Source organism: Lissotriton vulgaris, chromosome 5 (assembly GCF_964263255.1).
Source record: "Lissotriton vulgaris chromosome 5, aLisVul1.2, whole genome shotgun sequence".
NCBI classification, from domain to species: Eukaryota; Metazoa; Chordata; class Amphibia; order Caudata; family Salamandridae; genus Lissotriton; species Lissotriton vulgaris.
This window is the reverse complement of record NC_141693.1, coordinates 520629249-520917606: the sequence shown is the minus strand read 5'-3', so window position 1 is coordinate 520917606 and position 288358 is coordinate 520629249. Positions and strand designations below refer to the sequence as shown.

The window sequence follows — 288358 nt, the reverse complement described above, 5'->3', positions numbered from 1 at the left end:
ATGGGAACAGGGCAGACCAAACTACCAAGCCAATTCTTATACTGGGAAGGAAACAAGCTACCGGGGACCGGTTTCTGGCATTTCAGCCGTCTTCGGCCCGGCTTGCTTGAATCCTGATGGTGCAATGAGCTAGGGACTCACATCTGAGTATACCCTTCCACGCTTATGGTGGACCAAAATGATTCAGAAAAGGGGGTGGTGATGAACAGAGTGTCTGAATTAAGCAGACCACTCTTACCCAGTCCAAAGATCAGGGTTTGATCCATCACCGTTTTTCAGCTCACTGCACCATCCCAGCTCAGAACTTGGCTATATGCAAATTAGTCTGACCCTGGCCCAGTGCATCATGGGAACAGGGCAGACCAAACTACCAAGCCAATTCTTATACTGGGAAGGAAACAAGCTACCGGGTACCGGTTTCTGGCATTTCAGCCGTCTTCGGCCCGGCTTGCTTGAATCCTGATGGTGCAATGAGCTAGGGACTCACATCTGAGTATACCCTTCCACGCTTATGGTGGACCAAAATGATTCAGAAAAGGGGGTGGTGATGAACAGAGTGTCTGAATTAAGCAGATCACTCTTACCCAGTCCAAAGATCAGGGCTTGATCCATCACCACTTTTTCAGCTCACTGCACCATCCCAGCTCAGAACTTGGCTATATGCAAATTAGTCTGACCCTGGCCCAGTGCATCATGGGAACAGGGCAGACCAAACTACCAAGCCAATTCTTATACTGGGAAGGAAACAAGCTACCAGGGACCGGTTTCTGGCATTTCAGCCGTCTTCGGCCCGGCTTGCTTGAATCCTGATGGTGCAATGAGCTAGGGACTCACATCTGAGTATACCCTTCCACGCTTATGGTGGACCAAAATGATTCAGAAAAGGGGGTGGTGATGAACAGAGTGTCTGAATTAAGCAGACCACTCTTACCCAGTCCAAAGATCAGGGCTTGATCCATCACCGCTTTTTCAGCTCACTGCACCATCCGAGCTCAGAACTTGGCTATATGCAAATTAGTCTGACCCTGGCCCAGTGCATCATGGGAACAGGGCAGACCAAACTACCAAGCCAATTCTTATACTGGGAAGGAAACAAGCTACCGGGGACCGGTTTCTGGCATTTCAGCCGTTTTCGGCCCGGCTTGCTTGAATCCTGATGGTGCAATGAGCTAGGGACTCACATCTGAGTATACCCTTCCACGCTTATGGTGGACCAAAATGATTCAGAAAAGGGGGTGGTGATGAACAGAGTGTCTGAATTAAGCAGACCACTCTTACCCAGTCCAAAGATCAGGGCTTGATCCATCACCGTTTTTCAGCTCACTGTACCATCCCAGCTCAGAAGTTGGCTATATGCAAATTAGTCTGACCCTGGCCCAGTGCATCATGGGAACAGGGCAGACCAAACTACCAAGCCAATTCTTATACTGGGAAGGAAACAAGCTACCGGGGACCGGTTTCTGGCATTTCAGCCGTCTTCGGCCCGGCTTGCTTGAATCCTGATGGTGCAATGAGCTAGGGACTTGCGTATGCTTTTCCATTTATTCATGCAGGCTTAGGCAGGCCTATGGATATAACCGTGGCCTGCTTGTTTCGTTTCCCCATGTCCATGTACCATTTCCCTGAAGTCACGTGAGTTAGCTCTAGGTACGAAACCATGTTGCCAGTCTTAGCTTCCTTCTCTGATCTTTAGTGTGTAGCTCAGGGAAACCCAAGGTCACACCTGCCTCTCTCGTGGGATGCGTGCATTCTAGCAGAGCCCGTTCTTGTACTCCCCGGGCTCTAGATAGACAAGAAGGCACCTCATTGACCTTCCCCCGGAATAGCTTCGGCCTAGCTACTAGCAATCAATTGTGCCTTATATGGGTCTTCCTGCTGGCTCACTGACAACTTGTATTTTTCCTTGTAGGGTGTCAACTAGAATGTGTGAAATGTATATATGCTTTGTATCTGTTGTATGAAGTTAGTCTCTGCGCACCTCTGAGGTCGTGTAGACTGAGGCTCCCCTGACAGGGTTTGCATTTGATTGAATAAAAGATTCGAATCGCTCCATTGCCGACTGCCTTATTCCTCAATTATAATATGTATGGGCTATTGGTAAGTATAGCCAGGCTTGTGAAATTTCAATTCCTTCAATAGAAAGTATGATAAGTGCTGCAGGAAGAAAAATTAGGGCACAATTTGAGTGACTTTTCAAATCCTCTTCCATTTCATTAAAACAAATTCTGACATGCAGACTGAAACATGCCCTTTCAATACCAGCAGCAGACTTCCCTGGTGAGCAGTAGCTTTACTACAGTGATCTAATGAGCAACTAGAGTGCTAACATTCAGAATTTATGGCAAATGTGTGACACATCTGAATGTCTTCTTGATGAGACCAAAGTAAAACACTGAAAGTATTTCCTACTGAGGAGACTGTAGTCAATGAGGAAATTAGGAAACTTAATAACAAATGAATCTCCCAAGATGGCCGCCAGAGACAAAAGAGCCCAAATGTAGCACAAATATCACCCAGATGTAGCCCAAGTATAGCTCAATGACAGAATGTCCCAGAGTGTTCTAAAGAAAAACTAAAGCGCTAACAGTCTTACTTATGACAAAAGTATGGAACACCTGAAGCGATGTTGATTGGAATAAAGTGATAACACTTAAAACATTTACTTTGCAAAGGAACAAAATGAGGGGCTTCATTTTGCCATAGAAATTATGATTAGTGCTGCAGAAAGAAATATTAGGGCACATTTTGACTTCTCAAATCCTCTTCTATTTCATTAAAAAAAACTTCTAACATGCACACTGAAACATGCACTTTGAATACCAGCAGCAGACTTCCCTGATGAGCAGTAGCTTTACTACAGTGATCTAATGAGCAACTAGAGTGCTAACATTCAGAATTTATGGCAAATGTGTGACACATCTGAATGCCCTCTTGATGGAACCAAAGTAAACAAGCGTTGAAAATGCAATAGGTCTCGCCCTTGCTTAAGTTAAAGCAATTCTTTTTGTAATTAGGTGGCTTTTTAGCTTTTCTTTTATTAGTGTCTTACAAATTTTTCCTGTACATAACATGCATATGTATGCATATATGTATAAGTATATGTATGCATGCATTTATATTTGTATTTATATAGATATGCAGATTATATATATGTTTATATATGTATATGTATATATATATTCACTGAAAAAAACATAGGTTATAGACCATATATAGTTAGGAATTAGCATTTACAAAACCTTATTTTACTCACACAAAACCATTGAAATTCGCATAAATAGTTAGTTGCACTAACTATATATCGCGCACCCGCAATCCACTGCTGATCATGTCATATATTACATCATTCATGACATGGTCAGTGACATCACTGATGACATCACTGATGACATCTCAAATGACATCACTGATGACATCACTGATGACATCACTGATGACATCTCAAATGACATCATTGATGACATTTATTTTATTTATTTTATTTATAATTACATTTATTAAGCGCGCAGCTACCCGAAGGTTTCCCGGCGCTAGGGCAAACTAAACGATGAGAGGGAGGAGCATCAGATCATAATGTTAGTTGTTGAAGAGCCAAGTTTTTATTCCCTTACGGAATTTCAGAAAGCACAATTCCGTGCGCAGAGGTTGAGGAAGGGAATTCCATAAGGATGGAGCCAGCAGGGAAAACGAACGTCCTCCCATCTTGGCTCTGTTGGTGCGCGGAATCTTAAATTTATTCTGCGTCGAGGACCTGAGTGTACGGGGGGGAATATATTGCTGCACCAGAGCAGAGAGATAGCGAGGGGCTCTACCAGTCATAATTTTGTGCATGTAGCAGAGTGCTTTAAAGTTGACTCTGCTTTCAATCCGCAACCAGTGCAGATTCCGCATATGGTGAGCGACCGAGGATCTGGCAGGAAGGTGACAGATCAGGCGGACAGCCATATTCTGTACCACCTGGTACTTCTTAATTACCTCTTTAGCGGCACCTAGGAGCAGGATGTTTCCATAGTCCAGGCGTGAGATGACAAGAGCCTGGACTACAGTCCTCAAGGTGTCCGCAGGCAGCATCCAGGTGATCTTTCTCAGCCACCTGATGATGGTGGTACAGGTGGCTGAGACTTTCACAGCATGTTGTTTGAAAGTAAGTTGGTTGTCGAAGATCACACCAAGATTGCGGGCAGACACAGATGGAATGGGTAGAGGACCCATCTCCGGAGGCCAATGGTGTGGGCCCCAGAGAGAGGTGTCTGGGCCAAACAGGAGAAGCTCTGTTTTGTCCCCGTTTAATTTCAGTTTGTGCTTCAGCATCCAGTCCGAGATATGTTTCAGCCCAACTTGGAGAGAGGAAGATGGGAGGTCTTTATTGGTGGAAAGAGAGTAGATGACTTGGGTGTCATCGGCATAGGAATAAATTGTGAGGCCAGCCTGTTCCGCCAGGAAAGCAAGAGGCCTCACATACAGGTTAAAGAAAAGGGGACTAAGGATAGACCCCTGGGGGACACCGTGAGAGGAAGGGAGAGTAGATGAAACAGATGTGGAAGAAAAGACTTGAAACGTGCGATCAGAAAGAAAATTAGCGATCCAGGCCAGAGCGGTACCGCCGACACCGAGTGCCTCCAGGGTGGACAATAAGATGGAATGGGAGACGGTGTCAAAAGCGGCACTCAAGTCAAGCAGAATGAGTGCCACCGTCTCACCATTATCCACTTGGCGTCTGATGGTTTCTGACACGCCAAGGAGAGTTGTTTCCGTGGAGAAGCCAGCCCTGAACCCGGATTGAGAACCATGAAGAAAATTGGTGGATTCAACAAAGGAATTAAGCAAAGAATTAACATGTTTCTCCAGAATCTTGGAAAAGCAAGAGAGCAAAGAAATAGGGCGGAAATTGGAAGGATTATTGGGGTCTGCGTTGGCCTTTTTTAATAATGGTACTACCATTGCGTGCTTCCATTCATTCGGGACAATCGCTTCTGTTAGGGAAGCGTTCAGGACATCCAGAATAATGTGGAGTAGGGCTGGGTCAAGAGAGCTCAGCACTTGAGGGGGTAGAGGATCAAGGGGGGAGCCAGATTTAATGTCCTGGAGATACTTTTTTAGAAGCTCGGGAGAGATAGGGTCCCAAGCGTGAAGTGGAGTGGTGGTGAGCAAAGAGCAGGGAGTAGCAACCGGGGGGGAGTTGCACAGATTTTGAACAGCGTGAGTTGAGGTGGCTGAAGTAGAATTAAAAATGGCATAGATTTTGTCAATTTTTTCAAGAAAAAAATTGGCTAGAGCGTTGCACTGAGCCGTGTCTAGGCAGGGATCCTTAGGGGCAGAGGAAGCGCCTGAGAGCTCCTTGACTATTTTAAAGAGGGCCTTGGGTCTATTTTGAGCTGTAAGTATGGTACTGTTGGCAAAATTAGCTCTAGCGGTGTCACATGCCGCATGGTAGGTTTTAAGAGCGGACCTATATTTTGCTTTATGCTCAGGGTTGTAGTTTGAACGCCAAATCCGTTCCAATTTTTTGCAGTTGGATTTTTCGAGGCGAAGGGAGTCGTTAAACCAGGGTGCCGGGGGGTGATGAACTTGATATTTGTTTTTTTGGGTAGGGAGGCAGGAGTCCAAAGCAGTAGTTAACCATAATTTTACAGCAGGTAGCTCTTTGATAGTCATGTTGGAGACCGAAGGTTTGGAATTGGCAAGGAGAGAATTTAGTTTAATTAGATCTAGACGTTTCCAGTTCCTGCTAGCTTTGTGAGGAGGATCTGGTCTGAGGGAAACAGCTTCACACGTTTTAATCGAAAAATTAACAATAAAATGATCTGACCAAAGAACAGGGGTAGAGGATTGATAAGAAATGCAAGTCAAGTTGGAGATGATGGGATCAAGAAGATTACCGGCCTTATGAGTAGGGTCGGAGTTAAGAAGATGTAGGTCTAAGGCTTCAAGATCCTGTAGAAGGCGTTTAGCAATTGCACAAGAGGCAGAGTTAAAATGGATATTTAAATCCCCAACAATAGTGAAGTTGGTAGATTGTGCTAAGAAAGGGGCGATGAGTTCAGGAAATGAGGCAGCCCAGCAACTAGCTGAGCCTGGCGGGCGGTAAATCAGGGTACCGGTAAGGGTAAACTGAGGAGAGAGAGATAATTTAAACAATCCTGCTTCACAATTTGGAAAGTCTAGGTCTTCCCATTTACAAGAGAATTTTCTCTTGAAAATGATAGCAATTCCCCCGCCGTCTTTAAGTGCTCGATTGCGTCCCACATAGGTGTAATCGTTGGGAAGAGCCATGGCGATGTCGGGGCCGGAGCTATCATTTAGCCAAGTTTCGGTAACAAACATGGCAGCAGGATTAGCTGTCTCCAATAGGTCGAAAATATCTCTCTTATGTTTTGAGAGCGACCGACAGTTGATGCTAATGAAGCTCAAAACGGGAACGGAATTGTATAAGGTGGGAGGTAGGGTGCGCATAGGGGGGGGGGAGATTCCAGAACGTGGATGACAAACTGTCTGTACATGAATCGAAGGAGTCTAAAGCAAGGGAGCAATAGGAGCAGGATATAGGAGCATTTTGACAGTTCAGAGCGGTATGCGAAGGGCATAATGGTCCCCGCAACTGTAATAAGGCGGAACGTGAGTAGGTGGTAAGGATATGTGTAGAGGGGCTGGGCCCTGGGCCCGTGCTGGCGCGGACGGGCGCAGACGGGCAGGACTTTGGCACGACTTCGGCGCGAAGTCGGCGCTCCCGCTGCGCTCGTCCGCTGCGCTTCCGCCATTGTGTCATTAAGTACACAAGGAGAGAAATCCACTAGACCGCTCACCTGCCAATTGGCCAGCAGGGCGGAAGTGGGGATGCAGGGCGGAAGTGAGTGTGCGCTCGTGTGGCCACCGCCGCTGCAAACGGCACAAGCCGTGGCGGATCGGTGCCAGGAGCCGGGAACAGGGTAGTACAGGTAAATAGATGCAGGTATTTAGTCAGAGGATGTTGCGCCAAGGGAGGCGGTCAATTACATACGTTGCGCCGAGAGCGGCGATCAAGATACAGCACTGATGACATCTCAAATGACATCACTGATGACATCACTGATGACATCATTCATGTGATAATACGATGAACCTCTTCAGACTCTAATATAACCTTAGATACACTCAGTGTAAACAGACTGTCACTCATTCATGGAGTTACTCACACACCTAGTCAGTCATGCAAAGAATCAATCAGACCTCCATTTCCTCAACTATACAGTTATACACACCTTACTTATTCAAACATATACTAACACATATTTACTCTCTTATACAATCCCTGATACAAGTTCACAATGATCCATACAGCCACTCACACATTCACTGGCTCTTATGCACAGTTATTTATATATGTCAACTCTCACATGTACTGTGTTTTACATATGTACTTACTTTGACATGTAGCACTGAGATATCCATTCACTCACCAATACACTCATGCACACAGTCAACCGCCCATACAGCTGTTTCCACATGCACTTTTGAACCCATACATCTAGTGAATCAACTGCTCACACATCTATGCACGAGTCATACACCTCCCAGCCACCCACACACACACTCAGTCTCCCATACAAATACTTGGGCAACCAATCAATATCCCAAACATTTACTCATATAGCTACTGATCAACACATGCAGCAGTTTACAGAACAACAGACATAATGATGCACAAATTAAGACAGTTTAGTCACTAACCCATGCACTCAGTGAGACACATTTAATCACTCACTCATACAGTCAGTCATGCACCTACTAAATCCTTCATCCAGACACTTATACATCCACTCATTCTTCAATATGTAAGACATATTTTAACTTTACAGAAACATACAGTCACTGGATGTTGTCATCAGTGATGTCATCAGTGATGTCATTTGAGATGTCATCAGTGATGTCATCAGTGATGTCACTGACCATGTCATGAATGATGTAATATGTGACATGATCAGCAGTGGATTGCGGGGGCGGGATATATAGTTAGTGAAACTAACTATATATGCGAATTTCAATGGTTTTGTGTGAGTAAAATAAGGTTTTGTAAATGCTAATTCCTAACTATATATGGTCTATAACCTATGGTTTTTTCAGTGAATTTTCAAGGTTTTGTAAATGCTAATTCCTAACTATATATGGTCTATAACCTATGGTTTTTTCAGTGAATATCAATGGTTTTTTAATAGCAAATATCAAAAGGTGTAAAATGTATTCTTCTTTTAAAGGAAAAATATATTTTATGTGTATTTAATATATTTTTTTTATGTATATAAATTTTTTGAGGGAACAAATTTATCAACTATCATGCTGAAGAAGAGTGCGGGGAAAAAAAAACAAAGAGGAGGACTAAGAGGAAAGAACAATCAGTTCAAAAATACAATTGCTTTAAAGCATGAAGTGCTTTTCCACACATTTACATTTAAATAACTCATATTGGAACATACAAAATATCTACAGAGGAGACGGTGTACATTGAATTTTTGACTCTTCATTGGTACCTACATGTTGGTACTTACATCACCCACACAACACAACAGCTCTATTCAGAGCTACCCTACCTCAAAGCACTCTAAAATATTATTTTACTATTTCCCTTGGTTTTCCCCTTGTTACGCTTTCTGGAACGCTACCTGGTGCGCGGACCGGGTGCTAACCGTGCGAAAATTTGAAAAAAAAGGTTCTTTTTTTTTTTACATATATGGGCCTCCTCAGCCACCCTCAGAAAACCTAGGGGGTCAGGATATGTCTCCCGTGCCCCCTTATACCCATTCCCAACATTGTTTATCCTCCATCTTGTGACTAAATTCGTCCGAAACACAAGATGGCGGACTCCCGTTACGCTACCGGTGAAATTTTCCCAAGTTTCATAGAAATCCATTCAGCCGTTCGAGCTAAAAGTGATTCTAACCGCCCTATGGAAAACTCAATGTTAAAAACACGTTTTGGGACCCCCCTTTTTTCTCGGCCCCCGCTTGACGAAACCCCCCAAACTTTCAGGGGACGCTCAGAAACAAAATGTGCCATTTTCCTGAAAATTTCAGCCAATTCCGTCCATCAACGCCAAAGTTATTCAACATAGAATTTTCAGAAATCCCTATTCAAAAAAATCCTAACTATATATACCTACTGGTGACCGCCAGTAGGTAATATATATATATATATATATATACCATTTCTATGGCAAAATGAAACCCCTCATTTTGTTCCTTTGCAAATTAAATGTTTTAAGTGTTAACACTTTATTCCAATCAAGATGACTTCAGGTGTGCCATACTTTTGTCAGAAGTAAGACTGTTAGCGCTCTAGTTGTTCTTTAGAACACTCTGGGACATTCTGTCACTGGGCTATAGTTGGGCTACATCTGGCTGATATTTGGGCTACATTTGTTTTTTTTGTCTCTGGTGGCCATCTTTGGGCTACATTGGGCTACATTGGGCTACATTGGGCTACATTTGGGCTCTAACATATAAATAGCCCAATGTAGCCCAATATATATTTTTCAAAGTTAATTTTCGTAAAAACCACTGGAGCATATATCTTGAGACATAGCAAAGGCACATCGGGCTACCAGTCCCTACAATTTTGCCAAGTTTTGTGGAAATCCATTCAGCCGTTTGAGCTAAAAGTGAGTCATACCGCCCTATGGAAAACTCAATGTTAAAAACACGTTTTGGGACCCCCTTTTTTCTCGGCCCCCGCTTGACGAAACCCCCCCAAACTTTCAGGGGACGCTCAGAAACAAAATGTGCCATTTTCCTGAAAATTTCAGCCAATTCCGTTCATCAACGCCAAAGTTATTCAACATAGAATTTTCAGAAATCCCTATTCAAAAAAATCCTAACTATATATACCTACTGGCGACCGCCAGTAGGTAATATATATATATATATATATATATATATATATATATATATATATATATATATATATTCCAGCAAAAGTTTTTAGCGCTAAGCTGCGTTGGCCACTTGCAGCGGCGGGCTCTGGGCGGGATCGCCAGTCCCTAAATACTCAACCAATTCGTTCACAATCCACAAGAACGACGTCCAGGCCACAAGTAGTATTCAATCTGGATTTATTTTCACAGCCCTACTCGACGCGTTTCGGGAATTCCCGAAACGCGTCGAGTAGGGCTGTGAAAATAAATCCAGATTGAATACTACTTGTGGCCTGGACGTCGTTCTTGTGGATTGTGAACGAATTGGTTGAATATATATATATATATATATACACATACATAGATATAAATGCATATATATGTGCATATGTTTGTGTGTACAGAGAGGTAGGGAGGCTAGAGGTGTAGCGGTAGTGGTGTAGAAGTAGAGAGGTAGAGGTAGAGAGGTAGTAGTAGAGAGAGACGTAGAGAGAGGTAGAGAGTAGAAGGTGAGTATTAGAGTAGAGAGTGAGTAGTAGAGAGTAGTAGGGAGAATAGCAGAGAGTGAGTAGTAGAGAGTGGTAGAGTGAGCAGTAAAGAGTGAGTAGTAGAGAGTAGTAGAGAGTGAGTAGTAGAGAGTGAGTAGTAGAGTGAGTAGTAGAGAGTGAGTAGTAGAGAGAAGTAGAGAGAGAGTAATAGAGTGAGTAGTGAGTAGTAGAGAGTGAGTAGTAGAGAGAGAGTAGTAGAGAGTGAGTAGTAGAGAGTAGTAGAGAGTAAGTAGTGGAGAGTAGTAGAGAGTGAGTAGTAGAGAGAGTAGTAGAGTAGTAGAGAGTGAGTAGTAGAGAGTGAGTAGTAGAGAGTGAGTTGTAGAGAGTAGTAGAGAGTGAGTAGTAGAGTGAGTAGAGAGTGAGTAGTAATGTGAGTGGTAGAGAGTAGTAGAGAGCCAGTAGTAGAGAGTGAGTAGTGGAGAGTGAGTAGTAGAGAGTAGTAGAGAGTGAGTAGTAGAGAGCCAGTAGTAGAGAGTTAGTAGAGAGAAGTAGAGAGCGAGTAGTAGAGAGTGAGTAGTAGAGAGTGAGTAGTAGGGAGTAGTAGAGAGTGAGTAGTAGAGAGAGAATAGTAGAGAGTAGTAGAGAGTGAGTAGTAGAGAGCGAATGGTAGAGAGTAGTAGAGAGTAGTAGAGTGAGTAGTAGAGAGTAGTAGAGAGTGATTAGTAGAATAGTAGAAAGAGTAGTATAGTAGTAGAGAGTGAGTAGTAGCGAGTGAGTAATAGAGACAGTAGTAGAAAGTTATGTTATGTTATGTTGGTAGGAGCTCGTAAAGTGCACGGTCATCAAAGGTTTCATGGCGCTAATCATATGAATGTTAATGCGGGGAGCCAGGTTAGCAGGATTGCCGGAAGAGCCATGTTTTCAAGGCCCTTCTAAAGCCCAATAGGTTGTCACAGTTCCTGGTTGAGAGTGGAAGTGAGTTCCAAAGCCTAGGTGCCAGGTAGGAGAACCTGCGTCCACCCTGCCTTTTCAGTTTGATGGTGGGAGCAGTGAGGAGATGAAGGTGGGCTGATCGAAAGTTGCGCCTAGGGACATGCTTGGTAATCAGGTTATTAAGAAATGTAGGGCTATTACATTGCAACGCTTTAAAGAGTATGCAGCCTGTCTTAAAGGCAGCGCGTTGCGCCATGGGCAACCAATGAAGTTTTGATATCAGGGGCCTGCTGTCAAACAGGTGAGCAAATTTCCTAATTTTACGCAACTGGAAAAGACTGGTGGAGACCACAGCTCCCACTTGTCCTTTAAATGAGAGATCGGAGTCTATAGTCACCCCAAGACTTTTCACTGATAGAGAGGGGTGTTATATTATGGGTGTGGGTTCTTTAAGTGGTGTTCTATACTTCATTCTAGTGTTGCTATGATTCTTGCCTTGTTTGTATTCTAATGTAGTCAGTTGCTCTAGGACTGCAGTACAGATACCAGTGTATTCTCTGTGCTTATAATAAACTATCTTATTACCTTTTACTGGTGAATTTGAATCCATTGAACTTCAACAAATGGCGACGATGTGCTAACCATTGGAAAAGAGCACAGAGGGGAAAGAAAAGAAAACCCTCATTGGTAAAACTATTTTGATGTAAGAATCGACTTAACATCAAGAAACAAATGATTCAAGAATCAACTTGATTTCAGAGAAGAAGCACCTAACAATTCATTCGATGGCAAAGAAAGGAATTTGTAAGATATATAAACTCGACATCTGCTGACGATCAAATTTGATGTAAGACCGTTTACTCTAACATCTGCCGAAGATCAAATTTGAAGTAAGACTGTTTATCTTGTGACTAGTGTGGTTTTGTCAAGTGTTGATCTACCGATTTACATCATGAACGGATGCTTTATAAAAATGTTACTGAAATGATGGGAGACATACGGAATGATTAGTCCAGAAAAGACTGTTGTGGGCTGCAATCAAGTGTAATACTCCTTATATGAATTTCAGTTAGAATCCATGCCATTGTGGAAACGATACAGTATTGTTAGACTTTCAATTGGAATTAGTATGTTATGCAGATATAACCGATATTTACGAGTGTCGGTATCTTCTAAAAAAATAATTACACTAATACTGTGGAAAATATTGGTGTTTGTGATATATTCGGATGTGACAATATATACAAAAGCGGTGATATCGATGTGTTACTGAAAGGAATCAGATTTAATACTGGTATTGATTGGAAGTTCTTTCAACGACAAGTTTCTTGTGTTTAAAAAATGCTACTCACCAAAATTCGTTTTATGTGACATGATTCCTGGAACTCTAAGCACCCGCATCGCATCGTACTACTTTCGAACGTGACTGACGCATAAAGGAACTGGTCAGATCCTGTGCGCCTACGTGATCTACGCACTGAGGAACTGACGTAAAGAACGTGCCAGCCATTTTGGATGCATCATTTTTGTTGCATGTTACCATGACAACAGTAGGTTAGCAATGCGACAAACTCACGTTTGGACCCTTCGTCGGGAAAACAAAATCGGCAGCGGAACGGCACATCAATTAAAATTGATAGCAGAACGACACATCAATTAGAGCAACGAAGATCAACTAGAATCGAAGAAAAAAAAGGGAGAATATTTTTTTTTTAAAAGCGGCAGATAAATTCATGTACTTGGCTAATTAGTTTATTGTTTAACCATCTATAATCTTTCAGGGATTATTATAAAATTAATTTCTTTAAAAAAAATGATCTCTTTCATTTTCAGCAAAGTTATTTTATAACTAACCATTTCACTTTTCAGGTTTACTAATTTTGAACAAAAGTGTAATATATCTGTTTAATTTTGGTCATGGAAAGAACCATTATCATTACTCCACCTTTATTTTTACAAAAACCTGGCGATCCACCCGTTGAATGGGACGAATGGATTGAGATTTTTGAAAATTATATAAAAGCATTAGATGGTAAAGAGTATTCAGCTTCAATGAAAAAAGCATTACCGCTGAGCACACTGGGAAAGGAAGGCCAGCACGCTTTTAAATTCTTACCTGCAGGTGTTGATGAGGAAGGAAGGGCAATTTCTAACGTATATTTAGAGGCTAAGGCTAGATTAAAGAAGCAATATGCAAAGGAAGTGAATATAGTTATGTGCAGACACAAATTTTATACGCAACCTCAAAAACACGATGAAACTATAGATCAATTTGTTACACGTTTGCGTGAACTATCTCTTAATTTTCAGTTTGGAGCAATGAGAGAGGGAATGATTAGGGATCAGTTCATTGTACAGTGCTGCAACAAGAAGATGCAGGAACGATTATGGGCTGCAAAAAATCCAACTTTATCTAATGCGATTGAGATCGCAGAAGTAGTATAACACTCTGAGAAGTGTATGAAGGAGATGGAAAAGAAGGAAAGTACTGCTGCTGTAACATGTGTCAATCAGGTTGATGTTGCTGCAGTAAGTTCAAACAAGAATTCGGAAATTTTTGCAAAGAAAGGTTTTCCTGTGAGGAAGGGTGGTACTAATGTAACCGATGGTAGTAAAACATTAGTGAGGATGTGTACTAGATGTGGTTGTACATACCACTCTTCTGATTATAAGAAATGTTATGCCATTGATAAGGAATGTAAGAAGTGTGGCCGCAAGGGCCATTTTTATAAGATGTGCGCAGTGCGTATCATCAGATCAAATTACATCAGGATTCCAAACCATTAACGGCATTCATCACAACAGAAGGTATATTTCAATTCACCAGAATGCTGTTTGGTTTGGCATCCGCTGCAGGGGTTTTTCAAAGGATGATGGGGTCTGTATTGAAAGATACGGAAAATGCAGTATACTTCCAGGATGATTTATTACTGTTTGGTGACACAAAAGAACACCATGATTTGGTGTTAAAAGATGTATTGAGCAAATTGGATAATGCTGGTTTAACTCTCAAGAAGGAAAAATGCAAGTTTGCTGTTGAAGAGGTAGAGTATTTGGGTTATACGTTGTCTGTGGAGGGTATTAAACCTAAACTTGACCTTCTTTTTTTTTATATTTTTTTTATTGAAAAAGAAAAACAAAGCAAGGCATCAACAAAATACAAAAGTGCATAGACTGTACGAGGTCAGTGCGACTTCAGTTGATATTACAATAAACAACGCATTGATGGGGGAAGGGGGAGGAGAAGAGGGTGCAGCAGTAACATGAGAGCAATCAAGAACAATAAGGGGTCAGGGGGAAAGCGGGACATCAAGGACTGCAGTCGCTGGTGGTACACATATGTCCCCTCTATGGCTTGGTTGAAAAATACAATGGTGTCTTAAAGCTCAAAATGGCCAAAATGTGTGCAGACACAAGATTGAAATGGCCCGATGCCCTTCCATTAGCTTTACTGTCTCTTAGAACGACTCCTCACTCTAGAACCGGTCTGTTCCCATTTGAGGTAATATTTGCCCGTCCCGCCAATGTGTGGGGAGTCCCCAGGCCCAGATCTTTTAGGGATATTGATTATCCTTTGATGAGAGATTACCTTTATGCTTTGACTAAAGATCTGCGTTCTATTCATCAACAGGTATCGGACACACTGCAGCCACTACTGGAGGGTCCTGGACATCGTTTGGAGCCTGGCCAGTGGATACTGGTGAAGAATTACCAGCGGACGTCGAGTTTGGAGCCTAGGTGGTCCGAGCCCTACCAAATCCTTTTGGCCACCAGGACGGGGGTGAAGGTGCATGGCCGAAAGCACTGGATTCATGCAAGCCACGTGAAGCGCCCACCGTTGCCCCTGCCTTTTGATCGGCAGAGCTTGGAAGGAGTGCCGAGTCAGGAAGGAGAGTGGATTAAACGTTTTGTGCCCTTTTCGGATGCTCAAGAAAGAGAGCCGTCAAGCGAAGTGTTGCCTGAAGGGGAAGGTGTGGCAGTTCAGTCAGAAGCCACCACAGGTCCCGAGGTGCCGCAAGGGGTGACCGAGTCTGTTACCCATGATACCAAATTGTTTTCTGACCAGGAGCAACCTGGCCGTTGTCGATACGATCTGGGGCCCCGAAAACTGCGCGGTGCCCCACTCTCTGATGGAAGAAAATAGACCAAGACTTTGTGTTGAAACACCTTGAGTAGAGTGGTTGGAGTACTGAGCGAGACACTGGACTGAACTAGCAGAGAGCTTGGAACATTGTGTAAAATAGGCTCTGTTCAGAAAGAAAGACTGAGTTAAGGGCTGCGATCGTACTTCTAAGATCTGAAATTTTTCTTTTCTTGGGAAACGGTAAGGGTCTGCCTGTGAGGCTCTGAAAAACGTACACAGGGAGAAGATCCCTTGGTGGGAAGAAGAAACCCTCTGGTGGTGTGCGTGCTTTGTGGATAGAGAATTTAGTTTTTGGACTTATAGCAAGGGACCGAGATAGATTTGGACTTTTAGCGAGTATGTTTCCCTTTGATCGATTTGTGATGGAAGATGAACGACCACTTGCCCCTCGACATCTTATTCATGATATGCAATTGTTTTACGGATGGCCCACTAGAGTGAAGGTGGCATTCATTGCTTGTATTGTTATAATTACTATAATAAGGATGTGTGTGTTTGTATACTTGGAATTTCAACATCCAGTGCAGAAATTTTTGAAAACTACTCCTGCTCCAGAGGAACATCTCTTTTATTCTTTGCCCCCACATAAAGCTAGACATAGGGAGACTTATTCAAAGAATGTTTTCATAGAAATGTTGCATCAAACCAACAGCACCACGAAAAAACGAACTGTTGGGTTTGTGATTTGTTACCGTCAGTCATGCACCAACATGAGTTATTCATCTCCCTTCCTTTGTCTTATTTAGCTAGCGGTGAAGCATGGTGGCAACTGTTATCCTTAATGTATTCACACTATGTTGAAAATCCCAAAATATATTCCGAGAAGGACTATGAAGCTATTTTGAAGTATATAGAGCGACACCAAGGATTTGCTGCTGAAGGGGATGGAGGTCAAGGTTCCTTAGATCCAAACGCATGTATGAATGTATATACCGATAATGTTAATGATACCTGGTTGCAAGATGAAATGCAGGATTTTGAATTTTTCAATTCTACTTTGTATTTCCAGCATTTTCAGGAACGAAATGTTACAAATGACAAAGCATTGCCGATCCCCATAATTAATGCCACCTCCTTGTTCTGTATTAGGGGGCGAGGCCATGTTAAGGTAGGGAGTAGTACCTGTAATTATACCTATACGTTGCAGACCGATAGTACTCGCCCGATGATCACACTCCCTAATGTATATTTCGTATGTGGGGAAAATGCCCACACCTGGCTCCCTCGAGGGTGGGCCGGGCGATGCTATCTGTCCTTTCTCTACCCTCCTGTGTATATTGCCCCTTCTGATTATCACAGGACCCATCGGTTGGTGAAAAGAGAGGTAGAATCTAATCGAACTATTAGAAGCTATGATACTTATAGTACGGATCAGACCGATACTTTGCTGCAGCAGTTTGAAGACATTTCAAAGGGTCTGGTTCCATTTTGGGGTCCGATTTTTAATAGTCGGAACATAAGACGCCTGTCTAGAATAGTGGAAAATGTGGTTCAAACCACGACCGAAATTTTGACCAACATTACTGTTGAACTTCAGGCTACAAGGCTCGTTTCTCTTCAAAATCGAATGGTTTTAGACGTCATCCTGGCAGATAGGGGTGGAGCCTGCCGCGTGATTGGCAGCTCTTGTCGCGTATTTATTCCTGATTCGGCCCCTACCATGCACCTTGCAATTAAGAAATTACATCGATTAGCCAGCGAACTCCATGAAGAGAACGGTACCTGGTCTTTTAGTGGATGGTTTTGGGGCCTCCTTGCAACCTGGGGTTGGAAACTATTCATGATTTTAGCAGGAGCCTTTGGGATTCTTTTTACCTGTTGCATATGTCTTCAATGAGGCCCAGCGTGCTGCACTTTTTGTGCCACCAAAATTAACTCCGTCCTAAGCAATTCCCGACAGGAAAGGATAGAGAAGCAAATGGTTCAGAAGGAGGTGTCAGACCTCATGCAAATCGATGAGGGATTGTTTGTAGAATAGAACAGTTATATTGGCCATAGTAGGCCAAAAGGGCCGTCTGTTGGGCTATAAAATTATATATCCATGATTGGCCCACTATGTATCATATAACTATGCATACATATGAATAACCTTATACTATTATATAGATATGCGTATGCTTTTCCATTTATTCATGCAGGCTTAGGCAGGCCTATGGATATAACCGTGGCCTGCTTGTTTCGTTTCCCCATGTCCATGTACCATTTCCCTGAAGTCACGTGAGTTAGCTCTAGGTACGAAACCATGTTGCCAGTCTTAGCTTCCTTCTCTGATCTTTAGTGTGTAGCTCAGGGAAACCCAAGGTCACACCTGCCTCTCTCGTGGGATGCGTGCATTCTAGCAGAGCCCGTTCTTGTACTCCCCGGGCTCTAGATAGACAAGAAGGCACCTCATTGACCTTCCCCCGGAATAGCTTCGGCCTAGCTACTAGCAATCAATTGTGCCTTATATGGGTCTTCCTGCTGGCTCACTGACAACTTGTGTTTTTCCTTGTAGGGTGTCAACTAGAATGTGTGAAATGTATATATGCTTTGTATCTCTTGTATGAAGTTAGTCTCTGCGCACCTCTGAGGTCGTGTAGACTGAGGCTCCCCTGACAGGGTTTGTATTTGATTGAATAAACGATTCGACTCGCTCCATTGCCGACTGCCTTATTCCTCAATTATATTATATATGGGCTATTGGTAAGTATAGCCAGGCTTGTGAAATATCAATTCCTTCAATAGAAAGTATGATAAGTGCTGCAGGAAGAAAAATTAGGGCACAATTTGAGTGACTTTTCAAATCCTCTTCCATTTCATTAAAACAAATTCTGACATGCAGACTGAAACATGCCCTTTCAATACCAGCAGCAGACTTCCCTGGTGAGCAGTAGCTTTACTACAGTGATCTAATGAGCAACTAGAGTGCTAACATTCGGAATTTATGGCAAATGTGTGACACATCTGAATGTCTTCTTGATGAGACCAAAGTAAAACACTGAAAGTATTTCCTAGTGAGGAGACTGTAGTCAATGAGGAAATTAGGAAACTTCATAACAAATGAATCTCCCAAGATGGCCGCCAGAGACACAAGAGCCCAAATGTATCACAAATATCACCCAGATGTAGCCCAAGTATAGCTCAATGACAGAATGTCCCAGAGTGTTCTAAAGAAAAACTAAAGCGCTAACAGTCTTACTTATGACAAAAGTATGGAACACCTGAAGCTATGTTGATTGGAATAAAGTGGTAACACTTAAAACATTTACTTTGCAAAGGAACAAAATGAGGGGCTTCATTTTGCCATAGAAATTATGATTAGTGCTGCAGAAAGAAATATTAGGGCACATTTTGACTTCTCAAATCCTCTTCTATTTCATTAAAAAAACTTCTAACATGCACACTGAAACATGCACTTTGAATACCAGCAGCAGACTTCCCTGATGAGCAGTAGCTTTACTACAGTGATCTAATGAGCAACTAGAGTGCTAACATTCAGAATTTATGGCAAATGTGTGACACATCTGAATGCCCTCTTGATGGAACCAAAGTAAACAAGCGTTGAAAATGCAATAGGTCTCGCCCTTGCTTAAGTTAAAGCAATTATTTTTGTAATTAGGTGGCTTTTTAGCTTTTCTTTTATTAGTGTCTTACACATTTTTCCTGTACATAACATGCATATGTATGCATATATGTATAAGTATATGTATGCATGCATTTATATTTGTATTTATATAGATATACAGATTATATATATGTTTATATATGTATATGTATATGTATATTCACTGAAAAAAACATAGGTTATAGACCATATATAGTTAGGAATTAGCATTTACAAAACCATGAAAATTTACTGAAAAAACCATAGGTTATAGACCATATATAGTTAGGAATTAGCATTTACAAAACCTTATTTTACTCACACAAAACCATTGAAATTCGCATAAATAGTTATTTGCACTAACTATATATCGCGCACCCGCAATCCACTGCTGATCATGTCACATATTACATCATTCATGATATGGTCAGTGACATCACTGATGACATCACTGATGACATCTCAAATGACATCACTGATGACATCACTGATGACATCTCAAATGACATCATTGATGACATCACTGATGACATCTCAAATGACATCACTGATGACATCACTGATGACATCTCATTTGACATTACTGATCACATCACTGATGACATCATTCATGTGATAATACGATGAACCTCTTCAGACTCTAATATAACCTTAGATACACTCAGTGTAAACAGACACTCACAGACTGTCACTCATCCATGGAGTTACTCACACACCTAGTCAGTCATGCAAAGAATCAATCACACCTCCATTTCCTCAACTATACAGTTATACACACCTTACTTATTCAAACATATACTAACACATATTTACTCTCTTATACAATCCCTGATACAAGTTCACAATGATCCATACAGCCACTCACACATTCACTGGCTCTTATGCACAGTTATTTATATATGTCAACTCTCACATGTACTGTGTTTTACATATGTACTTACTTTGACATGTAGCACTGAGATATCCATTCACTCACCAATACACTCATGCACACAGTCAACCGCCCATACAGCTGTTTCCACATGCACTTTTGAACCCATACATCTAGTGAATCAACTGCTCACACATCTATGCACAGAGTCATACACCTCCCAGCCACCCACACACACACTCAGTCTCCCATACAAATACTTGGGCAACCAATCAATAACCCATATAGTTACTCATATAGCTACTGATCAACACATGCAGCAGTTTACAGAACAACAGACATAATGATGCACAAATTAAGACAGTTTAGTCACTAACTCATGCACTCAGTGAGACACATTTAATCACTCACTCATACAGTCAGTCATGCACCTACTAAATCCTTCATCCAGACACTTATACATCCACTCATTCTTCAATATGTAAGACATATTTTAACTTTACAGAAACATACAGTCACTGGATGTTGTCATCAGTGATGTCATTTGAGATGTCATCAGTGATGTCATCAGTGATGTCACTGACCATGTCATGAATGATGTAATATGTGACATGATCAGCAGTGGATTGCGGGTGCGGGATATATAGTTAGTGAAACTAACTATATATGCGAATTTCAATGGTTTTGTGTGAGTAAAATAAGGTTTTGTAAATGCTAATTCCTAACTATATGTGGTCTATAACCTATGGTTTTTTCAGTGAATTTTCAAGGTTTTGTAAATGCTAATTCCTAACTATATATGGTATATAACCTATAGTTTTTTCAGTGAATTTCAATGGTTTTTTAATAGCAAATATCAAAAGCTGTAAAATGTATTCTTCTTTTAAAGGAAAAATATATTTTATATGTATTTAATATATTTTTTTATGTATATACATTTTTTAAGGGAACAAATTTATCAACTATCATGCTGAAGAAGAGTGCGGGGAAAAAAAAACAAAGAGGAGGACTAAGAGGAAAGAACAATCAGTTCAAAAATACAATTGCTTTAAAGCATGAAGTGCTTTTCCACACATTTACATTTAAATAACTCATATTAGAACATACAAAATATCTACAGAGGAGACGGTGTACATTGAATTTTAGATTCTTCATTGGTACCTACATGTTGGTACTTACATCACCCACACAACACAACAGCTCTATTCAGAGCTACCCTACCTCAAAGCACTCTAAAATATTATTTTACTATTTCCCTTGGTTTTCCCCTTGTTACGCTTTCCGGAACGCTACCTGGTGCGCGGACCGGGTGCTAACCGTGCGAAAATTTGAAAAAAATAGGTTATTTTTTTTTTACATATATGGGCCTCCTCAGCCACCCTCAGAAAACCTAGGGGGTCAGGATATGTCTCCCGTGCCCCCTTATACCCATTCCCAACATTGTTTATCCTCCATCTTGTGACTGAATTCGTCCGAAACACAAGATGACGGACTCCTGTTACGCTACCGGTGAGCTACCCGGTTCGCTTACTTGCGACCGCCAGTAGGTAATATATATATATATATATATATATATATATATATATATATATATATATACACACATACATAGATATAAATGCATATATATGTGCATATGTTTGTGTGTACAGAGAGGTAGGGAGGCTAGAGGTGTAGCGGTAGTGGTGTAGAAGTAGAGAGGTAGAGGTAGAGAGGTAGTAGTAGAGAGAGAGGTAGAGAGAGGTAGAGAGTAGAAGGTGAGTATTAGAGTAGAGAGTGAGTAGTTGAGAGTAGTAGGGAGAATAGCAGAGAGTGAGTAGTGGAGAGTAGTAGAGTGAGCAGTAGAGAGTGAGTAGTAGAGAGTAGTAGAGAGTGAGTAGTAGAGAGTGAGTAGTAGAGTGAGTAGTAGAGTGAGTAGTAGAGAGTGAGTAGTAGAGAGTAGTAGAGAGAGAGTAATAGAGTGAGTAGTGAGTAGTAGAGAGTGAGTAGTAGAGAGAGAGTAGTAGAGAGTGAGTAGAAGAGAGTAGTAGAAAGTAAGTAGTGGAGAGTAGTAGAGAGTGAGTAGTAGAGAGTGAGTAGTAGAGAGAGTAGTAGAGTAGTAGAGAGTGAGTAGTAGAGAGTGAGTTGTAGAGAGTAGTAGAGAGTGAGTAGTAGAGTGAGTAGAGAGTGAGTAGTAATGTGAGTGGTAGAGAGTAGTAGAGAGCCAGTAGTAGAGAGTGAGTAGTGGAGAGTGAGTAGTAGAGAGTAGTAGAGAGCAAGTAGTAGAGAGCCAGTAGTAGAGAGTTAGTAGAGAGTAGTAGAGAGCGAGTAGTAGAGAGTGAGTAGTAGAGAGTGAGTAGTAGGGAGTAGTAGAGAGCGAGTAGTAGAGAGAGAGTAGTAGAGAGTAGCAGAGAGCGAATGGTAGAGAGTAGTAGAGTGAGTAGTAGAGAGTATTAGAGAGTGATTAGTAGAATAGTAGAGAGTAGTATAGTAGTAGAGAGTGAGTAGTAGCGAGTGAGTAGTAGAGACAGTAGTAGAAAGTTATGTTACGTTATGTTGGTAGGAGCTTGTAAAGTGCACGGTCACCAAAGGTTTCATGGCGCTAATCATATGAATGTTAATGCGGGGAGCCAGGTTAGCAGGATTGCCAGAAGAGCCATGTTTTCAAGGCCCGTCTAAAGCCCAATAGGTTGTCACAGTTCCTGGTTGAGAGTGGAAGTGAGTTCCAAAGCCTAGGTGCCAGGTAGGAGAACCTGCGTCCACCCTGCCTTTTCAGTTTGATGGTGGGAGCAGTGAGGAGATGAAGGTGGGCTGATCGAAGGTTGCGCCTAGGGACATGCTTGGTAATCAGGTTATTAAGAAATGTAGGGCTATTACATTGCAACGCTTTAAAGAGTATGCAGCCTGTCTTAAAGGCAGCGCGTTGCGCCATGGGCAACCAATGAAGTTTTGATATCAGGGGCCTGCTGTCAAACAGGTGAGCAAATTTCCTAATTTTACGCAACTGGAAAAGACTGGTGGAGACCACATCTCCCACGTGTCCTTCAAATGAGAGATCGGAGTCTATAGTCACCCCAAGACTTTTCACTGATAGAAAGGGGTGTTATATTATGGGTGTGGGTTCTTTAAGTGGTGTTCTTTACTTCATTCTAGTGTTGCTATGATTCTTGCCTTGTTTGTATTCTAATGTAGTCAGTTGCTCTAGGACTGCAGTACAGATACCAGTGTATTCTCTGTGCTTACAATAAACTATCTTATTACCTTTTACTGGTGAATTTGAATCCATTGAACTTCAACAAATGGCGACGATGTGCCAACCATTGGAAAAGAGCACAGAGGGGAAAGAAAAGAAAACCCTCATTGGTAAAACTATTTTGATGTAAGAATCGACTTAACATAAAGAAACAAATGATTGAAGAATCAACTTGATTCCAGAGAAGAAGCACCTAACAATTCATTCGATGGCAAAGAAAGGAATTTGTAAGATATATAAACTCGACATCTGCTGACGATCAAATTTGATGTAAGACCGTTTACTCTAACATCTGCCGAAGATCAAATTTGAAGTAAGACTGTTTATCTTGTGACTAGTGTGGTTTTGTCAAGTGTTGGTCTACCGATTTACATCATGAACGGATGCTTTATAAAAATGTTACTGAAATGATGGGAGACATACGGAATGATTAGTCCAGAAAAGACTGTTGTGGGCTGCAATCAAGTGTAATACTCCTTATATGAATTTCAGTTAGAATCCATGCCATTGTGTAAACAATACAGTATTGTTAGACTTTCAATTGGAATTAGTATGTTATGCAGATATAACCGATATTTATGAGTGTCGGTATCTTCTAAAAAAATAATTACACTAATACTGTGGAAAATATTGGTGTTTGTGATATATTCGGATGTGACAATATATACAAAAGCGGTGATATCGATGTGTTACTGAAAGGAATAAGATTTAATACTGTTATTGATTGGAAGTTCTTTCAACGACAAGTTTCTTGTGTTTAAAAAATGCTACTCACCAAAATTCGTTTTATGTGACGTGATTCCTGGAACTCTAAGCACATGCATCGCATCGTACTACTTTCGAACGTGACCGACGCATAAAGGAACTGGTCAGATCCTGTGCGCCTACGTGATCTACGCACTGAGGAACTGACGTAAAGAACGTGCCAGCCATTTTGGATGCATCATTTTTGTTGCATGTTACCATGACAACAGTAGGTTAGCAATGCGACAAACTCACGTTTGGACCCTTCGTCTGGAAAACAAAATCGGCAGCGGAACGGCACATCAATTAAAATTGATAGCAGAACGACACATCAATTAGAGCAACGAAGATCAACAAGAATCGAAGAAAAAAAAGGGAGAATATTTTTTTTTAAAAGCGGCAGATAAATTCATGTACTTGGCTAATTAGTTTATTGTTTAACCATCTATAATCTTTCAGGGATTATTATAAAATTAACCTCTTTAAAAAAATGTTCTCTTTCATTTTCAGCAAAGTTATTTTATAACTAACCATTTCACTTTTCAGGTTCACTAATTTTGTACAAAAGTGTTATATATCTGTTTAATTTTGGTCATGGAAAGAACCATTATCATTACTCCACCTTTATTTTTACAAAAACCTGGCGATCCACCCATTGAATGGGACGAATGGATTGAGATTTTTGAAAATTATATAGAAGCATTAGATGGTAAAGCGTATTCAGCTTCAATGAAAAAAGCATTACTGCTGAGCACACTGGGAAAGGAAGGCCAGCACGCTTTTAAATTCTTACCTGCAGGTGTTGATGAGGAAGGAAGGGCAATTTCTAACGTATATTTAGAGGCTAAGGCTAGATTAATGAAGCAATATGCAAAGGAAGTGAATATAGTTATGTGCAGACACAAATTTTATACGCAACCTCAAAAACACGATGAAACTATAGATCAATTTGTTACACGTTTGCGTGAACTATCTCTTAATTGTCAGTTTGGAGCAATGAGAGAGGGAATGATTAGGGATCAGTTCATTGTACAGTGCTGCAACAAGAAGATGCAGGAACGATTATGGGATGCGAAAAATCCAACTTTAGCTAATGCTATTGAGATCGCAGAAGTAGTATAACACTCTGAGAAGTGTATGAAGGAGATGGAAAAGAAGGAAAGTACTGCTACTGTAACATGTGTCAATCAGGATGATGTTGCTGCAGTAAGTTCAAACAAGAATTCGGAAATTTTTGCAAAGAAAGGTTTTCCTGTGAGAAAGGGTGGTACTAATGTAACCGATGGTAGTAAAACATTAGTGAGGATGTGTGCTAGATGTGGTTGTACATACCACTCTTCTGATCATAAGAAATGTTATGCCATTGATAAGGAATGTAAGAAGTGTGGCCGCAAGGGCCATTTTTATAAGATGTGCGCAGTGCGTATCATCAGATCAAATTACATCAGGATTCCAAACCATTAACGGCATTCATCACAACAGAAGGTATATTTCAATTCACCAGAATGCTGTTTGGTTTGGCATCCGCTGCTGGGGTTTTTCAAAGGATGATGGGGTCTGTATTGAAAGACACGGAAAATGCAGTATACTTCCAGGATGATTTATTACTGTTTGGTGACACAAAAGAACACCATGATTTGGTGTTAAAAGATGTATTGAGCAAATTGGATAATGCTGGTTTAACTCTCAAGAAGGAAAAATGCAAGTTTGCTGTTGAAGAGGTAGAGTATTTGGGTTATACGTTGTCTGTGGAGGGTATTAAACCTAAACTTGACCTTCTTTTTTTTTTTATATTTCTTTTTATTGAAAAAGAAAAACAAAGCAAGGCATCAACAAAATACAAAAGTGCTAAGACTGTACGAGGTCAGTGCGACTTTCAGTTGATATTACAATAAACAACGCATTGATGGGGGAAGGGGGAGGAGAAGAGGGTGCAGCAGTAACATGAGAGCAATCAAGAACAATAAGGGGTCAGGGGGAAAGCGGGACATCAAGGACTGCAGTCGCTGGTGGTACACATATGTCCCCTCTATATCGATTTCAGGGACCCCAAACCTTATGCCATTTTCGGGGGCGACCCCGAGCCAAATATACGTTTTTTCCCTGAACATGCACCAATCCATGTTTTCCATCCACAACTCAAGAATAGGAGGCCTCTGGAACTCACACAACTGTGCAATATTCCGTTTGGCAATCATGGCCACTAGAGTCACCCACTGGGTCTGTGCCACATTATGACCTGTAGGCTCCCAAACATTCAACAGGCAGCGCTTGGCCTCTGGCAAGAGAGCCACACCTGTAACCTCCTGCATTACCTTGCGTACCCTACTTCAATAGTCAGTGACTTCCCGACACTCCCAGATGATGTGGAGGAACGTCCCCAGCTGTCCACAACCCCGTTGACACAGACCCTCCTCGGAAAAACCAATCCTTACCAGATGGGGACCCGTGACATAGACCCTATGCAATATCTTGAGCTGAACTAATCTGAGTCGTGGTGAGGAGATCGCCGATTGCCAGTCTTCATCATCAAGCTCAAGGCCGTCACGGGTCCACTGATCTCGTAATTGCGACAGAAGGTCTGCCCTGTGGTTAATCAGTTTTTTATACACCAGGGAGATGGTACTATCTGGCATATGGCCATCCAACACATGGTCCTCCAACGGGGTAGATTCCGGTATTTCCTCCCCTTCCGGGAAGACTGACATAAGTGCATGACGGACCTGAGCTTAACGGAAGTACTCCGTCCCTCCCAGTTCAAACTCAGTCTGCTAGGCCGCAAACTATTTCACTTGTCCCTTAACCCAGAGGTCTCCCACCTTGGAGATGCCAATGAGATCCCACTTGTCGAACCCCTTAGTGTGCCACAATTTACCAAACCTATCAGAGCCGAAAAGCGGGGTCGCCAAGGTCAAACGATCCTTCCACCCTAACGAACTAGTAGCATCTTGCCAGATCCGTACGCCGTTCTCGTCGGCCCCGTCAGAGTCTTTACGACAGATTTAGAATATAACGCTCTGCAATAATTGCCGCCGGGGAGTAGCCACCTATCCATGGCAAAACCAGGATTTAATTCAGGGCCATACATACCGTGGTTGATGGCACCTAACTGCGACGCCCAATAATATCTTTTAATGTCGGGGAGAGCAATGCCCCCATCATACCACGGGAGCGTTAACTTGGCAAGCGCAATACGAGGTCTGCCATCCCACAACAATTTCCTTTGCAGACCCTCAACTACACGAAAGTAACTAGCTGGAACAATATCAAGTGTGTTCTGAAGGGCATATAGAAAACGAGGGAGAGATATCATCTTGAAAAGAGCCGCTCGCCCGAGCAGTGACAGCGGGAGCTTCCGCCAGCCCGCAACATCTTGCTTCAACCGACTCAAAGGAGGGAGAAGGTTCTTTTCATATCAAACCACGGGGTCCATCGAAACATAGATCCTGAGATATTTGAACCCCTCTTGCACTATCTCGATGGGGCAGTTACGCGGTAGGATCGGAGCATCACCACAAAGAACATAAAGATAAGATTTTGCCTAGTTGATAACCAAGCCAGAGTTTCTACCGAAGGAAGCCAAAACATCACATAGTACTGTCAAATATTTCCTGGGATAAGTCAAGTAAAGCAAGATGTCGTCCGCATATAATGAGATGCGATCTTCGAACTGCGGAGACCAATGAATACCCCTCATTAAGGTCTCCCAACGGATCCAAGCTGCGAGAGGCTCTAGGGCCAATGCGAACAAAAGAGGAGACAGCGGGCAACCCTGGCGAGTACCCCGCCTGAGACAAAATGGCGCCAAGACGCGTTCATTAACCACTATCTGGGCGAGAGGGTCCGCATAGAGAGCACCCAGCTAATGAAATCCAACCCGAAGCCAAATTTAGCCAACACCGCCCACAAATACGGCCATTCCACTGTATCGAATGCCATAGTGGCATCTAACGACGCCAAAATGGCCGGCTCACGCAGCATCGCGGCCCTCGCGAGAGCCCCCTGCAGACGCCTAAGGTTCAACGACGTATTCCTGTGCGGGATAAAACCAGACTGATCCGGATGGACCAGCTCACTAATGACCTTGATCAGTCTATTAGCCAGCAGCTTGGCCAGAATTTTAGGTTCGGCATTTAACAGTGAAATCGGTCTATACGAAGCACACGTATTCCTCTGTTTCCCTTCCTTATGTATTACCACTATCGATGCCAACCGCTGATATGGGGGAGGAGACCACGATCTCGGGACTCCAGGAACATGTTTCTTAAATACGGAGCAATCTTGTCCGGACGAAGCTTGTAAAGCTCAATCGGGAGACCGTTGGGACCCATCGCTTTACCAGAGTGTACGGAACGCATAGCTAACGCTACCTCATCCGCAGTGATTTTACAGTCCAGGAGGTCTCAGTCCGCCTCAGAAAGGCTCGGGAGTGCAATATCTCGCAACAGCAAGCAAGAGTCCTCCTCCGGCCTATCCGACACGGAAGAGTACACAGTGGGAAAATGATCAGCGAAACATGCAACTATCCCTTGCGGGTCAGGGATCAGAACCCCACTCTCCATTTCGATTTCAGGCACCAGACGACTAACTCTATCTTTCCTATCCAACCATGCAATTAATTTGCCTGCCTTGTCCCCAAAATCATAGAGACGCCCCTGCTGTTCCCGACTAAGGGCCTTCGCACCATCCGTTACCAACGTTCTATATTCCAGCTGTTTCAATTGCAGGATATGCAGTCTAGAGCGGGTCACCTCTTGTTCTAGTTCTAGTTCCAGTTCCAAATCAGCTATCTCCGTCTCTACCCTTACCACATCCTCCTCCTTCTGCTTCTTAACTCCAGTAATTAACGAGAGAGCTTGACCCCTAAGGACAGTCTTGAAAGCCTCCCACAGCGATATCGAGGAAGAAACCGAACCCTCATTCTCCCGGAAATAATGATCCAAAGCCTTTACAAGCTCACTGCGAGTCTTAGGATTTCGAAGATACCAAGGGTTAATAGGGGCTATCCTTCCCCCGGAGACGGCGCCAATTCAAACCGAAGCCACAGCGGGGAGTGATCAGAGATACCCCGAGCCATATGCCTGACCTCCGCAACATAGGACGCTTGTGCAGCCGGCACCAAAACATAATCAATTCTGGAGAGACTACCATGGGTGCCCGAATGAAACGTACACTGCCGCAGAGTAGAGTGAGTTATAAAAACAAGGCTAACCCATATAAGTCACTGGGACCTGGGTGAATGAACCATATAGACAGAGTGGTCCCGGACAGGGAAAGGGAGGAAATTGAAGGAATTAGTGACACATTCATACATACATATATAAAGTCAAGGAATGATGTACACAGTCTTTATTCACAATGTACTGAGGACCATGATCAATGGCTATGCATTTAAATACATTTAATGAGAATTACTTATAAGTACATGCCCAAAGAACAAGAAGGAGGGGGGGGAAGGGGGAGCAAGGAAAAATAGGTCAAACTATCAAGTGATCTTCTAATCTTCAATTAGAGAAAGGGAAAAAGCAATTTATACACTTTTTTATATAGTTCCCAGAGTATCTCCACAAGGCTGAATGCTCTCTCTTGGTATGGCCCTGACATAGGCTATCACTTGGCTGATCTGTCCATTAGACTCTTACCTTATTGAGGCCCACATTGCTTTTTGGCCACTACCCCCAGTCTCTCTGTTATGTGAGTTTCTCCTTCAAATTAGATTAGTCAATCTTAGATATATTCACTACGTCGAGTGATCTCTGATGAGACCTCCTTGTTTCTTGACTAAAAGATTTCTTTTCCTTACCCTTAAGAGGATTGCCCTTTCCTTCGACTCCCCCCTTGTCCTGAAGAAGACCCTCCTAGCAAGGTGTAATTCCCCTGCACTTCATTTTTGGGTCGAAACGTAGACTACCTCTTCACCCCACTAGTCTCCACCGCTAGCATGATGTTTACAGCTGTTCTAGGAGCATGGTGTTTTTAAAGTCTACTTACTTGATTCATACCACATTTGTGACCCTGGGACCAGGAGATCACTCTATCACTGTTGGAAACTATATAACAAAGTGTATAAATTGCCTTTTCCCCTTTCTCTAATTGAAGATTAGAAGATCGCTTGTGTAGTTTGACCTATTTTTCCTTGCTCCCCCTCCCCCCCCCCCCTTCTTGTTCTTTGGGCATGTACTTATAATTAATTCTCATTAAATGTATTTAAATGCATAGACATTGATCATGGTCCTCAGTACATTGTGAATAAAAACTGTGTACATCATTCCTTGACTTTATGTATGTATGTATGAATGTGTCACTAATTCCTTCAATTTCCTCCCTTTCCCTGTCCAGGACCACTCTGTCTATATCGCTGAGTAGAGTGAAGCAGTCTCCAGCAGTCCACCAGGCCTATTGTGTCAATGAAGTCAGGCAGCCAGCCATGAACCCCCCCCCCGAGATCCCTAGGTGGATGTCTATCCAGCATGCCGGAAACCATCGCATTAAAATCACCACCTCGAATCAAAAATCCCCCAGGGCGATCGAGTAGAACCCATCCCAGGTCAGCGAAGGTTGTAGACTGCAGGCCAGGAGGAACATAAATAGACACCAGGGAAAGCGTGCGGCCCTCCCACCGTCCCGACACAGCCACATAGCGCACCCTTTCATCAAGGACCGTAGAGTCCACCTCAAGCGGGAGAGAGTTCTTAATAAGGATTCCAACCCCCCGGGACCCGGAAGAGAACCCAGCATGTGCCACAAGACGATATCCCTTCCTGTTCATGGCATGACATGTATTTCCTACCAAGTGGGTCTCCTGAAGTAGAACAACATCAGGGGAATGTCGTTTTAAAAGTTGCAATACCACCCCGCGTTTAATCTTGTCCCCCAACCCGTTAACATTCCAGCTCATCAACCTCAACCCCCTACCCCATCATAAAAGAGAAAGAAGACCCAACCCCCGTCTGAGTCCAGCACGTCAATGAAAATGTCTTGCAATATAGCGCCTTGCGAAAACAGTAACCTGAAGACCAACATCCCCCGTCCCCCCAAAGAACCCGTTGCAATACCCCCCATCCTGCACCCCTGCTTACTGCTTACGACTATAGAGCCACCCCAACTCGCAGTGTGCCTGTCACCCCCACATCTAAACTAAGCTACAAGAAGTAAAGCTGAGGAGGAGAGAGACCCTCCAATAGCCTCGCAACCCTTCATTCCATCTGCAATTAACCGTACATCAAAACTCGAACCACCACATTAGTAAACCCCCTAGTGTCCCCAGAAAACAGACAGTTGGTGCTCATTCCTGCTCCATAGTTCCTCCCTCCGCTCCGTCCGATTGTCTCTCTGGTTCTTATTGGGCCGGCAGAGTGTCCAACCAGTCGGCCACCACCTCAGGCTCATCAAAGAAGTGGACCCGTTGGTCATACTCGATCCTCAACTTGGCCGGGAAAAGCATGGCGTATTTGAGACCCATATCAGGAAGTCTCCTTTTCACCCCCAGAAAACTTAGCCTCTGTTTTTGGACCGTCTGTGTGAAATCCGGGTAGAAACTGATTGATGAGTTCTTGAATTTCAAGGGCCCACCCGCTCGAGAGGCCTGGAGGATAGCGTCCCTATCCCGAAAGTTGAATATCCGCACTATCATAGGGCTCGGTGGGGCTCCCACTTTCGGTCTGCCGCCTGGGACCCTGTGCGCTCGCTCCACAGTAAAGAACTTGCTCAGTCCCTTGGGCGCTAGCTTGTTGACGATAAGGTCCTCAACAAAGAGGTCAGCCGCTTGATCTTCCGCCTTTTACGGAACTCCAATTATACGGACATTATTCCGCCGGGTCCTCCCTTCAAAATCCTCCAGGCGACGGACAACAATGTCATTCGAGGCCTTCAGGTTACGGACCTCGGTCTGCAGGTCGAAGACGTCATCCGTTAAACTCGATGTCTTTATATCCAATGATTTGACCTTTTCATTAGTTTTTGTAAGGTCCGTGCGAATCCAATTCACATCGATTGCCACTGTATCCAATTTATGGGCAAGGGTCTCCATTTGCTTCCCAAGGGAAGACCTGATACCATCGATGGCGGCCATCACGTCCTGTAAAGTTGGTTCAGTTACCGGAGCCAATGAGTCCTTCGCCTCCTCCAGTGACCTACCCGGTCCACTGGGCGACCCCTTAACCTGGGCATATCGGTCCATGACATTGATTTGAGTATATCCACCCCGTCTGGTGGTTTTCGACTTCTGCTTGTCCCCCTCCGGTTTGCTCGGCATTTCAAGAAAATCCCCAGTTGCTGTCCAAATCAAGAGCGGGGGGAAAACAAGTGTCCAGTCCAGCAAGCAGTAGACAAGACCTAACTGATAGGGAAGTCGACCAATGTGACTTATCCACTCAGAGTTCATAAAGCGAAAGTACAAAATGGCCCCCAGGCAAAGAACGGGAATTAGCCAAAAAAGACGGCTCACACTCTAGGCCAAAGTCCGACACCTCATGTGATGTTCAGTACGGTCAAGTACCAACAGGGGTATGAGCTTTCGCTTCAATGAAACGTCCCCAGCCCGGGATCCGAACCAAGTGCCAAAAACGAAAGTGAAAGTGAAGCCGGACCGGCCGCCTCCGCGATCTTAGGCCGATGTTGTTCAATTACACCCCGGACACCATGCCAACCCACGCGCTGGGCATCCAAGAGACGAAGGCCGCAAACTTTCCAGCACCACAACTCCGGCCTCCGGGGTCCGATCGGGATACAAATTTCAGCTTTCACTTCTCCCGTGGTTTATCTGCACGAAGATGTCGACAGCAAACAGGATAAATGACAGGATATATTCGGGAGTTTATGAGGGTCTCGGGAGCCCTGTGCTCATGCGGCCATCTTGGTTGCGCGCAAAGCTTCTCCCCAACGTGACCTTCTTAAAGCCATAAAAGAAGCTCCAGCACCTGTAGATAAGGACCAACTCAGGTCATTCTTAGGCCTTATAGAATATTATTCAAAATTTGTATACAACTTTGCGGAGAAGACTGAAAAAATGTAAATGCTTCTCAGAAAAGTGTGTAAGTTTTTGTGGAATAAAGAGCAACAAAATGAGTTTGTAAACATACAAAAAGAAATGTGTGCAGCTAAAATTCTAACCCCATTTGATACTAAATTGAAATCAATTCTGACAGTAGATGCTAGTGCTGTGGGTGTAGGAGCTGTTTTGGCTCAAGTACATCAATCTGGAGTCACAACTACAGCGTTTGCTTCAAGGACACTTACAACCTCAGAGAGAAATTACTCGGTGATAGAGAGAGAAGCTCTTGCTGCGGCATGGGGTGCTGAATACTTTAGGATGTATCTGTGGGGTTTTCAATTCACATTACAAACTGATCATAAACCCCTTGTTAAGATTCTAGCAAGCAAGCAAAGCAAGCAAATGATCAGCTAGATTGAGTAGGTTGGCTGCCCATTTACAGGAGTATTTATACAAAGTAGAATACATCGCAGGATGGAGAAATAGTATTGCAGATGGATTGTCAAGGCTACCATTACCATGGGATGTTGTAGATAAGTTAGGTGTTGAATCTTATCAGTGTGAGGGTACTGTGGCTACATTAGATGACATTGATGAAATATGTTCTGGAGCTATTGATGAGAATAGATGGACAGAGTGCATGGTTAAAGATACAGTGATGCAGGCTGTCAAAGATTTAATTGCTAAATGTAGTAGGAGAGAGCACTGTTCACATTGCTGTAAGACCTTTCAGAAAAGTCTTGGATGAGTTATCCATTTATGATGAGGAAGGAGTTATTATCATGAAAGAGGACAAATGTATTCCTCCACAAGATTTAAGATTTGTGTTATTCAAATTAGCTCATAAAGGACACATGGGACAAACGTTAACTAAAAAATGATTGAGAGAACACTTTTGGTGGCCTACCATGGATCAACAGGTGTCGGATTGGGTGGAAAGATGTGTGGAATGTAAGGAAAGTGAAAAAAGATTGAAGGTTAGTAATCAATTGGAGTTAGGAAAGATTGAGGATCCAGGTATGCCTTGGCATACTGTGTGTTTGGATTTTATAGGTCCATTTTCGTATCTAAATGTGGACATGAGATTTGATGTAGTCATGGTTGATGTTACGTCTAAATGGCTAATTGTGAAGTTTGTGAAGGAAATTACAACGAGGAGTACCATTGAAATCTTGTCTGGAATATTTGGAGAAGAGGGGTATCCAGTCAAACTTATCACAGATAATAGAACTCAGTTAATCTCAACTGAAATGACTATTTATTTAAAGTTTTGTGGGATTGTACATGGTCGTACATCACTGTACAACCCACAGGGAAATGGTATTGTGGAAAGGGCGAATCGCATGGTGAAAGGTGTTATCCAAATGGCCATTGTGAATAAATGTAATGTTAGATCTATGGTGAATGATCGAGTGTGGGCTTATCGCACAACAGTGAATAATGTATCTGGAAAGGTTCCATTTACTGTTATGAGGGGACGTCCAGCTAGTACCAAATTAATTCCAGCTTGGATGAAGGAGTGTATTGGTTTAGCAAATTTAAAACATGATGCTATGGAAAAGAATATTGGTTTCCTGAGTTCGTCAGACATTAAAATCAATGACCTTGTTAAAGTCAAATCTGGACGTATTTCTGGAAGTATTACCAAATTTCGGGGTCCATACAAGGTTAAAAGTGTACATCCTACACATGTTACATTATATAATGGAGAAAATTGGACTTTAACCCCTTCGACGCTCATGACGAGCTCAGCTCGTTGAAGTAACGCCTGTCGTACTCTCATGACGAGCTGAGCTCGTCATGTAACGCAGGTTTTTTAAAAACTCAGCGCGCAGCGGGAAAACGACCCGCGCGCATGAGGTTAAGGAGGGTTCAGGGTTGCTGTTTACAAAAAAGGGAATGGTACTGGAGGAAATTATGTAAGTGATGGAAAAGTTAATTGTAACTTCAATCCTTATTTGCTATTAGATGATGAAGATATTTGTGGATCTTTATCTACCATGACGGGATTGCAAAATAACAGCTTGAATAATAACACTACTAATAATGATGTACCTGAGGTTGGAAATGGGGATATGATGGGTTCTACCATCATTAGACCTTTATCTTCTAGATCTAGATATCGACCTAGGTACCTTCAGGATTATGAGTGTGGTGATAGACAATAAATGAACATTATTGTGTATTTTTTTTTTATTTCTGCAATTATTTCATTGGTGTTTATTTTATGTTTCAGTTTTGTTTACCTTTGTGTTACATGCTGTTTGTTAAGAAATGGTAAGGGAAGAAGACATGTTATATTCTGGGTGTGGGCTCTTTAAGTGGTGTTCTGTACTTCATTCTAGTGTTTGCTATGATTCTTGCCTTGTTTGTATTCTAATGTAGTCAGTTGCTCTAGGACGGCAGTACAGATACCAGTGTATTCTCTGTGCTTATAATAAACTATCTTATTACCTTTTACTGGTAAATTTGGATCCATTGAACGTCAACAAGGGGGTAGGGGGTGGGCCTAATTTGCATGGCCAGAATTAAGATCCCCAGCAAGTAGAGCTCTTCCCAGGCAACACCAGTTCAGTCTTGCCTGGGTTGAGTTTCAGTTGATTAAGATCCATCCAACGCTGAATGTGAAGCATCGTGGATTGAAATTCAGTGACGGCATTGCGGGAATCCAGAGAAAAAACTAGCTGGAGGTCGTCAGCGTAATTAAAAACAGTTATTCTCCTGGCTTTGAGTGAGTGAATCAGAGGCCTAATGTAGAGATTGAACAACAGTGGGGAAAGGGACGAACCCTGTGGGACCCCACAGGAAGCGTACAGATTAGGGGCAGTGTAAACCCCAAGGCGAACTGCTTGGGTTCTGCCCGTGAGAAAGTACTTATTTCCACTTAAGGGCAGAGCCCCGAATACCTGCTTGTTCGACGCGGTACAACAACCCGGCTTGATTAAGCTCAAGATAATCTGATTTTTCAATGAAGTTGGAAAGGCACCTAGTGTAGTAGAGTGAGTAGTAGAGAGTAGTAGAGTGAGTAGTAGAGAGAGTAGTAGAGAGTAATATAGAAGTTGAGAGTGAGTAGTAGAGAGTGAGTAGTAGAGAGTAGTTGAGAGCGAGTAGTAGAGAGTGAGTAGTGGAGAGTGAGTAGTAGAGAGTAGTAGAGAGTGAGTAGCAGAGAGTGAGTAGTAGAGAGTGAATAGTAGAGAGTGAGTAGCAGAGAGAGAGTTGTCAAGAGTGAGTAGTTGAGAGTAGTACAGTGAGTAGTAGAGAAAGAATAGTAGAGAGAGAGTAGTAACGGGCAGTAGTGAGTGAGTAGAAGAGTAGTAGAGAGTGAGTGGTAGAGAGATAGTAGGAGAGAGTAGTAGTGGAGAGTAAGTAGTAGAGAGTAGTAAAGTAGAGAGTGAGCAGTAGAGAGTGGGTAGTAGAGTAGTAGAGAGTGAGTAGTAGAGAGTAGTAGAGAGTGAGTAGTAGAGAGTGAGTAGTAGAGAGAGTAGTAGAGAGTGAGTAGTAGAGTAGTAGAGACTTGTCAGTCACTGTCAGTCAGTTTCAGTCAGTGTCAGTCAGTCAGTGCCAGTAAGTCAGTGTCAGTCAGTATCAGTCAATCAGTGTCAGTCAGTGTCAGTCAATCAGTGTCAGTCAGTGTCAGTCAGTCAGTATAAGTCAATCAGTGTCAGTCAGTCAGTGTCAATCAATCAGTGCCAGTCAGTCAGTGTCAGGCAATCAGTGTCAGTCAGTGTAAGTCAGTCAGTGTCAGTCATTCAGTGGCAGTCAGTGTCAATCAGTCAGTGTCAGTCAGTCAGTGTCAGTCAGTCAGTGTCAGCTAGAGCAGTTCTGCTGACCTGGTTCTCTGGCTCTAAAGTAGCTCTCTGACCTGGTTCTCTGGCTCTAAAACAGCTCTGCTGACCTGGTTCGCAACCTCTAAAGGCGCTCTGCTGACCTGGTTTCTCTGGCTCTACAGAAGGTCTGCTGACCAGGTTCTATGGCTCTAGAGCAGCTCTGTTGCCCTTGTTCTTAGGCTATGGAGCAGTTCTGCTGATCTGGATCTCTGGTTCTAAAGCAGCTCTGCTGACCCGGTTCTATGGCTCTAACGCAGTTCTGCTGACATGGTTTTCTGGCTCTAGAGCAGCTCTGCTGACCTGGTTCTCTCCCTCTAGAGACGCTCTGCTGAAATGGTTCTCTCCCTCTAAAGCAGCTCTACTGACCTGGTTTTTCAGGCTCTACAGCAGCTCTGGTGACCTGGTTCTCTGGATCTAGAGATGCTCTGCTGACCTGGGGCCTTATTTATGAAGGGCTAGCGCCGCCGGTGCGTCACTTTTAACATGGGAAAAAGTGACGCACCGGTGGCGCAAGGCCTTCATAAATAAGGCCCCTGGTTCTCTGGCTCTAGAGCAGCTCTGCTGACCTGGTTCTCTGGTTCTAAAGCAGCTCTGCTGACCCAGTTTTATGGCTCTAAATCAGTTCTGCTGACATGGTTCTCTGGCTCTAGAGCAGCTCTGCTGACCTGGTTCTCTCCCTCTAGAGCAGCTCTGCTGACCTGGTTCTCTCTCTCTAAAGCAGCTCTACTGACCTGGTTTCTCTGGCTCTACAGCAGCTCTGCTGACCTGGTTCTCTGTCTCTAGAGCAGGTCTGCTGACCTGGTTCTTAGGCTCTAGAGCAGCTCTGCTGACCTGTATCTCTAGCTCTAAAGCAGCTCTGCTGAACTGGTTCTATGGTTCTAAAGCAGCTCTGCTGATCTGGTTCTCTGGCTCTAGAGCAGTTCTGCTGACCTGGTTCTCTGACTCTGAAGCATCTCTGCTGAACTGGTTCTCTCCCTCTAAATCAGCTCTGCTGATTTGGTTCTCCTCCTCTAGATCAGCTCTGCTGACCTGGTTCTATGGTTCTAAAGCAGCTCTACTGACCTGGTTCTCCGGCTCTAGAGTAGCTCTGCTGAGCTGGTTCTCTGGCTCTACAAAAGCTCTGCTGAGCTGGTTCTCTGGTTCTAAAGCAGCTCTGCTGACCTGGTTTCTCTGGCTCTAGAGCAGCTCTGCTGACCTGGTTCTCTGGCTCTAAAGGTGCTCTGCTGACCTGGATCTCTCACACTAAAACAGCTCTGATGACCTGGTTCTCTGCCTCTAGAGCAGCTCTACTGACCTGGTTTTTCAGGCTCTACAGCAGCTCTGGTGACCTGGTTCTCTGGATCTAGAGATGCTCTGCTGACCTGGTTCTCTGGCTCTAGAGCAGCTCTGCTGACCTGGTTCCTGTCTCTACAATGGCTCGGCTGACCTAGTTCTCTGGCTCTAAAGCAGCTCTGCTGACCTGGTTTCTCTGGCTTTACAGTAGCTCTGCTGACCTGGTTCTATGGCTCTAAAGCAGCTCTGCTGACCTGGTTTTCTGGCACTACAGCAGCTCTGCTGACCTGGGTCTCTCGGTCTTCAACAGCTCTGCTGAGCTGGTTCTCTGGCTCTAAAGCAGCTCTGCTGACCTGTTCTATGGCTCTAAAGCAGCTCTGTCCACTCCTACAATTATCCTGACAGAAGCATGTCCTTACCTAATCACTTTGCTGAAATGTAAGTGCTTATAAACATATCCTGCTGTCAACTACTAGCACTCTAGGAACCAAGTCACTGTCTATGCACTTGCAAAATGACTCAGGCATTGAGACAAGCAGTGGCAAAGTCAAATGTGCACAATATATGCGGTCCCTTAACCCCTTGCAGACTACTGAGTCAGTCCTGCAAAAGTCCAGGTAATAGTCATGCTTGTCTGGAATCACACTGTGAGTCTGTGTCCACTCCTACAATCATCCTGACAGAAGTATGTCCTTATCTAATCCCTCTGCTGAAACATAAGTCCTTATAAACTTATCCTGCTGTCAATTACTAGCACTCTAGGAACCTATTCACTGTCTATGCAGTTGCAGAATGACTAAGGCATTGAGACAAGCAGTGGTACAGTCAAATGTACACAATGTATGCGGTCCCTTAACCACTTGCAGACTACTGAGTCAGTCCTGCAAAAGTACAGGCAATAGTCATGCTTGTCTGGAATCATACTGTGAGTCTGTGTGCACTCCTAAAATCATCCTGACAGAAACATGTCCTTACCTAATCACTCTGCTGAAACATAAGTCCTTATAACCTTATCATGCTGTGAACTACTAGCTCTCTAGGAACCCAGTCACTCTCTATGCACTTGCAGAATGACTCGGGCATTGAGACAAGCAGTTGTACAGTGAACTGTGCGCAATGTATGTGGTCCCTTAACCCCTTGCAGACTACTGAGTCAATCCTGCAAATGTCCAGGTAATAGTCATGCTTGTCTGGAATCACATTGTGAGTCTGTGTCCACTCCTAAAATCATCCTGACAGAAGCATGTCCTTATCTAATCTCTCTGCCTGCTGAAACATAAGTGCTTCTAAACTTATCTTGCTGTCAACTACTAGCACTCTAGGAACATAGCCAATGTCTATGCACTTGCAGAATGACTCAGGCATTGAGACAAGCAGTGGTACAGTCATATGTGCACAATATATGTGGCCCCTTAACCCCTTGCAGGCTACTGAGTCAGTCCTGCAAAAATTCAGGTAATAGTCATGCTTGTCTGGAATCACACTGTGAGTCTGTGTTCTCTCCTACAATCGTTCCGACAGAAGCATGTCCTTATCTAATCACTTTGCTGAAACATAAGTGCTTATTAACTTATCCTGCTGTCAGCTACTAGCACTCTTGGAACCCAATCACTGTCTATGCACTTGCAGAATGACTCAGGCATTGAGACAATACCTAAGCACTTATAAATTAACTGAGCACTCTGTTTGCAGCACTGTCATCATTCTAGTTACTAGTGATGTTCTTATAGAATGACCTAGGCACCAACACAAGTACACATACAATATTCTCTGCACAATCTAAGCAGATACATACTATTGGTACACTCTACTAAATACTGAAGTAGTACTAATGCAGCCTAGGATACCCCCTGTCAGTCTCATGCAGTTCGTCAATCAGCCACCCAGCACTATGTTCTTATTGTATCACTCTGCCAATACCTAAGCACTTATGGGGCAGATTTACAAGTCCCCTGTGCCACCAGTACGTCACTTTTTGTAACGTAGTGATGGCGCTGGGGATTCCTCCATATTTACAAGTAGAGGGAAAGCCAACCTGCGTGGCTTTTCCCCTCCTTGAAAATACGACCCATTCAAACGCAGCACTTTGCGTTGAAGGGGCGTTCCATGGGTGTTGCTGTGTCTGTTTCCACACAACACCCTTGGAATAACACATCTCAAGACTTACGAGAAAGTGTAAATCTGTAGATACGTGTGAATGGTGTGCCACCCTAGAGGTGGGATAGCGAGGCACAACAGGGAGAAATGTTTTTATTTCTCCTCGTTTTTTTCCTCTTTCAATGCATGCTGTATTCCACAGCACACATTGAAGGAGGAAAATGCCTTTAGTGATTGTATTTGTGCAGGAAGTAGTCCCTTCCTGCAGAAAAACAATCTCCCCACGACACAGATATCCTTGCACCATGGTGCAAGGGTGCCTGCATCACTGCATGGTAGCAGTTTGTGTGCTAGTGCAGAGGGAGAACAGAATTGCAATATATTCATGTAAATATGTCACATCCCTGTGCTTCAGAAGTGCCGCAGCGCAGTGCAGCTAAAGGGCTTGCAGTGTCACGCTGCAGCACTTTCTCATAGATCTGCCCCTATAAATTCACCATACAGCAATAATGCATTCTTTCAGTCAATCATGCTCTACACATACATTCAACCAAACTTTCAGACATTACCATGCAATTATAGTTATTTTTTTAAACCAGATAAGGTAGTTCTGAACTTTTTTTTTCCTTCTGTTTTTTGTTTTCAATTTCTTTGTAGTTTTTTACCAATTTTGTACTATTTATGGTGTTCAAAAAAGGAACTAAGAAAACATTTAGCTTTTCAAATTCAACATCATTCCAAAAACAATTTTTAAAAAATGTGCATTTGTGGTTCCATTGAGCTGCACAAATAGCGTCCACTGACTGTTCACCATAACAGATGATGGTTTTGCACTTAGTGCAGTGCTGCTGCAGAAAAGCAAATTCTGGGTGAATGTCTACTGGTGGTGCTGAAGTGGAATCTCCGGAGGTGCTAGCAGTGCCTGGTGGTGGATTTTTTGCTGCACGCCTCATTTCTTCTCGTGCCAGATTCCTTGGGTGAATAGTCGGCCGATGTTTTTACATACTCGCTGTTCCACAGGAGTATTTCTTGTCACTGAATTGGAAAATAGGCTTAGCACTGGGCAGGAGTGCTACTCGTATATATGTGTTACAACTATATCATAGGTATATGTACAAAAACTATACTACTCACACAAAATATGCAAAAATATATATTTTTTTATTATTTATTTTACTATTTCTCTCATTTGGTTTTTGGTTATTATCAAAAAGTCTAAGTTGAAATATCATACAAATAAACAACAATAAAATCACAATGGAAAAATTTGGGGAAAAATGTCATTAATATATGTGTTTTTCTAATGAGGTATGACCGCACAAAGACAATCCAAACAAAAGAGTAATTATTGACAAGAACAATAATATGTTGGTAAGTCCTGGAGTTTAACAAATGGAGCTGAATGTTAATATCCACTAATATATGGGAGACACTGGTTGAAAAACACGATTGTCACCAACGCGTTTCGGTGTTTATTCTTCCTCAGGGTGAGTCTACCAGTGGCATACGATATTTAGAAGAAAAAAATTGTATTGGATACGTCAGTAGTCTATTAAAATATTCAACTGCGGAATGATCATCTGTAAAAAAGCTGTCAGGCATCTAAGTATTTTATGGACTGGAGTTGGCGCAAACGAATCTTCTTGATAATGGTATCATTTTCTATATTTTCTCTTATGTCCAACTCCAAGGTATAATATATGGTTTATCATCCAATACTAGAAATGTAGAATAGCGTTGTCACTTCTAATAAAGAAAACCTTCAAGCTTGAAAGAAAGAGGAATCCCTCCTATCTGTATCGTTAATTACGCTGACTGATGATTAGCGTACCATCTTCATCAAATGCCTGTGGGTAGGGTGCATTAAAAATATGGCTAATATTCAAAGTTCCGGCAGGATAAAGCCGAATCTCGAGAAAGGAGAAGGCTGCCCCTATCCCACGGCAACGTTAGGATGGCGTCCTCTTTCTTGTCACTGCCTCGCAACATGACCCTGTCACACAGCAAGCATGTGACTTTTCTTGAGTTTACCTTTTTTCTCCTGCAGGAAAGTTGAAAAATTTCCATACCACTGATTCAGGCCTCTGAATTGGGTGGATCTCCCTCCAAGATATCTTCAGCTGAAAAATGGGGAGGAGCTTGCGAGCCAGATGCCATTTCTCCAATGCAATTTTTTAAACACACCAAAAAAAATCCAAAACCAGCTCTGGAAGAAGAAGAGATGTCTCTCATCAACTGCTCCAAACAGAATAATTAAAATGGGTGGGGTCTTTCAATAGTTACAGTGGGAAATGTTATGAACCAATCAATTGTTTTTTTTAGGTCACATGGGATCTGCGCACCGTGCGCTCACGAAGCGCGCACCCGATGCGGCTACACGAAAATATATTTAAAAATAATATGTTTATTACAAGTAGAAATATAATATTTTTATGAATACCTTTGATAATCTTTTGCCCTAATATGTACATTAAAGACACGTACATATCATTTTAGAACATAAAAAAATTCACGGTAGTCGCGCACCCAGCATGCCCCAGCATGTATATGGAGCGCAACTCCCCCAAAAAAATTGCATTTTTTTAAAAAGATGATTATATAAATATATTAAAATTCAAAAAAACAAAAGAAATAAAAATATTTCAGTTTTAAATTTATTTTGTTTTTGCAATTTTCAGAAAAAATATATAATGTTGTTTAATATTTAAAATATTAATGAACAGTTAAAAAACTGTAAATATTCAGTACAAAAAAATAGGTATAACTACTTTTGCACTTAAAAATTAGCATTTCAAAAACCTGTGAAATTTACTGAAAAAACCATAGGTTTCAGAGACATTATAGTTAGAAATTAGCATTTTAAAAACCTTTTAAAAATCACTGAAAGAAACCATACGTTTCAGGGACGTTATAGTTAGGAATTAGCATTTAAAAACCTTTGAAATTCACTGAAAAAACCATAGGTTTCATGAGTGTTATAGTTAGCTAGACATTTCACTCATACAAAACCATAGAAATTCCTCCATTATAGTTAGTTGTGCTAACGATAACTCGTGCGCCCACAAAGCACTGCTGATGATGTCACATATTACATCATTCATGACATGGTCAGTGACATCACTGATGACATCACTGATGACATCTCAAATGGCATCACTGATGACATCATCCATGTGACAATCTGATACACCTCATCACACACTAGTATAACCAATGATCGCTCACTGTAAAATACAGAGTACCATATTTGAAAGCATTGACACACACATACCAGTTACTACATACGCACTCACTGATTCCTAAGTCTACACACACAACTGTCCATTCACCCACAGAATCACTTATACATGCAGTCACTGATCAATGGTAACACTATCAAATGTACTCATACACCTATATAGACATTGACACATCAGCAGTCATCCTAGTCGGTTATGCAGTGATGCTACTCACTTATGAAAAGAATAAATCACACATTTACTCACCTACACAGTTATACACACAACACCTGATTTATACATACACATAGTAAATCATAGTTACTATGTTAAAAAATCACCATGACAATTATACACTCATTCATACAGTTACTCTCATAATCACTCACTCTTATGTATACATATTTATATACACCAACTCTCATAAGCAATGCCTTTTATTTTTCTACTTTATTGGAGATGTACCACTGACACATATATTAACTTATCAACACACAAATAAACACACTCAGACACCCAAACAACTGTTTCCATAAACACTCCTAAACCCATATGCCTAGACAATCAACCACTCACTTATCTATGCATAGAGTTACAACTCCCCCACCCAACCACAGATACACTCAGTCTCCCTTACAAATACTCAGCCAACTAATCAGTAACTAATATAGACACTCGTGTAGTTAGTGACCAATTGATGCAGCAGGTTATACAACAACAGAGACAGTGATACACACATTCACCTAGTTTGGTTACTAACCCATATATTTAGTGGGACACATTTAATTGCTCGCCTAAATAAACAGTCAGACAGCTATTAAATCGTCCATTCAGACAGTTATATAGCCACCCAATTTCAATACAGAATGCTATATATATATATATATATGATTTATGTATTTTTACAATTAATTTCAATGCAATGTGTGGTTTCCCGTAATATGCATTATATTTATCCATGCTATGTAATCATCATTTCTTGTGAGTTTGATCATGTTTGTAAATAGTGTTTACCCAAACTCTGCAAATGCTAATATAGCCGATCATTGTTTACTGTTTAATGCCAGTGGAAGTGCCTGATGTCAATATGGCGTCTTGGCGAGACAATTCCCGTGAGATCTGGTGAGGCGATATGTTTATATTTTGCAGCGTTATGGCGGCCGCCTGTAACTGACGAAGGCGTACCGCCAAAACGCGTCTGAACCTGAGTATCTGTGTGCAATAAATCCGTCTTGGATTTGACCCCCGCGAGTGCAGTTTTCTTTGTTCGTGTGTAAATATATATATATATATATATATATATATATATATACACCAACCTCCGTTCTCCTATCGCAATCGCCTTTGCTCTCGATCGCGCTGGAAACAGACACGGACCAAACGTGAGATGCTGGTTTTCAAAGTTTATTCAGCTGTCGCCATAACGTTTCGGCACAAAGCCTTGATCACATGACAGCGTAACCACATTTTCAAAGCGTTTTTAAAGTGCACAGTGCTATTTCGTGATTGGTTCATTTAAAGTTGCCACTATTTGGCATTGACATAGTAGGCAGACTATACATTTGGAAAGTTCGATATTCACATCTATTCACAACAAACAATATGCGCAACATTTATAATTCTTGCACATTGTTTAATTACACGTTGCTGATCCTTTTAAAATATCGGGATAAATCCCTAAATGTAAACATGAAATACTGGTTTAAATCCCTGAATGTAAACATTGAAGCATGTGCAAAGTTGTCGGCAATAGTATATGAGTTGTGAATACATCCTATTTAGTACTACTTCATCTCCTACTGATTATACACCAACCCGTGTAAAGTGCTCCTGTGTGAAATAAAAATTAAATTTGTAAATACTTTTCAAGGGCTAAGTTATTTTCACATAACTACTTTAAATTATTTCTTGTTTTGTATTTTCTTAGCTGTACTCAGGTTCTAAAAATTCTCCCTTGATTTGACATTATTTATCTATACCAATTTTGCCACAGCTTATCTTCTCGCTATGAATTTCGTGCACATAGATATATATCTCTCCCTTTCTCTCTCATTTTCCTCAGGTTATCAAACAACATGATTACTGCACACATGAAATATCCAAACTACATATAATACACTTACATCTGTGATCTAATTTGTACCCCCAACGAGTAGGCCATTTCTATCAGACTAACTTGCTTCATCATAATTCATTGTATATACAGTGTTGTACAAAAAAATAATATATATCAAAATATATATATATACATATGTGTATAAAAAACTCCTTAAAATTACATATAAGACCATTTTCTCCTCCCATTTCATATATATACACCCTATTTACACAGTTTTTTTCTTCTGTCCACTATTTTCAATTAGAAATAGCATTTACTCCATTCCTAACTCGTTGGTTTTATTTGTGTAAACATGTGTACAAATCTTCAGTCACATTGAGCCCTATGGGCTGTTTGCTATTGAATTTCAGTATGTAGTTGGTCTCCATTTTGCGCAGTTTATTTTCCCTATTGCCTCCCCTCCTACTAGCAGTAACAGCATCTACCACATAGTATTTTAGCTCTTTGTTGTTACTTTGGTGGTGTGTTTTAAAATGTCGCGCCACGGGGTAGGTGTTGTCCTGTGTGGTTATGGCCCTTAAATGTTGCAAGATCCTTCTGTGCACGGGGAGCTTTGTGCTCCCCACATATTGCAATTTGCAAGGGCACTCTAGGACGTAAACGGCGTAATCCGTTTTGCATGTTAAGACCTTAGTGATGCGATGTTCTTGTTCACTAAATCCGTCCCTGTACATTTTCTTATTGACAGCATGAACACAGGCCTTGCAGGTCTTACACTTGAAGAAGCCATAGTTATTTTGGTACCATGAGCTGCTGTCAAGAATTTCTGGACAAGTAACAACCACTCTGTCCCTCATGTTGGGTGCTTTGCTGAAGGTTAGGGACGCTTTCTTAGGGAGACTCTGACCTATTATAGGATCACTACTGACTATTGGCCAGTTTTTGTTTATTATTTTGCGTACTTCCTGGTGCTGGTTACAGTAACCCATTATTATTCGGAAAGGTTACGCTTGTTTGGTGCATGTGGTGTGTATATTGGGTCGAGTATCTGATGCCTCAGCCGAGACCTCTTTGATACCCAATAACTCCATACGGTCCTTGACCATGGATTTTTGGATCGCTTGTTTGATGGTCCCTTCACTATACCCTCGTTCCAGAAATCGCTGAGTGCAGGCATCCTTAGCTTTCTTTAGTTCATCTGGTTCACTACATAACCTGCGGATTCTTAGCATCTCACCATACGGAATACTCCGTATCAGGTGGGCTGGGTGAGTGCTGCTGGCATGTAGGATTGTGTTTCCTGCAGTTGTTTTGCGAAATAATCTGCTCGATAACTTATTCTCTTGGGTATATATTTCTATATCCAAAAAGGGGACATTTGTCTGGCTCATTGTAAATGTGAACCTGATGTTTAGATTGTTCAAGTTCAGGTTTTCAATGAATTTTTCCGCCTCCCCTTGTGTCCCTCTCCACACCACAAACAAATCGTCAATAAAACGATACCATGCTACAACATTTTCTGTCATTTCTCTCTCAAAGTTGGCCCTGAGGACCAGTTCCTCCCAAGCCCCCATGTATAAACATGCTACGCTTGGTGAAAAACTGGCCCCCATCGCCACTCCCTGACGTTGACGATATATCAAATTGTTAAATATGAAAACATTGTGTTCCAAACAATAAGTTAACATTGTTATCAACATTTCAGTGTGTTCCTTAAATTCATCAGATCTCCTGGATAAATAGTATTTTACCGCATTTATACAGTCCAAGTGTATTATACTTGTATATAAGGCACTTACATCTAGTGCTAACAACCAATCTCCCGGTTGCCAGTCAATGAGTATCTGTGTGCAATAAATCCGTCTTGGATTTGACCCCCGCGAGTGCAGTTTTCTTCTTTGTTCGTGTGTAAATATATATATATATATATATTCCATATATAGTTATAAGCGCTAACTATATATCGCGCACCCGCAATCCACTGCTGATGATGTCACATATTACATCATTCATGACATGGTTAGTGACATCACTGATGACATCACTGATGACATCTCAAATGACATCACTGATGACATCACTGATGACAACATCCAGTGACTGTATGTTTCTGTAAAGTTAAAATATCTCTTACATATTGAAGAATGAGTGGATATATAAGTGTCTGGATGAAGGATTTAGTAGGTGCATGACTGACTGTATGAGTGAGTGATTAAATGTGTCTCACTGAGTGCATGGGTTAGTGACTAAACTGTCTTAATTTGTGCATCATTATGTCTGTTGTTCTGTAAACTGTTGCATGTGTTGATAAGTAGCTATATGAGTAACTATATGGGTTATTGATTGGTTGCCCAAGTATTTGTATGGGATACTGAGTGTGTGTGTGGGTGGCTGGGAGGTGTGTGACTCTGTGCATAGATGTGTGAGCAGTTGATTCACTAGATGTATGGTTTCAAAAGTGCATGTGGAAACAGCTGTATGGGCGGTTGACTGTGTGCATGAGTGTATTGGTGAGTGAATGGATATCTCAGTGCTACATGTCAAAGTAAGTACATATGTAAAACACAGTACATGTGAGAGTTGACATATATAAATAACTGTGCATAAGAGCCAGTGAATGTGTGAGTGGCTGTATGGATCATTGTGAACTTGTATCAGGGATTGTATAATAGAGTAAATATGTGTTAGTATATGTTTGAATAAGTAAAGTTTGTATAACTGTATAGTTGAGGAAATGGAGGTGTGATTGATTCTTTGCATGACTGACTAGGTGTGTGAGTAACTCCATGGATGAGTGACAGTCTGTGAGTGTCTGTTTACACTGATTGTATCTAAGGTTATATTAGAGTCTGAAGAGGTTCATCGTATTATCACATGAATGATATCATCAGTGATGTTATCAGTCATGTCAAATGAGATGTTTTCAGTGATGTCATCAGTGATGTCATTTGAGATGCCATCAGTGATGTCATCAGTGATGTCACTAACCATGTCATGAATGATGTAATATGTGACATCATCAGCAGTGGATTGCGGGTGCGCGATATATAGTTAGCGCTTATAACTATATATGGAATTTCAATGGTTTTATGCGAGTAAAATAAGGTTTTGTAAATGCAAATCCCTAACTATATATGGCCTAAAACCAATGGTTTTTTCATTGAATTTTCAAGGTTTTGTAAATGCAAATTCCTAACTATATATCCACTATAACCTATGGTTTTTTCTGTGAATTTCATTGGTTTTTTAATAGCAAATATGAAAAGCTTTAAAATGTCAAGTACGTGATAGATAAAAACATTTTCGTATTTATGCACGCTGATGTGCTTTGAACGCTGCACCCCCCCCCCTCCCCTCTTTTGTCTTAGTAGTACTCTCTCTTTGCAGATACTGAAGGGTAGTTAACGCAGGCCTTTACCCCCGTTGTAATCCGTCGTGCCTGCTTGTCTCTCCATTTGATTGATTGTTGTCCAAGCATTTACTGTTTTAGAATTGGTTCTCTTTGGATCATTCTCTATTTACAAAAAAGCACAAAGTCGCAATACTCTGTTTAGTCTTTGCAGATAGTGAAAAATCGTGTAAAAAAATAAAAGTAATCGAGCAAAATCAGTAGGCCACTAATTGGATCTCTTTTTGACCTCGCTAAAATAGAAATATTAGGAACAACCCTTCATGAGAAATACGAAAATAGTGAGATGAACTGAGCTCCACACCATGAGGGCTGCAAGACAGCTCGGCTCCATCACCCATCCCGCACAAAATAACGACAAACCCTATGCAAATATTAAAAATATAGACAACACACCAGCAAAGAAACAGGGTAAAACATTTTATTAAAAAACTATTTACATAACGTTGGTTTATAAGATGATGTCAGTAGTGGACCGATGTGTGAATAGGTCGAAAGCAGCACAAGGCTCCAAGATCCGGATGGCAACCTCCTGGATGTTGGGTGCCATAGTTCAGAGTTCTGAGTTTGAGCCTTTTTCAATGCCTGTGCTTTGTTGAATCAAAATGGCGGCTTGACACAAAGCTGACTCAAGCGTTGCTACTGATGCTATGCAGACCAAAACTGGTTTTCAGTTTGTACATTTTTCTAGATTTTTCAATCCAAGTTTGGTTGACTTTGTAGAACGATGGCTTCAAATTTTCAACATACGGTGTGGTGGCGCTGACTGGGAGGGGGCGCTTCGCTCCTGCCCCCTCCCCAAGTAAGATTTTCATACGTGAAAGTACGTTAATGGTTTTGGTCCCTGAGTTGCTTCGATGTCACTGCCATTCTCAAATGGCATAAGTTCTGGATGTTGGGTGCCATAGTTAAGAGTTCTGAGCAGTGCTTGTAACACTGTCTGAAGCTTATTTCCACCTACTGCAGCTTCACTATTCTCAAAGTAAGTGAGTGTCGTTTGTGGACCTGACTGCATTAGAAAACAATGTGATATGTTACCTTCCTAAACAGCTTGACGGAGGCCCCTTAGGGGCGGTGTGATGGCCATGGACTCGGAGAAGACGCTTGGCTCCGACACCCTCCCCAAGTCTTATAGCACTGGTGTAGCCTGAGATCGCCCCCGACATAGGCGGCCGGCTCCCGGGGTCCGGCAGAACTTTTTGCCTTTTGATGACTCTTCAATTCTGAACCTTGTCCCACAATCCGTTTGACCTGAAGACACGCTGTAGTGGGGCGCCCCTTTACCGTTTCAGTTGCCATTCCGCCCGCTTTTGCTACACTGTGCCTCTTCCGCCATTCAGCTGTTTACCGCCCGCTCTTGCGACTACAGCGTCTCGCTCATCATGTAGTTGAGTTGCTCCCGCTCTTGCGGTGCAGCGATAGGCGGCTGCCACAGGACTCTCAAAATGGCGGCCGGCTCTTCGGTTTTGGGCCTGGTCCACTAAAATGGCCCTGGGACACCTTTGAACTCGGACGCTTCCCTGATAGGGCTTGGGTCCCATTCTCGAAAAGCGTCCCCTCAGCCGTGAAGATTCTACAAAAGTCTTGGGGGCCTCCGACTCCCGCAGGCTTCTGGTGGGGAGCGGCTGCCATGATTGCTCGTGGAATGGCCACGACGGAGCTACGAGATGGTAGTGGTCTCATGCTGACGCCAGCTTTAGTCTGAAACATCCAGAAACACTGTAGACTACCAATTCGATCAGTTCCGGTAGCGCCCCAACATGACCCGGAAGAGAAGAACTTGCCCTCCCCTCTTTGACTGATGGTTCTTGTTGCCTGTCCCCTCTGTTGTCATTTAACAGAACTTTTTGGACTGCTGAAAGGGGTTGTGTTCCGAACGCTGGTTGGTGGAGACATTTTGACTATATTCTTGACCTACGTTGTCGCGTAATGCGTTATATGACACGCCGCGTTAGCGCACCCGGAAGTGATCCGAGGCGCGGCGCGCAGCGCGTAACGTAAGCATAACAGGTCATGTGACTTGTTAATAAAACTTTTCATTGGTTCATTTTACTTTTGTTAATTTAATGATGAAAAGCTTGATCATATGACCTAAAAATTACGCTTTTTATTGTTTTCGAACAATATTTTTTTTCAAACATATGTTATAATATTCCAGGCTAATGTACTTTCCCGGAAAATTTACAACTGTCTTGCAAGTAAAATATATTTCTTTTTCGAGAAAAAGGGCGTTTCTTCCTTCCATGACGGAGCCGTTGAGTAAAAGAGATTCGGCCTGCTGTCTTAGTCGCCGATACGCCTGATTATCAGATTCTTATCGATCACTTTATGTTGCAGACATGAAAAACACAACTGCCCTTGACCATTTATCTTTACTGCGTTCCTACATATTATACCTTTTATCCGTCATGTAATTGGACTGCTTTATTTCACTTGCCTTTTACTGATTCGAAAACAGTGACTAAAAGTAAAAACTTTACCAATGTAAATACTACTACCGTGTTTTGTTTTAAAAACCTTTATTGTGAAAATGTCAGTATACAAATACGGGCCTATAACCACGTGGGCCGGCCACGGAGCAAACTGAAATCGTATATGATGAGGAGACATTTACACTGTAGAAGAACGTAACGAGCGGGCCATTAGGTTGCAAGAACAAAGGTGTCTAACAGTTGCGGAATCGGTGGACGTACATTTTGTAATTAAAATACGACAGGGCCACTTACAATAACATTTTCTAGATATACATTTGCGGGCAAGGAGTTACGAGTCCCATTTATACCGGCGCCATTTTGGGCGAGGCCGGGCAGGTCCAAGATATAGTCAAAATGTCTCCACCAACCATCGGCCAGACCAGAACCCCTTTCGGCCCTTTATGCTACAGGATGGTGTCTTCCATTCAGAAAATATTGTTGGCAGCATTTTGAAAGGAAACAGAAACAGCCGTTCTCCTAGTGAGTTTCACATTGTTACATTTAGGAAGAATGTTCAAGAGTAGTATGTGGAAAATCTGAAGCCATTTTTCTACAAACTCTCAATCAGACTTGGATGGAAAAAAAAAACATGAAGAATGTACAAACTGAAAACCAATTTTTGTCTGTATAGCATCAACAGTAACGCTTGAGTCAGCTTTGTGTCAAGCCGCCATTTTCATTCAATCAATAGCGTCCCCCTACACACATTCAGGGACCTGGTCGTGTCTTCAGATGAAACGGATTGTAGGAAAAGAAGCAGAAAGGAAAAGGAAAAAAGTTCCGCCGGACCTCGGGAGCCGGCCGCCTATGTCATGTGCGACCTTTGGCCACACCAGGGCAATAGTGAAGCTGCAGCAGGTGCAAATAAGCTTCAGACAGTCTTACAAGCACTGCTCAGAACTCTCAACTGAGGCACTCAACATCCAGGACTTGCCATTCGGATCTTGGCGCCTTGTGCTGGTTCCGACCTATTCACACATCGGTCCACTACTGACATCACCTCATAAGCCAACGGGGCACCCTACACTGACTTTCGGCGCAGCATTGTAGGATGGCCACACCAGTGCGGCAACTTGCTGGACACGACCTCGGTGCCATCCGGATCTCGGCGCGTTCGAGTCACTGTACCGCAAGAGTGACCGGAACTCAGCTGAACACGCCGTCTTTCGGCGCAGCATTGTAGGATGGCCACACCAGTGCAGCAATTTGCTGGACACCACCTTGGGCAATAGTGAAGCTGCAAAAGGTGCAAATAAGCTTCAGACAGTCTTCAACTTACTCTGATTCTTATAATAAACTTCAGATAGTCTTACAAGCACTGCTCAGAACTCTCAACTATGGCACTCAACATCCAGAACTTGCCATTCGGATCTTGGCGCCTTGTGCTGGTTCCAACCTATTCACACATCGGTCCACTACTGACATCACCTCATAAGCCAACGGGGCACCCCACGCCGACTTTCGGCGCAGCATTGTAGGATGGCCACACCAGTGCGGCAACTTGCTGGACACAACATCGGGGCCATCCAGATCTCGGCGCGTTCGACTCACTGTACCGCAAGAGTGACCGCAACTCAGCTGGACACGCCATCTTTCGGCGCAGCATTGTAGGATGGCCACACCAGTGCGGCAATTTGCTGGACACCACCTCGGTGCCATCCGGATCTCGGCGCGTTCGAGTCACTGTACCGCAACAGTGACCGCAACTCAGCTGGACACGCCGTCTTTCGGCGCAGCATTGTAGGATGGCCACACCAGTGCGGCAATTTGCTGGACACCACCTCGGTGCCATCCGGATCTCGGCGCGTTCGAGTCACTGTACCGCAACAGTGACCGCAACTCAGCTGGACACGCCGTCTTTCGGCGCAGCATTGTAGGATGGCCACACCAGTGCGGCAATTTGCTGGACACCACCTCGGTGCCATCCGGATCTCGGCGCGTTGTGCTGCCTTCGGCCTATTCGCACATCGGTCCGCTACTGACGCCGCCTCACGTGCCAACGGATTTTCTACGCTTTTTGTAGCCCTATGCCGCATAACAGGTCATGTGACTTGTTTATAAAACTTTTCATTGGTTCATTTTACTTTTGGTTTCCTAAAGATGGAAGTCTTGGTCATATGACCTAAAAATAACACTTTTCATTGGTTTAGAACATTTTTTTTTCCCAAAGGATGAAAGCCCCACCTTGTTTCTGGATCATTCAGACTGAAGCTGGCGTCAGCATAAGAGCACCACCATCTCGTGGCTCCGTCGTGGTCATTCCGCGAGCAATCATGGCAGCCGCTCCCCACCGGAAGCCTGCGGGAGTCGGGGGCCCCCAAGACTGTTGTAGAATCTTCACGGCTGAGGGGACGCTTTTCGAGAATGGAGCCCAAGCCCTAACAGGCAAGCGTCCGAGTTCCAAGGTGTCCCAGGGCCATTTCAGTGGACCAGGCCCAAAACCGAGGAGCCGTCCGCCATTTTAAGAGCCATGTGGCAGCCGCCTATCGCTGCACTGCAAGAGTGGGAGCAACTCAACAACATGGTGAGTGAGACGCTGTAGCCGCAAGAGCGGGCGCAACTCAGCTAGATGGCCGCCACCTGGGGAGGCCCGTTCACGCCGCCTCCCCCACGCAACCCCCCCCCCCCGGGCCGCCGCACGCCAATTTTCGGAGCAGCATTGTAGGATACCAAAACCAGTGCGGCAGTTTACTGGACATCACCTGGGTGCCTGTCGTACATGTTGTGTCAGCCATGGGACACTGGACACAGTCCCATCAACATCTCAACGCGTTCTGCTGCCTTGGGACTATTCGCACAACAGACCGCTACTGACGAGGCCTCCCCCCGCACCACCCGGGACGCCCCACGCTGTTTTTCCGTGCTGCATTGTAGGATCCCAAAACCAGTGCGGCACCCAGGCGACATCACCTGGGTGCCGTCCAGAACTCTGCACGTTGTGCTGCCTTGGGACTATTCGCACAAAAGACAGCTTCTAACCATTGTTGATTTTTGAGTTGAAAAATGTTTAAATGTTTTTAGTTTTTGTTCCGTTCATTATAGTTAAAAGTTAATAAAGTTTTATAATCTTACTTTGTTGGAGTGTTATCTATTTTTTTTAAAACGGGTGAATAGGGCCTTGAATCGGGTTATTGTCATGTGTGGGCTTTGGAAGTGTGCTGCTGCAGGATCGGACATTTCAAACTCAAAGGCACGTTCTTTTTCTTACCTTTCCGAAGCATGGAGCGCAATAGCAGGCAGAGAAAGGGTGATGCACGTGTTGAACACTACCTGACCTGGCAAGTTGCTGGCAGTGCCCCCCCGCCCGCTCCTGAAAGAGGGCACACACACACCGCCGCCCCGAGTACTTCACAAATCTTTAAAAGACCATGCGCTTGTTCATGAGGCTTAAATGGTTTATCACCTCTTCTAGAACCCCTGCATCGACCCTCTGACGTTTCCTGGAAAAATTACCATGTAACACAATACCAAGCCCTGTCAGCTGAAACCCCCAAGGAATCGTGGGGCATATTATCAAGGGGGTTTATCTCCGCTTTTTTGGCTTTAAAAGCCATGAAAGCGGAGATAAAATTATCTCCCTATTACCAAGCTGTCGCTAACACCAGTTAGTGACAGCTAAAAGGAGATAGCGACCATCTTGGGCCCCGCTTTGCATGTCAGTGATACTTATCACTAATGACATGCAAAGTGGCGTGCCAAGATGTTAGCGACTGGAAACAGTCCCTAACATCGCTATCTCCTATTACCAACTTTTGGAGATATTCGCGCTAAGCGCGAATATCTCCAAAATCTAACACCTGCCCTGAGCAGTTCTTAGCCATGTTATCCAATGGGAGGTGGATAACATGGCTAAGAGCATTTGCTCGATAATACATGAATATCGCTGACTTTTCTGCGATAATAGCAAGGTTTATCTGCGATAAAAATCGCCGATGTGCGGCGATAATTTTTGTCTCTAAACAAGTTAGAGACAAAAATTATCGCTAGTTGTTCGTAATATGCCCCCGGGTTTTTGCTTGCAGAAATCGGGAGGCGGGAGACTAGCACTGAAATCAGTAGTCACACGCCTGAATCGAGAGGGTTGGCATGTCTGAATTCTCTACAGCTGGGGCCATAAACTACATCCGCAGGGGTAGGTGATAGCCTGGGACCAGCCTGGCATCTAAAATGGCTGCCGTGCACGACAAAATTGTGGCATTGGAAAAAAGGCAAGATGGCGCAGCCGCTGGAAGAGATGTATCAACATATATCAGCCTCCTCAGCCACCCTCAGGAAACATAGGGGATTAGGATACGTCTCCCGCACCCCCTTATACCTAGTAATTTAATTAACGAAGCACAAAATGGCGAATTCCCGTTTCGCTACCAGTTTGCGGCCCGTGAAGCGCTTCTACCGTGAAAAATCATTTTTTTTTTTATTTTCCCCACGGGACCCTTTAATAACCCCAACAACATTCCTAGGGGGTCAAGAGGGTGATACCTTGCCCCCTTTCATTAAATTCCCCCTTCGTTTTTCACCTCTTCTTCTCTCTCGATCCTACCGAGAGACAAGATGGCGGCCGCTCCGGACTGTCACGCAGCAAAAAAAAAAAAAGCTCACGCACAGCCGCTGGAAGAGATGTATCAACATATATCAGCCTCCTCAGCCACCCTCAGGAAACATAGGGGATTAGGATACGTCTCCCGCACCCCCTTATACCTAGTAATTAATTAACGAAGCAGAAAATGGCGAATTCCCGTTTCGCTACCAGTTTGCGGCCCAGTTCGCGGCCCGTGAAGCGCTTCTACCGTGAAAAATCATTTTTTTTTTCTTTTCCCCACGGGACCCTTTAATAACCCCAACAACATTCCTAGGGGGTCAAGAGGGGGATACCTTGCCCCCTTTCATTAAATTCCCCCTTCGTTTTTCACCTCTTCTTCTCTCTCGATCCTACCGAGAGACAAGATGGCGGCCGCTCCGGACTGTTTAGAATGTTGACAGACACCGGAGAGCCAATCAGCTTTCTGCGCGCAAAGTTCCGAAACGCGAAAAGTAAGCGGACCGGATCGCTGCCCGGAGCGCTGTTACAGATATATATCTTGATTTAAACGTTAATTTCTCAAAATCCACTGAAGCACATATATTGAGACCTAGCAAAGGCACATCGGGCTAACAGTCCCTACAATTTTGCCAAGTTTCGTGCAAATCCATTCAGCCGTTCGAGCTAAAAGTGAGTCCAACCGCCCTATGGAAAAATGAATGGGAAAAACGCGTTTTGGGACCCCCCTTTTTTCTCGGCCCCCCCTTGATGAAACCCCACCTATTTTCAGGGGCTGCTCAGAAACAAAATGTGCCATTTTCCTGAAAATTTCAGCCGATTCCGTCCACAAACGCCAAAGTTATTAGACATAGAATTTTCAGAAATGCCATAGGGAATTAATCCTAACTATATATACCTACTGGCGAACGCCAGTAGGTAATATATATATATATATATATATATATATATATATATATATATATATATATATATATATATATATATACATATTTATAAAAAATAGATATTTAAATTTCAAACAAAACCACATTCACTGGATGATGTCATCAGTGTTGTCATTTGAGATGTCATCAGTGATGTCACTGACCATGTTATGAATGATGTAATATGTGACATCATCAGCAGTGCATTGCGGGCGCGCAAGTTATAGTTAGCACATCTAACTGTAACGGAGGAATTTCTATGGTTTTTTACGAGTGAAATGTCCAGCTAACTATAACTATAACTATAACTATATATATATATATGACACACTACCTAATGGCTGAATAAAAGAATTCTGAGAAAAAGCTGGTCCTTGCCTCGAGTCTCTTTGTAAGGAGCGCTGGTGCGAGGTATCTGCAGATATATATATATATATATATATATATATATATATATATATATATATATATATATATAAATATATATATATATTTATATATATATATATATATATTACTTACTGGCGACAGCCAGTAGGTATATATAGTTAGGATCTAGCTACCATAGGAAATCTGCAACATTCTATTGGAAATAACTTTGGCGCCGGTTGAGGAATTTGCGTGTAATTTCCCAAATTTTAGGCCAGCTCCGCTCCGCTTCTTCCCTGGAAGTTTCGGGGGGATTCGTCATGCGGGGGCCGAGAAAAAAGGGGGGTCCCAAAACGTGTTTTCCCCGTGTTAATTTCCATAGGACGAATAGACAAGGCTACAGCCCGAACCGCTGAATGGAATTACACCAAACTTTGCAAAATTGTAGGGACTGGTACACAGAAGTGCCTTTTCTATATTTGGTGAAAATTGCTCCAGTGGTTTTTATGAAAATTAACTTCAAAAACACATATATATCTGGGCGGAGCCTAACCACACATCTCATCGTGAGATCTGATTGGCTATCAGCACTTCATCCAAAAAGTGTTGGCAGCCATCTTGGGACCAATATACATGATAGCACCTCATTAAAAAGCATTGTAGTTAATAGTTACATTATAAATCATTTGTTGATGGTACCATACTCATTTTAGGAATTGTGGTGTGTTCTAAGGTGATTTTACCATGTGAAAAAGCCTTCTGCTGGGATATCATGAATCATGTTTGAAAGAAAACTATTATCTCATGCTTTTCCCACAGTGGTTTGGAAGGAGATCTATAAGCTAAACTGAAAGCATATTTTCTGTAAATTCACATTATCTTTCTCATTCATGTGAGAATGAAGTCTGACATTCTCTGTAAAACATATACATACAACAAGGACAGAGACTGTCAGTTGATTCCTTTGTGTTCTACTGCAGCCTCCTAGAGTGTTCTAAAGAACAACTAGAGCGCTAACAGTCCTACTTATTACAAAGGTATGGCACACCTGAAGCCATCTTGATTGGAATAAAGTGGTAACTCTTAAAACATTTAATTTAAAAAGGAACAAAAAGAGGGGGTATATTTTGCCATAGAAAGTATGATTAGTGCTGCAGAAAAAAAAATGTTGGCACATTTTGAGTGACTTCTCAAATCCTCTTCTATTTCATTAAAACATTCTGACATGCAGTCTCCCAAGATGGCCACCAGAGACAAAAGAGCCTAAATATAGCCCAAATATCACCCAGATGTAGCCCAAGTATAGCCCAATGACAGAATGTCCCAGAGTGTTCTAAAGAACAAACAGTCTTACTACTCTTGTAAAGAGATCTTTAGAGTAGTAAAGGATTTCACCTCTCCCCCTGGTGTACCCCTAGGCATACCCACTCTGAGCCTTGGGTCACCGAGCTGGCCAATTGTTTCACCAATACAATTCAGGCCATTCAGGCCTCTTTTGCGACAGCTAATGCTCCCATAATTCATGAAGCCCATTGGTTTCCCTCTCCTTTTATTCAGATGAGCCCCACTATTTGGGACTTCCCGCCTCTTACTTCTCTAGCCTCTCTGGACTTGCTGATGAAATTAAAATCAGGTTCCCCTTTAGATCCCTGCCCTGCAAAATTTATAGCACAAGTGGCTCACGTGCTTAATCCCTTAATCAATCCTGTGCTTAATCTCTCCTTGAGCACAGGAGTGGTCCCTTTGCAGTGGAATCAAGCCCTGATTTTGCCTCTTTTAAAGAAACCTAATCTTGATCCCAAAGCCCACGCCAATTACAGGCCCATTTCCCTCCTGCTGGCCTTAGCAAAAGGGGTCGAAAAGCACGTCCATCATACTCTTGCTAACTTTCTGGAGTCTCATAACATCTTACATGTGTCGCAATCAGGGTTTCGATCCAACGTGAGTACCGAGACAGCACTGCTTGAAGTCACTGAGGCCATAAGGGAAACTTTGGATGCTGGGGGAAAAGCCATGTTGGTGATTCTCGATCTTTCGGCGGCCTTCTACACCCTCCCCCATGACCGTCTCCTCTCTAGACTCTGGGAGATCGGTCTTAGGGGGTCGGTGTTAAACTGGTTTAAATCTTTCCTTGCCAATCGCCAACAAACGGTCTGGGCTCCCCCTTTCTCTGCCAGGATGCCGCCATTGGAGGTGAGAGTGCCCCAGGGCTCTATATTGAGCACCTCTCTTTTTAACATCTACATGTCCCCTCTGGCGGATCTGGCGGAGGCCTATGGAGCTCAGATCGTACGTACGCTGATGACACCCAACTTCTTTTCACGTGCGACAAGGGCTCCGACTTTGATGGTGAGAGCATCAGGGATTGCCTTGGGGCCGTTTTTAGCTGGTTTCAGTGGAACGGCCTCAAGTGCAATTCCGATAAGTCGGAAGTACTTTTTTTTGGCTGCCCCTCAGATCCCAGGTGGAAGGCCTGGTGGCCTGCTGCTATGTTTCCCCCTGCTAGCGACTCTGCGGTCGCTAAAAATCTCGGGATACAAATAGATCATGGTCTCACGCTCAAACCCCAGGTATCAGCGCTGGAGGGCAAATGTTTTGCCATCCTCAAGATGATTCGGAAATTTCTGCCCCTACTGTCATTTGACCATCAAAGAGTCACGGTACAAGCACTGATTGGCTCCCGCCTAGATTATGCTAATGTGCTGTACCTGGGTCTCCCTGAAATTCTCCTCTCCCGTCTGCAAGTTGTCCAAAACTCAGCAGCACGTGCAATTTTTGGTCTCACTAGGAGGACCAGAGCCAGTGCTCTTCTTACTACTCTACACTGGCTCCCGATTAAAAAGCGGATTGTTTTCAAAACACTAACGATGGCCTTTAAGGCATTACACGGCCTTGGTGCCATGTACCTCCAGAAATGGGTAAAGTTCTATCTGCCTTCCAGATCACTTAGATCTGCCACCTTAGCCTTGGCCGTGGTTCCTGCTACGCAGCGAGCGAGGTGCGGTGGACGCTCGTTCAAGCTCCTCGCACCTCAGCTCTGGAACGCCCTTCCTCTGTCCCTGAGAACCACCTGCAATCTGCTTACTTTTAGGAAGAATCTCAAAACCCTGCTTTTCACTCAGTAAAGTACTTACGCTCTCCCGCCCTTCTGTACAGTGCAGGATCTTAAGCGCCGGGACACTCCTCGGAGTAGCTGAGCGCTATAGAAATCCCCCATATAACATAACATAACATATATAACATAACTTATGACAAAAGTATGGCACACCAGAAGCCATCTTGATTGGAATGAAGTGGTAAGTCTGAAAACATTTAATTTAAAAAGGAACAAAATGAGGGGGTTCATTTTGCCATAGAAAGTATGATTAGTGCTTCAGAAAGAAAAATGAGGGCACATTTTGAGTGACTTCTCAAATCCTCTTCTATTTCATTAAAAAAATTCTGACATGCAGTCTCCCAAGATGGCCACCAGAGACAAAAGAGCCCAAATGTAACCCAAATATCACCCAGATGTAGCCCAAGTATAGCCCAATGACAGAATGTCCCAGAGTGTTCTAAAGAACAACTAGAGCGCTAACAGTCTTACTTATGACAAAAGTATGGCACACCAGAAGCCATCTTGATTGGAATGAAGTGGTAAGTCTGAAAACATTTAATTTAAAAAGGAACAAAATGAGGGGGTTCATTTTGTCATAGAAAGTATGATTAGTGGTGCAGAAAGAAAAATGAGGGCACATTTTGAGTGACTTCTCAAATCCTCTTCTTTTTCATTAAAAATTCTGACATGCAGTCTCCCAAGATGGCTACCAGAGACAAAAGAGCCCAAATGTAGCCCAAATATCACCCAGATGTAGCCCAAGTATAGCCCAATGACAGAATGTCCCAGAGTGTTCTAAAGAACAACTAGAGCGCTAACAGTCCTACTTATTACAAAGGTATGGCACACCTGAAGCCATCTTGATTGGAATAAAGTGGTAACTCTTAAAACATTTAATTTAAAAAGGAACAAATTGAGGGGGTATATTTTCCCATAGAAAGTATGATTAGTGCTGCAGAAAGAAAAATTAGGGCACATTTTGAGTGACTTCTCAAATCCTCTTCTATTTCATTAAAAAATTCTGACATGCAGTCTCCCAAGATGGCTACCAGAGACAAAAGAGCCCAAATGTAGCCCAAATATCACCCAGATGTAGCCCAAGTATAGCCCAATGACAGAATGTCCCAGAGTGTTCTAAAGAACAACTAGAGCGCTAACAGTCTTACTTATGACAAAAGTATGGCACACCAGAAGCCATCTTGATTGGAATGGAGTGGTAAGTCTGAAAACATTTAATTTAAAAAGGAACAAAATGAGGGGGCTCATTTTGCCATAGAAAGTATGATTAGTGCTTCAGAAAGAAAAATTAGGGCACATTTTGAGTGACTTCTCAAATCCTCTTCTATTTCATTAAAAAAATTCTGACATGCAGACTGAAACATGCACTTTGAACACCGGCAGCAGACTTCCCTGGTGAGCAGTAGCTTTACTACAGTGATCTAATGAGCAACTAGAGTGCTAACATTCTGAATTGATGGCAAATGTGTGACACATCTGAATGCCTTCTTGATGGAACCAAAGTAAACAAGCATTGAAAATGCAATAGATCTCGCCCTCGTTTAAGTTAAAGCCATTCTGTTTATAATGAGGTGGCTTTTTAGCTTTGCTTTTATTAGTGTTTTTAAAACTTTCATGTAAATAACATGCATATGTATGCATATATGTATATGTATGCATGCATTTATATTGGTATTTATATAGATATGCAGATTATATATGTTTATATATGTATGTATATATATATATACACATACATATATATAAATGCATATGCATATATATGCATATATATATATGTGTATATGTGTGCGTGTAGAGAGAGGTAGAGAGGTAGAGGTGTAGAGGTAGAGAGGTAGAGACTAGTAGAGAGAGAAGTAGAGAGAGGTAGAGAGGTAGAGAGTAGAGAGTGAGTAATAGAGAGTAGAGAGTGAGTAGTAGAGAGCAGTAGGGAGAGTAGCAGAGAGTGTGTAGTAGAGAGTAGTAGAGTGAATAGTAGAGTGAGTAGTAGAGAGTAGTAGAGAGTGAGTAGTAGAGAGTAGTAGAGAGTAAGTAGTAGAGTGAGTAGTAGAGAGCAGTAGAGAGTGAGTAGTAGAGAGTAGTAAAGAGTGAGTAGTAGAGAGTAGTAGAGAGTGAGTAGTAGAGAGTAGTAGAGAGTGAGTAGCAGAGAGAGAGAATATTAGAGAGTAGTAGAGAGTGAGTAGTAGAGTGAGTAGTAGAGAGTAGTAGAGAGAGAGTAGTAGAGAGTGAGTAGTAGAGAGTGAGTAGTAGAGTGAGTAGTAGAGAGTGAGTAGTAGAGAGTAGTAGAGAGAGAGAGTAGTAGAGAGTGAGTAGTAGAGAGTGAGTAGTAAAGAGTGGTTAGTAGAGAGATAGTAGTAGAGAGTGAGTAGTAGAGATGAGTAGTAGAGAGTAGTAGATAGTGAGTAGTAGGGAGTGAGTAGTAGAGAGAGTAGTCGAGAGTAGTAGAGTAGTAGAGAATGAGTAGTAGAGAGTGAGTATTAGAGAGTAGTGGAGTAGTAGAGAGTAAGTAGTAGAGAGTAGTGGAGAATATTCCAGAGTTTGGCACAGCACCACTTGCACAATAAGTCCAATCAAATCATATCACTTAGAGTCCTTATTGAAGCGCTGAATCTTGGTGTATATTCAAATGCTTTTATTTTCCTTAAGTTTATGTACCACAGCCAGCCGACGCGTTTCGTTCTGTACAACAGAACTTCTTCAGGGCGTTCTTATTTCCTTCAAGTTATGTCGGTATCCTGTTGTCATATAACTAGATATTTCTTCCAAATGTTAGACGAGACGTAAGTACATTCTTATTCAAAGTGACTAGGTATCAATTTTACCCACACTATTCGGGCGGACTTGAGTAATTTATAGCATCCTCAAAGTCAGTCTTTCAAAAATTCCAAAGTATAGGACATGATAATCCAAATCCAAATGTTTCTCAAGAAAAGTCATTTTCAATCGTTCGGAATATCGGCATTTGGGCAGATATGACCCAGGGACCCCCAGTATGCAAGGGGAATTAGTCTCCCCTCTGCAAACGCGCCAGTGGCCTGAGTTGCAGAGAGGTATAAAAAGGGGCATAGCCTCATTACACCTCTGTGCAATGCAGCCCCCTGGCGCATACTGGAGGTTCCAGGTGGGCTAGTTGGCCCCCAGGGACCCCCAGTATGTAGGGGGAATTAGTTCCCCCTCTTCAAACATGCACGGGGGCTGCGTTGCAGAGAGGTGTAAAAAAGGGTGTGGCCTCATTACACCTCTCTGCAATGCAGCCCCCTGGCGCATACTGGAGGCTCCTGGTGGGCTAGTTGGCCCCCAGGGACCCCCAGTATGCAAGGGGTATTAGTTCCCCCTCTGCAAACGCACCAGGGGGCTGCGTTGCAGAGAGGTGTAACAAGGGGCATAGCCTCATTACACCTCTGCAATGCAGCCCCCTGGCGCAAACTGGAGGTTCCAGGTGGGCTAGTTGGCCCCCAAGGGCCCCCAGTATGCAAGGGGAATTAGTTCCCCCTCTTCAAACATGCACGGGGGCTGCGTTGCAGAGAGGTGTAAAAAGGGGCGTGGCTTCATTACACCTCTCTGCAATGCAGTCCCCTGGCGCATACTGGAGATTCCTGGTGGGCTTTCAGGTCTTATATAGTTAGGAATTAGCATTAAAAAACACTTTGAAATTCACTGAAAAAAACATAGGTTTCAGGCCTTATATAGTTAGGAATTAGCATTTATAAACCTTGCAAATTCACTGAAAAAAACTAGCATTTATAAACCTTGCAAATTCACTGAAAAAAACATAGGTTTCAGGCCTTATATAGTTAGGAATTAGCATTTAAAAAACCTTTGAAATTCAATGAAAAAACCATAGGTTTCAGGCTCTATATAGTTAGGAATTAGCATTTAGAAAACCTTTAAAATTCACTCAAAAAACTATAAGTTTTAGGGGTGTTATAGTTAGCTGGACATTTCACTCATACAAAACCATTCAAATTGCTCCTATATAGTTAGTTGTACTAACTATATTTCGCGCACCCGCAATCCACTGCTGATGATGTCACATATTACATCATTCATGACATGGTCAGTGACATCACTGATGACATCTCAAATGACATCACTGATGACATCACTGATGACATCATCCACGTGACAATCACATACACCTTTTCATACACTAGTAAAATGTTTCATCACTCTTTGTAAAATACAGAGTATCATATTTGAATCCATTGTTACAGCAATACAAGTATCTAAAAACCCAGTCAGTGATTCATAGATGTATACATACATCTAATCACTTACCTGTATATTCACTCATACATGCTGTCAATGAACAATAGAACACTATCAAAAATACTTGTACACCTTAATCGACATTACACACCAGCACACATCCTATTCACATATGAAGTCATCCTACTCACTTATGCAAACAATGGATCATACTTACATATTTACTCAGCTACACACTTATAAAAACACAACTTCATCTATTCATTTAGATAGTAAGTCATACTTAGTGAATTATAAAATCATTATTACAAGTATAAAGTTATCCATACAGTCACTCACACAATCATTGAGTCTTATGTATACTTATTTATATACAACAACTGACACATACACTGCCTTTTTATTTTTCTAGTTTGTCGGACATGTACCATTGAGAAATATATTTGCTCATCACCACACCCATAAAGATATTCACTCACCCAAACAACTCTTAGAACATAATTCAAAAAGACCAAGGCAGCAGACCAGGTCAAGCACTCCAGATCCTATAGTTCTGAATTTAGGGTGGTGCAAACTACTTCCTACACCTGCTACCAATAGGTGTATGAATCAGAGAGATGAAAACATAAAATGGAAGGTGCACACAATTAAAGTCAAAAAAGGCAGTAAAGTATTAAATATCTTCTTCTTTATTTAGTAGTATTCAGTAGTATTCATTGGACATAGGCACAGCCAACGCGTTTCGTTCCATTTGCCTTAAGGAACTTCGTCAGGGCAAAAAGAGTATAGTTCAGTGCTGTCAACAAAGTTGGACAAAGATGTGAGGATCAAAGGATTGGCTACCAATAGTGGGTCAAAGTCGTATGACCTGTAGAGACGGTGTCCTCACTAAGTGAGATAGGTCCAGTTGGAATCCTAAGGTAGACTCCCAAGTTCGCCAAGGCTGACCGGTATTGAGTGTAGGATCAGATGATGAGTACAGTTGAATTATAGCTCGACGGGAGGTCTATTGGTGTCCCGGGACACCACGAGAAAGCGGATTGCGGAAGACAAGCACCCTAATACAGGTGCTCGGTGGTTAATGCCACGAACACCGCACTACTCTTCAGATTGGCTGCGGTATCGCCTTTATATTCGGCCTTCCCCGGGATACTGAGTCAAGAGGAATATAGTAATATTCCCCACGGGAACCAATAGACCTCCCATCGAGCTATAATTCAACTGTACTCATCATCTGATCCTACACTCAATACCGGTCAGCCTTGGCGAACTTGGGAGTCTACCTTGGGATTCCAACTGGACCTATCTCACTTAGTGAGGACACCGTCTCTACAGGTCATACGACTTTGACCCACTATTGGTAGCCAATCCTTTGATCCTCACATCTTTGTCCAACTTTGTTGACAGCACTGAACTATACTCTTTTTGCCCTGACGAAGTTCCTTAAGGCAAATGGAACGAAACGCGTTGGCTGTGCCTATGTCCAATGAATACTACTAAATAAAGAAGAAGATATTTAATACTTTACTGCCTTTTTTGACTTTAATTGTGTGCACCTTCCATTTTATGTTTTCAACTCTTAGAACATGTAGTTTTAACTTCATATATCTAGTGAATCAACTATTCACACATCTTTGGGCAGTCACACACCCCTCACCGAACCACACACACATTCACTCTCCCCTACAAATACTCAGTTAACTAATCAATAACTAATATAGACTTTCACATAGCTAGTAACCAACTAGAGAACCAGTTTACACAACAACTGACAAAGTGATACAGATATTCAAACAGTGTAGTCACTATCCACTATATTTAGTGAGACACTATAAATTGGTCAAGTAAACAGTCAATTACACTGCTACTAAATCCTCCATCCAAATATTTATTTTTATATATCCACTCATTCTTCAATGCAAATTGCTATATATATATAATGCATATTTAAATAACGAAGCAAATCACATTCACTGGATAATGTCATCAGTGATGTCATCAGTGATGTCACTGACCATGTCATGAATGATGTAATATGTGACATCATCAGCAGTGGATTGCGGGTGCGCGAAATATAGTTAGTATAACTAACTATATAGGAGCAATTTCAATGGTTTTGTATGAGTGAAATGTGCAGCTAACTATAACACCCCTAAAACTTATAGTTTTTTGAGTGAATTTTAAAGGTTTTTTAATTGCTAATTCCTAACTATATAGGGCCTGAGACCTATGGTTTCTTCAGTGAATATATGTATATATATATATATATATATATATATATATATATATATATATATATATATATATATATATATATATATATATATATATATACAACAATGATCCCGGTAAGGTGTAGAGCCTGTATAAGGTGTAGAGGCTGTTGCGGGCGGTCCTGTATATCATTCATTCCTCCTCCGTTTATGGCAGAATTACTCGGACACTCCTGTATGCTAAATAAAGTTTTAATGGCTCAAATGACGCGGTTCAGCGTTTGCCTTGATCGCGCTCATAGAAGGCATTTCGAATTAGGACTCATATACACAGTGCTTTGAAAAATAAACATAGAAAGTGGACTAAACCCCAACAGTGCTATTTACAATATTCACAATTGAGGCAGACATTTTAACGAGATAAACATTGCACACAATATACCCAAAGCCTGTGCAGAATCAAATAATAATATTCACATTCATTTTGCAAGCATCTGATAAATATATTTGACAATATTTACAAATTCTTCGATCTCAGTAAAGGGGCAATGTATAATTACAACCATAATCACGGAAAGACAGTGCATCCTCGTGCCTACTTAATAGCATTCTTGCATTGATCTCTCAATGGAGGGTCAGTGCTCTAGCCTGCAGGGGAGAATCCTGCATAAATACCGCTTGGCACGGCGTCGCTGCGAGCAGAGGGGGTCGGTAGCAGCTTCCTCCCGCGCTCGTTTTCGTGGCTAAGGTGATTCATTTAGCTGCTCTGGAATTTGGGCTGCATTTTAATCTCAGTGTGAATGCTTCTTTTAACTGTGTTTTAACTGTGTTGGGGGACATTTTAATCTTTGTCTGGGCTACTGATAACATTCTCGCGCTTCTCAGCGTCAAGTCCTACCTGGAAGGTGCTTGCCTGCTCTCGGTGACCTGGTCTACCCGCCCGGTCCGACGCGTTAGTTAGTACCGTTGCACGGAGGGCGTGGTAGACAGATTCAGGCACTTCCGGCTTGGAGGGTCAACACTCTAGCCTGCAGGGGAGAATCCTGCATAAATTCCACATGCCCCAGCGACCGCGCAGCGGATGCGCGCAGCGTGCACGCCGGTGGCGCGCCGAAGGCAAGCCCGTCCGCGCCCGTCCGCCACCGGGGCCCATGGCCAGAACCCCTGGAGGAGCTCGGGCAGGTGCGGGATATACTCGGCAAGAGCTGATTAATTTACGCACAGGAATTGGGTTAGATTGTTGCCACAGTCTGGATCCCACGAGAGGAGATCTCATTAAAGAGTGCAGACACTGTGGCTATTCACTCAGCCAGGCTGCCTGCTCAGGTGGAAGGACCAGGGAGCTCAGTTGCACCCTGCTCAACTGCAGGTCACTGAAGAAGCACTCCCCGGACTTACGCGACCTACTATGGGACAGTAAATTAGATCTACTCTTCCTAACAGAAACGTAGTTAGATGGCGAGTCGGATCCTGAAGTGTTGGATGCCCTTCCCCAGGGATATGAGTTATGCAGACAGGATAGACCAAGCGGAAGTGGGGGAGGGATTGCAGTGATACACAGGGGCCACGTCAAATGTAGCATGGAGCCTGCAAGTATATTGAACAGCGAGACAGGTGCTTTCTCGATAACAGTTCCCAATAATGACACTATTAAAGGATTTCTGGTGTACAGACCCCCGGGAGGCAGTAGCCAATTCTCTGGCAGTCTGATACAGAATTTAGTGTCTCCAGCCCTGCACTACGACAAACTCCTATTGTTGGGTGATTTTAACTTGCATTTTGATGATGTGGCTAATATGGCGGCCCGAGAGGTTCGCCAAGATCTGCTTACTATACAACTGGTGTTACAGTCAGCGTCACCTACCCACCGGCTAGGTCACTTGCTGGACCCAATATTCTTCAATTGGGAAAACATTGTGATCGATCCTCCGCTCCCGATGGTGTGGACGGACCACTCCTTGGTGCCTTTCCGCATTAAGTACATGATGGACAGTAAGATTGGGAAAGGAAGGGACACCATTAAGAGACAGCGGAAATGGGCTAAGTTTTCCCCTGAAAATTTCGGTACTGGTCTGGTTCAGGGGGGTCCACCGGAAGGACTGGACGCTTCGATTGATGGGGCATGCGATGCCCTGGACCATCGCATTCAGTTGGCCCTAGACATTTCGGCCCCCTGGGCCAGCACTTGTCCTGTGTGGCGTACTAAATCCGCAGCCTGGTTCAATGCGGAATTGAAAGAAGCTAGGACAGCCTGCAAGCGCATGGAAAGATCCTGGAGGAAAGGTTATCTGCCGGACACTGAAAGGGCTTATAAAATAAGCCTTAAGGGATATCGTGCTTTAATAAGGAAAACTCGTTCGGCCTATTTTACTGCGCGAATTGATAAAGCGGAGTGCTCGGCTAAGGAACTCTTTGTGGTGTATAAAGAGGTATCCTCACTGGCCTCAGTTGGAGATCAGGTGGTTTCCTCTGTGCAATCCTGCAACCAGATAGCGGAATATTTCTACAAGAAAGTGCAGGACATTTATTCCACTTTTCCTAGAGAAGCCAGGGCCGGGTCCAGTGGTGAATGGCGGCGGGAGGAGGGAATTTTGGAAAAGGATGGCCTAAGGGCCTTTCTGGTTCCAGAGGAGGAGTTGTTAATTAAGGTAGCCAAGGGTGTGAAAACGGGTTCTCCTAGAGATCCAGCTCCCGCTAAAATCCTGAGAGGGAACATTGAAATGATAGTACCTTATGTTAAGCACCTACTGACTTTATCTTTCGAGTCCGTCATGGTGCCAATAACCTGGAACCAAGCAGTGGTGCTTCCTCTCAAGAAAAAGCCGCAGATTAGTATAACACAACTGAACAATCTGCGACCCATTTCTCTCCTCCCCTATTTTTCCAAAATAGCTGAGAAACTGGTTAATCTACAGCTCTCGGCATACATTGAGGCACACGGGCTACTACATCCCTCCCAGGCGGGTTTCCGTACTTACCACTCTACTGAATCTGCCCTTCTCTTCTCGACAGAGGCTATACGGAAGCATGTAGATGAGGGTCAGACAGCGGCACTGATTCTTCTCGATCTTAGTGCCGCATTCGACACTGTGGCACATCACACCTTGCTGCAGTGTCTGAGGAGGAGTGGAGTGACTGGGAAGGCATGGACTTGGTTGGAATCTTTCCTTCATGACCGTACCTTCTATGTTGAGCAGGGCTCTCATCGGTCAGAGGTTTTTGACCTTAAGCAGAGAGTTCCCCAGGGTTCTAGCCTCAGCCCCACCTTGTTCAATCTTTATGTGGCGCCAGCAGCCTTAATAACTGAACAGTATGGGGTGGAGGTAGTAACGTATGCCGATGATACTCAGCTGGTTGTGGCTCTGACACAGCCAGCTGAGCACGCAGCCAGCAGATTTGCATCTTGCCTTCAGGATCTGGCAGGTTGGATGGCCAACAACGGTCTCAGACTGAATGGGGACAAAACTGAGGTGTTAATTGTTGGTAAGTCCCCGTCAGTTTGGACCTCGGCGTGGTGGCCTCACACGTTGGGCCCCCTACCTATTCCTAAGGATAAGGTTAAGAACCTCGGCCCATGGATTGATTCTAATATCTCCTTTGACTATCACACCCAGCGTGTTGCTGGGATGGGTTTTGGTATTCTTCGCTGCCTGAGGAAGACACTTGATTTGCTCCCCATGTCAGCTAGGAGGGCCCTGGTCCATGCCCTGGTTACTTCCAGGCTGGACTATGGGAATGTCCTCTACCTGGGAGCAAACACTAGGTGTCTCCAGAGACTGCAGCATATCCAGAATGCTGCTGCGCATCTGGTGCTGCGGTTGCCTAGGAAAGCTTCCTCTAAAGGGGCCTTGGAGGCACTACATTGGCTCCCCATTAAGGAACGTATTCAGTTTAAAGCTCTCTGTGTTAGCCATAGGATCGTTCAGGGGAAGGGCCCTGGCTTTCTGTGCAACCTGCTTACACCGTATACTCCCACTCTGCTTCTGCGGTCTCAGGGTGCGGGCCTGATGCATGTCCCCAGGTTTAGCAGGGCTAGAATGGGGGGAAGATCCTTCCGCTCCCTGGCTGCCCGTAGATGGAACACTCTTCCAGTCAGACTCCGTACGGAGACCTCAGAGAGGGTGTTCCGGAGGGAACTTAAAACTTTTCTGTTCCCAAAGTGTTAAATGCTGCCAGTCTAGGGCTACTGTTTGAATGATGCTTAGACCATGTATAGCGCGGGGACACGCTGTCAAGTGTAACCAGGCGCTTTATAAGCTCAGTATTATTATTATTAATATAACAATAAACAATTTGTTCAATCCTGCCCCAGTGGGCATATGTTTATGCAATGGAGACACAACAGACGTTCATTGCCCCAATCTGTGCCTTTTTCGGGAATACGATCTTTACAATCCACCCCCAGTGGGCATATATTCCCTACTTTTGAGAATCTGGTAGTGTGCTTCATTTGTATTTAATTAGCGGCCAAGTTGAAGAAAAAAATGACAACACCTACAAAAGAAAATGTAAAACATGCCATTTTAAAATCCAATTTAAAAGGAATGAAAACATCATTTACAGTTCCAACATAAATTCCTGAAATACAATTAATCATACAGATGAATGGCCAACTCTTCACTTGAATTCAAACCATTAGGTACTAAAGGTTTAAAAATCAATAATGTATTTTGATTCAAGTTTGCACAGGGAAAGTTCTCGATTACCACCCCTCACATTGTTTACTACTGCATCAATTACAACCATTTTTAAAAGCCTCTCATCTTTAAAATGGTGGTCAAAGAAATGTTGAGCTACCGGATATTGCTTATTATTGTGCCGTATAGCACGGACATGTTCCAGCACTCGTTTCTCAGCATGCTGTATTGTGCTTCCCATGTACACCTTCCTGCATGGGCATATCAATGCATAAACACAATATGTGGTGTTGCATGCGTATGACTTTTTGATCACATATTTTCTGTTTGAATTCGGAAACGAAAGTTCCATGCAGTCATCACTGTTACTGCACACCTTACAGTTCCTACAACACCTGAAACCTGGGCGACCACCAATGTCTGTCTTGGGCACACTAGGGATTAAATTGCAACTCAACTCACCCCTTAGGGCACAGTTCTTTCTAAAAGTGATCTGAGGACTATTTTTCAGGTTTTTCTTCAAATTATCGTCTGTCATTAGAACATGCCAATGTTTGCTGAATATCCTACGTACATCATGAGCCTGTCCTGAAAATGTTGTAATAAATCTTACAGTTTTGGAATCACCCTGGCATGGTGGTGGATGTAACAACTCATTCCTAGTAACCTTATCTTCTCTGTTGCTATCTTCTGTTTTCGTTTTCTGATTGTATCCTCGCTCTTTGAACAGTTTGCACATGGCTTCCTTTTCCACTAGATAGGTAGCCTCAGTGCTACAATTGCGTTTGGCGCGCAATAATTCCCCATAGGGGATGCTATAAATGAGATTGCGGGGATGGGAACTGGTGGCATTTAATAAACTGCTACCTGCTGTACTTTTATGGAACAGTTTTGTTTGCAATGAGTGCCCCTTTATCTTTCCCTGTACGTCCAAAAATTCAATGAAGGTTTTGCTGATATATTCAGTGAAGACTAAATTACAAGAATTAACATTAAGTGCCTAGCAGACTCTAGATCTCCATATCAAATGAAAAAAATATCGGCAATAAAGCGCAGCCACAGGATAACACTGCTCTCGAATTCTTCTAGCTGTGAGGCCACCTGCTCCTCCCACCAGCCCATGAATAAATTCACATCGCTGGGGATGAAGCAGGTGCCCATATCTGTGCCCTGTGACTGCCTGTAAATGATATCATCAAAAATAAAAAATTTGTTAGATAAACAAAATTCAATCATTTCAATGATCATTTCAGAATGAAAAAACAGGGAAATTAACCATGTTTTCGGGAAAGGTCTGATAGCCTGTACTCCCAATTGATGTACAATACTTGTGTAAACACTACTCACATCTAGAGTAACCAAGGTATAGTTGTCCTCCCATTAAATACCATCAATGATAGTCAGGAAAAGAGTGGTATCCCTCAAATAGGCATGTAGACTGACAACAAAGGGCCTGAGATAATGATCAATAAATCTCGAGGTGTTCTCCAACAATGACCCTATTGAAGAGATGATGGGTCTCCCTGGAGGATTTAATTGATCTTTATTCAATTTAGGCAATACATAGAGTACAGGAATACTAGGATGGGAACAACGCAGGTAATTATACTCTTCCCACTCTATTAACCCTCTTTCTCTCCATTCTACCAGCATCTCTCCATACTTCTTGTTAGATTTACATATTTCTGTTTTATTAAACATACAATAACAATCCACATCTGCCAATTGCCTCAGCCCTTCCGCTAAGTAGTTCCCCTTATCCAGGACAACGACGTTTCCGCCCTTGTCCGATTGGCGGATTACAATGGATTTGTAAGATTTTAAATTCTCTAACGCCTGTATTTGGTCAAAATTGAATTTTTTCTTATGTGTGGGTATTTTCCTATATCTGATCTTTTTTAAATCTCCCAGAACTCCTTTTTCGAATACCACAATGGCATCGCACTGAATATGGGGCAGAAATACTGAATTTTGGTTTAAAATGGCTGCCAGGATTAATATCCAATTCCACTTCCAGATTCTGCAAATTCAAAATAGCATCCTCACTACACATAGCAACATTATCTAAAGCAGACACAGTGTGCATAATTTCAATGTCATCAATATTTAAGTTGCTCAGATGAACCGCTCCAACCAGCACTTTTGGTGTACCACATTGTGTGTTAAACCACTTTTTCAATTTCAACTTTCTCAAAAAGTAAAACAGGTCAGTTCTATTCTGCGCAAATTTCAAATTATTTGAAGGACAAAATGACAAACCTAGTGAAAGGAGCTCCATTTCTTCCACCGAAAGGGCTCGTTGGGACAAATTACCACAGTCATGGTTTTATTTTCCTGCCCCTTGTCTCCATTCGCACAGGCATTGCTTCTCTGCTTCTTGCTCCTTTCTTTGGCTTGATTGTTCCTCTTGTTTTTCCTCTGTTGCTGCGACCTTTGCCTCTCTGGGCAGTTTGTTCCTGATAAAATTCTGTCCTTCCTTTGTTCCTTCGTACATCATCTGATACTGCTGTAAAAAATGACTGCTTTTCTTCTGCTGAACTTGGCTACTAGCTTGATTTAGTGCTGTAACTAATGTATCTGATAAACTTCCATCAGAGATGTCACGTTCATTAATTTCTCTCATTGTGATATCGTTGTTGTTGTTACATCACTTCCTTCTTTATTTTCAAACATGTAGTCGTACTTTTTATGGAAGGTTAAGGTGTGGACAGCTTGATAATCTTTGAGGTCCCTGAGGAATTTACATTGCTTGTTAGCTGTTATCTCCTCTTCCAATTTAGCTATTCGAATCAATAGATTTTTCATGTATTCATCTAGTGCGTCAGTTGTCACCAATTTGCTGAATTCCACAAGCACTGCCTCAATTTCTGCCAATAATTTACTTCTAAATTAGTGAAAGTGACATCTCTGATGGAAGTATCACTGATTTAGAAGCCAGTAGCCATGTTCAGCAGAAGAAAAGCAGTAATTTTTAACAGCAGTTTCAGACGATGAACAATTACTGTGGTTCTGGGTATAAATATGCTTCCTAAAAGTCATCCATGACTTGGGGTTGGTACGCCCAATTGGGCGCGATGTGATCTCCTTTTAATTCTATTATTTGCATATTCTTGCTGATGCTGACTAGATATTTATGGCATTAGGAGACATTGTACATATAATTTTTTTCATGGAAATTTTATTCATGGTGATTCATGAGCACTGTTTGAACTACCACCCAGAACGCACAATCAATGATGGACATTCGATGAGTTGTCGTCCTGCAGGATAAATTATTGCTATATTTTGTGTTATTCAACACTCAATGTATTCTAATGTGGAATTGTACTGTGACAAGATGGCTGCCCTGTTTTTATCGAACTTTGTATATGGGAAACAACCGTTACAACGCAACTATTACAACGGACTACTTTTACAATGCAACCACTACAACGCAGGATCCTTTACAACGAATGCCTTTACAACGCATGACATTACATCGCAGATGCTATTACAACACATGCCATTACAACGTAAGTATAGGTAAGTTTATCTTTTTTTAAATATATATATATTTTTTAAATTATTTATTTAATTTAATAAATATTAAAAATAAATTAAATACATTAATTTAAGTAATTTAAAAAAGTAAGTATGAGTATAGGAGTATATGATTTTGGGTTCTGAGGTATATGTTTTGGGGTGTTTGGGTATTTTAAGGGTTCAGATATAGTTTTGGGTTATGGGGTACAGGGGTATGTTTAGGGTTTAGGGATAGGTATGGGTTTTGGGGTACAGGGGTATTTTTAGGGTTCAGGGCTAGGTTTGGGTTTTGGGGTACAGGGGTATTTTTAGGGTTCAGGGCTAGGTGTGGGTTTTGGGGTACAGGGGTATTTTTAGGGTTCAGGGCTAAGGTTGGGTTTTGGGGTACAGGGGTATTTTTAGGGTTCATGGCTAGGTTTGGGTTTTTGGGTACAGGGGTATTTTTAGGGATCAGGGCTAGGTTTGGGTTATGGGGTACAGGGGTATTTTTAGGGTTCAGGGCTAGGTTTGGGTTATGGGGTACAGGGGTATTTTTAGGGTTCAGGGCTAGGTTTGGGTTATGGGGTATAGGGGTATTTTTAGGGTTCAGGGCTAGGTTTGGGTTATGGGGTACAGGGGTATTTTTAGGGTTCAGGGCTAGGTTTGGGTTATGGGGTACAGGGTATTTTTAGGGTTTAGGGCTAGGTTTGGGTTATGGGGTACAGGGGTATTTTTAGGGTTCAGAGGTAGGTTTGGGTTTTATATTTATATATATTTACAAATACATTTAAAAAAATTAATTTAATAAATAAAATTAATTAAATATGTATTAATTACATTTAAAAAAAAATAATATACTTACCTATACTTACGTTGTAATTGCATGCATTGTAATAAATAGCATCTGCGATGTAATGTCATGCGTTGTAAAGGCATTCGTTGTAAAGGATCCTGCGTTGTAAAAAATGCGTTGTAATGGAATGCGTTGTAGTAGTATGCGTTGTAACGTCATACATCCTTGTATATACTTGCTTTTGACCACTAGTCCTCTTTCTATGTTGTATAGCACTGTTATAATGGCGGATACAATATTGACTTGCTTTAAGCATGATCAAGGCGAAAGCTGAAACGCGTTGTGTGTGCAGTTCGCGCTATATAAAACTCTTTTTTTTTAAAAAAAATATATATATATTTTTTCAGCAACTTCCCAAAGTGTCCGAGTTTTCTCCTGTGATTACTGAGAATCTTTTCTACATGTGCGAGGTTGCCGGCAACCTTTGTTCGGACCGCCCTGATTGACAGACTCTTATCCTTACCGGGATCTGTTCTGTAGATAGATAGATATATGTGTGTGTGTGTGTGTAGATTTTGGTTTGCAGATCACGCTTGCAATTATTTGGTGTAAATCAGTTCAGTAGTAATTTTAGTAGAGAGATTTAAGGGAAGACAAATAAAGATATCTGGGTGGAGCCTAGGCACAGATCTCATGGTGACATCTGATCAGTGGCGGTGCGTCCATTAGGGGCGTTGGGGCGTTGCCCCACTAGCCAGGACGACCGTCACTGTCTGTCACGCATTGGCATTCAATTAAATACAATTCAATTATGAGCGCTGTCACCAGTTCAGACTGTGTAGCATGAGTCACAGAATCATGACTCATCGGACTGCAGCTGACCTCATCATCGCGGAAGGGTGGGGGCGGGCCTGTGGCAGTGTCAGTGCGTGATGACAGGCAGCGTGGCTGCGTGCGTGTGCAGCTGAGCAGAAGGATGGTAGCCAGGGCAGCAGCAGAGTGCGCATTTTGGACTAGTCTTTTTTACGACTTGCCCACGCATGCGCACACACGCTGCAGTACCTTTCCTTCTCCTCCCCCTCTAGCAGTCAGATAGGCAGGGACCCGGCTCCCCCGGGTCTCATTATGGGCAGTATTGGCCCTGCTCGTACCCAATCCTGGTGCAGTGGCACTGTTAATGCTGCGCCAGGATTGGTTACCACGCACACAGTTGGCCATTCTGCCTTAACTGCGTCAACCTCTCTCTTCCGTCCATCCCCCCCTCCCCTCTTCGGCACACAACAGTGTGGAGGGAGAAGAGAGCTGCTGACCTCGTGGCCCGCCTGCGGCCTGATCCTCTCGGAGACTGATTGACGAGGTCCGAGGCAAACGGTGCCTTATCTCATTTCTTGCAACAGAGGCCTGGCCCGGCCTGGCAAACACATGGAACCAGCTGTGGGCAAGCTTCCGGTGTTGGCGTGCGTGTCCTTTAAACAAAGGTTTACAAGTCGACTTTCCTGAACTTGGTTTGCCAAGAGTTAACAAACAGTCAGGTAAGAAATTATCATATTTTGGCATTTGCTGTCAGCCGTATGCACAAATGGTTGGAAGCAATGTTAACTGTAGTGACATGTTGTATAGATTTTGGAACTACGGTATATATTTATTGAACTAAAAGTGAGCCCTAGAAATAGAGCCAGTTGAAACCCGAAGGCTGCGTGTTACAATGTAGCAGAGAAAAGCATTTGCCTTGAAAATGTGCATTGGACGTGATGTGCCTTTTATTATTTATGTGTTGTGCTCATTTTACATAACGATAAGCCAGCTTCGGGATTGGGCCTCCAAAGGGCACAATGTTGCCCCCAAAGTACGAAAGAGAAACACATGGTGCTGTGGGCAAGCCTTTTGTGCAAAAATGCATAAATAGAATTTTTGGGGGCTGGACAGATTTAAGAAATTTGAATTCTCTTGGCCTCCAATTCTAAAACTCCGACTTAAGCAATCAAAATGCACTGCCTCCATTGTGTAGCTTCGTTGCTTAGGCTTGGGGAAATGAGACAGTTCAGTTTAGAATAACGGGTATTGCAGGGCAGAATGGATTTTTAAGTGCAGTCTGTTAGGGCACACCCGGTGCAGAACTTTACGTGTACACCTTGGCACAAATGGGCACAAAAATGCCCGGTGCAAACAACATTTTCGTCAGTGCCTGACAATATTTGACTCTGCAACTTGTGTGTGCGTGTGCGCTTGAAGAACCATGATGAAGTTGACGCAAACCTTAATGTAAGTGCAGAGATACTACAGTTAATGCCACTACATTGTTCCTGCTACAACTGCATCTTTCTGTGTCCCTGCTTATCTCCGTTTCACGTGTGCAATAAACAGTGTGCTCGCTTCCAATATTACAAAGGACTGTGGCCCTAGTCTCCCTTACCAATATAGAGACAATGCTAGTTGTGATTTTCGTGTGGCAAGTCAGTTTTTTAGCAATTATTGTCCCGCATCTTGTTTCAGTTCATACTGAGTTTCTCAATCTGGGCTTACGCTGCACAGCGCCGCTTTGCTGCAATGCACTCAGGATTTCACTGGCTTTGGCTGCTGCAGGGGAAAGTTGTATAACTGGGTGAACATCAGGATACAGTGCTTGTGAATGAAATGTTATATGTCTGGAACACTGTTTGCATCATTTCATTACCTATAGTATGGGGCAATATTGTATAGCATGTGTTACATATCACTCCAGCAGCAGTGAATTGTGAAGTACATTACTATCTGACATTATTAAAAAAGTACTACCAACTTTAAAGAAACTTAGGAGAATAGTCTTGTACAGCCCCAAAGTTACTGAACAATCCTCAATTCACATTCAGTAGGATGGGGAAAACCTCTGTGCTAGCAAGGGATAATAGTTTGTTGCTATGCCAGCAAGTGTATTTCTTGGTATTGTAACTCTTGTATAGTGCCTTCTTTTATCACTTACAAGGCTCCAAAGGGCTTTTCATTTTAAGGAAAGAGGCTACTCTCTTTGATTTGTATGGTTTGCCAAGTTTGGATTTATTGTGTGGTTAATGGAAATAATTTGGGCATCATGTGTGAGCTTCAGAGGTGCCCTTCAAACAATTGTGGCAAACTTGTGGCCATGCTTAAACATGCACTAAAGGTGAGATTTGTGATTTATGCTTACATTTACTTGGGCATTTACCATCTTCTAGTAAGAGGTTTCACAATAGTTACGCTGCTGAGCTAGAGAGCAACTTATGTGGGAATAGTTTATCTGTCATAGGCAATGTTCAGAGGGGTGAGAAACATGTATTGGGGACTTAAGGCTATGTCTAAGCTAACAGTGATAATGTACGTGTAAATGTGTTCTTTTATTTTTGCACAATGCCGTATCAAAAACACCAGTGCTCGGAGCTTGAGGAGATCTGCACTTCAGGGAGCACAGTACCAAATAGTAGAGAGGCAGGGACTTTTGAAATGGGTGTCCGCAGAGCCTTTCGCCCCACCACTTTCCAAGTTCACCAGCCGCCACTGCATCTGATTGGTTGTCAGCACTTCAACCAGAAAGTGCTGGCAGCCACTTTGGGACCAATATACATGAAAGCACACCATTAAAGTGCATTGTAGTGAATGGCAGGTTTTGAAGGTCTCAAAAAGGAGAAATCATTTGTTGATGGTACCATACTAATTTTAGGAAATATGGTGTGTTCTAAGGTGATTTTACCCTGCGAAAAAGCCTTCTTCTGAGATTTAATCAATCAAGTTTGAGAGAAAACAGCTTTCTCATGATTTTTCCATTTAAGGTATAGAGTGTGCTCCTGAAGCTAAAATGAGCCAATATTTTCTGCAATCTCACACTATGTTTCTCAGCCATATGAGAATGAAGTCTGACATTTTCAGTAAAACATGTACTTCAACAGGAGCAGCCTGTCAGTTGATTCCTGTGTGTTCTACTGCAACTTCCCAGAGCGTTCTAAAGAACAACTACAGCACTAACAGTCTTACTTATGACAAAAGTAAGGCACAACTGAAGCCATTTTGATAGAATCAAACTGGTAAAACTTAAAACATTTAATTTTGAAAGGAACAAAATGAGGAGTTTCGTTTGCCATAGAAATTATGGTTAGTGCCGTAGAAAGAAAAATTAGGGCACGTTTTCAGTGAGTTCTCAAATATCTTTCTCTTCTATTTCATTAAAACATTCTGACATGTAGACTGAAACATGCACTTTCAACAACAGCAGCAGACTGCCAGTTAACTCCCTGGTTATTTTCAGTTTACCTCAGTGTTATGAAGAGCAACTAGAGTGCTAACATTCTGAATTTATGCCATAAGTGTGGCACATCTGACCACCATCTTGATGGAATCAAAGTAGAAAACTGAAAGCATTTTCTACTGAGGATACTGCAGTAAATAAGGAGATTCTGGAGCTTCATAACAAATAAGTCTGCCAAGATCGTCACCAGAGAGAAAAGAGCCCAAATGTAGCACAAATATCACCCAAAATATATCCCAATGTCAGAAGTGTGCAAAACACTTAATTGTTTTTTTTTGCAGTCTTATATAGCACAGACTTGACCCTAATGTATTGGAGTGCTTTACATGAGCATCAGTTACATTACACAGGACACATTCCTTTTGGGCTTTAGGCATAGGGAGATTAAGTGATTTGCCCGAGATCACAGGATGTCGAGTTGACGCTGAAACTTGAACCTGGTGCCCCAGTTGCAAAGTCTGCAGCTTGGACAGTAATTCGCATTCTCTCAGTGATCAACTGGATAAAAAAACATCAAGATAGGAAATAATTTAAAAGTGCATTGTCGCTATTTGAGAACTCAGAAAATGTGTCCTCATTTTAGTTTCTAAGAACACTATCCATAATTTCAATGGGAATGAGATCCTCTAATTATTATAATTTCTAAAGGAAATGCTTTAGGTATTACAGTTTTGATTACATCAAGATGATGGCATGCGTGCCACACTTTTGAAATAAATATAGAATGTTAGCAATCTAGTTGCTCATTAGAATACTGAAGGGAGGCAGATGCCAATTGCATGGAATCGGATAATTGAGGTCAGGGAGAAGGGTGCAGAGGCAACGAGTTGACCACGTGACAGTTGATAGATGAGAAGATGAAATAGAGGCCATTAAAGCAGAGAAAGAGGGGAGACTTAGTGCGTGCTGATACGGCCATTTTTAACTTTGCTTCACCATTAGGTAAAAGACAGATTGCCGCACTCCTACAATTCTATCAGGCTAAATGTGTCAAAAAAGCTTCCTATAGTAGCAAAATATGGGGTTATGTTGCCTGGCATGAGTTACAAGAGGCAAAGAATACTTTTTTTAAATGCCTTTTAAGTGTGGCTAAGGGAACATCTAATACGGTGGCCCATGATGAAATGGGGGTGCTCTACCTTTTCCGATCTGTTGGCTCTTCGTCCTATAACTTTATGGTTGAAGACTTGTTTGCACGAAGGTCTGTCTTTAAGTAAGCAGATTTTGAAGGAGTGCATCGCCCTTGACCATGCTTACCACATCTCGTGGCTCACTCATATAAAGAGAGGTTTTGAAAGACTGGGGAGAGACGACTTATTTAGTAACCCAGACACAGTGACTAAGAAAGACCTGGGATGGGTGCGGGAGACTTTTTACAAACAAAGGATACTAGATAGGGAAGAGTGCAAACGTAGGAAACCTAGTGTCCGTAAATTCTTTATACCGAAAACCGGACAATAAATCGAGTTATATCTTTTAGGGTCTCTCAGTACCCATGAGTGTTTTTTATTGTCCAGGTTCCGCTTTGATCTATTCCATCTCTTGTTGGCACAGCCACGTGGGTGCAGTAGAGGTCAGATTTTAGAGTCCTGTGACTGCGACGGTAAGTCTCCACAGGACATGCTTCACTTTTGAATTTTTGATAAGTATTATGTGACTCCCCGGAAAACTTTTGTCATCCCTATTTTAAAAAGACTGGAGTTTAGGCGGGTGGGACCAGCTTTTATTTACTTACAATTGTTGTCTGGAGAAACTCCCTTTTTTGGTCTTAATTTTTTTTAATGAGCTGTGAGGCCCAGAGCCTGTTGTGATTAACTGAAGGTGGCTCTCCGATAATAATATAGTGTCTGACTAGGCATATTGGCTACACATGAGTCGCTCGCCTTCACGCTCAGACTGTCCCCGGGCCAGGCTCTGAAGGGGTTGCTGGTTTACAGACCACCAGGCCCTGTGGGTTCCTTCCTGGAAGATCTGCAGACAGCTGTCTCAGAGTTGGTGCTGACCACTCAGCATTGTGTTTTGGCCGGTGATTTCAACTTCCACCTCGACGCGGCGGACGACCCGGACGCGGCCAAATTGCTGGATATTACATCTCCGCTGGGTCTTATACCGTTCGTGTCAGGGCCAACACATGAGAAGGGCCATACCCTGGATCAGGTGTTTTCGTCTGTCCCGATTACGGAGGTTGATACTCTGCCGGTGCTCTGGACCGATCACAGGTTGATCAGATTTTCGGTGCTGGAGAGCGCGCGGCTGGACAACAGCGCCTCTACCTTGTCTAGACCGGCCTCAAGAGTGTTGCACAGAGTGACACCTGACATGCTCGAGCAGGCGCTTCTGTATCACCCATGCCATCTCTCCGGTGATTTGGAAAGCGACACCGAGACTCTGCAGCTATGGCTCACTGACAGGCTGGACGATCTTGCCCCTAAGGCAGCCCCCCGGTCCACGGCGGCACGGCAATCTGCACCGTGGTTTACGGAGGCGCTTCGTGTGGCTCGCAGCCAATGTAAGGTGGCCGAGAGGGCCTGGCGCCTTCTGTATGATGGGGAGGCTAAACTCGCCTATAGGGCGGCGGTGAAGGCCTACCATCGGGACATTCTGGGAGCTAAGAGGGAATATCTGGCTAGGAGGATCGAGGCATCTGCCAACTCCTGCAAGGAGATCTTCACCATTGTGAAGGAGTTTACAACCCCTAGCTCCCATTCGCCCCCATTAGTTTCTTCGGATGCATGGGCATGTGATCTTGCCAGGTTCTTTACCAATAAGATTAAGGCGATTCAGGCCTCCGTTGTGGAGGGACCGGAGGATGGAAGCGGCGTCACCGAGGCGGGTTGCGGGCCTCCGTACATACCTGTGGCGGTGCTGTCTGATTTTCCTGCTGTTTCCAGCGATGTGTCCAGGCTGCTGCTGGCCAATCTTAAATCTGGCTCGCCACTGGACCCCTGCCCCGCCAAATTTTTGGCTGGGATGGCGGCGGTGGTAAACCCGCTGGTCAACCCCATACTCAATGCCTCCTTGAGGGAGGGGAGGGTCCCTAGCTCTTGGAAAAGAGCGATGGTGAACCCCCTCCTAAAAAAAACGGGTCTCGACGCTGAGGCTTTGGCCAATTATAGGCCAATTTCACTTCTTCCGGCTCTAGGGAAGATCACGGAAAAACACGTCCACGGCATCCTGTCGAGCTTTTTGGAAGCTAACAATCTGCTCCACCCATCCCAATCCGGTTTCCGTCCTAATTTTAGTACGGAAACGGCTTTGCTGGAGGTCACTGAGATCATCAGGGAGACCTTGGATGTCGGCGGTAGGGCTATGTTGGTCATGTTAGACCTAGAGCTTTCGACACCGTCCCCCATAAGGCGCTTTTAGCTAGGCTTTATGACATCGGCCTTAGGGGGACGGTGCTCAGGTGGTTCACATCTTTCCTTGAAGGCCGCCGCCAGACGGTCTGGGTTTCTCAGAGTTCTGCCGAGATGCCGCCACTGGGAGTTGGGGTTCCACAGGGCTCTGTGTTGAGCCCCAGGTTGTTTAACATCTTTATGTCCCCTTTGGCGGCCTTGGTGGAGGCATACGGGGCCCAGATCGTCTCCTACGCCGACGATACGCAACACCTCTTCACATGCGGGAAAGACCAGGAGTTTGATGGAGAGAGAATTCGGGACTGTCTTGCACTGGTCTTCGACTGGTTCCAGCGGAACAGTCTGAGGGCCAACTCAAGCAAGTCCGAGGTTCTATTCTTTGGTTGCGTCGCTGATCCAGAGTGGCAGCAATGGTGGCCGTCCGACATGAGTCCTCCTGCACAGTCTTCCTTGGTGGCTAAAAATCTGGGTGTCAAGCTGGACAACCAGCTGTCGCTGAGAACACATATTCTTGGCCTGGCTGGCACCTGCTATGGAATCTTGAAAATGCTCCGTAAATTCCTGCCCCTGCTGTCCGAGGAGCACAGGCGGATTACTGTGCAGGCTCTTGTTGGCTCAAGGTTAGACTATGCTAATGCCCTCTTTCTTGGCCTCCCTGATTACCTGGTTCAGCGTCTTCAGGTGGTGCAGAACTCCGCCGCCCGGGCGATTTTTGGCCTGCGTAGACGAGCCCGAGCCTCCGGGCTGCTACAGGCGTTACACTGGCTGCCCACCCGGAAGAGGATTCAGTTCAAATCCCTGACATTGATGCACAAAGCCTTGTTTGGATCAGGGGCTGGATATCTGCGGCGGAGACTGGCTTTCTATCGACCAGTCCGCTCCTTGCGTTCGGAATCCCTTTATAAAGCGGTGGTCCCGCGGGTGAGGAAGGCCCGCGCGGGTAGGCGTTCCTTCAGCTGTAAAGCTCCCCAGCTGTGGAATTCGCTCCCTCTCTCGCTCCGTAGCACTGCCAATCTGCTCCAGTTCAGGAAGAGCCTGAAGACCTGGCTTTTTAATCTTTAGGTTGTTTCTAATGTTTCTTTTTTTGTCTCTTCTTTCTTTTTCGCTGTGTTGTGTTATTTTTACTCTGAGTTGCAGGTGGAAAGCGCCGGGACACTCCTTTCGAGTAGCCGTGCGCTATATAAAAGCTTCATAACATAACATAACATAACATTCAGCTTAGCTAGGGATTTTCTGATAATTATTTTCCCCGTCCTTCTGTTTTACTGTTTTCTGTATATGCACTTTAAAACATAATTTTTAATGTATTTCATGAATTTTTTATGCTAATATTGTTATTTATGTGATTTTTGCATAAATAATATGTGTCAGATTATATTCAATACTATGATCGGCTTTAGAATACTTTTATGGTTTTATGCAGAAACCAAATAAAGTGTATTGGATTGATTGATCATCGACAATGGATGGTAAGAAGGAGAGTGTGCAGGAGCAGCAAACTTGGGTGGGGGCAGCAAAATGACACGCCACGCCTAGCTCCCAACTCCACCCCCATTGTGCATTGCGATGGGCATTTTACTTTTAAAAATAGTTTTAAACTAGGAATACACTGAAAAAAAAAAAGGTTACAGAGACATTATAGTTAGGAAATTCAGTTCAATTCAATTCAATACTTTATTTCGGTCTACTTTGGACCATAAAAGTACATAAGATAAAAATACAACACATTAGGTTTAAAAATCATCATTACAGCAATTTACAAAAATTTGAGCAATCCTGGTGAATATACCAAATGACAGGGATGGGGGAATTATTTCCACATTTCATCAATAATTTACGGATAAAATCAGTTATGTTTAAAAAAATACAATAATTATTTGTAAGGAAATAGAATTAAAGAAACTTAGAAATTCACTAAGAAAAACAAAGGTTACAGGGTTGGTATAGTTAGTTTCAGATTTTACATGCTCAAAACCGTAACAATGCAGCTGTTATAGTTAGAGTTAATGCAAGTAACTATAACTTTTACCCTAGGGTAACTATAACTTGCACCTTTGCCATGCACGGCTAATTACCCCAGATGTTTCACCACTCATGACATCTTCTATGAAATCATTGATAATATCAATTTAACATTTGCAGTAAAATTATTGATGAGAAAATTGTGCATGGCAAGGGAGTGGGTTATAGTTACCTTAGGGCACGAGTTAAAGTTACCTGAAATAATTCTAACTATAACAGCTGAATTTCTATGATTTTGTGCATTTAAAATCAGGACTTGACTGTAGCCTTTTCTTTTTAGTGAATATAGATTCCCCCTTGGACCACCCAAGGAAGAGAGTGCCTCCTTTTGCTGTAGTCATCATGTGTAGCGATGAGGTCCTAGATCTATAACTTCCTTCTGCTGAAGTTATAACAAATGTGCTTACTGAAGTTCTACAGCCTGGTCTGGCTTTCTTCTGAGCTCTTACTACCGTTCAATGAAGCCCTAACTGATACTCTTATGGGCACATGGCCTAAAACTTGCTCTTGCCCACCAGTGTGAGATACCAAAGACCGATGACTGGTGATGCTAAGTTCCTTACACACCATCCTACTCCTGAAAGAATTTCCTTACACAGCATCATATACCTGGGAGTTTGGGGTTAAAGCTTTTACCAGCAAGTTAAATCCTTACTAGTTCCCCTAACAGCCCTGACAGAGATACAAACGGGTTACGTGTTCGGGTTCGGCCATCCTTTTTTTAGTGTTGGTCGGTGCAAGTTACCTACTAGCCCATCATATGCATGCCTTCTAGGACTTGGACAGTGAGATCTTGCCGGCAGTCCCAGAAGAGTTAAGAGCCTCCTTGACTCAAATCGTTCAAGATGGCCAGGATGCAGCCAAACACCTGATGATTTTGGCTAGCTTGGATAATACTGATTCTTTGGGGTGAGCAGTCAGTACTAGTGTAGTGCTATTTGCCACATGCATGAAATCCACAGGCCTTTCTGGAGATCTAGAGGCATCCCTTATGGATATGCCTTTCGATGGATCATGATTTTATGCTGAAAACGTTGATCATACATTGGAGTACTTCAAGAAAAACTGGGCCACGAAGAGCTCTTTAGGCCTTTCGACCTCTGCCAGACAGTTTCCTCATCATTTCGGCCCTTCTGAGGCTATTCCAGAGGTTTAGTATAAAGGAAAGGCCAGACTCCCCCCCCCCCCCCCCCCCCCCAACCCATCTTTTGCATCTGTCACCTCAGCCCTTTTGTGGTTAAGTATAAGCAGACAACATACAGGTCATTGACAGATGGGTCATATGGATTGTCAAGTGGGGCTCTGCCCTTCCATTTCTCTCCGACCCACCACAGGTTCAGCCCACATCAGAGTATTTTGTCAGAGGAGCACCTATCTATATTTACACATGAGGTGCAAGCTCAACTATTCAAAGGTGCCATAGAGAAGGTGCCAGCCTCGGACTTAGGGATGGGTTGCTACTTCTGTTATTTCTTCATAACAATGAAGGATAGAGGCCTGTGTTCTATTTTATATCTTCTCCCTCTCAATACTTACTACGGAAGGACAGATTAACAATGGTCACACTGGTCCAGGTTCTGTCTGTCCTAGATCTGGATGACTGGTTGGTTGACTTGGACCTGCATAATGCATTTTTTCATACACCTGTCCTGCAGTCCCCAGACATATATCTGTTGTTCATGGTAAGCCAGGAACATTTTCAATTTGCTGTACTCCCCTTTAGCCTCAGCAGCGCCCCTCAATTGTTCATGAACGTGATGACGGTGGTTGCTGACCATCTTCAGAGGTTGATGGTAACAGTTTTCCCCTACCTCGAAAGCCTTCCTACCTACAATCAAGCAGAGGCTGGTTCAGGTTCTCACAGACAACCCCACCACCATGTGGTACTGCAACAAGCAGGGCAAAGTGGGGTCCTATGCCTCTAGAGTTGGCTGGGGCATCAAGGCATCTCCCTTATCATGAACTACTTGCTGGATTTCCAAATGCCAGGGCAGACGAGCCCAGTCAGTGTGCCTGGTGAATCAGGAATGCAGTTACACCCTGAGGTGGCAACATCATCTTCTAACAGCAGGGAGAACTGTAGCTGGATCTTTCACCATTGTGGCAAACAAACAATGTCAATAGTTTTGCAGGTTGGAGATCCCAAGAAGACTCTTTCTGGGAGACGAATTGTAGCTAGAGTGGAGCAGTGGATTACTGTACCCCTTTATGTCTCTGCTTTTCTTGCCTCAACTTCTGAAGGAGGTCAAGCACAACTGGTTCCAAATCATCCTAGTGACTCAGCAATGGGCCAGGAGAGAGTGGTACCCAGAACTGTTGGGCAAAAGCATATGTCCTCGAATCAGTCTACTGCTTCGGAATGATCTCCTGTTGCATCAGCATGACAGAATTATGCACCAGAGGCTGCACAGTCTACATACCCATATTTAAAAATTGAGCAGTTGCAGTTGACTGCATTCGATTTACCATCTGAGGTTGTGGATGTTATCCTTGCTGCCAGGAATCCAGCCCTGGGACTAAATTGTGGCCTGGTGTGGGGTACACAACACAGACTCTTTGTGTCCAATGTTTTGTTGTTTGTATTGACTATGGCACAGCAAGGGCTTGCAGAGGGCACTGTTAAAGCGTATTTGCCTGCTCTTTCTGAATTTTTGCAGAACTAACCGTCTTTGTTCAATTCACCTGTTCTGATTGGATTTATTGGATATTGGATATTGGATAGGTATTTATAGAGCGCTAACGTTCGCTCCCAAGGGAGAATCTTGGCCTGACAGAAATGTTCCCTCCCACCCCATTTGTGATGCCAAGGTGGGGTCTTATTTCCGTTCTGACATTGCTCATGTGTTCCCTCTTTGAGCCAACGCACAGCTGCTTGCTGCGTTGTCTGAGTCTCATAACTGTCTTCCTCATTACAATCCCTACAGCTTGTTGTGTGAGTGCGCTCCAGGCTCACTCGGGGCAGTCGCCCTACACCTCCTTTTTTCCAGACAAACTGGTCCTAAGGACCAGAGCAGCCTTCTTGCAGAAAGTAGTTACTACTTGTCACGTTGGACAATACATCAATGTTAATGTTCTTCTACCTGCCTTACCCCTCAACAAGAAGAGAGACTCCATTGGCTGGACACCAAAAGAGCCTTCAGCTTTTATGTAGAACGCAGCAAAGACAATGGGGTAGACAATTAGCTTTTTGTGGGGTTGTCTTGGGGGAATATAAGGTAAGGTGGTGTAGAAAAGACTTTGCCAAGGTGGATAGGCTTGTGTATTAAGATCTGCTAATGAGGAGCCTCTGGAGGGACTGAAGGCCCATTCTACCAGTGCCCTCCGGATGCGGAGTGCCTGTTCTTGACACTGATCAGTCCGCGATGTGGGCATTCAATGACAACCAGGTCCAATGCGAAAGGCATTTTGTCCAATTGGTCCTGCAAGACTTTTCATCTGAGCCCACATCACAGACCCTCCACATTGGAAGGTACTGCTTTGGTATCTTTTCTAAAGGTGAGGAATCTGCAGTTAGAAATATTCATCAGAAGAACAAGTTACTCACCTGTTTTAATGCTCTGTCTGATGGATGTTTTATCTAACCCCAAATTCCTCACTGCCCACCCAAGTCATTTTTCTATGGGGTCTCTTTTTACCATCTAAAAGGTTTCCAACTAAGAGATCTGCATACTGGTACTGACAATTGATTTCTGCTCTGCATCCAAGGGTGCCGAAAGAGTCAAGCAAGAAACTCACATTTGAGTACAGGGGTATTGCTTACATGCAACTCTGCTCCATCACTTTCTGGACCGACCAAAGCCAACACTGAGCTGCACTGCGCCACCTAGCGGCACAAGAGAGCACTGCTGAGAAAATTTCCAGATCCAGTCTGGCGCCTGTGGATATTCTAAAGGTGAAGAATCTGTAGTTAGATAGAGTACCCACCAGAATGAGCATTATCAAAGTTAAGTAGCTTGTTCTTTTCGAACATTGCTTCTGTGTCCTGAAGACTAGAATATTTTATTGGTTCCCCATTAGATCTGCCTGTAAATCATATGGCTTTAACTGAATGCCTTAAGAAAAAGTGTGGTGGAAAATCTAACCAATTGGAGCCATTTTTCCTAAAATATCCTTTAGAAGAAAACTCACTTAGGCCCACTGAAGAGGGAAAATGTGCTTGCTAAAGTATATTATACTTTGTGATGCAGGTCTGGTTTGCAAATCTTGCCAGGAATGACTTAGAGTCCCGTTTTGGAAAGGCATCAAGATGCAATATGGTCTGGGGGAGGTCGGGGCTCATTTTGAGGCTGGGGGCGTGTGCATGCAATTCCTTAGCTGTTTTACAGCACTGGGATTGCAGGTCCTGAAGTGTGCATGACAGATTGACTGGTCGACTGCAGACAGCCGGCCAATCTGTCATGCGCACTGAGCATTTGAAGCAGTCATCCTGCAATACGCAATAATCTGTCTGCCCTACCATCACGCTTGTGCTAGCACGGCCGTCGGCACACAGAATAATAAAATGGTAATGACCATTTTATTATTCTGTGTGTACCTGCTGAGCTCTCAGCGGGAAGGGTGACGCTCCTTCGCCTTAACCCCTTCCGGGCTCATGACGAGCTGAGCTTGTCATGCGTCACGGTGCCGCTGTGCTCATGACGAGCTGAGCTCGTCATGAGACGCGCGGAGCTCACACGTGGGGCTAATTCTCCCGCTGTGCTGAGCGTTCTAAGAAACGGGCGTGGTCATGACGAGCTCAGCTCGTCATGAGCACAGCGCCACCATGCTGCGTGACGAGCTGAGCTCGTCACGAGCACCGCGGCGCGCGGCTCCCTACCCCCAGCACAGCGTGGGAATTAGCCCTGCAGCGAAGGGGTTAAAGGAGGAGCTGCCACTGTTCTTTCTCTTGATCATTTTACATCAAAGGTTACTGCTTTGCCTATAATTCTTACCTCATTTAGGGTACAGCGTAGGCGTCAGACACAAGTCACATTAAAGCTTGGCTCACTTTGGGCTCGAAGGTCCAAGAGGGCCTTGAGCTAAGCCAGAGCCGGCTACCAGGCTCGAGCCTGGTTCAAGCATTCAGTGGCTCTCCCACCTCTAGTAGCTACGATTGGTGCATCAGATGCCGTGGCACCAGGGCCCACTGCACCCTGGTAATTCATCAGTCAAAAGAGCTGTTTTTCGTGCTTGCACCTGTGCCCATGGTACCCTCGCTAGGCTACTGCTGCCTGTGCGTTAACACTAGCCCCGCAGTGGGGGTGGGGGTGAGCACCGGGGAGCCCCCATTCAGGAGGAGCATGAGAGCTCCTGATGGGGTCCGGGCCCCATTCATTCTCTTTGTAGGTGGGCCTGCTCAAGATTCGTTACGTCACTGACTGCTGCCACTTCCTATGGCATCAGTGCTGGCAGTGGTACACAGCCTATCATGCTGAAGAGCCTGGTCCTTGCTTTCCCTTCATTTGAGTCTAAATTACCCGGTTTCTGCTCAACGGCACCAACATATTCTGTCAAGGAAACTGCAAAAGACAGTTGAATTTCAGACATGATTTTAAAGTTAGAGAACCCCAAATAAAATGTAGCAGGTTAAGCGCTAGAATACAACCTCCCTCTCTCATAAAGGTGAAGTAATTAATAAAAGCCTCACCCAGAAACTCGGAAATAATAATGGAGGCAAAATCACCCGCTACAAATAGTTTGCGCACTGCGTCTAGCACTACAACTGATTAGAACTTTTACAAAAAACAAAGGGGGATAGTGTGTGTGTAAATGCGAAACGTACCCGAGGCAACTGAGAGGGCACACTGAAGGGAAAGGGCAGGGAGCGGGGAAAAGCATGTCAACCACACTAGTAAGCCAAGCGCCAGAGGGTGGGCGCAGGTAGATAACGCAGAGGAAGGTTCAGGTAAACCTGGCCTCGGGAGTGCTGCCAAGGAATGGGAACCGGGCAGAGAAGGCGGAAACAGAGGACCGGAGCTGCAGCATCGGGTCAAACCCAGTGGCGTCACCAGGCAGCCGCTCCGCCCCGCCAGGGCTCCTCTCCTGGACGCCCTGCCCCTTCCCCGTCCCGTGCCTCCCTGCTAGCGGCGCTGGAGAGGCCGGGGCAAGAAGGGGCAGCGGGAGAGGGGCGGGGGGCAGCGGGAGAGGGGCGGGGAGCAGGGGAGCAGGGGAGGGGTTCGGTCCAGGAACTTTGCGACGTGTCCCGAGCCGAGCCCTTTTATACGTCCGTCCTGCAGGCTGCTGAGAGTAGAGCCGGGCAGAGAGCAGCCTCGTCCAGCCCTCCCTGTGTGCAGCGCCGCATCGTCCGTCCACCATGTCCAACAACAAGGCGGTAGGGGCTTCTTATGCACTAGCGAAGACTTTTTCATATTTTCTCAAACACGTCTTACAGCAACGTCATTGAACACTTAGCGGGGGAGGGGTGTGAAAGCACTTTATAATACAGATTAGGTGAAACGTTTTGGGAAGTAGCACCGTTTTTAGCTGAAAAGAGAAAACACTTCTTAAGGAGAGGGAGTTGATTAGATAGACATTGAGCTGCCCCCATCGATCGCAGACACACAGCTTTGAGGCTGCATCAACATTAATGCAGAGACTTTCTGCCTTGACTGCAGTGGAAGATTCTCCATTCGCAGCCTAGGTAGGACAGAGAGAATGGGGAATGTCTGATGCTTGCCTGTTGCTGCTCCTTTCGCTTGCCAGAGGGGTGGCCCTTTCACGAACGACAAGACATCTGGGTCAGTCGGACGGAGCGATGCAAGGGGAAGCTGTCACCCCGGGCTCAGTCCCCGTTCTTTCATTCTGAACACTCTCCCCCCGTCTCTCCCCCACCCCCGTCTCTCTACCCCCCCACCCCTCCCACCTCTCTCTCACTCTCTCTAACAATGTGTAAACGATGGTCTCAACCATAACTTGGAACTAACAGCACTGAAAAGTGTGTTTTTCCCAACTTTCTGAAGTACATTGTAGCTTCTCTCCGCTCCAGAATGGTCTGTGTGCGAGCACTGGTGCGTGTAATCATCCATGAGACGTAGAGATACATGTTTTTTTAAATATTAATTTGACACTTTAAGTCATTCTCACTTTTAGAAATGACAATCGCAGTGCTGCGCCTTATTTTTGTGTTCGAAACTTTTTTTTCCAATTTGAACTGTTTAAAAATACAGAAAACAATGCTTAGTGAATGAATGAAATACCGTTCATCATTTAAGGTTGTTAAATATACTTGATATAATATCTTCAATGGGGAGGCAGGGTGATTTGTCTTTCTGACATTTAAATCTCCAGAGTTTACTTTTCACGCTTCCATCATTGCGCGTTGTGCTACATTTTGACAACCTATCCTTTCGAGAAGATATTGTCACAGCACAAGTGTCTTAAGCAAGTGGGGATTGGTGGAATAGCTCCAGGGCTACTTAGCCCAGCTAACCATAGTACAGGAATATTTGCTAAATGGCACTGCGGTAGTGCCGGCTTGGCGATAAGAAGTGCCACCCTGGTGGTAAGGTGTTGCCCATTATTTTTGTGTGACTTTATTGTTCTTGTACCTTGTCCACAAGGATCAACACTACAAGGACACAGAGAATCAAGCTGGCATTCTTTCATCTTTCACGCATGCTTATGGTGCTGGGTCGCCACTGTGTATATACAGCACACATTTATTAGGAGGTTGTAGTTAGGAACAGACTAGCAGTTTTCATTATAATATCTGATAGTAACAGTGAACCTGGTTTGTCTCTGTTCTGCACACATCATCTTTTTAGGCATGGCACATTAAGGGGACCAAAGACTCAGATGTAGGATTCAAGTGTGTGCTCTTAAGTAGGAAGCCATATGGATGCCATGGTTTTTGTAAAAGAAAAGTGTGTGTGCAAAACCAATTTCCACCGCCAAAGGTATATCTACGAAAATAAATCTCACACCAGAAAGTGGACACTATTGGCAAAGAGCGTCCCACAAGTATTTCAGAGCAATCAAGATACTACCAAATAATGAAGATACATGGCAACCTACTTATAGAACAGTAAAACAGGCTGTTGGTAGACACGAGTTTAGGTAACTGGTCTAAGAAAACTTGCCAAGAAGCTTGAATTAACAACAAGGGCAATTTTCACCAGAGAGTTAGTGGTGGCGTTAATCCATGAATTATAAAGGCAAACATTATCATACTAAAGTGTTGGAAGAAGAGGTAGAGCTGGAGAAGTGACAGTGAATAGAAGGATATGAAATTCGATATTTTGTTAAAGCTGTAAAACCTTTGATCCTTTTGGTAACAGATTTGCTTGTGCCCCATGATGCTCCTGTCATGCTTTGTGGTTTCTAAGTTGCTTTTTTGGAGTCACACAATGGTCAGAGCGCGTGCACCTCTGTTCGCCACAGTGTCTCTATTTACCAGGACTAGAGTGTGCATTCATACTTTCATGTGAGCAGTGTGGAGGGCCTTACCTGCCCCTTTTTCACCATCACCATGCAGAGACCTTGGAGCTGGTGGTGAATCTAGGGACCTGGGCAATGACGCTGTTTCCAGCATCAGCGCGTCAGGGCACTGAGTGCAGGAGGCAATCAAACCGATGATAGGAACTTCCTGATAGCAACGACCAATTGGAAGTTACTGGATGAAGGGTTGAAGATCATGAACCTTAACAAGGAATCACGGTTCAATTACAAGAAAATAGGTAGGAGAGGGCAGAAACCCACCAAAAAGAGAGAATCAAGGCCCGTGCAAACTGTGGAAAAAGGCTAAAGAGACACATAGAAAGTGGCCAGCTCAATCACTATAACCCCGCTTTAACCCCCTCCATCACCAAGGGTTCTTCTGGACGGGTAATGTAGGGGAAGGAGACACAAACTGCATAGTGGAAGAGTAAAATATTTTAAGATGCAAAGCAGCGGATTAGAGCAGTCTTCAGTAGTGAGTCACCTTATGCCTTGTATCTGTCATTTCTTGAAGATTGGATTTGGTCTTTCCCACTGAATGCACACCCCAGCAGTCCATCTCTACCTTTGCTTGGGCTATCTGTGCTTAACAAACCACTACTTTCTTCCAGCTGCCCTGGGCTAAAAACCACAGAATCAATTCATACAGATCTGAAAATTACTAGAGTCAGGCCGGCCCCATCAGTGATGTGGAAAAAATTGTGATCCGACCTGGAATAGCTTGTGGTTCTTTTCCCACATTGATCTTTCTCAAGGTTATCACTAATCTTCGGCCCTGTTTTCTCTCTCACCCTTGAAAAAGTGGTCTCTGCCCATGTTGCCTGTGTGTCTTCATGGGTGGCTTTCCACACTCGGCCTTTAATGGCTCATTGGTGAAGTCCACAGCAGAGTTTGATAGGGTTGGTATAGTTTTTTGAGTATTTTTTGTCAGGCTCCCTAGTGGTTCACTTTGATGGTTCGGCGTCCGGCCTGCGAGAAAACCCTGAAACCATGAGAAACATATATCCCATACAGCCCTCATGGGTGGGAGGCCATACTAACGACAGGTGTGTACTGCACAAATGATGATAACCTTGCGTAGTGTAAAGGTGGTATGAAAGAATCTGCGAAGCTTCCTGGAACAGTCTCACAGTCCCAGGATTGTGTTCTGATTTCCTGAGTCTTGCTGGGGTTGCTTTCAACTGCCTTAGGGCCTTCTTCAATTCTTTCAGTCTTTGTGCGGCGAAAAGGACAAACCGTACTTTATGCAGCATTTACATTTCATCAACCTGACTAAAAGTGGATTCATGGAATCTACTCCCTGTAATTATACATTAGGCAGAAAACAAACCTTAGTTTTCCTTGAACAACGTTGGCAGAGAATTCAAATTGGTACTCGTAAGCATCCATTTAAAGTATACTAACTTGCTTTTTCAAAGCTTGATGCCCTGGCTTTTGGTAGTGATGTCATCAACAGGTGCTACTATGACCCAATCCATTGGTGGGTGTTTTATTGATCTCCGAATGATAGAAGCCTCAGTCAGGCTTTCCGGGATTAGAGCCCGGACATGTAGGCTACCCACAGATATCAGGAATAACAGCTTAACTTTATGATCAATCATTAGCTTCAAGGCTTAAGACCTACTATCAATCTATCAATGGGGCGAAAGAAGAGTGTGAGCAACTGATTCACAGAGCTAGAGACTGCCCGAATGCAACGCTAGCTTTTAAGTGTAGAAAGGAGCTTGCAAGTCATTCCCACTGTACAGCAGTAACGGAGATTCAATTTTTCAAATATCTCAACTGCTTACCATCAAAGATGACATTTTGTTTTAACAGTGGTCTCCCTTGCTTTCATGTCGGAGAATTATTACAAACTCATTTAACTTGGATAATCACAAACTTTTGACCAATAAAATTTAGTTTTACCATTTGTACGGCAGTTTCAATTTTGTTCTGTGTTCCCTATCTCCCCACAGGGTTGTCTAAAGGGCAATTTCCTGCACTGTGGGTACAGCAGAAGCATGTGGCTCCACTGTGAGGCTCAAATGATCCAAACATTCTTAGTGTTTTGAAATCTAGGGTAATCAAAGAATTGTACCAAACATTTAGCAATATTGTCGAATTTATTATGGGCAACGTGCAATAATTGAACACAATTTTGTATAATATGTTTCTGCATTCCATGCTGCATTGATGTACATGTAATAAAAGGCAAGGTCAACTGAAATTCTGGGTTTCCCTGCATAGGCTGCTGTGAGCATTAATCCTTTGTAAAGCTGATGCAAAGATGATATTGGATTTAATCTTAATTATTGGGATGCTTTTTTAAAATTTCACTTTGGGTAAAAAAGAAATAGCAAACCACTTCAGTGGTTAACGAAAACTGCGTGAAGCATTTGGTTCATTTTAATCACACAGCTTGGAAAGATGCCCAAGTCCTTTAGCACCGAAGTGTCTCATATGGTAATAGTTATTAGTAAGAAAAGAGCCGGCGTGTTTTGTGGCATTGACTTCATATAGATAGTAAAGAGCAGTGCCGGAGAACTTTGCAATGCTATGGCAAGATTTGACTTACTGTAGCAGTACCATCACCTGTGGGTTAACCAGTATGTGTCCCCTGATCAGCGGGAAGGTAGATGTAATTAGGTCTAGCCTGTGCAGCGCAGCATGCGCTGTTCTGCTAGGCATGCTGTATTCGAGTATGGAGTTGAAGCCCTGCCCACTCTCCGCCCATATTTGTCAATGGCTTATGTCATTGTCCTTTGTAAATGCTGGCTTCTGATTTGTTAATAGGCTTGTTAGTCCTTCTTTAGTACCGCCTTGTCTTCATTTGTAACCTCCCACGTGGACTGGCCCTTCACTTCGGTTGTTACACTGTACAGCCTATTTAGTCTGTAAGCACTACTTTCTTTAATGAGTTTCTCCTACTGCAGGCACGACATGCTTTCCTGCAACTTTCAGCGCGCCATGCCCACTTTCACATTCCAAGCAGCCCGGGACAATGGCGGCCGCTTCTTTGTAATGCAAAAGGTCTCGCATTTACAAGAGTATGAGCTATTAGCATTGTAAATGACAATGTCTTTTATTTATGTGTTAATTATCTAAACGGATTAATAAAAGGCATTGTCATTTACAATTCTAAAAGCTCAAACTCCAGCAAATGCGAGACCTATTGCATTGCAAATGCTTGTTTTTTGTCTGTTACTGAGGCTCTCGGAGCTTCTAAGGCAAAGGGGTATGGCTTTTTCTCATTTTCTGTTGCAGAGGCTTATCATGCTTTATATTCTCAGAGGGTAAATTAAACTGCCAAAACACAAAAATGTAGGATGCCTGTAGGAACCGAAATAGTAAGGAAACCCCGTATTGGATCAGTCAACTCCTCCTGTAAGCAGCTTCGGACTGTTTAAAGCGGGAGAGAATCTCCAGGGGATGTTGGTGTTGTTCCAAGTTCAACCAACCTCGAGCCTCTGGAGAATATGGAGCCGCCGTGGTACCTGAGCCTTTTTTGAAGAAAAAATAGACAGCTGATCATATTGGTATTTTGTATGTAATGCAAGCCTCAAATAAGGGACATGTGCAGACGGCTCCTCTGCACATGAGTCATGTTTTGGCAATGTTTCTGCGGTTATAAGAGCATATCTATTGGCTGCATAGAGAGTGCTTAATGTGTCATGAGAGTACTAACCAGGGTACAAGTCCTAAAAAAAAAAAGTGGGGGGACGCTGATGTCATAACAGGAAGGGAGGTCACGAAAGGTGGCTTGCACCATCAGACTCATTGCCTCCCCTCGCTCACCACTTAGATGCCATTGCATCAGAGAAGCCAGCGCATGAGCAGTGCTCTGAATGAGCTCCAATCTCGCCCCAGAGAGGCCAAAGAGTGAATGTGTGGCTCCAGTCATCAAGCTCCCGGTAAAATAAGTGGGGGGACGCCGTCCACCTGTGTGGTACCCCGACTCGAACCGTGGTACTAACGCTCAATAACTGATAAGATACGAGTGGCTGGTATGGCACAAACTTGACATATCTATGTATTGAAGGGGTTCCGTATCATCCCCTCCCTCAGGAGGCGTTTGGTCCGATAATATGAAGCCAATACCAGGATTGATGGGTTTGTTCTTTCAGCTTGTACTCTCCAACTGCTGGACATATAGATTTGGAGGCAAAGCACTAAGATAAATATGCTACTCAATCTAACACGTCCTTGTGAATTCAGCCTCATTGCGAGAAATGGTTTTGTGAACAGAAATTACACTATGTAATTTTTCGTCGGACATGTCGTCTTTTTATAAGATTGTAAGTATGTCCTTTTTCTTTTGTCCCTTGTTTATCGCCTACTTCTGAATCCTCAGAGGGTGACAATAAAGGATACCACCCTTTCCCTGACCAGCCTACCAGTAAGGTGTAGGATCAAAAAATACTGTGCATTGCCTATATTAAGAAATATAAGCATATCTATAGAAGAATTATTCTTTTTGAACACATATTAAGTATGATGATGCCTCTGATGTGTGCACGTGGAGTTAGCTGCTCCTATCATCCCTGTGGGTACCCACCTCAGTAATAACCCTCAGACATTAGTCAATGTCACTTTCTGTGCTTGCATGTGTTGGGGGGCATATTCATGGGTTAGAGACGAACCCTGGGTAGGCATCTGGATGATTCCTTCCCTCCCTGTCAATTATTGCATGAGAGGTTGCTATACTGTATCCTGTTTTGTGATGCACATGTGTACATACTGTCTTGTCTTTTGATCACCCCTCTATAGGTTATCAGCTGAATTCGAGAAATTAGAAGCCTAGGTAGGCCTCATCTGGGAACACTTAGTGGGTGTTGCACTTGCACCACCGCCTGGGGTCAAATTGACACTTAGGTTAATACTATAGGGATCCACTAGCCCTGAATAATGCCCCAGACCTATTAGGCTAATCATTGAGGGCAGAAACATGTTGGCAAGTAAAACACAGGCTTGAGTCATTGTACTCTGTGATACCCGTCCATAGAACTGTTTTTAATATACCTAGAGTCATCACGATTAAAGGTGATAATTGAAGAACCCTAAGGTATTTTTAATTTATCTGGCTCCCACTACTGTCCAGTTGTTTTTATGTAAGAACTCCCTCCTACCTCCAATTCTTCACGGAGGTTGAGTCCGTCCTGGTCGTACCATCTTACCAGGGTGGGGAGAGGATGCTGAGGATGAAGCATGACACTATTATGTGTGTGTGAGGCATCCTCTTCCATTAAGGATTGCATTATCACTTTAAACAGTCCCACGCTGCTTACCGTAGGAGGTGACTGATTGAATCCGGAGTTTCTTTACTATTTCTGTTTCTACCTTCATCCTACCTTTTTGTGTTTTGAGAGTCTTCATTTGGAAGAATGTAGGAGTGCCTTTCTCCTCCGCCTCTTCCTTTTGTGGTGACGGTAAATAAAACTGGCCTGGATGTCTTGTCTATGGGCTTCTAAATAGCCAATGAAAAAGTCTGGGCGTATTTTCAGGTGGCAGGTGGCAGTATGCGACAAGGTAATGCACTAGGCAAGAATCCATAAAGTGCGCTCCCTTGGTGCTTTAATTCTTCTAGCAAAGCTTTACGGGTTCTCATTGATGCTACACTTTTAGAAGAAGGTAGACATAGATGGCAGGGCCGTACCTTGGTCAGTAAGATTGGGGGGTGAACATGAATTTCCCAACAAACATACTGGCATATCATGATAAAATGCATTATCTAAGAAGCAGAGCATGAGGAGGCTAAGGGTCAGAGGGAAGGGATAGCAAATAGCAATGCGGATTGTTATGGTTACTTAAGACAATATGAAGTAAATAACCATCAGTTTAAAAAATTGCTCTCAGAGGGGAGAGGAGTGAGAGAGTTTGTGTGTGTATATGTATTTGTTTGTGTGCATGTAAAAATCCTAGGTGAAATCCGACAGCCACTTCACCATACCCGACTGAAGCACCTGTACCTTTTTACTAGAGAATACATTTATTGTGGGGTGTAACACCCCAAAACATCCCCCTCCGAAGCTACGCCTCTGCGACCAGGCCTTCGTTTTCTATCGTCTTTTGGACAAATAATCAGTGAATGGGAAGAAGAGGTTATTTATGCTAGTTTTGTACCTCTGCACGATTTTTGGTTCTGATAATGGAGCTAAATTGTTATGGACGCCTGTAACCCGGATCCGCTCTGAGAGGCAGTTTGAATCAAGCAATGATAAATCCATTTGATGTCACTAGTGGGGTGCAGCAATGCTGCATCATGCCCCCTCTTCTCATTAACTTGTGTTTTATTGGAATGGTTGAAACATTATCAGCAGTCAAGGCAGACACTCTAACTGTCCACGTCTAAGCAGTCAAGTTATTCTGTTTGCAGATATTGGGGTTATTTTTGCACCATTGAAAAAAATCTATATTTCGATTTTCTTTTTCACATCTTTTAACAGTTTGTGTGAGATCCTACCTCTGGCTGAATGCTGCAAATCAAACATTTTAGTTTTCCTTTTTTCTTTTTGGAAAACTATATGTACTGGCTGGGAGAAGCTGCTTGTGGTGACTTTGCTTACTTTTTTGGGACTTCATAACTAAAACTGCAACAGTGCTCAAACAGAATGTGCAAATCATTGTACATTTTAACTAGCAATAGGGGCAATAACTATAGTCGCCTTCAATGTTCCCTCTAATTTTTTTCCTCTGTGTGCGGCAGTGTAAGGTCTCTGTGCGCTGCAACCAAGGCTATGTGCATCAAGAACCAGACCGCACGTGGTGGTAAAGTGACCGGGTTCTGACATGGGGATAGCTGTTTGATTGTGAGTAGCACGCTATTCCAAGACCCAAACAGGATTAGTGGGGAATTAGTATAGGGAAATATGAAATTAATTTGAGTGGTGGACATAGCGCAAAGAATCTGACCCTGTGTGCTTTCACACTCACTAACATATATTAGTCATTGTGAAAGCAGACATCTTCCTTTTAGGCTTGCTGCATACCTTTTGGTAATAGAGTGCAGCAGACTGCGTGCCTTTTTGAAAGTTTTCTGTTAATTGCAGCGCCCGACGTGCCAATACACAGGCTGCAATTAACATGAAAACTTCCAAAAAGGCACGCAATCAGCCTCACTAGATTAATAAAAGGCACAGCTGCCAAGGTTTTATATTGCTATGTGTGACATTTTCATATTTTCAATGTAATTATGAGTGACATTTGAATGACTACAAGTGACACTTTTTAGGGAGCAAAATCAAGCAAGGAAGAGAGGGAAATATATTACATTGAAATAAAATTTGAGCAACAGAAAATGTTTCAGCTGCAGCAAAGCACCTGGAGGCGCAGAGAAGTTTCAGGTATAGCCAACCGCTAGTGCGCCGCAGTGTTGATAATTTTACAAACGAGTCTCTCTCAATATTTAGACAGTTGTTTCAAAGTTCTTCAAGGAATGGCCTGTTCAGCTTGAGGCTGCTCAGCACAAATTAGTTAATATACAAAATAAACGTCCTGCTCTATTTTCCTTCACATGCTCCAATAATTAGTGTATTTTTAATGCACTTCAACTTTAGTTTAGCTAGCAGTCATGTACCACAGGTATACATCCGGGTATCATCCGCCTTCACAAACACGGGCAATACCTTCCGGAGACACCTACAAGCCTCTTATAAGCGCTTAGTTTAATTTCCTATTATCATTCTTGAAAAAGCATCGTTGGGCTGTTGGCTGGCCAGAGTGAAGTCAAGTCAAAACTGACAGGGGCAGACCGGAGCACGCCCCCTAGCATTTTAGCAAGGCAGCCTCAGGCCCTGTGAAGCACACTTACTTGGTCACATCCTGCGTGGCCGACAGCCTCAAGCTGGTAAGCAATTATGTGGGAGATGATAGATCATGTTTAGTGGCTTTAGTAAGCAGTGTCAAGTGTGCATTTAGACAAGCACAGAGAAATCATGTTACATCAGCGGGCCTGTGAAAGGTGCTGTGCCGTGCATGTTGTGTATGTATGTGTGTGTCATGATGGCCGCTACGTGCAATTCTGTGTGTGGGTGTGACTTGTGTGTGAATGTGTGGAACTTGAAGGTCGGAAGGCAAGCTGAGAACAGAGTTGCAACTTGATTACCAACAGCAGCTCTTATTGTACGCCCCTCACTGACTCCAGTGCTTAGCACACACTTACCAGGCCCGGACTGGCCATTGAGGGCACCGGGCAATTCCCCGGTGGGCCGCATGGTTGGGGCCGGTTTTGGGCCCCTGGGGCCGTTTTTGTTACAGTGCCGTTATGCTGCAAAAACGGCCCGTAACAAAAACGGCCGAAAACCGGCCCTGTCACAGAGCGCGGTCGCACCTCTCCCCCCTCCCCTCTCCTCCCGGAGGGGGGAGGGGGGCCGGCCGAGCACTTTGCCAGGGCCGGTTCTGGTTTCCAGTCCGGCCCTGACACTTACTCGAAATTATGGGATCTATTCATAGAAAAATCATACTTGTTCCCAAATGAAAAGACATATACTTCCATTTTAGACATGTTCTATTATTTGTTTAGATCGCAAATGCCAGTAAAATGCCTTTACAGTCCATGGCTTTCAGAGTTTCCTATATTCTCAAACATAGTATTCACAGATAAATTTTCGAGCACATTTGATTTTGGTGATCAGCTAGTCTATATATTTAATTGAATAATGTGATTTGGTTTCTGCACATGGAGATATTCATTTCTTAGGAATCAGGGATTCTCATCCTCTTCCCTATTTTTTATGCCGCATATACATCTGCCCATGTAGGTATATGTTTAGAAATGCCAATAATTGTACCAGGGTGTGATGTCCTGGACAGAGAGAAATGTATCCTGCTAATTTCACGCAGCACCCCAAAGTCTTGACCCAGACGCTCAGGCTAGAGAAAGAGCATAAACTACTAGCTTGCTCCATACACACATTGTCCATAAAATACTTAGTGTAGTATTACGTACTGGTTTACATTACATTTCCGGTGGAGAGCAGCTGCATATACGTGACGCCGGCTGCCTTGCTTCCCTCTCTAAGGTGACCTGCTGCTCGAATCAAGCTTGCTCGGGCTTGCTGCTCAACTTTACAGTCAGGGGTCCCGTTGCGCTGGGGCCGTGAATGAACCTCTCTGGCCGCCCCAGGAAGTCAAGGGGTTATAATAACATTGCCGCTGTCCGGGCCATGGTGGGACTAGCTGGATTGGTCGCTCGCAAATCAGCAAGATTCATGACAGCACCGGCAGCAAAGAGCGGAACTCATTAACAGCAGGGGCCCACTTCATTCGCCTGCTGCCCTCTTGCTTCACAAGTACTTACTAGAACTTCACAGTACTTCAGACTGTGTTGTGTCTCTGTCCAGGCCCCTGTCCTCCAGCGGCCGTGGCGATGAGCCCCACGGGGACCCGCGGCCACACAGCACACACTGACACACTGCATGCAGTGTCTGTCTTGTACCCAGGCCAGACTGATAGACACTCGACTCACCGGGGCCCAGCCGCGATCATGCCACCAGCTGCCTCTCATGAATGCCGTGGCCGAAGCCATCAAGTGAGTGATAGCAAGCATGCCCTTTCTAAATACTGCGCAGCTGGGGGCCGATTGTCTGCTTTTGTTAAAGTATTCCTGTTGATCGCAGCGCCGGTCTACAGGGCGCACCGATCAACAGGAATACTTGCCTCTGGGTGGATGGGTGTGCTCTGTGTGCGCACTTCACAGCCACTGTGCGCTGGGAGTGAAAGACATGCGCGCCCGCACACGCGCGCTGTTGCTGGGAACAGTGATCGCCTTACAAACCTATATTGCAAAGGTTGTGGGTGTGGCAAAATATGGTGCTAAGTTGTTCAATATAAATTCGCCTAGAGAGTGAGGAACTGGGGCCCGATGTAGGTAAATCTCATTTACCGACTCTAGAATACCGAATTTTACCGATTCGGTATTTTAGATTTGGTAAATGAGATGTAGGAAATAATTCCTGTAATTTTTACCGAATCGGTATGATTCAGTAATTACCGAATCGGTATTTACAGATTCGGTAATTGCCATTGATTCCTATGGGCCTTGAGGCCCATAGGAATCAATGGCAATTACCGAATCTGTAAATACCGATTCGGTAAAATTACCGAATTGTCAAGGGGGACAGGGTGTCACTTTGACACCCTGTTGCACCCCTGATTATGGCTTGTGTGCCATGTGACACACATACATGTCCTTAGCCACATGGCACAGGTGTAACTGCACAAATGTGCATGTACACTGGAATTCGTTATTTACCACAAAATATTATTTCGTGGTAAATAATGAATTCTTAAGGGCCTGTGGCACTGTTTTCAGGTTGTACATGATCTGATGGGAATGAATCTTTTAAAGATGTACTCGTGTTATTGTTTGTAGGTTGATGAGGCTTCTGGATTACAGGACAGTCTACTAGGGTCCTAGGTGTGTACAGATGAACATGAGAACACCCTAAACTTGATCAGTGTTATTAGGACAATGTTCACAAAAGTAAAAATAACAATTATGGTCTTTCCACTTTCCTGAAGGATAGTCTTAGATCTCACTTGCCAGGTTGAGATTTTAGTATGCCAGATCTATGTATTTTGATGACTATTCGAAAAAAGTATACTGGCTAGAAAGTATAAAGCTCCAAAAGTTAATTGAGGTATATTTGGCTTTTATATTTGTACTCTTTGTAATGTTTAAATTATATTGATGAGAAGCTGTGTTTGTTAATTGTTGTAACCTGTTATGATCGAATACTCACATATTCATGATTATGCCTACCTTTTGCGCATGTCCTAGGAATGTAGACGATTGGAAGCTTTTCACAGGATTTTGTTTGTTACTGGAATCTAAAAGTATTTTTATCTTCAAATAATCCTTACGTTGTGCTTAGCTTTGTTTACTCTACGACCCTTTCTGGTCTTTAACAATTAAAAACAACTGGGGTAAATGTTGGACAATACATTGTAACCTTTGCCAGGTATGTGATGAACCTTTGATCTTGGGTCATGCCGTGCCGTGCTGCACGATCCTACCAGCTGCTGCTAAAAAACAAAGCTAGGTGGGGCAGATTAATTTCCAACTATGTTGTACTTGTAACTTAAATAGTTTGTATCAGGTAGTAACTGATAAGGAACACTGGCGTTTGGTGTTACGAACGAGGGAGTGTAAGTTAATCATTCATTTGTTTCCGTCTTAAGTCTACCTAGGTTGACCTGATACTTTGAACCGACTCATTTCTACTGCCTCAGGGGTTTTGTGTCGACTCTGTTATGGAGCTCTTTCTGGCGAAAATTGACTATGATTTGTAAGATGCAAGTCAGCGGTGAATATAGTTGATTCCAAGTAGTAGATATCATGTCACACAATTTGTATGTCACTGCAAGCTTAAGGAAAAATGGAAAAATGTCCGCTATAACTTTGTGATAGGAAAAAATAAGCATAACTTATAATTACTTGCTCACTTTACAGCCTCAAGGAATTAGTGCAGAAGCTATGAGTGTGCCATTGTTGACTGAGGAAAACGAGAAAGTGATTGGTTTAATGTCTGAATTAATCTCAGACATTGGTAATTACTTGGTGTCGCATTCCAGACTATCATTTTTTTGTCCACCATATCACCGCTGACAGGAACAAGCCATATTCAAATCCGCCTTTGCCCTGTTCCAATAGGAATATTCCAGCCTGAACTCGCCAAGCCAGGTACACAGGAATGCCGGCAACCCACAACAGGTTTGGCTAAGTTAGGCCGGGCCTTGTCCAGTGAAGTATAACTTGATTCCTGTGGCACAGTGAGCATTGGATAAATGTCTGGGCACACTTGTCACACTTGAGCCATCTCATGGAGAAATATAAGAAAGTGATTTACTGTTCATTGAGAAGTGCTCACTTTTTTGTTTCAAAGATGTCAAGGAAAACACTTCAGTACCAAGATGTTCTATGTCTAGACCAAGTGAATGTCATTCCATCCCACTTGGGCGACTGTGCCAACTGCCTGACAGATGTTGACATTGTGCTCCTGCTAAGAACCATGCCGCTACCCTTCAAAAGATTGATTCTCACTACCCTCCACTTTATTTTTTTTTAATTTTTAAAACACTTTTGTACACCCATCCCCAACTCGGGCATGTCAGATCAAAAAGTAGAACAAAAGTAAGAGTAAAAATCTCCTCTAACCAGCTTCTGGTACTGCCTGTGTTGTAACTCCTGGAGGACAGATCAGTTGAATGGTCATATTCAAGCTGGGAGGGCTGCTAGTCCAGTTAACTGAAGCTGATGCTGACAGTTGACATCTGGAGCATTTGGAGATCTGTATAAACCACTCAATGGACATCTATTTTTGGAGGAATCTAGCTTAAGAAAATGTTGCATATGGATGGAGAGTCTCCAAAAGATTGGCCTTTCACTGTTCGTTATGGAATATTAAGAATAAACCTGGAGACCCAAAATAGTGAGCGTGGTGTTTTTAGTTTGGTTATGCCAAAAGTAGAACTGTGCCATCCAGTTGGGCTGAAAGGTCTTAGAATGCAGTGGATATCCCGGGCTGGGCACTGGGGGAGGCAGTTATTATTCGTTTACTTTTATGTTCCTATTAATTCACTTATTCGATTCATTAAATGCTAGACTACGGCAAAATGAAATCCATTAGTTAAATTTAACCTGAAAGCAGAAGACAATCAGAATTCACTATGGTGTGTGCAAGATACTGGATGGCCTTCTTCAGCACACCTACATTGTTACGCTTAACTGAGCATCTTCAGAACATTGGTGACAAGGGAAGGATGTGTGCCATAGAAAAGCAGCTTCTCCTCAATTAAAGTGTTGTTACTTTGCAATTATTGCTCACTTCAGATCTGTGGAAAACCAAATAGAGGACAACTCAGTTAGGCATTCATGAATCCATGATCTACAGATTAGTGCATAAACATCCACACTGTACGAAAGAAATGTTACTCATCTATAGGGTAGTTTCACTCTGGCTATTTTAGATTTTCTTTTTCTCCTCTCGTGCAGAGCAGCTCCGAGATGCTCCTTCGGCAGTGACACGCGCGCCAAGGACCTGATGTAGGTCACCAAATACCGGTCGGTAATGGCCGATTTCGGCCGTTACCGACCGGTATTTGGTGATTGAGATGTGAGGGCCTATATTTTACAGAATCAGTCAATTTACCGATTCGGTAAATTACCAATTCTGTAAAATACCGAATCGGTACATTTACCGAATGAGTAAATCTATATGTAGGTGGCACTGGAAACAGTGCCACAGGCCTCTAAGAATTCGTTATTTACCATGTAATACTATGTACACCTGTGCCATGTGGCCTCAGGGCATGTATGTGTGCCACATGGCACACACGCCTGAATCAGGGGTGCAACAGGGTGTCAAAGTGACACCCTGTCCCCCTTGTAAATTCGGTAATTTTACCGAATCGGTATTTACCGATTCGGTAATTGACATTGGTTCCTATGGGCCTCAAGGCCCATAGTAATCAATGGCAATTACCGAATTGGTAAATACCGAATCGGTAAAATTCGGTATATACGAATCGGTAAATGCCATTTACCTACATCGGGCCCCAAGTGACTAAAAAATAATACATAGATAAATAAACTCGTCACATGTGGATCTTCTTGTGATTCTTCTATTCAAATGTGTAGGGTTGACACAGAAAAATCTCAGTTCTTGAGCCAAGGATTTTGAATAAGTCACTATGGAAATAGTACACACAATATTCCGTTAGCTGGTAAATTGCAGTGGAAAGCTTATTAGTTTCTGAATTGTTTTTTGTACATTTAGCTGTTTTAGATATATTATTTAGTGGTTGTATTTTGTTGAGGCATGTAACGTCTTCCTTATACGGTTCATAAGAACTGTGTTGTAGGAGCAACTTCCACAGTTTGTAAAGACCATAAATCTGTATTCTTATTGGTATAGCTCATCATCTTATAATATTAGTATTGTATAGTGCACAGTTCTTTGCTAATGTAGTATTGTAGCGGTATTGGCTGTCCGGGGGCTTTCCACACAGACCAGAAACATTCTGGTAAAAGGTTTGTATTCTGTATTATGGGCCATTCTTACAATACATAGCAGAGTGTACCCATTCAGACACAGGTAACTGCTAGTGATGCATTATAATAGCATTGAAAATGTAGTATTCATTCTGATTCTGGTTCACATCCTAATCAAAGTAATTGAAAGTAAAAAATACTATGTATTGTGTACTGCCTGCATCAAAATGCATAGTATTGCATGTTGCCAATACTCCTGTGCTCCAGCTGCAGCTCGTAGCAAAGAAACAGGTACAGACCACAGACGAGCCGGAAACGTTAATAAGATTGCTTTATTCTACCATCTTTAGTCAGCATGACACGTTTCGGCTGCGTCACCACAGCCTTGAGTATTGCATGTTGATACATGTACTGATTCAGTCCTAAAATTATAGCAGCTAATAAAGGAGGAGAGCGTTTTGACAATGAGAGAAACCCCAGAGGTACTCTTAAACTTCTTCCAATAACCTGCTGTTATATGACAAGGCTTCTTGGTAATGTTTGCAAAATTATATGCTCCTTATGTAAAGCTACCTTTAATAATTCTAGCATTAAGGAATGTTTGTCAACCTCATTGGGTGAGCAGATTCGCTGTTCAACAGGTTTCTTGAAATGTTTATCGAGCAATAAGTTGGGCTACCAGCCCAAACTGAATCACACATTAGGATGAATGTAGGAACTTCAGCAGTCCTGTAATCTAGAGTAACAAACAAGTTATGGAGCTTTTTAGATAGATCAGCAAGACTTAGGTTTAGTATAGTATGTGTTGGACATATCGAGTGATCTTCCCCTGAGAAATATCAGATGGTGGAAACTCTTCTGGGCTTAAGGTCCCTTCTTGACATAAATAACCCCTCTGGTCTTGTGTGCCATTAGCTGGAATTTGTTTACAAGGGAATCCCTTCCAGAATTGATAGTTACTGACCATTATGTATTTGGCTCTATTGGAAATGGGATATCTTTATCCCTTGCTTACAGAGCACTGCTTTGTTGCAGGGTCTATATGAGAGTGGTATAGTTTGTCAGAATTTGGCGGAAAAATGAATGATGCAACTGGGGAGGATCAGTGACTTTAAAAAGAGGGGGAATGTATGACTTGGAATGACTTGTTGAATTGGAGTGCTCCATTGTTAGAACCTCTATACCAGGTGAAGTCAATACCGTTAGACAACCTAAACTAGCAGCTCATTGGTAGATGATGGAATATGAAGTAATCACACAGATACTGGCTTTTAAGCGTATGCATGAAGCGCTCTAGTACTTTACCTAAAGGCTTTATCTGTCCCTCGAGTTTTGGTCTTAATTTTGGAATACAACCCTTGACTGCTACTGTGTTCTAGTCCAAGAACCTGACTCTTAACAACTGACCGTATTGATTAATACGTATATCCCAGTAGACATTGGATGACTAAATAGGAGTCAGTTTGAGTTAAAAGTGAAACTTGTAACTAAGGTTCAGTATGTGACAAGAGTACTGTTAATTACCTCTAGTACTAGCTGTGGAACACATGCGCTTCTTATTAAACGGAGGTGGCACGGTGTACAAAATAGCAATGGACTGGGATGCAGTTGGAGTAATTACCAGTGGCTGAAATTAATTCAAGCATTTCACCCATCACCTTTTTGTATACCTTAGTGTGTTGCCCTAACTGGGATGAGTATGGCCAGCAGGGGGCCCCGTGCACACTGTGTCGCTGGAACCAAGCTAGATCTGGCTGATCAGCCCTAACTAATGAGAAACTGGTCCTGGGTTGCTTGAATTCTGGTTCAGGGAAGACCTGACCTGGCAGTTCAGGCTGGCCTGTTCCCATTAGAGCAGGGTCAAGACTGATTTGCATGTGGCTGGGTCCAAACTGAGGTGGCATGGTGTGCAAAATAGCAATGGACTGGGATGCGACCCCGAGTAAACATTAGTGGCTGAGATTACGTCAAGCATTCCATCCATTCTTTTTTGTATACATTTGTTACATTACAGCAGGTCAAACCTGACAGAATTTAACAGGAGAAAGGTGCACTATATTTACCATACCTTTCAAATGCTGGTGTAATAAGTACCAACATTTGCAAGCTATTCCCCCAAAACCTGGGATACATGCTTTGTATGACACCGAATAAATCAAAGTATCTTCATTTATCAGGTGCGATAATTGGTACCTATTCTACAGACCAACTCTAAATTAGAGCCCTAATAAACCAGGTATGTGGAACATACGTGTGGTAAACAGGATGTGCGAGCTACAGGGCCCACCCACTTTGGTAGTTCCGGACCCCAACCTGTGCAGGCAGGAGCCTTTCGGGGGTCTACTTTTTGTCACACTTTTGCTGCTCCTGGATGGTCTTATGAACATATTGGACCGCAGCTTTAAGTGATTAGGGCTGGGATTTGGCAGGAGTCATGTAGCTTGATTAAAATACATGAAGTAGATAATGATTTGCTAATTCACCTGCTGAGTCAAATATTCTTTTGAGTTGTTGCCTAGCTCTCTGTAGCCAACAGTTATATTGTGGACAATACCAGTAGGGTCTGCCCACTGCTTATCAGTGGGTGTCTTTCTTTTCAGTCTCATTTGCTAGCTGCTTCTTTCCTTCTCAAGCTTCTGTCTATTCCCTGGCGCTTTGCTTCTGAACTAGCCTTTTGATTGGAGGATCTGTATCCTTCAATTGGTCACATTTAGGGAACTGCTTTCTTCTTTTGCCTCGAGCACTCAATGGGAACGTGTATGTGTTTTTGCAATCTCCTCAGTATGCTACTTCTCTCTTCACACCCCCTGCACTTTCTTTTTGCTGTCCTAACCCCAAGCTCGTCCGCTTCGTCCCCCAAACCTCAATGTCATCATGCTTTTTTTTATATATATAACCTTCTCCTTTCCATTGCTTTTCTGTTCACAACTGTCTCTTGCCGGCATGGTTTACTTGTTTCCCCAGCTCCCGTGTTGATCCCACTTCTAAATGTTTTTTTTTTCCTCACTTTTTTGGAGGTCCCGACAGTTGCAGTTTGCGAGCATGGTTGTTCCTTTCTGTAAATGTTTGCCTTGTAAATGTAAATGCTTGTCTGTCATATTGAATATGGAAAATAAAAAAATAAAAAATAGCTGCTGCGTGGTGATACATGTTCACATATATCTCATCGCGCCGGGGACCTTATAGCGTCACGAGCCATACATGCATTTACATCATCGTGCTCGAACCTGTTTTTTTTTTTGGGTCCATGTTGTTCAGCATTGAGAATCCATTTTTTCCCTTTTTGCCAGTGCTGAACCGCATTAGAAAGAAGCAGTAAGAAAGCCAGAGGTGAGACCTGTTGACTTAGCCAATGCTTGTTTTTCCCCTGCGCTTTTCCTTGCCCAGCCATTTAGTGAAATGTTTTTGGCTCCAATGAGTTGGGGTAGAGAGAAAAAACTGCGAGTCAAAGAAGTCTACTGATTGAATTTAGAAGCCCCCTCCATGGAGCCAATGTTCCAGTTGCTCCGAGCGCCTGCTTGGAATTCAGAGGCGTTCTGTTCCAACTATGAAAGTTTTCTGTGCAAGCATTATAAAATTAGATTTATTAACTGTGATGGGGCGCTGGTGCATTAAGTCAATATATGCATACATAATATGGAGGCATGCATGTTGATACCTTGAGCTAGGCGCCTAGAGACACTTTATTTTGTAGTGTGTGCCAAATGTATGAACGAATCCTACTCATTTGTAAAACGTCAGTAATATCAAAATACAACACTCAGGAGGGTGGAATTGAAGTACCATCTTCATATTTGATGCCTGATATGGTGTTTGTTATTGATTGAGTAAACAATTGGGTTTCATTAATTTTGTTGGGCTGGTTCTATTTAATGCAATTCAGAAGTAAATATTATTAGAATACACTTATGAAAAGCTTTTTTAAATGGTTTTGATTAGGAATAACTGAGGCTTATTTTGACAACAAACATTTTCAAGGCTTGACCAGATGTCAGACTGACCAATATGTGGCCGTTCCTCTGTCCAGGGTCTCTTCGTGGACCTCCATTGTAATAAGGACACCAGGTGGCGACTGAAGTACTCTGAAGAAAGTTTGAATGTCTCTGTTATCATTTTTCACAAAGGCTTGAAAAAGCTTGTTTGGAATGGAAGCATGAGCAGAATACGCATTGGCAGCAGTGGTGGCCTTAATTTTTTTCTTTTTTTTCCTTTTTTCTGATTAATACTACTCCAAACCAGAAGACATTCTGTGCGATTTTCAAACCTCAAATGGAAATCAAAATTATTTCCAACAGTATTCAGTTTTGTAGTGTATTAGATGGGATATGCATAACAAATTTAGGGACCTCATTTCGCAACATCTAACAAACAAGAATCGACTATGATTTTTCTACTTTGACTCAGATCTCTCCTGTTCATTGTCTATTCATGGTGCCCAGATCATCCCTAGACTTAGGTTCAATATAACACCAGTCATAAAGTGCTGTCTAATTACCTTAAGGGATGATGAATTAACATACTGAGGAGCCGGACTAGCATCCATTTGTAGCCGTTCAAGAAGTAATGGAATGTTTTGCCAGTAGCTAATACAGTAGCTGTAACTGGCCAAAGAAAAGCATTAAAGAATATTGGATAACAAGGCTTTTGTCATCTGGGAAGTAATATGCAGTTCTTCAACACATGTCTCTGAGTGACATTTTACAATTCTAGAGATGGATTATGATCTATTTTAAGAACTATGAATACTTTATTTTCTTTGGGAGAATCGCCTAAAATCTTGTTGATATGTGGATATTCACATGACTCTTCCAATTAGTTTCCTACTCTGGAAAAGCGATACATTTTGCTCCTGTCAATATGTTTTTTTTTCTTCTTTAGCCGCTTGCCAATGTCCGGTCTTGATAAGCTTCTTCCACCCCTTAATTCCTAGTAATCCATTCACAGTAAATTGTAGGATAAAATAATCTGTCTAGAGACTAGTAAGCAAATGGGATTTAAGTTTTACATTTGGATCCATGCATCTAATTCTTGACATTCTTCGTATGATGGAAGCCCAGATCCATCTCCATTGCACCCCTGTGTATATTGTGGCTATCGCTGGTCAGCTACATATTTGGAACTGAGTGCTTGGTGGCACAAGGGTATATAGGGAATATATCACACCATGAGAAAAATACGTGCACACAGCATCAGGAAAATGAATGCTGCTCATGGGTTACCTCTTCCCCTCCTGTCCATGATCTCCAGTAGTTAGTAATTTTGGAATGTTCAGATTGGATTCAGATTACGATCTCAAACAATATTTCCTTCCTTTTTAGGTCGAGCCTAGCGCAGCGCGCATACACTGCTGTGCGAGGCATGCTGTAGCTGGTATGTCTGGGTGAAGAACCTTTAATCTTTCCAATTGGCTTCCGCTACTGCCTTTCTGCAATGCCGGCTTTAGTTTGGTGGATTTGGTAAATTAGTCCCACCTTTTGCCATTTTGGACCCTCCAAGGCGACAGCCCCTGTTACTGTGGCAGTACTCTGTTTTTCATATATGTTTGTTCCTGTGCACTCTCTTTTCCTTTCCCTTTCCCTTTGCTCATTAGCACAGCTTCACGGATGCATTGATATTCCCTTCTGTCTGCCTGTTTGTTTGCAGCTTTCTCCCTCCCTCCTCACGCTCAGAGCCCTCCCCCACCCTCCAAGTACACACACACAGCTGTGGGTTTCTCTCGGCAGAGAGACCTCGCACTGCGAATTCCCCTCTAGCACCGGCAATCCCCCCGCTGCCTGCCTCTATTTACTTCGGCAGCTGCTGCAGCTTGTACAGGCGGTTAACTCTTTCTCCCCCCCCCCGTTTCTCTTGTTATATCTTTATCTGTCAGCCAGTATTGCCGATCCGTGTAATTGAAGGTGCGGCCCACAAACGCGTTCTAAAAAAAATAGGAATTGGTCCAGGGGCGATGGGGCTGTGGACGAAAGAAAGGCTCTCTTTATTATGGTAGTTGTTGATAGGACGTGCTGTGCTAAGAAAGATCACGTCACCACATATGGGATGAGCCACTGCATAGCATGCGAGATGGCGCTACGAGAGAGAGAGAGAGGCTCTTCAGGACATTGTAAGAATTTAGAATGGAGCTGGCACAGTGCATACACACAGGAAACAGCTTGGCTACTGCACACAAGGAGCGCTCTCCAGTGCTTGCTACTTGTGTGCACGGCTAGGGAAGTGTACAACATCTGGGTGAGATGAAGCTGCATAGGAGGGAATGCTCTACAGTGCTTACTACTTGTGTCCCCACCACCTACACATATACACAGGCTGCAGGCTGAGGTAAACTCTGGCTTGACAAACTTAATTTTGAAATCGCTATCAAGTTATGTTATGCCCAGACCTGGTTATGCCATTGGTTTGTGTTCCATTATGCCATTTTCTGTAATGTTCATGTTGTTTTATACTCTTGATTGGTTTATGTCTTGTTACTTTGTGCTATATCACTTCATGTCATGTTCCTCTCATGTTATCTCACATTATAATATGTCTCGTTTTATATTGTTTTTTCTCATGGTATGCAATGTTATGACTTAGATTACGTTAAGTTATGACATGACATCAATTGTGATATTATATTGTGCTGTCCTATGTCATATGTGTTATGTTGTTTTATACCTTGCCTTGCTATGTTGTGTCATGGCATGTGGTTTTTGTCTAGTGCAACATTTGTTGCTTCTTTAGCTCTGTTGTGATGTTGATGGATGTTTTCACTGTAGCCGAAGCACTTGTTTGTGGTCAGGGTTCATTGTTTAACCCTTTGAATGCGGGTGGAATTCCCCCGCGAGCTGCAACATTTTACGCGTGCGCAGATCGGACGGCTCCCGGACGCCCAGCGCACACGCCCACTGTGACGTCGGGCGGCCGGGGTCCCCCAGACGCACCCAAAGAGTTAAGGTGTTTTCACGTCCAAGCCGAGCAGTCCATGGTCTCAGTATTTAGAAACGCATTGCAGCAACTGGTCTGGACATTAGCATTAGGGAGGACTAACTGAACGTCGGTTTGATGCATTTTACTGCAAAAAACTTCTCAATCAATAAAGCGTGAAGAATAAGTACATTTTCCCAACACTATAATAGCTCAGTTGGCTGTGTGCCCCGCTGCAGAGATGACATGTTAATTTCACCTTCTGACTGCTCCAATGTGTCTCTTCCACGTCTCTGTGAGCCATCTGTTCAACATCAACTCTTCCTCCTTATTTAAGCAGTTGGATTGCCAGATGTCTATCTGTTGGCACCAATTGCGCTTATACTATGCCATTTAAGCCATAGGCAAGACCTATTGGCTCTGCCAACGCTTGTTTTAAAAAACAATTATTCCCTGTCCCTCCTCCAGGACAACCCTAAAGGCTTGGAATCCCTCCAAAAAGGTGTTAAAATTACCTTTTCTCTCTAATCCCTTTCATTTCTCAGTAGCATGTCAGACTGCTGTGCAAACAGGTTACGAGTCCATCTTTCACAATTTTCAAGATTAAATATTTATGGTATTCCTTAATTACAGCTTAATTACAGCTTCTGCGACATATAAGCCAATTGTTACTTTAATTACAGTTGACCTTTGCACACCTTCATGTTTGTGATCTGTTATATTAAAATTCACTTAGTGCTATAAAGTAAAGCGGGCATCCTTATATTACCTCTCAGTACATCAAAATATGAATTCTTGACGTAGTTTGACAAAAGTACAAAATTTACAGTATTACCTAATGAAAAGACACATATGTAATCGCACATTTCTTACCTTTTCAGTTTATGAACTTGTCCCATTGGAGCTTCTGTTTCATCTTGCATCCAGGATGTGAGAATCGTTTAATCAGTCTGATACACATTTTGTTCCCTTTTAAGCAAATGGCAAATTGTTTTCAAAACGTTAAAAAACCACCTCAGTACAATGACCTATTGATCCCCCATTTACCTGCATCAGCATTATCAGCACTATCAGCATTGACCGCACATAGCGCTTTTTTGTGTAAGCCATGTTGCACAGCAGCTCCTGCTATGGTGCAATATGTTAAAAAAAAAGGAGGAGGTGGGGAGAGCTTGAGGGTGCAGCAATAACAGACAGCAGAGATTGGGGTGATGGTGAAAGTAAAATGAGGGAGACGAGGAGGAGGGAGGGAGCGCCACAAGGAGGCAGGGAAGTGGAAAGAAGAAATAGTACCTGTATCAAAGTGTGAGCAGTGGACGGGCACACATTTTGCTGAATCAATCTGTGCTTGGTCCATGCTCCACAGAAAGGAACAGGCTTGGGCTGGCCAATTATAAGGCATCAAAGGAGTGTAACACTGAGGCCAACAAATAGTAAGCAACAGTTGTGTTTCTTGGGGGCATATTACCAAGCAATAGCGATAGTTATCGCTATTGCTTGGTTAGAGACAAAAATTTACCGCTGAGCTGCAGCGATTTTTACCGCAAATAAACCTTGGTATTACCAAGGTTTATCGCAAATGCGATAAAAATCGCCATAATGCATGAATATCGCTGAAAAGTCAGCGATATTCATGCATTACCGAGCTAATGCTCTTAGCCATGTTATCCACCTCCCATTGGATAACATGGCTAAGAACTGCTCAGGGCAGGTGTTAGCTTTTGGAGATATTCGCGCTTAGCGCGAATATCTCCAAAAGTTGGTAATAGAAGATAGCGATGTTAGTGACTGTTTTCAGTCGCTAACATCTTGGCACGCTCACTTTGCATATCATTAGTGATAAATATCACTGACATGCAAAATGGGGCCCAAGATGGTCGCTATCTCCTACTAGCTGTCTCTAACTGGTGTTAGCGACAGCTAGGTAATAGGGAGATAATTTTATCTCCGCTTTCTTGGCTTTTAAAGTCAAAAAGCGGAGATAAACCCCCTTGATAATATGCCCCTAGATCTTTATTGTAAACAACAGTCTTGCAAGTGATAGCGCATTCGCTATCCCAGGCTCGACCTTTAAAACCAGCCCCCACCTGAGCCCCCGTGTTGCTTCTGTCCCCCATCCCTGTGTTTCCCCCACTTTCAAAGAAAATAATACTTTCACGCCTTTTCTTTCTAGTTATTGATCCAACAAGAATCGGTAACTAAAAAGAAAAAAAACTGCGGAGTTATTTTGAAGGTGCATTCATAAAAGTGATATGCCTGTTGGGTCCACAAACTTGTTTTTATTTATTAGCCTTGCTGCACAGCATCGGGGATGTGTAAATGATTTAGAAACTCTGAAAAAAATGATTTTCATCTTTTAACATTCTCGATGATATAGAGAACCCCATTCCAAGATGACCGCGTTTTCTTTTTTCTTTTTTTCAGACACGCAATTTTTGCAAATCTTATTATGACACATTGTTCTCTAAATCCCTGATTCTACCATTGATTTCAAAATTCTATACGGTCGTGGCCTTGAATTTTTTTTAAAAGATTGCTACATATATTCTTTAGGGATATTAAAGAAGTGCACCAGGAAATCGAACCCTTTAAGAAAGCATTTCTACCACTCTTTGTTCAGTTATTCTGATTGTCGGAAATTCACGTACAAATCAGCACATCCCAGTTGTAATGTGCGCTTTTATCTACAGAAACACTTCTTTAAATAAGAGCAGCACTTTCAAGATTCTTGCCAAAGTAATTTTTGCTTGCTGTGATTCCTCATTGCTGCAGTTGTGAAGGTGGTGGTAATTAGCGATTCCTTAAGGCTGAAGTGCACTTTTTTTAGTGCTACATACATTGCATTTAAGGAATCGGTATTTCCGATTCCTTAAATGCAAGAGCAAAATAAGGAATTGCTATTTTGCGATTCCTTATTTTGCAAGTAGGTTTAAACTCACCTACATTGCACTCAGCCAAATACCAGGTGGTAAAGCAGAAATTCTACGAATTTCTGCGTTACCGCTCAGTATTTGGCAACCTACATCTGGTCTTATATGCTGTGGTTCTGATATAAAAGCAGTACACAAAGGCAATTGGGAGTGTGGGGTTAGCGAGGTAAATACTGCAGCTGCTTTTGGTACAGGGGCCGATTTTGAAGCTGTGCTGCAAAACCGCCCCGGTAACAAAAATGGAACCCAGGGGTCCAAAACCTCCCCCCACCCTGGCAGTCCACTGGGGAAACACTCGTTGCCCGCTATGGACATTCCGGCCCTGCACACGGGCCTTAACTTGGATATGGCGATACGTGTTCCTCTTATCTACTAGTCAGAACAAGGCCACAGCGCAGAGAAGGTTTGATTACTGATCTTCATGTGCCGCCTTTCTTTGCTGCATGAAAAATTTTTTTTAGATGCGCAATTTGATGAGAGCTGGTTTTGATGATTTTGGACAGGAGCTGTGAAAGGACCAAAAGCTTCAGAGGAGACTGTTCAAAACAATACAATGCCCATTTCTTCAGTCTTCAATTTGGAAGTATTTGGTGGTGTAGACGGTGTGTGCCGTGATTAGTATTTGGTATAGGATTGGGCGAAAGCATGGCGGTTTTCTTGAAACATGGCTCTAATAGGTGTGCTTGGCCTATTGTACAACTGTTGGTCTCAGATGATGATGTTGTCTTGTATACAAATAATATGCAGCACTTGGGTCTCAGTCTTGGTGGGGAAGTAAATGGGGAAGGTAGTGAGGTTTTTGATAGATATGTACTGTAGGTCACTTTACCACTGCCTTTGGGATTGGAGATCTGGGAGAGAGACGGGCAGTGCCTTATGGGATCCTTATCTGCTCACTGGGATGTGGGAGACAGTTTGCACTATTTTTTTTTTATGTATTGCATTTGACAAGGTTGCATTGAATCAGGTGACCTACAAAATGGCTGCTAGGCATCACTTGGAGCACAATCGGTAGTGATGTTCATATTGGATGATCTGAGTGTGCGTTGACCATCCTTAGCCTGTACCATCACTTCATGGCTTTTGACACTGTTTGGCAACCGGCTTTCATACTAATAGCCGCTCCGTTCCCACGATCTAACTCTGCCTGTGCTGTGACCACCTGGTTTGCAGTTGGCAACTCTTTACCCAGGGTGTCTGCTGCTGCTACCCTCCTCAGCTGGGTCAGTCTTCCCTCCAGTATCCAGCTCAATGTCTTCTTTATCCTTTTCGCTATGTTTGCTTTCCCCACAGATTCGATTTGGATAGAATGTTTGGGACTTAAAACTTTTCTTTCAGCAGTCCAACATCTCTGTTCTCTTCAGATGACACCCATGGTGGTGCTTTGCATCATTGTTGTCCATTTTAGTTCTGGGAGGGCTCGAGCCATGCCAGGTCCTAAGAGTAACCCCAAGTAAATGAGTTTCAGGTCAAGTCTCTAACATTTATCTTAAATTAGAATCCTAAAAATCCGTTCTGGACCCTCCATCCATACCTACGCTAGACATTGCTGATTTAAACAATGGTGCATATTCAGGGAAGAGCGAAATGCCTCCTCAGACCCTTAAGACACCGCTTAGTTTGTGTGCGCTACCATTTGTATAGCAACAGTTTACAGTTTCAATGGGTTGACACCAGCACACTCAATATAGACAGTTTCAATGGGTTGACACCAGCACACTCAATATATATACTGCAGCTGCCTCGACCTGTACATTTGGTTGGGGAGAGTGGCGTGCAACTAGAGCCAAATTTCGGGAGGGGGGTTAAGAAAAAATTTCGGTGGGGGGGCTAATTCTTCCAGGACTAGGCAGAGTGGAGATGCAGGGCTCTAAGAAGGGGTGAAAAAACAACAAAGCCTCATTACCAAGCAAATGGTCTTTTAAAGACCCGTGAAGTACCCGGGTGCGGCTGTATGTGTGTGTGTGCCTGGTAAGCTGTCGTAGCTGGGCTGACACACACGAGGTGGGGGGCTGAAGCCCTTTGAGCCTAATGGGCGTTGCGCGCATGGCAGGTCACGTGGGTGCTGGCATGCTGTCAGTGGATCGAGTGGTGGACCATGTGTCTGCGTGGTGAACCATGTGTCTGCGTGGTGAACCATGTGTCTGCGTGGGCTTCCTTCGTGTGAAGCAGAGTTCATTTATGCTCGGGACATTGCGATGGCGCACTCATCCACCGTGGAATGTTATCTAGTTCCCATTACGAACTTTTCTGAGCTCGACGTGCTGACCTGTATTGACCCCATATTATATCTGTTCCCACTAGGACTTCAGTATCTGGAAGCAATGAACCTTGACCTTCCCTGCACGTTTCTAAAGAGGCAAACGATGAACTGAAAAGAACAGCTTTGCTTTGTTTTGTGTGTATTTTGGCAGAGCTAAGAGTTGTTTAATAATTCCACTTTCAAGGTCTTGTTCAAAGGGTCCTAGATGAAACCTGGTGACCTACAAGTATTTGTGTCGAATTTTTATTTGTTCTTGCTCTGAAAGTCCAAATCTGATTCCAAACACAGACATACAAAACTCAAAGCAAAGTTTTATAAAATCATTTCCAGACATACGCCAATACACTGCGATTTGCTCTAGCTAACGCAGTTTTCTTGCCTTAATACATGTCATTGAAATAAAATACTTTTCCTAAAATTTACTTCTGTAGTTAAACTATTACAGTGGAGATTCTAGCAGTAAAAGATAAAAAACACTCACCAGTGTGTTGCCTAACAACAGAATCTTTCAAGACGACTTAAGTGATGTCTATACTTACTATACAAAGTACAGAAAAAGAAAAAGTTCGTGGAAGTGTATAATGATACTCTCACTTGCATGGGGTACAATTCAGAAGGCGGAAGTCATCCTTGAGAAATACACAGTAAATTCAGAAATAAACCAGTCTTCACATTCTGCAACTGGTTAAAAGATTTTGTCTGCTGGAATTAAGTAGAAGTGTACCGTTTTTCCGGAGATGATTTGCTGTGCCTAAATATTTAATGTTTGCCAACTCGGGCTGTAACTCTTGTGCAGTAATAAAACACTTTGTTGGTTTGAAAGTCAGTGATTCATGGATGAATACAGCATATACACATAAAAAAGCAGAATTTTACATTTTGAAAAATGCTCAGTATATGGAATATTTGAGATGGGATGCTAAAAAATAAGTTGGTATCCTTATCTTGATTCGTGGCAGCAACGCAAGTACAGGAAAAGGAACCCAGTATGCGCGATTGGTGGCCTCAACTAAAGCACAGGTATTCACCCTCAAAAGGAGAGCATGCATTGGAGGAAAAAAGACCAAATGATTTGCTAGCAAAGAGCATTTTGTATTGTCTTTTAGAAAGAAAACAAGATTTTTTTTAAATACGCCAACCGTATGATTAAAATTTCAATTTTTGAAAATGTTTTTGAATTAAATAAAAGTATTTCATAATTTGTGGGACATACAAATTTCTCTGTTTTTGTGAATGGTTTTGCGGTTCAAGAAATGACGTGGGTAGGGTCCCCGGCTCCAAGTATTGATTCATTGGGCGTCCATATAAGTAAAAAGGTTAAGAACCGCTGATGTTAGCCATGGTGCACGTGTATAAATATAACAACCTAAGAGAGTTTTTGTGAGACTGATACAGAAAAGTTAAGCGGCGACAAAGATGTGGTTTTGTAGTCCAGCATAGAGAGTTACACTCTCCAAGAAACAACTTTCACATTAGAACCCATGTCTCTTGCCTTTGAAAAACTGTGCCTCCTCCATTGAGGCACAAATTCGTTTTAGACTTATTTATTTATTTATTTATTTTTAAAGTTTTATATAGCGCGGACAAGATCTTTGCAGATATCAGAGCGCTTTACAGAGACAGGAGGTAGGGTAGACAAACTCTTGAAAACAATATAATATTCGGTAGTGAGTGGGTTGCAAAGTAGGGTAGCAATCGCACAAGAGTATACACACTAATAAAGCATTGCTTCACTTTTGAAGCATTTGCTGTACTCATACTCACATTTGCATGTTTTCATTCAGTGTTACCTGTCGGTTTTAAATACATGTAGCTTGTGTTAAGTCATAAAAGCCATATTAAGCAAGCAAGACACAACTAGTAGGTCTCACCCTATTGACCTGTTAGCTTTTGCCAGTGCTTGCAAAAACAAACAAGAAAAAGGCGCAAAAACACTGCTCTGCTGTCGTTTATGTCAATCAGTAGCTGTGAGCACCATTTCCCTTTTTAGGTCTTTTTAGGTCTTGGCCTGCGTAGGCTGCGCTTGCGCAGCCTCGCTGGCGAGATTTTATGTTTCTAGAGTATGGAGCTTAAACCCGCCCCTCTTCTCCATTGACTGGCCTCCTAAATGCTGGCCCGCCATTGGAGAAGAGGTTTGTCTGTCCATTTAAGCCCTGTCTTTTTTGGATTCGATGGTGTGTTTTTTAGGTTCTTTCTCTCCTCTTCCCATTGGCTGAAATTTTACATTCCAGCCAATGGGAAGAGGAGAGAAAGAAAAACACACCCCCCAGTCTGAAAATGACGGGGCGCTTTTGAGATCCATTTCTGGCCTGCGAGCGGAGAGGACGGTGCAGCGACAGCTGGCTCTGACTGAGGCGAGGGGAATCCATTCACTCCAGCGCTCGTGAGGGATTTATTCTCCGCCGTTTACCAGCTTGTGCATGTCCCTCCACCCTCACATCCCCGGACCCGCCATGGAGAGCTGGAAGGGCAGAATGCAGGCGGGGTCGCTTAGCCTCAGGCGGGCCAGGTTTTGGCCCGCCTGAGGGCGGGGGGGTTGGGGCTGCCCTCTGCAAGCTCAGGCCAGCATCCTCGGACGAGGCTACTCGGTCGGGTCAGGCGGCCCCCGGGCAAGAACCGGCCTCGAGCCGGCCCGGGGTGCACCAGGGCAAAGAGAAGGCGTTACCCAGCAGGCGCTGTGCCCCCTCGGAGGCTATGGTGCTAGCGCAGTACGGGTCATCCCATAATATGACCGGACACGCTGTCCTTTCTGTGCGTGCTGCATTAGTCCTTCTCTAAGCCCCTCGCACTGTTGCTCATCCTCTTTCCTAGCGCACTTGGTTGCACGTGTTTGGTCCCTCGGCTCTAATCCATAAAGCCCCGGTTTAGTTCTTCATCCTTGTTTATGCAGCCTCTTCTCGGCCATGTTGTGAGTTTACGCATGCGCTCGCCCGTGGCTGTCTCGGAGGCTCGCCGTTGTGCCGGAGGCGTTGAGAGCAGGAACGGCAGAGGAGGCAGCCAGCCGCTCCCCCGTGCAGGAGTACAAGCCTCCGCCCCGGCCGACGCCTGTCTCGCACGGGAGTCCCATGCTGGAACCAGGTCAGGCGGCAAAGGGCGGACAGCAAGCGAAGCAACGGGTGAGTGCAGCCCGTGGGGAGCAGTGCATGGGAGGACAGGGCAGCTCTCCCGTTGAGGGGGCTGGGGTGGAGCAGAGTGCCCAAACACTTACTGGGGACCGCTCTGTGCTTTCGGGGAGGCTCAAGTGATTCTGTGTGTTGTTTTGCTGGTGGAGTGTGAGTTGTGGGGTTCAAAAGGCAGCTGGAGTGTATGTCGGGGTGTTTTATTTCAGTGCTGGTGGGCGCGCGCATGTGGTAGTCGCATATTTGAAGGTGGGGGTGGTAGTACTGAGGCTGGTGTTTGTGCATTGGGGAGGGGATTGTTTCTTGTTCGTTCGTGTGATTTTGGATGGAGATTGGTTGTTGGTGAAGTAAAATGTTTACTTTTTAATATTGCCTGTTAGTACCGGAGCTTACCCAGTTGCCTGTTTGTTAGTACTTTCTATTTTGGCAGCGAAGGAAATCCAAGCACAGAAATGTTAAATTTGACCAGCATCAAAGTGTTATCAGTGCAGCAAGTGTGTTTATGGCAAGAGATGCCTCACCCCTCGGTGCCCTCCCTCTTCCCTACCCTGGCTGCCCCAGCCCATGGAGGGCAGGAGGAGGAGCCACCTGCATGGGCTGAGCTGGCAGGGCCACGGTTCAGCCTTGAAATGGAGAATTTGGACTGAAACAGATCAAAGATGGTCATTTTCAGACAGCTCCGCAGGGCTGCCATCAATCACCCCACGCACTCACACCCTCCTCCCTCCCTTCCACTCTCCACCCTGCCCCTCTCCGCCCCCTCCTCCCTCCCTCCCACTCTCCACCCGCTCCCCTCCGCCACCTCCTCCCTCTGCCAGCACCTCAGATTTTGCAGCTTTGCTTCTCCTCCGTACCCCCTGGACCCCCTCCTCTCTGTACAGAGGGGGACAGACACCCCTTCCCTGCACCCCCCAGCCCACAGACAGAAGCCCCACCCTCCCCGTGTCCAAGTGGAGCCAGCGCTGCTCTCCGGTGCACCGGCCCTGCAGATGTGGCCATCAGAGCTCACCAAGCCAGAGGAGGGTCCCTATTCCCAGCAGGGGAGTGTGTGTGTTGGACTCTGTGTGTGTGTGTTGGGATCTGTGTGTGTGTGTTGGGCTCTGTGTGTGTGTGTTGGGCTCTGTGTGTGTGCGTTGTTCTCTGTGTGTGTGTGTTGGGCTCTGTGTGTGTGGCTCTCTGTGTGTGTGTGGCTCTGTGTGTGGCTGTGTGTGGCTCTGTGTGTGTGTGTGTGGGTCTCTGTATGCGTGTTTGGCTCTGTGTGTGGCTCACTGTGTGTGTGTCTGTGTGGCTCGCTGTCTGTGTGTGTGGCTCGCTGTGTGTGTGTGTGTGGCTCTGTGTGTGTGTGTGTTGGGCTCTGTGTGTGTGTGTTGGGCTCAGTGTGTGTGTGTGTGTGGCTCTGTGTGTGTGTGTGTTGGGCTCTGTGTGTGTGTGTTGGGCTCGGTGTGTGTGTGTTGGGCTGTGTGTGTGTGTGTTGGGCTCTGTGTGTGTGGCTCTCTGTGTTCGTGTGTGTGTGTGGCTCTGTGTGTGGCTCTCTGTGTGTGGGTGTGTGGCTCTCTGTGTGTGGCTCTGTGGGTTTGTGGCTCTGAGTGTGTGTGTGTGGCTCTATGTGTTTCTGTGTTTGGCTTTCTGTGTGTATGTGTGTGTGTGTGTGTGGCTCTGTGTGTGTGGCTCTGTGTGTGTGTGGCTCTGTGTGTGTCTGTGCGTGTGTGTGTGTGGCTCTGTGTGTGTGTGTGTGTGTGGCTCTGTGTGTGTGTGTGGCTCTGTGTGTGTGTGGCTCTGTGTGTGTGTGTGTGTGTGTGTGGCTCTGTGTGTGTGTGGCTTGCTGTGTGTGTGTGTGGGGCTCGCTGTGTGTGTGTGGCTCGCTGTGTGTGTGTGGCTTGCTGTGTGTGTGTGTGGCTCGCAGTGTGTGTGTGGCTCTATGTATGTGTGTGTGTTTGTGTATGGCTCTGTGTGTGTGTGTTGGGATCTGTATGTGTTGGGATCTGTGTGTTTGTTGAGCTCTGTATGTGTGTGTTCGAATCTGCGTGTTTGTGTGTGGGGCTACTCACACTTTACTCAATCTCTGCTACTCTCTAATACTTTCAATTCACACTCTACTACTCACTCTACTAGTCACACTCTAATACACCCTCTAACTACTCTCTACTACATACAAGTCACACTCCTCACAACTCACTCAATTACACTATCCACAATGTTATACTCACTCTCTACTCTCTCTACTACTCTCTACTACACTCTAATACTCAAAAGTACTAACTAACTACTGCTCTCTAATATTTACTCTATTCTAAAAATCATTCACTACTCACTCTACTAAATAGATATACTACTCCATATCACTACACTAAATCTATTTCTATAAAATACTTTTCATTACTCACTACTACTCTGTCTCTACTACTCGCTAACTTCTACATGCTTTCTACACACTATCTACTACTCTCTCTATACTACTCACTCTATACTACTCTCTACTAATCTACACTACTCACTAACTACTATTGCCTACAACTCACTCCTACTCTACTCTATTCAAGTATACTCTATTAATAAACTAGTCACTCTCTACTAACTATTAATCACTGCTAATACTCTCTACTACTCTCTAATGCTCACCTATTGCCATTGTAAATGACAATACCATTTATTTATGTTTTTAAAAAAAACAAAAAATGAAAGAAATGCCATTTGCAATGCCAATAGCTCTAACTTTAGCAAAGACGAGATCATTGCATTGCAAATGCTTGTTTATTTTTTTACCTATCTGAGATGGGAGACATCATTAAGATCACTAAACAGAAAAAAATGAAAGTGTAATTTTATGTGCCCAATAGCGCTTTTCGTATAGTGGAGCGGTCTGGCAGCAAATTGGAGCTGCAGCGCCCTTCAAAAAAGGAGAAAAAAAAGAAAAACAAATCAAATGACAATTGGAAGTAGTTGGGGGCGAGGGAGCACAATGGAGGTGCCTGAAAGCACATTTTAGAATGCAGAGTGGCCAGGGAGCTGTTGGGCCCTCCAGGAAAAAATTAAAATAGAATAATAAAACATTTATTTCAGGGACTGCAAGGGATAGTGGAGTAGCACAAGAGGAATTGAATGGGAAGCAGTAGGAATGGGAGTGGGGGTGTTATTTGAGGGGGGCAGCACACAGGAAATAACAAGAAAACACATACACTCTCATGAGTGCCTGATGAAAAAGAAAAAAAATAGTTTCCTAAATGTGAGTAGTGGAAGCAGATTAGTTAGCCAGTCAAAAGTAAAGAGGTAATGCTCTGGGGAGGGACTAACAAACGAAGAGGAAAGCAAGCTAGGGACAGTAAAACCAAACAGTGGCAACCAGTGGACAGGCTCTTAGCCCAGTATAATTTTTGGTCCAGAAGAGAATTTCGATCCTACACCGACAGCTATATGCTGCCGGGAAGGTGAGACCTAAACTTTAGAAACCAAAGCAATGAGTAAAAAGCACCAATACACAACCCTAAACCCGCCATGAGATACAATCTTACTATCACCCAAATTTGAAGTTTTCCCACAGTCTAAATCTCTCTAAGGCCACAGATGTGCAGTAAGCAGCATTTTTCAGAAAACCTCAAATAAATAATAGTAAAAACATAAAAAGGACATTTTCCCCATAGACATGTATGTCATCAAAAAGGCCAATATTTTTTTCAATGCAACCCACAGTCACCCGCCAACCTACTCCCCCTTTCTCAATTGCAGTTCATTTGAGCTCTGTAACAGTTTAATCACTTGTGATTGTATCTGTACTATTGTAAACTAATTGTTATTGGAGCTCCCTGTTTTATGGTATTTATTTTTTAACAATTTTGTATGTATTTATCCACATTTATTTTTTGCCCATCTCATTGGTATTTATCCATATTTATTTTTTGTTTTGAGATTAAATGGAGTCATAAAATTGTACATTTATTTAACTGATAAATATGCATCTATACTTTGCTGCCTGTCGCGTTTTTGGCAACTTAAGCAGTCAAATATAGCGAAACACTACAACCACAGGTAAATATCAGCATTGTAATATAAATATAAATTAACATATGCCTATATTGAGGGTAACCTCAACTTGTTTTTTTTTAACTTCCCGTGCTGTCTATTTGCTCAGCAATTGTCCTGAATATCAACAAAGACAGAATGGAGACTCACCCACAAGAAGCACAATTCACAGTTTTATCCACTTTTAAGAATAAATACATTGTTTTCTGTCTGTATTTGTCTGTGAAAATCATTAAAAACGGAAAACTGGAAGCCTTAATTTTAATTGTAAACATTTAGGGATTGATTTCACTGTCTGGTGGAATTGCTTCCACCCGACACCAACAACGACTCCGTCCTGGGACCAACAGACCTCTGGTTGGCTGACCCGAATGGCTCATTAGGATGCGACCGAACAGTGTTTAGTCACATTCCTGCATTTCCTTTTGAGAACATGCATTATGGGCGTAAACCGAACGTAATACATGCTCCCACAGGTAAATGGGAGGTGCTGTTCAAAACCTTGCACCCTGTGGCAGGCACCTCAAGGGGCCTGCCACTGAGTGCAGCAATCAATAGGGGGTGCATCATAGGTGCCCGAGGCCCCTAACAGGAGGTTGCATACCCAAGGGGGCCCTGATGGGGGCACCCAAACACACGTTCTGACATGGTTTCCATGTCGGACAGGCCGCCATGGAAACCATGTCGGAAACCGTGCATTGTAATCCCAAGGGTTTAAAGGCTCGCCCTTTGGGATTATGAGCCAGCTCCGACTGGCCGACGGGCTCCATGAGCCCGTCGTAAGCCAGCCGGAATGACCGGCCGGTTTACTTTCTGACCGCCAGCATTATAATGTGGCTGTTGGAAAATAAACTGAGCCTGGCAATTACGATGCAGCCAGGAAGGCTCCTACCGTCGGCTGGAGCCTTCATGGGCTGCATCGTAATCTGCCCCTTAGAATGTTGCCTTTGACAGCAATTGCAAACATTTGATGATATAAATGCTAACAGGTTCATGATATGTCACCACGTGTTTCAGAACAAACCTGTTTATGACATTAGAATAATGGCTGTGCAAGCAAATGTACCATATACACACACACATATGCCCCCCTCCTAGCCCTGTCTTTTTCAATGGGTGAAGACACATTGACTCCTTAACATTATTTGCATTGGTTTTACACTTAAATGATTCATTTAGAACCTTAGGTAATTTAGAAGCCAATGTAAACCATAGCATTGAATAACAGACATTGGCATAGCCAATAGGTCTCGCCTTTGGGACCCTATACGTTTTTTGCCATGCAGCAGATTATCCCCTATTAGTATGCTTACACACTCAACATCTTGGCAATATTTCAGGGGAGAAGCAAAAGGGTGAGTGGGGAGAAGATGTGATTAAGGGCGTGGCTTAAATATACGCAGGCTAAAAATCTGTACTTAGCAAAGTGTGACGTCCAGCTAGTATTTTGCTGCTTCTGTCTTTGCATACAGGTATATAATACTGATACAACAAGTAACATTACACGTACAACAAGCTTAGGCTATTGGCTTTGCCAATGGTTGTAATTTGTGTAAGATAAATCAGAAACAACTATGGCTTCGTTCTATAGACTATTGAAAATGCTTCAGTTCTAAAACGATGAGACAGTGAAAGTACTATAGCGAGTCTCATTGAAATTACATCAAAGGCAGTGAAGGGTGGTACTACTGCAGAGGTAAGATTTTAATTCACCCTGAGGGCAAAGATGGAGAGCCTGATAGAGACTCGGTTCGGCACCTGCTTTATAGAACTGCCGGTGCTGCGCACCGACATGACCCTGTCCACTTAAAGCCTTGATCTTACTTCCACCAAGTGAACTCTCAGGATTCCTGAGTATGTACATATTCTGCAACAGTGGGAGTCATGGGCCATTGGCTGTTCTCAGTCTATCCAATAGATAATCTATCCAATAGATAATAAAGGAAGCCACCCTAAAAGATCCATGCAGAATGTGGCGCCATAGCAACAAGCTAATCCGTTTTCTTGTTTGATGGGACTCTAATCCATTGTGGGCTATACATGAACTTCCGGTAATGCCTTGCCCTCGGAGTTACTCCAGACTTAGCACAGAAAACGAACTATAGCACATTATTTAAATCAACCTGAGCAGGGTTAAATAATGCCAACCTTATTCCACAGTCATCCCTCTGTCATCGTTTTTCAGTTGACATAGACTTTCTGTAGCAGTGGGACAAATAAAAACCTAATATCCTCCAAGATGCACACCCTTCAAAACAAGCGTTTTCAAGTAATTTTTTTAACAAACATATCACAGTGCTCACAGCAAGGTGCTATTTGACAAATGTATACGTACTGCAACGCCTGAATGTAAACGTGATTTTGCACTGCTGTGTGTTTTTATTCTCTGAATCAGTTTGCTATGAATAATTTGTATGAGCCTGGTCCTTTTGCATGTGTCTGTTTTGAAGTTCTCCACCATATTGTGTTCACAGAATCATTTTACAAATAATAGATCATATCCATACCCGACCTTGGTATCCATGGTTGTGAGGGACCCACTGCCCCCAAATTACACTTGTATTTTAACCCCGGCTCAGAGTGCGTAAGGGTCCATTTTCAGTGATTGCATTAGAGCCTGTGAGGTCCTGTCCGCGCGAGGCCCTGGGGTAAGGCACAGCACAGAACCGCACCACAGGGTGGTCTGGAGAAGCGAAAGAGAAAACTGGTCGGCAGTCAGGAGCAGGAAAGTTTTAAGTTTCAGGAAAGGACGCCTTGTGTCTCTTTCCATTCCGCTCCCTGCGCTAGAAATAGAGCCTCGCTGAGCTGTGTTCACCTGCAGCGTGACTAACCCCGGCAGACCCAGGGGACTCCGGGCATTCTCATGATTGTGTGACCTGGGAGTCATGAGAAAAGAATCTGCACAACAACCCTGGCACGGAGAGAGAAACCAAGAAAGGCGAGAGGGGACGTCTAGAAGGAAACAGCTGTAGTACAAAACAAAGATAGAGGGAAAGAGCAAATGGCAGAAGGGGAAATATGAGACTAATACCAGGCCCCTGGAAACTAAGATCTTGGGTGCATGAGAGAACAAGCTGCTAATTAAAACAAGCAGCCGAACCAGCTGTGTGGGAGAGCTCGTGGGAGGGGGTGCACACATGGAGCATTTGTTTATGTAAGTCAAATGAAGCGCAGTGCGATGCGCTCAAGACAAATGGTGGGGGCGGGCACAGGAATGCAGAAGCCTCCCTGTGCGCCGCTGCTCGCGCCCAAGACCCCTAGGCCATAGAAGTATCTTGGAAGCCTGAAGTGATTCCAAGAGGCCCTCCTCCTAGGTTAGCGCATGCGAGCTGCGCTAGGCGAGACCTAAAAAAGGATAAGCTGTCACTTATTACCTTAAATCAAAGTATGGCATGGGTTATGGTGACTGCCTCAGTCAACTAGGGTTTAATTATTACTTAAGTCTGATCTACATTGTCCAATATATGTGATGTAATGTTTGCCCCTGCCTGCTTTTTAGGGGGGAAATAAAAAATAAAGGGCATGATCGGACTGGTGTGAAGTTATTGAAAACTACACTTTTCATGGATCTTTTGAATGGGCCTTTTTGTAACTCGACACACCAGCGCAATATTTTGTTTCAAGTAGGTGTGAGTGGATTTGTTTCACTCCCTGGTAAGTGGTTCGCTGTGTCAATCTGAGAACTTTCAATAATCCTCTTCCCCTTGGCGTGGATGGAAAAAAGAAAGAGGGTAACCAACTATCTAGCAGCGAACTACAAACTGCCAACTGCGAACAACCACGTTCATGGACAGATAGTTCTGGGCACAGAGTACCATATTAAATGTACGAAAAACAAAACCCACTTATTTTTGCTGTTACACCAGTGGAGCACATTTGGGGTTTTTTTTGCTCAAATTTGCTCTGCAGGCGACCTGGTTGGAAAAGTGTGGGTTTAGCAGTTCAGCAAGACTTTTTATCCAAGTTTAATTGCCCGGTACCAAAAATTATTATGAGCTCGAAATGCACGTTTTTTTTGGGGGGGGCATGACTTCCCCCCATTTTAGATTTGTTATTTGCTTCTGAATTTCCCGAAGTTTGTCACTAGGAAAAAGCATTGTCACTAGGTCAGGTATTGATTATTGCAGAACATTAAAAAAACACTTCTCCGCTCTCCATGTGGGTAAGATTAGGCATACTCAGAAGCCTTAAACCAGACCCGACCAGTGTGTGGGAGTATGCATGTCTTGTACTTGTTACTCACAGATTAATTCTGTTTAACTTCACTGTAAGTTTTTCCATTTGTGTAACTATCTGTCTCCTTCCTCCGCTGCTTTCGCCTTTCCCTTTGGATCACAGTGGTGAGTACCACACTCTTGACAAGTTGTAGTTAATGTGTTGCCAAATTCTTCTTTTTTTGCCTCTGTCTTCTTTGCATGAATGTCTTGTTAATTTACATTTGGTGGCAGATGGTTGGAAAGGTTTCCGATACCTACATCAAGCAAGTTCTCTCTGTAATATAGGTTGATATTTCAAATCTTCCCCTCTTCCTTCTTGGCTAAAGTAGCCCCTCCGTCCAGTGAATGGAGATTGGATATCTGGTCCATCAAAATTGGAATAAAGAAAATGAAGAGGGTGAAAAATAATCCATATTTTAGGCACTTAGGATAAAAGTGACAATGTTGGTGAGCTCTTGCCTACAAAATGAAGAGGCTGGCTGTGTGGGCTTTCTTCACTCCTGTTTAATAGCCATTCTACACAGCAAATGAGATGCAACATGGCTAAAACCAAAGGTGAGACCAATTAGTTTTGTCAAATCTTGTTACTTATTACACAATTTGATCCCGCCCATTCAGTTTGCCACTCCCCACTTTAAAATACATGGGGGATGGGGCAGCCCACTGTGCAGGAACAGATTTTGGAAACTCATTTGCATTGGAACGGGCTCCGGTTGCTTTTGAAATCCTGCGGCGTAGTTGAATGTTTTAAGATTCTTTTTTGTAGTTTTGTGATGCCTTTTGCGTAATGCTTTTTTTATTTAACCAGATCAGCTGTGGCTGCATGCCTTTTGCATGTAAAACTCTGAGTTGCCCTGATGTGAGATAACACGTTACAGTTTGTACTTGAGATTACACAAGTTCCCGTTTGTATATTCATCAACTACTAATAATAAAAAGTACTCACAAGGGTAAAGTCAACCCATTTCATTTCCCTAAAATTGATCAAATCTGAAAGAGCCAGCAGTCAAGGGAGGCATCCCTTAGTGGAACAAGGATTGGATTCAGAGCCAAACGGCGGTGTTGTAGTGAAGATAAAAGCTCATTGAGACCGCTGAAGAAAATGCAGTGTTGCCAGAGGGCGGTTGGAGTATAGCCAGCTCTTGTTTATGAATGGGTCTATTTGTTGTAAAAAAAAAAAAAGAATCTTTTTGCCAATCTGAAGCTTAGAATTTACTAGCCCTGCAGGGCTCAAATGTGTGACTGTGCAAATTACAGTTTAGAGAGGAATAACTAAGTTAGGACACAGAAGGCTTTATTTACCTAAGCATTTCAGAAATTGCCCATCAGAAGTTGAGAGAGAGAGAGCGTGTATGTGTGTGTGTGTGTTTTTAAGAACACTGTTCAATGTGTGTAAAATCCCTTGGCTGAATGTGTGTGTGTTCCAAGGAACACGTGGGGGGAAGGGTGTGTGTGTATGTGTGTGTATGTGTGGTTGTGTGTGTGTGTGTGTGTGTGTGTAACCAAACCCACGTCTCAAGAACACTTTGCTAAATGGTTTCTGTATAATCTTATTATACATGTTTTAAAATATATTTTAAACCTTAATTCTGAGTAAATGTTAAGTTTGCGGGTGGAGTTTCTTACACTTAAACTGGTATTTTCTCTTGAATTGTGGAAATCCAGACTTATGTTGTTTCTATAGGGTGTCATGCAGCTAAATATGTGTTTGCTAAATTGTGAAAACTACATACACTGTTTGTCTTTCCTCCCCACTGTCCTCAATAGTCATCATGTTTTTGGCAGTGATCTTGAGGTGCTACAGTATAATGCCATTTCTCCACAGTTGTTAGAATTTGAACAAGATTCCCTAGGACCCAAAAGTTTAGTTGCTCGTTGAATTGTATAAAAATTGTACTGCCGGCATGATGTGCTGCATGCCGTCCACTGTGTCCTCCTTTTGTTTTGTGTGCGTTAACTTGCAACAAAGTGCTCTGCGTATTAAAACAAAGCGTTATCACTAGCTGACCCTCTCCAGGGGCGGCCTTAGGCATGTGCAAGCTGTGCACCTGCACAGGGCCACCAAACCCCAGGGGCCTCCACGCCAATATATACCCTTAATATAATAATCCTCTGAAGATGGATACATATTTGCGTGGCGGCCCCTGGCAGGGATTTGGCGGCCTCCGGCTCTGTTACACTTCCAAACACCCTGACCCTGGTCCCCCCTCTCTTCACTGGCCTCGCGCCTGCGTTCCTCCTTGTTCCTGAGCTCCGGGGGGGCTCCGCTCCGCCCGGACCCCCTCTTCCCGGGCCCCCTACTTACGCTCCCTGCCCAGGGCCGCCATGAGCCTAGAGCTGCCCCTGCCCTTTCTTGCTGCACTACTGCATACTTGTGAGAAGCCAGTGCAGCAAGCTGTGGTGTTACTGTTCCCTTGTAGAAAGGGAAAATCTGGGCTCTGGCCTATGCCTTGCATCTGTACTTCAGAGATAGAGCCTAACTACTTGGTGACAAAATGGCTGCCTTTGAAAGATCTGCGGGAAAGAAGCATTATGTTAATGTCAATGCATTTGTTGGACGACCGATAGATCTGTTGTGCTGAGGAAACTACTTTTTTTTAGAATGATGCACAATATTACTACTTGAGCAGATGGGATTGGAAAGCAAGCCCTTGATTTGGAAGGGATTCGTGGAAGGGGAGAAACAGTTATTGGTTTGTGGGCACAATATAAAAACAGTTTTGCCATTTTATGAAAGAGATGTGCTTGCAAGGTAAGAATGCAAGATTTATTTGTGTGAATGACTAATTACATAAAACATTATTTGTGTGGTACCTACTAATCATCTTTTATTTAATTATTTTTGCGTTATTCATCCCTCTGTAGGGTGTGAGAGCTTTTTACATCACACACAGAAGCACAATAAATCATACAAGTGTCTAAATCAACATACAGGAAATGTTACACAAAACATTGAGATTTATAAGATGTAGAAATTGTATATCATCAAAACTTGTAGACATTATATGCTAAAAGTGAATGGCTGGGGAAAACACAGAATCAGGATGTAAAACGTAACAGTGATTATGGTTGTCTGTACTAACAAAACTTTATTACTTCCCAGAAGAAACCTTCTGTGCAATCTTAGAATAACAATAGGTTGAGACGAAAACAGCTAGAGCGGTCAACCTCGAAGCTGGTGAATGGGGTTTGAGTCTCGGCAACGACGCTCAACATCCTGTGATTCTGGGCAAATCACTTAATCTCCCGGTGCCTAACAAAAATGAATGTGTCGATCTGTAACGAAACTGGTGCTTATGTAAAGCGCTCTGATACCCGATACCTTCGGGTCTAATTTGCGCTAGATAAAACTCTTTAAAAAAATTAATATATAAGTATCTAAATCTGTGACTCGTGCTCTAGTAGAATTCTTGTAACTTATGAACTGGAAGTAACAAAATTATCTCGGTGTCTATAGCAGTAGCCCTTTTACCTATCTAAATAAAATACAAATCTGTGATCTGCGTGTTACAAAATGTACTTTGCAATAGGTACATTAACTCCCTATGCTACTTTATGAGTCAGAACTGTGGTTAAACAAAACACAGAACTCTTAGCGCTGCATTAACCACCGGTGTTATCTTACTGCTATTATAATATCCTCGACATTGCCGGGCACACAATGATATCCGCAGCAGGTATCTTATTCCTGTAAGCTATTATAAAATGCAGTCTCTTTGTGGCCAATTGAGTACTCGAGAATAGATTTACTGTCACATACGCCCTTGTTGATGGTGTCATTGCAGCTTTTTTTAAAGATACATATATAATTTAATTGTCTGATTCAGCTTTTCAAACTCCACCCCTCGTGATTCCACCTCCTGTGCTGTGCCGCACCTTGACCCCCAGTTTATGGGTTCCCAAAGGGATTTTTTTCCAATTCCAGCACTGCTTTCCAATCAAAATTATCACCTTAGTGATTAAGTGCTATTTCTTTTTTTTTTTTATTTCAAAAAGTGTTTTTTTTAAAAGATTTCAAATACAGTACAGTAGTAATGCAGTAGTGCAGGTTCTTGGTATTATCCTGGTTACATGTTTGCCCCGAGTATACATATTTAATCAGCTGATTCCCCCCGGAGAAGGTGAATGAAAGAGAGAAATGTGATAATAACGACTCGAGCAGCCACCTTTGTAAGTGGGTGACCAGATCTGAGTCCCGGCACCAGAATCAAGGGATCCTGAGCAAATTACTTAATCCTGCTTTGTGTTGGGGGGGGGGGGGTGTCGAAACAAATCTGCCCTTCTTTAATGTTACACAGTGTTATAATGTGGGGAGTGCTACTAATGCTATAATGCCTTTAAGCCAAGTATGCAGTATATATAAAAACTGCAGAAAAAATATATATTTGATGCAGATCACCAGACAATTTGACTCTCTTTAGTCATTCATGTTTATATATTTCTTATTCACAAATTCTTTAACTCAGTCCATAAATAACTTGCTTTGCTACGATTCCGCAGCATTAAAGTACTGAAAACAGTAATAAAAGCAAGAAAAATTAAAAAATGAAATCCTAAATTAGTTTATTGATGTAGCAAGCAACCATGGCTCACTGTGCAGCATAAATGTAAAAGATAAACTAACCACCTAGGCAACCTAGTCTTTATATCTTCCCTTTATTTAATGCTATGTGATAGTTTTATGTTGTACCTTTACTATGCTGCCTTTATATAATATGATATATTCGTGCTCTGACCTGCCTTCAATTGATGTATAAAGAACTTTATTTACTGTAAAGCGCTCTGATATCCGCAAGGATCTTGTTCGCGCTCTATAAAACTTTTAAAATAAAAAAATAAATAAGTATCTGCACTGTGCTGCAGAGCTGAGCTGGTTGCTGGTGTGCAGAATACCAAGTCTATCGCACAAAAGAAGAGCAAGCCATGCCTAAGCAAGCCCAACTGCGCCTCGCACACCCTCCCCCACACCAGGCTCTGCACTCTTTATATGATGCAACGAACGCTGAAATCGAAAGTCTTACCATAAAATTCAATAGGTCTCGTCTTAAGGACCTATTGACTTTGCTAATGCTAACAATGTACGCACACCTTCAAAAGCAGCCCTGTCATCACTCCTATTAAAGAACAAGCATTTGCAATGCAATAGGTCTCGCATTAGGAAAGTTTGAGCTATTGGTATTGTAAATGACACATTTTTTATTTATGTGTTGGTTTTGAAAGTTGCTAAATTAATAGGTTTGTCATTTACAATGCCAATAGTTTTAACTTTCGCAAATGTGACACCTATAGCATTTGTAATGCAATATGTGTTGTATTTACGTGACTTAGATGTATTGATATTACAAATAACAATGGCTTTTATTTTAATAATTAATACTTAAATAAAAGCTATTGTAATTTATAATGGCAATAGCTTAAACTTTTGTAAATAACTTTTTGTGAAGATTATGTTCAGTGTATTTTATTGTGACGAAAATCCAAGAACAGAAGTGAAATATTAACATTTTTTTGTGACATTTGTAATAAAGCTTGAAACATTGAGAGAACATATGTGAACCAGTTTTTGTTGAATGGTTGCACAGAGTGATGTTGTGGTGGCGACAAATGATGTTGTGGCGCTCAATGATGCTGTAGGTAGCGTATAGTGATGTTGTGGTGCCTCTGAGTGATGCTGTGGGGGTGCTGAGGGATGCTGTGGTGATGCGATAGAGTGAGTGCGATAGATAGATAGAGTGAGGGCGATAGATAGATCGATAGAGGGAGGGAGGGCGATAGATAGATAGAGGGAGGGCGATAGATAGAGGGAAGGCGATAGATAGATAGATAGATAGATAGATAGATAGATAGATAGCGATAGATAGACAGATAGATAGAGTGAGGGCGATAGATAGATAGATAGATAGATAGATAGATAGATAGATAGATAGATAGATAGATAGATAGATAGATAGATAGATAGATAGATAGATAGATAGCGATAGATAGACAGATAGATAGAGTGAGGGCGATAGATAGATAGATAGATAGATAGATAGATAGATAGATAGATAGATAGATAGATAGATAGATAGATAGATAGATAGATAGATAGATAGATAGATAGATAGATAGATAGATAGATAGATAGATAGATAGATAGATAGATAGATAGATAGATAGAGTGAGGGAGATAGATAGATATATAGATAGATAGATAGATAGATAGATAGATAGATAGATAGATAGATAGATAGATAGATAGATAGATAGATAGATAGATAGATAGATAGATAGATAGATAGATAGATAGATAGATAGATAGAGTGATGGCGATAGATAGAGTGAGTGCGATAGATAGAGTGAGGGCGATAGATAGATAGATAGATAGATAGATAGATAGATAGATAGATAGATAGATAGATAGATAGATGGATAGATAGATAGATAGACAGATAAATAGAGTGAGGGCGATAGATAGATAGAGTGAAGCGATAGATAGATAGACTAAGGGCGATAGATAGATAGATAGATAGATAGATAGATAGATAGATAGATAGATAGATAGATAGATAGATAGATAGAGTGAGGGAGATATATAGATAGATAGATAGATAGATAGATAGATAGATAGATAGATAGATAGATAGATAGATAGATAGAGTGAGGGCGATAGATAGATAGATAGATAGATAGATAGATAGATAGATAGATAGATAGATAGATACATAGATACATAGATAGATACATAGATAGATAGATAGATAGATAGATAGATAGATAGATAGATAGATAGATACATAGATAGATACATAGATAGATAGATAGATAGATAGATAGATAGATAGATAGATAGATAGATAGATAGATAGATAGATAGATAGATAGATAGATAGATAGATAGATAGAGTGAGGGCGATAGATAGATAGATAGATAGATAGATAGATAGATAGATAGATAGATAGATAGATAGATAGATAGATAGATAGATACATAGATAGATAGATTGATAGATTGATAGAGTGAGGGCGATAGATAGATAGATAGATAGATTGATAGATAGATAGATAGATAGATAGATAGATAGATAGATAGATAGATAGATAGATAGATAGATAGATAGATTGAGGGCGACAGACAGATAGAGTGAGGGCGATAGATAGATAGAGTGAGGGCGATAGATAGAGTGAGGGCGATAGATGGATAGACAGAGTGAGGGCGATAGATAGAGTGAGGGCGATAGATAGACAGAGAGAGGGTGACAGATAGATAGAGTGAGGGTGATAGATAAAGTGAGGTGGCCTCGTGGTGAACGTGGTGGTGGTGGTGGTGGACATGGTGGTGGTGGACGTAGTGGTGGACATGCTGGTGGTGGACATGGTGGTAGTGGTGGATGTGGTGGTGGTGGAGGTGGGTGTGGTGGTGGTGGAAGTGGTGGACATGGTGGTGGTGGACGTGGTGGTGGTGGACATGGTGGAGGACATGGTGGTGGTGGAGGTGGTTGTGGTGGATGTGGTGGTGGATGTGGTGGTGGTGGTGGTGGTGGGTGTGGTGATAGTGGACGTGGTGGTGGACATGGTGGTGGTGGACGTAGTGGTGGTTGATATGGATGTGGTGGTTGTGGACGTGTTGGTGGTGGATGTGGTAGTGGTGGATGTGGTGGAGGATGTGGTGGTGGATGTGGTGGACGTGGTGGTGGTGGTGGTGGACATGATGGTGGTGGACGAAGTGGTGGTCAATGTAGTGGTGGTGGACGTGGTGGTGGTGACGTTGTCGTGGTGGACGTGGTGGTGGTGGTGGACGTAGCGATGGCGGACGTAGTGGTGGTGGATGTGGTGGTGGTGGTGGACGTGGTGGTGGTGGATGTGGTGGTGGTGGATGTGGTGGTGGTGGACATGGTGGTGGTGGGTGGTGGACGTGGTGGTGGTGGAGGTGGGTGTGGTGGTGGTGGACGTGGTGGTGGTGGACATGGTGGTGGTGGACGTGGTGGTGGACGTGGTGTGGTGGACATGGTGGCGGTGGACGTAGTGGTGGTTGATATGGATGTGGTGGTTGTGGACGTGTTGGTGGTGGATGTGGTAGTGGTAGATGTGGTGGAGGATGTGGTGGTGGATGTGGTGGTGGTAGTGGTGGTGGACATGGTGATGGTGGTGGTGGGTGGTGGACATGGTGGTGGTGGAGGTGGTGTGGTGGTGGTGGACATGATGGTAGTGGACGAAGTGGTGGTCAATGTAGTGGTGGTGGACGTGGTGGTGGTGGACGTTGTCATGGTGGACGTGGTGGTGGACGTAGTGATGGCGGACATAGTGGTGGTGGATGTGGTGGTGGACGTGGTGGTGGTGGATGTGCTAGTGGTGGATGTGGTGGTGGTGGACATGGTGGTGGTGGGTGGTGGACGTGGTGGTGGTGGAGGTGGGTGTGGTGGTGCTGGACGTGGTGGTGGTGGACATGGTGGTGGTGGACGTGGTGGTGGACGTGGTGTGGTGGACGTGGTGGTGGTGGACGTTGTGGTGGTGGAGGTGGGTGTGGTGGTGAATGTGGTGGTGGTGGTGGATCAGTTTTAATGAAAAAAACGGTATTGCATGCAGATTATAAAGTGTAGAAATTGGGTTTCACTGAATATTAGTCATTGTGCATCACCAAGTATAGAGTCTTGATATGCTATATTCTTTGTTTGAAGAAGAGCAGGCAAATGTGACAATATAAATATAGAATTTAAATTCATCTTTATTTATTGCTTGGACTTTCCAAACCCTCCATACATCGGCTCAAAATAATCATGCCTAGGGAATCTGAGATAGCACAACAGTGACCTGAGCCACCTCTAGGCTCTGTTAGGTTTCGGGGTGGAATTTGAGATTTTCCTTGAAAGATCCAACTTTGGATATTGTCAAACGCAGCATGGGAGGAGAGGCGTTTGTAAATTGAGGGCCCCCCTCTGCTTTCGCACAATGCCCCCTCTGCTTTCGGAGAATGTTTTAGGAACACAAAAAAAGTTGTGTTTATAGTGATTATGGGTACGTCTTGAGCAATGACACACTATTTTGCGGTATCCCATCTATGGGTAACTCATAAGTGAGTACCTCTAATCTGCTCTATTTATTTACCCTAAATCGTATTCCTGCCAGAGCAGATGCCAACATAACTAAAAATCAAAACGAATTGTGAATTTGTGATTTTCTGGACCTTTTATAAAATGTAATTTACTTCCACAAGCAAACTTTTTGGCGCATGCAACTAATGCAACTCTCAGAATAGAAATGGTTAGGTTATTCTAGTTTTTTTTCCTGTATTCTGCAAGGAACCCCAGAGACAGATTATGCAAACGCTGCCTTAACTACTGTAGCTCAAGTTTTGTGTGACTGGCTAATTGACGAACATAGGCTGGCTGCTCTCCCTGCTGAATATCTGTGCAAATAATGTTGCTCTTACAAATGTTCTGGGGGAAAGAGGCGGGACCTTGAGAAGAACACTGGAGCAGGTTTACCATTTTCTGCTCTCCATGGCCTGCCGGCAAGCCAAGCCGGAGTACACGGGATCCGAAGCTTTCGTTGGTTTCCGTGGAAATTAAGACTGATGTTATGCGCCTCTTAATCACACAGGCCGCAGATCACGCCGGTAAGCTTCCATGACAGAAATGGCCCCCGACCTCAGTATTTTTGTTTACAGCCTGCGTGCCAGATGTTTGCTTCTGCGAAGAGATAAGAAAGTGTTTGACATTATTTTGCTGAGCTCTTTTTACAAATAAAGTGGCGGGAGCTCCGGGGCTTTGCTGCTGTCGGTAATTATAATGGTTTTAATTATACCTGGGAGCTAAGGTACTGGATATCAGAAGTGACTTACAAAACCCCTGATGGGGAAGATTTGCGTGTCCCCGATGAGTTCAGACAGCAAAGAGCGTTTTGGCACTTTCTAATCACTTCCTTTTGTAGCTGCTTTAAAAACAAGGGAGGAGAGGCTGCCTGCGCAAATCACAGAGTCTGCCGGGATCCACCTGCCCTCCCCGTGACCCGTGCGCCCTGTGCTCGGTGCCTGCTTTGCAGCTGACAGTGAAGAATGTTCTTATCTGCTTGTTAAATAAACAAGCAGATAATAATACTCTTCACGACAAGCCCCAAATCAGGCCACGGTGTCCGGAGGGGCAGTGCGAAAAGCGGACAGGGTGGCACCCAAAACCCCTCTTTTCCAATGGGAAGCCAGCGTTTACCATGAACGCTGACGCTACCCAATGGAAAGGAGGGGCGGGGCTTAGAGTCCCTTAGATGTTTACAAGATCTCTCGCAGGGCTGGGCAGCTTCGCTGCCGGCCCACGCTCAACCTAAAAAGGTGCACAAAGGCGTTGTTTTCCTATAAAAATTGTGAGTGCAAAATGGTCAGGGGAAGGGTTGAAGCAACTAGAGGGCAGGGAGGAAGACATGGACGCAAAGGAGGAATACAGCAAGTGAGAGGGGGGGTGAGGTGTCAGAGAACTACAGAGACGAGAGATTGTGATAAGGGTGTGCGAATACCAGAAGCACACTGCAATGTTGAGTACTGCAGATACACAGAAGGCCATGGTGAGAGAGTGGGGGTGACAGCGTACAAACACATGCACTCCTATGATCCTATGAAGTGTTGCAACTTAAAGAAAGAAATAGATCTGAAAGCATGAGCCGTGGAAAGACACTGGGCAAGGAAGCAGTACTTGGGCCATATTCCAAGGGATGGACTAATACATGAAGAGAGAGTAAAGCTGGCATGCCTTGACCAAATAAAAAACAAGAAAATTAGAGTACCGATGAAGCCAACCATTGGTAAGCAGTGGGTGGGCTCTGGGCCCCCTCTGAGTAAACAAATTCTCTCAAAAACTATAGTGCATGCGCTGACTCAGGCAAGACCTGAAAGGGAAAAATTGTTTGAAGGACATGAAAATCATGTAGTCATAAACGCTAATAGCCCTTATTTCGCAGGGGTCATCTCCTGCCATGAAATGCTTTTTAGATGCTTTGCAGTATGAGACTCTTGCTTTTTGAATTACAATTATGGGCCTACATGTCCCAGTATGCAAAAAGCTGTAGGTTAAAATGTCAGGGCTCTGTTAACCCAGTGCCAATTCAAAATTGGGCAATTCCTCCGTAGACGCTCCACACTTTCTGCTGAAGTACTACATAAGGTCCGTGTGAATAAACTCTACAGTGCCCCATATGGGATTAGCAAGCACTATAGCAATTCTACAGTACAATGCACTATCTCACATGCAAATAACGTTGTTTATTTCTGCAGTTTATATCCACGAGATTGCAGGCTAGCTTAAAAATTCTCCTCCCACTGTATTCATGAAAGCCTGCATGAAAAATTGCCCTTGACCTAAAGCGGTCTATTGTTTTTCTCTCTTTTCTTTCGATCAAATGTCCTTCTCTGTACCTTCCATCCTCTCCATGCCCCTCTCTCTGAGTATAGCCTATTTTAAGTGACTTGACTTTCTACCTTATTCTATATTGTTGTATTTTTTCAATTTGCCCACAGTCCATTTCAAAGATGCGACTTCTCCTTCTTTGAAACCTATAGTGGTAGTGAGTTATCAGCGGGCATCGCGTAACACCTATCCACGCAAATGATCACGCTTAATCCCCACTAGCCCTGTATTCAAGCCATCAACCATCTGCTTAAACTTCCTTACTCGCCACTAATGATCACAGCTATCTCCTAATTTAATCTACTGCAAAAACTGGTGTAAATGCATAGGATGATTTTCTGAGCGCACAAGACTAATGCCAATAACCACTGGATTAATGACTAACCTTGGGTTACGGAGTATTGTGCCCTTTGTCACCGAATGCTTCAGTGCCTCGTCACGAGTAGTTAGTGTGATGTTAATAAAATTACAGTACAATACAGCACACTTGTGCCACCCATTGTTCTCTGGAACAGCTGCCTTCCACTGAGAAAACTAATTACACGCTTCCATTCCACCAGTAACAGCAATATACTACTCATGTCATTGCAGACGCAAAATGTCAAGAGTTGGTTTAATTCAAAGCAGGGTGCTAAATAACTTTGATATAAAAGAAACATATTGTAACTCCTCTAACCAGTGGATGGTCCCAATGCATTTTCATCTTAAGGCATCCTGTAAACACAATTTTCAAGAGGCACTGGATAAAAAGCAAGCCTGAGCAAATCCAATAAGTCTGGGGTTGGCTGGCAGCCTTTTAGCATTGTCAATGCTTGCTTTGCTTTTTCATGGCTTTTTGTAAAATTGTATTCATATGGGAGCTGGTGGCCCCAAACAAATATTTTAAAATGGCTATTATTGGTGCCAAAAAGCTCACATGGAACTAATAATCCTTGGTACTAAAGAAAACTACTTTGTGTGTGGATGTGCTCCATGAGAAGGTAAGAAGACCATCCCTTTCAGTGAACTTCGCCAATAGCTGAAGTGAGTTGATCCTTTGCTGCATGCTGCAGAGGATGGAAGAAATGCAAGTGTCACAACAGAGCCAATGGCTGAAGAGGGCTGGCTGAAAGCCACCGGAATGTAATCTGTCCTGCATATGACTCTAGTAAAAATCAAAAGGTTTTGGCCAATGCCAGAGTTAAATTTATCAGCAGGTCAAGCTTGCTCAACGCTCTCTTTGAGTTTCTGAGATCAGGTTAACTTTTACATCTATTACCACTTTTTTCCCCAGCCTAATCCTCACATTATGTATTATATGGTGCCCTCCCTTGAGATACGCGGTCTTGCTAGCACCACTTTTTATTTTATAAGTATATATTTTGAACGCTCCCACCTTCTTTTTGTTTCTCACTTGAAATGGCTCTACCCCTGCCCCCTTTGGGGGTGACCTGTTTTTATGTCTATGGCTTGCAGAATGGTGGTTATTGCAGGTAAGGTGGCAAAGATGGGTAGTTTGAAAATGGTAAAGATACAAGGAAGGGCGATGGGAGGGAATTGTGCTTGGTAAAGAACTGGACCTGGTAGCTGTAGTCCTCCATCTGCACACTGTCTTGCGCTGATTTACTGGTTTCACAGGATACACGTTCGGTTGACAAATCAAAATCCTGTTCACACACGCACAGTTTCGTTACAACACACCAGTCCGGTTTCACAGATCACAGCCCAGCGTGTGTTTTCCCAGATTAAGAGCGGGAAGTACTCCTTAATTATGATTTGTTGAGGATTTACACTTACCCACTTTTGCTGGTATGCTTGAGATCGTACAAGTGTGTAAATCCCTTTATTCGTCCTATGTTGATGTCCCTTGAAGCTCCCTGTTGGCTTAGCCTTAGTGGCTTAACCAGGGCTTTAAGTGGGCCGGGGCTCACCGGGTCTGAGCACCGGCAGTTTTTTTTAAGGGGGCCGGGAAACAGGTCTCTATCAGCCTCTGTTTTTGCCCTGGCACAAGAGGTCCGTATTTTTTCAGGACTGCAGTGACAGCAGGCACATCGCTGTGTACGTGCTCACACTGCTCACTTTTCACTTGTGGAGCAGTTACAGCATGATGTCATGCCCTGGTGAGCGTTGTAGGGGAAGGGAAATCCTTTAGAGAGTCGTTTTCTCTCTGGATTTCCCTTCTCTTTTTCAAACTCCGGAGCAGCAACACTGTTGTGGTGTCACCAGGGCTTTAAGTGGAAGCTTTTTCAATATTCTATACAAGCCATAGTTGCTGCTTATTTATCTTTTGCAGCTAACAACCCTTGACAAAGCCAATAGTCCTGCCTTGTTGTAGGTATGATGTTACTTGCTGTATCATATATCTGGATGCATTGACAGAAACATTCAAATACAAGTTGGGCGGCACACTATGCTAAGTACAGATTTTTAGCTTATGTGTTTTTAAGCCACGCCCTTAATTATATTGGTCACGCCCCTTTACACTTGAGATCCCCCTTCCCTGCAAAAAACTTGGAGGGCCCGGCCCATTACCTACTGCTTTTGCTAAGAGGACCCCGTTAGCCCAAGACCAACCACCCATTATGCTTATCATGTTACCACACTGCTGTTGGCTGCCCTGGGCAGGGAGAGAGTCTTCCTGAGCGCGCGCGCGGCCTCGTGGCCAGAAAGAAGCCCCTCCAGTCTGCCGGTGTCGCGTGAAAGGCTGCTTGTCCCTTTTCACCGTGGAAGCCTCTATTGGTCGCTACAGAAAATCCAGTTTGCCACGGGTTGGGGAGAAGGCATGAATCGGTGTAATGCAGCCAAAAGAAACATGAGCAAAAGGTTCCATTGTGCTCGAGAAGGGGCCTGGCCTCAGAAGGTGGCCTGCTTCAGACGGCGGCCCTGGTTTTGATGAGTAATGGTACTGTAACTTTGTAGACAAAATGAGCTTGTCTGGGTTAGAAGGAGAACGTTTTCGTTTTCTGAGCGACGTCACCAGGGACCTCTGCCGACTCGAATAGACAGACGTTGTTATGGCACAAAGCAGGCGATACATTTGTTGTACCAGTCTTTTTGGACTAAAGGTGGTGCAGTTCACCGGCTGTGCTTGACAAGGGAGCAAAGAGCCCCCGTTTTCTTTTTTCTAAGCAATTTTTTTATTAGAAACTTTTATTGACATAATAAAGTATCAAATATCCCACAAAACAAGCTTGTATTAATCAAAACAGCAAAATATAGACTTTAAAGCATATGATAGCATCAGAAATCATAAAAACAATCTAATAAGAAAAGCAAAATTGCATTTTTAAATTAGGATAGTTGAATGCAGAATAAAGAATAAATACATGCAATAATGACTTTTCTTAATACAACCGATGTTTGCATTTAATTAAGAACGTGACACTGTTATATTAATCAATTTTCCATGTAATGCCCCCATATATTGCTGAACAACTCATGTGAAGTTCCACGTCTGAATTTCCAGTGTTAAACTGGAAATGTGGAAAATGCATCTTGACTCATGTAACAGCTCGGAGTAAAAAATAAAAAAAAACCCATGAAGTCTGAATGGATTTGGGAAGAGGACACTTAGAGAATTACTCCGATAGGTCGCTGCATACACTGTTTTTTAAAATATTAATTAGCCGCCAGTATTTCTCCATGGCTGAAAGTCTTTTTGACGCTGTGAGATAGTCTAAGAAACAATTCTAAGTACATTGCAACAAGATGTGCATGCTTTTTTTGTCCACGCTGTGGCTTCACACAGTGAAAGTTATTTCCAGGAATGTACCGTGTAAATGTTATCAATGAAGACAGGCGGCTTTGCTGTGAACTCATTTTTAAGAAAAATGAACTAAGTAGGGTTCTTGTAGTAGTCGCCTCCCTACTTTATCTTTTCACTCACAACAACACTGAAGTAGCCAAAAAAATCCGAGTGGGTGCATGAAAGGTGGTATCGTGATGCCAACCTTTACATGTATGAGGCTTATGTGTAAGACTCTGTGTCTGCCTGTGTGGAGTAGAGTGTCTCCTTTCAGGTCCTCTGAGTTGCCACCATAAGCTCTGGTGCCTGCGTTTAAGCGAAGAGTGACAACCGCAACAGTAACACCACACCTCCATTTGAGGGAGTGTTGCGGGATTCACAGTCACTAATCCTTGAATGGATAGCATCTAATCACATATTCAATCTGCTAATATCATCAATGATCCATAGGCATCCAGAGTAAAATGAAGATATCCGTATTTGAATTGTGTCCAGTCGGTCTGCACTATTGTCTGAGCCCCAGTGTATTTCAGAAAGGCCATGTTTAGGGGATATATGTGTCAAGCAACTCTGTGGATCAGGGATGTCTGCGCAACAACTCTCCTGTGCTCTAAGTAATGGAAAGTTTCCTACTGGCCTGGCCCTCGAGAGCAGGGGCGCCTCCTCCGTTAGAGCGGAGGAGCGTCACCGCACTTAAATTACCCCCAACGATGAAAAATAATATGATAATACATTACTATTTTATTTTTTATCCTCCCGTCTTGAAGCGAGCTTTAAGAAGGGGACGGACCCGCTGCTGAACGACAGCAGCGGGAAGGAAGGTGGGCTTTTTGTGCACTTTTCAAAGTGTGCATGTCCCTTTGGCCGGCTGTCTTGCTATGGCCAACCAGACATGCGCACTTTGAAACCTCTAGAGTAAGTTCAGGACTCTTGGACCATGGGTAGCACTGAGTGAGGTTGCTCTGTTCAATCATGTTGCTGCGCTCACAGCATGAGAGCAGCGCCAGGATTGGTGCCCGCACTGCGGCATCTGGTACGGAAGGGGTCATGTTCAGTAGAGGCTCGAAGCTGAGGACGTCGGTTCAGGTAAAGTTTTAAAAAAATGTATTTAAATATTTGCACACGCCCCTCCCCCGTAGATGCCAGCCGCTACTGTTAGACAGATTGGATAACAGGTACCCCTTTTTGTACCAGGGTAAGACGACAGATGGGGTGAGCGCTGTACTGTGATTATCAAAAATTTCTCATGTCTGCATCTGACTTCTGTCTCACTCATTCTTAAAAAAAATCTTATTGTTCATGCCAAACCACTCACCCCTACACGCCTGCCTTGCATAAACAGGCCACATATTCCAGGCCTCCTCCTCTTCCTCACAGACCTTACCCCTTTCAGGTTCTGACAGAGAGTGACGTTTCAGGGAAACACAGTCTGGCACGTTTAGAAGAGCTGTGAGGGTTCGAGCATCAGTGAATTTGTTTGCAACACACCAGCATGGCAGGTTAAAGAAGACACTGTCCCTTGTTTACATCCTTAGCACAGACTCTCTGTGGCATTGCTGACAGAGAGCGGGGATGAACTGTTAATATGAATTGGATTCAGTGCTTAATTTGTAAATGAAAAAAAAGTGCTTGAGACAAAGTTTTGTTCGATAGCCTGCAGCCCACTCCATCAAATGGTTTGTGGGCCGAATACCAAAGCTGTGTAGTCATGATTTCACCTCAGACCTCTTTAATCCAATAGCAGCCACTCCCCGCCCCTTCTCTCACTCATGCAGATTATTTTTAATTCATGCTTTCTTCCTTTGTCCCTTTTTTTTTAATGCCTTTCTCCTGCTCCTTTTCGCCGCTTTTATATTTCTTGTCCCTTGCTCTGGATCAAAATTTGTAGGGTAAAAATAAGTGCTGGCCCTCAAATGAGTACCAGTGGGCACCTCCTGCAACAACTGGCTCAGATCAAGCACTGCTTGGATTTTATGGTCAGCAAGTATGTGTCTAAGGGTTCTGGAAGGCTGAGACCTCATTATATAGCAATATTTCTTTTTTTAATGCTTTGGCTTTTCTGTGAAAGCGCATGCATTAAATTTAAGCAGCTCGAAGAAAACAAGTTACACTGCTTGTCATGGGCGGTAAAGAGAAAGGATATAAAAAAGGTGGTTTATATTAGATTGGTTTTATAACTTTCGTCTGAAGTGAAGATGTATGTATCGGAGTCTTAACTTACCAGAGAGGTTAAGCAAAGCTTGGACCTCCTTCTGTTAACCACCTTTTATTTCCCCTAGATGTAAAAAGTTTGTAGGACGCATGCAATATATGGGTGGAGGTCTTACTTTGTCTTTCTGTTTTGAAGAGTATGCGGGCAAGGGTGGAGGTGCCTAAGGGCTAGAGAGGTCGGCATCGAAGCTGGGAATGCGGGTTCAAGTCTTGGCAGAGACGCTCAACATCCTGTGATTCTGGGCAAATCACTTAATCTCCCCTTGCCCAACAAAAAATAAATGTGCCCATCTGGCGCTCATGAAAGCGCTCTGATACATGTGGGTGTAGCTCGTGCTATATAAAACTCTAAATAACACACAGGTGGTTTATTGCTGATATTGACTCTGCTTACAATTATTCGCTGGAATCTATTACTTTATCAAGTCCTTGACTTAAATCAGCATGGCTCTTTCAACATAGACACAGGATTCCATGTGATCAGAGACACCTTGTCATTGTAGTTCGGATTCTCCAAAAATTATTGTGATTCCAAACTTCAACTCACAGGACGCATAGGATTATAAAATGAAAGCCCAGGACTGAGACATGTTGGCGCTGATGAACTATTCCTCTGGCAACCTCGGGCAATCATGACTTCTATTGAGCATATGTAGATCACATTCATCCCTATGGTGCTGCCAAACTACAGTCCTCTAAGCACATTCCTTGGATTTTTACTGGCATGACTTTCTCCTTGTGATCGCATGCGACAATACGCTAAATTGTAAGATATGTTACTATTTGTTTCCTTATGAATGAGTCATTCTGTTGCCCACATTGCCTCTGGTTCTTAGCTGATTGTGCGCATGCATTTATGTATGCACTTTTTGTATAGTGCACAATTAGACAAAAGGCAGCTGAGCATTGTAGGGAGTCAAAATGTAGTCATATATTCAATTTGTAGAGAAGTGTGGCTCAATGGTCAGAGCGGCAGACCCTGATGCAGTAGTCTGGCCGAGACCAGGGTTCAATTCCCGCCTCGGCGGTTCTCGGGCTCAATTTCCTCGGACCTGATAATTCTCGCCTCAGTGCCTATTCTGATCATGAGCCCCACTCTGCACCTCTGGGCAATAGCTTGCTTAATCTCTACAACAGCCCCAACAATGCTGAGGATGCCTGACTTCACCTTGGGGGTGCCCAGGAGGGGGTTCCTCTGCGGTATTTGCACAAGCGCCAAGATGCCTCCGGGTAGTCGTGCGGTATATAAGTGTGTAATTATCATTTATGAGCGATAGGAGAGGTAGCTGGTTTGTGGACTGTAAATGCAGTGTGAAGTAGTGTTATTTAAAGAGGTGTGTCTTAAACTCCCTCCTAAGTTAGTGTTTAGCGCAGTCCTGATAGATACAGGGATCTTGTTTCAGAACCTGGGTGCTTTCCCTTCATTTTTACACTTCATTAGTCTCCAGTCTAGCGCGGTCCCAGTTGCAGGAGTGCTGAAAGTCACAGGACACGGTTAGCATATCTGCAAGATAAATGCCGGTGATGCCTTTGTAAATGATGCCACTGGTTTTGAAAATGGTTTGGGCTGGCAAGAAGAGCCAATGTCTATGTCTGATGTAACCATATTTCTTCAGAGCCTGGATGAGACGTGTTGTAGCATGTAGGATTTTCTTAGGTGGGTGTCAGTGTGGAGACTGGGAGAGTATGGGCCATGGAGAAGGGAGGTACCACCATCAAGAACAAGAATACAAGACAGAACAACAGTTCTGAAGGTGTTTTCTGTTGTCAGTTCCACGTTCTGGTATACTCGGCTGTCTTTGGCAATGTGTTCTTTAAAATTGGTGTCTACAGTGAAGCCAAGTGATTTGGTATTAGGTAAAAGTTGGGGTTCGAAGCCATCAAGGTTCATGTCATGACACGTCTTTAGCTGCCAATCTCGCCAATGAAGTGGGAGTAAATTTGCTCCTCTATTACTATGTACATCTCATTTAAATAGATCTTAAAACAAGTCAGAAAGTAAAGAGATGTTTTTGTTAAAGTGCAAATGCAATAATCAATAGAATAAAGAACTCAAATCTCACATTTCACCGGAAGAGTTCCAAATAAGTTTTCTTAAACAGCTGTAAGACAGCTTCATGGTCCTCTAGCGGCCATGTTATTAAATACAGATACATAATTCTACTACACCCTAGGTAGTGCAATATATTGAGTACTGTTGTGTTGGTTATTAAAGTTGAGTTTAACTTTTTTAAACTGCACTCCAGGATTCCAAATGTAACGGAAGAAAATACTTTTACAATTTTCTATGCAAAATCAATTGGTAATCTAATTTCCTTGCCAGGCCTCCCCTTGGCTTCCTCCCCTATCACCATGGCAATAACACATTTTACTTTTTCCAACAAAAATGACCTTCTGGCAGGGATATAGTGGAAGTTTCCAAGACCTTCAACATGCAAGAACACCTGAACAAACCGTCAACTGTTGCAAGGAAATTTTATTTAAAAAGCGGGTATTGCTTCAATTGCAAATCTTGGCAAAGTGTGCACAAGCATTGACACTCCCTGTCGCTTTTGCTTTTGTATAGTTTAAAAGTTTTATCAAGCCTTACTAATATATACATCACACATCATTGGCAAAAGCAGTGTAAACTTCGATAACGTAAGGAACAAGTACATCTCTGGTGCCATTTTGAAGTTCCCTTACATACACAGTACACACAGCAGAAGTGTGGGCTTTGCTTAAGTGACAACAGTGTAGCAACAGCAGTATTAGTGAAACTGTTTTTCATTGAGGGTCTACAAGTGCCCTTGCTGAACATGACATGGCAGTGGGGTGAGCAAAATAATTAAACAAATTGAAATGGGAGGTGGTGTTAAAAGTGTACTGCACATAAATCCCTAACATCACTAGAGCCTTCTCTATAGTATTGTGTACAGTTCTGATGGGCTTATGTGGAGTACTGGGTATAGGAAATGCAACATGTACCTATAGAGACCCAATTTAGTGGCCACATCTGAAGTGTTGTGTCAAGTTCTGGAGGGCTCATCTGGGTTATTGTGGTAAGCACTGTGAGCTTAATATAGATTACTGTGTCCATATGGAGTTTGTGAAATTATTCAGTTGTATGTGGAAACATCCCATTTAAGATAATAGTGAGTTCTGGGCAGGCGTGGCCCATCCGTAAGGGCCCCACCTACCCACCTTTTGCAAACATGAATATTGTCTGTGAAGCTGAGCAAAGGTCAGCCTGACAGGCACTCTTCAGGGTTGGGTAAGGCAGCCAGGCGCTGCACATGTGCTAAATACTAAGAACCCTGGCTGCCTGAACCAAAATGTGCTGAGCTGAAGATTTCACAGTCTTGTTGGCATTGACCTCCTGATTCCGGCAAAGGCTTGTAGGACCTCCCCATCATGGCGAGCCGATGTCTCCCAGAAAGACTCTAACCTGGACTCTTAATTTTTACGGACCTGAACTGCAACGGGCTGACTGTCCATCATTGACTCTCGTCACTGAGTGATGTGGCTTCAGCAGTCTCACTGACCCCATCCTCTCATTGGCTGTTCTTTAACTTGGTGGGCTAATGAGAGGAGACTGCAGTCTCAATCGTCCAGATCCCACTGAGGCTTCCACCCTGCCACCCAATGTCAATGTCATTGGACCAGTACGTTCTTTTTTCAATGTTGGTTATGAGTGTGTAGGCACAAATGCATGTGTATTTGTGCGTGCATGCTGTGAATGGTGGGTGTATGTGAGCATGCATGTGAATGTATGGGTGTGAGTGCGAGTACATGTAGATGTCATCCATGTGTTAGTATAGTGTGTAATGCTCACCCTCAACACCCCTCATAATTACTTCTAGTCACTGTGTCTGGGGTTGGAGTGCATGCAGATGTTGTTGCTTGAATTAGAATTCCTTAGAAAAAACAGAAGACAAGAGGCCTTTGGCAAAATATGAACAGTTTGTACGGCCGGTAGAACAGTTACAGGACCGAGGTCTGAGGACTGTCTCAATTTACATTTGGTTTGTGTCCTTCTTATATATAATATACAACAGGTTATAAAAAGTTTCCGATGTACCATATATGGTGAGGAATGTTGGTTGCTGCCCTTGGAATCTTAAATTAATGGTCAATTCAAGGGTAATGCAGGTGGGTCTTGACCTCACGTGGACACAGTGTGGCCAGTGGTGAACGGTGTCCTGATGTCTGGCATGGGGAACCCGTGAGCAATATGTGATTGGCTATGTGTTCCTAACTCATGCGGCATCTGACTTTATGGTATTTTTAGGAGCATGCACATCCCCTCGGGCCATGTGTGCTCTAATGGGGAATCTCCCCTGACCATTGTAATGTCACTGTGCCTATCTGTGGGATTGATCAAGAGTTTCCTGCCCGGGTGTTTGCTTGCCAGCTACGCACCTTCTCACCTGTGACCTATCAATCAGTAATCATGGGCCTAGGTTTCAGGGCCTGCTCGACTACATATTTGCGAGTGAAGGAGTTCAGAACGGGCAATTCTATTAGTAAGGAAAATATTTCATTTTAATCGATGGAAGCCTCGATTTCCATATTAACAATGTCTTGGGGGTTGGATGAGAGAAAGGGTGAGATGCTGAACAAGACGGCAGGAAGCAATGTGATGGTTCAGGGGGTGAGTACCATGCTTGGGGTGAGAGGTCCAAAGATGAGGAGTCAGGGGAGTGTCCATTAAGCAATAGAGTCCATATCTAGGGGATCACTGGTATGGGACCTGCAAAGGAGCGACCGAGATTAGCAGCCTAGAGCATCTTGTTTTAAGAATAGGAGCATGGAGGCCCGGACTGGCCGTTGCGGGCACCGGCAATCCCCCGGTGCGCCGCAAGGGTGGGGGCCGGTTTTGGGCCCTGGGGGCCGTTTTTATTACAGGGGCGTTTTTGCATCATAGCTGCACAATCGGCCCTGTAACAAAGTCGGCCGAAAACCTGCCCCGGCAAAGAGCTTGGTTGCACCCCCAGGGGGCTGGCCGAGCACTTTGCCAGAGCCGGTTTTGGTTCTCAGTGCGGCCCTGGGAGCAGTGTGGGTTTATCAGAAATGGAGTGCAATGCTCACGTTCTAAATATGCTGGTGACTTAAGTTGCCTCCAAGGAATAGTCATCTTTTTTCACTATGATGCAGACAAATACGATGCCATACTACCTTTATCCCATTTCAACATTTTTATGGATGTGTGTGTGTCAAATTATTATGTCATGTTCCAACATGATGCACTGAATTGCAGAACTCTTTTGCATAAGGAATGGAAGTGGTGAAGTGGCTTATCATATTCAGCTTTTGTGTCCCACTTCAGATATCCACTTTAGGAAATGCATCCTTTAGTTACAGTGCTCTAAACTCTAGAATGTAAAATGAGCACTAGTATATACTCTTTCACTATCTTTGCAGTCAGAAGATTTTGGACATTTCTTTCATTGGCTCATTGTTATTCTAACTTTTTGGTTTGTGTGCTGTACTGTACTTTGAAAAGAGCGGAGCGGTGCACTTCCAGATTTTTCTATTTCAATAATAACAAGCATTTTCAATGCAATAGGTCTCGCATTAGTTAGAGTTAGAGATTTTGGTATTGTTTATATTTTGCTGGATTTGTTTGTTGTTTTCTGTACTGAATGTTAGCTAACTACAGTTTTTTATGTATCTGTGGAGTAAGTATGTGTATTATACCTTTCGCATTGAATATTTGCTGGTGTAATAGTATATGTAGCATAATGTGTATTTGTAAACCATAAAAATAGTTCGGATAAAAAAATCAAAGTGCCGAAAAGTGTAAAGTAAAAGTACCACGAACACGGATAAAGGCATATATTGGACACTAAATAGAAAAGTAGGTAAGAAATAATAGGCAAATGCTTCATGTGGCTGTGCCCTGCAAGGTACCAGAAAGCGCATAGAAACGTATAACAGAACTTATAAGGGCATCTGTTCGGACACTACTATTTGTGAAACATTGCAGAAGGTATGAATAAAAATTGGTATTTTTTGCCGCTGTTTGTTGTTATATGTGTAGTGGGATAATATTTATTAACAAATGGTACACACATATAGATGCACGTTTACAGCGCTGTTTATAAACATGTAAATCAAACACTAGTTAAATATGCCCTGTGAGTTGCCCTAAACAGTAACCTAATGTTAGAACAGCAAAAGCGGCACGTAAATGTAAGTGAAACCGACTCAAAATGTATTGCTGCGATAGCAGAAGCAAAAGTGCCAAGTATATAAAAAAAAGCATTGGCATAGTCAGTAGGTCTCGCCTTCGGGACCTTATAAGTGTTTAGCCATGCAACAGTTGATGTTGTTGCACCAAGGATATTGTGCTGCATAACTAAATACTTATAAGGTCCCAAAAGCGAGACCTATTGGCTATGCCAATGCTTGTTATTTTGGAGTCTCCCCTTTGCACTTCTCTATTACAAACTTCCTTGTACTAGGAGATTTCAATATCTGGATTGATCGCCTAGAACTCTGAGATTAGATAAAGTTTATTGAGGGTTGTGCCCCGTGCACCTTTCCCAACATGTAATACTCCCCACACATGAAAGTGAGCACACATTAGACCAGATTTCTCATCTTTGGTCAATGTGAAGTGCCGAGATTCTTTACCTCAAATCCTGGATTGACCATTTGGATGCTTTCTTCAACTGGTTGGAGCCGGAGCATCAGTCATGGAAACCCATTCAGAAATGTTTTAAGAGCTACGCTTGGTCAAAGAGTACACAGGGAAATATTTAACATATATTAGTTTCTTCCTTTGAGTTTACAAATAGATGTTCAATTTACAAATTCATAATCTGAATCCCGGATTAGATATAGCATCAATTAAACAAATTACCATCTGATGCTCAAGAACGACTGCAACTTGAAACAAGGGGGAGAGGGGACATTGCTGGTCTGAGAAGGGCACTGACTCGTGCCTGGGAGCTGTGCATGAGAGGGGATCGCTGCAGACTTCATCGAGGGCATTGAAGAGGGTGAGACTGGGGGCACTACCAGAGTGAGGAGTGCCATGGCAGCGGCTGATAACAACAAAAGGATGGAGCTGATAGTGTGATAAGTGTGTAAACGGACGCTCCTCGGGTGTGAGATTGGATGCCCCACGGAGGGAGGCCAGGCAGCATGCGACTGGTTAAAGGTGTAACTAATACAACCAATAAGTATCTTGTTTACCATAAAATTCAACTGAATCATGTCAAGATGTGAAATCAGTATTGTTAGATTCTATTGGTTATTTAAGTTGTAATCATTCCAATGATGGGAATAGACAAAGCATGCTTTTTCACATGGTTTTTGTTTCCATAGAAAGCACAGGACACTAAACAGACCACGTGCTTTTACCCACTGGCGTTCGAGGAGATGCATTTGCTTTGAATAAAACATAAAACGTACCACCACAAATAAAAGCAGCGACCTTGAAAGGCACCCACCTAAAAAGTACACTTAGGGAACGCGACGGCACTACATGGAGGAATTTGGCATTAGAAGGCATTTAGACGAACCCGACCCAAAAGCACGCTTAGGCGAGCTAGTCTAGAGAGCGTGGCGGGAAGACACTGAAGGAGTGTGAACAGAGATGAACTCGAGAAGAGAGCACGCTTAGACATGGGCGTAGGAAGTGTGGGGGGCGCAGTGGATATATCCCCCCAGATTTTGTAGTGGGGGGACACGGGGGACAAGGGTGGGGGGACAAGGGGACAAAAGAATTTCCCCTCTCCCTTCTGTCAGTCGCGGGGCCATTGGCACCAAAGCACTAGTGCTTTGAGTTGCCAATAAGTGCTTTGAGGTGCCAATGGCCCTGCGACTGACAGACGGGAGAGGGGAAATTATTTTCTCAAAGCCTTTCACTTGCCGATGGCCCTTGCCATTTGTTGTGCTGCAAACCTCCAGGAATTTTCACACCTCGTCCTCCCCGCCTTGGCTGCCTGCACTCTGCACTTCTAGGACAAAGGAGGAGAGACAGTTTTTTAATTGCGGTCTGCATGCTGCATCTCTTCAGCCCCGCCCCACCCCTACTTAGTTATTTTGACTGCGTAATTTAGCCTCTCAAAGGCTAATGTTTGGTGAAATTTATATTTTGAGCAGTTGAACCTCGCCAGAGAACATGAAAAACAATTAGTATCAGACACCGTCTGAGCCCACTTCTATTGGGTGTCAGATGTTTGGTCTGTCCTAATATTTACGTAAATAACAATTTAGATACCACTAGTTTGTCTGATTTCTCTTATAGCACCACTCAACCCAATCCAGGGTGTCAGAGCGCCTTACATCACACATGCACATTGGCAATAAAGCATATTTTTTAAAATCAATTTAGTGGATGTGTTACATAAGACAGGGTTACAATTTGAGGAGTCACATATCCTTTCCTTCATAGCTCACTGTGCTATAATAGAAGGATTACAATTTATGAACTGTAAGTAACGAAAGGATCTCTGTGTTAAAAGCAATAACCTACTTACCCATCCATATAAAATAAAGATCCATCATCTGTGTGTCACATGATGTTCTTTGTGGGAGGCACATTAGCCCTCCATGCTACTTTGACAAAACTGTAACTAGACAAAACACCCGTCTCTCCAGCAAGTGCATTAACCTCCAGAGCTATTTTACCATTATTATTCCCTCAGATTTACTGAGTACTTAAAGATCTATGCAGCAGGCACCTTAACACCATAACATATTTTAGAATGCAGACTTTGCAAGCAATTAAGCAGAACAGATACACTGCCACTTTTCTCCTTGTTGCCAATTTCTTTCTGGCAGAGTTTTAATAAATAAATGTGTAATCTGAGGCCTAGATCTTGCTCTGGGGTTGCAACACTTTTTTGATACAACTCTGACGCAAGATATAATTTGTTAAATATTTCAATATGCTCAAATGTACTCATGACAGACCTTCTTAACATATATGAGGTCTTAAAATCTGATGTCATTTTTTGTGATAGCACTTCCTGTGAGGTTGTGGGTTGTGATGTCACATGCTGTGATGTCACTTACATACTGCCTAACTTGGTTAGTTTCCCACTTCTTTTTTAGGACTTGTATCCTGGTGGGAAAAGTACAATGGAGAATTAGTGTTGGTGGTTGTAGGAGGCTGGTTTAGTATATAGTGTACGCTCAGGAGTAATGCACCTTGCACTTATCCAGACAACCCGTATGGTGATTTTAGTGGTCTTTGATAACCATAGAAAGCTCTGAAAGTGGTAGCTGTGTAGAGCAACCTTCAGGCTTATCTTGAAGGAGTGTGAAGATTAGATGAAAAGGAATACACAGTATTTATAAAAATAGGTCTATTTATTATGCAACACAATCACTAACAAATTAGCATATCTCCTACCCAGAGATATCAATAAAACCCACAAGAATACTTCAAAATAATGAAGTCAGTAGCACAAATATACACTGTCTCCAGGGGAAGACCAACCCATATACTAAGAAAGTGGAATATAAACTGCAAAGGAGAATGGGACTTGGACCAGAAGACTCAGAGGAGCTGGGGAGACAAGGAACCACCCAAGGTAAGTACCCAGAACCCCCCAGAGGCTGTGTGCAGAGTGGAAACACAGCCACATGCCCAATGGAAGTCAATAGAGAAGTCACAGTTGCAGTTTTAAAGAAAAAGAACCCATCCCAGAGGACTCAGAAGAAACCCTTTGGAAGTTGTGAAGTTGCAGACCCACCCCACCTGGAATAAGGTTACTTGCACTAGGAAAGCCAGGTGCATAGGGTGAAGTGACATCGGAACCTGCCGTAGACGACAATAGAAGACTTTGAAAATGACTCTGGAGAAGCCTGTGAAGGAGTTTGATGGAATCCAAGAGTAGACTCTTCAAGAGGAGATCCTGCAAGCAGAGGGGACAGAGTCTATGGCACTTGGAAGTGACCAGGAGGCATGGAAGCACAACGCCCACCTATGCCTGGAGGTTTTGGAGTGAAGAGAGTTACCTTGTACCTGCAGCTGTGAGGACCAGGCAATGCTGAAGAAGACCAGGAGCTGTGCACGAGCTGGCCCACATCAGGTGTCAGTGTCCAGGTGTCTGGTGTCTGGCGGGAGGAGCAACAAGCCTTGGTATCCGCAATTGGCGTAGAAAGCAAAAAGATGCAAACGTTGGGACCAGCGAGGTCCAAGGGACTCACCAACAGCAGGAGAATCAGAGCAGGCCCTGAGCAAGCAGGGGAACAAATGCAGCAAAGGAAGACCCTTGAAAGGACCCACAGGACCTCAGGCAGCTTAGCAAAGATGGTGGCCCAGGTTGCAGAGGATGCAATGAGGATGCTGATCTTCAACGGTTGAGGTACTGGAGGCTTGAACTTCTTGTAGCCCGAAGATCTCTGAAATACAGAGCCAACAAGCATTGGCAATGTCAAGTAGACGGGGTGCACAGGGGTTCAGTCCCAGTGGTTCCAACGAGGGATAGTGGACAGAGGGGATGATCCTGTCCTTTGGCCTTTCTCCAGTTTCTTGCCAGAGCAGGAAACAAGGATTCCTGAACTGGCTCAAATTTGAGTATGCAAAGAGGGACTCAATTATGCCCTTCATAACAGTCTGGATGCCTGGAAGGCGATCCCAACCCAGCCCGATACACTACATCCTGTCTGGGAGGGGGATCACAATTCCTGTGACAGTAAACCTATTGTTCTACCTTCCCCTGTTTAAGCTCAGCTTAGCGGCAGGAGGGCAGAATAATGTCTGTGGTTGGCAGTAGCACTAGTTTGCTGGCAGACCCTAAGAAACTGTTACCAGGAGTACATGGGGGTCTCCTAAAGAGTTCCCCAGTACATGGGATCATATTTCTAGCACCGGACATTGCTGATTTGGAGCAGAGCACATGGTTTGTTTCAGGTCATCAAATGTCTTCTGACAGCTAACTGTTCACTGAACTTTCTTAGGCTTTCTGTTGGGGGGTGAGATCATTAAGGGGCGTTGCTATGGATCCATAGCCCTTAACAAACCTTCTGTCGTACTCACTCAGGCCCAAGAAAGCTCTGACCTGAGTCTGAGTAGTGGGAGCAACCAAGTCCATGATGGTCTACATTTTGCTCTCCAATGTTGGAAGTTGGCCTCAAACTACAAGGTGGCCTGAGTACACAACTTTACTCTGCCCTATCCGGCACTTTGTGATCTCCATAGTAAGGCCTGCCTTCTGCAGGGCCTCGAGTAGCCTTGAGTACATTTCTGAGGTAGACCAGGTGATCCTCCCAGGTGGAGCTAAAGACAGATATATCATCTAGATATGATGCACTATAGATTTCCAGTCCTGTTAAGAATTTATTCACTAGCCTCTGAAATGTCAGGTGCATTTTTCAAACCAAAAGGCATCACAATAAATTGATAAAGCCCACTGAGGTTTGAAAATGCTATTTTTGATGTGGCATCCTCATAAAGTCTGATTTGTCTATAAGCAGAATTGAGGTCAAATGTACTGACACATTTGACAGAGTCCAAAGTATCAATCAGTTCATCTGTACTGGGAATTGGATAGGCATCAGTCCTAGTGACTTCATTGAGACCTCTATAGTCAACACAAAATCTAATCTCTCTCTTATCATCCTGGATATGAGCTTTTAGTACAATGGCTTCAGGGCTAGCCTAAGGGCTATATGAAGGCTCAATGACCCCCTCCAACTCCAGCATCTTTTGGGATTCTTTTCTGATGCAATCTCTGACATGGTCAGGCTGTCTGTAAATGGTTCTCTTCGGAGGCAGACTTTCACCTGTTTCCACTTCATGGCTACACCATGTGGTTTGACTGGGTTTCAGAGAAAGAGACCAGGAAACTGATCGAGAACATGTCTGTAATCAGCTTGCTGTTGATCGGTGAGTCTGTCTGCCAAGACTACTCCTTTAACTGATCCATCAACAGGGTCCTGAGAGGAAAGATCAGGGAGAGGGTCACTTTCTTCCTCCTGACCCTCATCAGAGGCCATGAGCATCCTCATATAAGCCTGATCAATAAAGTTTTTAGGTGATTCACATGATGCACCCTGTGGGGACTTCTTGGAGTACCTAGGTCAACTAAGTAGGTGACCTAAGGGGCACTCCACTTGTCTTGAAAAGCTGCATTTTCTCCCGTTACAGTCAAGAGTTTTTCTCTACCTTTGTTTGCAAAGGAGAGCCAAATGATAGCTGCCCGCTGCCCCTGAGGAATCTTCTGAACTTTATAGTCCCTCTCTAAAGCAGTAACCCACGGTATGTCATCACCCTCCTGGTAAAGAGGGACTATCCTGCTCCAGTCCAAGTGTCAAAGGGATCTTCCCTAACTCTAGGTTCACTAGTCCTGCCACCATGGGATTATAATACTAAATTCTTCCTAGCCCTCTGCACTTTTAGGGGGCCCTTCTCTAGGGTCAACTCCTTCTTGATTCTGAGCTTGGCTCGCTAAAGTTTGAGCAGGTGGTATTTCCTTTCTAAAACATTTCCTACTTTATGCCAGAGATGGAAGTCCCTATTGAAGTGGCAGAGGAGCCTGAATTAACTGAGGAGGACCTGGACTTCCCCTGAACCTTTTGTACCCTCCCAGGAGGAATAACGGGGGTCAAACCTCTAGGGCCTCCCTCTGTGTCACTAGAACTATTCCCTGGGGGACTAGAGGTCTCCAGTAAGAGCCTCCAGACTCCTCCTGGATATGCTCAGAAGCAGAGTTTATCTCATCATCAGGAGCATCCCCATCCATATCCAAGTTACCCTGTCCATCTCACCTTTTTTTCTTGGTAGCAATTACTGTTCCCCAACGATGACTTCACTGTTAATACCCAACTATCCAAATCTCTCTTGTAAATAAATCATCATAGTCTTGAGCAAGGCCTCCACACCTTCAAATATTGTATCAATTAAATGCTCAATATGCAAGTTTGGTAATTTTTATAGTTTTTGTGAGCCTCTCATATAATAACGTTTTTGTGCTTTACTACATCCCACTCACTTCTCATTTGTGACCTTCCACCCACTGTATTCATGTGTAAGCTTCACAAACAAACATTGTTTCTGGTGTTCATCACTAACACCTCATATCTGAACTGTGCCACACAATTCATTCTGCATATCTAACTATATCTATCTTCTGTGAGAATCTCATTTGTGTCTCTCACAGCAGCCTGTTTTACATTGGTAAGCATCTCTCTTCCACACAAACACGGTAAATCTAATTTTTTGACATTCCACACAAGGATAATTCTTATTGCAAATTTATCTTATAGGGTGTCTTATATTCCTATGCAAGATAATGTGGTTTGAGTGCACTCTACACTTATGCCATCCAGCTGCAATAGCGCTTCTCATAGATTAGACAACAAATGTTTTTGTATTGCGTTGTACACTTTGCGAACCATTGAGGGTTTCTCCACCCTCCAGCCTCAGGAATGCAGGCGATAAACTTACAGTATTTGAGAAACTATTCTCGCTCTCCTTCTAGTGCCCTGCTAAACCTGGGACTTCCAAAATGGAACCGACTGACTTCAATACTCAAACAGACACACAGAATCCTACCCCATACTGTTAGACCTGTCAGCCTTAGGATGGACTTCCCCCAAACGTTTTTGCCTGCTTACCTCCTCTTTTTGAGATTAATTTTGTTGGCCTTAGGACTCTGAGGAGTTTACCTCTGCTCACCAGTGCTAAAATGCATGTGCTTCTCCCTTAAAAATGTGAACATTGGTGTACACACGATTGGCCTTTTATATTTACTTATAAATACCTTGTACAGTGTTACACCATAAACCCAGGGCCTGTAAATTAAATGCTACTAGTGGGTCTGCAGTACTGGTTGTGTCACCCACACGAGTAGCCCTTTAAACATGTCTCAGGTCTGCCACTGCAGAGCCTGTGTGTGTAGTTTTACTGCCAGGTTGACTTGGTATTAAAACCCTCTTGCCAAGCCTTAAACTTCCTTTTATTTTACATACGTCACCCCTAAGGTATGCCATATGTAGCCCATGGATGAGGGTGCTATGTTGCTAAAAGGTAGGACATATACTTTTATGTTTAGCATGTCCTTGTAGTGAAAAACATCTACATTCATTTTTCACTAATGTGAGACCTATTCTTCTCATAGATTGACATTGGGAATTCCTTAATACACTCTTTTGAGGTGGAGTTCCTGGTTAGAAAGGATTAGCAGATGCATGTTTTATAACTTTGGAAAGGCAATGATAAATCCTTTTTACTGGTAAGGATGGAATGCACATTACTATTTATAAGATATGCCACTTTTAGAAAGTGGCCATTTATCTGCTCTTACAGCTCTGTGTGCATGCAGCCTGTCTCCAGTACACTTTAATATTAGTCCAATTGCATTTTGAGAATAGGAATGTCGGAAAGAGCATTCAGTTTATTTTTCCTTTTTTTCGTCCCACCTTTGTTTGCTTGATGCATGACGGTGTACGATTCAAAAACATGTTTTTTCAGATTTGGTCTAATTACTTTGAGTGTAAATAACAATTAAAGCATATTTGCAAACTGTGACTACATTCCTGCCCTTATCAATGTTACACTACAAAACTATGCAATTGTATTTTTTTTAACAGAGCGTATGGCTCTCAGACAATGGCCGATTTGTAAAAGGTCACTGGAAAGTCCAAAAGGTTGTACCTGTCCCACCCAGAATTTTAGTGTCTCCTACGCCCCTGCGCTTAGAGACCCAGACTGCAGCCATCGTTTAAATGTAGCTCAGTTCCCTACAGAACACTTTTATAGGAGAGCTCGACTAGTGCGCATGCGTGCAAGGAACCGACTACAGGGCACACTTTTAGAACTGAATTACAGATTATTTTTATGAGTAACTACCAATAAAGAGTACACTGGTAAGGAAGGAGATCCCAGAAGATGCTTCCACAGAACCCGAAGACCAAGCATGGTTAAAATGAACTTGACTACAGAACCCGTTATTTAGGTACCCGTTAGAGGTGAGCAAGATGTAGTGCATTATTGTGCCGAGCGACTGTACCTACCATCTCCAGGAGAATTTTCGGGGGGCATTTACGTCTCTACATATACATGGTGCGTGTTCCACTGGGCTATTTACCAAGCTGTGTAGAGGATGATCTCACACGCATACGAAAAGCAACACTTAGTCCTTAGCCCGGCAGGGGGTTCCCATGATCCAGAAGGCCAATGGAGACTTGGCTCCCTATCACTGAGCACGCACTTAGGGGGGACAGTCTGGGATCCCACTCATACAGACGCACTAGAGAGCAGTGTTAAACAGCACCCAAGCATAGAGCAGGATTATGTGGACCCAGACTAAGGCAATGGCTACAGTGACCCCAGAACACTTCCATACACAGGCCCGTCACCAGCCACCGAGCAAACCTCTATTAAGCAGCGGATACCCAGCGCCTCCATTCACTGTTATACAGACCCCAAAGTCAGAGTACAGTCATACGGGCACTGATACACAAATGGCTTATACGGCCCAACTACAGACCATGATGATGCAGAACACACGTGCAGAGGGCTAGGGAGGGCCCTAGTGACAGACCACGCTTACACAGTGCCAGGCTGTAAACTGCCCTCACCAGTACCTGCTGTTTATGTAATATTTGATATTCTGCTGATGCATATGTTTACGTACAATGTACTCACGTATTTTCTTGCTCTCTGTCTCCCTCTCAATCGATCTTAATATTTTTTTATGTCACAATCACTTAGTCTCACCATCCCCACCATTCTCGCATGCTGCTCTGCCATCTGTCTCCGACTTTCTCTTTTTGACTTTTTCTTTCATCTGTGCGTCATTGTTACTTCACATTAGAGTTGCTTTTATTCTCTCTTCCCCCCTTTCTCTCGAAATACCTTTGCCATTCTCTCTAGCAGATACATTTCTACTTCTCTTTTCCTCGCGTACGTGCAGTATTCACGGTTTTCCCCCATCTTGTTTATTATAACCGTATGTGAGAGTACGTACTCCCCCTGTACCCTATAAACAGGAACGTTCTGCTTTCAGAATCTGTCTGTAATAAAGATGCATCAGTACTCGCTTGTAATAATGTATTACATAGTGAGTAGTGATGTCACATTGCCACCGTCTTCAAACTTCTGTCGCTGCTGGATTTTGGGGTTCGTTCCTGTTCCTTCTGTGACCTCTCCCTTAAGAGAAGGGAGCTCTGTCATAGATACCAGTAGCAGCGGCACCAGCCCTTCTGTCACAGCATGCCCATGCCATGCTGACAGATCTGGTCACTGCTGCTTTACCCTATAGGGCGTGCTCTATACAACGCTTACCTGGGGGGACTCACCAGATAGGCTGCTTTTCCTCTCGTCAGAGTCCATTCTGTCTTGTGGTATGGTGGGTCCTCACATAGCCTGTATCCCTTTTACCCCCTCCACCATGGTTCAGCTGACAGGTTATGGATAACAAATGTGCACGACAAGTTGCATGGATACCCAAACATATATCTGCTGCCCCTGCCATTAAACCACTTCATTGGCTCCTCATCAGACAGATGATTAGGCTCAAGGCCCTATGCCTGGCACAAAAGGCTCTCCATGGCACTGGTCCAGAATTTCTGTAAAAATTCTTTATTTGGTACCAGAGAGGGAGGACCCTCCAGTCTAGTGGGGCTGGACATCTGGCAGTCCAGCGGTTCAAATGCACTAAATGGGGAGGCAGACGCCTTGTCAACACCACATGAAGGAATGGAATAAATTACCATCCCCTATCAGATATATACATAACCTATTCTTGTTCAGAAAAGCATTGAAATCCTGGCTTTTCCCCAAGTAAGCACCACACTGGGCTCTGGAATTTTCCTTTTCCCTAGTGCTAGCGCCTTGACACCTCCGGGTAATTGCTTGCGCTCTATAAACTCAGGTAACATAACATAACAAGTGAAACAGAGCAGTGCTGAACTTCTTGGCCACATTTTCTGCCACTTCTCTGCCACCTGTGAATACAGAGCTACCTTTAAGAGGGTGGGCGTTTCCAGCCCACACGCGGTTCTGCCATCATCCCTCGGCCCGGCATGATTTACAATATCTGTCCTGTATTTTTAATTGCACTTTGGGAACTGGTTTTAATTACACTTTGGGAACTTGGGAAAGCTGAAATTCTGCACAAATATTCTTTTTTTCGGTCTGAAGCCTGAATAGTCCTGCCTGCTCCGAACTCCTCGTTGGAATGCGCACATCCTCCCTTCATGATGTATCCGCATATGTGTGGAGGGGGTGCTGCGCCCGGAGCCAAGACCTGGAGCCGAGGCCTGGGCAGCGCGTCCTGTACTAGCAGAGTACAGCTTGCATGCCGGCAGCGATCATGTATCTCTCGCTGGCGCCAGCCCAGGGTTCTTTGGCCTGGAAGAACAAACTAAGTGAGGAGAAAGGCCGCGTTGGGAGCTGATGTGATTTCAAAGCATGAGGCAGAGCTCGGACACCAGTTGCTAAACAATAACCTGAAATGGCTTGCTCACAAAACAGAGCAAAGTGCATTTAGTGGTTAGCTCTGCCCTTTTAATGTGCTATCTCGAGATCAGGCCATCAGGTGTGAGCCCAGTATTGACTCTTATTCAGGTGGCGACAAACCTTCACCCTTGCATTCGACACAAGTCGTGCTACAACAAAAACACTCCGCAACCCATAAATAGCGTAAAAGGCGAGTCTATTAGGACATGGTTGCATAATGTTATTAACAAATAACATCAACTTTGTAGCTAAGGCCCAATCTCCCAACCTCACGCGTTCCTTCACCTCTTCCACCAAAGTTTAATTACCAAACGTCCCACCCCGTTCCACCCGTCCCCAACAAGGTACCGCCCCAGATTTTTCTCCAGCACTTCACTCTTCTTCCCCCCCCCCCCCCCCCCCCCCCCCCAGGGTCTGGAAGAGCACGCATGTAACTGCCCATCCCCCAAATCTTCTGTCCGCTAGCCCCGCAACCTGTCCTAACTTTGGCAAAATAAAACGCTGTATTTGTGACACAAAATCCCCTTACTCTGACCCCTTCAATATGTAGGGAGGGTGGGCAGGCAAATGTGTTCCCTTACAAATCCAGCCCCCCTCCTAGCAATGTACAGGGTCCGGAAGAGGCAGATCATGCCTCTCAGGACCCTTATATCTCCAATGTATAACCCGTCCCCACCCATGTCCAGGTTCTGGGGCGCGAATTCCCCCGGGGAAAAACTAGTCTGCGACCTTCTGTTCCCATTTGGGCCGTCATTGGCGCAGCCATTCTAGAATATTGAAATCGCACGTGCGTCATCTCAGCTACATCATGGCATCCATCTTTTTTTGCTAGAATTACTCTCCCATCTTGTTCAGTACATGTAATGCAGTAGCCTGACTGTGGCAAGCACCCCGTGCACAGTTCGTCAATAGGTTTATCTTGTATGTGCTCCTTGTGTCGATCAGAATTGAGCGGGAAGCCTGTGTCTTCTTCACTTGGCCCTCGAATATGAGGCCCCTATTTATAACAACAGGGAGGAGTGCTCAGTGGGTTGAATATTTGTGCAGGAATGAGTCGGTCTGCAGGTCAAAAGTTTGAATCCCTGCCGGACAGACTCTGCTGTCTATTCTTCTAATTGAGTACCTGTCACTTACAGCTCTATGAAACAGAAGTGCTGCACAAAGCGCTATGAACTAAGCACAGTATTATTATTATTATTGTGTTACTCTGTCTGTTCTCAATAGTCTTTGTTGGTCAAATGGTCGGAAGTCCTCCTGGTGGAGGCAGCACTCCTCTGGAACTTTTGTGTGTGGATTCTGTGCCACCAAAGGCAATTTAAGCTTGTTGAAAACTGTAAAACCAGGGCTTTAAGTGGGATGAAACAATGGGGGGGGGGGGTTGGTCTCTCAAAGGGGCGTGGTCAATGTAATTAAGGGCGTGGTTTAAAAACACTAAAGCTAAAAATCTGTGCTTAGCATAGTGTGCCGCCTGACTTGTATTTTGGTGTTTTTGTCATTGCAACCAGATGTATGATACAACAAGTAACATCATACCTACAGGTCAGGACTATTTGCTTTGTCAATGGTTGTTAGTTGCATAAGATAAATAAGCAGCAACTATGGCTTGTATACAATATTGAAAAAGGTTCCACTTAAAGCCCTGGTGACACCACAAAAGTGTTGCTGCTCCTGAGTTTCAAAAAGAGAAGGGAAATCCAGAGAGAAAATGACTCTCTGCAAAGGATTTCCCTTCCCCTAGAATGCTCACCTGGGATGACATCATGCCGTAATCTCTCCACTAGTGAGAAGTGAGCAGTGTGAGCAAACGCACATTAATGTGCCTTCTGTCACTGCAGTCCAGAAAAAAACGACACACAGAGCCCGATAGATACCCATTTCGAGCCCCCCTTTCAAAAACTGCCGGTGCTCAGCACCGGTGAGACCCGGCCCACTTAAAGCCTGTGTAAACCCTTGTTTTTCTCAGAGAATGTCAGGCAGGAGGCCACTTTATGGGTAGGTGAACTCTGCCTAAAACAGATTGTAGCTGAGCTGCCTCGTGCTGCAAACGGTTCGCTCAGTACACAGAAGATAAAAACCTGAAGGTCCCATGACAGGATTCGTCAGCTGTACTAGAGATAAAAAGACCACAGTGACACTGGTTGCTTTAAATGAAAGTCTGTTCAGAAAAGCCTTCGAATAACTGTGACTGTGCAAAGTGGGCAGATATAAATCTCTCCTAGAACACATTAATGTATGCATGTTTATACAAAGTCTGAATACCTCCTTAACTCACGCATTACCCAAAAACTGACTGCCCTGCAAACAGTTTCGTTTGTGTGTATGTAGTGCTCGACGAAATGAACAATATAAAAAAAAGGAAAATGCAAAAATAAATTACTTATGAACACAAACCTTCTGTCTCGTGGCTGACGTAACATCCGGTAAATTGCAATTAGAACCTCTATTGGCCTAGCTTGCTTATGTAAAGAATTAAACTTTTCAACAAGAAGCATCAGGTTCCGAAAGCCACGGCTGGGCTAACGACAGAGGTTCCGTATGACGTGTCAGCCGCCATCTTCAGGTTTGCCTCTTTCACACTTCTTCCTTCATAACTACAAAGGGCCCTTGAGGGTGCTCAGAATGGAGGCTTTGCCCTCGCGTTTCAAGGCAAGGCCAGCAGTGAGTTCAGATTCCAAGCAGCATTCTTTCCTCCAGAAAAAAGATTTATGTAGGACTGTTGGATAAACTATGGAATCTGAGGAAATCAAAGGGATGAGATAAAATCTCCCCCAAGAAAAGAGGCAACCGATCTGGTGTAAAGGTATGTTTTCGTGTCATGCTAGTTGTGTGAGAACTTTACACCCGAGCAGCCACATTTCTTTAAAAAAAAAAAAGAAAAGAAAAAAAGTCCAGAATAACGAATCTCGGCTCGATGTACTAAAGCATTTTGGGGTTGCAACCCCTGCGATTTGCAAAACCACATGATATGCAAACGTAAAATGATATCTTATTATTAACTGAACCCTTTTTGCGGTTCGGTACAGGCTTCCTAAACGCAAAAGGCGTTTTGGGACTCATTCTGAAGGTAAATTAGGAAGGAACCTCCGGTATGAGATGTATCAATAGTGTACTATTGCTGGGGAGAAGTAGGCCCACTGAAATCTGCCACAATGTGGTTGTACGATTGATAGTTGACAAGAGAAATATATTGCTAGGAGATGGGTAGGGGGGTGGCAGCACGCGACCCCCCTAGACATACAGAACTAGAAATGGACTTCTGCATGTTAGCTGAGAAACAAGTGTATGAGGACAGAGGGAGTCCTAGGAAAAGGGAAACAGTTGGCAACCCTGGGAACAATACAGGAAATAAAGGCCAATGTATTGTGAGTTAATTGATACATTGCATTCAGGCGCCATGGAAAGTGGAAACTTAAATGCTGCCTTTAAGTAGTAAAAATTGAGCCTGGCTGGTTGCTGTTCGGTGGCAAAAGCCCACGGGTAGCCAGCTGCTATGTGGCTTGAATGTTTGTGCAGAAATGTGGCGATCTGCAGGTCACAAGTTTGAATGCCCGCAGGACAGACTCTGTGGGCCATTCTTCTAAGACAAATTGAGTACCTGTCACTTACAGCAGTATGAAACAGGAGTGGTGGAGACGGATTATCTTCTTTAATTGAAAAAAATCATGAAAAATATTTTTCAAAAATCATTGAATGTAACCAACTCCTGCAAGGAGGTATTAGCTGAATTGTAAAGAGGACAGGGTTCCCATTTCAAAGCTTCTCTTTGGAAATCATGTGTGGCCTCCGAGCAGAGAGCCCCCTCCCAGCGCCTTGAGACCCTAGCGGGTGAGTAGCGCGCTTTACAAGTTTGTATGATACAATTTTGAAAAATATCCATGTATTAAGTGGGGGTACATTCCTTAATAATTGTAAGAATGAAATATAATTCGGACCAAGAATATTATTTGATTGAGAGAATGACATTAGGATGAAGATTGTTTTGTTAAGAGTGTTGCCGATCTTGTGTGAGTCACGGTTTACATGTTTGTGTCTTGGGTGTTATTGCATTTTTTTGACCTGCCAAGCTAAAACGTTTCCCTCTCTAGGCCATGGGAGATGAGATCAGCCAAAGCTCCCTCAAAGCTTTTCGGATGTAGGATACATGCTAGGTGATGGATGTTTAATGTAGGTCCAGTGTAGCCTGATCCATGCCCCATTTTCAGGATATTCGCACAAGATAAATTTACTTACAGCGAATCTAAATGGAACTCACTTACATAATATCATTCTGGAAATATGGAATCGCTGGATGCTGTCTGCTCCGCCAAGAAGTCTGGCCCCACTAAAATATGCTGAACTCGTCCCAGTACAATTTTCAGACACCGGGACACATTCAGCAGCGCTTGCATGGTGTCTGCTTTTGTTCTGAGCAGCAACATGCAGGCAGCGAGGGGCTTTGTTGTTGTAAATTCCAGCTGGGCACAAAACAAAGTCTGAAATTGAGGAGTTATCATGCCTCCTTTTGTTTGAGTAGCTTGGCTGGTAGCTATCTGGAGCTTGACACCTAGATGTGAACTCACGGTAGGGGAAGCAAAAGTACACAGCTTGTTGTTACTTCACAAGTACTTAAGAGAGGCATGCTTTTGACTTTGGTCAGTCCCTGTATATAAGAGATATGCATGCACTGTGAGAATGTCAGATGTGTTGGTCTGTCCCAGTATTTACATAAAGCACAATTTAAACACCACTATTTTGTTTATTTCTTTTAGAGCACCACTCATCCCAATGCAGGTCATAGTCATAGTTCTTTCCAACGCATGCACACATTATTTGTTGACACTAAATATTACAAGGGTGTAAATCAATGTACATGATGTGTTACAGGAGACAGTGAGGTTTACAAGGTGTAGGAGTCACATGTCTTTTGATCACTGTGCTATGTTAGAAGGATTACTATTTATGAACTGCAAGTATCAAAAAGCGGTAACACCTTTAGCAAGCTACATAAAATAAAAATCTGCCATCTGCATGTTACATGATGAGCTTTGCAGGAGACACATAAACCCTCAATGCTACTTTGATTCAAAACTGGGATTAGTCCAAACACAGATCTATCCTGCAACTGCGTTAACCTCATGAGATATCTTTCCATTATTAATATTTCCTGAGACTTACTGGGCACACAGATCTCTACAGCAGCGGACTTTACCCCATACAATATTTTAAAATGCAGACTTTGCAGCCAATTAAGCATAACAGGTTGACTACTATGTTTCACCTAGTTGCCATTTTTTTTGTGGCAGAGTTTTAATAGAGAATAAATTTATAAATTGAAGTCCAGATTTTATGCTGAGGTTGCCTTACTTCTTTTTCACAATTCAGACCCAAAATCATATTTGTTAAATCTCATAATGCGCCTTAATGTACTCATGATATACCCAGTGGCAGTCGCCACAAAAGTAAAGGATGGGGGGAGGGTGGGGAGGGAAGGGGAATCATTTTAATTAAAAAACCTTACCTTTCGCCGATGTCGACAGATGTCTCTGGTTCTCTGCTCCCGGCAGTCACTACAAAAGCATAGGCTCCCCTCCCAATCAAGATGCTGCTCTCATGCTATACCTAGCAGGAGATCAGCACCTTGACTGGTCTGAGTGGCCTGATCTGCCACCCACACAGTGCATGGGAGTCTGTGCTGTTTCTCCAACAGCTGGTTTGGAGAAATAGAAGTGCACGTGTCAGTTTGGCCAGCCTAAGACGGCTGGCAAAACTGACATACGCTTTTTACTGTGCCCATCACTTCTCCCCTGCCATGGCTCGGACCCGCCCGTGGCACACAACACTGGTATTGGCCCATTCAGTCGAAGAAAAATAAAAAAAAGCATATTGTTCTATTATCATTTTATTTTTCTGTGGCTGACAGTGGGGTGATACTCCTCCACCATTACAGAGGAGCCGCCCCTGGATTGACCTGCTAAACATGTGTGAGGTGTTAAGATTTGATGTCACTTCTTGTGCTGAAACTTCTGGGAGCTCCTGGGTTGTGATGTTACTTCCTGTGGTGTCACTTCCTGTTATGCTGCGTGTGATGTCACACATCATCATGGCATGCGCTGTGATTTCACATGCCATGATGTCACTTTCATATTGCCTAGCTTGGTTAGTCTCCCCCTCTTATGTTTTTTAGGTCATGCCCTGGTTGTCAGTGATTCTCCCATTTGAGATGCCTCATAGTTCTGTATTCACAAATACTGCCCTGAAGTAACCCCTGCACCCTTGCGATCTGACATACATGCCAAAAAAGCGCTTCAACACCCCATCAGGGGTAACAAGCACTATATAAATGCAAACCTTTTGCTTTCTTCTAGCCCTCCGCTATCCTTCTCAATCCAAATATCTGACTAACCTATCCGCCATTCAAATTACTTTCATATTTCACCATAATAATTCAACGCTAATCCTTTATGGGTTCTGGAGTAGCGTGCTACTCGCCGAAAAAGTGCTTTGACGCCTCGTCAGGGGTAGTAAGCGCTATTTAAATGCTATTACAATGCAATGCATGTCGTACACTTTTAAAACTGTGCCATATACGACCGAACAGATTACAAAAAGTACACCTTTTCGAATGTGAAGGACAAATAAGCACAATTTAGATATTGAATACCAGTCGCAGCTCGCAACACTCACAGTTTGGGAAGGCAGGGGGATCGCGCAGGCGTTACCACAGGATGGGGACAGGGCGTGTTAAAATAAAATAAGAAAACCTAACTGACCGGGTCCTGCACCGCCTCTGATCCTGGGCCGGGTCCCGCGTTCTGAGTTTTCATGAACAGAAACAGGAACAGGCATGCTACCGCCCCTCCTGTAAGCCAATCACAACGCTGCAATGGCAGCATTGTGATTGGTGCACAGTCCCGGGCAGCGCTCAACCAGGCACCTGTAGTGAAGCCATTTTCTGAAAATGTAGAGTGCGCACGACTGCTTTAGTCGGCCCCAGGGCCGACCAAACAAAGTACTCCGGGTGGTGCAAGCCACTCCTCCCCAACCGCCTGCCCTCAACCAGGCATACTCTCTCCCAAGCAGGCACACCCCTGTCTTCTGCTTTCTCGTAGCGCACAAAGCAGAAACATAAAAAGGTATTAAAAATACCATTTTATGGTGAAGCTATCCGTTATTGGTACTGGGGTAGAGAATGCTTAATGAGCCGGCGGAGTCCGAGCGTATGTTATGTGGCCCTCCCCCCGTCGTTCTCTAGTGGGAGTTCTGGGACAGATTTCTTTCCTCGCTCCCTATATCACTGGTGAATATTTTTCTTTGCTTCTTCATTCTTTTTTCTCTCTCTACTTCTCTTTTCTTCCTAAATTTCGGTTTTTTTGGGGCGACAGACACTCTGCTGGGGGGGGGGGGGGCAGGCCATAGCCTCTGCATGTGTGTAGGGTGGGGGGTTACATTTAGTTTTTGTTAGTTTCTATGGTGCCTATGTATGATCTTCTTTTATAATTTTTTCTTTTCTTCCGTTCTGGGTCTGTGACAGGGGTTTAGTTGGGAGTGGGTAGCGATGGGAGTGGTACGTAAATGCGAACTGCTTTTCCTGTTGATATGTACAGTACTGCCAAGTTGACGGGGTGGCTTTCACTACTGTTGTTTCTTCTTGATGCTGCCTGCCCATGTTGTGATGTTAATGTGCGGACTCAGTTCTCCTTGATTTTACTCTTTACTGATTTATTTTAGACTGAAAAATTTAAAAAAACTTTAACCTTCAATGCTCCTTCTCCCTAGCGACACGATTCCGTTCAGTGTAACTGCTGTTAATTGTTGCTATAGTGCCTGATGACGCTGGGGAACCGTATTGCTTGCTCCTGTGCTTAACAGTATCGTGGCCGGCCTGACGGTTGTAGGCCCGTATTTGTTTCAATTTTCATGCACAATAAAGGTTTTCAAAAAAAAAAAAAAAATACCATTTTATGTTTCTGCTTCTCGCACTGCAAGAAAGCAGTCGGGCGGCGCTCCTCCGCCCTAATGGAGGAGCCATATCTGTGTACGTTCTTCTGGTCCCAGTGTCTTATGCCAGAGACAGCCACCTTCCTCCTATCTACAATAGTCACTACGTGTCGTCACAGCCGATTAGACATGCCTGCTCAAGCTGACCTTGGCCAGGGCCCGGGTTTGCGCTAGCAGTGACCGTGCAGTGCAGTGTCACCGACAACAAACCCGTGGATCAGAGAACATAATTTTTCACTCATGGAGCATTGTGCTGGATGAGACGTGCCTTCAATTACTGTTACTACTTAAACCGTCACGTTCCGTGACAAAGAATCGTTAGCTCGAAGCCAAACTATTGAACTACACCGACCTCCCTATAAAGCGACAGGTCTGAAACAATGAAGCCATTGTGAATTCAGTTTTATTGATGACATTTACTACAAACAGAAAGGAACATGAAACAGGTGTATAGTCAGCAGGAAAGTATTGTGTCTGGGAGAGAGTATCGCCAATGGTACAAAAGGATATTGCAAGTCCCAGAGAAGATCCGGGACCCTCGAGAGCCCGTGAGTACCATTATTGGACATGGAGCTCCTAGATGAATTTCAATATTGATATTAATGGAGCCTAAAGGGATATTCTTGGCCATTTAATTTGTGTTTAAAAATGTTTACCTCATTTTTACCCCAGGTAGGTTTATCCTTGCTATGTGTGACACCTTCAGTCCGCCCTGGCTTTGTAGACCACATCACTGTGCATGAGGGGATCTTTGAGCCCATACTTCATGTTAAAAGGAAATCAATTTGTCCCAGAATGCTCCGCGCTGCAGGCTAAACAGACAGGACCTCTTATGAGCTGAAACTCAGTTTTCGTCTTCTTTTCAAGAAGTGCTTCATCAGTAGCCCCAAGCTGTTCTGAAAAATCAAATTAGATTTTTACCTTGAACGAGTGGTTTCCTGCTGATTTACGTAGGCCACGTAATAGAGCCTGAATTCCTAATGTAATGAGGAAAACTGGGGCACGGAAGCCCGAACACGGTCTCTGCACTGGAAAAAGAGAGTATTTTCATAAATTGTGACCAGCTCACAGAAACGATTTTAGGGATGCCCCACACCACAGTTCCCTTTCACCAACAGAAGGCCAGTGTGGTGCGGTGACATCACCTTACCCTCTGTAATAGCTTATTACAAGCAGTTGGGTGCATTACTTTCTTATTCCACGTGTTCTCACATCAAGATGTTCCTGTATATAGAAAATAAATAAAGGGAGATTAGAGCTATTGTATTCTCGCCCATTTATTATAGGCCCATATCATGGCCGATATTATGCAATATTGGGTGTCAAAACATACATGTGATAAACAACGTACATCACTAGTTGCTTGTCATAAGCTATATTACAAGTTAATACTGAATGTCCGGCTGGTCAATTCCACATTTGTCCTTCAAAATATACATTCCGGTGTATTACATGGTTTCATGTAATATAAGGTTGCTTTTGCTAACTGAGTACAGTAAACAACTTACCCCAAACTGGATACATTAAAAGGATAGCACACATCATCTTAAGAGTATCATGCCGTTATAAAGGCACTTGTCCTTTGGTCCTCATGCTAGTTAGAAATAAAGTTAGTATGTCACCAGTAGCAACTCTACATGCATAATACAAATATCACCCTCTTTTCTTACCTGTGCCCACTTGACTTTATTGCCCTTCCCAATGGCTATGTCTACCAACAAAGTCCCAGACGACGCAATGAAATAACTTGATTCTTTGTTTTAAACATATTAATTTGTCTTTGTCTGAATTTTATCCTGCAACATGATCTCTCTTTTAATATGAAATTGTATTATTAAATGTTGCTTTTATGGTTTTCCAATGTGTAAAGCCGAATAAAGAAATTATTATTACTTATTACTTATTACCAACAAAGTCATCTGGATGATTATGAATGTATAGAAGAGGCACACTGATTTTGTACCGGTATAGGGGAATGAGGGTATCAAAACTCACACTTTCATAACTACTGAGACATATATTCTGGGTTCTGCCACTGTGTATATATATATTTCCGTTTCTCCACTTTTCACCAGAACTGCCAAACTGAGGGCTGGTGCTTCATCATTGCACGAGAGCGGAAACTCGTGTATATTGCACAACAACTAATAAGAAGGGTTTGGAGCACTCTGGGTTATTTTAAAATATTTATTGTCATCTCCCCTGCAAGTGGGTACATATATGTGTATGTAATGTGTGTGTGTGTGTGTGACACTCATAAATTCACATAAAACTTAAAAAAAGTTTTATCGATCCAATATGTTTTTATTAATACTATTTGTACACTTTTTATGAGGTAAGTGGGTCATGGATATGACTGAGAATACTAAATTTTGAAAAATACTTAAATAATATGTAAGTTGTTCTTCGTTTTTCACAAGGAGGACGTTTATGCTTGTTTAACACACGTGCAAATAGTTCACAGGAACCACATGTTTGTGGCTGCTAGGCTAAGCCTGTCATTGTTTACACTTTCCCACAGAACCCCGAACATAGGTCGACCAACGTTGTTTACCAGGCCCATCATGTGAGCAGGAGCAAAAGAGGGCAGATTGTTGGCACACGGGCAGGGTTCCGAGGCTGCACTGTTTGGCTCACAGGTACGTGTTATACATTTGTGTGTTTACTGGGCTATTTAAAATGTGTTTAGGACCCTTCAAAGTTTGTGATCAGTGCAAAGACATTTTATGATATTTTAAGGACTAGCGTGTTGATTGCAGCCTGGGGCAGTGAAGCGTGAAAACGTATGAAAAGTGTCCATTCATAATCAAGATCGCTAGCGGTGCCACTCATTGGCTGTGATGACTTCACATAATACGTCTTTTGAATAGATATGTGGTGAGCAGTGAAGTCTCAGTCCTCAGATGGTTGTTTTATTGTGGATCGTCTTCAGGTTTCTTTCATTTGTTCAATGTAGTTCGCAGTGGCATCTACAGGGAGTGGGACACGGGCGGGCGTTCATGCATATAATATATTTAAAAAAATACAAGCACAAATAATACTTATTAAAAAAAATACTTTCCATACACGAATATGACGTCCTCTGGTCCAGATCTCTTCTTTCTCTAGAACTCGAACTGAATGCAGCAACTCCCTTGACCAATCTTGTGCTGCTGTAACCAGCTTGAAAGCAGCACTAGGATTGGTGGGAGCGACCTGTTTCGGCGCTCTACAGTGCTCTGGAGGCTTTGGCATGCTCTAACCAGCTTTCTTAAGACAGCTAGATCAGAGATGTTTAAGGAGCGCATGTGTGGCTGTCCGTCGCCAAAAAAACAGTGAGCAGCCAGCCCACCTTCCTCCCTGCTGCTAGCACTCAGCACCACCCACGCCCCTCTCCTGACTCTGTTCTTGACGGGGGAATGAAGAATAAAATGGTAATAAATTGCCATTTTATTTTTCTCTTCTGGGGCTTTGGGGGGGATTTAAGTGGGGCGATGCTCCTCCGCTCCAATCAGGAGCCGCCGCTGAGTTTGAGATGCTTCAGGTTGGAATGATGTAAAACTACAAAGATGGCGTCGACCATGGACTTTCGTTTCCACTCTATTAACTGATGTAAACAAAGTTAGTCATGAAAGAGGGGTGAATGTAACACTCTGCCTTTTATGTTGGGCAACTGAAACACACCACGACCTGCCACAGTGGTATAAAAAGACACTGCATGGTCAGAGGGATGCTACACACATACTGTCACCCTGTAACACTGAACCGACGGGGTACTTATGAAAACCTCAACACAAATATAACCTTTGGTTGCCTTTTATCTTTTACAATGTGCCTTTCTTTGGCACACAAAGCAGTAATTAAACCATTAGTGTCCATACTTATGTTCAGTTCTGCTCCTCTACGTGGAGCTATTGAAGCAACATGGATGTTGCGCTGTGAAAATACGTATGCTATACTCACAGCTGCAACTTAGATGTTGGGGTTGGAAAGGATTTTAGATAGCAAATGTGGTGTGCGGTGAATTTTTGTTGATGGGGAATGCATTTCTCTACTTCACGTCACAGTGAACCTTATAGACCAGGGGTCTCCAAACTGGTCCTGGAGGGCCGGATCCATGCCAGATTTTTAAATTACTACATGTATCTCAATGGGGATATCCAAAAAATCTGGCATGGATCAGGCCCTCCAGGATTGGTTTGGAGACCCCTGTTATAGACCTACCATAACATGTAGAGGTCTTTGCAGACTCAACATTACTCATACTCACCTAGGAAGCATGGACAGATCGAGATGGGGAGCTTCAAGTCCATTGTCTCAGTGCCCAACCTGTCCTTGCATCTTGAAGTTTGTAACCAAGAACTGAATAAAGTAATACATTCCATTTTTTATGTGTCTTGTAAAATGCATTCCTGCTTCAGATGCTAACCAATTAACTAGATGATAAAGTAATTGCCCTTTGTTTTCTACAGGTCTTTCGGGTGCTGGTAAGACCACGCTAGGTTTTGCTATGGAAGAGTACCTGGTGACCCATGCCATTCCATGCTACTCTCTCGATGGAGACAATATTCGCCATGGCTTGAACAAAAATCTGGGCTTTTCGGATAATGACCGAGAGGAAAACATCCGCCGTATTGCTGAAGTGGCGAGGCTGTTTGCTGAAGCCGGTCTTGTTTGCATCACTAGTTTCATATCCCCATTTGCAAAGGTAAAAACAGACAAGCATACTTAGAAAATGTATATGTTCTCATTTATGTGGCATATTACACAGCCTGTGACCTTCTCTAGGCACTAGATTTGATACCTGAGAAATTCTCCAATTCAGAGTAATGTGGGTGCTAGCTACTTGCAGGGCCACTGGAATTATGCAGCAGGAAAGGGCCAAATTATGCCGCGGGTTGACTAAATTATGCAGCAAGAAGAAGCAATTTTATGTGGTTGAATGCAACACAGTCTGTAACAGTACTATTTAATTATATTGTCATTATTGCACTTGTTTATACTATTTAGGCATATGTTTCACTTCATTAGTATCAGATGAACTTCTAAAGAAAGCAACAATCAACAGAACTGTGACAAGTCAACCTTTGCAAAGAGCCTTCCACTGTGCTGCAACACGTTGCTGCATTTTTAGTAACTTTTGATCTGTGTGAACTAGAATTTCTTTGTAAAAATCTGCAAATTATGCATCAGAGGATGGATTATGTGGCAAATGCGTAAAAACCAGGGGCGGCTGGTGACATTTGAAAGTGGTGGGCGTAAAAGTTCGAGAGGAGTGCCCTATGGCGAGGGAGCGTAGCGAACGAGACTGACAGTTGTAAGAGGCACATGGAGCTTCGGTCTCAAGTAGCTCCTTCTCTGCCCCTCAAAGCTCCTGGTGATGGAAGACTATGCAAAAGTTAGTGGAGAGGGATAACCAACAGAAAGGTAAAGGTAAATCATGCTGACAGCAGCTGTAACAGAAAAGGCACAGTATGGTGGAGGAATCCATGCAAAAATGTAGTTTCATGTGATAAGGCACAGTATAGTGATGAAGACCATGCTTAAGGCAGCTGTGAGGGATACAGCACAGTATAGGCTCCCTCTCTCTCCTGTCCCTTCTCTGTCTGCAGCCCCCGGGTTTCGCAGGTCAACCATCGCCTGCTGTGCCTCTGAATGTACTAATGTTTGCCAACCATAGATTACAGTCAGGGATGCCACAATTCCAGAAAAAAACATAAATGGCCAAATCTGCATGGTAAAGAATGGAAACAAAGTCAATAGGTCTGGCTTCTGTATACTTGAATGAGCTTTACCTAGATTCAGTAACAGGGAGCACATCAGCAGACAAAGCTCTGCCAACAGCAAGGACCAGTGCAAGCAGATGCCATTGTGCAAGCTTCTCTCACTCTCTCTCATGCAAACACATTCACCCATAAACATACAACAGGTATAGCATATTCTTCCCTGATAAACTCACACTACCTGTGCTTAAAAACGGCTGTGTCCATTCAGCGCGCACAGATCAGCACGTTGAGGCCTTCATATGGAAATGTGTGAGAAAGCCCGGTCTCGGAGCGCTGGAAGATGAAACATTCTGAGATAATGATCGTAAATGATCATATATAGAAACTGTTCTTGGATCAGTTTGGAACATCCAGTGTTTCTCGTGATGTTCGTGCAGGTTTCAGAAAGAGACTGAAGAGCACGAGGTAGGGAATACAGAACATAAAATTGAAGCTGGCTGCTATTTCGGAAGACAGTAATAATAATAATATTTTTATAAAGCCTAACTAATCATTCACCTGCTGCCAAACGCAGGACAGGCCATTTATTTTCATTTCGGAAAGGCAGAGTTAGAAAATAAAAGTGTAAACCCGAGACCATAAAACTGGTGCTAATACAGTCCTTCTGCTCGGTTTGAAAGAATCCAGTCAGAGTCAAGGTGCATTTTGATTTAGCACTCGCAGTTCTCAGAGGAATGTACTTGAGGCCCTTCTTTCTTCTTGAAGATATATTGGCAGAAATATGGTTTCGCAGCAGCAGTCACAGGCGGCCATGCCTCACGCTACAATACTCGCCGGGAAGGGGGGTGTCGGGGATCGCGCGGGGAGATTAAAAATAACACCATCATAAACAAAAATAAACTTACCGGATCCGCACTGCCTCTGCTAGTGGTCCTGGTCCGACTCCCGCATTGGCGCCTTGGAAAATACCACCTGCTCTAGTCTCTGCCAATCCAGACGCTGCTCCAGCAGCAGCGCCAGGATTGGGTTGAGCAGTAATGCGCATGCTGTGTTTAGGGTTTAACTTTTTTGCGACGAGCCCGAGCATGCGCACTAGGCTGCTCATTAGAAGAGTGGCATGAAACAACCCTCGCTCTTCTAATGAGCAGCCTAGTGTGCGCATGCTCAGGGCTGGTGCAAAATGTTTAAGCCCTAAGCACCATGCGCACTCCTGCTGTGCGCTTCCCGACCACCTGTTGTGTTGTTATGGTGGAAGTCACGTCAATCAAACACTTGCAGCTGAACTGCTGTAGAGCTGTTCCGCCCCGTTTCTTAGACGACTGCCTCCATCGGCCTGGGACTGGATACATGGATTGCATAGTGGTGAGTCAGAGAGAGAGTCAGAGTTAGACGTGTGACGGGAACGCTCGGTGGGGCAACGCCCATTCGCCCTAATGGACGGACCGCGCCTGGTAAAAACCATAAGTATGCAGAAAATGGCGCTGCTGCAAAATTGTATAATTCCAGTGGCCCTGGCTGCTTGCCGGGATTTGCGAGTGAATTTCACTGCAGTGAAACATGGACAAGTAATTTTACCCCGTCCATACACATTTGAAGGAGGAAGATTACTCGGTTACTGGTACACAGCCTTCTCCTTTTGGTGTATCTGCACACCTTAGATTCGGTCACATAGGATGAGTTAGTGACCGCCTTGTAATACTAGACATGCAAGCTTGAAGCAAACTCACATATTCACCTCCAGCTAATACAATGCCTTCTATGACCCAAACTAATGGTGTTGGTTTCTTGGTAAATGGCTTGCCTGAAGGCAACATTCTGCCCCACCTGGCAGTGGCCGGGCTTGGCTTTTGAAAGGCCATTATGTAGCAGACCGAGGTAACCACGGTGAGTATATAGCAGTACTCTCTTATTCTTTAATAATGCAAAGGGGCCACATTCCAGAGGATGTGTTGCTTAACCCTTTCGCTGCTGATGACGAGCTCAGCTCGTCATCACCCACGGGTGTCGTGTGCTGATGACGAGGTGAGCTCGTCATGGAAACAGCAAAATGGCAATTTGCAGCACAGGGCAAAAATCCCCGCAGCAGCCATGTGGTTAAAAAGCCATTCGATGATGCAGCACCAACTATGTGTGTAGACAAGGTCATACCTTAATCCTAGATCACCTCCAGATTCTTATTTTTTGAATTCCAGGATTCCCCTCCACTCCCCCCCCCCCCAAAACAAATGGGAAAAATTGTGCTATAAAAAGGGTTCGACCTGAAAATAGTATCACCTATTGGTTAAATCAAGAGGAGGGCATTATCTGACATTCAGGTCTCAACTCTGCCAAGGCACTTAGATGTGACTTGGAATACAAGGCTGATGATACTTGCACAAAAGTGTGAGTATTGTTGGAATAGCAATTACACATAATCCAAAAACTCAGACTGGATGTAATGGGTAAATATTAATGGGAACAGAGGAAATATATGTGGGATGCCACATGTTAACAGAGAACCCCAAAATAGGAAGGCACTAGATATAAACTGGTGGTAAGATCAGGCAACAATGGAGTAAATCAACGTGTAGCATTGTTGACCAATCAATTGTAATTCTGGCTGAGAGTACAGATGCCAAAACACTGGTGCCAGGAGGTCAAAAGTCAAATTTGTGACAGTGTTAACGGCGCAATGAATCAGACTCTGTGTTGCCTTAAGCCAACGTTCTAGGGTGTTATTCACTTTCTTTTATAGGGTGAAGAGCAGTGATTATGGCATGAGAACCGATTTAGAAGTTGGCAACAAACCTCACCTCATGATTAAGAGTTTTTGTTTTAACAACAATAAGAATTTGATTTGTTACATGGATTCCACAAGGAGCTAGATTTGAACTACAAATCTCCCAGACAAATTGAACCATCTTTCGACCCCAATTTCCCCTTATTGCATATGTATAGCACACAACTCACCCCTAGAACTGAAGTAGCAGCTGTATGGGCGACCAAGAGTCTGAGCGAGGGAAGAGCCAGGTCTTCATTTTCTTGCTGAATTTTGGAACTGAGGAGGAGGCTCTGATGTCAGAGGCAGGAAACTCTAGGTCTTAGAAGTGAGGTAGGAGAAAGCACAACTGCTGGAGCTGGTTCTGCATATGCAAGTTATGTGTGCGAATAGGAGTCCGGCTGAGAGGAGGTGTCTCGTAGGTTTGTGGAAGTTTGTACAGTTGTTGAGATGCATGGGGCCAATCTTGTTTAAAGCGCTGTATGTGTGTGTGAGGAGTTTGAAGAGTGGTTGTTTGTGGCAGTGGAGCTTTTTGAGGTACAGGGTGATGTGAGTGTGGGGTGGGAGGTTGAGGGTGAGCCTGGCCGCTGAGTTTTGCATGGTCTGGAGCCTTCTGGTCAGTTGAGCATTGATTCCGACATATAATGGGTGTTGAGCAGTCCAGCTTGTGGGTGATGTGGATGTGGGTGATGGTGCTGCAAGTGTTAATGGGAAGCCGTTTGAAGATCTTCTTGAGCATCTGGAGTGTGTGGAAGCAGAAAACTGAGACTGTGTTCACTTGGCCTTGTTGAGTTGTTTATTGATTACTATTCCTAGGTTTTTAGTGTGGGTTGCCGGGAGGGTGTGAAACTGAGTTTGGCAGGCAACCAGTGGTCGTATTATTGAAAGGGCGACATGGAGCACTTTTAAACAGGTGCACCAGTTGCAAACGGGGACAGTGAGCACCCTCTCATGATAGCACTGGCACTATATGTGTGGCGGTGCTATCAATATTACAGAATGGGATGCACAAGCATCTGCAGCCCATTCTGTAATACCATTATGCCCTGTGGACACACAAAAAGGGCGCAATGTATAATACTCTTCCTGGTAGCATCCCAGAGTGAGGTGTTTTTGTCGAAGAGTACTGCGTCCGTCTTGTTTGTGTTGTGATTTGATGTAGTTGATTCTCATTCACTTGGTGACTTTGGTCATGCAAGGCGGAGATATTTGTCTGGATGTTTGGTGTCTTTTCCGAGAGGGGAGAGTATGAGCTGTGTGTCAGCAGCATATAATATGATGTTGATTCCATGGGGTTTAATGGAGTCATGTAGGCTTTGAACTGATTGGGGAAGAGTGAGGATCTTTGTGGAACTTTGCAGATAAGGTTGACTGTGTCCCCAGTCAAGGGGGCCAGGCTGACCAGGGTTGGCCAGTCGGGAAGGAGCAAATCCAGCAAAGTGCGGGACCTTGTATGTCATCTTTGTGCAGTCATTGGATAAGGTTGAGGTGGGAGACCGTGTCAAGACTACTGAAAGATGCAGTAGGATGAGGGCCCCTGTGTCACCTCTGCCTATCATCCAGATGTTGTCAGTGGCAGCAAAGAGTGTAGTTTCTTACTGTTGTTGGGTCTGAATCTGGTTTGAATAAGGCAGAGGGTGGTTGTCAGAGAGGTCGGTGGCTAAGTGTTTATCATCGTTTCCATGGCTTTTGGTTTGTATTATTGAACGGGTGCCATGGAGAACTTTTAAACAGGTGCGCCAGTTGCAAACAGTGACAGTGCGACCTATTACAAAGAATGTTCTGCCCCTAGGGCAATCATGACCCAAGTGAAATGCAGAACGGCTTCTGCAAAGTCGCTCTGTGTTTCTATGTGCAGGCTGCAACCCACCTCCACTATGAACAAGAATTAGACATCCCTTTTGTAGGTAGGTTCAGTGAGTGACCCCACCTGCCTGCAAGAAGATGTCTTGGGGGTCCATGGGACCCCTTTTGCCCATCCAGAGGGTTGCCTTCAGGGAAGTAGAGAGATAGTCTGGTAGTTAGCTAGCGTCTTGGGGTTGGCTGAGGGTTTCTTAAGGGGGGCGGGGGTGTACTGTGAGGTGTTTCCATGCCTCCAAGAGGGTGTCTGATTGATCGAGTCATTCAAGATCAGAGTGAGAGCTGCCCTGATAGGGTCCAGTCCTTTGATTAAGATTTGGTGAGGGCGGGAGTCCGAGGGTGCTCCGGAGTGTATGGACTGCATGGTCATTGTGGTTTTTTGAGTGGTGAGGGTGGGCCAGGTGATCAGTCAGAAAGTGTACCTTGGCCTAAGAAATTGGCTTTGACAAGTTCATTTTTGTGGAGCTGCAGATATTTCCTCCACTTGTCCTTAATTATTCCTCCATCAGTTTTAAATATGCGTGGGCTAACAGTGAATACGTTAGGATATGGCTTTTCAGTGGGACCATAAAAGATGAAGAATGCTGAATTGTTACCTACATTGAAGTCTAACATGATGATAGGTGAGCCGTGCAGAAGAGAACATGAGTGCAGTCTCCTAAAGGGAGATGCAATGGTAAGAAATGATCACGACTGAGTCCGGCTGTGGTTAGTTTAACAAAGTCAATGAATTCTATGGAGATGAAATAGGTAGTCTCTCGTGCTGGTATCTGGTTTACAACCAAGAGAACAGTTAATTATTTTCCTTGCTTGAGCTATGTTACTCATAGTTTGGACTGTGCATTTATTGTTCTTGGCTTTCCATTATCTATCTCTGCAAAACTGTGATAAAAAGTGTGAGGATTACACATTTTGGAATTTCACCAGGATCTACCACCCCCATTTCTGAAAAAGATTGATTTGCATAGAATGCTAGACAGAAAGGCTCCAATTTAAAACACATCATTTTGTACCCATCTGTCTTACTAGAAATGCATCGTAACTTTGATGTAGCAATAGTAGTTTTGAACAATATTATATCATTTGGAAGAAAACCAGCCTCCAAAACAGCAACCCACTTTTAATTGCAGATTATGAGTTTCAGCACCTGATTCTGTGGACACATTAGATTAAAACTATATGAAACATGTTTGAAATAGTAAAACAACACTTTAAAATATTCAGCTCCCACATGCACATAATATTAACTCATTGTAGCTCTAGTGCCTGTGAAATACCCTCAAATACAACACGAATTCCCTTAAGATGTCCCTGCAGTTTCCTTAAAATATCAAGAGTTAATGCAGCACAAAATCACATTGCAATGCCTCCGAATTTATCGCACACAAATGTCACCAAATCGAGGTGACATTCCCCAGAATAGATGTCCTGGACAACAAAGACATAACAAAAACGTGCAATTCTATACCTACCAACAAATCTATAAGTTAGCAGGAGACATGCTTTTTCCAAGAATTACAGCAGTCATACAGAAGGTAGGCCAATGCTTTGAAGCATTCTAATGACACCAGTCTTTTCCTGCAAAACAAACGATCTGAGGCCAAACTTTACAAGATACCAGAACTTATTTTACCACCACCTCTTATCACTCCTCAAATCAATACCAAACTGTCAATTTGGCTATTTTGCCATTTTTCGTCACTAACGTTCATCATGTCCTCACACACAAGCTTTATCAGACTCCTCTACTCTTGTATGTGAAAGAAAGGCGCCAAGCAAGCCAATCAAGCAATGATGTTGTCCAGGTATGAATTTTTGTAGTCCACTGCACACCGCCATTTTTAAGACATGCATTGCTAGACAGTGTGCAAAATACGGGAGAATGTGTGATCAACATCTGTGGTTGGGCAACCGCCATTTTGCAACCTCCATGCCAAAAAGAATCACCTTTATGATTAAGCTAGAAAAGTCCTACGATGTCTTGCACTGGCCACCTATCAAATATCACTTCATTGGGTCTGTGTTGAGATTGCATTTGCATTTTTAACTTCTGCTACCAGTTCTTTACAGTATACATAGAGTGGGCTTTGGCTCATCCCAGAGTATGATTTTCTCACCACGTGCTATGAGCTGTTTTAAAGTACAATATTGATATTGCATCTATGAGATTCATATTTAAAGATATACAATAAGTAGCAATGACATTTCTGTACTATTGTTTCAATATATATATTTGCTTAATAGTTTAATATTATACTTGAATCAGATAGTTAAAAAAGTAGCCCGCATTTTCCAATCAAGGCAGTTTTGAACTTGTAAAGGCAATCTGTATATGTGTTTTGCAAGATATGGGCAAACACTGTTTGTGGTACCACCAGAGAAAACCTCGGCCCAACAGACCATAAAATAGGCCCACAAACAGGCAAAAAACCAGCCCACACACTGGCCTTTCAGACCAGCCCTTTGGGCACTGCAAGATTGGCCTATGGGCCGGTCCGACGCTGTGTTCACCCCATAGTATTACAGCACCATCATCATACACGTCTCTCCCATGCACCGCTACACCACAATCATACATAGCCAATACTCTTCACAATTGGGGAAAAAGCAGCTTTTTTCAGTCTGTGATTGTTTGCTCTTCCCTGGCAGCACTCCTACAATTTCTATAACTGGGAAATGTGAACACACATACACACACACACAGAGCAGACAGGGATAGGTTTTGTGAGGTCAGTTCCCTATTAAGCCTGGAATAAGTGAATACGGCTTGTTCTGTTGCTACTCAGTTTTGCTTCATAAGTATTCATTCCTACTTACTCAATTTCTTTATCAAAACTATGCACTAAATCTGTTTTGAATTGCCTTTTTAAAAGCATTACAATATTATTTCCACATGGTTTGATTTAAAATGAAAATGTGTCCACATAGGTCTGAGGTGGTTTGCCATATGTGAACTATCCCAATATCCTAACAGGGCAGAGCTTCCTACAGATGTGTGGTTCTGGGTAGACCTAGCCGTGGGCCTGGGAAGCCTGGCATGTGACTTACTGCAGCAGCCTTCTAGGTTAAACTTTCTTCCTGATCGTTGGCCAGAGCAGCAGACTTCCAGGCCCTGCTACAAACTAGTTTACAAATCATGGACTTTGTCTCCAGCCACCTCTGAGACGCTGAGTAATCCTCTGTGCCCCTTCCCTAGATGATCCAATATTACTTCACACATCAAAGGGAGGTTCCAATGGCACAGCAAGAGCAAGTTTTCATTTTGATTTGCCACAACAGCTGTGACACATGCTGCCACCATCACAAAAAGTCATGTCACAGGCAGTTCTCATCCAGTTCCCTTCTCCTGAAGCCCACTGCTTTCCCTTGAGTGTCGGCATGACCACTATCGCCCTCCATAGGGCAGGGCTATTGAGGAGGCTGCTCCTCTGACCCCACCCATTCCAGTCTTATTACAGGTTGAGGTGGGGTCGCAGTAGCGGCTGCTGCTGATTGGGAGTGATGTGGAGGCAGGGTGATGGCAAGAAAGAATGTTTTTTTTTAAAAACACCTGGGCTGGCCGGCCGGCCGGCCGCCGCCTCTCCTGGGTCCTGATCTTCCTGTCTCCACTGGCAGCAGGAAGCACCTGGTCTCCCAGGCTCACAAAGCCAATCACAATGCTACAATGCAGCGTTGTGATTGGTTTAAGGGCGGAACCACGGCGCTCAGACGGGGAATGGGAGGCTCTGCATGTTCCTCACCAGGCTGTATAAAGCAAGCCTGGAGGGGAAGATGCAAAGTGGGCTGGCCAAGCTGTCATGGGCACTTAAGGAGTGCAAACCAGTCATCTCCCTGGTCTGGCCAGCCCCGCCCGAGAGCCACTGACTTCAATTGGAAAAATTAAATAATAATAGCGATATGTTATTAGCATTTTATTTTTACTTTTGAGCACTGGGGCAATGCTCCTCCACCTTAGCGGAAGAGCAGCCACTGGGTCAGCAAGGATGGTACACATGACCACCCTTGAGCAATTCTATCCCCAAGGCTGAACTCCCATTCAAGGTAATTACTAATGTAGATGGCGGATGACAGAGCTCAGCAGTACACATGCACACATGTGCTGTGCTGTCACAGCCTCAGAATACGCAACTGTAAGTGACAGGGACAGCACAATGCATCATTTTGGCGCTGGAGATAGAGACAGCTTCATTACTGTTCAGGCTGTCAGTCATTGGAGGGACGGTGCCAAAATGCACCAGTGAAGCATCCGCCACAGATAAATGTACAAAGTTGTAATGTTGAATAGTAACAGTTCCTTATACCAATAAAAAAATTCCTGTAATACAAAACAAATTTTATAAAGGTGCATATTACAATGCAATCGTTACAATTTGAAAACGAATCCGAATGTTTGCCACCAGAGGATTTTTAGTAAAAGGGTGTACTGTAAAAAGGATTCTATCAGTTTGAAACCATTGTAACTGAAGTGGACGAATGAAGGTGAGTGATTGCGTTTGCATCTCGGCAATGGCTAAAATGTGTACTCTTCCTCCAGCTTCTCCCGTTGACCTATATCTCCACTAGTCCTTTAACCCCTATGTAATCCAAAATTGTGGAATGAGCTAAAATGGATACAATATATGGTTGAATCACATTGCAAAATACTCTGAAATGCAAAAAAAAAAAAAAAAGAATGCAGGCTAAGTCGGGGTCTAAATGCAATTGCTTTTTGCAGGATCGTGAAAATGCACGTCAAATTCATGAAAGGGCGGGACTTCCGTTCTTTGAAGTGTTTGTGGATGCCCCCCTGGATATCTGTGAAAGCAGAGATGTTAAAGGACTTTATAAAAAAGCCAGAGCAGGAGAGATCAAGGGTAAAGTTTCACATTAAATATTTCTCTGGGAGCTATATTATTTTCTCTCTGAAATATCAAATACAAAAAAAATATTTTATTTTGTTACAGAAGTTCTGTGTCCTGTTGTAACTAAACAACAAAACATGTTATTCTTTATGTTACTGTGCGAATTCCCTTGATGTGCAAACTTACATTTATTTTTTCATGCTACATTAGAACTTTATCATTGATTCATAAGACTGACCTCTTTTGGGGAATGCACTTTTCACACACTAGTGATCCAGTACCGCTTCCCAAATTTACACCTTGCATAATGTAATTGGGGGATATAGTTCCTGAAGGAGGGGTGCTGGTTAGAAACCTTTCATTGTGATTGCTCTCACTAGCTATGCCAATGCCTGAACTTTATTCAGTCTGTTGAATCTTAATTGTTTTTAAAACATTTGATTTTTTCCAGCACATCTCTAAAGATGATCACCATCCAATTAACATGTTTGACCAACATATAACCGTTTGTATCCAGACATAGCTGTAACATTTAAAACACTCAAAAAAGAGATTTTATCAAGTAAACCAATATAATGAAATGCAATGAAATGAAAAAGAAATTTCTAAAGCGCACTGTGGCCAAGCGGCTTCCTGGCGCTGAGGAGCACAACAGAATCTTGAAATCTTGAATCTTGAAAAATATACATGCAGTACATTGTTTTTATGAGCTCCTGACAATTCTAAAATCCCAAAACCTTCTGTAACCACTGTGTTCACTTCAGTTCATTATCATCTGTTCTTTACAAATATCTGTTGATTGAATTTACAGTAGGTTCTCTATTTGCCATTTTTTAAACAAAAAACAAGTGGCACCGAATTGCTCCTCATTTTGAACCCTGCATTTGGGGGCGTAATTCATAGGGATCTTCCTCGGAGCAAAGAATGTATTTCTCAGTCGGGGCACAATTACCGCTTGATCATGAATGATCACTGTACAAAAGTATGGAATGCCTTATGAAAAGAAAAACTTTTAGATGTAGCTGGAAACCACCTCAGACAGGTGCGATTCCTGGTTGAGTGGAGCAACGTAGTAAGGATTGCATCCATTCCCCCAGCTGTTCTGCTGTTAGAAAGGGTTCTGCAGGCTGTTGACTTCAGCATTGTCCAGAGCTGTATTGACCAGTTGCAGGAGTCAGCTAAGTTACGTCTCATCAAACTGTACTGGATGGGTTAACTTGAAAAAGGCACTTCTTTTTTGTCGTTAGTGCGTTTTAAATGTCAAAGATATGTGTTGATATACATTGGTCAGAATTGTTGAATGGCTGGTTATCATGCATGGTGGTTTCCTGGAAAAAGCAATAAAGCTCCAACACGCGGAACAAAGTCCGGGTGATGACATTGTAGGTAATAATTCATGCCTAGTGAAGGCAATCACAATTAATGAATTTCACTACCTTGCCACCCATTCCTCCAGATTTAGGAGGACTTTCCCCCTAGCAAGGCTGTAATGAGTATTAATATTGGTGGTGTAGCTTGGGGAGACTTACAGTCAGTACATTTTCAAGAGTTGAAAAAGCTTAGACTGTGGAAATGGAGCCGGCCAAGGGTACAGAAATCACATCCTCGGTCGATGGAAGAACTTTGCCCTGGTCCTCCGATGAAGTCGGAATTGTATTAGCTTTTTAGTGGTAGGTTTCTGCAACCCTGAGATACTAGGTGCAAGCTGTTTAATGTCATGCTCGGCTTGTTGCAGACTTTGATTACTGTAAATAGTGCAGGGCTGTGTATGTAGGGTTTTTTCTTGCTTCTCCTGTACTTAACAATGCACATTGAGGGGATAAACAAGCACTCAAACGTATATGAATGTTTATTGGAGTCCTTGTCTTCCTGTTTCCCAGAGGCTTCTTAGGTCACAAGGGCATCCAGGAATGTGAAGCTCCATTGCGGTCAGAGTATCCACCTCATCCCAAGTCATGTTGGGGAGATGGCTTCACAAGCCCTGGCATTTACGCTGAGTCAGTGCTTAATTTGAGCTGGTGGTTGAAGAAAGCAGGAACCTGTAAGAGTGAGATAAATGGGCAGGGAGTGTCTGGTGCTGAATTAAAGTGGTAAGAGGTAGATGTAGGCCTATGCATCCTTGGTATTTGTCATGCCAACATTAAATTGAACCAACCATGAGCTTCTGAGCAGAGCCCTGGGCACAGGCACTCATTTTTTAAAAAGTTAAGCACTGAGCTGGACCCATCCGTAAGACGTGCAAGAAGGAAATGATTGTCTCACGTTCTTGTTTCACAAATCTCGAAGGCTTTCAAGATCTAGAGGTGCCACAATTCAAAGGGTTGCAGATAGACATTATATACAGAGAACCGTGTTTCTAAGGGTGTAATTTCCAAGCCAACCGTGTCCCAATGGTAAGCTGTTTCTAAAGTGAATCTCTCTGAATGTAAAACCGCTTTTCCAAATACTGATGTTTTACTACCAAACCCAAAAATCTGACATTTAAACCTCTCTGAAACTCAAGCTTCCATTAGTCTTTGCATCAGAGCAAGAACTCTTTCAGTCTTTATTCTTCAGTCCTTCTTACTTCTCAGAAAGCCTATTTGGTAAGGGAAGGGGCCACATCAAAGGCTCTGAGGGTGCAAAACTTTCCTGGTCCCACTGAACACAAGGTAAGCGACTAGTAGTGAATTAAAGTTGATAGTTCACCCTTAGGGAGGTCTCATATTTTCCCAAGGCTTTTGGAGTAGGCCCACTAACATATGAATGGCTCCTTTGAAGAAGACGTTGTGGATCATTTATTTGATATATCTGTATATTTAATCTAGCTTGGACCTAAGCCCAAGGAGAAGGAAAACCCTTTACAGACTCATGACCCACCGCACATAGAAATCCAGAGTGTGTAGGAGTCATTTGAGACAAGATTATGAAAATCAATATATGATGTAGAGAAAGAGCGAACATGTTCTGGCAACACTAGATGGCACACTGAATGTTTTAGTTTTCAGGTATTTATGTTGCATACTTTCATATTCGAGGAGGAAGAATGAATGTTTTTTTTTATATGAGAATCTTTAGCAGAGACTTACATGACTTCGTTTTCACTGGTAGCTTCACCTTTCCCTTTAATTGTCATAATAATAGGCGCTGTCATCACGAAGAGCAGAATTTATACTTTGAATATTTCTCAAACAATGTCTCAACATGTCTCACATGTCTGACTGTTCTGGTTTTACCGGTACTAGCTAACAAAAGATATACTAGAAAATAACTACAATTTTAGAAAATAGCAGCAGGCTGACAAAAGCTGCGAGGGCATCCACTGTACAAGCAGGTATGAAGTGGGCTTTCACTATTGGACTTGACTGATGCAAAGCTGTAGAGGTTGTCACAAAAATGGATGGGGGGATGTTCCTAATATGTTTTTTGGCTTCATTCACAAACAAATTAGTAATGGAGACGTATGCCTAACTAAATCTTTGTTTTTGAAGTTACTCACTCTTTGTGATATATAGCACGCCAATGTACCATGGACATACACCCACCAAAATTGTAGATTATCATGAGCAGGCCTAGCTGTAATTTGGCTGATTGTCCACTGGTTTATGGCTGCAGTTAAGGTGCAAAGGTATCTTGCTTTTTGTTATTTCATTCACAAGGGAAAATGTTTTCCCTGCAGAGCAGACATTTTTCCCTAATCTCCCAGGAAAACCCAGGGACATTTTGCACGTTTACTCCATCTTTTTTTAGTAGTGCCAGGAACCATATGTGAAAAAAATCATCTTCAAGGTGTCTAACTTTGTGGTTGTCTATCACCATCCCAATGGCCCCCGCTTCATTTTCTCATGGAGCACCCATGTTCCTCCCTTAACCTTAAAGTGCTACTGTGGAACGTACACCATCCTTGTAGATGTGCCACAATTGTTAATTTCCCCTTTGTGCTAGCTGATGAAGCCTAAGTGATACTGAAGTGGTGAAATGAGTGAAGTGAATTGGGCCTTTTTCAGCATTTCCGCTGGAGGGTGCAACCACTAACGTCAGCCACTTTACAATTATATTTTGGGGTCTTTTGTTGTCATGTGGCACTGCCTTGGAGTTGCCGCAGGATTAAAACTGCTATATTACAGTAGTGCATGGTTATGCGAAGCATGTGTCATTGGCCCTGACTTGCTTCAGATGACAAGGTCTGCAGGCAGAGAATCAGTTTTGTTATTTTTCTTGACTCCTAGGTTTCACTGGGATTGATGCACAGTATGAAAAACCCCAGGCCCCAGAGCTAGTACTGAAAACAAACATTCATTCTGTCAGTGAGTGCATCCAGCAGGTGGTGGGGCTTCTGCAGGAACAGGTACACACTGAGTAACCCGCCTGTCAATCAATGTTCCTGATATTCCATGTACTTTTGGCTTGGGGCCACCGCGATTAACATACACCCATGTTCCCATAGTCCATCGTTCCCACCGCTGCTGTGACCGAAGTTCAGGAACTCTTTGTGCCGGAGAACAAGCTGGAAGATGTACGAGCGGAGGCTGAGAAGTTACCCACACTGACAATTACAACGGTAGGATACTGAAAGCATTAGAAAATATGGACCTTGCAAGCAATTTATTTTTTAAATTAGAGGAAGGAACTATACCCTATGGTATGTAATCTGATTTTGAGTAAGGTGAAACAGGTTGGTGTTTGGAATATTGACCTAGGGAGAAGACTGTGTCAAAAATAAAACATTATGCTATCTATTTATTTGGTATGCAAGCCAACCAGGTATGTTTTTCTACCATTGGTTAGTAGCTTGCTACATGTCTTAGAGCTTGAGAAACCAAAGGTGTTAAAGTAGGATGATCTTGTAAGTGGCCACTCCCTTTGCCTGGATAGTTTCACAGTATATTGGTTGCTTTTGAAAGATCAGTGCAGGAGCTTCACAGGTGTGTATCATAGCCAGGGTTATTTATCAGATGCCTGTACTTCATTTTGTTCTGTTCAAATCTTCATGCTTGTATAGGCATACTACTTTTTTACTAGTGAACCGTAAATGTGATTTTGAAGTCATTTTTCACGCAGGTAGAATGTGATGCGGGTTGTGCTTCGGGTTGCCTGCGGGACCCTTAGAGCGAATCTGTCCTTGTGAAGCGGCCAAGAGAAAATGTCTAACAATAAGCCTCCCGGATGAGGGACCCTGGGACAACCAACGACAGATCTTAAGGCTTTTGGACTCTTCATCATTTCTGCCAGCCACTGCTGTGTATAGTGGGAAATGTGTTCTTACTACACCCAGTGAATCTCATTAGTCCGTCAGTAGTGGCAGTTTACTTTTCCATGACTTCTATAAAAGCAAAATGTGGATTTCATGATTTGTAGGGCTTTTTGTGGCAGAAAGCCATCACTTAAATAGGCCTCGATCACAATTGAGTTCGTAACTCTGTTTTCAGCATAACCAGGATTTTGCTTCCAAATTGGGAATACAATGGGGGTGCAGCTAGCAAGTGCTTGCTCCCAATTTGCAGCAGCTGAAACCAGGTGCACATCAATGTATCATATAGCAAACGTTCACTGTTTGTTTTCATTGTAATGCAAACTAACATGCACTAGTAGTCTGTTATTCCCCACTCCAAGGCGATGAGCTCCTGCTAACTTGAATACCCCAGGCAGTCACAAAGCAGCTAAGTCTGGATCTGATCTATAGGAGGGAAGCTGAAATATATGCGATTTTAATTGCGTCATCGCAGATCTAATAGCATAAAAGAGCGGTTGTAGGCACTTCATTGCTGGCATTTTCTAAAGACGGCATAACAACAAAATATTGGGCAAAGTTTAATTCAACCGATCATGATAAGTAGGCAAGTGCAACATTCTTTTATTCCGCAGAGTTTTGTGAAGTTTGAAATTTTCACCCTTTGCAGAGGTTTCCCAATTTTCTTGATTTTTCCTGTTTTTTGGTTTCTCTGGAGATAGAAACCATCCTCCTTCCACCCTCCCTTCTTCCCTGATCAGAGTAAAATGGCTGCAATCACCTAAGGGAACCCTAATGACGCGTGCACTGTGGCAATTGGGACAGGCCTTCCACCCACTCTTCTGATGAACCCAATTATGATTGAAAATTCAATCTAGAAAATGTTCACCAACATATCGATCCAAAAAAAACGGGTAATACAAAAGGGCCAATTTAATCAGCAACGATTGGACTCAATTTACAATAATAAGCCAGAACGCATCCAACCTAAGCCCAATTTCTGCATTCCAAAACTACACTAATATGACCATTAACTAACTCCTTATTGTAGGAGTTGATTGGTCGACCAGCAGGCACAAATGGTATCGCTCCGTCCCAGACAAGGATGCCTAATGCTGAACTTATAAAAAAATATATAAATGCCGGGGCCCAAAGTTTTGCTCTGAAACATGCGAACAGCACTAGCCCATGACTAATAGCCATCCTTGTGGTTGCAAGTCTTATTTTCTAGAATGGCATCTAAAGCTACTACGTTTAGCTGAAGGTGACATTTTCCTGACTGTTTTTAACAGTTCCTTAGAGTTTGACATTTTTCCAAACCTCTGGAAGGTATCCATAGGGATTCCTCTGCTAAAGAAACCCACCCGGGTAGTCAATCACATGAACAATCTTAAATCTATCTCCTTGCTCCCTTACATTGGCAATCGTCTGGAAAAAGTTTCAGCTTCAGGACTGGGCAGAATCGAACCACCTAATGGACAGGCAACAAACGCAATACTGTCTCAGTCATAGAGTTGAGCTGGTGGTCCTATCCATTCTGTCTGCACCATCTCCTTGATAAATGATAAACTGGCATGTTAGTCCTCTTAGACTTGCTGAATGCATGTCATATAATTGGCCGCAGCATTCTGCTTCACACTCTGGAAGTAGCAGGCATCACTGTTATGGTTTTGTAGAGGAAAACATCTTTCATTTCAGGCAGATTACAAGTTATCACTCTTCCCCTGTACTCTACAAAGGTTTACAACTTTAAGTGTGGCATCCCGTAAGGGTCACTCCTCTTGTTCTTTCTGTTCAAAGTGTACCTGCGCCCCTGGACAAAGTGCTCCACCAAGCAAGAGTATGACATATAGACTAGTGATACTTCACTTTTTTTCAACTAGTTATCAAACGTTTCTCCATCAAAAGACAACCTTTAACAGGGGCCCTTACCATTGTCAGGGCTTGGATGGCAATAAAATTGAGACGATGAAGCTGGTCAAATCTAGATCCTAATTTCCTCAGCTTCATTGGTAGTAGAATACGACATAAGCTTATGACCAGATATATTGGACAGTTCTTCAAAGCCTTAAACAGTGTTGCAGAACATAGAAATTTTGTGGACAGAATGCTGTCCCTGGAAGCCCAATCCAAAAATGTGGCCCGCATCTGCTTCACCCGCTTTCGCCTTAGGATCCTCCTTTCAATTGATTCTTCTTTGCGGACCTCAATAGTGAACACTTTCATTTAATCTCTTCTTGACTATGCTAATTCTATCAACCTAGGCTCTCTAGGCAAAATCTTATAATAACCGCAACTTGTTCAGAAGCTACTACACAAGTGCTTACAAAAAGATCGCATATGCCACCAGTACTGTGATCTCTGCATTGGCTTTTCATTCAACCCCAAGAAGCCTTTAAGGCCTGAACAATTGACCGTGAAGCCCTATGATCAGCTCACCCCCCCCCTTGCATGCCAATACATTTTCCATCTATCAACCGCCTTGCTTCTTCGGAGTAGCAAAACAATTCTTGCTTGCCACTACCAGGGCAAGAATGGTCACTTACCGAGATGTGCTTTTTCTACAGTAGTGGCCAAACTGTGGAACTCTCTCCCTTGAGTTTGCGACTAGAAACCAATCCATTTTGTTTTCAACACAAGTTTCAAACCTGGCTTTTTAATGATTCTTTTCTGGCTCTTCCCCATAACTATTAGGTGTTAAGGTTGCTGCTTACTAAAGTGCCAACAAGCATCTACGTAAGAATTCTAACGGTATACACCTGTTACAACGCAACTTTTACAACTACCTACTATTACAACACAACTTTTACAACGCATACCATTACAACGCATTGCGCTGGGGGGCGCTCTAGGATAGGGAATAAGTATAATTTACTATCCAACACCTTCCCTAGTGTCCACGGGGACTGGAGTTAGAATAGTAAATTATACTTACCACTATCCAGCACCTCAAAGCGCTATGCGTTGTAATGGTATGCGTTGTAATGGTCGCGTTGTAATAGTAGGTAGTTGTAATGGTATGCGTTGTAACATGGTACATCCATTCTAACACATCATTGTGTGGAGACCAGTTTAGAACCTTTCTTATTCTAGGAAACACCAGTGTTTCTGAAGGTTTAGTTTCTGGGGCCCTTGAAAATTGGGTCCGTTCGAACTTAACTTACTAAGAAAACAAATTAAAGGCAACATTGGGAATAAAATAAAAACAATACATATAGAACAGCTGAAAAAAATGATTCAATCATTTTATAATGATCTTAAGTGTTTTGTCAATGAAAGCAAAATGTATATAAGTAACCATCAGTGTATTAGCAGCCCTATGCTTGTCATCAGATGCTAATGCCTTCTTACTGTCGTACTAGGTCATTTTATATTTTTATGGGATATTATATATATATATATATATATATATATATATATATATATAGAGAGAGAGAGAGAGAGAGAGAGAGAGAGAGAGAGAGAGAGTGAGAGACAGAGAGTAAACTGGTACTTTATTTGCTTAATCCTTGTATAGTAATGCTGGAGCTCTTGTGAATACTCTGCACAAAAGCAGCGTCCTTACAGAGGTTTCTGCTTTTTTTCTAGCTGGATCTGCAGTGGGTTCAGGTGCTCAGTGAAGGATGGGCCACTCCTTTAAAGGGTTTCATGCGTGAGAAAGAGTACCTCCAAGTACTCCATTTTGATATCCTGCTAGAAGGTAAGATTTCCGGTTGCGTTCACCTTTCCTAAGCACTTTCTAGGTTTTCCGTTTGAATAAAGGTATTCAATCCTGTTTGATGTTGAACTTTGTTAGACCGCTAAAAAGATGACCTGCTACATTTCTGAAAGTAGGTGAGCTGCTGTGATATACACATGGAATCCCACACCCAGTATTGTTCTCAAGTGGTTTTCAGGATTAAGTCGAGACAGGTCTTCATGAAATTGATATCTTGTCAGATAGTAACAGTTTACTTGCACCTTTGAATTCCTTTCAGGACACTTCCGTCTCTTGTTTGACAGAACAATGTTGCTAGTTTACTTTTGTTAGGAAGAAAACTGATAATTTTGCAGCAGGTGATAAAGTTGCACAGAAAATTCCCTCATCGTAAATCTCCTCTGCAAACTTTATATTTACAAGGTGTTATTCTAGGGGACAATGCATTGGTCTAAATAAACTTCTTTCTGGACAATATATCATTTGTTCTTGCTCTGTGAGATTCTCTATATGGCTGAGATACCCGCCACCCCCTCTCAACACAATCCCCAAAAGGAGGGAAACCGGAAACAGTTCTTGAAGTTTTTGGATGTGGGGAGGGAGTGACCCTCCCCCGGCCGTATTTATTAAAACAAAAAATTAAAACATTAAACGTTTCATTTTATGTACAATTTCATTATCACATTGCGATGTTTGGCTCACCTTAACATATTCTCTAATACAGAGTTTCTCCTAGCCGAACTAGCATCCAACAAAACATTCTCTAGAAACACTGAAATTGTACATCCTAACGTTTAAGGGCCAACGGCAAGGTCATAACCGGAGTCAAGATCCCTAACCAGACTTACCCCTCCCACTTGTGAGGGGCGACAGCACAGAGGCTTACCTCAAGTGCAACTACTAACAATTTCCCTTGACTTGACGGGGGCACTTAAGACTCGACGCCATTAAAAGGTCGTTCGAAGACTTGTGTGTGGTATCTAGAAGGTATCGTGGACCTCCCCCCATCCCACACAACTTACCGCATCTGCCGTCGCAGATGACCCTGGCCCCGGGAAATTCCCCAGGAGGGGGCTGTAACCCCTCCTACAAAGGAAGGGGCCTTGACCGCCTTTCCTTTACTTCCGGCGACCCGCCCTTAGACGGGACCGCCTCCCCACTGAGGGGCCAATGGCCACCTCTCCCGAGCGCTCCCATCCGTGTTGGGTGACGCCCACTCATAGGGATCTACCAATTAGTGCTCACCGATCATGACCTTACCGCCTACCAAAAATAAATACGACAATTTTTATTCAAACCTACAAAAAACATTGGTCGCTACGACCGAAGGAACATGCTAAAATTGCAACACTACATCAAATCGTTTTAATCGAAAACAACCTACACAATATTCACCATACATTATTATGATCAACAACAAACTGATACTTTCACAGCCTGTAAACGGAATGGAAAACAAACTCATCGATTCACTTTATTGCACAACAACTTGCTGTCCTCAGGGGCTGGTGGGTGGGTCAAAATTGGCTCTTCGTTCTGTCCCGAGCTCACGTGTAGCGAGGAGGTGCAGCTTCGGAGCACAAGAACAAGAGGACGTCTTCTGGTCTTGCGTCACTTTTATCCGTCTTCAGGGCGGGCGAGAACCCGCCCCTGCCTGCCCCTAGGGCGGGGCTGGCTACGTCGGTGTCTAGGCCAGCCCACTCTAGGGCGGGAAAAAGCGCGCTCCGGCTACGCCGCTTCGGGCATACCAGCCGAGACACGCCTCCCGCCCAAAAATGGCTTCCCGGGGGGATCGAGGCACTCCACCATACGTTCGGGGGGACCGAGTGGTCGCCCCTTTCCATATGGCTGAGATACCCGCCACCCCCTCTCAACACAATCCCCAAAAGGAGGGAAACCGGAAACAGTTCTTGAAGTTTTTGGATGTGGGGAGGGAGTGACCCTCCCCCGGCCGTATTTATTAAAACAAAAAATTAAAACATTAAACGTTTCATTTTATGTACAATTTCATTATCACATTGCGATGTTTGGCTCACCTTAACATATTCTCTAATACAGAGTTTCTCCTAGCCGAACTAGCATCCAACAAAACATTCTCTAGAAACACTGAAATTGTACATCCTAACGTTTAAGGGCCAACGGCAAGGTCATAACCGGAGTCAAGATCCCTAACCAGACTTACCCCTCCCACTTGTGAGGGGCGACAGCACAGAGGCTTACCTCAAGTGCAACTACTAACAATTTCCCTTGACTTGACGGGGGCACTTAAGACTCGACGCCATTAAAAGGTCGTTCGAAGACTTGTGTGTGGTATCTAGAAGGTATCGTGGACCTCCCCCCATCCCACACAACTTACCGCATCTGCCGTCGCAGATGACCCTGGCCCCGGGAAATTCCCCAGGAGGGGGCTGTAACCCCTCCTACAAAGGAAGGGGCCTTGACCGCCTTTCCTTTACTTCCGGCGACCCGCCCTTAGACGGGACCGCCTCCCCACTGAGGGGCCAATGGCCACCTCTCCCGAGCGCTCCCATTCGTGTTGGGTGACGCCCACTCATAGGGATCTACCAATTAGTGCTCACCGATCATGACCTTACCGCCACAGGTCCGGATAGTTGACCGGCTATCCGGACCCCCCACAAAACTCCTACCTAAAGGTCATGTGTCAACGATTTTAACCAAGCTAAGAAGTCTCCTATGAGTAACTCATTGCCCACCCTCGACAAATGCACACCATCCCCCAAATACATACTGTCATCATTAATACAACTATGCGAGATCGAATGCAATGTCTTGGAACGGAACAACCTACTCACTTTGTTATTCAATTTTCTAACCGAATGATTTAAAGCAGGGATCGAGATAGCCCCCCGCCATACTTTACGTGGGATCATATGAGACCATGCAATTACGCACCCCGGAACTCTCCTTGCTAACCAACTTACCGTGGAAAGCATAGACTCCAGGAGAAGTCGTCTACCGGTGGTGACCAAATCATTGCCCCCCAAATGCACTATGACTATGGACGGCGGTGACCTCATCCGCTCTAACAAACCCTCAAAGAATGCCTGAAACTGGTCAATACAGAGACCGCCCCTTCCGTAGAAGGACACTCTGTACCCGTATTCCCCAGGTACGTGAATCATGTCACCTGCTTTGAATACGTCTGCGGCCCGTCTCACGTATGAGTGGCCCACGACCCACACCTCCTTCCTCTCAGCCGGTGACGTGCGACCGCTGGCCTGGTGTTGGGTCGACTGCACAGTCCGCCCTGCCGCGTAGGCTTGCGCAACTGAAAACAAACAAAAGACAAGAAGCGTGAGTACATGATTACAGCTTCACAACATGTGCAATCGCACGTACCTCTTATAACAATTGGAGGACCAGCGCCCCACACGTTTCACTTGTTCTACAGTAAGACCCCCGGCTGCAGCTTCAGTGGCAGCCCCTATCCGAAAGGAATGGGTCCCGAATTCGCCCGGGTCCAAGCCCGCCGCGGCGATGGTCATTGCAAGCACCCGCTGAAACTGAAACCTCGTCAGTGGGGTGGCGTCTGCATGCCTTAACAATGCCCCTCCCCATGATGCCACCCTTCGTGCTAGGTAATCTTCTAAGCACTGTACCGGACACATGGATGACCCGGGGATCCTGCGAATGATCGTGCAGTCCCCCCTCCCATCTTGGTCGGTCTTGGACCTGGGAAAGGAGACAATCATCGCATCGCCCCTGATCTGAACATGCTCCCTGCACAAGCCCCCCGCCACATCCTGTTTGTTCCTTGCAACCAGCTCACTAACTCTCATAGCCCCGTGAAACGCTAGCGTAAATGCAGTCCGGAACAAACAGGTCTCGAAGGGAGACGAGCATGTATTAGGGAGCGAGGCCAGTAACTGGGACAATCTATCAAGCCCTATCGGTCGTCTTACGTCTACACTGCGACCCTCTAGGCGTTGCCACCCACGCAGCGCCTTTTGAACTGTAAAAGACGCTGTTGGGTCCTGGATGCCATGGGCCCTGGCAACGAAGGAAATGGCGGCACGATGCCTTTGGGCCGTAGCCACCGATTTCCCAGCCCTACGTAAAGACATCAGAAAAAGTATTACCGACTCCTCCTGACCCCAAAGTCCCCCTCTCTCTGCCCCCAAAAAGGCTAAGTAGGCCCGAAACGCCCCTTCATATGCCTTCCTTGTCCTGGGTGCTAGACTCTCTCCCACGAGGTGACGAAGTTCGGGGCACCGAGAGACCAGAGAGCTTCGGGGAAGGGTGCCGGCTCTGGGTCCGCTGAGGGAAGGAAACCCGAGAAAGCCTGCATGTGAAAACGAGACAGTGCATCAGCAGCCTGATTCATCACCCCTGGGACATGTTTCGCTCTGAATATCACGTTCAGTTGCATACACAGTAAGACAATTTCTTTGAGCAGCCTCAAAATCAATTTACAACGGGCTGCCTGACTATTGATGCATTCTACCACGGTCATATTGTCGGACCAGAACACAACAGAATGATCTCTCAACCCTTCTGGCCATGTTCTCAGGGCCACCAGAATGGGAAACAGTTCAAGGAAAGCGATATTACCCGTCAGCCCCTTCTCGTGCCACCATAGGGGCCACTTTTGTGCCGACCATTTTGTGCCGAAGATGGCGCCAAAACCTACGCTTCCTGCTGAATCTGTCCATAGCCCAAGCTCTTCGGAGGACACGGCTGGCTTGCTCCAGACGACTCGGCCATTGAAGTCCGCCAAGAATGCTAACCAAATCCGCATGTCCTGGCGGACCTCAGCCGATAACCTTGTGCGATGATGACCCTCCTTCAGGCCCACCATCGCTTGGGCAATTGAGCGGGAAAAAGGGCGAGCCATTGGTATCACTCTCAAGGCAAAGTTCAATTTTCCCACTAATTGTTGCAACTGATGCAGTGTAACTTTGGATGCATTTAAACAAACTTGGAGTGCTGCCCTGAATTTTGACACTTTGCTTGCTGGTAAACGGAAGCACCCCTCCCTCGAGTCCAACTCGATCCCCAAAAACTCGAGGCAAGTCGTGGGACCCACAGTTTTACCCGGTGCCAATGGCACGCCAAGATGACCCATTAACACACAGAATTCAGCTAAGGCCTGTGCACATTCGAGATTACCGGCGGGGCCAAGAAACAAAAAGTCATCAAGGTAGTGCATTACATTTCGGAAACCCGTTCTCTTCGTGAACACCCATTGCAGGAAGGTACTGAACTGCTCAAAGTAAGCACATGATATAGAACATCCCATTGGCATACACCTATCCATGTAGAATGACCCCTGGAACCCGAATCCCAGAAGACGCTGATCGTCTGGGTGTACCGGGAGCAACCGGAACGCTGACTCGATATCAGATTTCGCCATCAACGTCCCGTGCCCCAGGCGATTCAAGATGGCTACTGCCTCATCAAAAGATGCATATCGCACCGAACAAACCTCTGGATCAATTGCGTCGTTCACCGAAAGACCATGTGGAGCAGACAGATTATGGATCAAACGAAACTCACCTGGGTCCTTCTTGGGGACTACCCCTAACGGAGAACAAACGAAATCCGGTACCGGGGGTACACTAAACGGGCCGGCGACCCGTCCCCGGCTAACCTCTTTCTGAATTTTTTCTTGCACTACAGATGTATGTTGTAAAACGGAAAGTTGGTTTTTGCACATCCCCACCCCCTGAAAGTCCCCTACCGGGATGCGGAAACCATGTGTAAAACCGTTCCGCAGCACCCCGGCAGAAGTACGATCCGGGTATTCGCTGAGCCAGGGAATCATTGCCAAGGTATCAATCGGGGTTGGTAAAGGCGCCCCTCGGCCTAGCTTAGACCTGTTTGGCGCCTCCCTTACCCCCATTCTCACTCGTTCTGGCTCTGCACGATGACTCAGGATGGGATGACCCACACGTACTACATTCGTGTTTGAATTTACACGATCCAGGAGGCCTGGTACATTTCCCCTTGTTGAAATTAAAACAGAAACCCTTTCTCCCTGTATTACCTGCGGGCCTCGGCTGGTCGTCGGTGCTCGTACTTGGTCGAAAGGCCGTCCCCACGTTTTGGCGGGAGTAATCAACAACATTGCTCCCGGCCAATGGCATTCTTAACATTCCCGATTCTTTCATTTTATCCCATGTTAGAGAATCGTAACAATCCCAAGTTAAACTCTTGTTATGTTCCTTTTCTTTCCTGAACAGATTATCGTAACAAAACCAATGGTTACCTTGATACGTTGTCGAGTAACCCATAATCCTTGACTGATAAACGGGAAACTCAGGAAGCAACTCGGGCCTACGTTCCCCCAAAATCGACGTAAAAATACCCCATGCATTGCCCCAATTGCCAATGTTCTCATTTACCTTAAAGGCGGCCATTTTTGCGCGCCAAACACTCGGATGCATTAAGTCCTTCTGACTTTTTACATGCTCCACATCATAATGATCAACAAGCAAGGAAAAAATATTCACGTATTCCCCTGCCCAGATCTTTTCCTTTATAGCTAAAGGCACATGTTGTCCCAATCTCTCTCTACGAGAGGGTGCTGACTCGTCCCTTGCAATCGGCAATGGCCGCTTACCTGAACTGGACGCAGCTTCTGCCGCTTGCGGCTTGTCTATCCCCGCCAACGGCGCAGCCACTCTAGCCGCCTCTCTCTTCTCTCGAAGCCCTTTTATCAGTGCCTGTGCCTCGGCAGCCGTGGCGCCATCACTAATATCCCCCAACCAAGCTGCCAGCTGTGCTGCCAGCTCGGGGGGCATGTCTTCCTTAGATGTCGGGGTGACGACAACGGGGATTGGATTCCCCTCCATCGGTACTGGGGTCGGCGCCTCGAGCGGGGCAGAGGGAACCGGGACGTCTCCACCGGCTGGAACCTTTCTCGGCCTCTTCGGTCTCCCGCCAGCCGGCGCAGGGCCCGAACCCTCCTCCCCATCTCGCTCCGCCAAACGTTTCTTTATGTCGGACACCTCTTTGCAAAGGGCCCGCACCATCTGGTCGGTCGTCATTCTCTTTGCTCCTTTCTTGGGCATTTCTCCGAGGAAGAATCTAGAAGACAAAGAAAAAGATCAAAACGCTCAAAATTGGCTCTTCGTTCTGTCCCGAGCTCACGTGTAGCGAGGAGGTGCAGCTTCGGAGCACAAGAACAAGAGGACGTCTTCTGGTCTTGCGTCACTTTTATCCGTCTTCAGGGCGGGCGAGAACCCGCCCCTGCCTGCCCCTAGGGCGGGGCTGGCTACGTCGGTGTCTAGGCCAGCCCACTCTAGGGCGGGAAAAAGCGCGCTCCGGCTACGCCGCTTCGGGCATACCAGCCGAGACACGCCTCCCGCCCAAAAATGGCTTCCCGGGGGGATCGAGGCACTCCACCATACGTTCGGGGGGACCGAGTGGTCGCCCCTTTCCATATGTCTGCAGCCTCTGAGAGGATTTTCGGACTGGCAGAAACTTCAGCAGGATGAATCAGATGTTCTGTCAGTCCATATAAAAATTCACAGGCCGCAAAATGGGTCGAGGAGTGAGTGTCCCCAACAAATGCTGTTCCTTCAGGTAGACTGTAAGTGACACCTTTACTTACAGTTTGTTTCACTGCAGACATCTCTATTTGATGTGAAAAAAGGCTCTCTAGTCTTTGTTCTTTTAGTAGGACTTATAGGGGATTATTCACAAGCCCCTTGCGCCGCCGGTGCGTCACTATTATTGATGAACCGGCAGCGCAATGGGCTCCCCCATATTTACAAGTCCTTGTAAAGTTACCCTGCGTGAAAGGGACATTCCATGGGTGTTACTGTGGGTGTTCCCACGCAACATCCATGGAACTTGACGCATTCACAGATTTATAACATTTTGTAAACCTGGGAAAGTGTCAGAATTCTATGCCTCCCCAGGGTTTTTGCATTTGTCTCCCCATTGGAGGTGTAAGGAGGCGCATTGAGGAGAAATACTTTTATTTATCCTTGTTTTTTTCTCTTTATATGCATGCTGCATTCTGCAGCATGCATAGTAAGAGGAAAATGCCTTTAATGATTGTTTTTGTGTAGGAAGGTGTCCCTACCTGCACAAAAACAATAATCCCCTCAGGCACACTTGCGAAATGATGCATGGGTCTCTGCGCTGGTGCGCGGCTGCTGTTTGAGCGCCAGCGCAGAGGAAAAGGACAGGAATGTGCCTTTTTTTTGTAGATACAGGGCATTCTCACCCTTTTATTTTGGCACACGGTACCGCAGCAGGAAGGCTTGCTGCGCTGCCGTGTATTGTAATGAGGCCCATAGTTTATAGCCAGCGGCACACTGACATCTTGGCAACCCGGTCACTATGGTCTAAGCAGTAGAACTCAGAGCGATACAACAAGCCTTCCTATTTATGATTTAATCTAATAGTGGGTTTGATTGGTTTTTTTTTTAAACCCATTTTAAAGCCATTGGAATAGTGCGGATGCTGCAGCTCTGGTGGGAGGAAGAGTTCCACAATGATTGCTGACCCTGCTTGTATATTTTCACAGGGTTTCATCTTACTCTCATTTAAAAAGGCGGACACAGGATTCTTTTGTTCTATCACATAGCACCTTGAACATGCAAAACCTGGTATAATCAACAAGCATAAATAAATAAAATGGCAAATTAATTATTTTCAATAGAACTGCATAATGGAAAGCCTTAAAAACTGTGATAAAATCAGGATGATAAATTAATTCTATTAGTACCGGCTGCATAAATGTACAGTGTTGCACTTCGATATTGCTTTCCTACCGCCATGTCAGACTCTTAAGCATTGAGTACGTACAGATCTGCATCCAATTTTCTTATATTGGCCAACGTGATGTTTCAGGCAGTTCTGCATCCACTCTTGGAGCACAGAGAACAGTGCCATTTATTAGATGACTACCTTGACTCGCTAATATCAATGAAGGTCTACCCTGTACCACTATGGAGTGAAATACTACTTCTTCTTTTCTCTTTGGCTTTTGATAGCATTGATAAGAAGATACAGGATTCTAGATTTAAATTGTCTGAAGTCATTACAGCAGCCCGTGGTTGAATCTTATTTTTAGTAGATTGTTCAAAAAATCTAAATGGACAAATTTCGATCTGACCCTGTCAAGATCCAAAGATTTTTTAAAATACTGAACACCACTAGAAGATTTGGAACTGTTGATGACCTAAGCTTTAACATGACTATGAATGACACCAAAATGTAACATGAGGTGGGAGAAAACAATGGACGGAAAATATTGCCATATTCTCTAACAGGGTAGATGACCGAATGACCAAAAATTTGAGGTCTTAATGGGATTATGTCAAATGTGTGTGGTTAAAATAATACAATCATCTGCCCTGGTCCCAGGCCTTGTTCCTTAAGCACTGCTCGTGCTTCTGTGAGTTGTCACAAATCTATGGGAATTGTTTAATTTCATTTAAGATTTCATTCCTCAGGTTATGATTTCGGCAAACAAGGCGTTAGTACAGCTGTAGATAATTTGAGAGACTAATACACACACTTGAAATCTTGTAGTATACTATGTTTAGGTATTGATGGCAAAATGTTGAATATAATATAAAAGGTATTGGTGCTGCCAGAAAAGATCGCATAAAATATTGCCAAGTGCATGTGGCCACGTACAAATATTTTCTCGCTTTGAAAAAAGATTAAAACAATGAGGTTGAAGCAGGCCTGCCATTGCACGTTATTCATAGACCCAGAATAATACCTTTTGGAACACATTTACACCAAAACGCAGATCCCACTAAAACCTTACTTCTATTACTCATTCGTTTTAAATCCAGTTCAGTACAACTGTAAAGCATTAAACTTTTTAATGCTCTACTGCTGACTTGCCCAACTCTGAATATTGATGCAAATTACTGGTTTAGCCCTCTACCAGTACACCTTATTATGGAGCAACAGATCTTTCAGCCCAGGTAGAAAATCACTAAAGCCCTAAAAGTGAAAACGATTACAAAGTAATGGACCATGACATATCATGGACCTTTAATAAAGCACTAAAGCAAATGGCAGTTACACGTAGTCTAGGGGTCTCTATTTTGTCAATGCTTTATTCCATGGCCTCTACTGTATTGTTTTAAATTTAGAATTTTGAAATGTTTCCATTATGATGTTCTGTTTTATTCTCAGTTGCTACAGAGTAATGGAGGAAGCAGGTGATTGATTATTTGCATATCCTTTCATGTGCCATTTTATGTGCAATATAATCTTTGCATTCATTTACCTGTTCAGCCTGCACTGAATTAACCTGGTTATGTGTATGATAACTTTTTCTCAGATATACAGTCCATTAGATCAGATACACCACTCCAAATTTCCAGTGGTGAGTTGATGTTTGCTTTTTCCTACCTGATCAGATTTTTGGAGCCCTTCCCCTTACATTTCATATCCCACGAAATCAGCGTGAGCCCTGTTTAGTAAGGATTTCTTTCCAGTCAACAAAGAATGGGAGAAAGTCTTACTAAAAAGCCTCTATGCACTTCTCTAGAGCCTCACCTCGAATATCTTGATACCAAAAACCAACACTGCCTACAAGATTTTTTAAATGTAAGATTTTAATAGAAACTGATTTGCACGATTACCTTTTCTGAAAATTCGATCCAAATCAATATGAGTACAGGCATTGATCTGACCATGCCAAGCTTTTTTGTCTGTGCAATTTTTTGGTATTCGAGGAGATGCTTGAAACTGTTTAGAATGACATCAACCAAAGACATCATGCTTGATGATCATTCTGAACCCCTAATCTTACTCTGCATCCAACTGTAAAAACATAGTAGTGTGTCACACCCCAATGGAGGCACACGTCTGATGAGGGTTTTAATTACCTCTCCTCAAAAAATTATGTAAATGGACCTAATTTCTAATATAAAGTTCATTTGGATATTTGCTGTGATCCATCTCCTTCCAAAGCATATTTAATTATGAAAATAATGTATTATTTGGTGTTTGCAGTTTGTACACAGCCATTGGCTGTTTTGTTTAGCGATCCTTACATGATATATCCGACTAAGCCATTTTTTTTTGTCATTTTGGACGTCTCCTGTAGGGACGTTTTTGGCTTATTTTGCAGATTATCTGAACCTTCCTATAAATATCAACAAGTTGTCCTTAATTACCATGCTTTTGTTGTACATTATGTGATGTTCAATGATCATATCAGTTGGCATTCTAGAAATGTGGTGGACTGGATTCAAATTCTAATATTATGCATTTCAACTGTGTTGCAGACTAGTTTACCTAATCCATCATGGTTTTCCAAAATAGCATTTAAACTCTTAAAGTATTTGTGGGGTCTGATATTTCTTTACACACAGTATGTGTTGAGGTGGGTGCATGGTCATGATGGAAATGAGGCAGTATAATGGAAACAGAAGCAGGACCCAATGAAAAAATAAGAAACAAAAATATATAGATATAGATATATATAAAATTGTATACTGATGAATGGATGTTAAATTGTCATAAGTGAAAAGAAGAGGATAACTTCAGTGCATGGAGATACACTCTTACTAAGTAAATGTAGTACCTGCAATTAAAATAAGTCTTCACAAGAAGATTGGAATAGTTGTTGGTAGACAATAATTTGTTTTTTTATATAATGCTTAAACCACACCTTTGCTAAGCACTTTAAATTAGAGGTGTCATTGTACCCAGTTAATTGGTACTAAATTTACTGACCTTTTAAGAAGGATGCAAGGATGAGTTGGACTTTCTGGGATTAAAATATGCATACATCTGTGGTGAGAATTTAACCCATTGAGGTCTATGCACACATATTTGGGAACTGATTAAAAAAGGTAACATGCGCTTATGAGTAAGTTTACTCTTTAGAGTAAGTTTACTATTTTTAACATTCACAAACTCCAAGTATAAACTTAAAATAAAAGAGTAAGTTCCAGGTCTTCATCCCCTGAGTGTAGCATTTGGCTTACTCTTGTGTGATTTCCATCTCTAAAACCCCTCCTTCCTAAACCCCTTTTACTCCCCCCATCCCATCCCCTCTTTGTAGTAAGCCTGCCCCTTCTTTAAGCCACACCACTGTATGGCTCCCATATTTACTACTAAAACCTATACTTACTTCTGCGTAGACTCCACAGTGGAGGCATAAAACTCTGTTTGTAGTTTGTTAATTGCAATTTGTAGTACCTTTTGTAGTACTACAACACGTACTAAAAAGTGCAGTTTGTAAACGAGGCCCATGGTGGGTATGTTAGACTCCGGAGGCTGTGTTGAAGAAAGCAGTTTTGTGAAGTCCATTACCATAAGTTAATGTGGGAGTTTAAATGCAAAGGAGGAAAAGAAGGACATCATTTTCTACCTAAAGTGGCTCTGAGGAACAAATGCGAAGAATTCGGTATGAAAGTGGCTCCAGCACTCAGTTGTTGAGCCACTCATGACCAACACAAAAGTGACCTCAAGATTCCAGTGCATCACTTCCTCGGCTTATTAAAGGTCTCTGCAATTTGTCCAAAACCCCCTGAAGGAATGGGGTGTCACATTCACCAGTTCTCACACAGAGGTCAAGAATGAACTTGTTTATCATCACCAGACACTTCAAATGTCACGTGGTACATCATGTGGTATCTCAAAAACACATTTCTTTTTTCAGTAATTGGAAAACGTCTTTTCATTAATCACATTGCATTAATTTAGTACTAGGTTATAAGCATTTAAATTTCAAGCGATTGCACAACGTTAAAAGAAAGTAATGCATATTTTGATGATTGGTGGCAGTCAATCTTTAAGCAGAATGACAGATCACTTTGATATTCTAGAAATATTATATATTAGTTCCATTTTTTATATATAAATATATATATATTTATATATCTATATATAAATATATTTATTTAACGAAATGGCATTAATTAAGCTATCGTGAGTTTCATTTGTTTTATTATAAAACATGATATGTAGCATGAACACATCATACTGAATCGTGCTGTGCTGATGCGAGCAGATGGAAAAAATTACAAAATTCCTTGGTTTTAAAGAAGAATGTTGCTAGCCTTTCTGAAAGCGACCAGAGAAAGGGTTTTTTAACCTGATTGGCTAGAAGTTAGAAATTAACATATCTCATTTATTTGCATATGATTGGTCCAGGTCTGTAATGGCACAGTCAGGGGAAAGAAAGAGATCGATTGGCAAGAGGGTCAGAGTAATTACCAGTGACACAGAATAATTCAAGCATTCCACCCATCACTTTTCACTCAAGTGTGATGGGTTTGTTCAAATGTGGGTCCGGTAAAATACTTTGGACTCCAGCTTTAACCCATTGATAAGGTTCAAACAGGAGGAAACAGTGTGGCAGTCACTTGTGCTTCTTAGAGGGGTCATGAACTTGCTGTTCAAGTTGGGCTGTTCCTACTGGAGGAGGAACTAGGCTCCCTTATATATGGTAGGTCACTGTTGGCAGATTCAGAGTGAGGAAAAAATGAGAATTGCAATGCTACTCTCAGTAATTGGCAGTGAAAGGGACCAACTTAAGCTCTTCACCCATCACCTTCTCTATTTTTACAGAATCTGTAACATGTGCTGACCAAACTGAATTTCCTCCAGACGCTGTGCGTAAGCAAGCAGAAAGGAAAATCCTAGTCAGAAAGTAGGGTGCTGCTGACTTTCTTGAAAGGGTGCAGAGAAGAGGGGTTCTGACTGTCAAGATTGCCCAACAAATGACTAGTTAACATCTCAAATTGTTGGAAAACCTTTTCATTTTCTTCACTGATTGTCATCATCAAAACTTCCAAGTAGGAAAACCCACATTACATATTGCTTGTCCCAAAAGCGAAATATTTCTATTGTTTTAAAGAGCAGCCGGCACTTTACTAACAAAGTCAAAAATTCAAAATTTCAAAAGTACTTTATTCGGTTATAAAAGCAAAATAACCATAAAAGTAGCATGAAAGGTACAATTTACAAGGGGTCAAGTAAACATTTTTAAAATCACAAAGAAAGTAAGAAAAAGAAAACTACAAAATTAAGTTCATATATACAATATAAAAAATTAATCCATTTGCATTGATTTGCGACACTTAAAAACTAATTTTAAAAATTCAGCAATTGAGGCTACCATAAAAACAGTTTCCATTTTCTGGCACTCTAAAAACGCTAGGCGACATCTATATACATTTAGATCTTTGAGGATAGGGATGATGAGTTTCCTTCGGAAAAAGGTATAAAATTTACAGAAAAAAAGTATATGTATATCGGATTGTTGGGATACATCATCACATGGACAAAGACATAAATCCTTCGACCAGCAATTCATCACGGGGAAGGATAATGTCCTAAAAACAGTATTAAATCTAAATCGGGTCAAAAGGAAGCGTTCATGGTTGGACATGTACAATGATAAATATGGCTGCAATTTCTCTCCGCATAAAATGTCCTGGTGGGCAGAAACAGTCTTTTTTCTCGCCTCCTCTATATGTCTTTTTTCCCTGAGGTACGACATACACAGATTTTTCAAGTCTCTTCTAGATATGTATGCCATTGATTGTGGGTCCTCAAAGTATTGGGGGCAACTTAATTTTTCAAAAAAGTTTCTGACATAGCATATCCATTTAAAGTCATTGATATTGTCCAATGCTAAAATATCCTTTAAAATAGCCCGATTAACAACACATTCATCATTTGTCCAAACCCTATGCCAAAGAAGGATTGGCTGAATTTTAATAGTATCAGTAACGTAAGGTATTCCCAATTCAGCATGGCATATCATCGTTGCAGTACTTTCGGGCACGGACAGAATGTGGCATAAAAACTTATTTTCCATGATTTGAATTGAACTGATATTTGAGTAACCCCACAATCCTGCACCGTAGGAAACTACAGATAAACAAGTCGCGTTATAAACAGTTAAAATCTCCTTTATGGTTTTTTTTCCTAATTTTCTCATAAAGCATTTTAGGGCCATAATAGTTTTAGAAAATAACAAAGATCTAGCATGGATTGCAGTAGTCCATGAGCCACTTTCATGAAACAATTTCCCCAGATATGGGAAGGTGGCTGTCCTTTCTAAGGGATTGGAGTTTATAAAAATTGGCTTCAGATGCTTGCTTGTTCTTGACCCACAATACATGGACAGAGTTTCAGAACAATTGATTTTCAGATCTAAACCAAGCATAAAACTGTTAAAGGATGTGACCAAAGTTTGCAAAGCCATTGGGGTGCGTGCCATCAAAACAGCATCATCAGCGTACATCAGGGCAGGGACAGGCCTGCCTCCCACCATAGGCATGTCCCTGCCCTCCTGCACGAGGTGCTTCTCCATTCCATTTATATATAACAAAAATAAAAAGGGGGCAAGAACGCACCCTTGGCGCACACCCCGACCAATCCCGAATTGTCTGCTGCATTCACCATTTTTCCCATATCTGACACTTGCGGTGGCCCCGGAATATAGATCTCTCAGAAAGCATATAATGGCATTGTCTACCCCCAATTCGGCCATAATTGACCACAGTTTAATATGTGACACACAATCAAAAGCTGATGATAAATCAACAAATGTGAGGTATAGACGTTGTTTTTTGACCTTTATATACTTCTGTTGCAAGGTGAACAGATTCAATCCTTGCTCTATGGTCCCTAAACCCTTTTGGAACCCAAATTGAAAATCGCTTAACACCCCATTATCTTCAGCCCAGCTTTGCAATTTAGCTAAAATCACTCTCCCCAAAATTTTTATGGAAGAGTCCAATAGGGAAATTGGTCTATAACAATTGCAACTTAGCCTGTCACCTTTCTTAAAAATAGGGACTATGACCGATGTAAACCAAGTGGGAATTGCACTATTTGCCAAAGCGGCATTGAAGAGCTGGACTAGCAGTGGCCCCCATAGTTCGATGTTAGCCTTATAGAGGTCAGCTGGTATACCGTCTGGTCCAGCCGCCTTACCCCCCTTGGTCGCCTTCAAGCTTGCAATAACTTCAGGAAGGGTTACTACCAGGGTTCTAGATGTATCTAAATTTAGCAGCACTGTGTCCTGGCCTGTGTCAAAGGTTGAATCCACAACCTTATAGAGGGAAGAAAAATGAGCCACCCACTCATCTTCTGAAACGGCGATTTCCATACGTGCTTTTTGTTCGTGTAGGAGGGGAGTGTTAATGACCCTCCAGAAAGCAGCCGGATCCTTTGATTGTGACGCCGCACATAAGTTGTCCCATGCTTCCCTTTTTATCAAGGACTTCCTGTCCTTCAATGCTACATTATAATCCCTCCTTGCAATTCTAATTAGGATTACATCCCGTGGTCTTTTATGGATAGCATATCTGAGCTTTGTTAAGGCTTTAGTGCACTTTATATCAAACCATTTCCTATTGGACTTTAGGGAATTTTTCCTAGCAACCCACAGTGCTTCCTTAATTGTAGTAGAGATGATGTTAAAATGGGTTATTATTTCGCTACTCTCCGCATAATCATCTAAACAGATCGAGAAACTACTCATGCACTTACTCAATATTTTAAGCAGAAAATCGTCCGGAACCACTCTACTCCATTTAAGGTTATAACCATTTTGGGTACCCAGCTTCACATCCTGGACCATTTGGTTGGGACATTCTCTGTTATCGGTTACAACAAATAGGTTCTCCATTTTTAATACCTGTGGGAGGTGGTCACTCAATGGTAAGTCCATGATATTCGCGCTAGTCAGTCTATTCGCGGAGCTTTGCGTACTTAAACTAAAATCAATAATGGATGAGGCCCCCCGCCCAATAAAGGTTGGAGTAAATGGCGTTGTGTGGTGTGCTAACTCATTTGAAAACCCAAAATCAAAATTAAAAATCATCTAATTTAATAAATCACCTAGTAGGGTATGTTCAAAATGTGTCAGGTTGATATCTTGTTCTAGCATTAAACCACAAATACCCTTCTGGCCCTTTTTACAAAGAGTGCAATTAAAATCACCCCCCCCCCCATAATAACATAACTTCGCCCCTTTTACTCATATCAAGTTCATTTTGCATGTCTGAAGTTAATTTAGCAAGTACATCCTTAATCATGCTATCTAAACAGTTATTGTAAAAGTTAAAAAGAACCATCTTTGGACCCTTCCTTGTATCTATCACTATTTTTTGATAGTAACTGGATCCAGGGGAAAAAGAGATTCTGTCATAAACTAGGAGATTGGATATATATACAGTCAAATATAAATATATATATATACTAACAAAGTCAATATCCATTTACTCTTTGTTCTACGGAGCAGTAACTCCTGCTCAAGCATATGCTTTGTGCAATTCTATCTACTGTACCCTTTTACCTAAGGTACCAACCTCGTTTCCAGCTCTTCCCCTGCGGAGGCAAACAGGTCTAGGGCAATAATGGTTATAACGTTACTAGAAGTTCCATTTTTTTGTTTTTTGTTTGTTTTTATAGAACGTATCATAAATGTATATATTTCAAAAACGTAAAAAATTGCTTCATTTAATTTGAAACGTCCTAATGCAGACTGGTTTTGTAACTCAGTTTTGGTTGTCCATTTTGTGTTTGCAAGTTGTGCAAATTTTTTTAATCTACTCTGTTTTTAGTCGGCCATTGTGGATTTTTAAAGGTATATATTTGTTCTGTTGGACTATCTTTAAAATGCACTGTCAAGTGGTCTTCTTTCAAAACCTCTGCCTTTAAGTCTTTCTCCTTTTACTTCTTTTCCCTTGTGAAATCCTCTTACATGGCACAGGGTCCGAGACCCTCAACATATCTCCATAAGGTATGCTACGAATGTTGTGGTGGATGCGTACTGCTGTCATGTAGGTTGGCACTTGTTAGAGTGAGTTGCCTGCATGTGTTTGAGACTAAATTGCACTTTACTTCTCTGTCGAATTTAGGTATGCAATTTTCTGGGCACAGCACTGCATGATCAGCCTCATAACATTGGGATTATTGTTCAGTGTTAACACTTTTATCGTAAATTCTAATAGATTACATTCACTGCATTTCTAAGTACTTACAGAATGCACAAGTCTGCTTTGCCACGACACCAATAGAGTTGCATTTGATCTCGGACATCTTACCACACTAAAGTCACACAAGCTTAGCATGAGAATTTTTTTTTAAAGAAAAGTGTTCCATTTCGAAGACTTATTGTGAGCATGCTGATAAATCTCAGACGAAAGAAGCATGGCAACACCTTCACGGTGTCTATTGCAGTCGAGTGTGTGATGGGGACATTAGATTTAGTGCATTATATAGTTGCGTGTCTGAAATTCATGTTTCTTGTCTGGTCGGCAATTTAGCTGCTGACTCCTGCATTGGGCGGAAACATAAAGTGATCCACTGTATTATAGCATTGAAAATAAGTGCTTATTCTGCAGACATCTACTGACTCTATTCTATTACACGTTAACTACAGTCGCGTAGTACAAACGGATCTTCATAAACTCAGCCATCGCTTGTACATGATCAACCACTCTCTTGATCAACCACACTCTTCAGCTAAGACTCATTATAAACAGCGACAGACAAGCTCTTACTTCATCAGCCATACTTATCTGCAGGGCCAGCTTTAGGGCAGTGTGACCAGTGCGGCCACTCTGGGAGCTGACATCAGGGGGCGCACTGGGCCCGATTCACAGAACTAATTTAAGACAAAATCCTAAACGTACTACCGTAGACAAGTTAGGAGTCCTATCTTTACTACTCCTAAACTGAGAAAAATCCTAACTTTAAGACTTTCGGTATTCACAGAAGGCATTTAGGAGTCCTAAAGTTAGGAGTCCTAACTTTACTACTCCTAAACTGAGAAAAATCCTAACTTTGAGACTTTTGGTATTCACCGAAGGCATTTAGGAGTCCTAAAGTTAGAAGTCCTAACTTTACTACTCCTAAACTGAGAAAAATCCTAACTTGGAGACTTTTGGTATTCACAGAAGGCCTTTAGGAGTCCTAAAGTTAGGTCTCCTAACTTCTGTGAATACATAAATGAGTAAGTGTCTTCTGTGAATACCAAAATGAGTAAGTGCCTTCTGTGAATACCAAAATGGTGGTAAGTTTAGAATTTTGTTTTAAGTTAGTTCTGTGAATCGGGCCCACTGTGTTTAGCAATATCTTATGATTGGAGAGATGAGGAGCACTTTTGCTGGGTGGTAGTAAGAGAATCAGAGGAGGCTGTCATGGTGCATGGGGGGCGGCAAAAGTGATTGTCGCACTGGGAGCCACCAGCGCTAAAGCCGGCCCTGCTTATCTGCATCTGAGAGTGTCGGGAGAACTTTTTTGCACATGAGGGGAGAAGGATAGGGTTTTTTCCTGTAATAGGAGAGCAATAGAAAGTGGCTAAGCAACTCATAGCTTGGGAGTAGGAAAGAAAGACCTGTAGGCCAAGCAAAATTGGTGTGAGGCAGCAGCGTGGGTAGGTTACAGGAAGAAATATGTGCATTCCTATAATAGTGCAGCTTTCAGGCAGGGTCTGCATCTGAAGGTTGCAGGCTGTACATACTAGAAACATCTCGGCATTAACAAAGGAATGATTGCTGAGCATCACACATATATGCATTCCATTGTGCTTTGCCATGTGGTGCCTTCGACTTGTCAACTAAAACGAATAGAAAATGCAAGGTGGCTGCTGGGATACAAACAGAAGGACCTCAAAAGGCTTGCTCTGTAATTCGAGAGTCCAGTGGCTTGAGGCACTGGATAACTTTGAATTCAGTAGATGTTTGAGAAATATGTCTACTGAACAAAAATTCTAATTACACAGTTAATCTGCCCTTACATCTGTAAGCACAGCCAAGGTGGATGCCCATTCATTTCTTTAACTTTAAAAAATACAAAAAACGAAATCCTCCATATCAGAAACGTATCTAATCATTCTCTCCTTTTACTCAGGACGAATGGTGCTGGAAGCTACGATTTTCTTTACCCCCAGTCAAAAACCTAGACATCTTTATTTGATAGAGGACTCTTATTGGCATCCCATGTGCATGGTTCTGAGTCAGTAAAGCAAAGGCGATCACCCATGCAGCAGTCCCCAAATTGAACTCTATTAACTCCCTATAAATTACATTTACGCCGACTAACACGCTTCACTGTTTCAAACCAAGACAAACTGCTACTTTGACTTTTTGATGTAAAAGTGGATAATTCTATATTGTCTTCTACAACTACTACATTTGCTTCCTCTGGAAAGTAGTTAATCTTTAAGTCTGCTCCATCTATAACAGCCAGATCCCTAAGGTGAAGGAAAGAAAGACGAGGAGGAAAAGCAGCCCATCATTAATTTTCATTTTAGAGACTTTTAAAGATGAAGTGCAAATCTTCTTCTCTATATTACATTAAGGCCATGCTTGATTGAGCAGTCGACTACTGTGTGCCAGATGACACTTGATTGACCTTAAGTGCCTCCGTTTCAACCACATACGCGGATCAATGTCATTTATTTCCCTTTTAGATTTCAAGAACATCCACATCCTTTATCTCAAGACACTTCTTTCTTTTTATTCTCCGCTGGCCTTCAATCTCAGGGTTTCAGCAGTTATGTAGCCTCTCTGCTTTCTCCGCTTCTCCATACAAATCGTTCAGATGCCCTCTGTTTTTTAAGATCATTTTATTAGCACTTTCAGCCGGCTTCCTTCCATTTTCATTCATTTAGCATGCTTGTTAAACAGATCAGAGTTTCCCAAATCTTGAGGTTATTCTTGGATCAACATAGGCATATGCTAGCTCTTGCCAGCCACACAGGTTCCTGGCTACCTTTTGTATCTCATCTTTCTTTGCCTCGGTCTCTTAACCTCTGTTTCTTTCCTTCATTGACTTGGTGTACATTGTGTTGCTTATGGACATACTGCCAGTGGTTCACTCTCTTATCTACCCATCCTACGGTGTCCCGTGGTCACCTCCTGCCACCTTCTTGATAACTGCTAAATCTGCCCTATGTCTCCTCTTCCAAGTTTCCTAATATACACACCAACTATTATTACCTACCAAGCGTTTTACCTCATAATTCTTCCATTTCCAGAAAAATCTCTAGGCCAACCGTAAACTTCACCAAATTCAGTACCCCCGCTTACCCCACATAGGTAGTTACTTCTGGCTACCTCCCTCCTCTCTTCCATATGCCCAAACTCAGGACTGCCTTTGTAGGCCCAATTCCTCTGTACCATAAAGATGCAGAGATTCCTGTTGGTTCTCCTGCATTGGACCCCCCACTTTTAACCCTATGATTTGATTCTTTCTTCAACAACTTGAATTCCACCCTCAAACAGCCCCATCCTCTTGCTCAGTCCACATTAAACCAGTCTATCACTCTGCAAAGTACACCATGAACCCTTCAGGGACTTCCGACCATCTACATCTTTTACTTCATCACTTTCTTTGCTCCTTACACGTGTAGGATTATAGTACCGGTAGTAGTATTCGTTTCATAACCTGTGTACACCGTTCCTGTCTGGGATTTCTAGCTGCCAATCAAACATACAAATGCAACTCTCGATTTCCCATCATGGTATATTTCCTGGAGAGTTGCACCTATAGGAAGATAGCAACAGATTTAGCCTTCTTGTCATGGGTCCCAATTTTTCGCCCTAGTACCAATGGGAGCATCAGAATACCTCTTTGAGGCTGTATTATACGTCTCTGCTGCTTTCTCTAGCCAACTAGCTGTCGCAGGAAGCCAGCTATTTCCTCTCACTAAGAACGCCTTGAGTGTATATGGCATTGTCCTTTCGCTATCCCGCCCTGGCTTTACCGTGTGTTCAGCAGCGCCGCCTTCATTGACACTGTGCTGTGGCTCATGAAGTGGTTACTCCCTTTAATTGCTAACTATAGCCAGTTCACATGGCAGTAAAGAGTGTGGTGCTTTGCACGTTGAATGCACAGAACATAATACATGACCAAGCTTTAGGGGTTTGACAGTCCAAATCCTGGGTGCAAGGTTCACCACAATTGGCTGGATGTACCTTTCTGATGTAGCATTTTAATGGCGAATGCAAATTAGATCCTACCAAACCCAGAGGTGATCAGTTTCTTATAGTAGCACTACCCCACCCCACCCTTCGCCCAGCTGCTCACAAATGTTGACACATCATTCCAGGATGCTTTAAGTGCTTTGTCAATATTTGTGAGGCATCAACCTTCGGGGATTGGTTCCCTCGAGAAACGGTGCCTCTGAATGTGCATTAATCTTGTAGTTTGCTGCCACATATACAGAGAACGGTGTGGAATCAGAATCCCTGACCCCTGTTCTGCACAGCGTGTTGGAACTTAAACAGGTGGTATGAAAACGCCATAGAAATGATACAATAAAATAAAATACGTTAATGTCAATTTAAATTCCTACTTAGTTTTAATAAATAGTGAAGATATGTAAGGTACTGTAGTTGATGTTTTTCCTAACACTAGATGATAAGAAATCTTGGCACGATGCTAATGTGATGAGATGTGTCATTTGTAAGGTGTCATTTGTAAGGTGACATGTTTGATTCAGAGTGGGTAAGAGTGATAAGACAGTGTGAATATATTCAATAAATGATAGTAAAGCAGTGGCCAGAAGCCAAAACGTTGGCCTTAATATATATGCATTGTTTTGAAGTGTGGGAAATATATCTGCACAGGGACAGCCTTCTTTAAATTCACCGAGGACACAAAATGGAGTGGTTTTTATTTTGTCTTGTTGTCCTGAATGTTTGTTGTGAGAAACACAAATGATGTTTCTGATAAAGTATGAAAGGGTACAGAGAATAATGACAGCGTTTTTCCAGCTCTTCCTCTAACAAGCTCTCTATTAAGAACACTTACCTACTAAATCCGATCCAATTTGCATTTACCCTGATACAACATTTATAAAATGCAGTTATGTTAGGGTATCGATGTAACTGAAGCACATTTGTACATGTGAGCATGAGTGGACATTGTGGTGGGACCAGGGCAGGGAAGAATATGCAGTGTCATCTCCTTTAAGCCCCTAAACCCGCCTTCGTTGTAGCTTAGTGCCTCTCCGGAGACGAGGAACTAATTCTGTTCAGCAGGTTCAAAGAGCAGAACAGAGAATGCTCTTCTTAACATAATGTAGATCTTCATTGTTACCTGAAAGGTCAGATCTGATCTCAGAAGATGTCTTCCCATCAATTTCAGCATTGATGAAAGATGATAGTTGGCACTGTGATATGGTACCGAAGGCAGGCGCTGTGCTTTAGTGACACCCAGCGGATACCCAGACCTGCTGGGTGGCAAATATTGTTGGGATGGGAATTGAAGTAAGGGCTGATGGTGCGGAGGTGGTACTTGCGCTTTCTGTAGTTCTTCCGAGCAGGGGTTAGGCACTGTTGCCTGCAACATAGTGTCTTCCAATGGCTGATGGGTGCTTGGTGGGTATAGTGGGCTGGTCGAGATCCTCACCCCCAGGGGACCCTCCAGAGAGCTACTGAGTACTGGAATCATTACTTTATGCACTCTGATAGCCAATTGACATGCCTTCATAAAAAACCTGCTACAAAAATGGAGAGGGGAGGCATTTCTCCACCCTCCTTCTCCATAGGGAAATGAACTTGAGTCAAAGAGGCTAGTGAGCTTGTCGCGGGGCAGCTCTGGTGCCCAGAAAGAAGCTTGTTTTGCCATTCATGAAAGACCAGGAGAAATAATTGTTGCTTATTAGGATTTGCCCTGCGCCCTCAGTTAAGTCTCAAGTACCACCACTGGGGGTAGATGTGAAGGTCCATGCATCCAGATAGAGATCTTGAAACATCTGTGAGGAAGGCACGAGAATCCCAAACGTGATTTGTAGGGTTCGGGTAGTGCCCCATGACTATCAGGATTATAATTGAGGAGACACTACAGCACCTTGAAAATGTGGCCAGTTGTTGAACATTAATGTCCTATGCTTTTAAACTCCTAATTAGGGACAAAATCTAATGGGATAAATCCAGATATTTCCATGGAAGAGGTTATCCAGTCCAAGATCACATCAATCTCTTCTGTGCTACGAGAAACCCACTAGGCTCCCCAGCCAAGGATATTGAGGAGGTAACATGGAGCTTGGGAGTGTCCTCCTGATCGTACAGAACTCCAAGTCGAAAGAGACTTGTGAGGCCTGTGACATGAAGGAAAGGCATCAGGTGCCAAGACGTCGGGCTGTCTCTACAAGAGCACATTGTGGCTAGCCTAGTAGAAGTGCTATTGCTGCCAAAACCGTCTTCTTCATTCAGGCCAAAGCAGCCGGAGATTTGCAAAGACGGGCACTTTATCTCCATTTCATGCAGCACTGGGGTCAGTGTTGATTCACTTGTGGTCTGGGGTCTTAGAATTCCTTGCTTTGTACTTATGAGAGTAAGTTTGAGGTTCACGTGAGACTTATTTAGTGTTTTCTATAGCGCGAACAAGACCCTGCATAGGGTATCAGAGCGCTTTACAGAAGTATTAGATTACAAGTCACTAAATATTTACAGAAGTATTTCAATATAGAACCTTATAGATTACAAGTCACTAAGGGCCCGATGTAGGTAAACGCTATTTTCCGATTTCAAAATACCGAGGCGGGCCGAATCGGTATTCTGAAATCGGAAAACGAGATGTAGGGAAAAAAAACCGAATGAATACCGATTCGGTCGGCATCGGTAATGAGAATCGGTACGTTCCGATTCTGCTCGGTCCGAATCGGAAAGTACCGAATCGGCCAACAACGAATCGGAAATCACCGAATCGGCTACCACCGAATCGGATATACCCGATTCGGTGAATACCGATTCGGTAAAAGCCGAATCGGCAAAATCCGATTCGGCAATCATAGATTCGTAGCCATGAAAACAGACCCATGGCGAAAAAGCCCATAGGAATGCATTGAATGAACCGAATCGGCTTTTACCGATTCGGATAATACCGATTCGGATTTTACCGATTCGGATAATACCGATTCGGATTTTACCGATTCGGATATTACCGAATCGGTAAAAGCCGATTCGGCAATAGGCGATTCAGCCAATGAGGTGGCTCCCCCTCCCCCACCCAAACAGGGAGTGGCAACCCTGGCAGGTGCAGCTAATTAAGAAGTTTCTGGAAAGCCTGCCTGAGCCCAACACTCACAGTTAGCAGCAGTGGGAGAAGGAGGTTGCCAACTGAACTGGAGAACATGGCAGAGCAGTCTGAAAGCCAGAAGTCCTCCCAGAAGAGGAAGCCCAAGTTCACCACCACCGAACTGCAGGTGCTGGTGGAGGAGGTGGTGAGGGTGCACCGCCAGCTGTTTGGCAAGCTGTCCCTGAACGTGCCAGACAGCACCAAGAGGAGAATCTGGGCCGACATCGCCCAGAAGGTGAACGCTGCGGGTGTCACCCCCAGGTCCATAGAGGAACTGAAAAAGAGGTTTTACGACATCCGCAGCCTCACTAAGAGGAAGATGGGTGAGTTCCAGAGGCAGGCTGGAGGCACAGGAGGAGGCACGAACCCGGCGCCACCCCTCACCGAGCTGGAGGAACTGGTCTCCAGCACCATTGAGAGGGAGAGTGTCGTTGGAATCGGGACCCTGGACAGCTCTGCGAGAGCTACAGCTACAGGTAAGAAGCATGCGCATCATGACACACCCTACCAGACACCTCCCCATTAGACACAATGCATAGGCAAACACCAGCACTGTACTGTCACCAACATACAAGAGACAAGCATCATGGTACATGTAGTCAGCAGAAGTTAGCCAAATATGTCAGTGCAGAATCACAAGACAGGAAACAGTGTGACACGGTGTAAGGAGATGCAAGGACATGTGGAATGCCATAATTGTACTGACTGTAATACATCGGCACTCAGTTTACAAATGCTTCTTTGTACCTAGGGGCCCCATCAGGCGGAACAACTGTGACAGCAGAGGGAGCAGCAACGTCCAACACTGCAGTCGCAGGGCCGAGCACCAGCCAGGCTGGCCAGGAGGAGGATGAGGAAGGAGACACCCCAGGGCTAGAAATGGAGGGAGTCCTGGTCATTGACTTCCAAGCAGTGCACTCCCCAGTACTGCCCAGCACACCCCCCTTGCAATTCTCACCAGACAACTCCCCTACAAGGCACACCATTCCGCCTACACCAGCTCCTGCCACAACCGTGGCCTTGCCACCTGTCCAACCTGTCCTGGGAGCAGGGGCTCAGGGACCGGCCAGCTTCACACCCCCACCAGTGGCACCCCAGCCCACTCAGCAGGCCGGAAGCAGCAGTGCTCGACGCCGTGCCATCACCACCACTGCTGCACCAGCACGGGAGGGCAGTGTGTTCCTGGGCCTGGAGGGACAAATGGTTAAAATCCAGAGGCAACAGGCAAGATCCACCATGGCCTGCCAACGCCAGCTCCTGCAGCACAACATGCAGATGGGGGAGTTGGTGAAGGGATTCCAGGCTGTTGTGGAAACCAACAAGGAGGTGGCAGCAGGGTTAGGCAGGCTGACCACTGCCATCACCCACTGATCTGCCAGACAGGAGGAGCATGAGGTGGCGCGCAGGCGGGATGCCCGGGTGCTCAACCGGGCCATGGCCCGCCTTGCAGCGGCGACGGCACAACTGTGCCATCGCAGCTCCAACCAAGAATCTGTGCTCAGTCAGCATACGGCTGAGCTCACTAGGGGGATGGCCAGGATCACCACGGCCATGGAGGCCATGATAATATCAAACACCGCCTCCAATCCTGCCCTGGACCTGGGTGATGCTGGAGACAGCAGCAGCCGCAGCAGCCCGGCCAGCGCTGCATCTGAGCCACGGAGGAGCACCAGGCGATCCGCTGATGCTGCTGGCCATTCGGAGGGGGCTGAGGGACACCCCAGTGGGTCTGGCAAGCGGGCAAAAAAATAGCCTGGCAAGGGGGGATGAGGCAACCAGAAGCCTGGACTTTATTTGATTTTACAAACTCCATTTTTTGATGCACATCAGTGCTGTAACTGTGGTGCATCACTATTAAAATTTGTTTTTTGCAAGCAACATTTAGCTGTCTTTGCATCTGTACTCAGTCAGAAATAGTTCTCAGTGATCTCCTCACGTCTGTATCTGCCATCACTTGGCGTACACACCCCAGCTGGCTGTGTCAGTGGCACAGCTTCGTCGTCGTCATAGTCCTCGTAGTCAGACAACTCCACCTCAGTGCCCTTCTTGACCGCAAGGTTGTGTAACATTGCACATACAGCTATGATCTTGCAGCAGGTGATGGGGGTATACTGCCTTGCACCTCCACTCTTGTGCAGGCATCTGAATCTACTTTTCCAGATGCCAAAGGTCCGTTCAACAACATTCCTGGTGCGTATGTGGGCCCGGTTATACCTCCTTTGGCTGGGTGTGGAGGGGTTGAGGTAGGGGGTGAGTATGAATGAGCGGAGGGCATATGCACTGTCGCCTGGAAGAGAAAGGGGTCACATTAGACACATGCATACATGTATTACACCTACCTACTATGTGTTATGGGGGTCTGATGATGTGTCTCACCTAGGAGGTATCCTTCTCCAAATTCGCCAGCCATCAGCCGTGCATATATGCCGCTCTGTTGGAATATATAGGAGTCATGGGTACTTCCTGGAAATTTTGCTACCAGGTCTGTGATGGTGCACTTGGCATTGCAGATCACCTGCACGTTGATGGTGTGTGTAGATTTCCGATTGCGGTATATGTATTCGGTGTCCGCTGGTGGGCAAATCGGAATATGCGTGCCATCTATGCAACCGATGATTTGGGGAAATTGTGCCATCTGGTAGAAGTCAGCTTTAGTTTGTAGCAGTTCTGCGTGGGTTGCAGGGAATGAGATGTATTGGTCCATCCTGTCTATCATGGCGTCAAGGAATATGTGGAAGAACCTTGACAGGCTGCTCTGGCTCACCCCTCCTGCTGCTGCTACTCCACTTTGATAGCTGCCAGACGCTACCAGGTGTAGGCTGCATAGCACCTGGACGTGCGCAGGGATGGCGTGTGCCCTTGGGGTGTGGTGGTCCAAGTATGGCTTAAGGTCCCTGATGAGCTCAAGTATGGTGTCAGAGTCCAGCCTGTATCTCTGTAGGATCTCAGCCTCAGTGAGCATGAACAGGGTTATCCTCTGTCTGTAGACCTGTTCATTTCTTAGCCATTCCCTCTGTCCTTCCTGCTGTAGCCGTAGCCGCCTCGCAATGACATAGAAAGCTGCCATCCTGCAAGTTGCAATGCATTTTGGGACTGTTTATATGGGTTGGAGTTGGTTACCACCTGATTGCAATCCATGGTAAATACCGAGTGAATTCTACCGATTTTGAGCCGATTTCGGTGTTTCTGTGCCTCCCTACATCTCCCCAACTGTCGGAATCGGGGAATTTCCCGATCGGAGATTCATACGAATCGGCATGTTTTCCGATTCGCCTCATGTCCGAATCGGTATTTGTACCGATTCGGTACATGGACCGAATCGGTGATTTTCCGATTCGGTGTCACTGACGAATCGGTAATTGGACCGATTCGGTGATTTTCCGAATCGGTGTCACTAACGAATCGGTAATTGGACCGAATCGGTGATTTTCCGATTCGGTGTCACTAACGATTCGGTAATTGGACCGAATCGGTGATTTTCCGAATCGGTGTCACTAACGAATCGGTAATTGGACCGAATCGGTGATTTTCCGATTCGGTGTCACTAACGATTCGGTAATTGGACCGAATCGGTGATTTTCCGATTCGGTGTCACTAACGAATCGGTACATGGACCGATTCGGTATTTGCATCCGAATCGGTGTTTTTCCGATTCGTTACATATCCGATTTTCGCTATGTACGTATCGGATTCTTTCCCATTCGGTACTCATTCCGATTCGGTTTTCTATCCGATTATTTCTGTTTTTGGTTCCCTACATCTGGATGGCTGTTTACCGATCGGTAAGGGCCAAAAATCGGTATTTTCGGCCGTTACCGATCGGTAACGCCCTACCTACATCGGGCCCCAAATCTTTACAACCTTAAACTACAGGAAAGCGTATAAACATACATATCAGTCAACAGTTGAATTAATATCAAAAAGCTTAAAACATACAACCACGTGTAAAACATATATAAAAGCCCATATGTGGTCATTGATAGGCTAGCGGATGCTTAGAAATAGACATGAAAGGTTTGTAGACATAAGTTCTGCTGTATGGCCTTATGGGAGAAATTTCCTCATATAGAACGTTTTTGATTCTTTTTTTAATGCTGCAATGGATGGAATTCTTCTAATGTTCGGGGGAGTGTGTTCCAAATTCTCGGTGCTGCCCCGGAGAACACTCAGTCATACGTTCTTTTCTTACAAAAACTAGCTGGTTTCAGTAGGAGATCAGCTTTGCTCCTGGAGAGTCTGTACCCTCCTGAAAGCATGAGTTTCTGTGCTAGGTAAGCTGGCGTTTTGTGGTGCAATGCTTTATGAGTGATGCATGCTAATTTGAAATGAATTCTTGCTTCGAATGGCAGCTAGATGAGGGGAGATATGGTCTAATTTTTTTGGATCCCGATATAAGTCTTGTGGCTGCATTAAGAGATGCTTTCAATGGGGCTGTAGTGATCTTGGGGAGTGTAGTCTCGTTGTGCCTTGGCTAAGTTCAATAGAAGTTAAAGCCCAAATACTGGTCTTGGACACAAGCAAGTCGAAGTTCAATCATAAACATGGCAACATTCTTTGTATAAAAGTATAGAGTATTTTATTAAAACAATTTATCAGTTCAGGACCACATGGACAAACAATTCATAAAAATAGAGTTAAAGCAACTCTATGCATAAATTATAAAAACATCACCACATAATTATATTAAAAATCATGAATGAAACATGTACAACATTAATCAAACAATTTTTCAAAGGAAGACCTGCTCAAGTTAATAAAGACATAAGGAAAGAAATTTTTTGGGGGAGAGAAACAAACAAACACAGACATTCACAATTTGTCATTTGATATTGCACATTAATTGTCCGCATTAGACTCAAACCCAGACCCGACTTCTTCTTGTTGTTCTTGGGGCGAGTTCGGTTGTTTAATTGTGCACTAGTATGCGTCGACGCGTTTCGATGGTCTTTTTAGATAAATGCCATCTTTATCAAGACTTGTAAATCTTGTTTATTGCTCTCCTACAATGGCACTGGATGGTTGCCTTTGTGCATTGATCCTTAAATCATACTTCTTGTGTGTTTCACAGCTTTTAGCATCTTATTTTGATGGATAGTACTCGTTTACTTCACTGAGTCTTTGACCTGGTCTGTAAATTATATCACCCTCGATATTTATCGACAGCCAAATATTCTTGGTCTTGAATCAGGAGGTGTGGAGGCATAAATACGGTGACACCTCAATTTTTGTTGTCCTAAGTTTGGTACTTCCATTCCACTCTGCTTACTGCTCGCTGTGTAGTGGGGTTCCCCCTCTTACTTGGTGTCCTATTAATAACAGGTAGCGAGTCTTGGGGTCGGGTGGTTTAAACAGGGAAAGGCGCCATGTTATCTCGCCGAGTTTCACTGACGTTCCTGTAGCTCTGTTTCTCCTTGCGAACCACCCGTCCGTATTACGTCCGTCCTGCTCGTAGTCATCCGAGAAAGTGCTCTTGGGAAGCCCAGGCAATGTAGTGCAACCATATTCGATCCTAGATATGAGCAGTGCCTGAACTGCTGTTTTAAGATCTGTTTTATTTAGGAATCTGCCCTGTAATGATGGCCCAGAAGGGAATGGATATCCTGTGTGAGGAGAAGGGTTCTAATGGGAAAGTTTTTTCCAATAAAACCAGAAGATGATAAAGTGCAGTGTGACTATATGAAATGGACTTAAGTGTACTTGTTTGTGCAGAAATAAATACACATTTGAGTATGCCTGGTAATCTGTGGCAGCTGCAGCTACCTAAATTCAGTGCACACATTTTACGTATCAGGGCTCTGAAGTGACAACCTATATTGTATTAACGAATCAACTCAAATACATAATGATATTGGTTTGTTCAGTTCTCTTGCCATGTTTTTGCATATAAATCTGCCATAACGTATGCACTGGAAATATACTATTCACAACATTTCTAGTGAGGTGTTTTTGTGTACAATTAGGCATTTTTTCACGGCATTTTAAGGCTTCCGGGGTACATCTAAAATTAGTATTTGGTGAGATTGCATTCTGATTTTAAATAATGCAAGATTCTGACACCTAATTTGCATAGTTCTGGGACATGTACAGGATTTCAGGGGCTGACTGTTGGTTGGAAGCAGGTCAGGTTGAAAGCGTGGTACATAGGTTGTGATTGCTCAAGCCGTCCGGCTTGGCAGGAATCTGTTTATCGTCATGACAGGCCCTTTCTCCTTTGTTGTTCAATCACTTGCTCGCTCGACCAAAACCTTTGTGCTGCATTTACTGCTGGGGCGTTTTATCTTTCTTTGTTCTCTTCATTTACATTATCCACTCCACTAACCATATACAGTAGTTTTGGTACACCCATTTGAGGTTAAAAAAAACATAGTTTGTTTAGGAAATAATAATACGTATTGCCACTGGGATATCAAGATGTTCTGACAAGAAGATGGTGTATATCAATTCACCTCAAAGGAGTGTTGCCACAATTAAATAAATATTAAAAGGCTTCATGATATAAAAAGTAATTGGTCCATGGATTAAAGTCAGACCCACGAGCATGTTTATCAGATTACCTTTTTATGCAGGCATTAGTCACTGGCATAGAAATTCGTAATTGTTATGGAAGTTGAATTTTTTTATAGAAGGAGAGAGATGGGGTTGATAATATAGCGAGTTTTAAAAATTACTTTTGGTGAATTAAGTGATCAGATCTCTGCCTGCGTCACAGATCGACATTGGACGCCAGACCACGGTTTCATTTTTATTTATTTTATTCATTAAATGCGATTTTATATAGCTCTAACATTACTCGAAGGTGTCAGAGCGCTTTACAAACGAACCAGCTGCGTTACATTAGGATTTTGGATTACATGAGTTACATAAGAGATATATCATTCGGAAAAAAACTGCAAATGTACAAGTGAAGCGAAAGGAGGGAAAAATTGCAAATGTACAGGTTGTAAAGTCACTCAAGGAGGAGATACACACAGATAAACTCTAAAATCACCTAGGAATGGTAGTAAGTACAAAGGCATACTATATATGCTAGTGGTTAGAGTTATATATGCTAGTGGTTAGAGTTATATATACAAGTTGAGTGAAAGGAGGGAACATTTGAAAATGTACAAGTTGTAAAGTCACTCAAGGAATAGATACAAACAGATAAACTCTAAAATCACATAGTAATGGTAGTAAGTGCAAAGGTCTACTACATATACTAGTGGTAAGAGATATAAATGTATACAAATTCACTCAGGATTACATTTTAACAGCGATTAGGCTTGGACAATTATATATTACATATTTACAGAGCAGGAAATTCTTGCCATCGTTCAGCCAGGTGTTCAGGTGGTGTTGCACTCAAGGGTGGTGGTCTTGGGTCTGGAGGGATCCACCGAGTTGGAGATGTCCATAGGGGTAGAAGGCATGGTAGGTTACCGGTTATGAGTTGGCTCTTGAGTGGAGCTGACTTCCGGCGCCACGTGCTCGAAAGAGATGTGTAACACATTGACGTCACCTTGCAGGTGGCCTCATCAACCTGAGCATCCCCATTGTGCTCCCGCTCACCACAGAAGATAAGAAACGTCTCGAAGGCTCGGCAGCGTTTGCACTGGTACACAACGGGCGGAAGGTGGCCATTCTCAGCAACCCAGAGTTCTATGAACACCGGAAGGAGGAGCGCTGTTGTCGTGTGTGGGGAACCACTTCTGCAAAACACCCACATGTAAAAGTAGGTGGACAATGATTAATTGCGCAAATGCTGGTGATTTCTATGTAGTGTACTGTGTTGGTGCATTTCTTTCGTGTGTAGAAAGTTGGTTTTGAAAGTTTTCTTGATTGTAAATTTGTTTTGAATGTTAGTAATTTTACACACTGCAGCTTGATTTACTCATTGACACACAGTTGCCCTTGTATGACCACATTTGCCTTCTACCAGTAACACCAGTGATTTCATGGCAGTTCCGCTTGATGGTGTATTGTTTATTAAAAAGCAATGCAGATTTTGCTGTCTAAAATGGAAAGGCATGCAGCCGACCTAGTGCCACAGGTGAAAACGGAAATCAGTGCCTCATTCTCTATACACTTTCCCTACCCTATCCAAGCCTATCTGAATATTTTTGATCAGTGTTGAGGGGCAGTTCCTTGCCTACACATTGTTCTCCAAACAGATTTTGGAGTGTGCTTTTGACTGACACAGTAAACCCAGCAATCTACCAAATATGACACAGAGGAGTGGTATGAGCTACTTACAAATGCATGACGAGTCAGGGACCGTGGCAGCGGCGACTTGAAATTCAAGTACCCTAAGATGTAATTACCATGGTGCTTGATGTGAAAGGGGAGGGATGTGAAATCAGCAAATAGATGACCAATGGGATTCCAGGGCTGTAGATAACAGTGGTTTGTTAAACACATCTATACACAGCAAGCAGATCCAATTCCAAATGTTAATTCACCTACAGTTTTTTTCATACCCGGACATGCACGAACATCAATTTTATTTTGCTGTCCTTTTTACCTACCTGAGTTATATATTATGTGAAGTATGTGCAAACCATATACATATTGTGCGTTCAAAGGTGTAACCTGTCCGCACTACTTTTAATACAAGGTGTGCCTCTTTTTATTGTGCACATAACTAGTTATACTTTCTAAACTGTCTTTTAGAGCACCAATTTGCCTTAGGGCATGTTGAAATACCACTTATGAGAAGACACAACCCAGCATATATCCATCAGGTGTCTCGCAAGGAGGAATATTAACATTCAAGACATCAAAGTAATGCAAAACATTTGGAACTCTTTTAAATTCGGAATGCCCTCTTGAAATAACTGCATCATTGAAGATATAGCAGTGTAAACATGAAGTTGCATAATTAGTAAAACAAAAGCCTTTCCCCATGCTTTTACATAGCATTGGGATGCTGTTTTGCAGTCATGAGCAGAGTATAATAACGTTTGCGCCATTTGAAGAAGAAACACAGCTTTTTGTTGAAATCTGAAAATGAATCCAGCAGATTGTGGAGTAGGAGGGAAAGGCGGCAAATCTAAGATTATATGGAAAATGCAGTGATTTAAAAAAAAAATTCAGTAGCCCTTATTGTACAGAATCAAGTGTCCCTTTTACTGTATGACGAGAATGCTGCACGTCATCCTGGAAACCCTTTGCCATATAAAGGATGTCAGCCTTCAGCATTTTTGCGATATTTCAAGAAATTATTCTGTCACTTGTAATATCGTTGTGACAAAGTTTTTAACGTCATGTATATTAATTACATAACTGGCAAAAGTTGGGGGGGCACTGTACTTGTAAATACCTTCAAAATTCTTATATAGCATTGTATGCATATTGGGCGAAATTTCTTTAAATAGTGTAGATTAAAATAAATAGAACAAAATATAAATGTAGAATAAACAGAAATTGGTTGGATCGTCATTTTCTTCGTAGACTCTTTTCAAAATTGACAAGTGCCTATTTCTCTTAAAGATGATCTTGGAAAGTGGGGATTGGCTGGTTGGTGGAGACCTTCAGGTGTTGGAGAGAATAAGGTGGAATGATGGCCTGGATAAGTACCGATTAACCCCACTGGAGCTGAAAAAGAAGTTTGAACAGATGAGTGCTGGTGAGCGTTCCTGTAGTTGTAATAGAAATTCCCATCTGTTTTTCAGCAACTGCGTAGCAATCATCCTAGATATAATGATGCTATGAGGTCAGTTCCCCTTGTTAACTGTTAGACATTTTTAACATATATGTGCTTGGAATTGTACTTCAATTTATCTTTCCATCATTCAGGTGAAAATGCCTCATTCCTGTCTTTCTGTTGATTTGGTTTTCCAGGGATCAACTAAGAAGTATTTTATTGTCTAGTTACAAGATAAGTTATGGTTTTCTATGCATAAACCATAATATGTGGGATAAAGTACCTTCTGCTGTACATTATAAAGCTATTGCAATTCACCGAGGGGTTCTGTAGCTGTATAGCGGAACTGGGACAAGGGCAAAGTTCTTTCATAAGGCCATGGAACTCTGAGATGATTTGCAATATCTTTTTAAGGTATAGCAGAAGGTATTTTATTTCATATAATACATGGTCACACCATTACTCATTCCCTAAAAAAGCTTACATCATTGAGCTCTTATTCCATCTGAATGAACATAGTTGCAAATATACATGAAACCCTGTGGAACAGTAGTGCTAAATTAAACTCACCAATTTACAGCTAGTAATTTGTCATAAAACATTTTAATATACAGTTCAATATGTCTGTAGCTCATTTATGATAACATTTAGAGTTATTTACTGTAATAAACTACAGCCATGCAAAAATATAATCAAGCTGCCTTAAATGCCACTATTCCTTTCATTTTAGAAATACCATTCAGAAGAGCTGAAAAGCTTGTTGTCCTTTTCAGTGTTTAAACAGAAGAGGTAATTCTGCTCCACCACCAGCCTTTCATAGTGTCATCTGGCTCAGTCAGAAGGAATTGTGACATCTCAATTATAATGTAATTTCATTACAGTTGCGCAGCTGCGTCATTTTCTTATGAGAGGTCCCTAATCATGTCACAACTGTACTGTAACAAGAAAATTAGATGCATGATTTTAAAGGGATTTCAGGCTCCCATCTGTTATATATAGGATTACAGATGGGTAACCGTGAATTATGGGGATTTTTGTCACTTAGGGGTTCTGAGTGACATCAAATAGACAATGAAAGTGAAGCTTGAATTGCCTATGATGTCACTTAGAACCCCAAAGCGAAAAACATCTAGGCTTTGAACTGCTATGAGGGGGTATAGCAGTAACGAGAGAACCATAATAACATGGCCTTTCCTCCATGTTCCAAATACAAAAATACCTGGCCTCCTGCAAGCCACCGCTACCACTCTCTGTGCCACCTCAACCCCCACCAACCCCCTATCCGAAGCTGCGCTCTGAGCCAGCGCTGTTCTGACTGGCTCTCGGACACCCACCCAAACATAGTAGGCTCCAAATCCTTTATGACGGCGCAACAGTGGTTAGCAATTTCTGTTACCCATCGTTGCAACGTCATAACCGTGAATTGCTGGGTTTTGAATCCAGTCATTTTAGTCAGTCATACTGGGAAGAGTGCAAGAACACAGAAAAACAAAGGGGCATCTTACCAATAAAGTGGCGAAAAGAGGTGTTAGCCGCCTTGGCTTAACGTCTCTTTTCGCCACTTCGGAAACGCTAGGCTGCACCATATTACCGAGGATATGGTGCAGCCTAGCGTTTCCCCCTGCGATGGCGATACATTTTACAACTTAACGCCAGCGCAGGCAGAGAAGGTTTGTTTATGTACAGGAAGGTGTTCCTTCCTGTACATAAACAAAGCTTAAATGCCATTTTGTAACTTACATGTGTTCTGCTTCATGCAGCACACATGTAAGTTACACATTGGCATTTTTAAATATCGGTTTGTTTATGTACAGGAAGGGACACCTTCCTGTACATAAACAAACCTTGGCATTTTGCTTTTTCCATGTATCTCCAACTACCTGCACCGGAAAACCCTGTTTAGGGTAGCTGTGCGCAATATAAATGTAATTAATAAAATAAAATAAATAAAAATAAAATGTGTGCTGCACAAGGCAGCACATAGGGAAAAAGCAAAAACGAGGAGAAATTAAGCATTTCTCCTCGTTTTGCCACCTTAAGAACAGGTCTTTCCTGTTCTTAATTTCGGCGCTGCCACCTATTATCGCCTCTCTTGATAATAGGTGGCAGCGTCAAAGTGAATGGGTGTTGCTGTGGAACGCCCACCGCAACACCCACTGCACGCCACCTTTCACGATGAGTTTATCGTGAAAGGGGCCCTAATACCAAGGCAGCGTTAAGTCAATTAACGTGGCTTTAATCCACGTTAATTGACTTAATGCTGCCTTGATAATAGGGCGATGCAAATATCGGCGCGTTATCGGCAGAAAAGTGCCGATGACGCAGCGATAAGGGGCTTGATAATATGCCCCAAAGTGTCCAAAACTCAAGCAGCGTTAGCTGTTTTTGATTGATATTTTTAGTTTGGCCGGATGGCTTTCAAGATTTTTGAATAGTGAACAAGCAAAACAAAAAGCAGTTTGCTAGTATGTTTTACTCTCCAATGTGTTCCTTTTGTTTTGTGCTTCTTTCGTCATTTGAATTGGCCTGTTCTTTAGTGGTACATACTTGAGCTGCTTTTTTCCTTTCTTTTAATGTTCTCTTTCTTGTAGTTTACGGGATTGGTTTCCGTTCCGTAGCCTGAGACACAAGAAACCTGTTGGTGGTACATTTAGGAAAACATACCAGAGTACATCATTGTGATATGGTTTCTGTAATAACACATCTGTGTGCAAACCTTTTGCTGAATTTTCACACCAAACTCTGGAATTGATAGAACTTCAGCCATGACCAAAAACTATACATCCACAAAATCAAAAAATCAGTGCATTCTACTAAGAAACAATGTCAACATTTAAAAATAGTTTATATGATTTTAAACATCGCACATTTCTAATGATAATCTGGGTGTCAATTAGGGAGTCCATTGTGGTTATGGGGCTTTTAACAAGCGTCAGCCAATAGTGTCTGGAAAACTTGCACATCCTTCTGTGTGATTATGCCGGTGCTGCAGATTAGGGCAGTTATGTTAAAAATTCTTATAAAGCGCACGTACACCATATGGTTTCATGGCACTGGGGTCCAAGGAGTGCTACTGCTAAGTGTTTCATTCATACACCTGAAGGAATAGCAAGGTCTTTAAAAGCTTCCTAAATTGTGTATATGATGTCATTGAGCCGATATCCAGTGGGAGAGTGTTCCAAAATTAAGCGGCCAGGACCGCAAATCTTAGCCCTCCCAGTTTTTTGCAATTAAAAGGTGGGGTAGCCATGAGATTGAGATGGGAAGACCTAAGGGCCTGAATAGGGGAGTATCTCTGTACCAGAGTAGATACAAACGCTAGGCATTTGTCATGAAGCGCTTTAAAAATAGTGCATCTCAGCTTGAATGTCTGTGTTCAATTACCAGAAGCCAGTGTATCCTTTTCATAAGAGGGGTGATATGGTGCCATCTAGGCTGGTGATAAATTAATCTAGCTGCCTGATTTTGCATCATTTGCAGTCTTTTAGATTGATAGGCTGGTATACCAAAGTAAAAAGAGTTAGCTTAGTCAATATGAGAGATGACTAAGGCTAAAACTACTTGGGTCAGGGCTTCAGTTGTAAGGAATCTGCTGATCTTCCTGGTCCTACGAAGCTGAAAGAAGCAGACGGAGACCACGGCCCCAATCTGGGGTTTCATAGACAGCTTGCAATAAATTACCATGCCAAGACTTTTAGCAGATCTAGACGAAGAGGGGGGGGTGGGGGGGGGGGGGTTATCCATCTCTATCGGCCAGAAATTTGAATTCTTGAGGTTTAAAGGCCCATCAATTAAAATCAATCAAGTTTAATCTGGATTTAATTTTAGGTGGTTACTGTTCGTCCAGCTGCTTATATGACGCATGGAAGATTGAAAGTCAGAGACAGAGGCGGCTGACTCATTAATGTCAAAGATCAATTGAAGATCGTCAGCATAGTTGAAGGTACATACCTTCCTTTCATTTAAAGATTGAATAAGGGGATACGAATATATGTTAAAGAGGTGCGGTGAAAAGGAGGAGCCCTGCAGAATCCCACATGTCAGTTTGGTTTTGGAGGTGGTGAATTGAGCAAGACAAACAGATTGCAAGCGATCCTCTAGGAAGGATGTAAGCCACTTAAGGGCCAGGCCCTGTATCCCTGTGCTGCTGACATGTTCAGCCAGAAGTCCATGGTCGACCATGTCAAATGCAGCAGAGAGATCGAGGAGCACCAGGGCCTGTGTAGTGCCCTTGTCTGCCCCTTTCCTGAGTTCGTCTAGGACCGTCAAAATAACAGCCTCTGTGGAATGGGAAGGTCGAAATCCCGCCTGATGGGGGAATCAAGATAGTGGGACTGTTCAATAAAGGAGCAGAGGCAGTCAGCATCATAAGATTTCAAGACCTTTGCTAAGAAGGGAAGTAAGGAAATGGGGCGATAGTTTGAAAGGGCTAGAGGGTCTGCCCCGACTTTCTTCAGGATGGGACCGATTTCTGCTTCCTTAAATGCCTTAGGTACTATTACCTGAATAAGAAAGTTGTTCAAGTGCGCGAGGGGGGGGGGGGGTCAGGGCATGTAAGGAAAGCTTCCCTTAAGATGTATTAGAGGCAGCAATCCGTCGGAGAGCCAGACCTGACCTTCATTAGCAGGCTCGCGAAGACGTGTTTGGAGATGGGAGGGAACTACTTCAGAGAATAAGGGTTCCTATGCAAGGTAGACTGATGTTTCAGGGAAGAGGTAGCTGGTAGACTAGTCTTGATGGTAATAATTCTTTCAAAGAAATAAGTATTGAGTGAGTCACCTAGTGCTTGGGTAGGGGCGAGTTTTGCAGTGACTCTGTCTGGATTGGATAGCTCTGCAACAATAGCAAATATTTCCTTAGATTTATTGGTGGATCTCAGTATTTTGTTGGAGAAATAGGTTGCCTTAGTTTGTATAATGTCAATTTCATACTCTTTAAGTTGGGTTAGATATTGTTCTTTTTTGTCTAAAGAATAGTTTCGTCTCCAGTCATGTTCGGCACAGCGGAGGGCAAGTTTTGGGAGTTTTAAATCTTCAGAAAACCAGCGTTGGGCATCCTGGTTTCTAACTGTATTGATTTTCCTAAAGGGAGCGTAGCTATCTCTGGAAGCCACTAGCCAAGTCTTAATACTTTCTTTGTGTCTGTTAATCGACATCTGATCAGATGGAGCCGTGGTTGCTAGCAGGTTCAGAAGTCTTTGATGTTTGTGTGGCAGTGTTTCATAAACTGTGGTCGAGATCCACACAGATCACAAGTTGATTTGTGGTGGGCCGTGAAAGTCCAGGCAATAAATATAGATTACTTTATATTCTGAATTTAAATTGACCCATTTTGCTGCCCCTCAAAGTCAAAGTTTAAATGTCAGGCTATTTCTTCTGACAAATTGCTTTTTAACTTGTTTAACATGGTGATTGGTGATTACAAACTCCTCTCACTTTACAGTCAGAGAAAGAAAGGTAAAGTGAACTATGTGACAATCTTGCTAAGGTAGAGAGAGCGGGAAAGGAAAGGCTGTAGGATGTAATTTTTGTAACACACAACGACATGTATATACCTGTAAACAAACTGTACACATTCAGAAGTTCGGAAAGCAAAAATAATGCACAATTGTTTGTAATTCTGAAGTGTAATAGAAGCAAGGATGGTAACGAATTTCGTTGCGCGCGCTGCATCACATTTGGTTATGCAGTGCACACAACAAAATTCGTTTTATTTATTTATATGTTTACTTACCTGTTAAAGTCCGTAATCCATACATTACTACCCTCCACCCTGCCCCTGCCCCTCCCCCTCCCCACGTCACCACCCTGCAGTTACACCTACTACCGGCCGCGGCTGAACACAAGGTATGGTTGACTACAAAGTTTGTGTCAAACCAAGATGAGGGTCAGACTCTGAAGAATGGAAAAGAATGTCATAAACACAGACACAGATGTCTCAGAAGTGGAGCTGCCCAATTAGAACACTGAACCTTGTAACACCATCCGAGCTGCATCTGATGCATGTTTGCTGCATTCCGTTCTGCAAAGCAAACTAGATTTGGCTTTTCTTACTCTAGCATGCTAGTGTCAAGAATCCCTCTCTTGTATGCATGCACTTTATAACTCCTATCACATAACCTGTAACTCCTGCACCCTGGGTACTTAGGCTTAGTACTGTTATTAGTACCAGGCCTCTTCTCATGTTACCCTCTTGTAATACAAGCTGAAGAACTTTTCAGCACAGTTATAAATAACCGGTTGCGTGGGTAGCCCACTTTTTCAATATTTTAGTTAAATCTGCATAGGAGTGTATTTCTTAAAGACTAAGGACTCTATGTATCAAAGACATTTACTAGTTGTGTGTCCATGGTTAAATGAGTTCATACATAAGAGCCTAAAAATCTTAAGGTATTGGGGAATTTTCTAACTAAAGTTTCCTTTTTACGGTTGTACCTTAGATTACTAGTTGGAAGACTTTGAGAGTCAGTCAAGATTTTCCCATGAAGTTCAAATGAACGAAAAATCTGCACTGGCCATGCCTTCCACAGCATATCAGGGTTCATTTGCGAAGCATCGACTTCTTATGTCCCCATCATTTATATTTTGAAATATAAAGATTGTGAGGTACAGCCTTTTTAGTTTTCACATAGCCAGTGTATTCGCTGTGTCTTTGAGATACATGGTTTACAGTTAGTGGCTACAGCCTGCCCATATGCTTAACATTGGTTACTTCAGCGTGGGTCGCATTTGCCCCTTTTCTATTTGACACAGCATGTGAACATTAAATCGCCTCTCCTCCAATGGAGCATTGAATGAGTATTTGTGTCCTCCCACTGCTCCCATTTTCGGAGCTATTTTTTCTTTGTTTTTAAGCACTCCAAGTAATTAGTAAATACACGCAACCATTTGTGCCAGGGCGTAGGAGGTTTGCCTGGAGTAATTAAAAATGATGGAGGAGCAACAATTCCACTGTTATTATTATTATTAGCAGAAGCCATGTAGAAGAAAGAACAAATATCTTACTTGTCTGAAGATGAATCGGTATGTAAATCCACAGGAACCGATCTATTAATTCTCCGTTAAATAAATTTTAAGTTTAAAAAAAAAAAAAAAAATAGCGTGTTGAAAATATCTTCGTATAATTATATAACTAGTAAACCACAAAGCGCAATTTTCCTGTTGCGCAAAATGGCCGCCAACGTGATTAACGTGATGATGTTGCACGCACCAAGCGTAAGACAAATTGGTATTTGATGACGACACACGCCACTGCGTGTTCTGACGTACCTTATGTTCGGCGTGCTTGATGCGAGGCAGAGCTGACGCGAGGCTGAGCTGACGCGAGGAAGAGAAGATGGATCGCGTCGCGAGCACCGAACACAGGAAGTGTTCAAACGAAGACCAGTAAATGACTGACGGTTGATGCACCAATTTCCACGGTGAAAAAATAAATTAAATGAAACTTACAGTTCTGGATAGCCAACGAGAGAAGGAAAACGATAATTTATTTTCTCCATAGTCCGCGTTGTTTCCGCGTAGTCACTGTGGCGTTTGAAACCGTCGAATAAAATAAAATCCTTATTGTCGGTGGGTCTGAATTTCTTGGTGATGAAGGACCTTTTAAAATCGTCGCCAATAAATGTAGTAAGGTCTTCTGAATAAAGGATTTGATGAGACCAAGCTGTAGTTGGATATTTGTAGTTTTATTTCCAGAGTAAATAACCCACGACCAGCGATAAGGGAGAACAGGCTCGTAATGACCTAACATTCATAACTAAGCATTCTAAGAACATAGAAAAGAACATCAATGAAACATTCCTTAAAGTAACATTGTATTAATAGGAGCAGTACAATACATACTACAAACAATAAGCCCATCTCCCACAAAAACAAACGTGCATGCCCACTTTTACAGACTTTCTATGTCGTGTGGAGGAGGCAGTGAGCAGCAGCACGCCGTAAAGAATTGCAGAGACAGCTCCGGAGGACACATGGCCATTCTCTCGCAGCATGTCATCAACATACAGTGCTCTGTGCATGTGAGGCTGAAGCACCACTCCAGGTCCCACCTTTCTCCCCTCTTCTGCCTGCCCGAGGTGAAAAAGTCATCTCCCGTCACTCACTGCCAGGACTGCTGCAGAGCATGGGTGTGGAAGCAGGGCAGCCGGGCTGACTAGAGCTGTGTGGTGGCAGATACAGCCTCTCTCAGCACCTTTCACTTTTAGCAACCCCCTAATCTCACATATTTATAGCTTTACACAGTCAAAAAAATTATCCTGTGTCCAGATGTCTCAGTTTAAGTTAGCCCACATACTAATATATCTGTGCTTTTTAGGAGTCACAGCTGAAGACGCGTTTCCCCTTCCATGCTGAAGGGTGTCTGGCTTTTCATGCTAGCTTTCTAAGAGTAAAAGCAACTTAATTCGGCATGAAAAGCAGAATTTATAACATACTGGAAATGGAATTGGTATGTCGATTAGATAGTCACATAGCAATCCAGTTAGAGGGCATAAGCAGAAAATAACAACTTGAGAAGCGGCATACGGAGATATACATTTACAAAAATAATATTTGTAAAAACAAATAGTTTTTCTTGCTTCCTAGAGCATTTATGAAAGGAATGCTCTTTTATTTTCCATACCTAGGACAGACATAAGCTGGGCGTCTATCCTGCATTGTAGAAAGCATGGCACTTTGCACTTTAACTGAACTTTTACATTTCTTTGCATTGCATTTCTTCATTTTCTCTGAAAGTGCTTGGTTGACTCATGGACACGCATGCCTAGTTTGTGTTTGTTGGCGCCGTTGGATATTTTATCAGAGAATCAGGTGTTTTCAACAGTGACCAGGGAAGAGGAGAGTCCTCTGAGGAAGATCCCCCGGGATGCTTTGAAGTGCGACACCTGCAAGAGAGTTCAGCCAGCAGTGATGGTTAAAAGATGGAAAGGGATGCGCCATAAAGTACGTTACTGACTGCCACTAGACTGACCCAGTAACTGTGGGCTTCCTCCTCTGAGAGTAAGCCACCAGCCTTACTCTCTTACTTAGGCCATACCATGCCATAGCATACTTTAAAATGACAAACCATACATACAAGACTATACAATAATAGACATACCATACTACTGTTCTATATTATACTATACAAGGACAGATCATGCCGTACCATACTCTACAGTGACATACCATAGAAGTTGAAGTTGAAGTTGAAGGAATTTGTTAAGCGCACTAACACCTAGCGGTTTCTTGGCGCTCAGAGTTGGCATCTGAGGAGCAGGAAGTGCCGGGAAATTACTGCAGTGGAAAAGCTAGGGAAAAGAGATGAGTTTTTAAAGCTTTGCGAAAATCCATGTAGACAGAGAGAGACCGGATGGTAAATGGGAGAGCGTTCCAAAGCGGGGAGCAAGGGTGGAAAACCGCAGGCCTCCCTGTTTTTTCTTCCTAAAAAGAGGTACCTCCAAGAGAATCTGGGTAGAAGAGCGAAGGCTTCTGTTGGGGAGATAGGCTCGAATTTCCGAGTTGACAAACACTGGAGCAGTGCCGGCTAGAGCCATAAAGGTCAGGCAGCCTAATTTAAATAGGGATCGCTGGGAAATGGGTAGCCAGTGGAGGGATTTAAGTAAGGGGGTAGCGCGATGACACTTAGGGAGCCTGTAAATAAGGCGCGCTGCTTGATTTTGGATAAGTTGAAGGCGCCGAAGCTCATACGCCGGAATCCCTTCATAGAGGCCATTGCCATAATACAGGCGAGAGATGATCATGGCCGAGATGATGAGCTTGAGGGCCTCGACAGAAAAGAAACGAGAAATTTTGCGGATGATACGAGGGACAAGAAACAGGTCGACATAACAGAGCTAATCTGGGGGCGCATGGTCAGATCTTGACTAATTTGGATGCCCAAGGTTTTTGCTTTGGTGGAAGGTACGGGTGGGGGACCAAGGGCAGGGGGCCAAAAGGCAGGGGACCATGGACTGGAAAGGCCACCGGTGAGGACCAGTTCCGTCTTGTCCGGATTAAGTTTTAAGTGGTTATAGTTCATCCAGTCATAGATGAAGGTAAGTACAGTATGGAATTTAAAAATAGAATCGTGAGAGGAGGAAAGATTAAAGAAAAGCTGAAGGTCGTCATCGTAGTTAAAGACTGACACTTCCATTTTTTGTAAAGCGGCGATGAGAGGGTGAATATAGAGGTTAAACAGGAGAGGGGAAAGAGAAGAGCCCTGGGGGACCCCCCAGGTGAAAGAACAAGGGGGAGCAGAGAAGCCCTCCAGGTGAACGGCCTGTGTCCGATCTTGTAAGAAGGAAGTGAGCAAGGCCAGGGCAGTGCCCCGAATGCCGGCACCCCCGACACGGTCGAGGAGGATGGAATGGTCGACCGTGTTGAAGGCGGTGGACAAATCGAGGAGAACAAGAGCCTGGGGGGAGTTGGTATCCGCACTCTGCCTAAGCTCATACAGGACGGAAATAACAACGGATTCCGTCGAGTGGACTGGACTGTAGCCGGCCTGATGGAAAGCCAGAAGATGGTTCTCCTCAATGAAAGCCGAAAGGCAGGTGGTGACATGGCTCTCCAGGATTTTGCCCAGAAACGGGAGCAAAGAGATAGGGCGGAAATTAGACAGGGAGGAAGGATCAGCCCCAGATTTCCTTAAGATGGGAATCACAGTGGCAGATTTGAAAGCGGATGGAACAATTCCCTGAACGATAGAAGTGTTGAGGAGAGTAAGCGGCGGTTCTGGGCAGCTGGAAAAGACCTCCTTCAGTATACGGACAGGGCAGCAGTCGAAAGGGGACCCTGATTTCACTTTCTTCAACAAAGCGAGAAAGGTTTCCTTAGAGATTGAAGGAAACTGATCAAGAAAGATAAATGGAGGAGGGAGTGAGGGGAGAGAAAAAGAAGTGGAGGGCAAGGGAATGTTGTGTTTAATAGTGGCAAGCTTCTTGATGAAGTAACCATTAAGGGAATTGCAGAGAGATTGAGAGGGAGCGGGTTTAGGAGAGACTCTATCAGCGGCTGCTAAGTTATGAACAATAGTAAAGATCTCCTTGGGTTTGTTAGCCGCGTGGAAGATCTTAGCGGAAAAGTGCTCTGTTTTAGCCAGTACAGTAGCAGGAGGGCTGAATATTGGGACTTAAGGATGGGGCAGTAACTGTGCCTCCAGTGGCGTTCAGCTTGTCTGAGTGCGAGTTTAAGGACTTTAAGGTCGTCAGTGAACCATCTATTGGCCTCATGGGAGCGACACGTCCTGACTAGCTTAGGAGGAGCAGCTAGGTCTCGGGAGGCTGAGAGCCAGTTGTTAATGGCGACCACCTGCGATTCAGGATAGTCATCTGCCAGGAGGGGGAGTGAGGCCACAAGGGAGGAACACAGAGCAGCCATGTCCACACGGTTCCAGTTTCGAGCCCAGGTATTTTTGGGAAAGGAGAGTTTATTAATAACCCCAAGGTCGAGGGAGAAAGAAATCAGAGAGTGGTCAGACCAGATGCAGGGAGAGATTGTAGGGGAGGAGATAGGCAAATTGGTTGACCAGATCTGATCGAGAATATGGCCACCTATGTGGGTAGGGAGGTGGATCTCGGGAGTGAGGTTTAAACAATGAAGGGATTCAGTGAAGTCCTTGGAAGTGAGGTCTTCCCGGGAATCATGGGGCCAGAAGTTAAAATCGTCCAAGATCAGCACAGAGGAATTATTAACCACAAGAGTGGCCAGCAGTTCTTGAATAGCTTAGATGAAATGGGGCATCGCCTGGGGGGGGCGATAGAATAATGCACAAGTAAGGGGGACCGCAAGGTTGACTGAACGAGCGACCAAAAAGTTGGTTGAAGCGATAGGGGGATAGGACAGGAGCTGGAACTGAAATTTAGATCGAGCGATCATGGCCACTCCGCCACCTATTTTCCCACCTGGGCGATCGGCTCGGAGGGCATGATAGGGGTCGGGCAGGGCCGCAAGAACCATAGGTAGTGACTCGGGGGAGAACCAAGTTTCAGTGAGAAATAAAAAATCTGGTTTTGCGGAGTCCAGAAGATTGAATAGCTCGAGTTGATGCTTAACCGCCGAGCGGGTATTGAGGAGAAAAGCTGTGGCCTCAGCGGGAGGGGCGGGTGGGGACTGCGAAGAGGGTTCTAAGGGCGCCGGTGGCTGCAATGGTGTCTGGGCCAGAGACAATGGAGGTGGGTGGGTGGGTAAAGATATGCCAAGGCTCCCAATGCATGCCTGAGTGAAAGGGCTAATTGGCAAGTCACCCTGGCAGGCATGAAGTTGGATTGGAGAGTCGGATAAGTCTCTGGCATAGTGGTGAGCCCCGGGTCCCGGCCGGTCACGTCACGAACGGGCGCAGACGGGCTTGCCTTTGGCGCACCTTCGGTGCGCCGCCCGCGCGCCTGCTGCGCGGCCGGGGATGGATAAGAATGATATACTGTAGGGAGGTGGGAGGGTCGTGCAACTGCACCGCCAAACCAGGACTCCCTCCAAGATGGCGTGTGTCCTCGCCATTCCCCTGCAGCAGCGCCTAATCGGCTGTGCAGGGAATCAGAATGAAGTGAGGAGAGGGGGGAAGAATGAGGGTAAGTGCACAAGCGGCGAAATTTAAGAACAAAAACACAAGTTAAAAACAAAGCTGCTCCCGGCTTTCCGCCTCAGGAGTTGTGACAAAGTAGTCAAATCTGCGCGCGATGTCCAGTGCGAGACTTAAGAGCTGACAGGAGGCGGGAGGGTCCTGCAACTGCACCGCCAACCCAGGACTCCCTCCAAGATGGCGTGTGTCCTCGCCGTTTCCCTACTGCAGCGCCTAATCGGCTGTGCAGGGAATCAGAATGAAGTGAGGAGGGGGGGTAAGAATGAGGGTAAGTGCACAAGCGGCGAAATTTAAGAACAAAAACACAAGTTAAAAACAAAGCTGCTCCCGGCTTTCTGCCTCAGGAGTTGTGGCAAAGTAGTCAAATCTGCGCGCGATGTCCGGTGCGCGACTTAAGAGCTGACGGGAGGCGGGAGGGTCCTGCAACTGCACCACCAACCCAGGACTCCCTCCAAGATGGCGTGTGTCCTTGCCGTTCCCCTGCTGCAGCGCCTAATCGGCTGTGCAGGGAATCAGAATGAAGTGAGGAGGAGGGGGAAGAATGAGGGTAAGTGCACAAGCGGCGAAATGTAAGAACAAAAACATAAGTTAAAAACAAAGCTGCTCCCGGCTTTCCGCCTCAGGAGTTGTGGCAAAGTAGTCAAATCTGCGCGCGATGTCCGGTGCGCGACTTAAGAGCTGATGGGAGGCGGGAGGGTCGTGCAACTGCACCGCCAGCCCAGGACTCCCTCCAAGATGGCGTGTGTCCTCGTCGTTCCCCTGCTGCAGCGCCTTATCGGCTGTGCAGGGAATCAGAATGAATTGAGGAGGGGGGAAAGAATGAGGGTAAGTGCACAAGCGGTGAAATTTAAGAACAAAAACACAAATTAAAAACAAAGCTGCTCCCGGCTTTCCGCCTCAGGAGTTGTGGCAAAGTAGTCAAATCTGCGCGTGATGTCCGGTGCGCGACTTAAGAGCTGACGGGAGCAGGAGGGTCGTGCAACTGCACCGCCAACCCAGGACTCCCTCCAAGATGGCGTGTGTCCTCGCCGTTCCCCTGCTGCAGCGCCTAATCGGCTGTGCAGGGAATCAGAATGAAGTGAGGAGGGGGGAAGAATGAGGGTAAGTGCACAAGCGGCGAAATTTAAGAACATAAACACAAGTTAAAAACAAAAGCTGCTCCCGGCATTCCGCCTCAGGAGTTGTGGCAAAGTAGTCAAACCATAAAATACTATACAATGACAAACCACACCATACCAGACTTTAGAATGACAGGCATGCTATACCATAACATACTATACAATGCCATACTATACAATGTCTATGTCCAATGTTATCATATATTCTAACTATCATATTATATAATAATCCTTTCGGACAAATGTTGTACAACATTACTAAGAAAAAGGAAAAGCCAATAGATCTCGCATAGGCGAGACCTATTGGCTTTTCCAATACATGTTTATTGAATTTGGCACACTTCGCAGTCTTAGAGCAAACCACTGTTACATGAAGAGAAATCTGATTAGCAATTAACAATGAGTTAATTGTGTGGATTGATATGTTTCTGTGTGTACTCGAACATAATTACGTTTTTTTGTTTGTTTTTTTTAACCAAAAATGACGGTGATGTATTGGCATCCCTGGCAGTGTCAGAGGTCCAACATGAATAATGTTAGAAGTAAACATTTGTATTTGTTTTACGTTTACAGCATTTGACATATGAGCTATTGAATTAAAGCCTGTTTTGTGCAGTAGAGTGTGAGAAAATGTATGCCATGCATGAGACTGATTTGCAGTATATCATTTTTTTTACTTCATTCAGGCACTTTCACTTACACGTTTTGTTCTGGTGCATAATCCAGTATGTAACTACTTTTAGCACCCTCCCGCACTTTGTGGGTATATATATCAATAAATATATATATATATTTTTTTTTTTACATTTTTTTAAATGTGTTCTGGTGCATACTGTGGCATTAGCAACAGTTCCTACCTTCTTGGCACTCATTTTATTATTTTTATCTCAAATTTTGTTTTGTGATAATCTCAGACTATAAAAGGGCATTGTCCCTTTTACTTCATTTTGTTTGAACACATCCTTTGGGTTTTCTTTGGAGTTTTAGTGGTTGAGGACTTTAAATGTAATCCAGGCACGCTGTGATTTCTCCGAACATCAGAATATATGATGGCTTAAATAAATTAAATGTGTGAATTTTGCCTTTGAGCCCCGTGCTTCAACATACGAATATGTCCTGTTGCACTTAGAATCTAAGGATCGAGCTAAATGGATTTGGGCTTTGCAAAGTGATGGGTTAAAAAATAGAATGTCAGAGAAGTGGAAATTGAGTTGTAGGGACTACATTGACACTGTGGATATTGTGTACCAGCTTCGACATAGCTGGTGTTTTTCCACTCATTCAAGTTTGCTTTCGGAAAAGATCACACGTATTGCCAGCTAGAACATGCAAAAGGTGCGTCTGCCTGAAACAGTCTGTACTCTTTCTCTCCAGATGCTGTTTTTGCCTTTCAACTGCGTAACCCCGTCCACAACGGGCATGCTTTGTTGATGCAGGATACCAGACGCCGCCTTTTGGCACGCGGGTACAAGTGCCCTGTTCTTCTGCTTCATCCCTTGGGAGGGTGGACCAAAGATGATGATGTGCCTTTGGAATGGCGCATTAAGCAGCATGCAGCCGTACTGGAGGAGGGGGTCCTGGACGCCAAGACGACCGTTGTCGCCATCTTCCCAGCTCCCATGCTGTATGCTGGGCCAACAGAGGTAAAACACTTTGAGTAAAAACGCTCCTTACGCTGCCTGAAGGACTCTTCCCAAGATACAACAACCTCCCCAAGACTGATTATATAGGCCCAAACTATTTCCTGCCTGGACCTCTTCACTAAGATAAGTCAATATTTGAGGTGTGATGCTAATTAAGATCTTCATGTGGTCATATTAGGCCATCTGTGTGGACAAAGAGTTCAAGAGTATTCTCACGCTATCAGAAGCTTGCACTAATTTGGTCATCTGCTGTAGGCAAAGAAGCTGTGAGAACTGTGAAATGGATAACATTGTTGTCTTTAGGTCGAGCCTAGACAGCACTTGGCTGTCGCTTAGCGACCTGTTGTATAAGGTTTAGGAGTGACGCTCCACCCATTGCTTGACAATGCTTTTTATTTGTCTATGGCAGTGTCCTTCAGAAATACTTGCTTGCAATCCCTCCTCTTTTTCCTCTTTTGTGTTTCTGCTTTACTGCCACGGAGCACCTGCCAAGTACTGTCTCCTTACGCTTTCAATGTTTATGTTCATCTGGGACTACTTTTTTCTTGCCTTGCCTGCCCGTGTTTGAGAAAGTTCTCCCCATGCCATCGCACCCTCCCCCTCAACCCTGGTACAACACTGCTTAGTGTGTTTTGCAGTTGATCTAAACATTAAACCAACAGCTGTATCAGTACCAGCTCCAAATATCAGCCTCAGCACCAGAGCCGCGGGTCCACAGCCTGTCTCAATCCGATATGGACCCTGAGCACCCCATAGTGCACTTTCTATTTCTATGCCTGTACTGTCTGCAGAGACACACACGCTTGCCCGGGACGTTTCTTCTCCGCCTACTTTACAATACTGCTGTCATTCCCTTACTGTTTTCCTCACCCGGCGGTGTAATAATACTATCTGGACTGATAATGTACATGAACGTTTGGACTTTTTCGTTAGTTTGTAAAATAAAATGTATTGCCCAATACCCTTCTCCTTTTTAAACCTCAGCAGGATGATTTTAACATGTAGGTTACAGAGCTGTACAGGAGGCACATTAACCTACTGAGCTAACTAACAAATGAGGAAATAAAGCCAGCATGTTTTCCTATGATTACTTAAATGAGGTTGCGCTGGAAATGCAGACTGAAAATGGCTACTAATAGCCATGCTTTAGTCCCTCCTCTTTCCAGTTTCAGAAGCTGCGTCCTACACCGTGTCCCGCCCATCTCTCATAAGATTTCATGGGGCTGCGCTAAATGGCTGTCAGGCGGTGAGGAGAAGCGGGTGGTGTACCAGAGGGCACTGCCAGGTAGAACCTGACTCTCCTCTTCTGAAATATCACACATGTCTGGTGTTGCTGCTAAGCTTTCATACTTTTCCACCTTCAGACAGTGATCCCCTTGCCAGTAATGAAAAATACAAGCCGCCGCACTGTAAAGCTATTCCTTCTGCTTCGATGCTGTGAATGGGCATGCATGAAAAACTACCTGTGGTATTTAGGAAGCACGATGAAAGGGCTTTAAATGCACACATTTTAGCTGTACATAAGAGAGTGAATGATAGGGTTTCTGGGTTTGTTTGTCAGAGAATTGGGGTCGGTTGGATTTGAACCTTGACCCGGCTTGTGAGCTGAGAAGGCTGTAGTTAGTAACGAAGGAACTTACCGGAGTCTTGCTGCCCGTCACGCTAGAAGCCTGTTTGGTCCTGATGGGGGGCATTGCCTATTTGGGCCCGCTTTTTGCCTGTATTTGCTGCCCCCGCTGTTCTGTGCTGTGGTGCCTGGTTTCTCCCTGCCGCCACTGCTCCTTTGCAGGTGAGAGCGGCCGCTGTGAGGGGGGGGCCGCGGGCGAGGAGGAGGAGGACTACAATCACCAGCTGCCCTAGCGGCCGGAAGCCGCCCACTGTTAAACCGCGCCAGGAGGTGCATAAATCTCAGTGTCACCCCCGGTGGAGTGGGGAACTTACCGGAGTCTTGCTGCCCGTCACGTTAGAAGCCTGCGGGAGCGCGCGGGAGAAGCCCGGTACAAGGGCGGGGCCGTCTGCGGCCGTCCTAGGCCGAAAGAGGCTGGGCCAGCCTTCTAACATCTGTACCCCTTTTTTGGACTACAACTTGACTGAAAAGGTACTGTGATTCAGGGAAAGAAAAAAAAAAGAAAAATATGAGGGATGATGTGATATATGCAATTGGCTGCAGAGTTGATACTTACCTTTCTTCTGCCCCATTTCGCCTACAAAGCTCTCTGGGGGTGCCCACGGTACATTTTTCTGAGTGAAATTTGGTTGCTCAGATTAGTTTATTATTATTATCTATGCCTGAATGGGTAAAAACAGTAAATCTTATCCGATGACTAGGCACCATGCTGCTACGACTCAACCCCTTCCGAGCCTAACAGCAATCAATAAGATGCTCCAGAAAACTATAGGGGTTGTGGCGACGGCAATAGAAAACACGGAGAGGCGATTGTCAATCACCCCAGCTGCTCCTCCTCTACAGCAAGTGGGGGATTATTCTGCAGTTACAGTTAATCCTCCTGACTGTAGCTTTTTCCTCACGTCCTCTTTTGTTGATTTACCTTGTGCCCAGGCCGCTCCTAGCACCATTGATAGCTCACCTCTGCCCAAATCCCCCCCACAAGTTTTAGCGGAAAAGTTAGTCAAAACCCACTCTAGAAGTAAGAAATGCAAAACCCAAAAGAAAACATCTAAAAAGACTATTCCGTCCCCTGAACCTGCACCTTACTTATTGATTTTCAGACCCATATCGAACAGGCCATTGGCTCACTCATCAAACCTCTGGCATCCAGATTGGATAGATTAGTTTCCACAATTAACAACATTGGCCTGGGGAAGGCCAAGCCCTTGAGCCTTTCAGTAAAGGAAGCTAATGGATCGAATCCTAGTATTGCCAATCCTATCACCCGAGCTGATAACGGTATAGAAGGGAACCTCGCAGTTGGGCCGATTCCTGACGCCACTAACTTAATTGGTGGTGCCAGGGTTCCGCCCATTTGCAATAAAATTGTAGCTACAACTTCCCTGGCAACAGACAATCCAATCTCTCGATTGGTCTTGCCTTTGCCTAGCAATAAGAATGTGGGGGGCGGTGCTAGCTCAGCGTTAGGGGGGTGCCCAAATTGGGGTCCAGCAAACAGGATCTACAAGCCTTAGGTAGACCGATAAAGGTTGCTTACTATTGACCTACCCCGAGTCCCTGCCATACGTTGTGGTCCTTACCGGGGTTCCTCCTTTAGCACATGGGAAAAACGAGGACCATAGTGATCTTAAAAATAAATGCATTCAATGGCTTAGGACCAATAGGCCTGCTCCCCCTAGCTCTTCAGGTGAAATTCTATCTGTCAGAAGAATAGATTGGATTGGGTCTGGACCAAAAACTATGGCAGGAAATTGTGTGGTTATAAATTTTAGGCACACATGTGCTGTAGAACATATATGTAATGGGTTGCCAATCTGGTCGAATACACACATTTTTCCACTGCCTTTATCATATTTTTACCCCACTGGTCAGAGAAGAATCGGCCGGGGCTTGAGCCTCAACCACCAGGGGCCTATTAATAGATTCCCTTACAGAACCTACCAGGGGACTACATCTTGGGAGTGTGTTTATCCGCACATTCCTTCACTCTCCCTATTCCCTCAAAAAAATAGGTTCAGTTCCCTGGAGCTGGAGGTCTGACGCCTAGTGGGGTCGAATCTTGTACCACCTATGGTTAGCAGTGATGGTAAGCTAGTCGACAAATTGGAAGGCAATGATTCTAGCACTGTCTTAGTGAATACAACAGTAGATCATCCCCAAATCTCTGAAGACGGGATGCAATTGGGGTATTGAATCAACTCGTGGAGTTAAGTGCACCAAATGATGCACTACCCTGTGGTATGATAAGGGAATGGACACCTGAGTCTAGAAACCCAACCCTCGATGTAGGGACCACTATAGGTATGGAAAGAGTAACAACTAGCCCTGGGAGAATTGATGGTTGTATGAAAATTTAGTCATGGAACGTGGCTGGGCTGAAAAGCAAATTATCATCGCCCGAGTGGGGTTCCTTTATGGTTTTGCATGACATTTGTTTATTGCAGGAAACTTGGGCACTGGAGGAGAGTGCAATGCCAGGTTATGCCACCTTTGACATCCTGGCAACAACTGGGGGTAGAGGGAGACCATCGGGAGGGCTCACAATATGGGTGGCCACGCACCTGGGTGCTAGGGCTGCACAAATGCCCACAAATTCACCAGACGTTCAATGCATACTCCTAACCCCAGAAAATATGCCCCAGGTGGCTCCCAGTGCATCCCAGTGGAGTTCCTATGACGGCTACCCTTTTTCACTACCAATACTGTACAGTTTCCAGTACTGAGGACAGAATTGCAATCTGTCCACACCGCTCCTCTTAGCCCTTCATTATGTCTGCACCCGTATTGTACTCCCATCTATGAAGGTTTCCAAGTGCTCTGCTAGCCTGGGCGCTGCCAGTGCAGATTGTGCACTGCTGGCTTTCCACACTCCAATCCTTCACACAAGCAGGACTATCGCCTCGGCACTCCTGCTGCCAGGAGTATATAGAGCCAGGAGTATAATATAATATTAACACACCTGAATACAAAATGCCAGCTCACCTCAACATGCTTTTTACTATCTAATATGCCAAAGCAAATATGCAATAACAAAGCAATGGCTCTGCACCCACATATTAAAGGTTAGACCTACTGACTTTGCCGGTGTTGTTTTAATGAGACTGTACTTTGAGATTTTACTAAATCAATTTGAACTTCCACTGTGTGAGAATTTGCTACTGCGACAAGAATAGAGGTTGTTTTTAATTTTTAGTAGAGCAATATTATTAGCAGCTAACTGCATGAATTGGGGTATTGGAAGTTGAAAAGAGAGTAAGTAGAAACAATTGTGGCATTTCTTACTAAAAAGTGGACTGAGGTGCCGGCGTTTTACATATAAGATGGAATGGAGGAATGTCAGTTGTTAATGGTGTTGAAAGCGGATTTTTGTACTTCATTTTGTATTGTGGAACAAGGTTAATTTATAGAGCGGTTCTCTATAAACTAACTTTGGTCCATAGTACAAAATGGCTTGCTCTCCTCATCTTTCTCGCACTCTTACACACTCTTTTTGTTCCTCGTCTGGAGTTGACTCACCACTTAGTGCACAAACTACCTATCCCTCTCTATCTTCCTTTCTATCTATTCTGTGTAGCTCTCGCCCCATCTGTTCGCCGTACTGCATAATTCCACTACACAAATACGTTACATACCATACAATTCCACCTCACACAATTCCACAACTAACAATTCTAATTTAACCCATATAATTCTACTCCAAACCACATACATACACTTCAAACCAAAACACATCTGTAAAAGACATGGTTGCCCATTACCAACGATTAGCGATATTTATCGCTAACTAGGCTTAGCAACGATTTTTTTATCGCTAAGCATCGCCGGAAATTATCGCTGAGATAACGTGCTATTAGCTACGTTTATCTCCAAATCGATAATTTTTCCGGCGATAGTGTGAATATCGCTGAGAATACAGCGATATTCACGCATTAGCGACTAAATGCTCTTAGCCATGTTATCCACCTCCCATTGGATAACATGGCTAAGAACTGGTCTGGGCAGGTGTTAGTTTTAGACGATATTCGCACTTAGCGCGAATATTGCCATCGCTAAGCCTGCCTTGCTAATAGGCGTTAGCGACGTTAGCGACTGTTTTCAGTCTCTAACGGGTTAGGAACGCCCACTTTTCATGTCATTAGCGATAATTATCACTAATATGCAAAGCGGGCCCCAAACTGCTCGCTATCGCCTCAAAGCTGTCGCTAACATCAGTTAGCGACAGCTTGCTAATTGGGCGAAAGTATTATCGCCGCTTGGCGGCCGAAAACGGCTGCTAAAGCGGCGAAAATAGCATATCACCAGCATTGATAATATGCCCCGTTGTTTCACTTACGACTCCAATAGCTCTGACTCTCGCAAATGTGAGACCGATTGTTTTCCAAATGCTTGTGTTTTTCTGGGATCCTATTGGTCTTTTAGAGAGAATATTTGGCAGTCTTCTACTGCAGGTTTGTCTGGTATTATAAAGTGGTTAGAGGAGTGCTTAATTAGTGCTGGCTCTTTGAGAGGGACTAGTCGATTTAGGCAGAGTTTGGGGATACCAACAGTGAAAATGGCACAGGCGATGCTATCAAATGCACTGTGCTTGCAATATTCGTAATTGGAAGGGAAAGCCCTTTGTACTAGCTATTAGCTACTTCCGGAGTTTCAACAGATGCAAACTCGGGGCAGAATATTGCACGAGCTTTAAGAGTCATACATCTCAAAGATGTAGTTAAGGTGGAAATGGGGAATTAACCTAGGAAAATATGGGGCCACATGCATCAAGCTGTTTAGGAATCGCAAACGGTGCGATTCGGTAAAATCGTCCGTTTGCGATTCCTAAATACCTTTTTAGTATGCATCAAGCATTTTTGGAAAAATCGCTATTTTTAGCGAATTCCAAAAATGCGATTGCTCTTAAGGAATCGCAAATTTGCGATTCCTTAAAAGCAATGCATGATTAATTTTAAAATTGCAAATTCGCATTTAGGGGGGGCAAATTACCACGAGGGTGAACCTCGTGGTAATTTGCGAAAAAGGTTTAAAATGCTCAAATTAGCATTTTAAACACTGTCATGTTACAGACACACATGTCCTTAGGACATGTGTGTGTGAAACATCCATTTAAAAATAAATTTCAGGGGTGCAGGGAGGGGTCCTTTGGACCCCCCCTGCACCCATGGAATGCATTAACATTTTGCGAATTCCAATTTGCGAATTCGCAATTCCCATTGATTCCTATGGGCCTTGTGGCCCATAGGAATCAATGGGAATTGCGAATTCGCAATTTGGAATTCGCATAATATTTGCGATTCGGTAAAAAATGCGATTTTTACCAAATCGCAAAAAGTATGCGATTAAATTGATGCATCCCGTTTTGCGATTCCTTATTTGCGATTCCCTATTTTTCGCAAATAAGGAATCGCAAAACCTTACATTGATGCATGTGGCCCATGGTGACGCAAACGTGAATAAAGCAAAGAGACCCAATGTATTGTTAATGTGTCTTTTACTTAGTTAACAGCATTAAAGTCAGATAGTGCCCGAAGTGCTATGAGTGACAATATGAACATCACAACTCTTTGTGCTACTAAAGATGTTTAAATTAGTACGCCCCAGGGTGACTCAATTTCATCAAAACGGAAATAATTGCTTTTTTTGAAGCTATACACTGGAATTCAGCTAGATTTGAACTTAAAGACCAAAGGTGCTATGTGGCCTTATTTTGAGTTGCTTGTAGACATGTTGTATATGATAGTGACAGAAACAGGAGGAGGCAATTTGCATAAGAAAAAAAACACATCTGCACACCCCTGAGAGACTGTCACAAATATAGCGACAGAGCCAGTCCATAATTTCAAGCCATGAGGATCACATAAGTAATACGAAAAAAGTTAATTTTATTTTTCGCTTTATTTGTTTTTGCTTGAGGTTTGTGCCAAGAATGTTTTCGATTGTTTTATGTGCACTGGTAAGTTTATTTTCTTATGCAGTTACTCCAGCAAAGCAAATTAATGCACAGATCACAAATTGGCAAAACACAACCAGATACCCACTTTGAATTCGCTGATTCTTAACTCAAAGGAGTAAAAGTTTTTTTAGGAAACTCTTTGTCTTTTCGAAATGACCACAGATCTGATACATTTTACAGGCCAGTCTTCCGAATGATAGCAAACACCTGGAAGATTAAGGCATGCGGGGTAGCCAAGCTTGAATAAGACCTAAAGACAGGGGTGTGGAAGAATTACACCAGATCCAGCATTTAATATTCTATATACATTAGGCATATGTAGATACAGATCATGTTTGTGCATAGGGCTTACAATATTCCTACTTGACGGTGCCCTACAGTGCCTGGTACTCACGAGTATTTGTACTATGAGTGAGCACAAGTATCCATTCTTTGATCTAGATCAGGAGAAAAACAAAGTTTCTATGATCACCCTAGAATTGTATTTATTCATTTTATTTATTAAAGATCGTATTGTAGTGTGGACCTAATCACATGGGAAATGGAAACTTTACATTTAACAGGAAAAAGAAGACAATCCTATATTATTAGTGATACTGAATTAGAACTTTGGGCATGGTCGAAAAGTAGAATTCGGAAGGTAGTGGATATACAGTAATGAGCGATGTAGTCTAAATTATTCCTGCCTCGGCGGGTCTTGGGCTCAATTTCCTCGGATCTGTTCATTCTCGCCTCGGTGCCTATTCTAATCATGGGTCCCACTCTGCAACTCTGGGTAATAGCTTGATTAATCTCCACAACGGTCCCAACAGCGCTGGGATGCCTGGCTTCACCTTGGGGGTGCCCAGGAGTGGGCATTTCACAAGGAAAAGCCAGGAAGGGTTCCACAGCGGTATGCGTACAGCGCCAGGAAACCCCGGTTGGGGTATAACTGCGCTTAACAAGTACAAATTCATTTCATTTCATTTCATCAGAGCACTTTACATGCTCACCAGTTGCGTTACAGACAGACACAATCATTTTTGTTAGGCATGGGGAGATTACGTGATTTTCCCAGAACCACAGGATGTTGAGCGTTCCTGCGAGACACCACCTGGTTCCCCAGCTTCGATGTTGACCACTCTAGCCATGTAGCCACATCCTCTCCCCACTTGTGCGAATTGGGGGATGTTTGGAAGTGGAAGTTGCAGAGTGCAGAAATCAAGAATTGCTTGCCTGACAGGATTGTAAGCTATAGTTTGAAATCAAGGAAAACAGCTTAATGACCTAGTGTTGTATCCTAACCTCCTGGAAATATTAGTGGGAAGTGGGAAGTGCCTCAGGGGGAGATAATGGAAAACATGTTTAGATTTTTTTCTGAATTCTCCTGACCCAGACAGAGAGAGGGTTTCAGATATATCTGGAGAGCTCTACAGAGGCGTAACAAGAATTGTGTGACCAGGATTATGTTTAGAATATGAATTCAGTACCTTTTTTTTCTATGTGGAATGATATATATGGTAAAGGGATAAAAACGACTGGGGCTCTCTGATCTCTTTTCAGAGGTGACTGCTCATCTAAAGTAATACAAACACTTTGTGAGGCAGCCATTAGTATAAGGAGTGGTTTTACTAGCACTTTGTGTAAATCTTACTGAAAAGATGGGTTTTTGGTGTACAGATATACACAGCACTGAAAGTTATACAGATTTGATTTGATTTGAGATGTCGGCATTTATCACAGAGAAACACGAACCAACCTCCTTTGGAGTTTGAATTACCTGGAGGATAACTTGAATTCCGGCAATACATGTAAATTGGTTGCCTGAAGGTTTTTAGTAGTTTGTGCCTTTTTATAGATCGACTACACCACACGAGGTAGCTGCAGCCTGATAGACTAACAGCATGTCCTCACGGTGACCAGAAATTCCTGCTCAGGAAACCGATCTACAAAGAGCCACATATGAGCCTTGACCAAGAGGATTTTGTCGAAACACCTGTTGGCTGTTTTGTCCCCCTTTCCCTCCCCTCCTTGTGTTCCATGAGCGCTCAGAGACTACCCTCGACCTGCACTATTCAGTTGTGGCTGGCATCTATGCTGGAAGCGGGCGGGTGCGTACAAATATTTTCTGTTTTTTAAAAACCTTACTGTTGTAGGGGAAGTTATACAGTCAACAATGCTATATTGTAAGATCATTGATGTTTATTAAGAACCACAGAGAATAGTTGGTGTCCCCATCAAGGCTAGCAGGTAACTGACACAAGATGCCAAGACATGGAACACCACCACGACAAGGAATCTAAATAGAACATAGCATTTAAAGTGAAAGCATAACCTAAGTACAATGTAAATACAACACTTACCTTAACCGACGTCCTCCGCTCCGGACCTTTTCTCAACCGGACCTCTTCTCAACTGAATGCTTTAGTGCGGGCACCAATCCCGCCGCTGCTCTCATGCTGTGAGAGCAGCTCCCTGACTGGAGGGAGCAGCTACACTTGCCGCTCCCAAGGACACTGGAGCCCTGCACTTACTCTGACCCAGCTGCCGGGTAGAGAATTCAAAGTGGGCATGTCTGGCTGGCAATCGCAAGACAGCTGGCCAAAAAGACATGCGTACTTTGAAAAGTTCAAATACAGCCCACCCTCTTCCCTGCTGCTCTCATTCAGTAGCAGCCCGTCAGGACGGGAGGATGAAAAATAAAATGGTAATGTATTACAATTTTATTTCTATCTTTGAGGGGGTAACTTAAGTGGGGCGATGCTCCTCTGCCCCAACGGAGGAGCAGCCCTTGCCACAATTACTATACAAAAACAATGAATAAAACTAAAATGCATGTTCACTGAAGAGATGCATGATCCATGCGGGCGAATATACCTGTTAAATGATTCCTTTGAAGAGATTGGGCAAGGGATTTGTTTCATTAGACATGTTGTTCTATCTTTGCAGGTTCAGTGGCACTGCAGGACTCGAATGATTGCTGGTGCTAACTTCTACATTGTGGGGCGGGACCCTGCAGGCATGCCCCATCCCGAGACTAAGCAAGACTTGTACGAGCCCACACATGGTGCAAAGGTACTCAGCATGGCACCCGGCTTAACTTCTGTGGAAATCATTCCTTTCCGAGTTGCTGCTTACAACACAGCCAAGAAAGCCATGGATTTTTATGACAAAGAAAGGTAATATGTTCAACTGTTGGTCCAACACAGTTCAGTGGTAATGACTAGGTACATACATCTGTTTTAACAATTGTGGCAATGCAAAAACGCGGACGTTGGCCTGCTTAATCCAGCTCCAATGTCCTCCAATAGATGTGTGCAAAATGAGTGCAACTGTACACCTTCCCAAATATTATCCATGTGGTTAGATTGACTTAAAAATGTGGAAGGCTTCCTGTTAATTGCCACAATGTGAGTTCCTCCAATTGTGACTCTTTCCATCCAGTTTGGTATTATCGCTCGCGTAGCACCTGGAGACCCCCCCCCCCCCCACGCCCCCCCCCCCCCCGCCCCCCCCTGGTCTTCCTTGAGTGAGTGACATTGATTGTAAGTATGCATACAGCGCAAGGCATCTTGGCGCTACAGCTAAATGAGAGTAAGAAAAAGAAACCATGGGGATAGAAATGGAAGAGGACACACGAGAAACGGCTCCTTATAGCAAGGATGAGATTGAATACTTCCATGCAGCCACCATCTGTTGTTTCACCTCAAGCGGCCTCAGGACGACCAGCTGCAACTTTTCACAATAGGGTGCCAAAGATGATTTCATTGTTTTTGACATTTCATTTCTGCATGGACTGAATCTTAATGTTTTATCCTCTGAACCCGGAGTATATGTAAAACCTCGTATCACTGGTCCATGCAGCTGACCACAAACAAAAATGTGCTTGCTGCTTTTCAAACACTTTCACAGATATTCACATAACTCCGATCACTCACGCCAGGAGTTATTGGTGTTACTAATAACTCGTGGTAGTGTTAAACAGGAATTTAATTGTGTTGATTTCTAACGCTATCTTTAAGGCTCAAGCAGAAAAGATGGCACATAAAAAACAGAATAGTCACTTTTTACAAACTACACACCATTCTGCCTCTTAGGCCATATGCCCATGCACTCTCACGTTCTTTCATGTTTCCTGTTAGCGGCTGGATCTTCATTGGTTATCCATCGAGAAACGTATCAAATTTAAAGCCCTTTGCTTCACTTATAGAATGTTCAAACACTTAGATGCTTTGTCAGTCCATGCTGCTTATCTAGTGCTTTGCATTTACCAAACCAGAGATTAACTTGTATACCCACAGTTTAATCGTGTTAGACTTGGAGGCCGATCCTTTCGACATCTGGGCCCTAAGTTATGGACCACTCTTCCCTTGCATCCTTGCCTCAGCCCTTCAGAAGAGATTTTTTGTTAACAACTCAAGACCTGCCTGTTCTACCACCTGCTCAGTTTTGGAGCTGAGGGTCTTCTTCTGGAGTGCCAGGAAGTCCTATTTGGGTAGCCCGGTACAAATTGTTAAAATAGAATACAGGTTATTGAGGCAGGCCTTGTGCTGGAGAGCTGGCACATCTCAGTATACTACGGCTAGCCGGGCTAAAAGCACAGAAACCACTTGTGTCCATTACCAGTTATGTTAGCCAAGCAGTTTTGTAGCATTCATGTGTAGAGCACAGCTTTTTAGAGTCCTATGCTTAATGAAGCAGTAAAATAGTCCAAGATAGTTCTTTCTCAAGTAGCACTTCCAATCATCCGCCACCCGGCCTCTTAATCAATCAATCAATCAGGACACTTCTAAAGTGCACTACATACCCTTGAGGGTCTCAATGTGCGGGGGAGGGGTGCTGCTACTGATTGAAAAGGAGTCTTCTGAAGGCCAGTAGGTCTTGGGTCTGCCATAGGTTGATGGGGAGGGTGTTCCAGGTCTTGGCGGTGAGGTGGGAGAAAGATTTGCCACCGGCGGTCGTTCTTCGGATGCTGGGGACTGTGGCGAGGGCGGTGCCTGCGGAGCGGAGATGACGAGATGGGGTGTAGAAGCTGAGTCGTCTGTTGAGGTATGCTGGGCCGGTGCTGTGGAGAGCTTTGTGTGCGTGCATGAGAAGCTTGAAGGTTATCCTCTTGTTGACTGGTAGCCAGTGCAGATTCCTCAGGTGGGGTGTGATGTGGCTGCCGCGGGGGTTTTCGAGGATCAGACGTGCCGCGGAGTTCTGGATGCGCTGCAGTTGTCTCAGGAGTTTGGCCGATGTTCCTGCGTAGAGGCCGCTTCCGTAGTCCAATCTGCTGGTGACGAGGGCCTGGGAGACTGTTTTTCTAGTTTCAATGGAGATCCATTTGAAGATCCTGCGGAGCATGCGGAAGGTGTTGAAGCAGAATGAGGAGACGGCGTTGACCTGCTTAGTAATGGTGAGGGTGGAGTCGAGGATGATCCCTAGGTTGCGTGCGTGGTCGGTGGGTGTTGGAGCTGTTCCCAGTGCGGTCAGCCACCAGGAGTCACCATGAGTTACACCTTCTATTTAACTTCATTAAAAGCTCACTCCAACTGGACCTTAAACATGGCTTTGTTTGTTTGTTCATTGCAATTTAATGTAGGTTGCGTAGGCTATTTGGAAGTGGGTGTTTCACAAGCTATTCTCTTTCAAGCCTTTGTATCCAAATCATAATCATGCCAACTTTTATAGGTGCAAACAGCGGCGTAGCATGGGTTGCCAGCGCCCGGGCCAAGGCAAGTATTGCATGGCGCCATTTGTGCCCCCTATTTTGTGCCCCTAAGAATTTTGCGCCCGGGGTAACCGCCCCTGTGGCCCTGCCCACGCTACACCACTGGGTGCAAAGTCTACGATGGGAGTTTGATGTGGTATGAAAACTGTGTCGCTGTTCGGAAGAAATAAGCTTTATGGGGCAATAGTTTGTCTATGCATATTAGTATTTTGAGTTACTGTTGCTTCATTATTATTTTTTTATTTGCTTCTGTCTCCGTACTTTGGAAATGTATCTGAACAGTGTAAATTACATTTAAACAATCTAGAACTTGCACACAATGTATCTAAAATGGATGCGGACTGTCAATCTCTCTTTGTTATGTTATATGCTGTTTTATACCGCACTCAATTACTACCGGAGTATCCTGGCAAGAATAGACCGCTGGGGAACCCGTCCTGGCTTTCCCTGTGAGATGGTCCCTACTGGGTATCTCCAAGGTGAAACCAGGCATCCCCGGCGATTGTGTGGGGCCGTTGTAGAGATGAGGCAAGCTAATGCCCAGAGTTGCCGAGTGTGATCTCTGGTTAGAGTAGGCACCGAGGTGAGAATTATCGAGTCCGCTGACCCTGGTCCACGACCCTGCCACGTCGGGAATTGAACCCTGGTCCCGGGCCGTCCTCTACTCCCAGGTCTGCCACCTCTAACCAGTGAGCCACACCACTCCACTTCCCTGTAAACTGGGTCACTGACATAAAAAACCAAGTACTTTACATGTATACATTTCTTATATTGCTGCACGTGAGCACAGAGCCGAATGTAATTCAGCTCGTTTACCTATTTTAGCGTAAAGAGAGTTCAGTGCAGTGCAGAGATCCCTAGAGCAAGGTTTTATATCTGTTTGTTTATCAAAAAGCTTAATCTTTCTTTACTGCTTGAAGATTAGATATTTGATTCCGCTTTAAATTTGAGCGGAATGGAAACACAAAGACGACATTCCTGAACTCTAGAAGACCTTCCACCCATCTGCCTGTTTTAAATTTAAATATGGGGACTACAAGGAGGTGGCTAGAGGCAGAACGGAAATTACATCTCGGATGTGTCATACTTTTGGAAAGAAAAGTAGGACTACGCAACGTCAAACCGAGAGCTCATTATTTCTCGAGGCAGTGAATGTGAAGAAGTGGGCCTGAGATGGCGTCAAATATTTTAAGGTCAAACATCACGTGCGCTGAATGTGCTGCAGGCCTTTTAAGACGTTGCAGGCTTTTAATGGCCTTATTGAGAGGCCATAAAGAAAACAAACTTTAGAAAGCAGCATGCCTGCGTATGAAACCATTCAGTAGCAGAATCGTACAGGCAAAGCGTAGTAATGGAAGAATGCGGTGAAGAGATTTTGTTTGTTTTGTAATATTCCTGCCCACCTGAAGAGCAGCATAGTGCAAACTGGTGTTAACTGAAGAGACGTAGGAAAAACAGTCCTTATATGCAGAAGAGATATACCTGATATATTAAGATCTCTCAAACCCCAGACTTTGAACTACCCTTTCTAAAAAGAGACCTAAGCCCATAGAGCCCAGTCGGATGTTGGACTTATTGTTGATGAGAAGGGGCTCTACCTTATAGGGGTCGATTGCCCTACTGAATATCGACCCCCAAATGTTGTGGTACAAGAATATCAAGGACAGAATATTGAGAGACAAAATATTGAAAGATAAGTGATAATAGATATATGTATAATCAGGGCCTACTTAGGGCGGTGCCACTGTACAGGGTGCGGATTGTGGGTGAGGGGGGGCGTATATTATGGTTTTAAAAGTACCTGCTTCTGTATTCTTTGCCTCCAGCAATTTTAAGCCAACAATAAAGATGTCAAAATAACTCCAGTGATTAATTATGAATTAATATTAAAGAGAACCCCCAACCATGGTGTTACATTTTACATTCTAAGTTGGTGCTTCTCCATACCAAGCTCTCTTAAACTACACTGCCTACGAGCATGGATGACGTGTGACCCCTACAGCTTGTAGTCCTCTGTCTTACATAACATTTCATGTACACTGATTTACACATGCATGATTGATTGTCTCTGTGTATCAGTGTGATGTAAAGTGCTCTGACACCCTACACTGGTATGAGTGGTTGTAAAGTCCAGCTCCCTTGTTAAAGGCCCTCGCCTTCAGCTCTGGCCTTTAATGCTGCAGCGGGCCTTTAAAAGCTGGTATAGCCCGCTACGGCAGGCTATATTAAATGCATCTGAGAGTGAGAGAGTGGTTATGGAGACTTGAGGGGTACTGTGAATGGATGGTAGTGAGGGAATCCATGGCAGAGGTGGTCAAACAAACATTGCTGCACCAGCGCTAAAGCCAGCCCTACATACCATGTAGGTACATATGTGGAATTCGATTTAGAAAGTCTAGACTTACGTACCCATTGATCATTTAAAAAAATAATTATCTTTGATATTTTGTCCCATCGATATTCAAGGTGCACACCATAGGGCTCAGTTTGAAGCAGCTTTTGATCAACCAGCATCAGATGAGATCTAGAGCTCATGGGAGTGCTTCACAGGAGGAGTCTGTCCCTCTCTTCCTTGTGTCAAAAAATAGTCTGCATACATGGAGAAGGAAGAATACATTCCAAGCTGCAAAGAAATGAGAGGTAACTTGTAGCGAGTGAAAGGTGACAGGGAGAGCTACAAGTCCCCAGCAATCTCTGACAGAACTACTCTGAAGTCTGATGTCAAAGTACCTATCTGAAGCACTTGCAATCGCTCGATGTAAAACAAAATGTAATTTATTTGAGATTCATTTGGCCTAAATGCAACTCTGCCAAACTGCCTAGAAGGAACTGATGGTGGACTGTGTTCAATGGCGCCAAAAGATCTAACAAAATCAGCACCCTCAACACCACAGTTATACGTGGTCATATGCAGTTTATCCAGTACAGAAGTCACCTGTCATTTTGTAGCAAGTCAGCCAGAAAACCTGCTGGATTTGGATCAAAAAAGGGCTTGCAACTCCACATAATATGTAATGGTTTAAGCCACTCAGTTATTTAAAGGGTTATGAGAACAAGTACATATAATGAAAGTAAGTTTAGCACAATGGATCAAGTAGACATTTTTAAAGGTTGGATTTAGCTGTTTTCAGATTCCTTAGGACCATATTGTAAGGAGCTGCTGAGTTGTTTTGGCCTGAGTAAAATTTTGGATGCACAGGAATGTAAAGGCTAGCTTGTAGGGTTTGCATTTAGTAACAGTTTCTCAATTTCTCTGGATCTGAGAGGTTGGAATCATTTCAATTCAGACTGAGGAACTTTCTTATTCATGTCCTCATAACAAATATTAGGGGAGCTAACTGTTCTCTGGTGATCTCTTGCATAATCGTACCCACTTTATTGTGGAAATGTTCAATAGAATTCTTCCAATTCTGCCAAAGTTATCAATTTTTTTTATGCAATATAGCATGAACAAGAAACCAAGGGTTTTTAATAATGCAGCCTTCAAATGTTTTGTTGACTAAAACGTTTTTTTCTCCAAACCGATAAGGCTGCAATACGTTCACCCTAGGAAAATGTGAGTATATGTGTGTATGTATTGAGCAAGGCGCAAGAGCGCAGAAACGCGTAAGGAAATGGAGAATGTTGTGCTGCTGTGTTCTTTTAAATTAAATGCCACATATGCGGAACTGGGCCTCAGCATCTATGTTCACGCTGTGTGGGTTGATGGGCTTCTCCGTGCCCATTGTACTGAGGCCTCCCTGAAGGGTCGGGGGCTTCTTGCTCGGAGGACGTTGTGTGTGTATATATATATATGAGCACAGGAATCCTGACGAGATGCAAGTCACACAAAAATCAGGTACAGACCACTCGATTGAGATGAACAGTGAAAGTGCTTTATTCCTCCATTGATGGCAGCATGACGCATTTCGACCGGGTAAACCCGGTCTTGATCACATGACATGGCCAAAAACCAGCGAGTTTAAATGCTCAAACATTCACATATACTCCTCCCATTTTAGCATTAACAGTGAAAAAATACTCACATATAATTTACCATTAGTATCCACTTCAATGATATTCAAGCTAACAGTGTACCGAAACAAAATAATGGGCACATACTGCATATAACAAAATATACATGAATATTCATGCATAATAAATAACAATATTTAAGTCATAAGCAGAAATGAGTCAATCAAGGGCAAGTGCCTATAAACTACAATCCCTGAAGTGGTACCATAATAGTAGCGGAATAGGAGTTTAACAATCACCAATAAGGCAGTTCATGTATAATGTGAACTAACATAAGCATCATAGAAAGTACAAAAGTGCAGTGCAAATCACTTATTAATTCATAAGGGATTTGTTCAAATTTCATGATGCCCAAGTGCGAAAAAAGTGCGAGTGCATAGTGCAAAAAAGTAATAAAGAGTTCACCTAAAGTGAACTACAAAGCTAATCCCTGGACAAATATGTAACATAAATTATATCAATACTAGTGGGAGAAAGTACAGTAGGTTTTCAGTGCAGCAGAACAGAGAATTCATATTGTTATGGTGAGCCCAGAAAGAAATCCTAAAAAGGGCCCAATCAAATAGTCAAATAATCAAATAAAGTGCCATAAGCCAACTTTTGCCCAATAAATAGCTACCCGGACCCTACACCTCATCTGCACGGATATATATATATATATATATATATATATATATATATATATATATATATATATATATATAGGTTGATGAGGGCAGCTTGACTGCTGAAACGCGTCCCTGTTCGTGTGAATGTTGTAACCAAGGAAATAAAAGGGAAGAACCCCCACAACAACGTGTGCTGGCTCCTCAATTTAATTCAGTTGGGGAATAAATATATATATATAAGCCAGGCGAAACGCGTCGTAAGCGACTTTTGGAATAAAGAAAGTTCTTTCACCACGCTGTGTCGTCTCCTTCGGAAATTGGTTCGGAGTTTTGAGCGTTTGATATATATATATATATATATATATATATATATATATATATATATATATATATATATATATATATTAAAGAGCATACTGTTTACCTCCACTTTACCTCCAGCTTGCGGAGTATAATTTATGCATGTTGAAGTTCAGACTTGAAACTTATATGGTGAAAACCCCAAATGTATAAGCTTGAAGAATTTCAACTTGTTTTTTGTTATCAAATGTTCCATATTTTACTTTCTTTTTTTATTTAGGTAAGCATATAAAGTATCATCAGAATTATTTTTCCAAGAGCCTTTAGCACATGTCCAGTAAGTCTCAGTGGACCTCGCACGATTATTCTGGAAATCTAAAATTTCAAACAGGACATGCTTATATTCCTGCCATAATAGCAAAATTATTCCCCATATTTGCATTCTTTCATAAGTATGAGATCTAAGGTGGCTGCAATACATAGAGTGCACACTCAGATCATTGGGCTTACAGAAACGTTTTGAGAATCCATAGAGTTGCGCTCTATTTTCTTAGGCAAAAATTATGGAAGCTTTTTTATTCCAAGGTGCCAGAGAGCGAATGAAGATTGACTACACTAAAGTTTCTCTGAAGTTGTACCAATTGGCCCCTTCCATCCCTCAGGATGTACACTCCTTCTTAGCCACAGTGTCTAACCTCCAACATCGTTTTATTTTAGTGAGGTTTTGCTAAAATTACATTCCGTTGATTTTGGGGTATCCAAGTAAATTTCACTCTGTTGGAGATCTGACATTATGCCCCTGTGATGGGCTGTCTACCCAAACCCATGTATATATATTCTTATATAGTTTTTATAAGGTGCGTAAATATAATTTTAGCCAATGTCAGACAGCTTTTATAGTTTATCCAAATACTCGCCGACCCATTTGTTTGTTACTCTCTGGCATCATTCCTTTGGTATAGGAAATCTCTTATAAACAGCCATGTGAGTTAAGTGCAGCATTCTTTTTTTTTTTTCAAAAACCTTTATTGATAAACATAGGCATACAATAGCAATCATACAGCCACATAGGGTTGGCTGGTAACATTTCCAAGTATCATAGCAGGATGAGTGAGTTACACAGCCCTTCAGCCGAAAACCTAGGGTCCGGTGCCGATTAAATAATCAAGTCATGTCATACAGTAAATCACAGGAGGAATAAGGTCTTTGTTTTGTGTTTTTTGAAACCAACCAACCAAAAATTAACTGCGGAGGCTAAACCCGAGGCAGGTATACAAGTAATTCATTCTGGGGAGGGAGTACCACATCCACATCTGTTACGTAGTAACAAGTGAAGTTGAAAAGCTATAGGAAGAGCAGACGGGAGGGGGAAAGGGGAAAGAGAGCAGGCCAGCAATACATAGACAAAAATCCCGTTTAGAAGGAACATCACGCTAAGCGGAGAGTAACACCTCCGGTGGAGGCACAAAAGGGGGAGTACAAATTTCACCACGATACTGGTTCCACTGATTCCAACTCCTACCTCACTTCTTGGGCCTGCCCCGAGCAATGTAGACTGTTTTTTCACAAAACATGCACCAGTCCATTTTTCTAGACCAGGCCGACAGACTAGGTGCCCTCGACGATCCCCACAATTGTGCAATGTCACGCTTAGCGATCATATTACCCAAGGTGGCCCACTGCGTCTGTGCTACATTATAGTCTTTGGGCTCCCACACATTTAATAGGCACCTGCGGGCCTCAGGCAAAAGCGAAACACCCGTCACTTCGTCCATAACACCATGCACACGATTCCAAAAAGACACCACCGCCGGACACTCCCACAAAATATGAAGGAATGTACCCACCATTCCACACCCGCGCTTACACCAGTCATCCGAAGCATACCCCATACGTAACAAGCGAGGACCCATCATGTACACACGGTGTATGATTTTCAATTGCACCAATCTCAGACGGGCCGAGATTGCTACCTCCTTCGGGGAGGATATTGCCGCCTGCCAGTCCTCATCATCAAGTTCCAGTCCATCGCCGGTCCAGGCCATACGGAGCTGTAGAAGAAGGTCCGCTCGGTCATTTATCAGCTTTTTATATATAAGGGAGATCGTACTGTCCGGGACATGGCCGTCGAGTACTCTGTCCTCCAGGGGTGAGGATTCTGGAACGAGTGTGCTGGTCGGAAAAACAGAGGAAAGGGCGTGTCGGACCTGTAGGTACCGAAAGTATTCTCGATCGCCAAGTTTGTATTCCAGCTGCAGCTCTTCAAAAGACTTTATCTTGTCTTTCCGCCAAAGGTCCCCCACCCTACTAATCCCAATGAGGTCCCATTTTTCTAAACCCTTGGTAGTCCACAAACTGCCTAACTTCTCGGCAGCGCAGAGTGGAGTCGCTTGAGTGAGAGTGTCCGACCAGCCCATAGCAGCGTTAGCGTTGTACCAGACCCGCACCGCAACTCTGGTGGGCCCCGTCAACGCCACATCGGACCGTTTGGAATAAATCGCTCTATTATAGTCCCCGCCCGGCAGCAACCATCTGTCCATAGCAAAAGCCGGGTTAGAAGCTGGACCATACATCGCATGATTAACGGAGCTCAGTTGTGAGGCCAAGTTATATCGTCTGATATCAGGTACAGCTATACCGCCATCATACCAAGGTAGCGTAAGCTTAGCCAAGGCAATCCGGGGACGTCCGGCCCACAGCAGTTTTCTTTGTAGGCACTCGATCTCGTGGAAGTTGCTGGCACTAGATCCAGAGTGTTTTGGAGCGCATATAAAAATCTGGGAAGGGACATCATCTATACTACTATTATAAAGGAAGAACTTTGAGGTTTTGAGGCGGGTAAACTCGGGAACCACAGCGCCAATCCACACACCCGATACATCGTTGTAATCCTCAGGGTGTGCAGATGGACATAGGCTAGATAAATTAAAAATAAATACGTTATTAAAAAATATAAGTTAAAAAAAAAGTAGTCCCTTCAAAGTAGCGCCAGCCGCGACGTGCTTGCTGACATCAGGAGCGGCGTACACGCGAGGAGCGGCGTACAGGAGCGGTGGAGAACAGCGTGAGGAGCAGCGGCGGAGATCAGCGCGGGGAGGAGCAGTGATTAGGAGCGGCGGAGATCAGGGGAGCAGCGGACATGACCGGCGGACAGGCAGTGAGGATCGGCGGGCAGACAGTGAGGGGCTGCAGAGATTGAATATTCACTGTACTGTACGGCTCTAATAATTTAGTGAGAGCTGGTAACGGGGCCTATCGGAGGAGCTGCACTTGCTCTCCAATTAAAGGGCACGCACCAGGGTTTTTAAGGCTGCAAACACTGCGAGCTCTTACGCTTTCTTCCCCATGGCAACCACTCTACCACTGCCATCTTTTCAGCCCACCGCTGCAGCCGTCCGGACATGGCCACCAGTGCTGGGATGGTACAAGCATGCCATCTCTGCATTGTTTTAGTATGCTGTTTTATGTTAAGGTAGAGGCTGTTTGTATAGCACCTGTGGCAGCCATGGATTGCTTCTAACCGCTGAAAATCATGTTGAATCGTCAGGTGTGCACCAGAGTGGAGCAGCTGCTGTGTTCTTCTCGGATGAGAGTGTAAGGTGCTGATAACATGGAATTGTGAAACGCGCAGAGCACTGCTATCAGGCCCATGAGCACAGTGAAAATAAAGCGTGTCTGCTGTTCAGAAAAGGCATTTCCTTTGAAATTGAATCAATTAGTTGTCGGGGGAAGTGACGGGACAGTACAGGAACTTCTGAGGGGCAAGCAGGTACTCTGTGACGCTAAATACCTGCACTTTTCCATTAAGGAAACAAAGGAGGCTCAATAAAAAGAGCATTTAAAAAAGAAAAGTAAAGAATGTATAAGGAAACAAACAGAAAGAACACGTAGACAATCTGTTCTGTTATGTTAATCACTGGCAGGTGGATGGGTAACTTTCAACACAATGAAAATAGAGGGGATTAAAAATATAAAAAGGTAGTGGACACAGCCGGTGCGTCACGCAGAGCACCCGGGTCACCCCTCTGCGGAGAACAGTCAACAAGTCCTAATAATGTGTCTCGTGGGCAGGTACCAAACGGGGCATTACAGCAGGAAAAAGTGACATGAGCAGTGACGTGGGCAGGTTACACAACGTCAGGGCGGGCGGGGGCCCTGAGCCATGATTGCTCCCGGACAACGTCGGGACAGGCTGCTAGTTTTGAATAAGGCTGCTCTCTGCCCACCAGGGACAGTGGCAGTCTGCTCCAGGCTTTCACGTCCGCTTTTAGGTGAAGAAGCGGGGGGAGTAAGTTGCGCTGATACCTGACAGCCGAATCACGCGAAATATAGATACCTAAATACTTGAACCCGGTGGATGAGATTTGTATTGGGCAATTGTGCGGTACAAGTGGAATGTCGTCCGTGAGCGAATAAACACAAGACTTACCCCAATTGATGACTAGTCCTGAGTTCCTCCCAAAGGAACTAAGGACGTCGAACAATACCCCCAGGGACTTCCGAGGGGAGGGGAGGTAAAGGAGAAGGTCGTCCGCATAGAGCAATATACGATCTTCAAAACCGGGAGTCCACCTGATACCCCTGAGGGAGGGCTCCCATCGCAACCAAGCGGCCAAAGGCTCCAAAGCCAAGGCAAAAAGCAGCGGAGACAGAGGGCATCCCTGTCGCGTCCTCCCTAGGGAAAAGGGAGCCGACACTCGACCGTTAACTACCACCTGGGCTGGGGGCTCCTCATAGAGTAGCCGGACCCATCCAATGAATCCCGGTCCGAAGCCGAACTTCGCCAGAGCTGCCCATAGGTATGGCCATTCCACTGTGTCAAATGCCATAGTGGCATCCAAAGAAACCAAAATGGCCGGTTCGCGTAGCGTCTCCGCCCTCGCCAGCACGCCATGAAGACGGCGTAAATTCAACGCGGTGTTGCGGGCCGGAATAAGCCAGACTGGTCCGGGTGCACCAAATCTCCGATCACTTTAATCAGACGGTTAGCTAACATTTTTGCCAAAATTTTAGGCTCCACATTAAGAAGTGAGATAGGTCTATAGGAGGTACAGAGTTTACGGGGTTTACCCTCCTTATGTATCACCACAATAGACGCTAAACGCTTATCATGGGGAAGCGAACCCCTCTCCCTGGACTCCAAGAACATCGAGCGAAGGTACAACGCCATTTTGTTCGGACACAACTTGTACAGCTTGATGGGTATGTCGTTCGGGCCCGTGGCTTTTCCAGAGCGAATGGAGCGAATAGCGAGTGCTACTTCATCAGTGGAGAAGTCCGCCTCCATTAGTTCTCTGTCAGATTCGGACAAGCAAGGTGTTAGACCTGGCACCTTGGCGTGAGTCTCCCTTCCACTTTTTGCTGATGTGCCTCCGATGTTTTGCTGGTTCTCCGATACTCAGGGCACTGCGCCACGGCTGATCCGTGCCGCAGTGCAAGTGCTCCCTACTCTAAACTGTACATACGATTGGTATCCATGATTGGTGCATTGGATTTACTGTTAGTCCCTAGTAACGCGCACGAGAGAGTGCCGGGGCGTGTAGATACCAATACTGCTGGTGGGCTTGCAGCGCTGGTTGCGCCACCCACCCGAGCAGCCGTAAACTTGTGTCTGGGAACTGCGACCGCAGAACCCGCGTGCGGTCGCGTACTGTCACGCTAGCTGGGCAAGTATCCCCACTTGCCAGCCCCGACCCTTCCCTTGACTACATATTAGACACCCCTATGGTAGGCCTGCGGGCAGGGTGCATTGTAGGTGCGAGGTAGGACAAGCCCTGATGTGCGTGGCATGTCCTGGTAGTGACCTACAACGAAGACCGTATTTCACTACTGAAGGCTACCTGCTCCATTAGGCCAGACTGAGCTGCGAGGATTATTATACCCTATAATCCCCGCAGGCTCAAGGAGCATGGTAGTGAGTCATGTTTAGTATGCCTGGACTCAGGATGATGAGATATTTCTTGTAGTCAAGTTTATTTTATTATCCTGGGTTTGCAAATGCTACTTTTAGAAAGTCAGCATTTGCTTGCCTAACCATTTCAGTTGCCTCTGCCAGTATGTGTATCCGACTGTCTGGGATGTGTGAGTGACAGGGCTGGAGGGATGACAGGTGGTGAATGCGCAGATTACACCTTAGTGGGAGGTAGGAGTGCCTCTTGACTCGAACTGTCACTGTGCTCGGCCACCACAATGCTGGCTCCACCCTCCTGGGGAGCGGCGGATGACTCTGCCGGCACCTGGCCCAGGAAGGGCGAAGCCCCCATCAACAAGGTACTCTGGCCACTCCTGTCCGGACAATGCTGGCTCCCCCTCCTGTGGGGCGTCTGATGCGCCTGCCCCTCCCACTGAAAGCAGAAGCCGGAGTACACCCGCCGGGGTACTCCAGAACTGAGAGTGGCTATGCAAAGGCCCCCCTGGCCTGCGAGAACAAAAGAATTGGCCTATAAAAGAGGGAGCCCTGCTCCTTGAAAGTTAGATCCAGTTTGGGCCACAGAACGACTCTGCCCTACGAGAAGGACCGCGAGAAGACAAGGAAGGGTGCTGACTCTTGCCTGTGTCTGGTGCCTTGCTGCTGAAGGAGAGGAAGACAAAAAGACTACGAAAAGACTTTTGTGCTACTTGTGCCAAACTCTGCCAAGAGATCTCCAAGGGCTTGGAACTGAACTTGCCCCCTGACCAGCGTCCCAGGACCAGTGGACGCTAAACCCCCCTTGGAAGAAAGCGACTGCGGGTGCTGACCATCGCCGCAGTACCGACAGAGAGGAAGCTCCTCTAAGGCATCCACTCCCTCCCGACCACCGTGACCGGGGCCCAAAGCTACAGCGGAAGCACAGTGAGGACCAGCCGCCGCTGGCCCGAGCATCGTGACCACACCTGCGCTGGGAGCCCGAGAGCAAAGCGAAGGAGGACCCGTCCGGTCCGAGCTATCGAGGCGACTGCATAGCGAGCCGTCCCTCACCTGCAAGGACAGACTATTGCCCTACGAGAATCCACAAGGTCGGTAGCCTGCCCGACAGCCCAGCTGTGAGCCCACAGCTGCACCGGCATTTGGCTGGGTACGTCCTGCACTTGGGGACCGTACTGCCACTTGTCACCGCCACACAGCCGCCGACTCCAAGGTCGGAGCAGACGACGAGGAGAGGACCGTGCCGCCACAGAGCACCGCTGCCCCGGACGACCAGTGACCTGCTCGGCCGAAGAGCCGCAACGATCAGCGACACCGGGAAGGCAACGCGACGTGGGACAGATCCCCTGGAAGCCGCTGGCTCCACCAAGAACTTTGTTTAACACCGGCCTACGGGCCTCACAAGAACTACGACACGAACTGTGGTAACCTAAAGCTAATATCCTGCAACCGTATCCGTAAAGTTATTAACTGTATTCACAAGCCTGCGTAAAGTTTATATAAAGAGATATATTTTTACAAGAATACAGTCTGGTCTCGTTGTGTGGTGGGTTGGTTGTGAAGGTGTACTGTTGCAAGTGTTTAACCCTATGTGCCCCAAAGATTAGCCTAAGACTGCTTAAGCCACACTACCTAGAGGGTAAGCAGAGGTTGTCTGGAAGGTAACCCTCAGCCCTGACGAGGAAGAGAGAGTCCCTGCTTGTCGCTAGTGCTTGCACTGCGCCAACTAGAGTCTCCCCCTTCCTACATTGGACGCAGCGGTGAGGATTTTCGAATTTACACTTGCGATAGTTATACCTGAGCTTCTGACCGCTACACAGGGATTACGGTACAGTTACTAAACCACAGACTTTGCTTTTTGAAAGAGGATTCCGAGTGCAGAAACCATGCCGGGCACAAAGAGCCTGGATGGAGCGGAGTCCACGACCTCCGAGGTTTTGGAGGTAGAGTGGGACCCCACCAAAGTGGATAAATATTCCAAGGACGAACTGAAATTCTTTTGCAAGAAACTCAAAGTTCCGCACGCTGGCTGCAAAAACAAAACGCAGCTCTCCAAGGCCCTGAAAGCCTGGATAGAGTCCCGAAAGACCCCGGAAGAGCAAGACGTCCTCGCCGAGCAGAACGCAACGGAGGAGCAGAATGCGCTTGGGGATCTGATCGATCTCGAGCGGCAGGACAGCGAACACAGCTTTGGAAAAGGCCTGTCGCCAGAGGAGCTGGCGGACAGGAAGGAAACCCGGAATCACGAAAGAAAGTTGGCAGAATTGAAAATCCAGCTGGAGCTTGAAACGAAAAGAATGGCGCTGGAAGAGCGAAAGCACCAGATGGATTATGAGGTGAAAATGAGGGAGATAAGTCTCAAGGAAAGGGGCTTGGATCGTCCTCCCTCTGGTGGCAGCACATCGCCAGTGCAGGTAGAGTCAAGAGTGCATATCCCGAAGGACGTAGTCAAGGAGTTCTTCAAGGGGGATGACATAGGACAATGGTTTAGGGCATATGAGGTAGCCATGTCCTCCCACCGGGTCCCTGAGAAGGATTGGGGAGCGGGGTTGTGGGGAAGGTTCCTTAGCGAAGGGAGAGATACCTTGCTAGATTTGCCCGTTGAGAATCAGAGGTCCTATACCCACATGAAAGAAGCTTTGTTGAGCAGGTACGGGCTTACCCCTGAAATGTATAGACAGAAGTTTAGGGGGTGTACTAAGCGGCCTGGGAATACGTATGTGGAATATGTGACTTACTTTTGCAGAGCACTGGATGGTTGGGTGAAAGGTAACAAAGTGAATGATTTTCAAGGTCTCTTTGATTTAATTGCATGGGAGCACTTGTCTGATCACTGTTTTCCTGAGTTACGCCAACATCTGATCGATAGCAAGCTGTCCAACCCGAGGAAGCTTGCTGAGGAGGCGGACCGCTGGCTCAGCACCAGGGTCCACAAGGGTCCCGTGGGAGATTCCGCCAAGAGTGGGCAGGGTCCCCAGCAGAAGAGTGGGGGGGACAAAGGGGGAAAACAGAAAGGGTTCCAAAAAGGCCCCCAAAGTAGTTCCCAAGGGAATCCGCAGCAGGGTTCTCAGCCTCCCCCACCCCCGAAGCAGAATGGGGCCCCGACAGGTAAACCTGTTCCAAAGGGGCCCTTCAATTGTTTCAAATGTGGCGAGCCTGGGCACATATCGAGTGACCCCAAGTGTCGCCTATTTGGAAAACCCGCACCCACTGGTGCTCCGCCCCGACAAGTGACTAGCGTTCACCTGGGAGAAGAAATGATGGTCCCGGGGGGTGGAGATCCCGTTCACATGACCCTGGTCTCGTTAGGAGACAGCGAGATGATCCCTACGAACTACCTGCCCTCTAACACTAAAAAATATGGGCAGGTGGTGATCATCAATGGTAAGGAAGCCGAGGCTCTTAGAGACACAGGAGCCAGTGTGACTGCAGTGAGGCAGCACCTGGTGTCTCAAGAGCAGGTTGTACCCCATGCCTACTGTAGGGTTATCAATGCTGATAATTCCGAGAGCCAGTGTCCGATGGCTCAAGTTCCCTTCGAGTGGGGGGGGGTCTCTGGTACTCTGCAGGTCTGTGTGAGGAAAACCATGCCTGTTGACTGTTTGCTAGGGAACGACTTGGAGCACTCCCCTTGGGAAAAGGTGGAGAAAACGACTCACCTGCGGATGGTGGGTCTGCCTGACTGGGCGTGCGTGACCACCCGGTCGATGGCAGCCAGTAAGGGTGATCGAGAGATCCTGGGGCCTGATGGAGAGGCCCAGGAACCGGTCTTAGGGAGAAGGCGCAGGGGGCGCGGGAAACCGGCCCCTGAAGTTCCTACGGTCCAGGAGGAGGCAGGCCTTGAGGGGGATGCCCTGGAGCCTACAGGGGAACAGATCGCCGAACTGGGGGACCTGCCTGAGCTGACCCATTGGCAGCAAGAAGGAGGACCCTCCAGGGAGGAATTCTGCAGGGAGCAGAAAGAATGCCCTTCTCTCGTGGGTATGCGGCAGCAGGCTGCAGACCAGGCCAATGGTGTTCAGGCCAAAACACATTACGTGTACTGGGAGAATGACCTCCTGTATTCGGAGCCTAAGGCTGCTGAACCTGGGTCAGCCCGTGTGCTGGTGGTACCCCAGAAGTTCAGAGCCTTCCTACTGGGTCTGGCTCATGATGTGCCTTTAGCAGGACATCTAGGGATGGACAAGACCTACGACAGGCTTGTCACCCACTTTTACTGGCCCCAAATGCATAAGAGTTCCGATACTTATTGCAGAACCTGTCCGACTTGCCAGGCAAGTGGGAAGACGGGAGGGAAGAACAAGGCTCCCCTCCAACCCTTCCCTGTCGTCGGTACGCCATTCCAGCGAGTGGGTATTGACATCGTCGGGCCTCTGGACCCCAAGACAGCCATGGGCAACAGGTTCATCCTGGTCTTGGTGGACCATGCCACCCGGTACCCTGAAGCCATACCTCTGAGGACAGTGACGGCTCCCGTGGTGGGGCGTGCACTGATGGGAATTTTCTCACGAGTAGGATTCCCTCTAGAGGTAGTGAGCGACAGGGGGACCAATTTCATATCGAAATATATGAAATCCCTTTGGCAGGAGTGTGGCGTAACGTACAAGTTCACCACGCCCTACCACCCCCAAGGTAACGGATTGGTTGAAAGATTCAACCGAACCCTCAAAGGCATGATCATGGGCCTGGAAGGTCCGATGAGGCGTAAGTGGGACGTCCTCTTACCATGCCTACTGTTTGCATATCGCGAGGTGCCGCAGAAGTCCCTAGGGTTCAGTCCCTTTGAACTGCTGTACGGTCACCCCGTGAGAGGACCGCTGAGTTTGGTAAAGGAAGGCTGGGAGCAATCTCCCAGGAAACCTCCCCAGAGTGTATATAGCTACATGCTGGCCTTCAGAAACCAGACCAGGCGCTTCAGACAACTTGCCGAGGCAAATCTGGAAGCGAGCCAGGAAGAGATGAAGCGGTGGTACGATCAGAATGCCACTCTGGTCGAGCTTCAGCCTGGACAAGAGGTGTATGTCTTAGCCCCAGTGGAGCCCTGTGCCCTTCAAGATAAGTGGACAGGACCATTCGAGGTTGTGGAACGGAAGAGCCCCGTGACATACTTGGTGGACATGAAGACGGCCAGGAACCCTTTGCGGGTCCTACATGTCAACCGCCTCAAGCCCCACTTGCGAAGGTCCGAAGTGGGCATGTTGTTGGCAACCGATGACGGAAGGGAGGAGGAGTCAGAGCCTCTACCGGACCTCTTGGTGGCCTGTGAGAAGGATGGGTCAGTGGATGGAGTTAACCTTTCACCCTCCCTGACCGCCGAACAACAGGAGGATTGCCGCCAGTTGCTGGGGCAGTTTCCAGACCTGTTTTCCCTGGTTCCGAGTGTCACAGATTGGTGCGTCCATGATGTGGACACTGGAGACAGCTTGCCGGTGAAGCATAAGGCTTACCGGGTGACTGACAGGGTACGGGCCTGCATCAAGGAGGAGGTCTCCAAGATGCTTGCCCTCGGGGTGGTTGAGTCTTCCAGCAGTCCTTGGTCCAGCCCCGTGGTCTTGGTTCCGAAGGCTGCTGCGCCGGGAGCCACACCCGAACTCCGGTTCTGTGTGGACTACAGAGGACTCAATTCAGTCACGAAGACTGACGCGCACCCCATCCCCAGAGCTGACGAGCTCATCGATCGGCTAGGGGCTGCCCGGTTTCTCAGCACGTTTGATCTGACGTCTGGGTACTGGCAGATCGCCTTAACCGATGGGGCAAAGGAGAGGTCAGCATTCTCTACACCAGATGGGCATTTCCAGTTCCGGGTCATGCCATTTGGAATGAAGAATGCCCCTGCCACCTTTCAGAGATTGGTCAACCAGGTGTTGGCTGGGCTGGACGAGTTCAGTGCCGCCTACCTGGATGACATCGCGGTGTTCAGCGGCACCTGGCCCGAACACCTGCGACACCTCTGGGAAGTGTTGATGGCCCTGCGCAGAGCAGGCCTCACAATCAAGGCAAGCAAGTGCCAGATTGGGCAGGGTTCCGTGGTGTACTTGGGACACCAAGTTGGGAGTGGCAAGGTAGCCCCCTTGCAGCCCAAAATCGAAACCATCCTGGCTTGGGAACCCCCCAAAACCCAGACTGCAGTGAGAGCCTTCCTGGGGCTCACTGGGTATTACAGGAGGTTTGTCAAGGGCTATGGCACGATCGTGACCCCCTTGACAGAGCTGACTTCGAAGAAGCAGCCCAGGAATGTGATTTGGACTGACACCTGTCAGAAAGCTTTCGACACCCTGAAGACTGCCATGTGCACGGCGCCCGTGCTCCTGGCCCCTGATTTCTCCAAAGAGTTCATTGTGCAAACAGACGCTTCAGAGCATGGTGTAGGGGCTGTTCTTTCACAGATGACTGAGGAGGGCTTTGACCAACCCGTAGCCTTCATAAGTCGGAGGTTACTTCCACGGGAAAGTAGGTGGAGTGCAATAGAGCGGGAAGCATTTGCTGTGGTCTGGGCGCTGAAGAAGCTAAGACCCTACTTGTTTGGGTCTCACTTCCGAGTTCAGACGGACCACAGGCCCCTCAGATGGTTGATGCAAATGAGGGGTGAGAACCCGAAACTGTTGAGGTGGTCCATTTCTCTACAGAGTATGGACTTTACGGTGGAACACCGCCCTGGCACCGATCACGCCAACGCTGACGGTCTGTCCAGATTTTTCCGCCTTAGTGATGTGGAACTCCCTGGGGAAGGGTAGTTCCCCCCACATTTCAGCTGGAGGGGACACATGTTAGACCTGGCACCTTGGCGTGAGTCTCCCTTCCACTTTTTGCTGATGTGCCTCCGATGTTTTGCTGGTTCTCCGATACTCAGGGCACTGCGCCACGGCTGATCCGTGCCGCAGTGCAAGTGCTCCCTACTCTAAACTGTACATACGATTGGTATCCATGATTGGTGCATTGGATTTACTGTTAGTCCCTAGTAACGCGCACGAGAGAGTGCCGGGGCGTGTAGATACCAATACTGCTGGTGGGCTTGCAGCGCTGGTTGCGCCACCCACCCGAGCAGCCGTAAACTTGTGTCTGGGAACTGCGACCGCAGAACCCGCGTGCGGTCGCGTACTGTCACGCTAGCTGGGCAAGTATCCCCACTTGCCAGCCCCGACCCTTCCCTTGACTACATATTAGACACCCCTATGGTAGGCCTGCGGGCAGGGTGCATTGTAGGTGCGAGGTAGGACAAGCCCTGATGTGCGTGGCATGTCCTGGTAGTGACCTACAACGAAGACCGTATTTCACTACTGAAGGCTACCTGCTCCATTAGGCCAGACTGAGCTGCGAGGATTATTATACCCTATAATCCCCGCAGGCTCAAGGAGCATGGTAGTGAGTCATGTTTAGTATGCCTGGACTCAGGATGATGAGATATTTCTTGTAGTCAAGTTTATTTTATTATCCTGGGTTTGCAAATGCTACTTTTAGAAAGTCAGCATTTGCTTGCCTAACCATTTCAGTTGCCTCTGCCAGTATGTGTATCCGACTGTCTGGGATGTGTGAGTGACAGGGCTGGAGGGATGACAGGTGGTGAATGCGCAGATTACACCTTAGTGGGAGGTAGGAGTGCCTCTTGACTCGAACTGTCACTGTGCTCGGCCACCACAATGCTGGCTCCACCCTCCTGGGGAGCGGCGGATGACTCTGCCGGCACCTGGCCCAGGAAGGGCGAAGCCCCCATCAACAAGGTACTCTGGCCACTCCTGTCCGGACAATGCTGGCTCCCCCTCCTGTGGGGCGTCTGATGCGCCTGCCCCTCCCACTGAAAGCAGAAGCCGGAGTACACCCGCCGGGGTACTCCAGAACTGAGAGTGGCTATGCAAAGGCCCCCCTGGCCTGCGAGAACAAAAGAATTGGCCTATAAAAGAGGGAGCCCTGCACCTTGAAAGTTAGATCCAGTTTGGGCCACAGAACGACTCTGCCCTACGAGAAGGACCGCGAGAAGACAAGGAAGGGTGCTGACTCTTGCCTGTGTCTGGTGCCTTGCTGCTGAAGGAGAGGAAGACAAAAAGACTACGAAAAGACTTTTGTGCTACTTGTGCCAAACTCTGCCAAGAGATCTCCAAGGGCTTGGAACTGAACTTGCCCCCTGACCAGCGTCCCAGGACCAGTGGACGCTAAACCCCCCTTGGAAGAAAGCGACTGCGGGTGCTGACCATCGCCGCAGTACCGACAGAGAGGAAGCTCCTCTAAGGCATCCACTCCCTCCCGACCACCGTGACCGGGGCCCAAAGCTACAGCGGAAGCACAGTGAGGACCAGCCGCCGCTGGCCCGAGCATCGTGACCACACCTGCGCTGGGAGCCCGAGAGCAAAGCGAAGGAGGACCCGTCCGGTCCGAGCTATCGAGGCGACTGCATAGCGAGCCGTCCCTCACCTGCAAGGACAGACTATTGCCCTACGAGAATCCACAAGGTCGGTAGCCTGCCCGACAGCCCAGCTGTGAGCCCACAGCTGCACCGGCATTTGGCTGGGTACGTCCTGCACTTGGGGACCGTACTGCCACTTGTCACCGCCACACAGCCGCCGACTCCAAGGTCGGAGCAGACGACGAGGAGAGGACCGTGCCGCCACAGAGCACCGCTGCCCCGGACGACCAGTGACCTGCTCGGCCGAAGAGCCGCAACGATCAGCGACACCGGGAAGGCAACGCGACGTGGGACAGATCCCCTGGAAGCCGCTGGCTCCACAAAGAACTTTGTTTAACACCGGCCTACGGGCCTCACAAGAACTACGACACGAACTGTGGTAACCTAAAGCTAATATCCTGCAACCGTATCCGTAAAGTTATTAACTGTATTCACAAGCCTGCGTAAAGTTTATATAAAGAGATATATTTTTACAAGAATACAGTCTGGTCTCGTTGTGTGGTGGGTTGGTTGTGAAGGTGTACTGTTGCAAGTGTTTAACCCTATGTGCCCCAAAGATTAGCCTAAGACTGCTTAAGCCACACTACCTAGAGGGTAAGCAGAGGTTGTCTGGAAGGTAACCCTCAGCCCTGACGAGGAAGAGAGAGTCCCTGCTTGTCGCTAGTGCTTGCACTGCGCCAACTAGAGTCTCCCCCTTCCTACACAAGGCAAAGCGATATCCCTTAGCAAAAGATGGGAGTCTTCCTCCGGCCGGTCCGAGACCGGCGCATACACCGTTCGGAAGTGGCAAGCGAACTCCTCCACGATCTCCAACGGATCCGTCACACGCACACCATCCACTCGCTCAACCACCGGCACCACTTGATTCAGTCTCTCCCTCTTGTCCAGCCTAGCTATCAACTTCCCCGCCTTGTCGCCCACATCATACAAACGGCCCTGTTGCTCTCGACTCATGGCTTTCGCAGCATGCGTAACCAAGGCTTTATAATCGGACTGTTTCAACTGCAAAACATGCACCTTTTCACGCGTGACCCCACACTCAAGATCCTTCTCCAAAGCTACAATATCAGACTACAGCTGCTCAACCTCTCCATTATGGCGCTTCTTAGAGCTGGCGACCAGCGATAGTGTCTGAACCCGTATTACCGTTTTAAAGGCCTCCCATAGGGACACAGACGAAGACACCAAAACCACATTTTCAACGAAATAGTGATCAATGGTTTTGATCACCCCAGCCCTGGTCTCCGGAACACGGAGATGCCAGGGATTAATTGGGGCGACCCGGCCCCCTGCGCTTAAATGGTGATCTATATGGATCCATAGCGGGGAGTGATCCGAGATGCCTCTAGGCAAATGTCGGGCCTCTCGCACCGTTGTAGCCTGGGCTGCGGGCACAAGAATATAGTCAAGTCTAGCTAAGCTCCCATGGACCCCGGAGTGGAAAGTGTATTGAGCTTGCCCTGGGTGAAGCATCCGCCAACAATCTACCATACCAAACGTTTCCAAGAAACCCCCCAGGCAGTACTGCGACGATGTAAGAGACCTGGGAAGATGTCAATCCTCCAGGCCATTAACCACCGAGTTGAAGTCCCCTCCAACCACCAGAATCCCCTCAGGAAGCCTCAACACCAGTTTCCCCAGGTCGACAAATGTGGTGGCCTGCAAACCCGGGGGGACATATATCGAGAGAATGGTGACCGTTTTCCCCTCCCACCTACCAACAATGGCCGCATACCTTCCCCTGTCTTCCAGGATCGTTTCATCGATCTCCAAGGGAAGGGAACTACGAATCATAACACCAGCCCCTCTAGAGCCCGAAGTGAATCCCGAGTGTGCCACCAACCGGTAGCCCCTCCGGTTCATTGCATGGAACGTGTTCCCCACCAAGTGTGTTTCTTGCAGTAATACAAATCCGGGGGAATGGCGTTTTACATATTGGAGTACAATTCCCTGCTTTATTTTATCCCCCAAGCCGTTGACATTCCAACTCGAGACTCTCAGCCCCCTACCCCCCATCCCGAAAATAGTAGCAGGGTCCCCCAAACCCCATGAAGGAAACACAGATTAAGCCATATAACAATATGTAGCCTCGAAAACAATGCAAACAGGAAAAGGAAACCCCACTCCCCCAAAATACCCAGAACAACAACCCCCCACCCTGCACCCCTGCGGTAAAACCAGAAAGCCACCCCATTGTGCAGTGTGCCTGTCGCCCTACCCCAGAAAACGAATCTACAAGTAGAAAAGGAAACACCCCCGGAGGAGGAAGAGTCCCGAACTCCCCGCCGCCCCAGGGTCTATATGTAGGAATTTCATTGACCCAAAAAAAGGATAACAATCCACCGCAGCACGGTACGATGGTAGCACACGCCGGGGTCCCTACTCCTCCTGGTCCCGTTGGCTGCCTTCAGCACCTCCGGATTGGTCCGCATTGTCCCGTGGCATAGATAGTGTGTCCAACCAGTCACTGACCACCTCTGGCATGTCAAAGAAAAACACCCGCTCGTTATGTTCGATGCGCAATCGGGCGGGGAAAAGCATAGCATACTTCGTGCCCAAGTCTCTCAGTCTCTGCTTCACCCCAGAAAATCCCAGTCTCTTCTTCTGCACTGATGGGATAAAGTCGGGGTAGAAGTTGATGGACGCATTCTCAAATTTGGTAGGGCCGCTAGTCCTCGAGGCCTGCAAAATGGCGTCTCTGTCCCTATAGTTGAAGATCCTCGCAATGATGGGTCGCGGTGTAGCCCCCTGCTTGCGTCTGCCGCCCGGGACTCTATGGGCACGCTCCACTGCAAAAAAGTTACTCAGGCCCTTAGGGGTGAGATGTTTGAGGATCAGATCTTCAACAAGTAAGTCTGTCGATTGATCGGCTGAGGATTCCTGAACTACGACTATGCAGACATTATTGCGCCTAGCGCGACTTTCGAAATCCTCAAGCCGGCGGGCAAACTGGTCACTCGAGGACCGAAGAGTCCGGATCTTAGCCTGGATATCGGAGACATCGGTGGTGAGACTGGCTGTTTTGACATCTAATGACTTGATTCTCTCATTAGTCTTGGCCAAGTCCGCCCTAATCAAGCTTACATCCACCGCCACCGTGTCGATCTTGGCCTCCAAGGTTTCATACTGTTGGCCCATCGATGACTGTATACTCGCAATGGCGCCCATCACATCTCGAAGAGGTGGCTCCTCCGACTCAGGGGGGCCACCACCAAGGTCCTCCGGGGTTTTGCCAGTCCCGCTAGACGAGCCTTTGTTGCGCGCAAATCTGTCCATAATGGTGGTCTGAGTTGTGCCACCGCGAGTCACATTCTTGAGGGACCGCTTATCACTATCGGACTTGCCCGCCATGGTGGGTTGCGCGCCCCTCAGGGGATTTTGGGACCTGGTGAAAATGGCTCCCCACTAGGAAGAACAACGAGAGATTGAAGGTCAGGGCGCCGGTGAAGATCAGTCAAGCAAGCGCACTCACAGTCCAGCTTGATCACTAGGCAGCCGCCTCCCAACCTTCTTAGCCAGGGAAAGCGAAACCGAAAGTAGACCCCGGGTATTCGTCCCCTTCCATACGCCGTTGTTGTTCAACTACTTTCGGGGTGCTCCAGATGCCCAAGTCCCGGGATAAGCCAAGGTGTAGGCCTTCAGGCTTTAGGAAGGAGTAATTCGGGCGTCCGGCATCCGATTCAAAGTGTGAAAAAGGCCTTTCAGATCAGGAGAGTCTCAGCTACAAGAACCCGTCGTCAGAAACAGGATTTGTGCCAGGATAGTCGGTGGAGGCGGCGAGGGGTTCGGGAACTCACAGCTCACGCGACCATCTTGGATGCGCGCTAAGCTCCTCCTCCAAGTGCAGCATTCTTAATTATTTTAGTGAATTTTTATCATGAATTACGAAATGTTTGGTCGCATGATTTATTGATATTATCTATTATCTTTTTAGATTATGTATTTTTTAATTCATGGTTTTAAATTCTTAAAAGTATAACTATATAATGTATTATTTATCATGTATCTTCTTGCACTTTATATGATATGTACACCTAGCGAAATAAAGAACTTTGACTGACTGAGATCTAAGGTGTGGCTCCATATTATGAGAGGAGTCACCCACACCTTGACTAAGGTTACATGGGTCCATGATTCTGAATAAACTGAATACAGAAGAAACACTTTCAGCCTCCAGCCAAACATTAAAATCTCCTAGAAGTAAATGTTCTTCATATTTAGATGTATTAAATAAAGCTATACAATATCCGGTAGTTATGGGTAACTTTTAAGGAAAGCAACTGGTTTATTTCTATTTGATGGTTTATCAATCTATGGAGTTGCCCAGGTGTCGAAAGTTTAAGTGAACCTATATTTAAGACTTTGGATTGAGTAGCATGAGCCCCTTTTTTGCGTCTGGCTGCAGGCACCTTTAACTTTCGGTTGCACGCTAATTACCTTAATACAGGATCACAGTCCTAGTTAAATTGCCAATTGTTATCCTTTGCCTTTGCTCTATATTGTGCCATTGGTAAATGGGCTTGATAATACCATTTCTCACATTCATGTAGTTATGTCACCATTGTGTGGCTACTTTTGCGTATTACAAGCATATAAGCCAGCCAAACACTTTGGCTTAGCCAATGCTTGTTCAACCCTTTGACAAGTCATCATCACAAGTGGTGATTCACTAGTAATTCAACTGAGCATCTTTTAGACTTGTTGCAAATGTTTTTTGGCTTGTGAAACTGATCCTTGGGTAATGTCAAGAGACAGAGGAAAGGTGTGGAGTGGAATTAAAGTGTGTTTTTAATAAACTGTTTCCGTTGCTGTATTTTTCCATTGAGAACTGGGGTCGCATCATGAACTCTGTATCCAGGTGTAGAGCAGAGTAGAATGTCTTTTAAATGTAGTCTCGCGACAGTGCAGGCATAGCTTGTTAACACAAGGAGTGTGTGTATACGCTTCATGCAGCAGCTCTCAAATATAGAGCACTGATCACTGCTCAATGTTTCCGTGTTCACGGGCTAACTTGCAAAATGAAAGAGTTAGCACATACATATGACGGCCTGCAGATGGCACCATTTTTTTTAACCAGCATTTGCAATGCAATAGGTCTCGCATTTACGAGAGTTTGAGCTAATGGCATTGTAAATGACAATGGCTTTTATTTATGTGTTTTTTTTAGAACAGATAAATAAAAGGTATGACATTTGCTGGAACTCTCGCAAATGCGAGACCTATTGCATTGAAAATGCTTTAGGAGAGAGTTGTCCTGCCTTTTCCTGCCGTCAAGAGCAGGCAGGACAAATCTCTTTGAGAAAATAGAGCTCCGAGGCTGTAATGAAAGTCTATCGAGTAACAGCACACGTAATAGGAGGTGTCCTCATGGGAGGTTACAAAATGGGAAAAAGTGGTACTAAGTAGGGACTAATAAGCCTATTGACTGATGAAGACAGTTTACAATGGACAGTGACAGAAGCCAATGGAAAAACTGGGCGGAGAGTGGGTGGAGCTTCACATCCATATTTTAATACAGCACGCCTTGCAGAGCAGTGTATGCGCTGCCTAGGCTCGGCCTAAACACAGGCGTGCGGCATAGATCTGTTCATATGTGTAGATTTGTGATACCACTCACTAAATAAAATAAATAACTCATGGTGAAAAGCATAAGTTTTAAAAAAAAACTGAGTCATTCTATATAATGAAATGCAGCAATACATGTGTTCTAATGCCTATCTTTATGAAAACAAGGAAACAATTGATGTGAGAACATTGGAAAAGGTGATATTTCCTCAGTACTTAAGTTTTGGTGGAATGCATTAAGAGCCATCAGAAAATGAAAAGAAAATCAAAACAGTTTTTGGACATTTGTTTGGGGTAAAATGCATTAAAAAATAAACTCTGCACTGTTTTCATCAACCTGGACGTTTTCAGATTAGAATTTACATCATACAAAAGGAGTACGTAGTTGCTGTTTGAAGTTAAAAATATTTGAAAATAGGGCCTTGGGGTGGGGACAACAAAGGGTGGAAACTCAACACACATGTAGTCACTGAAGTTGTCTGAAATGTACAGCATGCAAAGAAATACCACAATCGGTGATATATTTCAGCATTTGTATTTCTTTTTTATTTCATCACAGGCACAGTGAATTTGACTTCATCTCAGGAACCCGTATGAGAAAACTGGCGCGTGAAGGTCAATACCCACCTGATGGCTTCATGGCACCAAAAGCTTGGAAAGTCCTAACGGATTACTATTGTTCTTTGGAAAACAGGAATTAATCACGACCTCGAATTTCCAAGGGCTAGATCCTAACTCCTCCTCTTGCATTTACTGTCCTTGTGGGTCAACTGAGGAATATAATTGCAGCTGCACACCGCACAGTGACGGTTCTAGTCAGTTCTAGAGGTTAAGGTCTGGCCCTCAGCCAGTGTCATGTGTTGATCAGTTTTATGTCATTTTTATGTATGTTATGTTGGAAAGTATGTGTATGTTCTAGACTGGAAAGGATTTTTCCTTTTTTTTTATAATGGAGAAAATATGATATTTTTTACAAAGATCAGGATAAAGGACCAATCAATTTTGTAAGGAGGCTGCACATTCACCTGCTGTGGGATTTGTTGTTAAATCCACACTGCTAAAAAGCACACATAATCACAAAAAACAGAAACAAATTTGAATTGGAATTTCCAGTAACATAAAATGATTTAATGCTTGACACCACAATACAACGCACGCAGTGTGGGAATAACTCATATGCCACTGGTGCACACTTTCTCTGACAAAAGTAGTCCGTGGTTAGATGCTGAGAAGGTCAATCAAGTTGGATGTCGGTGTACACTAGCACTTTGTTGGCTGGCGTACACCGGTCCTGCACATCTTGATTCCAGGTGGGCAAGCATTCACCAGCCGTTCTGCTGAACACCCTGCCGTTTTCAGGGTTTTATATAACATTATAGCACTTAATTACTAATTTGTTCAATTTGCAGATCAGGGGTGTCAAAAAGACCATCCCATTATTCTGTGGCAAGCAGCCATTTTGTGTTTTGAAACATTCAACATCAAGGCAAGTGCTCTCCGACACCGTCTGCCTCTGGGTTTCCCCTAATCATGAGTATTTGATGATAGTCCTCAAGGACAAAGCCCAGACTAGAGTCCCAGTTTTTTTGCAATGAATATTCATGAAGTTATTAAGCATTTAATATTCTTCGGGTGGGGGGATGTCTTCTCACCTATTCAGTACTTACAGGGAAAACCTGTCATGGCTCGGCCCTTGAAGGCTGTCCGCGAGCACCCATATAGAAGCCCAGGTTAGATGTCCTGGACATCTAACCTGGGCTTCTATCGGAATTCTATAACGCTTATTAGCAAGCCCATTATCGGCGTTTTAGCGACAGAAAACTGCTGATAAAACGGCAATAATTTTAAGGAGGTTTTTGCTAATATGCCCCATCGTTTTTTGTGAGAAGGCTCAAAAGTGCACCCATGCCTTCCGTTATGGAACTACTAGGTGGCTGTCTGCAACCAGGATTCTCTTTGTGGTGCAGTCATGTTCTGATCATTTCTGGGCTTGTTCAGTCCTATTTTAACTAATGTTTATTTAATAGAAGACGGTTCTCATCCTACAAATGTGAGCACATGCAAAATCCATCAGCAGCATTGAATGCAGAAGAGTGGAACATGAGTGAACATGTAAAAAACCTAGAAATAATAATGAAGTTGTGCCTTTGCTTGCATTTGGCTCCTCTGGGAGGATGCTGAATAACCGACCAAGCGCCTTTTTTTTAAATATTGTTTGCTGGTAGATCTCATCAGTTGACCCGTCTTGGTAATTTAGCTCTAAACAGGGTCGGCTTGCTTTGCTGAAATGAAGGAACCGGAAATTGCAACTCGATTGTATTGATAACATTTTGCCTTGTAGAAAATTGTCTTTTGCGGTTTTTATTCTAAAATTTTACACTGGGCAAACGTGGGAGAGATGGGGCTTTTTGCCCATCCGCACTGGTCTCCCCCTCATTTGTTATTGAAGGGACACTAGTGCGGAAACCCACAATTTCCACTGCTACTCATTGCTACATCTCAGTGTATAAATTCTTCTATTCAAAATGCTGTTTTAATTGGCTGTGCTTTGTTTATTCCTGATTAGACTTTTATCAATTACCAAGTGT

General features: G+C 44.0%; 1 protein-coding gene across 2 annotated transcripts; it reads left to right on the top strand.

Annotated features, from left to right (window-relative positions):
• The first annotated feature begins 91310 nt into the window (after nt 1–91310).
• On the top strand, nt 91311–287973 carry PAPSS2 (3'-phosphoadenosine 5'-phosphosulfate synthase 2). Of its 2 annotated transcripts, XM_086921957.1 has the most exons (13): nt 91317–91469; nt 176208–176325; nt 178138–178373; nt 188724–188862; nt 193059–193177; nt 193277–193390; nt 197648–197759; nt 208036–208080; nt 230270–230475; nt 232233–232368; nt 247437–247705; nt 258217–258446; nt 286330–287973. In XM_086921957.1, exons 1-13 carry the CDS (start codon nt 91452–91454, stop codon nt 286469–286471), a joined length of 1884 nt encoding a protein of 627 aa, XP_086778083.1. In that variant the 5' UTR covers nt 91317–91451; the 3' UTR covers nt 286472–287973. The 2 variants fall into 2 exon arrangements, with proteins under 2 accessions (XP_086778085.1, XP_086778083.1); XM_086921959.1 differs by lacking the exon at nt 208036–208080 and having other exon boundaries at nt 91311–91469.
• Nucleotides 287974–288358: the final 385 nt, after the last annotated feature.

What these genes read in the sequence shown, in the direction of transcription:
- PAPSS2 (XM_086921957.1), top strand. An exon ending in TTTTGATATCCTGCTAGAAG is followed by an intron (nt 197,760 to 208,035) that starts GTAAGATTTCCG and finishes ACTTTTTCTCAG; the next exon opens with ATATACAGTCCATTAGATCA. An exon ending in ACCACTCCAAATTTCCAGTG is followed by an intron (nt 208,081 to 230,269) that starts GTGAGTTGATGT and finishes GTCACCTTGCAG; the next exon opens with GTGGCCTCATCAACCTGAGC.